This window comes from Giraffa tippelskirchi, chromosome 4 (genome assembly GCF_054371585.1).
Source record: "Giraffa tippelskirchi isolate mGirTip1 chromosome 4, T2T-mGirTip1v1.2.pri, whole genome shotgun sequence".
Taxonomy (NCBI): Eukaryota; Metazoa; Chordata; class Mammalia; order Artiodactyla; family Giraffidae; genus Giraffa; species Giraffa tippelskirchi.
In genome coordinates this window covers 183,314,776-183,537,070 of record NC_137278.1, presented here as the reverse complement: position 1 = coordinate 183,537,070, position 222,295 = coordinate 183,314,776, and the positions used below count along the sequence as shown (strand labels likewise).

The following is a 222,295-nucleotide window of genomic DNA, read 5'->3' as shown; positions in this document are numbered from 1 at the left end:
CCCTTATCATTCATTTTTTGGTTGGTGAAAAACCCAACATAAAGCATAATTACTCTTCTTTGATCCCATACTCATCAGTAGGGGATTATTTTCTCATCAATAAATTTCCAAATTTTAAAGGTTTCCTCTCCCACAGTGTTCTGTGCATGCATGTCTGTTTTTTTACATCCTCCTTACTCTCATCCTAGTCAAAGCCCTCATTACCTGTGTCGCTTTCACTTTTCACTTCACACAGTTACCTCCTATTTGATCTTCATGCCTCTCTGTTCTCAGGACTGTCCAACATATTGTTAATAAAACCATTTTCATAAAGTGAAACCACAATCACATCCTTTGTTTAAACTTTTTCTTTCCTTCTAAATTAAATCCATACTCTACACCCCAACACTAAAAGTCTTCATGTTGTTATTGTTCAGTCACCCAGTCGTGTCCGACTCTTTGTGACCCCAAGGACTGCAGCACGCCAGGCCTTCCTGTCCCTCACCATCTCCCAGAGCTTGCCCACATTCATGTCTATTGCATCAGTGATGCCATTCAGCCATCTCATTCTCTGCTGCCCTCTTCTCCTTCTGCCCTCAATCTTTCCCAGCATCAGAGACTAGCTCTTCACATCAGGTGACCAAAATACTGAAGTTTCGACTTCAGCATCAGTCCTTCCAATGAGTATTCAGGGTTGATTTTCTTTAAGACTGATTTGATCTCCTTGATGTCCAAGGGACTCTCAGGAGTCTTCTCCAGCACCACAGTTCAAAGGCATCAATTCTTTGGCGCTCTGCCTTCTTTACAGTCCAGCTCTGTATGTGATCACTGGGAAGACCACAGCCTTGACTATACAGGACTTTGTCGGCAGAGTGATGTCTCTGCTTTTCAACACACTGTCATAACTTTCCTGCCAAAAAAGCAATTGTCTTCTGACTTCATGGCTGCAGTCACCATCTGCGGTGATTTTAGAGCACAAGAAAAAGAAATCTGTTCAGCTTCTACCTTTTCCTCTTTTATTTGCATTGAAGTAATGGGGCCAGATGCCATGATCTTAGTTGGTTTTTTTTTTTTAATATTTAGCTTTAAGCCGGCTTTTCACTCTTCCTTCACCCTCATCAAGATGTTCTTAAGTTCCTTTTTGCTTTCTGCCTTTAAAGTGGTATCATTTGCATATCTGCCTTGTTGTGGTGAAGGGGCTTGCATTACTCAGTCAAGCTGTGAGCCATGCTGTGTAGGGCCACCCATGGCAGATGGGTCATAGTGTAGAGTTCTGACAAAATGTGATCCATCGGAGGAGGGAATGGCAAACCACCCCAGTATACTTGCCATGAGAACCTAATGAAGTGTATAAAAAGTTTTCATAATATGACCCTAATCTCTGAATTTAATTTCTGTCCTTTTTCTCATTTATTTCCTCCATCAAGACTTCATCTTACTCCTTCTTGCTGTTCCTTTCTTTTCCATTTTACTCGCAGCTACCATAATAAACTCTAAATATAAATATAAATATATATATATATACACACACACATATATATATATATATAAATTACATGATGTTTCCTGCCAAGATCCTTTCAATATCTTCCCATTGTTTCTAGAGTAAAAGTGGAGGCCTTTAGTATTCTGACTCTTCAAATGCTCACCACTCAGGCATATGGCCTTTGTCTTATTCCTCTGAACAAGCCCTGTCTCAGGCTTGCATCCTTCTCATTGCTTTTCCTCTGGCAACTTCTTATCTTGCAGGTATCAGCTGAAATTGGAGTTTAGGATTAACAAACACATGCTAATATTAAATAAATATATGTGTATATATATATGTATATATAATAGATAACCAACAAAGGCCTACTGTATAGCATAGGCTGGAACAACAGACTGGTTCAAAATTGGAAAAGGAATGTGTCAGGGCTGTATATTGTCACCCTGTTTATTTAACTTATATGCAGAGTTCCAGTTCCAGTTCAGTCGCTCAGTTGTGTCCTACTCTTTGTGACCCCATAAACCGCAGCACACCAGGCCTCCCTGTCCATCACCAACTCCTGGAGTCTACCCAATCCCATGTCCATTGAGTCAGTGATGCCATTATGCAGAGTACATCATGCAAAATGCCGAGATGGATAAAGCTCAAGCTGAAATCATGATTGCCAGGAGAAATATCAATAACCTCAGATATGCAGATGACACTACCCTTATGGCAGAAAGTGAAGATGTACTAAAGAGCCTCTTGATGAAAGTGAAAGAGGAGAGTGAAAAAGCTGGCTTAAAACTCAACATTCAAAAAACTATGATCATGGCATCCAGTCCCATCGCTTCCCGGCAAATAGATGGGGAAACAATGGAAATAGTGACAGACTATTTTCTTGGGCTTCAAAATCACAGCAGATGGTGATTGCAGCCATAAAATTAAAAGACACCTGCTCCTTGGAAGAAAAGCTATGACAAACCTAGACAGCGTATTAAAAAGCAGAGACCTTTGCTGGCAAAGGTCCATCTGGTCAAAGCTATGGTTTTTCCAGTAGTCATGTATGGATGTGAGAGTTGGACCATAAAGAAAGCTGAGCACCAAAGAACTGATACTTTCGAACTGTGGTGCTAGAGAAGACTTGAGAGTCTCTTGGACAGCACAGAGATCAAACCAGTCAATCCTATAGGAAGTCAGTCCTGATTACTCACTGGAAGGACTGATGCTGAAGCTGAAATTCCAATACTTTGGCCACCTGATGCAAAGAGCTAACTCATTGGAAAAGACCCTGATGCTGGGAAAGATTGAAGGCAGGAGGCGAAGGGGACGACAAAGAATGAGATAGTTGGATGGCATCACCGACTCAACGGACATGAGTTTGAGCAAGCTCCAGGAAATGGTGAAAGACAGGGAAGCCTGGCGTGCTGCAGTTCATGGGGTTGCAAAGAGTCACATATGATTGAGTATACACAACCCCCCCCATATGGAGTATGTGTTATGTAAAATAAGCAGTTATTATAATTATATAATTGTGTATCTATAATACATGGTATAAAATATTAATATATAACATTTATAATAATATGTATATACTAAACACTATATGTAACAAAAAAAGGAATATGTTATACATTATATTGTTATAATGTATGCACTAAATATATATTATATATAACTATATACATTTTATATTATGTATATATGTGTGTTATATATGTAATACAGCTATCACAATATATATTGCCTGTACAATAATATAATTGAGCCTAATCTGTTAGTCTCTAGGCACCTTGTGATGACTTGGTTTATAATTGTATCCCCAGAATTTAAGACAGTGCCTGGCACAGAATGGTTGCTAAAAAATAATCATTAAATGAATGATCACAGTTATGCTCCTACATGAGATATAAATCTAAAAATTGTCAGATTATTGCATTTTAAATGGCATTGATTTTATGGGGTCACTTAATAATCAATATGAGAAAATTTAGTACATTCACCACAGTTAGAAAAGTAGTTTAATTAGTTGATTAGTTTTAAGTGATTCATTTTTTTTACCACTCGTTTTCCGCTTTTTAACATATATTATTTGCTTAAATTCTTTAAAATTTTCTTAAAAAAACTGTGCATATAAAATAATTCACAAGTTATAATATACAGGTCAGTGGATTTTTACAAGGTGACTACACCCAAGTAATTAGCACAGAATTCAAGAAACAGAACCCTCAAAGCCTCCTCATGCTGTCTTCCAGGTATTACCCTTGGCCCTCCAAGGATAAATGATGTCCTGACTAGTAAACACCACACAGTTGTACTGCCTGTTTTTAACTCCTAATTTCTCAGTAGTGTGTTTGAACTATCTACCAACATAAGTAATTGTAAATGATTCATTCTCATTGCTCTATAGTATTCCATTGTATAACTATAATGTAATTCACATATCCACCTTATTAGAGATGAATATATGGGTTGTTTCCAGTTTGGGGCTATAGTAACAATGATACTATAAACATTCTTATACAAGCCTTTTAAGTATATACCCAAAGTAGAATTGCTGGATCATAGAATCTGTCATATTTAGTTTTAAAGACCCTGTCAAAAAGTTTTTCCAGATGATTGAGGCAATATACCTTTTCACTAGTAGTACATTTGAGTTTCTCACCCTCCCCAACACTTGCTTTTATCCTTTTTGGATTAACCATTCTGGTGGTATTAAATGGTATTGCATCATGGTTGCTAAAAAATAATCATTAAATGAATGATCACAGTTATGCTCCTACATGAGATATAAATCTAAAAATTATTTATAGATATAAATCTATAAATCTAAAATTTTAACCTGTATTTGCATTAGTGACATTGAGCACCTTTTGATATGTGTATTGGCATTTTGGACTCTTATGACATGCTTTTTAATTATTTTGATTTGGTTATCTGTATTTTTCTTATGGATTTGCAAGAGTTCCTTTTGAATTATAGATATGCATCTTTTGTAGAATATGAGAATGACAAATGTCTTCTGCCATTCTGTGCATTGCCTTCCCATTTGATCTAATGCTAAGCTGTAGTCTAGCAACAAGATGTACAAACAGCTTAAAACCCTGACATGACACTAACATAAAATATATATTTCTTTCTTACGTAACTGCCTAAAAGCTAGACAGTCCAGACTGATATATCTCTATCCCACAAAGCCATTTAGTGTCCTAGGTTATTTCCATGTTTTCTTCTTTTTTAAGTTGAAGTATAGTTGATCTGGGGCTTCCCTAGTGGCTCAGTGGTAAAGAATCTTCCTGCACTTCAGGAGCCACAGGAGACATGGCTTCGATCTCTGGGTCAGGAAGATTCCCTGGAGGAGGAAATGACAACCCACTCTAGTATTCTTGCCTGAAGAATGCCATGGACAGAGGAGCCTGGCAGGCTACAGTCCATAGGGCTGCAAAGTGTCAAATACGACTGAAGTGGCTTAGCACACACGCATAGTTGACTTATAATGTTGTATTATTTTCATGTGTACAGCATAATGATTCAGTATTTTTATAGATTATACTCCATTAAAAGTTATTACAAAATAATGTCTATAATTCCCTGTGCTGTACAGTATATCTTTGTTGCTTATCTATGGTATCCATGTTGTTGTTTTTTAGTCTCTTAGTCATGTGCAACTCTTTGAGACTCCATGGACTGTAGACTGCCAGGTTCCTCTGTCCATGGGATTTCCCAGGCAAGAATACTGGGGTAGGTTGCCATTTCCTTCTTCAGGGGATCTTCCTGACCCAGGGATCAAACCCACACCTCCTGCATTGGCAAGCAGGTTCTTTACCACTGAGCCACCAAGGAAGCCCTATGTTACACACAGTAATTTGTATTTCTTTTTTCTCTTTGGCCTCACTACACAGCTTGTGGGATCTTAGTTCCCCAATCAGGGAATCAAATCCAGGCCCACGCAGTGAAAACATTTAGTCCTATCCACTGGACTGTCAAGAAATTCATGGGTAATATGTATTTCTTAATCCCCTACCCCTAATTTGCACCCTGCTGCCTCCCCTCACCAGTAACCCCTGCTGTGTTTCCTGTCATCTGTGAGCATGTTTCTGTTTTGCATATACATTCATTTGTATTTCTTTCAAATCCACATGTAAGTAATATCATACGGTATTTGTCTTTCTCTAATTTATTTCACTAAGGATAATACTCTCTAGGTCCATCCACTCTGTTTATTTTTTCATTTTTGTTATGGCAGAGTAATATCCACCCCCTGCCCCCACCACCACACACACATACACAGACTCGCTTATACCACATTTTCTTTTTTTTTTTTTTTAAATAAATTTATTTATTTCAGTTGGGGGCTAATTACTTTACAATATTGTAGTAGTTTTTGCCATACATTGACATGAATCAGCCATGGGTTTACATGTGTTCTCCTTCCTGGACCCCCCTCCCACCTACCTCCCCATCCCATCCCTCTGGGTCATCCCATTGCCTCAGCCCTGAGCATTTGTCTCATGCATCGAACATGGAATGGTGTTCTGTTTCACATATGATAATATACATGTTTCAATGCTACTCTCCCAGAACATCCCACCCTCACCGTCTCCCTCAGAGTCCATAAGACTGTTCTATGCATCTGTGTCTCTTATTCTGTCTCGCATATAGGGTTATCATTACCATTTTTCAAATTCCATATATATGCATTAGTATACTGTATTGGTGTTTTTCTTTCTGGCTTACTTCACTCTGTATTATGGGCTCCAGTTTCATCCATCTCAATAGAACCGATTCAAATGTATTTTTTTTAATGGCTGAGTAATATTCATTTTCTTACATCATCAGTCTGGCCCCATCTGGCCTCTATCACATATGTGTCTGGTCCATGGGAGGGGAAAGAAGGTACAGAAATGGGGTTTTTAAAATCAGTGTTTTTAAAATCAAGAATGGAAAGTGGTCCATTTGACTTCCATTCATGGGCCATTGGCCCCAAATCAGGCCCTTGGCTATAGCTAACAGTATTAGAGGGAGGAAAATGTGGTAGCTCTGACCAAACAACTCTGTTGCTGTGAAAGAAAGGAAGAGAGGATTTAGAGGAGATAACGATCAGGCTGCTCACCATCTATTTTAGGCAAGCACTGTGATAAATAGTCTGGGGAAAAGACAATCTGAGGAGAGATGTATATGATATCAACAAGTTATATATGATATAGAGCCAGTTATTATGAAATAACCAATCAACAACAGTACAAATTACAGAGATGAAGAAGTAATTTAGATGGAGGATTTGAGAAGGCTTTGTAAAAGCAATAATTTTGGTAGATAAAAGAAAGCAGAGCTTCAACCTCAGAGACTTTCAGACTTGTATGGGAGATAGAATATGAGTGAAACAGTGAACTTGAGGCACTATGTTATACCTTGTAGTATTTTACACACAACACTATTTGAAGTGTTTAAGAAACAAGATTGTAAAGTGTGTTAGAATCAAACTGCAAAGACCCTGGAATATCATGCTTAAAGAATGTAGACTTTTTTCAATAGTCAATGGCGAATAATAGAAAACTTCTGAAAAATCTGCTAATATGTGGAGTTTCAGTAAAAAGTATATTTTAACTTCTGCTTTACAGGTAAATATTTTATCCTCCACTTTTTCAATATTTATTCAAAACAAGCTGAAGTAGTCCAATAGCATGTGGAAATCCAGCCTTAACATTTTTGTCTTCTCAAGTGATTAAAATAAACACTGTGAAAAATAAGAGTTTCAATTAAGTAACCCGAGAGTATTAGAGGTGGGGGAGGGGTATCATACAGTACAACCAACAGAATCTCCATGAGACCTGGAACACAGTTGAAAATGCGTACTAATGAAGATGTAAACACTCTAAAATGAAATCGGGCCCTGAGGTGGTATTTTGATCTGAAGTTGAAAGCTGATTAAGATTTTTCGTGAACTTAAATCTGTGCAGGAAATTATCAAGGGGGTGTAATTAGAGTCACTTCCTTCCTAGGTCCATGGGGAATTCCCATTACCATTGATGAGAACTGTGCATAAAGATCATGGGAAGAGAGTGGCCCTTGGGTTTCCTCTTAAACAGCCTGTAGGGTTTGTTATGGTTATTTTAATGCATTGGTCCTTGGAGACACGAATTTCAGTTCTGCCTCTACTTGTGACCTGGTGAAGATGACAAAAGCTGAGGGTGGGAATCCCAAGAGATATCTCTTCATTCTTTCTTCTTTATCTGTAATTATTTTATTATCAGTGAGGAAATTTCTTGTTCCATAAATGCCAAATCTTTGAGCAACAATAAAAAAAATGATTCCAACCAATGGAGAGGGAAAAGCTGTGCCCCATGTTTACTAAGTGGGTAACATCTGGGTTTCCCATGTGGCACTAGTGGTAAAGAACCCACTTGTCAATGCAGGAGACATATGAGAGGTGGGTTCGATCCCTGGGTTGGGAAGATTCCCTGGAGGAGGGCATGGCAACCCACTCCAGTATTCTTGTCTGGAGAATCCCATGGATAGAGGAGCCTGGCAGGCTACAGTTCACAGGGTAGCAAAGAGTCAGACACGATGAAGCAACTTAGCACACATGCATAACAACTTCTCTGGGAGTTAGATTTTGGGGACTGAGGTCATTTCTTTAAGTTACTACTGGTTCTGAGACACTTGAGTGTCAGAACACTTGGCCAGATAGTTAGAAATCTATCTAGGGGAAGAGGATTTTTTACTCAGAGAAAATCTTGAGTCAAGGGGAAAGTGATGAGGAATTGAATAAAATTGTGGGTTTGGGGTAAGTTAGAGCAGGATAAAAATGATAGTCCTAAGGTTGAGCAGTGTTCTCTTTTCTTACCAGCTCCCTGCAAAGCTATCTGTGGAAAGCTCTGTATCTTCCATTGTCTTCCCATGCCTGCCCAGTAACCAAGGGTAGGCCTCAGGTTTGGTTTTTCCAATTCTGACACCTAAGCCAGTTTTTCTTTCCTGATACTTTCCATCTCAGAGTACTTGGGTGCAGAATCAGCATCTACCCTGCTTATAAATCTCTACTCCTCCATAAAGAAAAGAAAGGCAATTAGTCATTTTTGCCAGATGGTGGTAGGACGTGGTAGAAGTTCAATATATATTAGTGAATGAACAAATGAATGATAGATACAAGAAACCAGAAATATCTTCTGTATGTAAAATGTTTGTCTTTACACGTTGTAGTGTAGTGTAGAATACTATTTGATGACAGGTAGTTGGCAGATATCCAAGAATCAGGAAAAGTAACTGAATTGGGCAGGTATAAAATCTCTGCTGCAGAATTTTTAAGAGATCAAATTCATGTTGCAAAGATTTTTTTCCTCTGTCCTTAGAAAATATAATGTCTTGAATTAGTCATTTACTAAGAATCCAGATAATCTCAAGGCAGTCCTTCATTTCAAGCTTTTGTCTTTTGTGAATGAATTAAACTATTTTAAATCCTTTATACACATTAGCTCCCTTAGTTCTTACAACAACTTATTCAGTAGGTATTATGATCATTCTGATTTTATATATGGGGAAAATGAGGTGCAAAAAATTAATTTTGTCAAGACCTCATAGATGATGTGTTGAAATTTAAACCAGGAGAGTCTGGTTGCAAAGTCTATTTTTCTTAACCACTATACTGCACTGTCTTATGAGATGGTACTAGAGCAGAGATCCTAAATAATCACAGAGGGAGATTCAGAATGCTTTCTAGAGAAATGTTCCATAGGAGCAAACTCATGATATGAAAGTTTGTATAGCTCTGTTTCACAGAACAGCAAGACCACTGCAGTGGAGTGGAAATGCTCCAGGGGAAGAGGTAGTAATAAGATGTAGTGGCTTATGGGCACTGGGAGGGGTTTTTATTTTCATTTTTAGAAAAACGGAAAGCCATATGCAGGTGTTAAGCAGAAGCATGATGTAGTATGATCTAAAAGAATATTGTGACTGCTGTAGGGTGACTAAGATGCAAGTAAAGAATCTAAATATTTAATATCAAATAATGTTTAAAGTCAATACATAAGTCAAAATTATACACACACATACACATAAAGGGGGCTTCCCTGGTAGCTCAGCTGATAAAGAATCCACCTGCAATGCAAGAGACCCCAGTTTAATTCCTGGGTCAGGAAGAGCCACTGGAAAAGGGATAGGCTACCCACTCCAGTATGCTTGGGTTTCCCTTGTGGCTCAGCTGGTAAAGAATCCACCTGCTATGTGGGAGACCTGGGTTTGATCCCTGGGTTGGGAAGATCCCCTGGAGAAGGGAAAGGCTACCCACTCCAGTTTTCTGGCCTGGAGAAGTCCATGGGGTCACAAAGAGTTGGACACGACTGAGTGACTTTCACACACATAAAGAATCTTATTTTCTAAAACTAAGTAGTCTTGAAACTGCCTAGCCAGTTAAATATATTTCAACAAAAATAGCTTCTGAAATCATTGCAATGTTCTAAAATATCTGTGGATTTTTAGAAATTGATGTGACCTTTTGTTTGATGTGGCTATCACTAGCTAAATGACATCCCCGTCTGAGCCATGACTTGCTATATGGGCCCCACCAAACTATTCCATTGACTTCCCCATGAAATCGATGGCTATGAGGTCCTTGACAGCAGTCTTTGGTTGCAGCTGGAAGGTGGCCTGGGAAACCATTCCTACCCCATTGCTTGATTTGCCCCTGGGTCATCTGGCCTCAGGAATCCTCATCTCAGCCTCACTGACTTATGTCGGGACATTACCTGCTCCACAGCCTGTGTCACCTTTACAAAGGTGGAGCTGCCACTGCATGGAACAACAGGCAAGTACTTGGCATGTTCTTGCTGGTGTGGGGGTTGCCTCCTGAGTCTGTTCAAATGCCCTGGGGTGGTATTGGGGGACCCGTATCTAACTAAGACCTGCCAGGAGGTCTGATATTAACTCTATAATCATTGGTGGGCTAAGTCTTATTAAGGTAGATTTTTCTTTAGCAAACTATATAGAAATGTTTCAATATACTAGCCACTGGTACACTGCATCCCTATATGCTAAGTGATGAGTACCCTGACTGGACTGAGGAGGCAATAGAGATATAGAAAACTTGTCATACTCTGGATGAAATTTTGCTAATGGAGAATATGTGAGATGTAAAAGAGAGGTGTAAAGTAGGACTTCCAGTCTTGGCCTGAGTGACTAGAAGAAAGGCTGTGAGAGGGGAGCAGGTTTTGATAGTAGGAAGGAAATCTTTAGTTTTAGAAATGGTAACTTTTAAATGTGTATTAGGTATCCAAGTGGAGCTTCAAGTTCAGCTCAGTTCAGTTCAGTCGCTCAGTCGTGTCCAACTCTTTGTGACCCCATGAATTGCAGCATGCCGGGCCTCTCTGTCCATCACCAACTCCCAGAGTTTACCCAAACCCATGTCCATCGAGTCAGTGATGCCATCCAACCATCTCATCCTCTGTTGTCCCCTTCTCCTCCTGCCCCCAATCCTACCCAGCATTAGGGTCTTTTCCAATGAGTCAACTCTTCTCATGACCTGTTTGATATACAAGTCTGGAATTCAAAGGAGTAGTTAAAATTTTTTAGAAATGATTAACTTGGTAACCTGAGAAACAATTTCCATTCATCTGGTTAGATGCATGAATCTTTTGTTTAAGATTTGTTGTTGTTTAGGTGCTAAGTTGTGTCTGACTCTTTCACAACTCCATGGACTGTAGCCTTCCAGGCTCTTCTGTCCATCGGATTTTTCAAGCAAGAATAAAGTGGGTCACCATTTTCTTCTCCAGGGGATCTTCCCAATCCAGGGATCAAATCCAGGTTTCCTACATTACAGGCAGATTCGTTGTCATCTGAGCCACCAGGGAAGCCCATAGAACATTCTAAAACTTGGAATGAAATGAAATCAACATGAAATTTTAAAAACATGGTTCCTTTGGAATAACAGATCTTGAAGAGAGGGACCCTCAGAGTTGAGTATCAACACTGCTTGATGTCTCTTTCATATGAGTCTAAAAATGAATGTTTTTTTCCTTGAACTTTCATTAGGGATAATTTTGTGGAAGAGAAACTGCAAAGCTACAGTGAATACAAAGAAAATATTTTAATAAAATATTCACTATAATGGAGGCTCTCAAGAAGTGAGAAGCCAAAAGTAGATGTCCCTTTGGGGAATTCAGTCCTAAGTGAGAGGAATGTTCTTAGCTGTTCTCCAAAGCTCTTTGCCTGGTTCTGCCAACAGGTGGCTATGAAGGGGACAAAGAAACCTCTGGAGGCCACTGTGAAGAACCAAGTGAGTGAACAGAATCCACTTAGAAGTGATTAGAACTAAGCAGTTTTTCTGTGGGAAATCCAAAAATAAATGAGCAAGTTTCTGTTCATGCTTTCAAGACCCTGAATGAGAAGTTAACAGGAACTTTCATTCATCAATCATATTGTGGGGTGATTTCTAGCTTCGAAACATTGAGCCTTACACTGCAATAAGCTGATTTAATAGAATAGGAATTTCAGTTTCTAGCTAGATTCCATTATGTTCATGTAGAAACATGATTAGAATTGAACTCAGTTGTTGTTTTCCAATTTCACAGATGTTCCTGCCTAACATTTTAGTGCAATTTTCCTAATACTATTTCTCCTCATAATATACAATTTGAGGAAAAAGTAAAACTCAATATTTACAAATTAATCAGCAATATAAACAAAAAAAACAAAAAAGGAACCAAGCAGTTTTTGCCTCAAGCTTTTTACCTGGTGCTGCAGTTAAAAAAAGAGAGGGGAGGGAGATAAGAAAAACATAGTTTTGGGTCCCCTTGCCCATTCTATCCCTTTTCCAGGGTGAACCATAGAAACAGACATCTGTGATGTCACCCATTAAGCATTTCAAGCAGTATCATTTCTTGACCCACTTTTGTATTCAAGGTCTATGACTATTTGTGTAATTCCTAAGTTTCAAATGGACAGAAATGAGAGCATTTCCTCTGCATAACCTAAGCCTATCACTTAGGGTGATAGGGTGATATTGCAAGGGTGAAACAAGTGTGAGACAGGAACCCTCCACCTTGTGAGTTACCATTTATTGACACAGAAAGTGCTGCTGTTGGAATATGCATATCATTTAGTGTAATAAGATAAACAAGGACAAATTATTGTGTTTCAGTTCCAGTGCAATCTGTCCATGCCCTGCAGAAACTCTTCAACAGCGGATCAAAGACTTTCTGGGGGCTGTCTTGCTGTCAGGATTCGGAAGTGTTCTGATTTCCCTCTGGAGTCATAAATTGCACCTTGGGCACCATGAGGGAAGAATTGTTCCGGCGGATGGAATTGTTCCTTCTCATGGAATTGTTTCTTCTCATGGAATTGCGCTTCCTCAGAGAATTCTGGTGGGACAATTCACTCTTCTGGAGGGTCTGGATAAGGATGGAAGGCTTCTCATCCAGCTCTCGGGCACTGCACCTTGGAGCGGCTACTTTCACGGTGTTGCCGAATTTGGAGTAATCCACAGAATACACGCCTTCCTCCTCGGTCACAATGGACACGAAGCGATGGCCCCACTGGATCTCCTCAGCGATGTAGGAGGTTCTAGCTTGTGTGGTAATGCCAGTAGTTTCGACCACTCCTTCTAGAATCACGATGACCTCCAGGTCTTGGTTGGCCAGGTCAGTGGCTGAGATATCATACAAGGGGCTGCGCTTGTCAATCACATGGCAGATGATCAGCGGGGCCACCAGGAAAATGTTATTACTCTCAAGTGGGTTGTCAACAGGAATGTCCAGTTGGTGAATAGGTACCACCTCGCCTTCCGGGGTCGTGGTTTTCTTGACCACTTGGATGCGCACAGAGGCACTGATGATCATGCTTTTCCTTAGGTCCCCCACGCGGAACATGAAACACAGTTTGCCGTTTCGGACGGCGATTACCGCATGGCGGCTGAAAATCAAGGTTTCCGCCCTTCGGTGAGCTTGGGCTGTTTTCATGAAAATGCAGCCCAACATGACCGCATTGATGATCAAACCCACAATGTTCTGTAGAATCAGGACTGTGATAGCCAGAGGGCATTCCTCAGTCATCATTCTCCCTCCAAATCCAATTGTCACTTGAACTTCAATGGAGAAGAGGAAGGCAGAGGTGAAAGACCTGTAAGGAATGAGATCAGAAAAGAGTGCCATCAGTTCAGATTTTTGAATCATGAAATAACACGTGAAGCTGAATTTTTCATGTTCTTCTTTCAAAGGCTATTTAAATTTTTTTTTCATCAAAGTGTTGTTGATTAACAATTTTGTGTAACTTTCTGGTATACAGCAAAGTGATTCAGTTATATATGTTCTTTTTCAGATTTTTTTCCATTATAGGTGGTTATATAATATTCAGTATAGTTCCCCACATTATACAGTAGGTCCTTGTTGGTTATCTGTTTTATATATAGTAGTATGTATATTTTGATCCCAAACTCCTAATTTATTCCTCTCCCCTCCTTTCCCCTTTGGTAACCATAAGCTGATCTTTTACATCTGTGAAATTAGTTCTGTTTTGTAAAGAAGTTCATTTGTATCATATTTTTAGATTCCACATATAAGCTGTATCATGATATTTGTCTTTCTCTGTCTGGCTTAGTGTGAGAATCTCTAGGTCCATCCACATTGCTGCAAATGGCATTATTTCATTCTTTTTTATGGCTGAGTAATATTCCATTGTGTGTATATATATGTGTGTGTGTGTGTGTGTGTGTGTGTGTGTGTGTGTGTGTGTGTGTACTACATCGTCTTTACCATTCACCTGTTGATGTCTAAAGGCTATTAAATACTTTTGGAAACACTAGCCAACTTGATGTATCAAATGTCCTATTCTAAACACAAGCACTTGTTCATTTTCTCTCTTATCTGCATGTATCATTGTGAAATACTTCACTTTCACAAGTGAAAAGTGAAAGTGCAAGTCACTCAGTTGTGTCCAACTCTTTGCAACCCCATGGACTCTACAGTCCATGGAATTCTCCAGGCCAGAATACTGGAATGGGTAACCTTTCCCTTCTCCAGGGGATCTTCTCAACCCAGGAATCGAACCCAGGTCTCCCTCATTGCAGGCGGATTCTTTACCAGCTGAGCCACAAGGGAAGCCCAAGAATACTGGAGTGGGTAGCCTATCCCTTCTCCAGCGGATCTTCCCGACCCAGGAATTGAACCGGGGTCTCCTGCATTGCAGGCAGATTCTTTATCAACTGAGCTATCAGGGAAGCCCATCACTTTCACAAAAGCATAGTTTATTTTGTTAAACTCCTCCAAGTCGATGTCTATTATTTATTGTCAAGCTGTGTTTAAGTGACTCGAGTTATATGGAACATCCTGAGTCATGAGTGAACTTTTTATTATTTATAACCTTTAAAATCATATTCATTAGTGAACACTATGTACCTTATATAGAGAAAGCACAGGGCTAAAGAGTGGTACAAAACATGTCATTCAAAATACTAGTATTTTTAAATAAAAAAAGAATGTTGTGCTATTTGAAACCAAACGTTTTCTTATTGATTGTTTCATTTTGTTCTCTAAGTGATTTAGAGAATACTGAAGCTTTTATAAGAAGGATTTGAGGTAGAGATTATTAAGTGACTGTGTCAGATCATAATTAATAAGGACACAAATCCTCTCATTTCTGGCCTAGTCTCTGAAAGAGACAGAAGGAAGGGGCCAAAAAGTGTCAGGGTTGTCTTGGGAAGATTTTTCAAACTGTGCTTCACTTCCTGATCACAGTGTAAACACTGATTTGGTAGTTTAGGGTGGACTTGCACAAGACTTCTGAAAAGCTTGCAGATAATTTTGATTTATCTCCCTAATTGAGAAGCACCACATTTGGTCATTTTTCCCTTTAATTTATTCACTTAACTATATAACCCTCGCTGCTGTGGCTTCTTAATAGAAACAGTCTTAGTCATGTCTGTCCTCCACTCCAATTTCAAACTTCTCATTTTATAGATGATAGGTCAACTGTCAAAGCATTAGCTGTTTCTTAATGCCACACACAATGAGTAAGCAAAATGTTTAAATATTTGGATACTGAGTATACACAATATACTTTGATGGGACACCATGAATGGTAAGCAAGCACACATAAGATGATTTTTTTTTCTACTAGGTTCATAATCAGGGATTTTTATTTTTTTATTTAATTGAAGCATAGTTGATGTCGCAGATGATTCCTTTAACTTTTAAATGAAAAAGTGCCTTTCTTATCCTTGCTGTTGCTAAAAAGATTCATGGAAAACCACAATGATTGCTTTTTGCACCAGCTACACACAAGGTATACTGTATAAACCAAAACCATGGTAAAGAATAAGAAGAGACCCCAGAGAAGGGGCACGGACACAACACTGATTTCTAATAATGTATACATACTTCAGGCTTTCCCAGTGTCTCAGTGTCAAGAATCTGTCTGCCAATGCAGGAGATGCAGGTTGATCCCTGGGTCAGGAAGTAGGAAACAGCAACCTGAAGTAGGAAACAGCAACCCACTCCAGTATTCTTGCCTGGGAAATCCCATGAACAGGGGAGCCTTACAGGCTATAGTCCATGCCGGTCACAAAAGAGTCAGATACAGCTTAGCAACTAAACAACATACATGCTTCAGGGAGCAGTGTAATGATGAATATGCCCAGATGTTTCATTTTAATGGCTTAAGAGACTATTCATATGCCACTTGTGTATGTTATTTATTTATGAAAGAACTTGCTTTCAAACATTATATGGTGCAAGACTCAGACTTTTAATGAATACTTGTGCTAAGCAACCTCAAGAGATGTAAGTGTTTAGCTTCTGGTTTGTTCTGCTACAGAGGGAGTTAGGCTGAATAAGAAGAAGAAATATGTTGGTTTACTTTCTGACTCATGTTAGAAAGTCATCTACATGAAAGGGAAGGTGAAACAGCCTAGAAGGAGAATGTTAAATATTATTTGGATACACTAGAGAATGTTCATTATAATAAGTTATTTTCAGTTTTGATGACAAGGTGGGACATTGAACTTATGAAAGGAAAGGAAATGCAAAAAAATTAGACATGTTATTAGTCATGTTTTAAATCTCCTTTGGGAAAAAATGGAAATTTTTCTGTTTCTACTTTTTTTTTGGTGAAAAAGTATTATTTACAGTTGGTTATGATTAAAATTTTTATTGCACTGAAGTATACATAGTACCACAATGTTAAAATAAAACCAGTAAGATTTTTAACATTAAAAGATGTCCAATAATATTTTTTAGGTAAGAATTAAAATTTAAAATGCTAAAGTTAAATCAACTATATTTCAATAAAAAGTTTAAAAATGTTTAGATAATCATTTAATAAAAATACATAAATAAAATGCTAAAATTGTCACACTGCTAAAATCAAGTTTGTTTCATTGTATCTGCAACACTATTTCTCATAGTGAACTGAATGTTCACATCAGCAAGAATCCATCAGAGGAATGAACATATCTCAAAACACCTCTTGTTGAACAATAAAAGCTAGCAATAAAACAGCTTTTAATAACCAGTGTACTCTGTCAAGTTCTTTTACAAAATCACTGAAAATATCTCCCTTGTAATGACATATCTTTAATCAATTGCCTAAAGACTTTTTTCCACAAGGAAAGCCAATATATTCATCTTGTGAATAAAATCTGTCACTTATTTTTCAAGGCTTATTATGTCTGTTTCTTTTATCTCATTTTATGTGTGTCTACTTCATGTTTATTAAAAGTGTACCTCGATAGGAAAATGATTCACCAATAGCAGTGCCAATAAATTTCTTAAAGAGAGATATTATAATGATATCTGACCTATACATATCTGTTAAACATAGTATTTTGTTTCCTTTATATTTGGTGTACTGATGATCACGTACATTTTTTTACCTGTATTTTCTTTGAGACAATAGTTTGTGACAAGTTTAAGACAAGAAAATAATATCTAACTCAATGGTAAAGGCAATGGATCAATTCAATTTGGCTTTCTTACTTCAAAATCTGAGCTGAAAGCTGTGGTATGTGATCTCTGTGACAAATACTGCATGCCCATTTTGATAAAATGGCATCACAAGTACTCAGGGAAGGGAAGAATGGGCAAGTTTACAGTCTGGGTTTCTGCTTCTTGCAGTGGTATGCTAATTTCACAACATTTCAGGATCAGTAAAGGTTTTATTCTTTCCAGTTTCCTGACAGAATGGTGCCTGTTCAAGTTGCTTTGTTTTATGAATTCTGTGAATTTGGGATATTATTCAGAAAATGTCCTGGAAAAATTGCTTGTATTATTACAAATATTTCTCTGCAGGGTGAATATTTTTGCAATTGATGTTATCTTTTTCCATCTTTAAACAAAAAAATTAAGAGATAAATCACCCCCAAGTAAATGTCTTAGGCCATGTGAAAATATGAGAAGAGAATCACTAAAACCAAATTCACTTATCTTTGAAACATTTATGATATAAGAAAAAAAAAATTAGGGCAATCTAAGAACTGCCTTCCTATCCTACTAAAACTTTTAGAGAAAACCACAATGTTAAATCACTTCTACATAATCTCTTCCATCAAAAGTTTGGACCAGTTTCTATAAAAAATTAGGTTTTTTCTAGTTCTGAATGTTAACATAACTATTAATTTTGGAATTAAAGCAAGCAATCATCTATTCAAGATCACCTTGATAAAGAAGAGCTTAATATTTATTTCATTTCTGGTGGATTTTTTTTTTTTTTTAATTTAGATCCCCTCTCCACCAGAGTTTTCCAATTTTTTTTCATTATTTCTGAAAACGTCACGGGAAGAGAAGTCATGGAACATTACTAGCATTTGCACATTTTTTGTTGATCAGTGATATTTCCTTGTGCATACTGGAACTATGGACAGCAGCTTTTTCAGACTGAAAACTAAATGTGTGCTTTTTTTTTTTTCAAGGAAGGTACTCAGTGAAATCCTTTTAAAATAACCAGTATAATATTTTCAAGGCTAGCGCAAGGGATTGAAACTCTACATTTTCAAAGACTCCTCATCCAAGGCTGCATCCCCCCAATTTTTTAATACATCAGATTTGTTTTTTGTTTTGTTATGTTTTTATATTTTTGCTTCTGAACGTACTAAAATAAAGTCTTTAGTTCACTGTCAACAGAACAACAGAGAGAAGACAGAAAGGGCAGTTTCATCTATTTTCCTGTACTGTCTTCCACCCCGCCCCAGCCCGACGCCTTCTTACCTGACGTTAGTCACACACACCGTGGACTCCAAGCCACTTTTCTCCATCCCGCTTTTCTCCATGTAAGCATAGATGTCCCCGTGGGCAAAGGCCACCAGCCACCACATGATGGCGAAGAGCAGCCAGCTGCAGAGGAACGACATGGTAAAGATGACCAGGGTGTGGCGCCATTTCAGGTCCACCAAGGTGGTGAAGATGTCCTGGAGAAAGCGTCCCTGCTCCCGGATGTTCTTATGTGCCAGGTTGCAAGCCCCGCTCTTGGCGATGAAGCGGGCCTTGGGGAGGCGGTCTCGGATGCGCGGTTTGCGCAGGTTCTCCGCCGCGATGCGCGCCAGCACATACTCCTCGGGGATGATGCTCTTCCTGGCCAACATGGTCCCGTCACCATAGCCAGCCTAGGCACCTGTCTGCGACCTGCCTCTCCTTCCCTCGAAACCCGTCCTGCGAGAGGGAAACCAAGATTAAGAACTTCCCCTCCTCCCGCTTCCTCGACTCTTCCATCCTTGCATGGAGGGGTGTGTCTATACCTTACAGGTGGCGTGCACAGCTAAAGGTAATGATCTTCTAGTGCTTGAGTTTTTAGATCTCGGGAAAATTACTTGGTCTGAACCAGAACTGTTTTAATAGTCCTTATCGTTTTGAACACTTAAGGGCACAGCCTTAGTTAAAACCAGGAGCCTTCCTGTAAACAGCTTTAATGATAATTCTGATATTACCCGCGCCTGTAGATGACTGCAAAAACCCAAGCGCACCGCGACCGCGAGGAAAACTGAGGCTAGCTTGGTATCACGATCTATTTAGTAAACTACTCACATGACGTAGCAATATTAAAAGTAGAGAGGGGTAATTCTTTTTCTGTTATTTTTAGAAGTAGGCAAAGAAAAAGTCGTGGACACTCCTGCACAGTACAAATAACACCTCGACAAAATAATAAGCAGTGTGCTATGTAATTTTACGAAGAGGTATTTTACATTTGAAAGAAGTATGAGTTGCATTTTTTAAAAAAAATTCCCATTTGAACTCATAATGTAATAACTTGAACTTCTTTATGACAAAGGGATCAACCATGCAAGCTGCAGGAAAAACCCGGATAACAGCCTGCCGGCTGCGTAAAGAGTTCATGAAAAGACTGTGCCCCGAAAATCCCTCCGACGTTGTCAACCTCGCCGGTGTTTTGCATTTTAAATCTTTTGCGGGTACGCGCTCAGCCTCCCCCTCCCCTCCCCGGGAGGAGTGTTGAAACTTACAGACTCCGGGCCGCTGGCTGGGCGGCCTCAAGTCCCCGCATTCGCCAGCCGGCTGCGGACAGGTCCCTTGCTGTCCCATCTCCGCGCGCGGGAACGGTAACTGCGACTGCCGGAGGGACCGATCCGGGGCCGCGTGTCCTCGGGAGAAGAGTTAAAGTAATAAAAGGTGCAACTGAATCTGCACCCGCTGGGGCGGGCTGGAGGAAGCGGGATGGTTGTAGCTCTTCCCCCTCCCTCTGCTCGGCTCTAGCCCTGGGCCGCTGCCGGGGGCGGAGGAGGGGTTGCGGGGAGAGGAGCTGTGGGTGATGCTCCACAAATCAGTTTCCCATTTCGGGCTTTGACGCGCGCCAGCCCTCTGAGGCAGCCGAAATTCCGAGATGGGGGCGGGAGGGGGTGACGGGGGGAGGCGAATCCGGGGGAGTTAGGGAACCAGCCTGGGGGAGGGGCGGCGGGGGAAGGCGGGGCCTGTAGAACCTGCTCTTTCGCCGGTAGCCGAGACACCCTGCCGCCAGCATGAATTTGAAAGGCTCCCAGCTCAGGGGAGAGAACCTCGAGTTCGAGTGCATTGACGTAAAGGGATTTTTTTTTTTTAAACCTGGGTAGGTAACTGTGCTACTTCAGATCGGGTAAAACCAGAGATAGAAATTAGCAAATATTCTTCAGAGGCGTCCAGGCTGTGTGCACACGTGATTATTTACATTAAATTTCCGTCTGGTAGGGATGATACAAGTAGAAGATGTTCTGAAACCCACTTCGTATATTTCTTCACCAGCAAAAGCTGGTTCTCAGGGAATAACACACACACACACACACACACACACACACACAAAACTGCGACCAAAAAAAAAAGTAGAAGAAAAAAACCACTCAAAGTCTCTTCCAATAAAAAAAATGTTATCCCAAACAGGGACTGCTGTCAACACTTTAGAACCCAAACCATCGTCTTCAGTAATTGGTGGCTTTCTGAAATGTTGCAGCTTCTCGCTCTTGTGTAGATGTCCTGGATGATAGAACAGAGCAACTGTGCACAAGAAAGGTTATACAGTAAGTATCTTTCTATAACTTTTTGAAAAGGAGCCAGCAAAGACAAATGTGCTTTCTCCCACAGGTCAGGCCTCCTGATTTGGCACTTGTGTTAATGGAAACTTTAATTCTTGGAAATTTCATGTATTTTCCAAGACTCAGAGCAGAAAGCAGTATGGAGCATAAACAATGTGTTCATTTAATTACCAAGAGACCTAAAATTAGTCTTTAATGAAGGCAAATGAAGAATCTTTTTTTCCTCCTCCTGGATAGACCTGCTTAACCCCTTGAAGCCGGGGGATCCTAGTCTATTAGTGGTACCTCTGTTCTCCACTGTTGTGAATTTTTACAGTAATTTGTGTAGTAGTTTTACTACAAGTGTGTGGCGATCCAATTGTACAGTTAACCCCTTCATTATTCCATTTTGCAATTGTTTGGTGTACAATTTATTCCTGTTATTTTAGCTGGGATAACATTCCTTAAATACCTATTAGGGCAAGGGATATGTACATATATATATATATATAATCACAGTTGCTGTTCTTAAGAGATAGACAGTTGTAGTAAGAGACATGGATTTGATAATAAACTCTAATACTAGCAAGGATGTAATTAGAATGTGAATGGAAATAGAACTAATCAAGATATATTAAGACTAGAAGACTAAGGAAAGAAATCTTCATAGATTATTTGGCATCTGATCTAGTCTGAGGGGCTTCCTCAGTGATTCAGCAGTAAAGAATCTGCCAGCAGTGCAGGAGACACTGGTTTGATCCCTGGGTTGGTAAGATACCCTGGAGGAGGGCATGGCAACCCACTCCAGTGTTATTGCCTAGAGAATCCCAATGGACAGGGAGCCCGGCGGACTACAGTCCATGGGGTCGAAAAGGGTAGGACATGATCACTAGTCTTTGAAAGACCAGATATATTTGGGTTTGGAGCAAAACTGAGAAAGGACATTCCACTTTTCTCAGGAAGGAAGAGTGTGAGGGGGGATTGACAAGAGTGAGCCATGTTTTAGTAAGAAACTAATCAGCACTGATGCAGCAAGGTAGGCAAAAGAGCGGGGTTGGATGCGTGGGTCCAGTGCTCCCTGAACAACCTCTGTCACCACCACTCTGAACACTTAAGGAGCTATTCCTGTCCTTGTCTCATGCCCTCTCCACTCTTCCCCACCGTCCATGAAACTGAGGGCTGCTAGAGAGCAAGGCTGCGACTCAAGCCTCTAGCACAGTCAGAGGGGCTCAAAGTCAATGAATGGGAAAGATAAGGATGAAAATCATGCCGATACCTCAAAAAAAAATCCCACAAAACCCAAGAAACCAGACAGCCTTAAATGCTCAAAAAAAGAAGTCTGGACAGTCTTTAGGAGGTAGTGGTAAGCCATGGAAGGAATCTGATTAGAGAACACCAGAAGTGCCTGCTTTAGGAGGGTTGCTCAGGAACAAGAGGCCAAAATGGCTTTGAAGGTCGCATTGCTAAGTAGAGTCCTTTCAGTCTCTAACATTTTGTGACCGGCAGAAGGGGCCACTGGAAACTGTTGTGTTAATTAGAGAAGGAGTGAGGTCTGGGGCTCATAAGCAATGTCAGCAGACAATATACAAATGTATATAAAAGGAAAGCTACCGAGTCAATATTTGAAGCTCACAGTCACAGAGGACTGTGACATTGTGATGAGAGAGAAATAGTAGGGAAACTGAATGGGAAATGGTGAACTGTTGAGGAGAATTACGAGCAGATTGGCCACAAATCCATATCGGAATGCTGTGGAAATTCTCTTTTGTGATAATAATCATATTTAGAATTCAGTTTTTTTTCTAGTGAGATGTAATTCTTCCAAATATGCAGTTTCAAGTTTTGATTTGTTTTGAAATGATAAACTCTGTACCCTACTTTTTAGTAGTCAGTGCTTCAATTTAATTCAAAATAAGGGCACTAAGAATACACATAATAAAGGTTAATTTTAAGAAACAGATAAGTAAAGTTTTGGCAATAATACACCTAAAAGCAAATAGCAGGTGGAGAATGTGTACTATAAAAGCATCACAGGCTTTCTTTTTCTTTTCTCTTTCCTTCCTGGCATTTTTTAAACCAAATCGTTATGTCTTTTTCCTTTAACTAATTTTCCTACACGGAGTGGAAGCTGCATGAGGACACGTAGTTTGTTGTTAATACCACAGACCCAGTGTCTGGAATTGTTCCTAGCTCCTGGAAATGGGTACTCAACAAATACTCGTCAAATGAAGGAACGAAGGAAGAGTGCTTGCAACCCTGTGTTTCTCTCTGTCTTGCACTTACTCTAACTCTCATCTTTCCTTCTTTGTGTATTTACAACCATTTCTCATAGTCCACATAGGTAATCTGAAGCTTGGGGGTCTCCTTGAAGTCTTTATTGTTGTCATTGTTCAGTCACTAAGTTGAGTCTGACTCTTTTGTGACCCCATGGACTGTAGCCTGCCAGGCTCCTCTGTCCATGGGATTCTCCAGGCAAAGATATTGGAGTGGGTTGCCATATCCTTCTCTAGGGGATTTACCTGACCCAGGAATCAAACCTGTGTCTTCTGCACTGACAGGCTTATTCTTTACAATTGAGCCACCTGGGAAGCCCTCCTTGAAGTTTGGGGCCATACCTGTCTGCAAAGATTTCATTACTCATCATCTCTCCCTTCTCTCTTTATTTTTTCCTTCTCTTCCCTTCAAACTCCTTCCTTCTTCAGCAACTCTCCTCACTACTCCAGGTCCCCAGTACTTACATTTGTTTACATATGAAACTTGTTTAAACTTGGCATTTGCCGGCTATGTTTCTCTTGACAACTTTTGAACCTAATGGAGATATATCTGTATCCCCAGAGGTCTTTGTGGACACAAGTAGCTACTAAATAAATATCTATTATTAATTTATTCTAGTTCTTCCCCCTATGATCCCCTTTTTCTCATATTATAGGCCAAATAATGAACATTTAAATTTACTTCTGAGAAATTTGTGAAGGAAATCAATTTTTCAAGAACATATTTACTACTTCAGGCTTATTTTATTGGTCTGCTTATTTAATCACTCTTGCTGTCATCCACTTAAAATTTTCTTAACTGTTCTATAATGTCCTAATTACTCTTTTAAGAGTGAAGACTGATTTGTGCATTACTCCCAGAGGAGATCTCTAATGAACAGAGCTAACTTTAAATTTTATGATTTTCTTGACTTTAGGAATCCAGTAAGAATCTGCTCATGTTACCTCCCAGAGAAATTTATACAGTAATCGGGAAACAATTTAAGGATAAGGCAATGGTAACCCACTCCAGTACTCTTGCCTGGAAAATCCCATGGACGGAGGAGCCTGGTAGGCTGCAGTCCATGGGGTCGCGAAGAGTCGGATACGACTGAGCAACTTCACTTTCACTTTTCACTTGCATGCATTGGAGAAGGAAATGGCAACCCACTCCAGTGTTCTTGCCTGGAGAATCCCAGGGACGGCGGACCCTGGTGGGCTGCCGTCTGTGGGGTCGCACAGAGTAGGACACGACTGAAGCGACTTAGCAGCAGTAGCAGCATTCACTTATAAGTAAACATCTGTTAGATTCCTTTTAGACTTTATGTGCATTTTATTTGCAGATAAAAAGATTTCTGCAGTTCTCATTCTCCTAAGAAACAGAGTTTGTCGGGTGACTTCAAACAAGAAAGGCTGATGCTTTCCCCATTTGTCTGCTGCTTTGATTATCAAATACAAATCAGTGAAGTCCTTGAAAGGACTCTTTTTAAAAAATTTATTTATTTTTTAATTGAAGGAAAATTGCTTTACAGAATTTTGTTTTCTGTCAAACCTCAGCATGAATCAGCCATAGATATACATATGTCCCCTCCCTCTTGAACCTCCCTCTTATCTCAGGTAAAGGGTAAAGGCCTTGCATTTGATGACTTTGCCTTTGATTTGACTTGTGAATTTAGAACTCTTTGTTTGTCTGAGCCTTATTAGACTTTAGAATTTGGAGAGTCTTCAAAATGACAATGGAAACGATTCATGTTAGCAGCCCAAATAACAGTTGGTCTATTTGCTTGGTCTGCTGCTCTATTAGTGTCCTCATATAAACCACTTTGGAACATATTGCTTTGGAATCAACTTAATAAAACTGTTACATAAACTAGTAATCAAAACAACATGTTATACACTCACTTTTTTGGAGTTATCATGAAATGGGAATGACAATATAACCCTTGGTACTTATCTGTTCCAGTGATTTCAGAGAACATTTCTTTTTGAGATATGTATCTATTATGTGCAAAAGAACCTCACTCTCCAAATTAGGTTACCCGTTTCTTCAACGATATCCATTAGAGCCATCAGTGGAAAAAAATGTCCATGCGGCTTGCATGTGCAACACCTCAAACTTCTGCCAGCTCACAGGTGTGAATCTGTGAGCCAGGAAGGAGGCATTCATAACAATGACTATCTTTTAATATACAACCAGGTGAACAAAACAAAGCCCCTGCTCCAATGCATTCTTAGAGAGGAAGGTGTTAGCAAACAAGTAGACAAGTAATACATTCTATAATTATCAGTGGTGTTGAAATTTATAAAGAGGGTAAAGCAGGAAAAGGAACAAGAGTAACTGGGGCCAGAGATGGGCAATTTTACCTAGAGTTCAGAAAAGACCTCTTTGCGTGTGTGCCTGCTCATTCACTTCAGCCATGTCCAACTCTTTGCCATCCTATGGACTGTAGCCCTCCCATCTCCTCTGTCTATGGGATTTCCCAGGCAAGAATACTGGAGTGGCTAGCCATTCCTTCCTCCAGGAGATCTTCCTGACCCAGGAGTCGAACCCATGTCTCTTATGTCACCTGCATTGGCAGGTGGGTTCTTTATCACTAGCGCCACCTAGGAAGCCCCAAAGGCCTCATTAAGAAGGCTAAATTTGAAAAAAGAAATCAGTCAGAGACTCAGGCAGCCTGAGAACAAGTATAAAGACTTTGAGTTGGGAAGAAGCTTGGTGTGTTTGAAGAATAGTAACAAGATCAATATATCAGATGGCAATGAGGAAAAACAGATGAGATGGGAAAAATGGGAAGTGCATTCACTGATCCATCCATCTCTCCATTTATCCAGTGAATAAAGATTCAGAATCTGCATATTCTAGGTGATGAAAACATTGAGCTAATTATTTGGGCAGCTTTGTGAGAATTAGGTTATTTTCCTGACCTTACCTAAGAGTCGATTTGAGCATCGCATGATGTGCAAAATCAAATACCTACCAGGTGGAAAGCTGCAACATACTCAAAACATCTGATGTAAATATCTTAGTCACTCAGTCGTGTCCGACTCTTTGCAACCCCATGGACTGTAGCCTACCAGGCTCCTCTGTCCATGGGATTCTCCAGGCAAGAATACTGGAGTGGGTTGTCAATTCCTTCTCCAGGGATCTTCCTGACCCAGGGATTGAACTCAGATCTCCCACACTGCAGGCAGATTCTTTACCATCTGAGCCACCATGCAAGCCCTAAAACATCTGACCCATAATCCTAAGCTCTTTTTAGTGAACAATATCTCAAAGTGAGGATTGTTAATCTGTGATCCAGCTACATGAGAGACACATGGTTACCTTATTTTAGGCTCCTCCAAGCTTTTATGAAGGAAAGATAGAATAAGATAATATCTTTGGCCCCCAGATTGAAATATCTTTCATAAGATGGTATAAACACTTCTCAGTTCAGTTCAGTCATTCAGTTGTGTCCGACTCTCTGCGACCCCATGAATTGCAGCACGCCAGGCCTCTCTGTCCATCACCAACTCCCGGAGTCCACCCAGACCCATGTCCATCGAGTCAGTTATGCCATCCAATCATCTCATCCTCTGTCGTCCCCTTCTCCTTCCGCCACCAATCCTACCCAGCATTAGGGTCTTTTCCAATGAGTCAACCCTTCGCATGACGTGGCCAAAGTATTGGAGTTTCAGCTTCAACATCAGACCTTCCAATGAACACCCAGGATTGATCTCTTTTAGGATGGATCGATTGGATCTCCTTGCAGTCCAAGGGACTCTCAAGAGTCTTCTCCAACACCACAGTTCAAAAGCATCAATTCTTCGGCGCTCAGCTTTCTTCACCATCCAACTCTCACATCCATACATGACCACTGGAAAAACCATAGCCTTGACTAGATGGACTTTTGTTGGCAAAGTAATGTCTCTGCTTTTAAATATGCTATCTAGGTTGGCCATAACCTTCCTTCCAAGGAGTAAGCGTCTTTTAATTTCATGGCTGCAATCACCATCAGCAGTGATTTTGGAGCCCCCAAAAATAAAGTCTGACACTGTTTCCACTGTTTCCCCATCTATTTCCCGTGAAGTGATGGGACCAGATGCCATGATCTTAGTTTTCTGAACGTTGAGCTTTAAGCCAACTTTTTCACTCTCCTCTTTCACCTTCATCAAGAGGCTCTTTAGTTCTTCTTCACTTTCTGCCATAAGGGTGGTGTCATCCGCATATCTGAGGTTATTGATTTTTCTCCCGGCAATCTTGATTCCAGCTTGTGTTTCTTCCAGCTCAGCGTTTCTCATGATGTACTCTGCATATAAGTTAAATAAGCAGGGTGACAATATATAGCCTTGATGTACTCCTTTTCCTATTTGGAACCAGTCTGTTGTTCCATGTCCAGTTCTAACTGTTGCTTCCTGACCTGCATACAGATTTCTCAGGAGGCAGGTCAGGTGATCTGGTATTCCCATCTCTTTCAGAATTTTCCACAGTTTATTGTGATCCACACAGTCAAAGGCTTTGGCATAGTCAATAAAGCAGAAATAGATGTTTTTCTGGAACTCTCTTGCTTTTTTGATGATCCAGCGGATATTGGCAATTTGATCTCTGGTTCCTCTGCCTTTTCTAAAACCAGCTTGAACATCTGGAAGTTCACGGTTCACGTATTGCTGAAGCCTGGCTTGGAGAATTTTGAGCATTACTTTACTAGCATGTGAGATGAGTGCAATTGTGCAATAGCTTGAGCATTCTTTGGCATTGCCTTTCTTTGGGATTGGAACGAAGACTGACCTCTTCCAGTCCTGTGGCCACTGCTGAGTTTTCCAAATTTGCTGGCATATCGAGTGCAGCACTTTCACAGCATCACCTTTGAGGATTTGAAATAGCTCAACTGGAATTCCATCACCTCCACTAGCTTTGTTCGTAGTGATGCTTTCTAAGGCCCACTTGACTTCACATTCCAGGATGTCTGGCTCTAGGTGAGTGATCACACCATTGTGATTATCTGGGTCGTGAAGATCTTTTTTGTACAGTTCTTCTGTGTATTCTTGCCACCTCTTCTTAATATCTTCTGCTTCTGTTAGGTCCATACCATTTCTGTCCTTTATCGAGCCTATCTTTGCATGAAATATTCCTTTGGTATCTCTAATTTTCTTGAAGAGATCTCTAGTCTTTCCCATTTTGTTGTTTTCCTCTATTTCTTTGCACTGATCGCTGAGGAAGGCTTTCTTATCTCTCCTTGCTATTCTTTGGAACTCTGCATTCAGATGGGAATATCTTTCCTTTTCTCCTTTGCTTTTCACTTCTCTTCTCTTCCCAGCTATCTGTAAGGCCTCCTCAGACAGCCATTTTGCTTTTTTGCATTTCTTTTCCATGGGGATTTTCTTGATCCCTGTCTCCTGTACAATGTCACGAACCTCTGTCCATAGTTCATCAGGCACTCTGTCTATCAGATCTAGTCCCTTAAATCTATTTGTCACTTCCACTGTATACTCATAAGGGATTTGATCTAGGTCATATCTGAATGGTCTAGTGGTTTTCCCTACTTTCTTCAATTTAAGTCTGAATTTGGCAATAAGCAGTTCATGATCCGAGCCACAGTCTGCTCCTGGTCTTGTTTTTGCTGACTGTATAGAGCTTCTCCATCTTTGGCTGCAAAGAATATAATCAATCTGATTTTGGTGTTGGCCACCTGGTGATAAACACTTCTAGTAAGGCACATTTAAGAATGCCCCTGGATAATCTATTGCCCACTTAGGTTTAAAAAATTCATAGAATTATTATGAGAACAAGATGACACAATCCATAAAAAAAACTTAGTGACTGGTCTGTTGTAAGTACTTAATAAAGGTCAGTTCGAGTATTATTTTTGAGACCCCACCAACCTTCAGAATCCCAACTACCCAGCACTTATACTGGCATGTCCTCAACTCTTGAATTTAATCAAGACACGGGACTGAAAGGGAGTCAGCCAAGATACTGGTAATAAAATAGAGACCCAAGAAATCAGCATGTCTGGTTCACTGTAATAGTGTCTCCAAGAGAAAAGTGGTTTCATCAGTCAAGTAGAGCTTCCCCATGGTAATTATTTTCTACTGGTAGGGTGAAAAATGCTAGTACTAAATGAAGCTGGTTCTAGTGTCTTCTAAGAGAAGAGGGAGAATAGAAGCTGTCACTGTTACTGCAGGCTGTGAAATTTTGCCATGATATTCTCATGCCAAAGACAGGCAAGTTCGCAGAAGCCTCAGATCTGTCTTGCTATAGGCTTTTCTGAAGCTCTTAGGGAGACAGCAATTCCCAACAACGTCTTGATCCATTGCTAAGCTTTCACGTCACTATGTTTTGAAAAATCAGTGACTCATGCAGTTCTTGGAAAGGGGAACCTGACATTTTCCAGAACTCTCTCAGGAGGGTACTCCTTACTGCCACCTTTCAAAAACGCCTGCTGCAGAAGGGCTTTTTAGAAGTTGAATGTTTTAAAGTGACATGTAGACTCATTGGTCCCAGTGATCATTTACCAGGATTTTTTCTGCTGCTAAATAACCTGAATTTTCCTTTAGGTAAAAATGACCTATGCCAGAAAAGCTTTCATGAGGTTGTTTTTCTGAACAGGTTCAAATTAGAATGAAATATTTTGTATTTGTTGCTAATTTAAAATGTCAAATACCCTCTTTTATTGTTATAATAAATGTGATAATAAAATGCTCTCCTCTCTGTAAATCTACAGAAATTTATTATGCAGTTGAGTCATCTCTTTTTCTTTAAATTGAGAAATTGTGGAAGACACATGAAATATACCCTTTGTTTAAGTTCATATAGTTTTAGAGTCAGAGAGATGTGGGATCAGTGACCAATTCTGCCATTTCCTTGTTAGTGGCTTTGAGGAACACACTTAATGACTCTGAGCATCATTTTCTCTTCTGCACAATGAAGACACTAATATCTGCCTCTCAAGAGTTTTATATTAAATGAGGTAAGTGTGTAAAAGGATTTAGCACAGGCTAATTACACTTAAAACATAATATTTTCTAAAATAATTATAACTTTCATGCTACTTCTTTAATTAGTATTTAATTTTTAATTTGGGTATTTTTTCTTAACCTGCATTTGTCGGTATTTTCAGATCAATAGTAAATAATAATGATGCTAACAAACATGCTTTTCTTTTTAGTGATTTTGAGAAAGTGCTTCCAGAATATATAGTTTGCATGGTTATCATTTTGAAGTAGTGTGCTTTTTCCACCTTTCTGTGTTTCTTTTAAAGCTGGTTTTTTTTTTTTTTTGGCTGCACTGGGTTTTCATTACTGTATGCTAGCTTTCTCGAGTTATGGTGAGGGAGGGCTACTGTTCATTGCAGTGCATGGCCTTCTCACTGCAGTGGTTTCTCTTGTCGTAGAGCACAGACTCTAGGTGCGTGGACTTCAGTAGTTGTAGTGAACAGGCTCAGTTGCTCTGTGGCATGTGGAGTCTTCCTGGACCAAGGTTCGAACTCACGTCCCCTGCATTGGCAGGAGGATTCTTATCCACTGTAGCATCAGAGAAGTCTAATTTTTCTATGTTTTTACAATCAATGAGAAATGAAGAATTACATAAGAGACCATTTTAGCATATACCAAAGTGACCTTTTTTTTTTCTTCCTTGGCCAGTTAATAGGGTGAATTAAGTTACTAGGTTAAAAAAGTCATATTATTTTTACATTCCTGTGATAAACTTCACTTGGTCATGGTAAATTATTATTTTAATATAATCCTGGGTTGTTTTTCCTAATATATACTTAGGATATTTGCATTGATAGCTTTAAGTGAGTTAGTATTATTCTTTCTGTGTTATCTCTGCCTGATTTTGGATAAATGTTATGAGTGTTTGTAGAAAGAATTGATGCATATCCCTTTTCTATGGATGGTAATAGTTTAAACAGAATAGGGATTAGGTACTTCCTGAAATCATCTGAGTCCAAATTTTTTAGGAATAGTTTTTGACTCTCTGAGTCCTCTTCATGCTCAGTTTTTCCCTCTGGGATCTTTCTTTCAGACCTTCTAAATCTATCCTCCATATCTTTTCACTGTCCTTTTTTTTCTTTTTTTAATTGAAGTATATTTGCTGTACAATATTATATGTTACAGGTGTACAGTATAGTGGGCTTTCCAGGTGGTGCTAGTGGTAAATAACCCATCTGCCAAAGCAGGAGACATAAGAGACATGGGTTCAATCCCTGGGTGGGGATGATCCCCTGGAGGAGGGCATGGCAACCCACTCCAGTATTGTTGCCTGGAGAATCCCATGGACATAGGAGCCTGGTGGGCTACAGTCCATGGGGTTGCAGAGTTGAACACAATTGGAGTGACTTAGCACGCATGCACGTAAAATATACTGGTTCACAATTTTTGAAGGTTATACCCTATTTATAGTGATTGTATTTGCTATGTTCTCTGTATTGTACAATATATCATTGTAGCTTATTTTATACATAACACTTGTATCTCTTCATCCCCTACCCCCTTCCCTCTTCCCACTGGTAACTAGTTTTCTACATTTCAGTGTTTTTATTTTCTATCAGATTTTTCTGTGCTACATTCTAGATCTGTTTCCAGTGCAAAGAAGTCTCTCATAATTTAAGCTTAATTGCTGTTTAACCCCTCCATTGAATTGCTAATTTTATTTATTTACTTATTTTTATTTGTTTTGCCATACATTGACATGAATCCACCATGGGTGTACATGTGTTCCCCTTCCAGAACCCCCCTTCCACCTCCCTCCCCATCCCATCCCTCTGGGTCATCCCGGTGCACCAGCCCCGAGCACCCTGTATCATGCATTGAACCTGGACTGGCGATTCGTTTCACATACGATAATTTATATGCTTCCATGCCATTCTAATTTTAATGGCTTTTTTCTTTTCTAGAAAGTCCCTATTTGATTATTTGAAATTAATTTGCTCTTTTTCTTACCTTTAAAAAAACCTTTGTGGGGTTTCCTGGGTGGCTTAGTGGTAAGAAATCTGTCTACCCATGCAGGAGGCCCGGGTTCAATCCCTGATCAGGGAAGATCTCACATGCCACAGAGCAACAGAGCCCCTGCACCACAACTACTGAGCCTGAGCTCAAGAGCCCAGGAGCTGCAACCACTGAGTCTATGTGCTGCAACTACTGAGGCCCACACACCTAGAGCCTGTGCTCTGCAACAAGAGAAGTCACTACAATGAGAAACCCATGCAGCAACTAGAGAGTAGACCCCACTTGCCACAACTAGGGAAAACCCTGAGTAGTAACGAAGACCTAGCAGAGCCAAAAATAAATAAATAACATTATTTAAAAAATGAGAAAAGAGATGGAAAAAAAATTAGCACAGCCTCAGGAATCTATAGAATATAACAAAAAATCTAATATTAAAAACAAAAAAACCTTTGTATACAACTATGTAACTGCCATACAGATCGCAGATCAACCATAAAACATATTTATCACTCTAGAAAATTTCCTTCTGCCCCTTTCCAGACTGTAATTGATCCCCACCAGAGCTCACTTTGTTATGACTTATTTTATTATCGGTTTGTTTTGCTTGTTGCTTAGCTTGGAATACATGAAATCATGTATAAAGATACTCTTATGGAATCACATACAAAGATACTCTTCGGTATCTGCGTTCTTTCACTCAACATAATATTTGTGAGCTTTGGCCATGTTGTTCCATATACCAGGAATAGTTATTTCTTGGTGTGGATTAGCCACCATTTATTCATCCATCTTCCCGTTGTCAGGGATTTGGGCTGTTTTTGTTTTCTTTTCACTCTTAGGAATAAAGCTGCTCTTAACATTTCTGTACAAGTCTTTTTGTGGACATAAGCACTCATTTCTCTTGGATATGTGCCCAGGAGTGGAAATGTTGAGTCCTGGCAGAGGCATATATTTTTAGCCTTAGTAGAAACAGCCAGTTTTCCATATCGGTTGTGCCATTTATACTCTCAACAACAGCGTATGACAGTTCCACCTTCACCAACACTTGGTATTGTTAGTCTTCATGGTTTTAGTCATTTTAGTGGAATAGGTAGCTGTCCTTTTATTTGTATTCCTGATGAAAAAATGATATTGAGCACATTTTCACATCCTTTTTGGAAAAACATACATAGTTTTAATATCTTATAGATCCTTTTATTTTTTCTAGTTTTTGTGCTAATATCATTATTTGTTGTGTCTCTTGATTCCTATCCTGGTGATTTTAATTTCGAATGTGAGTTAATCTGATTTTATTCAGCCTTCTGAGGAGATCTAGGTTGTACCTCAGCAGACTGATTTTGCATTTGCCCTTTCCAGAATTCCAAGGATTTCAATATTCTGGAGCCGTTTTTATATAATATTTCAGCTTGAATATATGACCTCAACGTTGTAAAGTTGGAGTCATATCAAAATTTTTAAAAGAGTAAAAGTTAATTTTCTGACTTGAAAACTCCCTTATAATAATATTGTGCTTAGTTGTTCAGTCATGTCCAACTCTTTGCGACCCCATGGACTGTAGCCTGCCAGGCTCTTCTGTCCATGGGGATTCCCCAGGCAAGAATACTAGAGTGGATTGCCATGCATTCCTCCAGAAGATCTTCCCAACCCACGGATCAAACCCAGGTCTCCCACATTGCAGGTGGATTCTTTACCGTCTGAGCCACCAGGGAACCCCTATAATACTAATAAGATGTGATATATGTAGTGAGTTCTCAATGTTAATATTTCATATCAGAACGTGCTTTTCAAATTATAAACTTTTTTCAAAATCATTTAATTTGAGCTTCACAAAAACTCAGTGATGCCAGCAGGCAGTTGTTATCATGCTTCTTGTTTTTTTTACTTTTTGCAAGTGAGGAAATGGACGCTCAGGCTTTCAATGATAAGTCCAAGGCCATACATTCAATGTGTGATCAGACCAAGACTAGAACTCAAGTCTTTTAATTCTTGGCCCGGTTCCTTTTTTCCAATACATAGACTGACATAATTCTTTGTTATTATAGATCACATATCATAGAAATCATTTAATTCCAAGAGAAGTTAACTCTTTCTCTAATTAAATCAGTAGTCTAGTATAGCACATGGCTACAAGCATGAGCATGAGCTTGGAAATCAGATTGCCTGTTGCATCTCAAGTCAACTAAACCTTTGGCACATTAGCCAATCTGGATCTCAATTGTAAAATGGAGGTAATAATGTTTATGTCATAGAATTTTTGTCAAGATTAAATGAGAGTATACTTGTAAAGCTCGTATCTTCTTAGTATGTGTTAGCTAGTATTATCCTTTCATCAGATTTTTAATGAGATGGTTTATACCATATGCACTCTACTGATATCTGCATTGATTTTGCATTGCTTCTCTTTTCTTTGCCACCGGGAATTTTATTCTCTCATGTTGCCTGATACAAGACAGTACTAGACACTACAGTGATTATATGATATTTAAATCATAAATCATTCTGTCATCTCTATGCCTTATTGGCACATGCAACTAAGCTTTATTAAAATATTATATAAGCCAAGAATTTTCCATGAAATATTAGGCTTGCTGATTTTTTCCCTACATTTTTGGCCAAAAGCCTAGATGCCTTGTGTTTCCAATATAATGTTATACTGCATTTAATATAGGCTGGAAGTTATCAAGTGGGAACAAAGAAAAGAAGCTCCTATTTTCAGGTGAAATTTTGTTACTCCTAAATCTGCTTCTGCCGCGTTCCCTCTCCTGTTTGTCAAGGACACAGCAAACTCTGTGCCTGGGCAAAGTCCTTGGCACTTGGAAGTGATAGGTCACCGGGAGAGACGGGTGCCTCTATCTAAAGTATGCTTGTGATTGTCATATGTGTTGGGGATCCTGAAATGAGCAGGATGGTGCAATTCTAGGTGAGTGTTACTGCTCATTTTGAATGGGCGGTGGGAGAAAATGTCTCACAAGCTGTGTGTTATGCAGTCATTCCACAGGGAAATAAAACTTGGGCTTAAAAAGTCAATATTTGGAAGTGATTACTTATGGCAGGAGATTTTGTCCTGTTTTCTTGTTTTAAAAGAAAATTATATCTTTCTTTGGACTTCCCTTCTCTCTGGAGCAAAGGTAGGGGATTCAAACATATAGAAGGAATGCCCAAGAGTTTAGTCAGCTACCTCACTCAAGTATTTGAAGAATGGCTCTCCCTCCCTTTTTCCGATTTTTCTTTTTTCCCCCCAAAGAATCAGTAGCCAGCCCCGTCCCATCACTCTTTTTTTCTGAAACTACTGGTTGTGATTTGAATTTGTATTCTGATTTTCACGTCACTCTCCAGACTGTGAAACTCCCCTCAGCAGAAGATATTACTTTCAATTGGCTGAGACCTTCTGGCCACAGCTTTTTAGGCCAAAGGTTGATCCTTGACCCCAAGTGAAGTCGTGTAAATTTGTCCAGTCTTATGTAAGATCAAAGGGTGAGCTGGACATAGGAGATTCCTTGCTTGATACTTGGAAATAGACAATTTGAGAAGCAGAGAAAGTGACTGTGGGTGCAGGTGCTCCAAGATTTCATCTGAGATAAGAATGGTCAGAAAGTCTACCTGCAAGATGAGGAAGGAGTGGACAGAGGGGTGTAGACGACAGCTCTGAAGGGAAGAATGAAGCCGAGAAACTTGACAGAAACAGTATTAGAGAGTGGAGAGTCTCTAGACCTGACCCCATCCTCACTCTTATTGATGCTCAATAATTCTGCATTTCCTAGATTCTAAACCATGAATCTCTCTTCAATACACCCCTATGTTACTACTCCCTTCTCTGGTGTTTGGAAGTGCCATCTCTGGAGCTCAATTTTAATTTTTTATTTAATTCGCCAATTTAGATATAAAATTTAGAGGATAATTATGCTTTATTATATAGGATATAATACACTATTTCTTAGTAAAAACTATTTTCTTAATAAAAATATATACTTCCAAAAACAGAAGTGCTCTCTCTGGAGTCAGAGATCAATGATTACATCAGCTATTTGGGAGTAATTCATTTACCTTCTAGCCTCAGTTTTCTCATCTGTAACTTAAGTACAATGAAAAAAAAAAGATAGTTTTTTCAGAAAAATCTTTTTCAGAAAAAAGATTTTTTTTTTTCAGAAAAAAACTTTGGAAAATAGTCATTTCAAAAGATTTTATACTAGTTTTAATAAACTAGAAAGCTTTGTACTACTCTGACAAATAGTCTCTCTGAATCACACTTTATCACTCAAAAGTGACACTTAGCAGATACTAAACAAATGCCATCAATCAAGATGAAATAACTGAAGTTTATTTTCATGCAACTTCTTTTAGTAGGGGGATAAACATCTTTCAAAAATGCCCAGTTCACTAGCTTTCACAAAAAATTATTTTATTTTTTTAGAAAAGGTTTTTGACCACATCATGTGGCATGTGGGATCTTAGTTCCCCAACCAGAGATTGAACCCATGACCTTCTGCAGTGGAAGCCTGGAGGCTTAACCACTGGACTCCCAGATAAGTCCCCATAACAATTAATATAATCCCTTTGTTGAACTAAAAAGAACCTGCCCACCATAACTCAGCAATGTATTGCCACTGTTATCTTAAAAACTGGTAGAAAATGTGGGTTGAACTTCTTATCACTGAAAATACATTTTATTATCACTTCTTATCAGCCTTTTGGCTAAGACCAAGTGTGGAAATACATCTCACAATTTATCAAAAACTTATTCCTAAAGGTGACTCTTTTGTCTAGAAGAAACACTTAAAGAATATTATAATTGTAAGCATCTTTCTGCCATCCATTCTAAGCACTTGTATTTGACTTATCTATGCTTTGTGTTAATATGTGTTGTAAAAATTTATAGCAACTATACACTTCTTTAAGGCAGTTAAGATAGATGTTAATGTACATATTCAGATGTGTGGGTGTGGAGGGGAGCACCCAGGCATATTGAGAGGTCAGGAGATACACTGTAACCTGTGAAAAAGAGTTAACAGTAAACTTCCCTGGTGGATTCTATTTATGCCTGCTTTCAAAGGATTGATGAGTAGTTTGGGTATCTGAAAGAAAGAGATTAGGAATTTTAAAAAAATTATGAAAGTCACTCAGTCGTGTCCAGCTCTTTGTGATCCCATGGACTGTAGTCTGGGGAATTCTTCAGGCAAGAATACTAGAGTGGGTTGTCATTCCCTTCTCCAGGGGATCTTCCCAACCCAGGGATCGAACCCAGGTCTCCCTCATTGCCGGCAGATTCTTTACCATCTGAGCCACCAGGGAAGCCCAACAATACTGTAGTGGGTAGCCTATCCCTTTTCCAGGGGATCTTCCTGACCCAGGAATCAAACTGGGTTCTCCTGCATTGCAGGCAGATTCTTTACCAGCTGAGCCATCAAGGAAGTATGCTCTTTGCTTAAGTAGCATTGGAACAAAACTCCAACTACTATTAGTCAAAGTGCAAATACTTAGATATGAAACTGTTGGCCTAAATCCACATGGCCCTGATAATACTAAAGGTCAACAGTCTTTCACTTAATGAAAACTGATAACGTGTATAAATAGCACATACTGTAGCCCTATCTAAGGGAAAAATGCAAACAAAGCAGCATTAGCCAGTGTTGTACTGTTGTTTTATGGACAAGCTACTTATTTTATGCCAAAGGCAGATGAAGTGATAGAAATCACTGTCTGAAAGCAATGCTTTTTGCCATTAATGTGTAGCATATATTTGAGATTGTCTGTGATGGTTGATGGCACTGAGATCACAAGAGGCTTTCTTCTTGGAGCCAATTAAGTTATTTCGCCAGGTATGGCTCCCTTGATCTTTGTCAATTTAGAAAGGGCATTGGTGACCATAGTGTAAATGACTAAGGGAAATGAGCTCCAGCCCATAGAAAAAGAAAAAAAATTAAATCCCATGTAGTGAATATGTAGAATTAATATATCAACTTTCATATGTCAGTGATGATGATACCAACAGAAAAAATGTGAAGGTGGCAAGGGGAATAATCATCACAGGTCATTTGCCATCCTTCCACGTTATGAAACATCAATAGTGAAACCTACTCAAAACTACTCACATTTACACACTAGAAACATTTGAAAATATGAATTCAAACTCAATAGGGTAACATGCAAATAATTCAACAGGGAATTCAGATGTGGGTAAAAAAAGCTTGCTTCTTTTCAAAAAAATTTCCCCTTTTAGATCACACATTATTGATTAAACTACAACACAAAGTTAAATAGTGTTCAGAATCCCTGTTTATATCTTCTCAGCTGAGATTCAGTTCATTTCACTGTTTTCTTTATGACAGAACTAAGGCAGTTGATTCAATGACACCAAGAGGTTTGTTCTGGCAGTCCAGGATAGGTTAGTGTCAGCAAAGCCAGGAAGCATGTGGATATCACTTCCAGCATCTTATGGCTCCACATTATGCACAATAAAAAGAAATGAGAGTGGTGACCAAGGTAGACTGGCGATTCCCAAACCTGGCTAATTATGAATCTCATCTGGAAGCATTTGCTAGAAATACAGATATAAACCCTTTCACTGGGAAGTTTGAGCTAGAGGAATCTTACTAATGCCTGAGCAAATCTTGAAAATGATGTGTAGTTACTAAAGAAAAAAATTAAAGTCAACTTACAGAATATAGCCTCTTGGCTACAGTTTCTTATTATCAAAGGCTAGGATTAGAAGATTGCATTTAACTTTGGATAAGGGGTTAATTAGGGAATTATTAAAATATTATAAATCACAGACCTCCAAAGAATGGAGTACAAAATAGTCATTTAACATGTATTGAAAGACAACCATAAAAACTAATCAATAAACCTTGGAGAAAAGTCCAAACATCCAAGTATTTAATTAGAGATGTAATAAAATTTATTGATATAGTTGTTCCACTTGATGAAAACTTCCCAAAAGCCTATATATAAAACTGAGTCTATGACTGTGACAGGTGTGAAACAAAACTGTCAAAGCATAATCAGGTCCTGTCTTGTCAACTTGTGTTAATTTACATCTATTTTACATCTAAGTAAAAGAAAAATCATCCTTTTCAATTAAGCAAACAAAAAAAGTAATTTATTATATAATACCAAAGCAGCATACGTTCATAGCAGAAGAAACACAACACAGACAGTGAAAAGTTATAGGCACTTGGCTAGTGGTAAAATTAATCAATGGACCAATCAACTATACTTATTAGGGCCTGCTGTGGTTCAGGTACTTGTATTATATGCCAAGGGCACAAAGACAAACAAGACATGGTCCCAGACCTCAAGTATCAGTTACTTAGAAGGATCTTCTCTTATCTAATCTAGAGCGAAGTTGACTTTTCAATTGATTGAAAGGCGTACTATAAAAGTAGAGGGTGCACAGTCCTTTAAGAGAAGTATTTTTTCTCTTTTAACAATATCAGTAACCTATTTTCATATAAAGCTTTAGGTATTTACTGCTTTTCACAAATATTAAGGAATTAAAATTGGTAAAAATGATTTGGTTAATTCAATCTAAAATTTGTGATGTGAAATTTGATTAAGTAAAGGCTGGTCTTCTTTTATAGATATATACCTATTTAATAAAAAATTATCTCAAGATGAATCGTTTCCATATTCAATAAATCATACATATAACACAATACATGATTAAACAATTTAATAAGAGATCATCCTTGACTTTATTCAGTCAATTTAGTTTTGTAAACAATTAAACACTCAAGTGACCACAAGTTATGAGGACACCAGTGACCACTTTAGTTGTAAAAATGGCAAATGTGGTTTTCTGTTTAGTGTAATTAGATATGATTCTGCTGACACTGCCTGGATAGCATTAGAATATTTACAGATATCATGAGGGATTATTTCAGTGGGTAAACCCTCATTTCTCTTGATGTGTGTGGGTGCTAAGAAGCTTCAGTCATGTCTGACTCTTTGTGACCTGATGGACCCTGGCCCACCAGGCTCCTCTATCCGTGGAATTCTCCAGGTAAGAATACTGGAGTGGGTTGCCATGCCTTCCTCCAGGGGATTTTCCCAACCCAGGGATCGAACCTGCATCTCTTAAGTCTCCTGCTTAGGCAGGTAGATTCTTTACCACTATTGCCACCTGGGAAGCCCTTTCTCTGTGATACTGAAATATATAACTTGGTAAAAAAACATCATGTAAATTCAACCTTACAAAGCATTTGCATGCCAGAAACACTTTGAGTAGATTGGTGGAACATTTAGAAAATATTTTCAAGATCAAATCAACAGTTATTGATTCTGTTCTGTTTAAGAGGATTTTTCTCCCAATGAAGTTTTATATATACAACGAGTTGACAGTTTGCACTAAGTAACATAGAACACTTTTTTCATCCTTGTGAAACTTATTTGAGGTAAACATCAAGACTCTAAATTTAGGTGAAGGCCCAGGCATAAGTTCTGCATGAGTAAGTATACAAATTTTCCAAGCATGAATACACAATACAATACACTGAACACAGGAACTATAGAAAGGGAGCTTACATTCTCTTTTTCCATCAGTTATAATTCTTCAAAATCTTACAATGTACATGGACCCTCACATGAAAATCAATATTGATACAAATGGGTAAAAATTGCAGTATAAATCTTTGGCTGCTAGCATGACAGTGAAAGTAACTTTTAGTATTTTTTCAATTTATTAATTTACATTTAAGAAAGCATGACACTAATATCCCATACATTTTGATGCATCTTGAATACACACATTAAAATCAGAATAAAATTTTGATACACTCTTTACATGTACATTAAAATTAGAGATGGATGAAACTGGAGCCCATTATACAGAGTGAAGTAAGCCAGAAAGAAAAACAACAATACAGTATACTAATGCATATATATGGAATCTGAAAGATGGTAACGATAACCCTATATGCGGGACAGAATGAGAGACACAGATGCATGGAACAATTTTATGGACTCTGAGGGAGAAGGTGAGGGTGGGACGTTCTGGGAGAATGGCATTGAGACATGTGTATTGTCATATGTGAAACAGAGCACCATTCCATGTTCGATGCATGTGACAAGGGCTCGGGGCCGGGGCAGTGGGATGATCCAGAGGGATGGGAGGGGGAGGGAGGTGGGTGGGGGGTTCGGGAAGGGGAACACATGTAAACCCATGGCTGATTCTTGTCAATGTATGGCAAAAACTATTACAATATTGTAAAGTAATTAGCCCCCAAGTAAAATAAATAAATTTAAAAAAAAAAAAAAAAAAAAAAAAAAAAAAAAAAAAAATTAGAGCAGGAGCAAATATATACCTGTGTGACACCACTGGACATAAATGTTTCAAAGAAATATATATTCTTCCACCTAGAAATAGACACATGTTTTACATATACGTGTATGTCTACCTATGTTTATGTATGTATGTTTGTATAGATATATCCTGTGAAAATAAGGCCACTTGCTTATGCTCTCCAGTCTTGAATAATGTGGAATTTTAGGGCTTGAGGATCATAAACACATCTAATGATTAATTAAACCATGGAAAGCTGTAGGGACCTGTCACTGAAGGGTTGAGCCTTATTACTTTTTGAACTTCAGTCTGGAAAAGCACATTATGCTTGATATCTTAAGAACTCTTCTCTTACTAGACAAGGAAAAATGGAACCTTGGGAATAATTTGTCAAATTTTCAAACTCCTATTATCATGATCATTCTAATGAAGGTTTTAGATTTACAGAGTTATTATAGATGTAATAATAACTTCTAGTCTTGGTGACCAGAAAACAATTTAGATGAAAAAAAAGAGACTTCTATAAGAAACGTCAGTATTATTAATGTTAATGAATACAGAACATATTCTCAGACAGTAAATAATAAATTTGAGTGTTTCATTTTCTAACTTATTAGAAAACCTGTCCTCCTTTTAACTTCTTCCAATGTTGGTGTTCTGGAAACACCAATAAAAAGGAAATATATTCTTACAAATAAGAGTAAAATAATGCTGAATACTAATTGTAACTTCTATGCTTGAGAGATATTTTCCAGACTTAAGCAGAGTAGTTGATTTACCACTTAAAGTAGCTTACTTGTTTTAATACAATCTGTTATTCTTAAAGGTAATGTGGCTTAATCTTTAGAAAAACATCAGTAAGGAACATAATAAGCAGTCACAGATTGGAAAACAAAGCAAGACAAAGAAAACAGGAAGAAGAAATGTCAACACAGAGAATGCAATATTCACTGGTACAGTGATATTGTTACTAATTACAAATTCCACAACATAACAAACTTCACAAAAGTGTGTAAAAGTTTAAGATGCCACTTTCTAAAGGCCAAGCTGATGATGATCCATTAAGTATGTTATGAGAACATTATTTTAAATACAAGCATGGTTTTAAGACATTCTGTCACATGTCTGCACGAACAAAAGAAGCGAATACTCCATCTTCTTGGGCCAAGAGGCTTTCTGGAGTGTCATATTCTAAAATATTTCCTCGCTTCATCACAATAACTAGGTCTGCCGTCAGAATAGTGTGAACCCGATGCTGTGAGTGAGAAAAGAATAAATGTATTCATTATAAATTTCAGAGCAGCAGCCAAAGCAATGGAAAATGCATATTTCACTGTTTATACAAGGGCATTTCTTTATCTTGGGCACAGCTTTTCTTTTTCTTTCTTATGTAAAGTATGATTTATTTACATACTTTTAAACACCAGCCAGTATGGCTGGGTCTTATATAGGCTGTATTAAATTGAGTGTACCTAATATAGTAGTTTCATCATTTTCACGGAATTGTGACTAGGATAACAAATGTTTGTCAAATAATTAAATGATAAGAAGAGTCACTGTGAACCAGTTTGGTTATAGTTTAGTCTAGACTAAAATTAGGTTTTTAGTAGAGTCAACTAATTCCCTGGGATAACACACAATTTGAAGAATCCCGGAAGGTGGTTTAATTCTGAGAAAACCATATGGGCAAGTCCATTCTGGCATGCAGTGTTAGAAAGTATTATCCAAGACTTTAGGTCAGCATGCTGTCTTTTTGTCTTTAGAGATCACTGCCACCCACTCAGTCATTTTCTCTTCCCACATGGTACCTTTTGGAGAGAAGCTCTAGTGTTAGTAACTAATCATAATAAAAATTACCACTTCCTGAGCATATATTATACATTAGCTACTCTGCACGCATACTTGTTAATCATCAGAACATTCTGCAAATGTGGGTGTTAATCTCTCTCCACTTTATGGGGGAGACCACTGGGGTTCATAATAAATAAAGCAAAACCAGATCACACAGATAGTAAGTAGCAGAATCAACATCCAAACCAGGCTTCTTCACTTCTGAGCTATTTCCACTCTGCCATAGGATGTTTTGTTGGGAGGATCTGGTCCTTCAGAGGGTTGTTCACTTGTCATTATTAGCATCATGGCTAAGAAGGCAAGCTCCAAAGTCAGAATGGATTCATGTTTTGGCTTCCCCACCTGTTAGCTGTGCAATCTTGAGCAACAAACTTAACTTTTGTATGCCTTAACTTTCACATCAGTAAAATGATGGCTGGGGAATGGTGGTGAGGATCAAATGAGATAATGCATGTAAAAATAATTCAGCACTTTGTCTTTGCAGTGAACCTTTTCGCTACTCTTTTGCTAAGTTAAGTGCTGTCCAATAGAAATATAATGTGAGCCACAAATATGCGGCACATGTAATTTCAAATCTCTTAGGAGCCATATTTTACAAGCACAAATAAACAGGTGGAATTTGTTTTAGTAATGTATGTTAGTAACAACCCAAAGTTCAACCTAGGTCAGTCCCCAAAGCAAAAGCTTATCCCTTGCCCTGGACCTGAAGACGGGGTAGTCTCAGTGTTTGTGCTTTCAGAAAAGCAAGCAGTCCTGGTTGGAGCTCACAACTAAGGGGCAAAGCAGCACATATATGGAGTGTGATAAAGATGCCAGCTTAGAACATGCACCACTAGTTTCAACATCCATAGACAAATCTATATCATTCACTAAATACTGGTAATTAATGGACTCCCTGGTGGCTCAGATGGTAAAGAAACTTCCTACAATGCAGGAGACCTGGGTTCGATTCTTGGGTGGGGAAGATCCCCCAGAGAAGGCTACCGACTCCAGTACTCTTGCCTGGAGAATTCCATGGACAGAGGAGCCTCGCGGGCTACAGGCTACAGTCCATTGGGTTGCAAAGGGTTGGACATGACTGAGTGATGAACAATGGTATATATTTAGGAATATCACACTTTAAAGGACGATTTTTATCTTTAAGAAAGGGCCAGAGCCCCTTGCATCTCCATGCATTTAGAAAAAAATAATGAGCTGTTTAATATCTGCTGTTCATTTCCTTCAAAAAATTAGTTCTTCAATAACCATATCATATATATTTTTTAAAAATTGGCTTCTAAACCCACAAATAGGATATTATAAATATTGCCTTGATATTCTAAAATGATGCTTATTTTTAAAAATGTTGAAAAACTTGGCCGATAGAAGTAAATATATCTGGTGGTTATTCCATTACTCCAAATTAATTTCTGCTTGACAAAGTGTCAACTGCCATAGCATTGATGAAATTTTCAAAACGCTCCAGAGAAATAAACCTCAACAAGAGTAAAGTATAGATTACTTTCATTAAAAAAAATGACACTCACTATTTTGGGGTATGAGGGCTTCTTTTTAGAAATCCGAGAAAGTTATCTTTTACTTATTCCACAATTTTCAGTGGCAGTTAACAAAAGTAACAGGACAACTTTTATCAAGGAATGAAAAATAGTTACTCTTAATAAATTCATTTATTTATTTATTGGCTGCACCACACAGTGTGTGGGATCACAGCTCCCTGACCAGGGATCGAACCTGTGCCCCCTACATTAGAAGTCAGTGTCTTAACCGATGGACCACCAGCAAAGCCCCAATTACTCTTAATAGCTGTTGTTGTTTAGCTGCTAAGTCGTGACTGACTCTTTTGCAACCCCATTGACTGCTGTGCCCACCAGGCTCCTCTGTCCATAGGATTTCCCAGGTAAGAATACTGGAGTGGGTTCCCATTTCCTTCTCTAGGGGTTCTTCCCAATCCAAGGATCAAACCCACACCTCTTGCATTGGCAGGTGGATTCTTTTCCACTGAGCCACCTGGAAAGCCCAACAGAGCTGATGAAGCTTTTAACAGAGCTGAGTAGTATTATACAAGGGATGTACCACAAGTTGGCTCTCCCTCTTATAAGCCTGGTAAAAGGAGTTGGTCCCCCAGTATTTGGTCCTTTCCCACAATTTTCTGTGTCTGGGGAAAGAGCTCTTGGTATCCTGGTGGCCACCTCCACACTGGGTGGTCTTGAAATGAAGAATGGGTGAAAGACATACAAGTAAACAGAAAAGTATTCAGTGAATGTAGAAAAGCAGAAATCAGGTGAGCTAACATAATTTTTTGGTGAAAATATACAAATTATGCTCAAGAAACCTTCCAGCTGTCAACTAAATGGGACCACCCGTCAGTACCATGCTTTGGTGCAGAGCAGAGAAAAATAGTCTTTGGAGTAGGCAAGGGTCTGCTTTTCCCTCTTTTAACCTGCCTTTTTAAGGGGAGCAGGAAGCTCTTTCTCCCCATCTCTCCAGTGAGAAAATTCTTGAAAATGTTATAAAATCATTTTTCAAGTTAGCCAATTTTCTCAAGTCTCCCTGTAGGCAACTCCAGGGCAGAAGGAATCAGAGTTCACTGGGAAAGTGAAAGAAAGTGCTATCTCTTTATTTAGGCCCAGTTTACAGAAGGAGAGCCCTGATGGGGAATCATTTCCAGCTACCTTGAGAAAGCTGCACTTCAAAGGGTGCGCTTTCTTTTTTTCTTTTCTAATATTTTTATTTATTTGTTTGGCTGCACTGGGTCTGTGATGCAGCAGGCAAGATCTTTGACCTACATTGCAGAACGCGAAATCTTTAGTTGTGGCATGCAAACTCTTAGTTGCAGAATATGGGATCTAGTTCCCAGACTGGAGATCGAACCTGGGTCCTCTGCATTCGGAGCATGGAGTCTTAGCCACTGGACCACCAGGGAAGTCCCAAGGGTATACTTTCTCCCATGCATCATTCACAAAACCAGAAGCACAAGCAAGCAGTTCACACATAACTCCTATGACTCAACGGTTAAAAACTTAAGTAATTACGGAGCAACGCATTCTTCGGGGCACGTAAGGAACATCATGTGTTTGGTACTTTAAGGACAGTTACAGAACATCTCCAAGGAATAGTGAAATTGGTCCTTAGGACAGAGGTAAATCTGGGTACAGGTTTTCTCTTCTGCTTACAGCTATTGTAACAATGGTGTGGTCTGCAAAAGCTGTCAAGGCCACTTTCTGCCTGACCACTCTCTCTGGTGCTTTGATACATTTGGAAATATACGCAAATGTCTTATTTGTATTGAGCACAACAGAACCACCCAGTTGAGCTGATCTGTATAATAATACCTTGTAGTTAGTTCCCTCACCCCATCCCTCCCCTTTAATCTGCATTCTTCTTGCCTTACTGTGGGGGAGGTGGCTAAGATAACTACCAGAGAATGGGACACTTGGCAGGGTAGCTCCTGATGTTTACTTGTTGGTCATCACCAAAGTGGAAAAGAGGCCATTCTTGAGAGCAAGCAAGTTTGGAACAGTATCACACTCTACTAATATACCCTCAGATAAGACTAAAACAAGGCCTGCATCCAAAATAGAAGAGACACGGTGCTGGAGAGAAAAGAACAATAGAAAGGAGAAAAGAGAATCAGCAAGAGGGAAATGTCCAAGCAATTCATTTTAAAAAAAAGTTTTGTTAAATTTTAAGTCTGTCAGTAAGAACCCACCCATCTGCAAAGACGCAGAGACAAAACCATGGCCTCTTTGCAGTAACTTGTAATGGGCATTACAAACACTTCAGCAAGTCTTCAGTTTGATTGGGGCTATCTAAAAATCAGAGAAAGTATCTGCTGGTATCAGCTGAGTAAACAGGAACACAGAAATTAAGTGTAAATAGTATCAGCAATCAAACCGATGAATTTTGCTTCTGAAACTGATCATCAGACAATTCGATTATTCAAAGAAGAATCATCCCATATGAACTACCATCTGTATCTGGTGAAATAGTACAGGCCATGACCTGCTGGAATTCTGAAATTTAGAATGCTCTTTCATTGTAAACTAGGAGAGGAAGGTAGAGCAGACAGCTTGGGAAAGAAACAGTGTAACGGCTTTCAAAGCATGGCAAATTTTTTTGTTTTTTTGCACAGATACAGAAATATTGGCAGAGAAATACATGATTCAACATAAGTATACTTTTAATTGCCCCCAAATAAAGAATACTGAATCTTCAAACAGCAACCAAAGAGGAGTAAATCAACACTGTCTCCTGTACTTACAGCTATTGTAACAACGGTGCGATCTGCAAAAGCTGTCATGACCACTTTCTGCAAAATGTTTTCCTGCCAAAAAATAAATAGAGTCTGAATTTTCTCTGGACTCCTTTCTGTTGCCAAAATATTTTGTCCCCAAGACCAATGCTTCAACATGCCCAATCTCTTCTGAGAATTCTCACTCCTGTCTTCTGCAGAAGGTCTAACAGGCAGCAGTGCCCAGCAGGGAGCTCAGGCTGGGTTCTGCATTGTCTTCAAAATGCAAAGAAAACTAAGAATGTTGATAGACTTATTGCCAGGAAAATGAATGAGGAAAATGAAACCAAATGGGTGGGGAAATGCTCACTTAAGGTTATGCCACAAATGGATGTATTCAAAACTAATAAAACCCTAAAACAGTGTTAAGTTTGGGGTCAGAAAAGGAGAAAATAAAATACATGCCAAAAATTTGGATTTTGACCCATAAAAGTACATTCCAGGCAGGAACTATTTTTATTCCCACCACAAACCATTGTTGTTGTTCAGCCGCCAAGTCGTGTCTCACTCTGCGACCCCATGAACTGCAGCATGCCAGGCTTCCTGTCCTTCACTGTCTCCCTGAGTTTGCTCAAACTCACGTCTATTGAGTCAGTGATGCCATCCAACCATCTCATATTCTGTCGTTCCCTTCTCCTCTTGCCCTCCATCTTTCCCAGCACTGGGGTCTTTTCCAATGACTTAGCTCTTCGCATCAGGTGGCCAAAGTATTGGAGCGTCAGCATCAGTCCTTCTAATGAATATTCAGGGGTGATTTCCTTTAGGATTGACTGGTTTGATGTCCTTGCTGTCCAAGGGACCCTCAAGAGTTTTCTCCAGCACCACGGTTTGAAAACATTAATTCTTCGGTGCTCAGCCTTCTTTATGGTCCAAATTGTTATTATATTTTAAAAGATATCAAGGGTAATGATTCTTCCTCTCTCAATAAAAAGGCTCAATTACCGAAGTCTTTATGTGAAGTTGTTATGTCTTCCAATCACATGGCTTATTGCCAATTAATTCATTCTTATTCTCTCCTTTTCTCTCTCTCTCTCATTTCTATTGAGGCAGTACTATCCTTAAAATAACCCACAATATTATAAGAACTTAGTAATTAATACTAATTTTAATGTAGTTACATTTGGTGAAATGGCTTCATAGAAACAACTTCATAGCTTTAAATTATCTTAACTTGGAGAAGATATATAACTTCATATAGATACTTTAACTGATTGTGCTCTATGCTCAGTTGCTCAGTCTGATTCTTTGTGGCCCAATGGGCTGTAGCCCCCCAGGCTTCTTCTGTCCATGCGATTTTCCAGGCAAGAATACTGGTGTGGGTTGCCATTTCCTCCTCCAGGGAATCTTCTCTACCCAGGGATCAAACCTGTGTGTTTTTTGTCTCTTCACTGCAGGTAGATTCTTTACCACTGAGCCACCGGGGTGAGGGTGGGGTGGGTGGGGGTGGGGACTCAGTTTAACTAATTAGTCTTACTTAATGCAAAGGACAGGGAAGCCTGGCGTGCTGCAGTTCGTGGGATCACAAAGAGTCGGACACAACTTAGTGACTGAACAAAAACAATATAAAGAAATGATGTCAAATTAACATCTCCATATATAATTGGCTCTTAATAATCTTGAAGCTGTTTCACCTTTTTGGATAGTTTTATTCTATCTAAAGTATACAGCAAGAAAAGAAATAAGATTTTTTTTTGTCCTTTCTGATGCCAAACTTTTAATATAAAGTTCATTTTTATAAGAACATTAATAGCTAGTTCATAACATTTGCAGTTCAATGTGACATTTTCCCCCCTCAGTCACAACTTTCCAAACAGATCCTTCTCGGACATATTTGATACTTTTAAAAATTTTAATTTTCATTTTATATTGGAGTACAGCTGATTTGTAACGTTGTGTTAGTTTCAAGTATACAGCTGAGTGATTCGGTTATGCATATACATATATCCATTCTTTTTCAGATTTTTCCCCTTTTTAGGTTATTACAGAATACTCAGTAGAGTTCCCTGTGCTATACAGTAGGTCCTTTTTGATTATCTGTTTTATATATAGTAGTGTGTATATGTTAATCCTGAACTCCTAATTTATCCCTCCCCTTATTTGACACTTTTAAATGATCTCTTTCAAAAGGCAAAGTTTATGCCTTATTACCATCAATACATTGAGAGGGCCATTATTAATTCTAGCCAGTATTAATTTTAGTGAATCCCTCTTCAAATTGCATTAGAAAATGATTGGTTTTGATTATCAATGGATTCTATTAAACAGTGATTTGCATACATTTTAGAACTTCCATGGCAACATACCTGAATACTTGAATATAGTACAGCAGTCTCATCAACTGAGCCCTGGAATTTTACTCCCTTGAGGATTAATTAAAAAGTGATGGCAAATTTATTTGATGCTTATTGGACAACAGGAGCTTCTTTAAAACAAGAATAAAGTCTCCTTTATTGAAATTCTCAATGTGCTATACCACTGGTTGATCAAGGAGGTAGTTGAAAAGACACTGAAAACAATAGTCCTGAGGATATTCAGAACCCAGTCAGGAAAAATAAATTGTAATTTTTACATGCATTTCTTCGACTCATCAATTGAAAGCAGCTTAGATGATGCACTCACTGTGGCCATGTCGATGGAAGCCGTTGCTTCATCCATGATGAGAATACTGCTTTTGCGGACAAAGGCCCTGGCAAGGCAGAACAGCTGTCTCTGTCCAACGCTAAAATTCTCCCCACCTTCAGTGACAACTGCATCTAAATAAAAAAAAGCAAGGACTTCACTAAAGAAATGACATTAATATTTTCCTTAGGCAACATAGTGGAAAACATATTATGTCCTATAAAAACCTATTGATATCACTTTGTACCGGTGCAAGGATTTCATTTTGGAAAAAGCAAAGAAGAACTTTACTTGGGGAAAATGAAGATGATTCTGGGCCATCTTATGTTTGACAATAGGTGGTAAATTGTCTTCTTATAGTAGGACATAAAATACTGTTAAATATTTTAAAGACTGGAAGACCTTCGAGATGATTTAATTATTTGATGTAATTATCTAAGGCCCAGAGAAATGAAGTGGCTTGCCCAAGATCACACAGCTAACTGGTAGTAGAGCTTAGTGAGAAACAGAATATTCTCAACTCCAATACCTATTCTCTTTCCATTATATTGTCCTCTTGGACTCTAAGCTCCAAGTCGGTAAGGATTTATTAATAAATCCCCAGTACTTAACAATGAGCATCTGACATAGTAGCTGAATAGAAAACCTTGTTGCATGGATAAGTGAGTTATGTCCTCATTAGAGTTTCCTTTTTTTGGTTTTCAACCACATTTTATAAACTACTGCTGTGAGTTTAGCTTCAATTCTATTTCCAAAATGATTATTAGGATTCAAACACATTGTAGTAGGGCTCTGAGGGGCCATTTCTATTGATTATTGTCTCACTGCTTCAAATTCTTATAATTTCTCATGCTTGGGGGCTATGCATCTATTCTCCAAATTGTAATGTATATAATAAATAAAAAGGAAACAGGGAATGATGAATGTTCTTCACTAGAACTGGTCTGAACCAGATCATTATCAAATCATTGATGCAATCTTTATTAAGACAATGAGCATAAACATCATTCAATTACAGAGTATAAATATAATTCCTTGTTGCTTACACTGTCCCATAATTCCCAAATACTATGCCCACAATTCAAAACAGGTACATGCAGGTATCATATTAGTGAAGAGAACTATATAGATATAATTATCTTTCCAAGTACTAATGGGGGAAGGGCAGAGTGTGAAAATCACTAGGGGAAAAAGGTCTACAAGCATTATCTCAAGCAGACTTTTCAATTTTTCAAGGGCTTGCTGGACTTTCCAGAGGAGACATCAAAAATTGTTATGGGAAAGTTCATCCAGACCTCTGGAATTATTCCCATTGTCTGACACTGGCAAGGTCAGTAAAACTATTCTTAAAGACATGCTGTCTCCACTTTGTTTGTGGATGTCTTTTCCTTCAGACTGAATTACAATCATGAGAGGTATTGTTTTTGAGTAGGCCCCACTTCCCAAATAAGCTAACAAATAAATATAATTTTATTTGGTAGGTTGATTAAAAAAAATTAGACGGCAACAATACAATCAATTTGGCAACTACACATTAAGCATTAAAATTAGAATATCAACCATTATCTTTCCGATGCTTTCTTAAATGAATTTAAATTTTAAGGAAACAAATCCAAAACTACAGATATTCACTTTCATGAATGAAAGACTATATCATGAACTCTCCTTTGTTTCATTAATCATGTTTTTCTTTAGTTATTCATGTTGTTCTTTTGTTTTTGTCATCAATTATTTGCCAGAAATTATACCACTTGGCAAATAGAGGGGGAAACAATGGAAACAGTGGCTGACTTTATTTTTGGGGCTCCAAAATCACTGCAGATGGTGACTGCAGCCATGAAATTAAAAGACGCTTACTCCTTAGAAGGAGTCATGACCAACCTAGACAGCATATTAAAAAGCAGAGACATTACTTCGCCAACAAAGGTCCATCTAGTCAAGTCTATGGTTTTTCCAGTAGTCATGTATGGATGTGGGAGTTGGGCTATAAAGAAAGCTGAGAGCTGAAGAATTGATGCTTTTGAACTGTGGTGTTGGAGAAGACTCTTTGAGAGTCCCTTGGACTGCAAGGAGATCCAACCAGTCCATCCTAAAGGAGATCAGTCCTGGGTGTTCACTGGAAGGACTGATGTTGAAGCTGAAACTCCAATACTTTGGCCACCTGATGCGAAGAGATGACTCATTTGAAAAGACTCTGATGCTGGGAAAGATTGAGGGCAGGAGGAAAAAGGGATGACAGAGAATGAGATGGTTGACTGGCATCACCAACTCAATGGACATAAGTTTGGGTAGACTCCGGGAGTTGGTGATGGACAGGGAGGCCTGGCATGCTGTGGTCCATGGGGTCACAAAGAGTAGGACACGACTGAGTGACTGAACTGAATTGATGCTACCTCTGGGACTGAATTCATATCAGGGATCTAGAAAGATTCCATATGCCATGAAGTAACTAAGCCCATGTGCCACAACTACTGAGTCTGTGCTCTAGAGCCTGGGAGCTGTGGCTACGGAAGTCTTCGCACCCTGAAGTACGTACTCCACAAGAGAAGCCACTGCAATGAGAAGCTGGAGCACCACAACTAGACAGTAGCCCCCCCCCCGCCACAACTAGAGAAAAGTCTGTGCAGAAACAAAGACTCAGCACAGCCAAAAATAAACAAAAATAAATATAAGGAGCTTTAGTGCTAAAATTATGTGATCTAGAATGAAATGTTCAGTTCAGTTCAGTCGCTCAGTCGTATCCGACTCTTTGCGACCCCATGAATCGCAGCACGCCAGGCCTCCCTGTCCATCACCAACTCCCAGAGTTTACCCAAACCCATGTCCATCGAGTCAGTGATGCCATCCAACCATGTCATCCTCTGTCATCCCCTTCTCCTCCTGCCCCCAATCCTTCCCAGCATCAGGGTCTTCTCCAATGAGTCAACTCCTCGCATGGGTGGCCAAAGTATTGGAGTTTCAGCTTCAACATCAGTCCTTCCAATGAACAACCAGGACTGATCTAAAATGTAGGTATGTAGAATTCATTTCATATATAAAAAAATAAATGCGTCATTTAGAAAATATACCTAGACCTCCTGGTAGGGATTTGACCATGTTCTTCAACTGAGCAATTTCAAGAGCTTCCCAGAGTCTGTCATCTGTGCATTTGCATTCTGGATCTAAATTAAATCTGTAGGAAAAAAAATCAGTTAGTGAATAAATTTTAAAAATGACTGTTTAATGTATTCTTGCTTATTGCTGTTCTTCCCTAAAGATGGAAATCCTATTTGTTTTGGCTGTTACTGTATGCCCAGAATCTACAACAGTGCTTAGGATAGAACAGACATTCACTTCATGCTTGGTGGGTGAATGAATGATCTGAATTTTATGAGCACTGGTTTTCTGATGACATAATTAGTAAATTTAAATTAATGATATGATTAGATAAAATTCATTAAATTAGATTCATCCACTTTCATATTACATTTTTTGGAATCTCTCTATGAAATATTCCTAAATTTATTTTATTTTAAAAAATTTTTATTGGAGTATGGTTGCTTTACAATGTTGTTAGTTTCTGCAAGGTGAATCAACTATATGTATATGTATATATCCCTTCTTTTTCAGATTAACTTCCCATTTAGGTCACCACAGAGAATTGAGTAGGGAAATTCCCAAAGATACATGCACCCCAGTGTTCACTGCAGGACTATTTACAATATCCAGGACATGGAAGCAATCTAAACGCCCATCAACAAAGAAATGGATAAAGAACATGTGGCACATATACACAATGGAATATTACTCAGCCATAAAAAGGAATGAAATTGTGTCATTTCCAGAGATCCTGATGGACCTAGAGACTTATACAGAGTAAAGCAAGTCATATTATGTTCAGTGTAACTTGAATAGTATCTAGCTAATTATTCCTACAGAACTAATGTTAAATACATAAATCTATATGGAAATATACAATGCTATTTCAGATGAGTTATGCTGTACCAACCACGATAACAGTATTCATAATAAATATATTCAGAGATAGAGATTTCTATCATATTGCTAAATAATCTGGTACACCTAGAAGTTTTAACTGAAGTAATTTTACAATGTGGCTCAGATCATGAACTCCTTATTGCAAAATTCAGGCTTAAATTGAAGAAAGTCTTCCTGATAGCTCAGTTGGTAAAGAATCCGCCTGCAATGCAGGAGACCCCAGTTCGATTCCTGGTTTGGGAAGACCCACTGGAGAAGGGATAGGCTACCCACTCCAGTATTCTTGGGCTTCCATTGTGGCTCAGCTGGCAAAGAATCCGCCTGCAGTATAGGAGACCTGGGTTCGATCCTTGGGTTGGGAAGATCCCTTGGAGAAGGGAAAGGCTACCCACTCCAGTATTCTGGCCTGGATAATTCCATGGACTGTGTAGTCCATGGGGTCACAAAGAATCAGACACAACTGAGTGACTTTCACTCACTTCTTCAGGGAAAAATACTAGACCATTTAGGTATGACCTAAATCAAATCCCTTATGATTTAATAGTGTAGGTGACAAAGAGATTCAAGAGATTAGATCTGATAGACAGAGTTCCTGAAGAACTACGGACAGAGGTTTGTAACACTGTACAGGAGGCAGTGACCAAATCATCCCCAAGAAAACAATGCAAGGCAAAATGGTTGTCTGAGGAGGCCTTACAAATAGCTAAGAAATGAAATGAAGTGAAAGGAAAAGGAGAAAGGGGAAGATATACTTAACTGAATGCTGAGTTCCAAATAACAGCAAGCAGAGATAAGGAAGCATTTTTAAGTGAATAATGCAAATAGAAGAAAACAATAGAATGGGAAAGACTAGAGATCTCTTCAAGAAAATTAGAGATACCAAGGGAACATTTCATGCAAAGATGGACACAATAAAGGACAGAAATGGCAAGGACCCAACAGAAGCGGAAGAGATTAAGAAAAGGTGGCAAGAATACACAGTAGAACTTTACAAAAAAATTCTTAATGACTCAGATAACCACTAAGGTGTGGTCACTCACCTAGAGCCAGACATCCTGGAATGCGAAATTAAGTGGGCCTTAGGAAGTATTACTATGAACAAAGCTAGTGGAGGTGATGGAATTCCAGCTGAGCTATTTCAATCCTAAAAGGTGATGCTGTGAAAGTGCTGCACTCAATATGCCAGCAAATTTGGAAAACTCAGCAATGACCGCAGGACTGGAAAAGGTTAGTTTTCATTCCAATCCCAAGGAAAGGCAATGCCAAAGAATGTTCACACTTCTGTACAATTGTGCTCATTTCACATGCCAGCAAGGTAGTGCTCAAAATCCTTCAAGCTAGGCTTTGACAGTACATAAACTGAGAACTTCCAGATGTACAAGCTGGATTTAGAAAAGGTAGAGGAACCATAGATCAAATTGTCAGCATCCGTTGGATTATAGAGAAAGCAAGGGAATTTGAGAAAAACATCTTCTGCTTCATTGACCATGCTAAAAACTTAGACTGTGTGGATCACAACAAACTGTGGAAAATTCTTAAAAAGATGGGAATACAGACCACCTTCCCTGCCTCTTGAGAAATCTGTATGGAGGTCAAGAAGCAACAGGTAGAACCAGACATGGGACAATGGACTTGTTCAAAACTGAGAAAGCAGTACAGCAAGACTGTATATTGTCATTCTACTTATTTAACTGACATGCAGAGTAAATCATGCAAAATGCTGGGCTGGATGAATCACAACCTGGAATCAAGACTATTGGGAGAAATGTCAACAATGTCAGATGTGCAGATGATACCACCCTTATGGCAGAAAGTGAAAAGGAACTAAAAAGCATCTTAATCAGGGTAAAAGAGGAGAGTGAAAAAGCTTGCTTAAGTCTCAACGTTCAAAAAACTAAGATCAGAGCATCTGATCCCATCACTTTATGTCAAATAGATGGGGGAAAAATGTAAACAGTGGCAGATTTTATTTTCTTGGGCTCCAAAAATCACTGCAGATGGTGACTGCAGCCATGAGATTAAAAGACATTTGCTTTTTAGAAGGAAAGCTATGACAAACCTAGACAGCATATTAAAAAGCAGAGACATCACTTGGCCAACAAAGTCAAAGCTATAGTTTTTTCCAGTAGTCATGTATAGATGTGAAAGTTGGACTATAAAGAAAGCTGAGTGCTGAAGAACTGATGCTTTCAAATTGTGATGCTAGAGAAGACACTTGAGAGTCCCTTGGACTGCAAGGAGCTCAAACCAGGCAATCTTAAAAGAAATCAACCCTGAATATTCATTGGAAGGACTGATGCTGAAGCTCTAATACTTTGGTCACCTGATGTGAAGAGCTGACTCAGTGGAAAAGACCCTGATGCTGGAAAGATTGCAGGCCAAAGGAGAAGAGGGCAGCAGAGGATGAAACAGCTGGATGGCATCACCGACTCAATGGACTAGAATTTGAGAAAACTCTGGGAGATAGTGGAGGACAAACGAGCCTGGAGTGTTACAGTCCATGGGGTCACAGAGTCGGACAGAATTTAGCAGCTAAATAACAACAATTTTACAATTAAATATTGAACAATCTTACATATATTTTCTCTCTGAGACAAGGACAACAGAAAAGGATGGGCTTCTTTGGGTTAATTCAGCCATTCTAAGTGCCTTAATCCAAACTATGGGACACAACATTTGACCTCATCATCCTGGTGATGACCTTTCACACCTACCTGAAAAGCAACTCATGAGCCAAAGGGTAAATACTGAGGCGCATGAGTTTCTGTTGAATACATTACCTACCGAATAGAACCGCTGAAGAGTATGGGATCCTGCAGAATGATTGAAAGCCTAGAACGTAGTGTGTGCAGTGGCAGTTTGGAAATGTCTATCCCATCAATGACAATCTTTCCTGTTAAAGAAAAACAAAAATTACAGGCCTGTAATAAAACCACAAGTAAAATAATATTTGTTTACCAATTGGAGGTGCTTTCCTAGTTCAGGATTGAAATTCAGAAGATGATGTTTTCCATGTAAGTATTAAAAACATCATGATATGTCTCTAAGAAAAATAGGCATTTTGGTGATATTTTCTTTCTTATGTATTATATTTTCTCCTAAAGGGATTTCCACTTTTTACTGTTTATGTGGTTCATACAAACCAAAGGTACTCTTTTCCCTCAGTGGTCTTCTTTATAGTATTCCTTTATACTGTTCCCAGCTTTATTTTCCTTCATAGGACATTCTGTTATACACATTTACTGATCTTTTGGGGGCTTTTCTGGTAGCTCCATTGGTAAAGAATCCGCCTGCAAAGAGGAGCCTGGCAGGCTACAGTCCATGGGGTTGCAAAGAGTCAGACACGACTTAGCGACTAAACCACCACCATAGATCTTTTTAATTGTGTGGCTCAGACAGTAAAGAATTCGCCTGTAATGCAGGAGACCTGGGTTTGATCCCTGGGTTGGGAAGATCCTCTGGAGGAGGGCATGGCAACCCATTCCAGTATTCTTGCCTGGAGAATCCCCATGGACAGAGGAGCCTGGCAGGCTACAGTTCATGGGGTCACAAAGAGTCGGACACAACTGAGCAACTAAACATAGCACTCCCCAAACTAGATTATCAGGTTATTGAAGATGGGCATTTTTGTCTGTCTTATTCACTCATTTATTTATTTACTTATATATTTCAAAAATCTTTTACTTTATAGTGGGGTATAGCTGATTGACAATATTGTGTTATATTTATTTATTTGTTTTCACTTATTTTTTGGCCACACCAAGTGACATTCAGGATCTCAGTTTCCTGACCAGGGATGGAATCTGTGCCCTCTGTAATGGAAGCTCAGATGCTTAACCAATGGACTGTCCATGTTAGTAGCTGAGTCGTGTCCAACTCTTTGCAACTCTTTGCAACTGTAGCCTGCCAGCCTCCTCTGTCCATGGAATTCTCCAGGCAAGAATACTGGAGTGGGTTGCTATTCCCTTCTCCAAGGGATCTTCCTGATCCAGGGATCGAACCCAGGTCTCCTGCATTACAGGCAGATTCTTTACCATCTGAGCCACCAGGGAAGCTCCAAGAAGAAAGGCTTCCCTGACCAGGAAACAAATCTGGACCACAAAGGTGAGGGCATCTATTTCTAACCACTAGACCACCATCAGAGAAGTCTCTTTGCTCATTTATTGATTGAGGAGTACGGTACAGTACAAGTAAGAAAGTAAATTCCATGACATAGGTATCAACTCTTAGTAAATTTCACTGTACATGAACTTGTGCAATTTTCATGACTTTTCCTTACCTTGATAGGTTTATTTTATGATCTTGTTTTGTGCAAAGATAATATTGCTCTGTGAGATAAGCATGCTAGGAGAAGGATGGCAATTAGAGTCCCTTTTCTGCTGGATTTAGATTCAAGAGCAGGTAAGGTGATTAGCTTAAACTTTCTTCTGGGTATAATATATTATCTATTAAAATCTCAATCACCTAATGGTATTAAAAAGATAATCAGTCATCATAGTCCTCATGGGGGCTGAATTCATGAGACTATGGCTAATCTAATATGTTCCATCATAGTGACAGTTTTTAATGAAAAGTTTCAATCAATTGTCTTGTATCCTGTAATTGGCTTATAATGTAAATCCCACAGAAAACCCTTAAAGGATCTCTGTGTTATTACCAGCCATGAAAAGAGCGAGCTGCTCATCTAGAGGTGGATAGCTATCTCTTTGCTAAATCTAAGTCCCAAACCCTGCAATGACCACAGTTCAACTTCGTTGTTCATAAACTGACCTCTTTATTTCACTGAGTTGTTGTATAGATTAAATAATATAACCTGTCAAGTATAATAAAAATATGAAGTACTATTATCACAATGATCACAGATAATAATATTTAAGCAATTCTTGAGCTGATGGCTCCCCTTTCATTCAAGATGGCATATATGCTGGCCTATTTATAGGTCACTTAACAAACTAAATAATGTGACATATTTTTTCTAAAACAAATATTAGGTTACTTCCATGTATGATACTATTAATAATTTTGCAGATGAATAACTATTTTTGTATATTGTCAACATGTCCTTGGCACTTTATTAGCAATGGTCACCTCCTCCCAAAACATCCAACATCATTAAACCATGTTATTAAGAAGATGATAAAAAGAGTCATGCACTAAAATTAAAATGCAGATTATTTATCTCCTTTTTTCCTTTAATGGAAAGAAATGTGCTTTTAGCTTGCAGGAAACTAGACAGTCTTTTTCTCTCTTCCTTCTTCTTGAAATGCCACTTCCATCTGCTGCTCTTCATAATGAGTGGCCTTGTTTTAATTTTACTAATTTAATAAAATTCTTTAACAATAATTTCTAGAGCTGAGTTTAGGGCTAATAATTTTATTTCTCCAGTTCCTTTTTTTTTTTTACTCCTAAACTGTTTATCTGGGATGTGTGCATGCTCAGTTGTGTCCAACTCTTTGTGACCCCACAGAGTATACCCTGCTAAGCTCCTCTGTCCATGGGATTCTCCAGGCAAAATTACTGGAATGGGTTGCCATTTCCTCCTCCAGGGGATCAGGGATCAAACCCACGTCTCCTGCATCTCATTGCATCGGCAGGAAGATTCTTTACCACTGAGCCACCCAGGAAGCCCATTTATCTGGAATACCTGCCTCAAACCATGGCTGTAGGACACAATAGTAGTTGTAGTAGTAGTAATGTGTGGTCAGTCATGACAGACTCCTTGTAACCCCATGGATTATAGCCCACCAGGCTCCTCTGCCCATGGGATTTTCCAGGCAAGAATACTGAAGTCATTCTAAATATACTTTTTATTGCAGGACTACGTAAGTAGATGTTGCTTTTTTTTAAAAAAAGGAAGAGTATCACATGGCTAATGAAAAAGTTTAGTTAGTAACTCACCATCAAATATATCCACCATTCTGAAGAAAGCCAGAGATAACGATGACTTCCCACTGCCAGTGCGACCACATATGCCCACCTAAGAAAGCAACTGTCACTCAGAGAGAAGAGGACTCAGACAAAAGAAAAATGTAAGGAAAGCATTTTTAACTTAGATAAGACACGATGATAAAACTGCAACTCTATTTAAACAGTTACATTAAAATAGTCATTCTCTTCTCAGGTCTCCCTTCTGAGTTATCATTATTAAGATAACACAGGATCTTCATCAAATCTTCAATGATTCCACTTGGACTCTTTTTTAATTCTATGTGGTTGTGTTTTTTACCTCTGTGGCTTCATTTTTCCATTTAGTATTTCATTGACCTAATAAACAAGTACTCCACTTTGTCTCAGAAGTGATGATTTTATTATATAACAAAAAGTAAAATGAGTCCATTTTTCTGCACACTTGCTCTTTTTACAATAACTAAAATAAATCATTGTGGGGCCAGAGCTAGTACAAACACAAAGGTTCTCAAGGGAACATCTGGAATGGTCATGAGCCAAAAGCTAGAAATTTTGAAAAACATGCCTATTGTTCACTTTTCTGATCTTCATGGGAGATGAATGAATGGCAATACAGTTTAGAGAACGTATACTTTATCTGGATCCACTCTCTCCCTTTTCTCTTTTATGCACATAATTTGACCTATAAAGTGTAAGGAATATAATGGGAGCCCAGTGAGATGATCCTTGGCTGGCATGTCTAAGGATCTCAAGTGATAATGGAATGGTTCCATCTGAGGTTCTGTATGAATTAAATCAAATGACAGTGATCTCCATACCTTCTGCCCAGGTTTGATGTAAGCCTTTACGTGCTTAAGAACAGGCTTTAGGTTATTTTCATATCTGACACACAGATCATGAATCTTGATCTCCCCTTCCTGAGGCCAATGTTCTGGAACTTGAGAAGGATCTGGAGGGTAGAGATGGAGTAAAGGAAGAGAGACACAGACAGACAGACACAGAAAGAGGTAGAAAAGAAAAGCACACATACTTATACACATTTATACATACACACATAATAATTGTTTTTTAAATTTAAGGTCATACTAAGCCTCCTTCTGGGTTTAAAATTTCTTTAATTAAAAGATTATATTTATTTATTTGGATTTTGGTTGCATTGCATGGCTTGCAAGATCTTAGTTCCCCAAACAGAGATTGAACCCTGGCCCTTGGCAGTGAGAGCATGGAGCCCTAACCACTGGCCCACTAGGGAATTCCCATATGGGTTTTTTTTCTTTTAATTAACATTACATTTAGAGTAAAAGTCTCTTGATTAAGAACTTTAAAAATAGTTTTTGTGTGTTTGTTTTGGAGCATTAACGGGCATCATGTCTCTCAGCTCTCTATTGCTCAATTCTATTCCTGGTGGTTCATCTGTCAATGAATCCATTTGTTCCATCAGCTGGTCCTCAAACATTTGAGTGATTCAGATGTGAGAGGTGTTATGCAGGGAGCTGAGAGGGAAGACATGCCTCAGGGTGCTCAGTGTGACCCAGGGGACCGCATGCAAGTGAGTTAGCCCCTATAGGACTGCATGCAGAATCGCATGACGGAGGCCGACCCAAGGTGCTCAGGGAGCAGAGATGGTGGCAGCCCAGGAGTTCCAGCAGAGTTTCAAGAGGAGATGGTGCCTGAGATGAATCTTAAAGGATAAGAGGCTGGGAAATTTGTTTTATATATATATATATATATAGAGAGAGAGAGAGAGAAGATAAAAGGAAAGCATAGCATGTTGGTATGGCCAGAGTGAAAGGTATGTAGGTGGATGATGAAAGATGAGACTAGATAGGTGAGGAAGGATTGACTAATGAATGGTTTCATGTCCTTGAAGAGCTGAAGAGGTATTGAAGGATTTAGGCAACAGAAGGCATAGTAAGCATGAGATTTGAAGTTAAGGAAGATTATTCTGTCCTCAGTATTGAATTTCCTGCCCGTTTTATTCTAGCAAGGCTAAGAATCTCGGTATTTTAAAATCTAAGCTCCTTGGCATCTAAATTAATAAGCTCTTGAGAAAAAGAATACAATAGTTCATAGTTGAGGTTGGTAATTAATATAATAAAGCCCAAATATCTTTATGCCATTGGATGTGTGCTCAGTCGTGACCGACTCTTTGTGACCCCATGGACTGGAGCCCATTAGGCTCCTCTGTCCATGGGATTTTCCAGGCAAGAATACTGGAGTGGGTTGCCAGTTCCTCCTCAAGGGGATCTTCCCGACCCAGGGATTGAACCCAAGCCTCCAGAGGCTTCTGCATTGGCAGGTGGATTCTTTACCACTATGCCACCTGGGAAGCAAGTATCTTTATAATTCTCTCTAAATATTACTAGGTAAATCTATTTGGACTCTGGTTGTATCTAAGATTTTTTCAGGCCTAAATAATCACATCTTTTCAGATTTAGTTGTACCTTATCAGGCAAAGTCAAGATGAGAGAGGATTCTCTGGCTATTGAAATGGAAAAGAGAAGCAAAAATGACAATGTGCCTGACACACAACTAATATTCTTAAATAACTATGTAGGTGAAACACCATAATATTCAGAACAATACCCATGGTGCCTTCATAGTTCTCAGATTCCATAGTCAGGAAACTGTTCACTTTCTTCACTGCGCCCATCTGGACCTCCACATCGGCCAAGTTCCTCACAACCCAATTTAAATAATTCGTTATCTGTGTCAGGTGACAAAAAAAATGAGCACATAGCAAATAAGGTAACAGTTTTTGTGAACACTGGATATCAGGGGATAGGATGACTTGGACTGTTCACGTGGGTACAGTTCATAAACGCTACAGGGTAGCAGAGATCAGAGAGGATGTCATGGGCTAACGCTGGCAAAGGAGGTATCTGCTCTTCTTCAATGGTCCTCTAATGTCACTGATTTGTGGACTGTCCTGACCTCCTTGCCCAGTGGATAGTTGTATGCTTCCACTTACCTCATTTATATTCACATGGGAGTTGAAGTGAAGTGAAGTGAAAGTCGCTCAGTTGTGTCCAACTCTTTGTGACCCCACGGACTATACAATCCATAGAGTTCTCTAGGCCAGAATACTGGAATGGGTAGCCTTTCCCTTCTCCAGGGGATCTTCCCAACCCAAGGATTGAACCCAGGTCTCCTGCATTGCAGGCAGATTCTTTACCAGCTGAGCCACAAGGGAAGCCCAAGAATACTGGAGTGGGTAGCCTATCCCTTCTCCAGCGGATCTCCCCGACCTAAGAATTGAACCAGAGTCTCCTGCATTGCAGGCGGATTCTTTACCAACTGAGCTATCAGGGAAGCCCACATGGGAGTTAGTGTCCCTAAATGGGTGGTAAGCAACTCAGGACAAGAATCCCAAACAACCTTGGGACAACTCTGACCACAGTGTTTGAGGAGTTTCTAAAAATTGGTTCAAAATGTCAGAAATGAATCCAGGCCATCCTAAAACGCCGGGTGTAGGCCCAAATCTATTATTTGCAGGCTATCATCTTATTATGAACTTCTAACTAGTCCTCTAACATCCATGAATAAGAGCTGATGATGACTACAGAAAGTACCTCAAGTGTGGTACAAAGAGAGAGAGAGAGGTTTTCATCCACACCTACCGTAAGTGCATACAGAAGACCTAAACCCACCAATCCGGAATTGGAAGACCCACTAATGGATGCAATAGATGCAGTGAGGACAATGCAAGCTCCCAGATAATCCTAAAAAAGAGTGAGAAAAAATGTTAAAATATTTTCCCTAGGTTCTTAAAACCAAGGATCTCAATCAACCCAGGTGATCACTAACAGAAGAGACGTTACTCATTGAGTGTCCTGTGAGGTTTCAGAACAAGGTTACAGAAGGTAGGGAAGAATAATAACTCACAATCTTAGGGCTGGAAGGGAAGTGATGCAAGGCTCTGATTACATCTGAAAGTAGATAATGCTTTCAGAGATGGTAAATACCTGGCCAGAAATTAAGCTGCAACTTTTGGCACGACCAGGATCAGATGCAAGATATTCTTTCTTTTTTTCTTATTTACTGCATTTTACCAGACAAGCAATTATTTTTAACTTAATTTTCTACCTTGAATTTCATGTGCGCTTATACCAGGGATTAACTCTCTAGTACGCTAATTCAAGGCCTTTGCAGAAATTTGTATCTAGTTAGCTTGTTGGGATTTGTATCAATATTTGAACTTTTTGTCAACAATATGGACTCAGAGTCTGGGACATTAAATCTACAGATTGCATAGAAATAGGAATAAGTGTAATTTTTCTTCCTAAATTAGAAATATGAACACGTATTAGAATATCTGAATTGATTATGACTCAGTGATAAACTCTTTCCAGAAAATTTAAAAATTAATTAAGGTCAACCTTAAACTCAAAGCAGAGATGGGGGGCACCTGTCTATTTTCTACACCCTCTTCCTCCTCCAGTTCCCAACATTCTTGGGCATTGTTATGTCTTACCCTTTGAAAAAGAAATTTCATTTTTTTTTTAGATTTGTATATCAGGAGATTTATTTCAGTGCTGTTATTATTGGAAAAAATTGAAAAAAAGGAAATTTTCCTACTATGTGAAAGTTGCTCAGTTGTGTCCAACTCTTTTCGACCCCATGTACTATACAGCCCATGGAATTCCCTAGGCCAGAATACTGGAGTGGGTAGACTTTCCCTTCTCCAGGAGGTCTTCCCAACCCAGGGATCAAACCCAGGTCTCCTGCATTGCAGGCAGATTCTTTACCAGCTGAGCTGCCAGGGAAGCCCTAGAATACCTATACCAGGGAAACATAGAATGAATAATTAAATCATCATACAGACATGTGATGGTATTGTATATTTTGCTGTGATTAAAAATAATGTTTTAAACATTTTAATAATGAGAAATGGTCATCATTTTACACTGAATAAAAAATGCCAGGCATAAAATATGCAGCAGGATTTTTAAATTATAAAACAGTATATAAATTTTATGTGTTTACTTTTTATTTATTTCTTAAAGATAATATAAATGTTAACAAAATGTTAATGGAATTTTCCATAGTCAATAGAATCATTAAAATTTGTCAGGCTGATGTGTCACACATGCCAGAAGCAGGTCAAATTTCAGGCATGAACACTTTCTAGAATTATCTCAAGTCTGATCTTACTGGTGATGATCTTCTCTAGCAAGATACACCTCTGATAACCTTAAAAAAAGTAACTAGTAATTAGGTGAGAAGACTTTAATGACAGTAAGAGAGTGTTTAACATGCTGAAATCAAGAATGATTTCTCAAATCAGCTCACATGTGTGCATCCCAGCATCTATTTCATTTTATTTACTTCTATTTTCTTTAAAGATTTTGTTTTTGATGTGGACCATTTTAAGTCTTTATTAAACTTTTTAGGATATCGCTTGGTTTTTTAACTACGAGTCATGTGGGATCTTAGTTCCCTGAACAGGGATCGAATCCACACCTCCTGCACTGGAAGGTGATGTCTTAACCACTGGACAGCCAAGGAAGTCCCTCTGCAACTTTTAAGTTAGCACCAAAGATCAACTTGCTGGGGAGCAATCTATGATCCCAGCCTTGGAATCACAGGTCTGGGTTCAAATGATGCCTTTGTCGATTACCAGCTAATACACTTAGATGAGTCAGTTTCTTCTTTGAAACTCAGTTTCTTCTTTGGAAAATAGAAATAGTACCTAATTTACAGGGATTTTGAAGAGAAAAAAAAAATCAGTTAGATTTTCCCACCTCCATGTAACAGGATGTCCTTTTCACCCCTGGATGATTTTCAAATGTTTGAAGCAAGCTTAAAAGCTTATGTGCATCATAAAACATCAAAGGTTAAAACAGGCACTAAAATTTAATTCTGTCATGATTCCCATGGTCTTTACAAAGAATCAAGAAATCATGAGATTTAATCCCTTGAGGCAGTAAATTCCATAGAGTTAGCAAATACTCCTTTGATAGCTCCTTCCGTGGTATCCAGTGTATTCATTTATTAACAGCTCGTCATTTCCCAATCAGACTCCCCTTTATTTGAAGCAACAACTATACGAATGTAGAATCTAACCAGCCTGGGCTGCTCTTTTATATTTTATAAACACCAATGTGTTCCCCTAAATACTTCTAAAATATTTATGACAATATGAATTTTTCCTTCCCACTCTCTTGTGAAAGTTAATACTTTTAACGCTACATTATAAATTTGTTATGCCCAATATTAGCTTTTATAAAGAGACTCATAAAGAGTTTATGTGATAAGTCTCAGAAAGTAAGTTAGCACTAGGAGTTACTTCCAGCAAGATGCTCCCAGCATGATACAAAGAAATATTCCAGTCAGCATCTGAGAAATTTCTGTGGGCAAATACAGTTTAAGGCAGGGGCCCCTAATCTCCAGTATTTTAGGCCTGATAATCTGAGGTGGAGCTGATGTAATAATAACAGAAACAGAGTGCACAGTAAATGTAATGTGCTTGAATCATCCCCAAACCACCCCCCATTCCCTGGTTCATGGAAAAATTGCTTTCCATGAAACTGGTCCCTGGTGTCAGAAAGGTTGGGGACCCCTGCTTTAAGGGTTTGAAACAATGTATGTTTTTATTAGTTTCTGTTCTCCACTTCCTCCCAGATGACCTCAGAAGGGCCTCATTCATTCATCCATCTTTCCATTCATTCAGTGGTCTTTTAAAGGTATATATAACTTCCCTGTTTGGAATTATCAATGCCTTCCTATTGCACTTATAATAAATTCAGACTCTGATGAATTACAAAGCCGCAGATGATGCAAAGTCTGGGTTCTAGACCTTGCCTCCTCTGACCTTATCTGAGATTCCTTTCCTACTCCTTCACCGTGCTCCAATCATGCTGGTCTTCCTGTCTTCGGTTAGATAAACTGGGACCTGGGACCCTTTACTGCAGTGCCTGAACCTGAACAAACGAATCCTCCAGCAAAAGAGTACAAAGAAACTAAAAGGGACTAAAAATAATGGCACACATGCGCTGTTGGGGTCATTACTTACAATAAGATACAAAAAGGCTGTAAATCAACTGCCATTTCTAAGGTGCCAGGAACAGAAGCATGGTACTGCGTTTGATCCCTGCACACTGTACCATCAAAGGGGTGGGCAGACCACTTAAGCTACTCTTCCTCCTCAACCTACCAATTCACCCCTACATTCAACCCATTTAAGGAATCAGCACTCCTTGAAATGTTAAGGTGAAATGTTAAACCATTGGACTGCCAGGTAAGTGCCCAAGGCATAGCTTTTTGAAGTACAGTTAGAGCAGATTTTTCAGGGGATGAATCCATTGCCAAATTCCACAATCTAGTAAATTCAAATAGATGTAAGAGTTTAAAAACCAGTATGTCTGCAGTTTGTGGCACTAGTGGTAAAGAACCTGCCTGCCAATGCAGGAGACATTAGAGACTCAGGTTCAATTCGTAGGTCAGGAAGATCCCCTGGGAGGAGGGCATGGCAACCCACTCCACTATTCTTGCCTGGAGAATCCCTTGAACAGAAAAGTCTGGTGGGCTACGGTCCACAGGGTCATGAAGAGTTGGACACGACTGAAGCAACTTAGCACACAGGCACAAGTCTGCAGTTTAGTATCTAAAAGTTATTTTATTTTTTATAAAAATATTTTTATCATTTTCTTTTTTTAAAGAAGTGCAATTTGTGTTGTCTTTTAGTTATATCAATGAGATACTTTCCAGCTCATTCCTGGATTACCACCTCTGCTCAATAATGTTTTTTTCTAAGAAATTGGAGATTTTTTGGAGGTATTTGATCAGAATTTTACCTGATCTGGATAAGAGAGGAAGCCCTTTTGTGCATGTTTATCAAGAAATCTCATAGCAAAATAACTAAATTCCAATCACTTCCCTTCCAATAGTACTGTAAGAGTAATAGGCATGTGAAATTGATAGGTAATATAAGAGTTTATGTTAGCTCCCCATTTCCACTTCCTTTACCGTTAAACTTAACTAGTTTAATGAATTATACAGTGATTCTACCTTTCCACACCTCCTTTCCTTTCCACCGCTAACATGTGAACAACAAAATGGCTTAAAAGCAGTAAGAAAGGACAAGCAGATCATCTGAATTAACTCACACACTAGCACCACATGTCCTCCCATAAGGCTTTCTATGTCAGTCAATTCATTGAAGAAAACACTCTCAGTCAAAATGATACAATGGAAAGAGAGATTCTGCTTAGGAAACAGAAGCTACTACACATGTGAATTTCCATTCTTAAAGAGGGCCCAACCACAAGACATTTGTATTAGTGATAAATTATAACTTCCATTGAGTTTGGGAACTCAACACTCCCCTCCAGAAGGGAAGCCTTTGATCCCCAGGTCAAAAGAGAGGCCTATGGTTGATTTCTAGTGATTCAATGACCTCTCTATGTGGGATTATAGCAAAAATAACAATTTTCCACAAAACAACCTCATAAGTAGTTAATAGGAATACCATTTCTCTCTTTTTTCATAGTCTTCAGAAATCCATGTCTAAAAACAAGAAGTCAATGTTTATGGTTCCACCGAGTGCCTGGGTCTTCACATGACAAGATCAACACACACCTGTCTATAATGGAGTTGTAAACACTCAAAACAGCTCTGTACTGTTTCACAAGATAGACTCTCATACAAGTTCACCCTGAAGATTATTTTCACTTTAGCCTGTTGATTCTAAAGACTTTTTTTTTTTTTGGCTTCTTGATGTGATTTTTCTTTTATCCTTTCACCACACAGCAAGACAAAGCCTTGGAAAGACACCCTTTAGATAGAGTTACACAATTTTTGCAAATGGAAACACCAATGCCAAAGAACTGGAACTGTTTAGTGCAGAGGGATGAACAGAAAATGCTGTGCTGAACAAAAGAACGTAAGCAGCATTCAAAGGTTAGGCTGCAGTGACACACTGCACATGACTGTGGTCCATTTCACTCGGCACCCAGAGGAGAAACACTCCCCTCCCCTGCCAAAGCAACCTGGGTGGTCACAGTCTGGCTACTTTCTACCAGCCAAATTATTCTTTTAGGTTCTTGTCCTTTTCTCAGTGCTGTGTGCTGTGACCTTTATTCTTTTCCTCCCAATTCAGAATAAGCATGAAATGAACATGGTGGGCAGGCTACATCTTCCATGGCTAACACTCCTCAGTCAGAAGAAGGGAATACTTTGTAATTGTCTTATGTGTGTTAGTCACTCAGTCGTGCCTGATTCCTAGAGACCCCATGGACTGTAGCCCACCAGGCTCCTCTGTCTATGGAGATTCTCAAAAATACTGGAGTGGGTTGCCATGCGCTCCTTCAGGGGATCTTCTTGACCCAGGGATCAAACCTGGATCTCTTGCATTACAGGCAGATTCTTTACCCACTGAGCCACCAGGGAAGCCTCTGTAATTGTCTTAACACTTATCTAGCATGACCAGAAAAAGAAATGAAAGCCATATATTAAAAAAAAGATAATAAAAGTTGGATGGGACTCGGGGATCTTCCCAAATTCAAAAAAGGTATTTTTATCCTTTTGTCCCTTACTTCTCTTGGAGATCGTCTGTCCACAGAATTCAGTGGCATTGCTCCAGAAAGCTAAAATTGAGAATGAAGAAAAAAGGAAAAATAGTCATGGGAAACTATGATAAGCTTTCTCCTCTTTCTCTCCACGGAGATCATTTTGTTGTTCAGTCATCAGTTGGGTCCCACTCTTTGCGATTCCATGGACTGTAGCACGGCAGGCTTCCCTGTTCCTCACTATCTCTCAGAGGTTGCTCAAACTCATGGCCATTGAGTCAGTGATGCCATCCAACCATCTCATCTTCTGTGGACCCCTTCTCCTCCTGTCCTCAATCTTTCCCAGCATCAGGGTCTTTTCCAAAGAGCCAATTCTTTGCATCAGGTGGCCAAAGTATTGGAGCTTCAGCTTCAGCATCAACCCTTCCAATGGAATATTCAGGAGTTATTTCCTTTAGGACTGACTGGCTTGATCTCCTTGCTGTCCAAGGGACTCTCAAGAATCTTCTCCAGCAGCACAGTTCAAAAGCATCACAATTCTTTAGTGTTCAGCCTTCCTTATGGTCAGGAACTCCCACATCCATACATGACTACTGGAAAGCCATAGCTTTGACTAGATGGACTTCTGTCAGCAAACTGATGTCTCTGATTTTGAATATGCTGAGTTGGTGAGCTCCTCAGATCTGCATCAGGAGACCTGCTGGCCTCTTCTGAGCTCTGCCCAAGGTTGCTCCCGCCCTGGTACTGATCAGCTGTACTTTTGCTATGGGAGCTCCCAGATTATTTGCGATAAGTGGATATTTTTGTTAATTTGCTAGTTAACACATCAAAGAATAGGGAATGGAGGCGGCTGTGTTGATACTGTAGATAATATCAATGCAGCATTAGTGGGCCAGATAGAGGTTTTCATTACTTATCTTGTTGTAAATGACTTACAAGGCAGAAAATATCCAGCTGTGGGGTTCAGAGAGCAGTTCACACCCTAGTCTCCGAGGTCTTATATCTGAACGCTCATATTTCTCACATTTCTGACACAAGATCCATTTATTTCAAACTGAAATTGTGTCTCCAGTGATGCACAGTAGTAATGAGGTCATTTACATGTGTACAATTGGGAGAAAGGTTATTTCCTAATTAGAGTTATCTGTTCTATTTATTCAGCACTCCATATTGTGGCACATATGTTCTTGGATTATAGCATTTATATTCAAATGTTCTAATGTTCTAATATTCTGAATATTCTGGCTCTAATGAAAACTCTGTACTTTCAGTGTACAGAAGAGGAGAATAAATCTGACTGGTTTCAAGTTGGATTTCTGGGATTGTCTAGAAGGATATGTGTGTATGTGAGTGTTTGTGTATGTGTGTGTGTGCGAAGTTGCCTCAGTCATGTCCAACTCTTTGCAACCCATGGATGGTATCCCACCAGGCTCCTCTGTCCATGGGATTCTCCAGGCAAGAATACTGGAGTGGGTTGCCATGCCCTCCTCCAGGGGATCTTCCCAACCCACTGATCACACCAGGGTCTCTTATGTCTCCTGCATTGGCAGGCAGGTTCTTTATACCCACATAAACTTATTGATAAAAAAATATGAGAGATGAAAGAGACAAAATCATCCACAAAAGACTCTCGACCTTGAATTCTATCAGCAGATATGCCTGGAATGTTGCAATAAAGCAACAAGTTTCTTACCAAATTTTATATTTATTCATCAGAAATAGAGGCAAAGGATTCTGTAACTTTTTTGTGTTGGTTTTTAAGGGACAGATCGGGTGATGAGGCCAAATAGCAAGTTGTGGAAAGATTATAATACACAGAAAAGAAAAAAAGACACAAAAACAGATGTGTTATAAGGTAATAGCATGAATGGCAGGTTCTGCCCTTCCCTTTTCAACTATCATGTTTTTTTTTTTTTTTAGATTTCTACAAGTGGAACTAAAATTCGTTTATATTCAAGTAGGTCCAGCTGCCTTTAATGGGGGAGTTAAGTAGCGGGGTATGAGTCAAGCTAAACTAACCCACTCTGAATCTGGCTGCTGTTTCTCTCTAATTTTTCCTGACCTTCCCTTTCCTGGCAGTCTGAATGCTCTAATATCTTGTCTTCTGGCTACGAGAGCAGAACATATGGTTTGCTTGAAGATTCTTGTTAAATGTTTGTCCATTAACCTGACAGTAGGAAGTGCTAAAGAGGAGAAGCAGGAGTCAAGTCAGACACTCACCTCAAGTCCAAAGCAAACACACTCGCCCCTAAAAAACACACTTGATCTTCAACATCAGGAGAATCAAACACAAAGGAAACTACTGACATTTCACCCCCTGTGATTTTAGAACATTCTCTGATTAAGCTATTTCATCACTACTTTTGTTATTCAGATATGATTTCTTTTCCTCGGAGAAAACAGATTTGAGCAAACAAACAGAAGCTTAAAGCTAGGATTTAGGGTCTGGGTAAGATCTAGGAACAGTATTTTGTTTCTGTTATAAATCCTAAACACTTCGCCTGTCTTTCTGTTACTTACAGGTAATTGGAAAACTCTGCCCTGCCCCTCCCAACTCCCACAGTGACCTGGAAGAAATTTCTTATCTATTTAAAATTTGTGAAATATAATTGTGTTATGTTGCTGGATAATTTATACACAATAACACAACATAACACAATATAGTGGTAGAGAATCTCTGTTATTAGTGACAAATTATGACAACTACAGCTTACAGGGGGACCTGAGATTCTCTATCAATATGTCATCCATCCATCAACAACTCAGATTTTAATTTGGGCTCCTTCCTTTCTACTTTATCAAATTCCCATTCCCATATGCCCTCTCTGATCCACTGAGTTTTGAAAGAGAGCCTTCATATTGGCAGGGATGCTTAATCAGTGGAAGTGAAGTTCTTAACAATAATGCAGATAAATCTCCTTTTCCTTTTTATAAACTGATATATAATTATTTTTTAAGAAAAGATGGCAGCCAACTCATCATTTCTACCAAGGTTGCTTATTCATACTGCAGATTATACAGCCCAGTCTGCAAACAACATCTCCTTCCCTCTGGAACTTGGGTCTGACCTGTCTCCTCTTTCATTTATTAGGAGTGGTTGACTTATTAACCACTCACCAAGGCAGGTACTGTTTCCATTCATTTATTCATTAATCCACGCATCCATCCATTCAAAAGACATTTGTTGAGTGTACCTGCCAATCAGTGAGCTACAGGACTTATATTACTATTTTTAAACCTATCACACCCATGAAGTCATACTCCTAGTTTACAAAGGGCAAACTGGGACCCAGATAAATTCTTTAACTTGCTAGACCAAGTCTGTACAATGCCGAAGCTTATACCCATTCTCCTCCTTTATACAGGACAGAAGAAGGCAACATATGAATAATTGCAATTTTTTACATGACCCTCCACTGGTTTAAAACAGAAACCTGCCATCTCTTCCGGGCTGGTCCAGTTCAGTAGAAGTGAGTACATCTGTTCACTTGTCAAATTTTGAAAAAAAAACACCAAAAACCTGAAGTTATACAAATATTTGCTATTCCATTAACTTGTGTCATCTGGCCACTAATGAACACAAAACGAATTTTTGCTTTTGGGACTATCTGTCTTGCCATTAGCTAAAAGCGTCATGACAAATTCCATCCGTACCATAAACAAACCTGAGCTAAAGTCCAGAAAATGTGGAGTGAGTGCTGAGTCTCAGTGGAAGCCTAGTTTTTACAACCGTCTCCCTCTTTGCATCAGGCCTCTTCTCTGTGTGGTTTCCATTTCGAAATCATGAAATGAACGTACCGTTCTGACCTCCAGCCATCTGTTGGCAGCCGAGAGGAATAAGTAGGCAATGTTGTTAGTGTCTGTCAGTTCCAGCATTCGTTGCTTAAATCTGGTCTCATGCCTGCAGAAAACAAAAATATTATGATGTTAGCCACACAACAGGAGAAATAATAAAAAACAGTCACACTTCCTACTACATTATTTACTCAACACGGTGACGAACTGGTGGGATGGAATGACTAGTAAACAGACTCCTACTTGCAAATAAAGGCCAGCTGCTACTGCTCTCCTGCACCCTTCCTGAGAGATGGCATGGAGCAGTAGTTCCTTCCTTTCTCAACCTCTGCTACAGAAAGGAATGTTTCTGATGACAAAGTCCTATTAAAGATCATTTCATAAATTTCTACACAAGGATGGTAACCGTGAAAACAAGGCATGGCCTGTGTCTCAAGGGCCCTACAAAACCCAGAAGGAGTTGTACAGAAATGCAACATACTGGACCTCGATTCTACTGCATGTATCTTACTTTTCCACAAGGCATGGTCGGAGACTCATGACAGACAGGAAACTATGGGTTTGTAACAGGCAAATATATACCTTAAAAATGTTCTTTTTGCTCGGTTTTTGGAAATCAAAGAAGGACAACGAGGTGGCAAGAGGTAGAGGATGAGGGTCCTTGGAAAGGGCAGATGTCCTTGTTAAGCAAGATATCTTACACCTCAAAGTTACAAATTATTTGTAAGAATGGTCATTGCATGGAAGAAACTCTTGGTGTGCAATATTTATGGGGATCTAGGACACATACCCATGTTCCCTGGTGACTCAATGGTAAAGAATCTGCCTGGAATGCAGGAGACTCCTAGTTCGATCCCTGGAACTACGCAAAGATCTCCTGGAAAAGGAAATGGCAACCCACTCCAGTATTCATGCCTGGGAAATCCCATGGGCAGAGGAGCCTGGCGGGATACGGTCCATAGGGTCATAAAGAGTCGGACACGACTTAGCGATTAAACAACATGACACATACAGTTTAGATACTGATGCTGGGTCAAATTAAGTTCATTCTTGGTGATCAACATAATCAGACCAAATCCTGTGTAACCTTTGTTATAAAGGAAACTTCTAATAAAAACCTCATCCAGGGATTTCCTTGGTGGTCCAGTGGTTAAAAATCTGCCTGGGAGAGCAGGGGATGCTGGTTTGATCCCTAGGCAGTGAACTAAGATTCTGCATGCCACAGAGTAACTAAGCCCAAATGTTGCAACTAAAACCTGACGCAGCAAAATAAATAATATTTTAAAAAAAGAAACTTCATCCATTTGAACATGGGAGCTACTTCTCACAGAAACTCATGCTCCATGTTGATAAATCTTTTCTACATCACAAAAATAGTCTCTTTATTTCTCAATTATTTTCCCTGGGTAACAGAAACAGTGGAAAGCTGGATCATATAAACAAAATAACTGATTGGAAGGTTGGAGGAAGTGCCAAATTCAACTTTCTGTGGCTTCGGCTTATCTTACAGAGACCTCCTGTCTATGTGTTATGTTTGCAGAGAATAAGCAAATTTCATCTGACAGCCTGATGGTGATTCCTAGTTGATAAAAGATTGCTCCAAGTAACCCCCCGGCACTGCCCCAAATCTTCAAATCAATTTGCAAAAGTTTACAATAAACTATCACTATGTCAAAAATGAAGAAGTCCGGGGTGGGGTGTTCACTTGGCCCATGAAGCCATCCATACAGGCCAATATAAAGCAGATAGTTGAGATTTATCCAGTCAATCTGATCACTCCAACATGCCAAACCAGAAAAATCAGATAATTGAGTCAGACAGCAACATCTGATCTACGATAATCAAAGGATTCGACAATCAGAGCCAAATAATTACCTCACTTTGAGTTATGTAGCCTTGACCCAAATGCCATGCACAGGAGGACCTGCGCTGAATAGCAATGCACTGGGGCGGGACCAAGCAGACAGAGAAACAGGACTACCCTCATCATGACCCTTATACAGATGTGTGTGCTTAGTTACTCAGTCATGCCCGACTCTTTGTGACCCCATGGCCTGTAGCCTGCCAGGCTCCTCTGTCCCTGGGGATTCTCTAGGCAAGAATACTGAAGTGGGTTGCCATGCCCTCCTCCAGGGGATCTTCTTAACCCAGGGATCGAACCCAGGTCTCCCGCATTGCAGGCCAATTCTTTCCTAGCTGAGCCACCAGGGACAGAGTGAGTAATTAACATAGGATGATTCACAGAGTTATAGGATTTACTGAGATAGTGGATTTCAACTGTGAACAGATATATCCAATTCTGTATTTGCATTATTGGGTAGATTTTCACCCACTCATTCAGGAACATTTAGCAAGCATGAACTCAAAGCAAGACATTACAACATATATGTATGAACAAGACACGACGTCTGCCCTGGAGAAGCACATTGTCTAGTGAAAGAGGTAAGCATGGTGTTGTTGTAGTATGAACAAGTAAAGATGGGTGTCAACACAGAAGCCAATCATAATGGGCCTATGTGAAAAATGCTACGTGAATATAAAGGAAGGTGAAGGTTTGCACTGGCCAGAAGATCAGAATGGCAGGGAATAGGGTGGGGAGAGGTGGATAAAGCCATCTCTGGGATGGACTGGGAAGATGGACTGAAGGAGGTTTTAGGAAATGGGCTGAATTTTTTCGGGCTTCCCTGGTGGCTCAGATGGTAAAGTGTCTGCCTGCAATGCAGGAGACCTGGGTTCGATCCCTGGGTTGGGAAGATACCCTGGAGAAGGAAATGGCAACCCACTCCAGCACCCTTGCCTGAAAAACTCCATGGATGGATGAGCCTGGTAGGCTACAGTCCATGGTATGGCAAAGAGTCGGGCACGAGTGAGCAACTTCACTGGTTCACAGAATTTTTCAGGTGGACAAGGTGGGACAAAAGCATTGGGAACAACACGAGCTAAGGAACAGAAATGAGAAAACAAGTTCAGGAGCTGGAGACAGGGTCTCCCTTCCTAGAGGGCTGTGATGATGGAGAGACGTGGGGAAGGGGAAACTTGGACCAAAGCCTGTGGACTCCAGTTGAGACGAACATCCAACACTTCATTGTGACCAAGTGTTTTGTCTGGGGCTCTTCTTCCTCTCCCTCTAGTTTGAGGATATTGTTGCAGATACACTCTTAAAGAGTTTGTAAATGGAGCTGGCAACAGTCTGAAACAGCAGTGAAAGGGGAGGGTGGAAATGCAGCAAACATTCTTTCTGTGTGTTTCTATTTGGCAAGAACCCTTCTGTTTTCCTAATGGAAACTTTGACACACTCAGTCTGTATCTTTTCACCACATCCAGCTCATCTTCTGAACATTCTTAGACCTTTATTCTGTCAGACCGAAAAAAAAGTAGGAAAGGTCACTGAAATCTCAGTCTAATTTAACCGTGATCCTCTGGTGGTAAACTACTTGAGGTTAGTTCATGCTGCCTCTGAGTACACCATGAACCTTGAACGCAGGGGAGGAAAGCAGCCTAATCAGTAAATACAAACTTTCCAGAGAGCTGACGACTCTGGGGACTCTTACTAGCCTGAAAGAGAGGAAGAAATAGATGGAAAAGAATGTGTTTGATTCTTAACTGTTGTTCAGTCGCTAAGTCGTGTCTGCCCCTTTGCGACCAACAGACTGTAGTCCACTGGGCTCCCCTGTCCACGGGATTTTCTAGGCAAGAATACTAGAGTGGGTTGCCATTTTCTTCTCCAGGGGATCTTCCTGATCCAGGGATCAAACCTGCATTTCCTGCATTGGCAGGTAGATTCCTTACCACTGAGCCACCTGGGAAGCCTCACTCAAGTCTTAGGTGACATGTAATAGTTTGTCCTTCTTAGAGCTCCCTAGAATTTTCTTGATGTAAAATTAGGAACAGTCAAGCCAAATTCTGCTCATGTGTCCAGTGAAGAATAGGAGATTAAATGACAAATCTAAACCTTGACTTTTGGTAAAGTTTCTCTTTCATTTGAGACCGTGCTCATTTTCTTCAAAATGTTTTACATGGTTCAAGTCCTCACCACTCTCAGTAAATGACCTCACTTGCTCTTCAGGGAGAAGACAGAGGCTGTTTTCTGTTCCACTTGCCAGCTTGCCTAAATCAGGTCACTGCTTGTTCCCCACCTGCCATGTTATCCCAACTATTTTCCCTGTGGTATTTATCTGGGGTAGAAATAAAAGGCCATATCTTTGGAGTCTTTCTATATTCATTGCAAGTCTAGCACTTGGCATGTGTTCAAAACTCAAATAAATTAACTCGAAAGGACTTTGGTGAAAAAATGAAATTCTTAACATGGTGTACTTATGACTACCACTGGGCATTGCTGGCTACTATTAGAACACAAATTATGTCTTAACACCTTCATTCAAAGTCAATCAATGATTCTTCCATCTCCAATAAAAGGTATTGTACAGTCTGATGGGAAAACACATCACTGTGAAAAGTCTAAATGCTCCACAATGAAATCTAGGTAGATTTATGCAGAAATTCTGTGGTACATGTTGTAGATAGTGGCTGTGTCTTTATATTCTACTTTTGACTCAATTATATATATACATTTATGTGATTTAAATATTTCTTAGGTTAGAAAAATCTCTGATTGAAACCACTACATGTTTGCATTTAGCACTGCAGAAAGATATAATACTTTAAGAAGTTGATTTTCTAGATTAAATATAACATTCAAGGATGTCACCTCCTTTTCTGATTTTACCTGAATAGGGAAAATAGAGCCAGGTAATTTTTTGAGTATTAAGCAAACTCTCTTGATGAAAATCCTAGGATATTACCTCAATGTTTACCAACATTGAAGAAAACTATTTAAAGTCTGAAGTAACTTTGGTGTAATAATATTTCTTTTATTATTATTATTACTGCATGTATTTTGGCTTCTATATTGAGTACTTCTTTGCTAATCACTGTGGTTAATGGTTTAGGTGTGTGTGCTCAGTTGCATCCAACTCTTTGTGACCCCACAGACTGTAGCCTGCCAGCTCCGCTGTCCATGGGATTGTCCAACAAGGACACCAGAGTGGGTAGCCATTGCCTCCTCCAGGGGATCTTCCCAATCCAGGGATCGAATCAGTGTCACCTGCACTGCAGGCAGATTTTTTACCACTGAGCCACTGGGGAAGTCAATGCTTTACATGAAAAGTGAAAGTGAAAGTCGCTCAGTCCTGTCTGACTCTTTGCAACCCCATGGACTATTGCCCACAGGGCTCCTCTGTCCATGGGATTCTCCAGGCAAGAATACTGGAGTGAGTTGCCATTGCCTTCTCCAGGGGATCTTCCCAGTACAGGGACTGAAGCCAGGTCTCCTGCATTGCAGATGGATTCTTTACCATCTGAGCCACAAGGGAAGCCCAAGAATACTGGAGTGGGTAGCCTATCCATTCTCCAGGGGATCTTCTGGACCTAGGAATTGAACCAGGTTCCCCTGCAATGCAGGTGGATTCTTTCCAGCTGAGCTACCAGGGAAGCCCTAATGCTTTACATGCGTTATATCAATTAGTCCAACAACCCTAAAAAGCAAAATGGTTTTCCCTATTTCACAGATGAGGTTAAGGAATTCAAAAGCCTAGTCTAAATCACACAGGTAGTATCTATCCAACCTGATGCTAAATTCTTTCTTTATTCTTGTTAAAATTTCAAATAACTAAACTCTATGATCATTTGTTGTTGTTTAGTCACTAAATCATGTCCAACTCTTCTTGCAACTCCATAGACCGTAGTCCGCCAGGCTCTTCTGTCTACGGGACTTCCCAGGCAACAATACTGAAGCAGGTTGTCATTTCTTTCCCCAGGGGATCTTCCTAACCCAGGGATTGAAGCCGAATCTCCTGCACTGGCAGGCGGATTCTTTACCAGTGAGCCACGTGGGAAGCCCTCTGTGATCGCTTATTGTCATGTTTTTCTTACTACTAGTTTAGAACACGGGCACACACACAGTGGGCATCAGAAAATGGGAGCAATGATCAGTTATTTGTAGGCAGATATTTGTTGATGATGTAACTGCCTAATCAACAAAATGAAAATATGTTTACTTACCTAAATGCCCGAATGGTGGTGAGTCCTTCAGCAGTTTCTGAGAAGTGGCAAAGCAGAGGGAGCTGAGTACTGTCATCAAGTTCCTGGAGGTCCCTAGGACAGAGACAAATACAAACATAAACTTTGCACTCATTCAGACTCAAAGAACACAGTGTGTGTTTGTGTTAGTCACTCAGCTGTTTCCAACTCTGAGACACCAAGGACTGTAGCTTGCCAGCTCTGTCCATGGAATTCTCCAGGCAAGAATACTGGAGTGGGTTGTTATTCCCTTCTCCAGGGGATCTTTCCAACCCAGGGATCAAACTCGGGTATCCTGCACTGCAGGCAGATTCTTTACTGTCTGAACTGAGGGCTTCGTTCATTCTATTACTTGTCAGAGTAACTACTGGGTTGGCCAAAAGGTTCATTTGGATTTTCCCATCACATCTTTTGGAAAAATCTGAACAAACTTTTTGACCAACCCACGTATTTTCCTCCAACATTCAACAAAAAATCCAACAGCTTATGATCTAAAGAGGAAGAGAAAAATAAATATTACATAATAAACATGGGTCCAGGCTGAATGTTATGTGCTGTACAAAAATATCAGCTTTGCATCACAGTTAAAGTAAACTTTTATGGGAACACATAGGAAGGAGCAATTAATGTAGGAGATGGGAAATGTTTCCTTTGAGCAGGTGTTACTTAGGCCAAACCTTAAGCATGAGCAGTGTGCGTCAACCAAACGGACAAGAAGTGCATTCCAGCTAAGGGAACAAACCAGAGCAAGTACAGAGGACTAAAGAACTGGCGAATTCAATCTGGCTGGTGACCAGAGTCCTCTGGGGATGCTGTCATGGGAAAAGGCTGGACAAACAATGGGGGGAGGGGCTAGACTGTAGAAGATTGTGAATGGGCTGGGAAAAATCACTGAGGACCAGAAACAAAATGACCAGAGCTTGCTTAAAGCAACGTAATTTGGAGACAGTGTAAAGGATGGAAGAGAATGAGTAAGGACAGTCTATCAGAAATTTTTTAAAATTCTGAATTAGGTGTGACGCTGGTACAATTTTAGGGGGAGATTGTGAGATAGCTTACTAGAAGTAGCCTTCTAAACTGCTACAATCAACTCATTGTAGCAGAGTGAATAACAGAGAAGAGCCACCCAGACACAGAAAACAAACTTACGGCTACCAAAGGTGACTGGGAAGAGAAAAGTTGGAAATTTTGGATTAACATATATACATTACTATATAGATTGGTAAGCAACAAGGACCTACTGTATAGTACAGGGAACTATACTCAATGTGTCATAATAACCTATAGTGGAAAAGAATCTGAAAAGGTATATGTATATACATGTACATGCATGGGCTTCCCAGGTGGTGCTAGTGGTAAAGAATCCACCTGCCAATGCAGGAGACATAAGAGACGTGGGTTCTATCCCTGGGTCAGGAAGATCCCTTGGAGGAGGGCATGGTAACCCACTCCCACTCCAGAGTTCTTGCCTGGAGAATCCCATGGACAGAGGAGCCTGGTAGGCTCCAGTCCATAGGGTCACAAAGAGTTTGACACGACTTTGCTATACACTTGAAACTAACACAATATTGTAAATTATACTTCTTAATTAAAAATAAAATAAATTTAAAAAGAGAGTAGAGTTAAATATGGCTTGTTTGTTACTTAGCAGACTTGGAAGATGACAGTGCTATTTACCAGGATGGGAGACAGAGAATAAAAATATCGGAAGAGACAGATAATGAATTTGGCCTCAGCCACAATGAGATTGAGTTCCTCCCTAAATAGAACTGGCATTCACTGGTCCTCCAACTGTCAATATATATTTTTAGGTGAATAAAGTGCTCAGTGAATGGCTGGTGGACGAATGCCTGAATCAGACCCTTTCTATAAAGATGCGCACTCTAGACAACTTTGTAAAGCACACAAGCTAGCCTTTCTAGAAGACTAACAGTTCTATCACACGTTTCAAAACATGCTTTTACTTTTCTTTTCAGCCTTTTTTCTGTCTTTCTTAGGTTTTTGGGGTGGAGGGAATCAAGAGTAGCAGCGCTGATATTCACCTGTCAGTATCAATGGAACTGATTACATTGTTACATAATCTTCAACTGTTAAATAATCTTACATCTTTTAGGACTGCCTGAGTTCTCCCATGACCAAAGGCAAAGTCTTTTTGTGAGTTTCTAAAATGAATTTCTCACTTCAGAAACTCAATGAGGGGAGGGAAGGAGAGAGGTGAAGAGGAGGATGAATATGAAGGAAAGTAAAGAGTCTGCAATTGTTAAACAGAAAACTCAGTGGCTATTTGTAAATTTGACACAAGCAACAGGTGGTCACTATATTGAGGTCTGACATGAAGGGGAAAAGAAGAGGAAGGAGGAGCCTCTTTTTATAGGACTATGTTTTATGAAACCAGAAAGGTGAGGGTACAGCTTGACCTTATTCTCTTGTAAATGGGAAAGCTTACTTACAGAGCTAGCCACACATGGGTCTTTGATGTTAGATATTCGAAATTCAACGGCATTTCCTGTCTGATGCTAGGAAAGATTGACAGCAGGAGGAGAGTGGGGTGGCAGAGTATGAGATGGTTAGATGGCATCATTGACTCAATGGAGTTTGAGCAAACTCTGGGAGACAGTGAAGACAGGGAAGACTGGCGTGCTGCAGTCCATAGAGTTGCAAAGAGTTGGACAGGACTGAGCAACTGAATAACAAGTCCCCCACTTTAATTCCCTTTGGTGTTTACAAAATAGTGTGTTAAATTACTCAAGATTTTCAATATGAGTGTTTTCTTTAGAACCTCAGCATCTATAGGTGTCTTTTTATGGATAAGATTTAATATCATGTGGTCCTATTTGCAAATGACCAAAGAATTTCAAATAAAAATGGTTTATAATCCATTATCAAAGTTCATTCTTTAAATATGACCATCCCTTCCATATTTTAATAATCTACTATAATGAAAAGACTTAGCAATTCAAATCTGTAAAGAACTAGGATTATTTGCTTGGCCTCTCGTACTCAATTTCTATTGCCCAGTGATGAAAACAGGTCCACATGAGCATGAGTCTAAAGTAAAACGTGACTGTCGAATATCAGTGGTGAGAAGGCAAGAAGAGATTTGGAAACAGCCAGCAGAAAGAAGTGACTGGACTTTTCTGCCCCTCCAGCAAGCAACAGCAACAGTAATACCAGAAGAAATGAAAGAGCAAATGTAATGGCTAACCTCTTCCTTCTGGTCTGAAGTTTCTATGAGCAAAGAGAAGAGGCTAGAGATCAAAAAGCACTCTAGGTTTAACATATGTTCCTAACATTTGAAGGATCCTCATTCATAGCCCCAAGGGAGAAACAACTTTTTTTTTTTTTTCTCAGAAATGTTGCAAATGAACAACTATTTTGGAAGACAATTTTTCAGTTTTTCATAAAACTAAACAGTTTTACTATACTATCAAGTAATCATGCTCCTATGTATCTACCCAACTAATTTTAAAACCTATGTCCTCACAAAAATCTCCATACAAATATTTACAGTAGTTTTATTCGTAATGGTAATGGCTTCCCTGGTGGCTCAGTGGTAAAGAATCCACCTGCCAATGCAGGAGATTCTGGAGACATGGGTTTGATCCCTGGGTGGGGAAGATACCCTTAAGGTGGAAATGGCAACCCACTTCAGCATTCCTGCCTGGAAAATTCCATGGGCAGAAAAGCCTGGAGGGCTACCATCCAAGGGGTCGCAAAGAGTCAGACACAACTGAGCATGTATGCACATACACATTCATAATATTTATAACCCCAAACTAGAAGCAACTAAGATGTCCTTCAATAGGTAAATGGATAAACAAAATATGGCAATTCATAAAATAGAATATTATTCAATGATAAATTATTTTTATAATATTCTATTTTATGAACGTGCTTTGAAGCCATGAAAAGACACAGATGAACCTTAAGTGCTTATTTCTAAGAGAAAGTAGCTAATCTGACAAGACCACATACTATATGATTCCAATCATGTAACATTCTAGAAAAGACAAGACTACAGAGATTAATGGTAAATCAGCCTGCCTCTAAATTGAATGAATAATGAAATGTAGCAAAAAAAAAATTTTGCAGATATAGTCCAGAGATTCCCAATCTTAATCCTGCTTTTTCCTGTTAATGGATATATATATATATATACACACACACACACATATACGTATACATATATAATTTTTTCATTCTCCCTGCACTCAAGTGCTATTAAATCTTTTCATTTTACTGAATAATCTCTATGTCTGGCTCCTTATTCCATCACTTAATCCAAATATAAGGGTTACCTTTTTTATGTTCTATCTTCCCAAGAAACTGTAAATTTCTTGAGAACTGCTTCTTGCCATGTTGATCTCTTCCTCTGTCACATGGCTTGTGCAGTTATTTACAACACACTAAATGCCTAATAAGTGTTTGTTGAAATAAAGAGATTACTGCAATGATATAAAATTTACAGTACTATTAAGGCAGAACTTCAAAGTTAAACTGGAAATTTCAAAACAACTAGTACTATATTTCACTTAATTATTCAACATCTCAGCAAATGATAAATCTTATATTAGCAGAAGAATTTAAAATTCACAGCTATGTTTTATTTGGCTGGATATTCAAGGGCATGTTAAATAACCCAATCTGGAAATATCCAACCTCTTAAAGTTACAGTACTCTTACCAGACATTTAAGATTCTCTACTTTTATAGTTATCAATCTGATTTATCCCCTTAACCTTTTTTACTTCTACTAATCTTTTACAGAGTGCATTTTACTCATTTGAAAATATTTTTATTTCCCCATTTGCAGAACATAATATTAAATTACTTATCCTCTGGGACTATATTTGGTTTCATAAATTTTCTGTCAATGCCATATTCAGAGAAAGGACCATGGTATGAAAATTTGGGCATAGCCTGTGGACTTAAAACTCAACCAGATCAATAAACTTGTTCACATAAGTCTAGTACTACATAAAGGCTCAGACAACCAATTACAGAAGCAAAGTGAAAGTGACAGTTGCTCAGTCATGCTCGACTCTTTGTGACCCCATGGACTATACAGTCCATGGAACTCTCTAGGCCAGAATACTGGAGTGGGTAGCATATCCCTTCTCCAGGGGATCTTCCCGACCCAGGGATTGAACCGGGGTCTCCTGCAATGCAGGGAGATTATTTACCAACTGAACTATCAGGGAAGTTATAGAAGCAAAATATCTTGCTAAATGAAACATAATATCAGGATAGGTTTCATCAAGTTAAATTAAGTTTCTTTTCCAAATTCCATACCTTATCTGGAGAAAAGTGAAAGTGTTAGTCACTCAGCCATGCCCGACTCTTTGCAAACCCATGGACTGTAGCCTGCCAGGCTCCTCTGTCCATGGGAGTCTCCAGGCAAGAATACTGGAGTGGGTAGCCATGCCCTTCTCCAGGGGGTCTTCCTGACCTAGGGATCGAACCCAGGTCTCCTACATTGCAGGCAGATTCTTTACCATCTGAGCCACCAAAACATTATAGCAAATCTGAATCACAGTCAATCAAATATACAGGCCTTTGAAGATGAACAGAGCAGTGTTTTACTTACTTAGAGGCCACTCGGAAGTATTTCTGGATAAAATAAAAGGCGACCCCAAGAGGCACAAGTGCAACCAGGAACACAGGGGTAGCATAAGAAATCATGCCAATCGCAGACACACAGAGCAGTGTTGACCGAGTTAGAGATTCCAAAGTTGGAGGGATATGCTGTTAAGAAGGCAGTTTGAAAGGAAATGTTTTAGCTCAAATAAAACATTGGTAATAAGGCAATAACATTAATTTTATATTAAGTTACATAATTAGTTCCAAAATTAATATATAAACATTTTCATTGTAAGCAATTCATCACTCCTTCAATTTCACTCACTTTCCATTATTTAGTATATTTTATCCATCTTTCTACCTATCTGCTTAACCAGTGGTCAATTATTTACCTATCTACCTATTTATTAATATCTTATGGGATTCTTAAACAAATAGCATAAACTATTTTATATATAACGGAGAAGGCAATGGCACCCCACTCCAGTACTCTTACCTGGAAAATCCCATGGATGGAGAAGCCTGGTAGGCTACAGTCCATGGGGTTGCTAAGAGTCGGACACGACTAAGCGACTTCACTTTCACTTTTCCCTTTCATGCACTGGAGAAGGAAATGGCAACCCACTCCAGTGTTCTTGCCTGGAGAATCCCAGGGACGGCAGAGCCTGATGGGCTGCCGTCTATGGGGTCGCACAGAGTCGGACACGACTTAAGCGACTTAGCAGCAGCATTTTATATAAATAGCATAAACATAAACTTTAAACCTCATTTGTCCATTTGCTTGCTTGCTTTGTTTTACTGAATAAGATGGATTGTAAATCTTCCCATGCCACTATATGCAAATCTATTTGTTTTTAAAGGCTGCATAGTATTAAAAAACTCTTTAGCTGTCCCTCTAATAATTTTAATTGCTTCCTCATATTCTTTGCATGCTTTTCAACTGGATTGTTTATCTTCCTTATTGATTTTTAGATGCTCCTTACATATCATGGATGTTTATCCTCTTTCTTTACACGAGTTGCCAGTTTTTCTCCCAAAGAATATAGTTTAAATATGATGCTTTTACCTCAATAGAAATTTAAGAGCCATTTCTGTCAGCCTTTTTTCTTATTGTTTCTCAGTTTTGTGTCTTATAACGACACACTTCCCATGTTTTCTAAAACTACTCTTCTACATTTTATTTTATAGTTTTATGTTATTAGATGGCCTCCTTTATTACATGTGAATTTGCTGTGTATTTCATAAACAGTTAATTATCCCAACACCCTTTACTGAAAAAACATTATTACTGATTCAAGATAAACTGGTGTTTTTGAGTTCTCAATTTTGTTCTTTTGATGAACTTGTTTTCTGTAATCATCAGAGTGTTTTAATTTCATAGTATTTCTTAGGTATCTGATAAGGAAAGTGTACACACACACACACACTCAGGATTTTTATGATTTCCAGGATAGTTGAATCACTTTTCTTCATACTAGGCTTATTTCTATTTTCATAGTTTTTGTTGTTATTATAAGTTAAATGTATTTTTCACATAATTTTTTAATTGGTGGAGAGAAAGTTACTGGCTTTTGTATCACATGTCTAATATAAATACTCTGTTGAACTTCCTAGTTGATTCTTTCATACCAACTGTTTGAACTCTCTAGGTAGCAATAGTGTCATCTTTCAGATAAGGAGTGTTCTGTCTCTTCTTTTCCAATATGTACTCCTTAGGAAGTGTTTTAGGTGCAGCATAATCTGACACCAATATTGTGAAAACATCAAAATTTTTCAACATACATTTTAGTCAGCTGCATGCATCATTCTTTACCTTAATTGATGGTAATTTAGGTGTTCTTAAGGCCACTTTGGAAAATCAGAAAAGGAAAGCACTGAATTTGCTAAGTCTTCGCTCAGTCACCCTAAAGAGTCTGTTCATAGAGAGATTCAATTTCAGACTCTGAGGTCTTTAATTTCAGGACAAACTTCGGAGGCCTAAGGACCTAAGACTAAACCGGGCATCCTTGAAATATTCCCTAAAATATCACGTCATCTAATATCACATCAACCTAACAAAAGTAAAGGACATCTAAGACAACTTGGTATTCCATTCTTTACTTCTGGGAGACACTCTGCATTAATTCTAAACTTTAAGACTGTTACTATGAATGGAGATACAACACTGATTAAAATCACTTCTTTTTACAATAAAAAAGTTTAATGTTCATTCTTTTCTATTTCTTTTTATTTCATACTGATTCTCTAAGTATACTCTTCCATGTGGATAAATTGTTTTGAATTGATCTATTTCCTTTAAGATTTCATTCTAGAAATCTATGCATATTTCATAGATTGCATAGTCTAGAAATTTATGTATATATGTAATATTGATATGAATGCAAATAGGCTTTTATTTAGGTTTTAGAAATCCTCTACTGTTAACAGGAATCATGATTTATCTTAAAACGTTGTTTAGCTTACACTGAGAAATTTATTTTTGAACTTGGAAGTAATTCAGGCACTCACCTGATCAATGATATTTGTATCAGCTGAAAAGCGATTGAGAATCAGTCCCAGTGGTGTGGTATCAAAGAATCTAGGCAATAAACAGAGTGGATGTATGATAATTCTAAGTGATCTGGAGCCTGAACACTGCTAATAGACATCCTGGTGTCATAAAAATGAGAAGATCCCTATTCATCTGCTGAAAGACTGAATAAATTCTTTAAAATTTCACACTTCACTTTAATGTAAAAATGCATATTTTTATGATCTTGTAAAATAAATAACTACTTTTTTACCTTATTGGTCCAAGAATTATCTTATTAAGGAGATTGTGGTGAAGATTTTTAGCAGCTGTGAGACCCATCCATTCCACAGTGAGAGATGTAACAAGGCAGAGGAAAATACCTGCTCCACAAAGTATGCTAAATCCAGCCACATAGTAAGTCTAAAAAGCAACCAATACAAAAAAGCACAGATGACATTATCAACTGAGTTTTTCCTGCTAGGACACCAAATGTCAAAGTCTGGCAATATTGTCATTTCTATTATCTTACATTAATTTACACAGTGGAAGGAGGGCAGTTCTTAAGAGACTCAGGGCAGTATTCCCACCATAATCCCATGGCTGAGTCCCCACTTGCTCCCTTCACTCTCTTTCAGGATTTGCCAAAGGATAGATGAAGCATTAGAGTTAGTTTTCTGGTTTGAAATATTCTTGACTTTTCATATCACAAAGTTCATTCTTTCTATCCCTAAACTCAGAATGACCAGCTAATTCATTGGTATAGCAGTTAAAATCAGATACCATCAGAGCAAGAACAAAAGTCCTATGTGTATATTACACACACACACACACTCACACACGTCATGTATATAACTCCCTTAAATCCAAACCCAAGCATTATCATTAAATATTTCTTATGATATTTCAGGTCTTGCCCTAATTAACCTATTGAATCATTACGAAAGTACTGTGACAGTCACAGAGAACAGACCTGTGGTTGCCAAGAGGAGCCAGGTAGGGTAGGGATGGATTGGGAGTTTGGGATTAGCAGTTGTAAAGTATTATACATAGAATGGATAAAGAACAAGGTCTATTCTATAGCACAGGAATCTATATTCAATATCCTATAATAAGCCACAATGGAAAAGAATATGAAAAAGAATGTATAATTCGTATACCTGAATCACTTTGCTGTACAGCAGAAATTAACACAATATTGTAAATCAACTATACTCCAATAAAATAAACTAAAAACAAACAAAAAAAAACCTCACAAAATTCCTGTGACATCTGGGCTATTTGTATCTAACTAGATAAGAGTATAATCTCAACATTTCCTAGATAATGTACAAACAAAACCCACTGTACCTGATCAGCTTTTCCAGTACTGTTTATACTATACTCTGAGGTCCACGTGGCCAGCCAGTAGTCTATCGCTACAATGACGGAATGTTTCAGAAGCTTAGAGAAAATCATCAGGAAGAGCAAGAAGAATCCACCAGAAGTGAGGTACCGCCAACAGGTCTTCCATGGCATTTTAGTCCTCAGCCTCATTACTGTGGACATGTTATCATCTTCATCTTCCTCCTCTTCTTCCTCTGCATAAGAAGCACTTGTTTAATCTTCTGACAGGCAACAGGTAGATATAGAATTTGTATTATTCCCACCTACCAACAAAACCTTCATCAAATTTATAGAAATGCAAGTCTTAGAAATGTAAATGTTTTTAGCAGAGAAAAGCATCATTTAAAAAAAAACAGGTGATGGACCTCCCTGGTGGTCCAGTGGTTAAGGATCCGCCTTTCAATGAAGGGGATGCAGGTTCAATCCCTGGTCAGGGAGCTAAAATCACACATGCCATGGGGCAACTAAGCCCATGCACCACCACCACTCAGCCCACATGCCCCAGAGCACATGCGCTATGCCTATAGAGAAGCCCGTGTGTGCTGTATCTAAACACCCCACATGCTTCAGTGAAGATCCCATGTGACACGACTAAGATGACATAGTCAAATAAATAAATAAACATTTAATAAAAATAGGTGAGTGCCCATTAACAGATGAATGGATAAAGAGGCCATGGTATATATATATACAATGAAATAATACTCAGCCATAAAAAAGACCAAAATCTTGCCATATGCGACAACAGGGATGGATCTTGATAAGGGCATTATGTTAAGTGAAACAAGTCAGACAAAGAAACACAAAATACTATCCCATTTCACTCATATGTGTAATTTAAAAAACAACCAAAAAAAAAAAAAAAGAAACAAAATAAGTTGATAATCCAAACCACATAAAACCACACATGGATATACAGAGAACAGAGTGGTGGTTACCAAAAGGAAAGAGGTGGAGGGGAAGATGAAATGGATTAAGGGGAGCTACTGTATAGTGGCAGACCGGAAACACATTTTTGGTGATGAACAAAATGTGTTATACTTCTGTGGGTTCTACAGAAGTAGAAATACAATGTTGTACACATGAAACTTACATAACATTATAAACCAATGTCGCCTCAATACAAAAGAAATGTAAAAATATGTGAAAATGAATAAATGAATGAGTAAATGAAAAAATAAACACAGTATATGTTTGGATGAGAAAACTTGTTAATTTATTACAATAAACTAACTAGAATTACAGATTAGAAGTTTACTATGTTATTGGAGGAACTGTGTGCCAATAAAACCATATGCCAGACTTGCAAACATTTATAATTTTTTGACTTTATATTTCTGAATCTGTAAAACTGCAGCAGGAGGAAATAGGTTTTGAAATTTGTGCATAGCTCAAGAGGGCATAATCCATAATCTCTGTGGCTCGTTTTCAATGTGGTCATGGAGGTGCATGAGCAAAATGGAACCTTCCTGAAGGCAAAGCCAGTGGACAGAGGACAATGGGTAGGAAGCTACTCTCAGCGTTTAAACCACTTGGAAACTTCTAGACAGCTATTTTAAGAACATATTCCATTACAAGGAGGGGGAACTATGGTATTTCTTGAGCAGCAAAATTTGACCATTTATATGGTTTAGTGAGGGGCGTCCCTGGTGGCTCAGTGGTAAAGAATCTGCATGTAATGCAGGGCACATGGGTTCAATCCCTGGGTAGGAAGATCCCCTGGAGAAGGAAATGGCAACCCACTCCAGTATTCTTGCCTGGAGAATCCCATGAACAGAGGAGTCTGGTGGGCTACAGTCCATGGGGTTGCAAAGAGTTGGGCACAACTTAGCAACTAAACAACAACAAATGGTTTAGTGACTGGTGTATTTCCCATCCTTTCTTTTCCCAAAGGCAGTTTTCACTATAGTCATCTTGTATGCACTCCACTACTAGAATGAGCAGGCTGTGAGTAGGAAAGATAGATAATTTGGTTTACAAATTATCAGACAACAGAGATCTAAGTATGGATATGATGGGAAGACTGATCTATCATCAGGGATCTTTATATTTGAGCTAGATACAAAAGAGGAACAGATCTCAGCATCAGAACTGAGAAATGCTGCGCTTAGATGCTCAGTCATGTCTGACTTTTTGGGATCCCACAGACGGTAGCCTGCCAGGCTCCTCTGTCCATGGGGATTCTCCAGGCAAGAATACTGGAGTGGGTTGCCATGCCCTTCTCCAGGAGATCTTCCCAACGCAGGGATCAAACCCAGGTCTCGTGCATTGCTGGCAGATTCTTTACCATCTGAGCCATCAGGGAAGACCAGAACTGAAAAGGGGAAATGAAAAAGATCCACAGCTGCACATCCTTTTGTGATTTCAGAGCATGAAGGACAAAGAGAAGATTGTAAACACTTCCAGAGAGAAAAGGCATGTCATCAACAAAGAGTCATGAGATCACTATTATCAGACAGGAGGTATCAATCAACACTGGAAGGCAGTAGAGCCTTCAAATGTCTGGGGGAAAACAGTTTTTACCTAGAATTCTGCACCAAATAAAGACATTTTCAGATATTCAAGGACAAAAAAAAATGAACAGGTGTCAGATAATCTACCCTTTGGTGAGGGTGGGTCTGTGAGTGAAACAGAGTCAGAAATTTGCATGATCCAAGAGGTAGACACTTGCAGATTGCTACCCGCCTCCTCAATATCCATTTTCTGTTTCCATATTAATTGAAATTTTACCTTGCCTATGGCTACCCAGCTAAAGCCAGCATTTCTTCACTTCCTCAGAGCCTAGTCTGTCCACATGATGATCTAGCCAATGGTTAGTAGTAGAAACAATATGGTCAACTACTTTTCTTTCCCTCCCTGGTGGATTCAACAGACATAGGATAGCACCAGCAACCTAGCAGGTAATATGTACTGTACTGGGATCTTTCTTATAAGTTTCCTCTTTTACTCTGAAACAAAAGTATCATTATCTTATTTTACATCTGAACAACTGAATTAACACAGCAAGCCCAGGACAGAGTCAGCCCCTCAAATGCTGCGTTTACCGCTGACATACTGGAGAGAGTAACTGCAGTTCTAAAGGCTATCTGTTTACAGTACCAAACAGTCTCTTTTTTGGCTGCCCCATGGGGCTTACAGGATCTTAGTTCCCTGACCAGAGATTGAACCTGAGGTCACAGCAGTGAAAACACTAACTACTGGACCACCAGGGAAGTCCCAAAATATTCTTTTAAAACATTTTAAAATCTAGGAAATGGGAGTGAAAAAATCATTCATTCATTCCTTTACTCAATGAGTATTTACTGAAACACTGAATAATTATCATATGAAATGTAAAGATAGCCCAATTTGGTGTCCTTCTGCTCGAAATGATAATCTTCTCTTAATTGGCCCGTGGAAATGTGGTCCTAGGCAAAATCCATGTAGGAAGACTGAAGTGCAGTACACTTACTCTATGGACTTTTATGGTTTATCTTACAAACGTCCTGGCAACAAATGTCAAAGCAATGTAACTATTTCATTTTATTCCTCAAGTTTCCAGTAAACCTTTTTTCACCCACTATATTTTATTAGATTCAGAAAATTGAAACACAACAAACAGCTTCCTAATTCTCTTACTCTTCATTGCTATATTACCATGAGAACCCCGTAAAAACTTACAGACTCAAGTATAAATCTTTCAAAGCGATATTTTCGCTGTATTCCCCATGTATTGTTTATTTCCCAAGGACTGACATTTTATTATACTAGATCTTTCCAGTTTATCTGAACAAGGGTCTAGACCCATTGTCCTGTCAGCTCTCACACACACAACACAAAAACACTCAGACACACTGTGGGGAACCCCTCAAGATGCCTCGTTTGACAACATACACCTATTTACATACATCTATATACACCTATTGATTTCACTCCTATTCTGTCCATTTTCAGTTTCATGTATTTGATTTTGCCTTCACCTCTCTGCAAAGTGGCTAGTCATTCTGCAATGACATAAACACACATCAAATGCCAAAGAAGACTTCCATATCCTATTACCCATTTGAATGTTTTTTTCTTTTTAAAGATCTACCTTCGTCTTCATCCTCCAGTTGGGCTTTGGCCTCTCTTGAATACATGGCTCTTCGGAGTGTTTTCCTCTCTAAAGTTGTTTGGTCAGCTTCCATATCCTACAGGAAAATTGGTGCTGTCATGCAAGGAGCTCACAGCCACAGGCAAGTTCCACTCATAGTCAATGACCCACATGTACCAAATACCAACCGTTAGTTACCCGTCTGGGTCTGGAGCTCTCTGCTCAAGATAGATGGACAACTGCAGACATATGGACAACTCCTATCATAGGAGAAGATGTGAAGTAACACTTGAGGCTTGTGGGAAACGTATCAGAGCTCAGAGGCATAGGGAAGTAAGAAGCCAGGAAAAGTAGTAACAATGTGATGGAGTTGACCCCAGGGGCAGGTGGACACCTCTTCTAGCTTTAAAGCCTGGTCCCACCATTGCTCCTTGTTTTGTTTTTATATCATCTTCACATACTCTTATAATTTTTCTGTGGACAAAACATGGTCCACCGGAGAAGGGAATGGCAAATCATTTCAGTATTCTTTCCTTGAGAACCCCATGAATAGTATGAAAAGGCAAAAAGATAGGACACTGAAAGATGAAGTCCCCAGGTCGGTAGGTGCCCAATATGCTACTGGAGATCAGTGGAAAAATAACTCCAGAAAGAATGAAGAGATGGAGCCAAAGCAACAACAATACCCAGTTGTGGATGTGATTGGTGATGGAAGTAAAGTCTGATACTGTAAAGAGCAATAGTGCATAGGAATCTGGAATGTTAGATCCATGAATCAAGGCAAATTTGAAGTGGTCAAACAGTTGGAAGTGGCAAGAATGAACGTCAACATTTTAGGAATCAGCCAACTAAAATGGACTAGAATGGGTGAATTTAACTCAGATGACCATTATATCTACTACTGTGGGCAAGAATCCCTTAGAAGAAATAGAGTAGCCATCACAGTCAACAAAAGAGTCCAAAATGCAGTACTTGGATGCAATCTCAAAAACGACAGAATGATCTCTTTTCATTTCCAAGGCAAACCATTCAATATCACGGTAATCCAAGTCTATGCCCCAACCAGTAATGCTGAAGAAGCTGAAGTTGAACGGTTCTATGAAGACCTACGAGACCTTCTAGAACTAACACCCAAAAAAGATGTACTTTTCATTATAGGGGACTGGAATGCAAAAGTAGAAGGTCAAGAAACACCTGGAGTAACAGGCAAATTTAGCCTTGGAGTACAGAATGAAGCAGGGCAAAGGCTAATAGAGTTTTGCCAAGAGAACACACTGGTAATAGCAAACACCCTCTTCCAACACACAAGAGAAGACTCCACCCATGGTTATCACTAGATGGTCAACACTGAAATCAGATTGATTATACTCTTTGCAGCCAAAGATGGAGAAGCTCTATACGGTCAGCAAAAGCAAGACCAGGAGCTGATTGTGGCTCAGATCATGAACTCCTTATTGCCAAATTCACACTTAAATTGAAGAAAGTAGGGAAAACCCCTAGACCATTCAGGTATGACCTAAATCAAATCCCTTACAATTATACAGTGGAAGTGAGAAACAGATTCAAGGGATTAGATCTGATAGACAGAGTGCCTGATGAACTATTGACGGAAGTTCGTGACATTGTACAGAAGACAGGGATCAAGACCATCCCCATGGAAAAGAAATGCAAAAAGGCAAAATGGTTGTCTGAGGAGGCCTTACAAATAGCTTAGAAAAGAATAGAAGCTAAAGGCAAAGGAGAAAAAGAAAGATATACCCTGAATGCAAAGTTCCAAATAATAGCAAGGAGAGATAAGAAAGCCTTCCTCAGCAATCAGTGCAAAGAAATAGAGGAAAGCAATAGAATGGGAAAGACTAGAGATCTCTTCAAGAAAATGAGAGGTACCAAGAAAACATTTCATGCAGAGATGGGCTCAATAAAGGACAGAAATGGTATGGACCTAACAGAAGCAGAAGATATTAAGAAGAGCTGGCAAGAATACACAGAAGAACTATACAAAAAAAGATCTTCATGACACAGATAATTACAGCTGTGTGATCACTCACCTAGAGGCAGACTTCTGGAATGGGAAGTAAAGTGGGCCTTAGGAAGCATCACTATGAACAAGGCTAGTGGAGGTGATGGAATTCCAGTTGAACTATTTCAAATCCTGAAAGATGACGCTGTGCAAGTGCTGCACTCAATATGCCAGCAAATTTGGAAAACTCAGCAGTGGCCACAGGACTGGAAAAGGTCAGTTTTCATTCCAGTCTCAAAGAAAGGCAATGCCAAAGAATGCTCAAACTACCGCACAATTGCACTCATCCCACACGCTAGCAAAGTAATGCTCAAAATTCTCCAAGCCAGACTTCAACAGTATGTGAACCATGAACTTCTATATGTTCAAGCTGGATTTAGAAAAGGCAGAGGAACCAGAGATCAAATTGCCAACATCTGTTGGATCATCGAAAAAGCAAGAAAGTTCCAGAAAAACATCTACTTTTGCTTTATTGACTATGCCAAAGCCTTTGACTGTGTAGATCACAAAAAACTGTGAAAAATTCTGAAAAAGATGGGAATACCAGACCACCTTACCTGCCTCCTGAGAAATCTGTATGCAGGTCAGGAAGCAACAATTAGAATTGGACATGGAACTGGTTCCAAATAGGGAAGGGAATACATCAAGGCTGTATATTGTCACCCTGCTTATTTAACTTATATGCAGAGTACATCATGAGAAATGCTGGGCTGGATGAAGCACAAGCTGGAATCAAGATTGCTGGGAGAAATATCAATAACCTCAGATATGCAGATGACACCATGTGTATGGCAGAAATTGAAAAGGAGCTAAAGAGCCTCTTGTTGAAAGTGAAAGAGGAGAGTGAAAAAGTTGGCTTAAAACTCAACATTCAGAAAATTAAGATCATGGCATCTGGTCCCATCACTTCATGGGAAATAGATGGGGAAGCAATGGAAACACTGACAGACTATTTTTTGGGGCTCCAAAATCCCTGCAGATGGTGACTGCAGCCATGAAATTAAAAGACGCTTGCTCCTTAGAAGAAAAGTTATGACCAACTAGGCAGCGTATTAAAAAGCAGAGACCTTGCTTTGCCAGCAAAGATCCATTAGTCAAAGCTATGGTTTTTCCAGTGGTCATGTATGTCTGTGAGAGTTGGACTGTAAAGAAAACTGAGAGCCAAAGAATTGATGCTTTTGAACTGTGGTGTTGGAGAAGACTCTTGAGAGCCCCTTGGACTGCAAGGAGATCCAACCAGTCAATCTTAAAGGAAATCACTTCCTAAATATTCAATGGAGGGACTGATGCTGAAGCTGAAACTCCAATTCTCTGGCCACCTGCTGGGAAGAACTGACTCATTTGAAAAGACACTGATGCTGGGAAAGATTGAAGGCGGGAGGAGAAGGGGATGACGGAGGACAAGACGGTTGGATGGCACCAGTGACTCAATGGACATGAGTTTGAGCTAGTTCCAGGAGTTGGTGATGGACAGGGAGGCCTGGCATGCTACAGTTCGTGGGGTCTTAAAGAGTCGGACACAAGTGAGCAACTGAACTGAACTGAACTGACTGAATTTGTCTAAAGATTCATCAGTGTTAACAAACATCTTTTAAAACTGCATGTAGTTCTGGATTGGTTAAAGCACTATCGGTCATACACATTATGAATTATCAAATCAAGATGAGTTTCTGACTGAGGATCTCACTCAGGGGATGCACAAAAGAGACTTCAATAGAAACAAAAGGAAGGCGGGTGTTTGAAGTAAATGGGAAAGGAGAGAAGGGAAAATGTCAAATACAAACTGCAAAATTTTAAGGATTGCTCTGGACTTATCCTGTGCTAAGAAACGGAAAAGCGTTCTGTTTTCTCCAGTTCTCTGCTTCCAAGACTCCTTCCTCTTGGCTTTGGAACTGTACTAGTAGCATCAGTTCAGTTACACTGTGGGTTAAATCAGCTTCTGCAGGAAAATCTGGGAAACTACCCGTATCTCTGTTTCTGTGGGGAAATGCAGTCTGAGTTCCAAATAACTGACCCACTGACTTCTGGAACTGATAGTAATTTAAGGGCTTCCTGTACATGCTAATATATATAAAAAATCTGTTTGTTACAGGGATAAACCAATAATTCTTTGATGATCAGTTGCTAGATAGTGGTCCTGTTTTGTTTTTGTTTGTTTGGCCTCATACAATGTGTAATTTAGGTGACTTGCTATTCTAGAAAGCTCTGTTGTTTCCACGTTCTTGCTTTAAAAAAAAAGTAAAAGCAAAAGTGTCTCTTGAATATTATTTTTCAGAGATATTTTCACATTAGCTTTTAATTGTGCCTAATGATATGAAAAGCAATATTTGTACGCTGTAAAGTATTTTTTGAGAGTAAACAAAACAAAATTAAAAAAGAACTGATCTTTTGTGGATAGTGTAATGAAATGAAATAAACCTGTACATGGGAAAACAGAACATTTGGTTCTTTTTCAAATTGCCAATCTGTGTGAGCAAAAGAGTTATCATCTTGGGGACTTTAATCTTTAGTCATTTTCCTTATGAGTAAAGTGCTCATACTAAGCTCATCTGAGATTAAATATTTTAAATTGTTTTTATATATGGATTAAGCAAATACAACTTTAGTTTCACTTATCTAATACATAAGGCTTCCCAGGTGGCTCAGTGGTAAGGAAGCTGCCTGTCAAGCAGGAAATGTGGTTTTGATCCCTGGGTGGAGAAGATCCCCTGGAGAAGGAAATGGCAACTCACTCCAGTATTCTTGCCTGGAGAATCCCATGGACAGAGGAGCCTGGCAGGCTACAGTCCATGGGGTTGCAAAAGAATCAGACACAACTTAGCGACTAAATGACAACAACAACAACAATCAAATGCATATTTACTGAATGCCTGAGAGGAGTTGAATCTAAGTGAGGGTTGAAGGCTGAGGGAAGAAACATCTAAAGATGCTACTTTATTTTGCTTAATAATATTATGAAGATAATGGGTAATGCCATCCAAGGCAGAATTTTTAACAACATTTAAATCAGCTAAAAGTGTTATCAACTTCTTCTCAAACCTGTCATTCCTATCCTCTTTAGCATACTTTCCCATTATTCCTGAACCTTTAAACTGACTGATCTGTCTAAAGCCCAAAGATGAGCTGCTTTGTGTGTCCTTTAGTTTCACCTCCTTCTCCACTTGTTTGATCTGCTCTGGTGCTAAGCCAGCTTTTCTCAACCTTGGCACTATTGACAGAAAATCTTTTGTTGTGGGGGCTGTTCTGTACACTGTAGTATGTTTAAAGGCATCCCTGTCCTCTACCCACTAGATGCCAGTAGCCCTTGCTCCCCTGTTGTGGGTAGCCATTCTCTTCTCCAAGGGATCTTCCAGACCCAGGGATCGAACCCTCATCTCCCACATTGCAGGGAGATTCTTCACTGTCTGAGCCATCACGGAAGCCCTATAACCCTGTCGTGTGTCTTTAATTATAGAGCTATGGTATCTTGAGTGATCACTTCATTTCTAAACACAGTGTAACAGACTTTCTTCCTGGCTTGCTCAGTAGTCAGTATTACTACAAAATCAAGCCAAAAGAACCCCCTTTCTCTCTTGCGGTTTTTCCAGATTTTCTTTTCAAAGTAAACCATAAATGGTCCACTCTTTAAGCTTACATCATATTCTTTTGTCCCTGGCACCTAGACCACTGAAAAAAATGTCATTTGGAGTCATCCCAGTAAGTTTATTGTCAAGCATCTCACTGCATAATTTCTAAGTGAGCTCTTGCCATTGTACACTGTAATGTTTTGATGAATACCCTCCTTTCAAAGGTTCTATGATTTGTCCTACTCTACTAAGACACTGACATACGGCTTTTCTTCCTTATTTTGAGATGTTTGTAATTGGCTTTTGATATCTTTGGCAAGCTCACAGAAGACAGAGAAATCCGATGGTTTGTCTGACTTTTTATCTTTCTTCTGCTATTGAAACAAGGATCATTTTTTTTCCTTTGAGAAATAATACATTTTAACTTCTTGACATTTTCAGAAATTTGCTGATATAAACATTTTCATTTTATAATGCTCATTCCTGAGTATTTTATAATGCTCATTCCATTGAATTCTGGACCCTTCCTAGTCCCACAACTCAAGAGAAAAATTTTTGAAAACTTACTAATTCAATTTACAATTTTACCTCTCAACCATGAGTAGTTTTTCTTTCATCACACTCAACCAGTTTTCAACTCTGTTACTTCATTCAATATTATATTTACATTATATAAATACATTACATTGCTATGAACCTGGGTTTAAATCCAATTGGTACAAAATATTATATATACTGTACAAGTTTAGGCAAGTTACTTAGCCTCTCTGAGCCTCAATTTTCCCATTTGTAAAAGTGAGATCATATTTTCTTTGCTTATTTCTTGTATTTTTTGCTTATTTTGTGAGAATTAAAAGAGATCATGTAAAAAGGTTTTGTGAACTTTAAAAACTATCTAAATATAACGTTTTATTGTTATTTCTTTCTGATTACTTTCCTTCACCTCCCCTAACTCTATCTCAGGCATACTTTGCACTATACCCACAGCTAACAGCTCTTTTTTCTTTCAAAATCATCTCAGATTTTGTTTTGCCCACAACCCTCCATTTGTAAGTGATGAATGAAAAACTCATATTGCAGGTGAGTAAAATAGGACATACATAAGGGAAAATAAGATAAAATGAGGAAAGAGCATGCTTGAGCAAGTTTTAAGTGCACATATAATTGTTTTAAACACACATATAATTATAATATGCCTCCAATTCAAATAAAAATCTTCTAAAGTCCTGATAATAAAAGATAGCAGTAGAATTTTCTTAGTTTCAAAATAGTTTATCAATTAATGGTATATAAATATACAATTATTTCATATTTCAGATGAGATTATTATATAATCAAAAATTAAATGTAATACTTCTTTAAAAGTATTTTTAGTAATTTTGCACTTTTTTTATGACTCTTTTCAACTGAACTCTGAACTCTTCTAAATCTGAGCAGTTACCTTTTCTAGTTCTTGATCCTGCCGATTCATTAGTGTTTTCCAGTGTTCATAAAGCTCTACATCTTTGGTCTGAATATCCTTCAAAGTCCCTTCTCTTAGAACACTTCCATCTTTCATGGCTATGATCTAAGGAAAGTATATATTAGAATTACAACAAAAATCCATAATTGGCCAAGTGAATTATCTTTATCTCAGGAAGCATTTATATAGCTGTAATGTAAAAATTCTTTTAATTTCTTTTAAACTCTTACCCAGTCAGCATGTGTTAGATATTGTAATTTGTGAGTCACAAGAACAAGTGTCCTCTTGTCATTTTGGAGAAATTTCAAAATTCCTTCCTGCATTAGGTGATCACTCAAGTGAATGTCCAAGGCAGAAAATGGATCATCCTACAACAAGTAAAATGGAAAGATGATGAAAATTTTTCATATTTTTTTTGTAATGAAATTCCTCCAGAAAACAGAAATGCAAATAACTAAAGGCAAATTATCCCACAAATTCAATTTATAATAAACAGACTTTGAATAGCTTTAAATGACAAAAAGTTACTAAATTAAAAATGAAGATTTTATTTTCTCTTAAAAATAATGTTAAAAGTAAATAACAATATTCAGAGTGGTTGAATTCTTATACATAGAATCTCCAAGTTCAAAAGCCAACATTACTTGACAACCTATAACAATAAACCAAAACAAAGACTACGATAGTAGTTAAAGTTGATATTAATTCACTTTAGACATAAACAAAAACAGGCACAGACTCTGGGCCAAGATGACAACATAGGAGGCTCCTGAATTTGCCTCCTGCTATGGACACATTGAATACACAGCTGCACACAGAGCAATTCCCTTTGGAAGAGATCCAGAAACTGAGTGATTTCTACATATTAGGAGACAGAAAAATATACCAAAACAGGTAGGAAAGATTGAGACACATTCTCATCATAAACCCCATGTCTGGAAAATTCACAAATACGTGGAGATAAAACAAGATGCTCCTGAACAACCAATGGAGAAACTGAAAGAGGAAATCAAATAATATCTTGAAACAAATGAAAATGAGACACAGTGCATCAAAACTAATGGGATGCAGCAAAATTAGTTCTAAGAGAACTTTATAGCAATAAATTCCTACATTAAGAAAAAAGAAAGACCTCAAATAAACAACCTGACTTTACATCTCAAGAAACTAGAAAAACAAAGAACAAATTAAGCCCATAGTTTATGGAAGGAAGGAAATAACAAAGACCAGAATAGAAATATATAAAATACAGACTAAAGAGACAATAAGAAAGATTGATGAAACTAAATAAGTAAAATATACAAACCCTTAGCAAGACTCATTAGATACAGGGTGGTTCAGACGGTAAAGAATCTGCCTGCAATGCAGGAGACCTGGGTTCAATCCCTGGGTTGGGCAGATCCCCTGGAGAAGGGAATGGCAACCCACTCCAGTATTCTTGCCCGGGAAATCCCATGGACAAATGAGCCTGGTGGGCTACAGTCCAGAGTGACTGGATCACAACAAATTGTGGAAAATTCGTAAAGAGATGGGAATACCAGATCACCTTACCTGCCTCCTGAGAAATCTGTATCCAAGTCAAGAAGCAACAGTTAGAACCGGACATGGAACAACAGACTGGTTTCAAATAGGAAAAGGAGTACGTCAAGTTTGTATATTGTCACCATGCTTATTTAACTTATATGCAGACTATATAATGTGAAATGCCAGGATGGATGAAGCACAAGCTGGAATCAAGATTGCCGGGAGAAATATCAATAACCTCAGATACGCAGATGATACCACCCTTATGGCAGAAAGTGAAGAAGAACTAAAGAGCCTCTTGATGAAAGTGAAAGAGGAGAGTGAAAAAGTTGTCTTAAAACCCAACATTCAGACAATTGAGATCGTGGCATCTGGCCCCATCACTTCATGGCAAATAGATGGGGAAACAATGGAAACAGTGACAGACTTTATTTTGGGGGCTCCAAAATCACTGCAGATGGTGACTGCAGTCATGAAATTAAAAGACGCTTGCTCCTTGGAAGAAAAGCTATGACCAACCTAGACAGCATATTAAAAAGCAGAGACATTACTTTGCCAACAAAGGTCCATCTAGTCAAAGCTGTGGTTTTTCCAGTAGTCATATATGGATGTGAGAGCCGGACATCCATAAAGAAAGCTGAGCACCCAGGAATTGATGTTTTTGAACTGCGGTGTTGGAGAAGACTCTTGAGAGTTCCTTGGACTGCAAGGAGATTCAACCAGTCAATCTTAAAGGAAATCAGTCCTGAATGTTCATTGCAAGGACTGATGCAGAAGCTGAAACTCCAATACTTCAGCCACCTGATGTAAAGAACTGACTCATTTGAAAAGACCCTGATGCTGGGAAAGATTGAAGGCAGGAGAAGGGGATGACAGAGGATGAGATAGCTGGATGACATCACTGACTCGGACATGAGTTTGAGCAAGCTTCAGGAGCTGGTGATGGACAGGGAAGCCTGGCGTGCTGCAGTGCATGGAGTCACAAAGAGTCGGACACGATTAAGAGACTGAACTGAACTGAAATGAACTGAGTGACTGGGCAGACATACACTGGAAGTACTATGTCAGATCAACTCGTCAAGAAAAAGAAATAAATGGCATCCCAATAAGAAAGAAGAAATTAAACTGTCTCTATGTACAAATACAATGTGGAAAGAATAATCTCTTCAATAAATGGTGTTGGAGAAAGTAGACAGCAGTATGCAAAAAAAAATAAAAAATAAAAACCTGGGCCACTATTTTACATCATACACAAAAATGAACTCAAGTGGATTAATGACATGGACCTAAGACCTGAACCCATAAAACTCTTAGAAGAAAACATAGTGGATAAGCTCTTTGACGTTGTTCTTGGCAATGCTTTTAAAATTTTAATACCAATAACAAAGGCAACAAAAGTAAAAATAAACAAATGGAACTACATCAAACTAAAACATTTCTGTACATTAAAGAAAATCATCAGCAAAATGAAAGGGAAACTTATGGAATGGGATGAAATGTTTGCAAATCATGTATCTTATAAGTAGTTAATGCCCCCAAAATATAAAACCTCATACAAATCAGTAACAAAATATCCAAACAATCCAATTAAAAAATGGTCAAAGGATCTGAATAGATATTTTTTCCAAAAAAGTGAAAAAATGACCAAAAGGTACATAAATAGTACTTAACATCATTAATTATCATTAATATTAATTATCTGGGAAATACAAATCAAAACCACAATGAGGTATCACTTCATACATGCTAGATTGGCTATTATAAAAAAGACAAGAAATCACTAATGTTGGTAAGAAAGTGGAGAAAAATGATTTTTTGCATTGTAGTTGGAAATATAAATTGTTGCAGCCACCATAGAAAAAAGTATGGAGTGTAAAGGCTAATTTGATAAAGTTTAATTAGAGTTTACAGCAAAATATAAAACCTTTCAACTAATTATTTGTACATGTAAGATCTTTAAAGATAACAATACTGTCTCTTTCTCCTTTGTTTCCTTTGTACCCAGCACAGAAGATGGCTCTGATGACACTCATTAAACACCGATGGATGGAAAGGAGGAAGGGAGGGAAGGAGGGAGGTAAGAAGGAAAGGAGGAAGGGAGGCGAAAAGAAAGCAAAAGACAACACAGTAACTTGAGAGTAATCATTAAAAAAAAAAAAAAAGAAACTTAGCTGATCACAAACACAGAGAAAAGGGAAAAGTACTCAAAAGATATGAAGTTCTAGCTCACACTCTCACTCACTAGCCGTTAGTTCTCAGGTAAGGTATTCCACCTTTCTACGTATAAGTTTCCTCTCTTCCCATGAGGAAACCACCTACCCTAGCAGCACAATCATAAGAATCAAATGAGATAATACTGCTATTCAAAGTGCTTTGTGAATTTTTAAACGATCGATGGGTAAAATATTTTTATCTAGGAGAAATTATTCAAACATACGAGTTTGAGTAAACTCCGGGAGTTGGTGACAGACAGGGAGGCCGGGCGTGCTGCAGTCCATGGGGTTGCAAAGAGTTGGACATGACTGAGGAACTGAACTGAACTGACTGATCAACAGTATTCTGTTGCTGCTAAAACATTATTCAATTTTAGGCTGCTATGAAGGAAGTATAATATTTAGATCATAAGCTCCATTAGTTTTAAGACTGTCTGAGTTGATCAGAGTGCATCTAGAACACACTTTTTCAAAGGGACCCTAACAAACACTATTATATCCAGAATTTAAAAAAGTTATAAAGATAACATTACTGTTGAAGAATTAAAAATATTAAGCTTTCTCAGCCTAGAGAAAAGTAAATTATGGCAAGTTATGACAATAATATTAAAATATTGAGCTATGACCATATAAAAGAAATGCATTTGCTGTTGCAGAAGCATAATGGAAGCCAATTAATGGAAAATATACAGAAGCAGATTTTAACCCCATAATAACTTTCCAATAATAAGAGCTATCTGAAGCAGGCAGAATAATGGTCCCCAAAGATGCCCATGTTCTAATTACCAGAACCTGTGACAATGATATCTGAACGGCAGATGGGACTTCGCAGATACAAGCATATCTCATTTTATTGTGCTTCACAGAAATTGCATTTTTTTTTTCACATTGAAGGTTTGTGGCAACCGTGTCCAGCAAGTTTATTGCGCCATTTCTCCAACATCTGCTCACTTCATGTCTCTGTGTCACATTTTGGTTGTTGTTGCTGTTCAGTCGCTAAGTTGTGTTCAACTCTTTGCAACCCCACAGACTGCAGCATGCCAGGCTTCCCTGTCCTTCATTATCTCCCAGAGTTTGCTCAAACTCATGTCCATTGAGTCAATGATGTCATCCAGCCATCTCATCCTGTGTTGTCCCCTTCTCCTCCTGCCTTCAATCTTTCCCAGTATCAAGGTTTTTTCCAATGAGTTGGCTCTTTGCATCAGGTGGCCAAAGTATTGGAGCTTCAGCTTCAGCATCAGTCCTTCCAATGAATATTCAGAGTTGATTTTCTTCAGGATTGACTGGTTTGATCTCCTTGCAGTCCAAGGATTCTCAACAGTCTTCTCCAACACCACAGTTCAAAAGCATCACTTCTTCAGCACTCAACCTTCTTTATATTCCAATTCTAATATCCATACATGACTACTGGAAAAACCATATCTTTAACTAGACAGACCTTTGTTGGCAAAGTAATGTCTCTGCTTTTTAATATGATATCTAGGTTTATCATAGCTTTTTTATCCCTGAAGGAGCAAGCGTCTTAATATCATGGATGCAGTTACCATTCACAGTGATTTTTGGAGCCCAAGAAAATAAAATCTGCCACTGTTTCCATTGTTTCCCCATCTATTTGCCGTGAAGTGATGGGACTGAATGCCACGATCTTAGTCTTTTTAATGTTGAGTTTTAACAGGTTACTGCTAGATCCTCCTATGTCTTTTATAGTGCTGTTTTCTGGAATATTTAGGGGCAGAAATTCTTAGAGACATTAACCTGATGTGCATTTCCAGTACTATGCCCAAATTCTACTTTCATACCCTGTAATGGATCCAAAATTTTGGAGTGGAAAACTCTAAAATCAAGCCACTTTCTGAAGGTGTTCATTAGATGGAGTGAAAAGTTTAAAGGTCTGAGAACCAGATTTATACATGATTGACACATGCACAGAAGGAGAAGGCAGGAGAAGGATTTACACAGCCTGCTGGTCTCTAGGCACTGTCTAGTTGTACGCTAAGTGATTTTCGCTACAATCTTCTGGAGGAATAAAACTAGAGCAAATTCATAATCAATATAATCATCCATTTTTATTTGTATATCCATAGGTTATCAACCCAGGATATACTAGAAAATCATTTACAGAGTTTTTGTAAGATACAGATTCTAGACTCTGCCTTTACAGATTATGATTTAGTAGATCTAGGCTGGCATCAAGATTTCTAAGAATAATTTCAGGAAACTTTACAGATAAATCTTAACCACAGCCTGAGTTGCATCCTTATTAACCCTTATGCCCACCAAGAGTATATTTTCCAGCCCCTCTTTCTACCAGCAAATATAAATGAGAAGACCTATAATCCTGTCCAGTTCATCCAAAACCATCCACACCCTTTCATCAATGATCCTCATGGTTTAAGAACTCATATAAGCAATCATTTGGGAACCTCAGTCCTTCCAGGTCCTTCACTCTCATCTTGCATGATCTGATTTGTACTTTGAGGATTTGTTTTGCCTTAATTCTCTGTGATTTCACAAGTTAAACCATCTTTCCTTGAGTTACTTATCTCCTTAAAGACTCATTTGTCCAGAGGGAAGATGAAGTAGAAAGAAAGGGAAGACCATATATTCTTACCAAGAAGACAATGTTGGTATTTTGATAGAGAGCTCGGGCCACACAGATTCTTTGCCTCTGACCTCCACTCAGGTTGATGCCCTAGAGAAGAAATACCCATTAACATCCACCATTTATAGTAGTAAATAATCTGCTGGTTAAAAAAAATTCCCTAAAAATACAAACTTCTCTTTAAAAATCTTAAATTAATGGTAGTTTATTAATTAAACTGTGATAACATTGGGAAGATAAAATGCAAGCTTTCTAGTGGTCGACACTTGAATTATATTAAGATCATCTTTGAGTGACAACATTAATCTTCTTTTCACTCTGATAGAGGGCTCCTCTGTACAAAAAATAACGAAAAACCAAAATGAGTGCTGAAGACTGGAAGTAATCTCGAAATTGTTTCTAGTTTCATGAATTGTGTCTGTAGTATGCTTAACACATGTCTCTTAAATTCAATATTACAAGTTGTGTTCAAGTGAACTAAACAGCAGTATGCTTTTATAATCAAGTGCTAATTATACAAATGTGAAAAAGTACTATTTACTGAGCACTTAGTATGTGACAAGCTTCCCTGGTGGCTCAGATGGTAAAGAATACGCCGCAATGTTGGAGACCCAGGTTCAATCCTGGATGGGGAAGATTCCCTGGAGAAGGCAATGGCTACCCACTCCAGTATTCTTGCCTGGAGAATTCCTTGCATAGATGAGCTACCGCCCATGGAGTTGCAAAGAGTCGGACATGATTGAGCAACTAACACTTTAGTAAAATGTGTCAGGCTGCTCTGTATGGCTTTCCATGCCTTATTTCTCTTATCATAGCAGTTTCAATGTATTGCTCTCCACATGGAAACTAAGGCTTAGAGAAGTTCAGGTCATGTTCTTAAACACTATACCATGCTGCAATAAAAAACAGCAATGAATAACACAGACGACAGAGTCAGACCAATCTCAACTGTCCCAGTGACTCTGACCAGGCAAGATCTCAACCTTTCTCTGCCCTGGTTTTCTCAGCTGCAATACGCAGATAACAAAACACCTATGTAACAGATTTGTTGTAAAAGCAAATAATGCATATAAAGTCTTTTGCTTAGTACTTGACCCCATAAGAGTCAAACACTTTAGCCAACATTGTTATAAAGATTATATACAGGTATAAATATTTTTCAGCTAGTTGGAACAGTATGACGCCAATGTAAAACCTGTTTATACAAAGCAAAAAGAGCACTTTAACAAGAATAAATGGATGTTGACAAGAGTGGAAAAAGTTGTCAGAAGCAATCTCAGTTTCCAAACCAATTTAAAGTAAACTCCAAGTTAAGTAAAAATACATTTGATCAAAGGCAGGGACTGGTTCCTTTCCCTTGAGAACTCCTGAATGGGTAGCAAACTGTGAAGTTCATGCTAGTTACTCCACACATCCTTAAGAAAGTGGCATCAAGAATTCCTGTGCTTCTGTTTTTAGAACTTGTCACTAGGAAAACATAATTCCGGTGCTCTCAGATTTTTTTATTTTCCATTAAAGGTTAAAGATAACTGGAAGACTTTTCTGGATTTGTGCTCATCATGTAATTACACTACACATAGCTCACCCTCTCTCCAATTTCAGTTTGGTCTCCAAATGGTAGTAAGTCGATATCTGGTTGCAGAGAACAGGCATCTGTGACCGCTTTGTACCTGTGGGAGAGGTGGTTTTGAGTTTTTAAATCATGATTAATATACTGCCCATAAACCAAGTCCCAGGTTCAATGTCTTGGAAGCTGAAATAAAACACTTATTGAAGAATTTAGTATATTCTAGTCTCTACATTAGGCTTATAGATACAAAGGCAAATAGATATTTGTTCCCACTCTTGTAAAATTATTGTATAGCACAGGGAACTATATCCAATTTCTTGTAATAACCTATAATGGAAAATAATCTGAAAAATAATAGATATATGTACAACCAAATCACTTTTCTGTACACTTGAAACTAACATGACATTGTTAAGTAATTATACTTCAATGAAAAATGGTTAAAAATTAAAAAACAGCTATTAAATGTGGCAGACAATTGACACAAAAACATATGATACAAATGTACCTTGTTAGGTACCATAGATGGGTAGTTATAAAGTGCTCCTAGAATATGCAGGAAGGAATGAGTGAGAAATTAGTGACATCTTTGCAGAGGAGGTGATTTGTGAGGTGTCTGCAGAAAGATGAACTGTCATTTGCCAGGAATGACAATGAGGGGAGAAAGGAACTGTATGACACTGGACAAGTTCATGGTATGTGTGAAGGATAAGAGGAGCCTCACTGGGGCTACAGCGTGGGTTACGGGAAGGGGGTGAAGTGGGGACAGGGCAGAGGAATCTGTGTCCACAGCCATGATGCTGAAGAGAGAAGAAAAGAGAAATCGATAAGGACTGACATAAAGTTGACCTAAGGCTGGATCTGGAAACTGATTCGACTAGAAATTGAAGGAAGCATGGAGACTGGGAATTCTGGGGAAAATATCAATAGTTTCATTTTCTCAATCACCTGGTCTTAAAATATTTGAGTGATTTTTTTTTTAATTGGGGTATAGGTGCTGTACAACGTTGTGTTAATTTCTGCCGTACGACAAAGTGAACCAGCGATGTGTATACATGTATCTTCTCCCTGTTGGCCCTACATCCCACCCCACCTCTATCCCACCCATCTAGGTCATCACAGAGCACCAAGCTGAGCTTCCTGAGCTATACAGCAGCTTCCCACTAGCTATCTGCTTTAGACAGGGGAGCGTATATACATCAGTGCTACTCTTTCCATTCATCCCCCGGCTCCCCCCCACTATGTCCACACATCTGTTCTCTAAATCTGAGTCTCTATTCCTGTCCTGCAAATAGGTTCATCTGTACCATTTTTCTAGATTCCACTTGATTCTTCCATTTTCTTCTCCCATTCTTATTCCAGAATGCTCTCTGTCAACCATCTCTTTTTTTTCTATTTCTACCGTCGCTGCCAAGTACGGGCAACAAACATAGCATGCCCGGATCATTAGCCCAACAACTTTCTAAATGTCTTTTTGCTCCTAACTCAGATTCACTTTGTATAAATCTGTCATGATATGGGCTGCTGCTAAGTCGCTTCAGTCGTGTCCGACTCTGTGCGACCCCATAGACAGCAGCCCACCAGGCTCCACCATCCCTGGGATTCTCCAGGCAAGAATACTGGAGTGGGTTGCCATTTCCTTCTCCAGTGCGTAGAAGGGAAAAGTGAAAGTGAAGTTGCTCAGTCGTGTCCGACTCTTCGTGACCCCATGGACTGTAGCCTACCAGGCTCCTCCGTCCATGGGATTTTCCAGGCAAGAGTACTGGAGTGGGGTGCCAGTGCCTTCTCCAATGATATGGGCAGATTACATTTACTTTGTGAGTCCTCTTTCTAACACTTTGCTGCGCCTCTAGAAAATTCAGATTTATATTGGTTGGCTTTTAAGGCACTTTACTGCCCATCTCAGCCTTCCTGCACAATGGAGTTTGCCACCGTCAATGTACACAGATCCCTTTCTGTCTGGTTTACTCCCAGGCCCCAAACCATCCCATGTAATTTGAATGTTTCCTCCCACCCTTTCCTCTCCCCTCCCCCTTCCTCATGCCTCTCCCCAGATCTAATTCTCCTTAACTCTCAGGGTCCTGCTTTGAGTCTTAGGACCCTCTCTACCTCTCGTGAAGGTGGCTTCAGGAAAGGGTCTCGCTTTTGTACATTCCAGTGGATGTCTGGAAGTGAAAGTGAAAGTGTCAGTCACTCAGTTGTGCCCAACTCTCTGAGACCCACGGACTGTAGCCCACCAGGCTCCTCTGTCCACAGAATTCTCCGGGCAAGCATACTCGAGTGGGTAGCCATTCCCTTCACCAGTGGATGTTTAGAAGATGATCGAAAGAAGACATACCCTGGCTGCTCTTAGTAATCAGACCCCTCAGATCCCATATTCCTTCTCTTCTTTTTCCATGGTTAACCCTCCTTCTGCAACTTACTGGGATTTTTCTTCTGTTTACCAGCAACCTCAGCACCACCCTCACCCTGCACCCCCCGGCCCCATACACACATAACTTCTGTTTCGGCTGTTTATTTTTGCTATACAAATGTTCTCAGTAAGTGCATATGATGGGCTGAATCCCAGTGAGGCTCTTACGAAAGCTGACTTAATAGACTTGGTGATGAGGACAGAAGCAAACAGAGAAGAAAGGAAGTCCTGATATAAAGATTTCAGAACCAGGGGATGGGTGGTAGGAAGGATAAATTGGGATATTGGGATTGACCTATACATACTACTATACATAAAATAGATATCAAGTATCTGCTGTATAGCACAGTGAACTCAATTCAATACTCTGTAATGGCCTATACGGGAAAGGAATCTTTAAAAAAATGGATATATGTATACTAAAACTGGTTCACTTTGCTGTATACCTGAAACTAACGTAACACTGTAAATCAACTATACTCCAATAAAATTTTTTTTAGAAAAGACTCCAGAAACTGTGAACCAAACATAGGGATTAGAAATAGTTGCTCTTTTTAGTTCTAAATTTTATATATTCAATATTACCTCTGCTTGTTGAAAGGACTTCCAAAGGTAATATTTTCTTCTACTGTAGCATTTAATAGCCAAGGCTTTTGAGCTGCATAAGCCACAGAATACCTGTTCCTACTGGAAAATGGAAAAGAAAAACAAAATACCAAAATTACCCAAGAGTGCTGTGCTGTACCTGTACTTTTGTATAACTAAGAAAAATGAAAGTTGAGAAAATATCTCAAAGACAAAAATGGAGAATTTCTAAAAGAATATTTTAATGACCATCAACCTTATTAATTAGTGGTTAAATATTCCATTGAATTAAAGGGATTAGAACTTAATTAAAACAACACAGAACGTGCAAATTTGATTTTGCTCTGCTAAAGAAATATTTTGAGGTATGAACTATTAATTAAAATTTTATTTTCTAAAATGACTACAATTTTTACAATAATTTAAATATAAATAACAGTTAACTCTAATAACCACAGATATTTTACTTCATATTAAAAGCACTTTACATTAACTATGAATTTTACAGGAATACCTTTAAAAAGGACGTGAACTGATACTGTAATTATGTGTTTGTGGTTTACTCACATGAACATATTTTAAGGTAATAGATAATGTAAATATTTCAAAGCAAAGAATAATTTTGAGGAGTCCATTTCAACAATGAAATAACTACACATTTAAAAACCATGTATTTCAATACATATTGAAACAGTTTATTTTTAAAAAATGATAGCCTCCTCCCTGTGCCCCACTTTTTGGCTTGCAAACTCTACCAGATGTCCATACATCATATTTTAATTTGCAGTAATTAGGAAAATGCATGTGAGTTGAAGATAAAGAGGATGATGAGCTTGGGGTAGGGAAGGGGTCAGCTTAAAATTCACACGTTCACAGTTAGTTATGGTCTGTAAGTACTAGTTCAGGAATTAAGGTTAAAAGAGAATAAAGTGTAGAAAAAAAGTAGTTAGAAATGCTCAGTGATCATCCTGAAACATTACGTCTTAGGAGTTTAGAGGGCATGATAATATATAGTATGCTAATAATCTCTTAGATAACCATCTGTGCATTAAAACAGTGGTTCCCAACCTCTGGCATGTCTGCTTCTCTCCTGCCCCCACCCCCATTCTTTAAGGTTTTCTTTTCTTTTTTCTTAAATAGATGAAGTACTTGGTTCTCCAGTTCTAGCTTACAGGCTGATTTCATCACTGTTTAACTCATAAATAATATACATAATAATTCCTTCATCTTTATCTTATGAAATCCCAAATCCAATTTGCTAAGAATTGTTTGAGTTTTAGTCAAAGTTGAGATCTGTGTGACTCATGGAGAAGACAACAATTGACACGATGGGCCATTCAGTTCAGCAAATTAATTCTTTTAGCAGCTTCCAGATGTTGGGAACTACTGCGATCAGAAATTTACTAGTCCATTTTAATAAACAACTTTGTACATTATCAGAATGAATAAAATGACTAGGAGTAAGAGATGGAATATCAGGAAAAGTCTGAGGAAGGTAGTTATTCTTATTAAACGCAGATTAAAATAGAAATAATACCTTCTGGTCGCCTCAAAAGAAGGTTCAGATTCATTTACACTGCAAGTATGGCAAACAATGTTCATTAATTATGAAATATAAATATAGGATGAATGCGTGTACATATCAGGTAAGAGATAAACACTGGATATATTAAATAGCTCCACTTTCAAATGATTGTTGATACTAACCCCAAAGACAAACCAGATAAATGATGGTCTTCTTTTACATCCTCATCAACTAGGAAATAATTAAGCTTCCAAAAGATAGCACTGTTCTCCTTCATACAAAATTTGGGTTCACATAATAGCCATGTTCTAGCCCCAACTTTGCTCCAACTAGCTGTATAAGTTTGGATAATCTTTATGGAATACTTTCCTAGTCTATATTAGAATTTGATATCTCCAGGCATTCCCTACCGTTAAAATTCAAATTTAATCTATTTAAATTCCTTATTGGTTACCCTAAGGCAAGAGAGGAAGAAATACTTTTTACACTCTAAACTTGAAGGGCTGAGACACAGCCTGGCCCTTAAGGAACTGGAAAGAAAGACAGACCTGCATATAGGTCACATTGTAACATTTGGGTATAATTAATTACCGATTTATATGATTAATGTAAAATGAGGCATTTGACTAATTAAATTTAGTTATACCTACACCAAGGGGAAAAACACACCCATTGATTTTATTATTCTAAATTTTAATATTTCAGGTGAACTCTATCATTTCTGAAACACCTGAATTCAAAACATGTCAGATGGAAAATCCCCTTCTGGAAAACAGCATCCAATTTCACTTTTGCACGCAGGATTTGTGTATATTTTCCTTCAACGGTAAAAGTTAAAACTTGGTATTCCACCAGCTTCCAAGTTCATGGTTGGTATCTTATGCAATGGGAAAGAGTGACTTCTGCAAGCTGAAATCAGGAACAGTATTTGGAAGAAGGGAAGCTAGATGTGGACAAAAACATGCTATGTCATGTCTGATCCAGGAAAGCTGACTCATTGTGTTATTACCCCTTCATGCCAGACAAAGTCTTAGAGTAATTGAGCCACTGCTATAAAGGCAGTTACACTAAGACATCAGAAAATAGACCATCACAACAGATGGGGTCTGACAGGATGGCTGATGGCATGGGCAAGATGGAAGAAAAAGTACGGGAAGCCAGAGATAAATGATGGTTATGTCTTATATAATTACAGGGATTATTACATATTCTGGACTCCCTCCCTGGACCATCCAACAGGTGAAGTGTTTTATTTAGTTCTGGCTCCTGGGATATCAGTAGGAATTATTATTTACCATGACAACTAGGAAAGGACAACTTCAGTCAGGCAGAACATTTGCTTTTCAACAAATACAGAGCATACCAGATGCAGGAGCAAGAACCTTGGCCTTCCGACAAGCTTGGAGAATTTTTCAGTCCCTCCCTCATCTCTCTCTCCTTTCTCTTCTGGGGCTACTGCATGTCAGACTACATTAAAGGTAGCAACTGCCGAGGAGGCATCTATATTTAGATGAATTTCGTGTACCAAGTTCTACCCATGTAGGTCTGTCCTGCATGAGGACCAGTGCCTTCTCTTCTGTCCAAAGTAAATATTTCTTCCTGCAATAGGACAGGGTACTTTACAGGACTTTGTTCCTGCCAACCATGAGGGCACATTTAAAAATAAAATTCATGCAACTAGAGATACAGGCAATGATGAAAGAATGCCAGCAAGGTGCTTGGTACTTTACCATACCATTTACTGTTTCACTTTATTTTGTCTTGAGCTTTAAAAAACAGCAAACAATTCAGTCCAAGGTAAAGTACTTCACAGCATTTACACAAAATCAACCAATCAATATGGATAATTTCTGAATTAGCTTCATTCTAATAACATTTATATAACTTTCCTTATTGGAATAGGTGCAACGGTTATTTTTCCCAGAATAAAGAGTTATTGCAAATAACTCTTTAAAAAAAGGTCAGCATCTTCTAAGCATTCTTGATTTGAAAATATATTTTATCAGATAATCATGGATATCATGGAAAAAAATTAAGTAGTTCTTGTAAATAAAGAAAAATAGAATTTTTTTATTAGCTTATCCAGTCTTCTAGGGGTTAGTTTTTATTGTGTGTGTGTCAGAGCCAACCCAAATATTTTTTGAAGAAAAGTTTAGCCCTTTCTGCTATGAAGAGATGGGATATTCTTAAGGCAAGTATTCATAAAGAGATGATTTTTAAATTATAGTGATTTTATAAATACTTAGAATTTTCTTAAATCCTTTCTCATATTTTCATTTTATTGACTCTGACTTTAAGATATAAACTTTTCTTACCTTTTTTAAAATTAGGATTTATGGGAGATATTTCTTTTCTATTTCTTAAAAAAAAAGTCTTAACCTTTATTAAGTATATGTCTGTTTTTATCTCATACTTCCCTCTTTGACTAGCTTCCATGGGACTCAGAGTAGAATTTGTGGCCTATGTTTTATAAATAGGCAGGACTCTAATACATGCATTTCTACCTATTAATTGCTCAGATTATTATTTAAACCTTATTTTCTTTCTTGATATCTTTTTTTTGAAGCTTTATTATATATGTTATATTAAATAAAATACTTTACAACCTTTAAGAAATGAGATAGCCTATAAATGGTATAAATTTGTCTAGAATATACATATATACATGTATGTATCTTGTTTAGAAAACTCAATAAATAAATATACTGTGTAAAATGCTTTCCTAATTCCCAAATCATTTATTTACCTATTAACAAAATGATAATTCTTAACGATAATACTGGGAGTGAACTTGGCCCAGGTAGAGTAATACTACAGAGAAGGCAATGGCACCCCAATCCAGTACTCTTGCCTGGAAACTCCCATGGACGGAGGAGCCTGGTAGGCTGCGGTCCATGGGGTTGCGAAGAGTCAGACAGGACTGAGCGACTTTACTTTCACTTTTCACTTTCGTGCATTGGAGAAGGAAATGGCAACCCACTCCAGTATTCTTGCCTGGAGAATCCCAGGGCCTGGGGAGCCTGGTGGGCTTCCGTCTATGGGGTCGCACAGAGTCGGACACGACTGAAGCGACTTAGCAGCAGCAGCAGAATAATACTAGAGAAGACTAGATCATAAGAACATTCTAGAGGTATGAAAATAAAATCTCAAGCTTTTTCTGTCATGGTCTCTAATTCTTTTTGTTTTAATGCTAATGAAACAAGGTAAAAACAAAACCCAAATAACTTCATTATGGCTGTACATGTCATATGATATAATTTAATTCAGTAAAACCTGCTCCTCAAAACCTGCATCCATCCAAGATGGAAGGTGATGGTGGCAGGGCACACGTCACGTAGCATCTGGCTTTAGTGATCAACAGGACCCCTTCGTGAATGAAACTGCAAGGGGCAATTATGCACCGAGCTCACCGCTGGATACACACTAAACAATTTCATGTCTACAACTGCAACAGGAATAAACTGTACCCTCCACATTTCTCAGCTTTCTTCTTTCACCAACGATACCAAAAATAGGATTTACAGTTCTGCTGTTTCCAGCTCAAATTTCACATCCAAGCATTTCCGTCTCTTAATTGGAGTTTAAAATAGAACCTATTCTCAAAATGCCTGTAAATAGTTTTGACTCATTCTGAAGATATGTCTGTGTATGTTAACAGTAGATTAAGCCACAAGGGAACTTACAATGATAAGAACTAAATGGACATGTGCAAGTCTAGGGCAAGGTCTCCCCAGCACAACTAACATTTGGAGCCAGATAATTCTCTGATGTGGAGGGCTGTCCTGTGTGTTGGAAGATGTGTGAATTAGTTGCTCAGTTGATCCTAACTCTTTGTGACCCCACGGAATGTAGCTTGCCAGGTTCCTCTGTCCATAGAATTCTCCAGACAAGAATACTGGAGTGGGTTGCCATTTCCTTCTCCAGGGGATCCTCCCAACCCAGGGATCGAAACCAGGTCTCCTGCATTGCAGGCGGATTCTTGTGGAGGGCTGTCCTGTGTGTTGGAGGATATTTAGTAGCATTTCTGGCCACCACCAACTAGATCAGTAAGCAGACCAATTCCCTTAGTATGACAACCAAAAAATGTTTCTAGACATTGTCCAGTGTTCCCTGGGAATAACCTGGATGAAAATCACTGCAGTGATTTTCTGTAGACTGTAGACTGAAAGTCTACAGTCCAATATCATAGATAAGCTGTTAGCAATTTCTCCATAATGACTGTGGGGGTTGGGGTGGTCTACCAAGTGTGTGTGTGCATGTTAAGTCGCTCAGTCATGCCCTACCCTTTGGTACCTCATGGACTGTAGCCTACCACGCTCCTCTGTCCATGGGATTCTCTAGGCAAGAATACTGGAGTGAGTTGCCATGCCCTCCTCCAGAGAACTTCCAGACCCAGGGATCGAACCCAAGTCTCTTGTCTCTTGCATTGGCAGGTGGGTCCTTTATCACTAGCACCACCTGGGAAGCCTGTCTACCAGGTAGATCAAACTACTAAATAAATATGATTTATTCATTATTACACAATTATATAATAGTATGTTCTTGAGTTACCTTATTACTACGATGTTTTTTGAAGAACCCAAAACAACCATTCAAACATTCAGAAGAAGCACAATGTCTTTGTGGATGCACAACACACTAGTCTGACATACCCACATCCCTAACTAGACACTTTAAGTGTCTAGTTTAAGTTGGATACGAAGAGAAATGGATGATTTCTCAGCCTCTTAGGAGGAGTTTCAAAAAGATTATTTGATATTTCTTCTCTGAACACTGGACCCCTAACGCTCTGTGTGCATTTAAACTTTATAAATAATGCAAATTTTCTTTGATTATAGGATAAATTTTTAAACTTTGTTTATCTGTGCTGTCCATTTAACTTTCAAAATTTACCTTTACAATCCCAATCTTGCTAAAAGCAATATATTAGTTTATACGTTATATAAACCTCTATCGTGAATTGTTTTATCTTTTTTAATTTGTAACATTTAAAGTTTCCACTAATTTGTTTTTTTAAAGCTGTGCTTATTTCTAAGGGGCCCTCAGACCTCGAACATGGGAATCTACTGTTCTCATTCCTTCCCTTGGGAGATCATCGGATGTGTGACAGACCAACAGAAACCGATTAAAAATACACATACTTGCTCCAGTGAACTTTTCCTTCCAAGGTCTGCATCTCTCCGAGTATGGCAAGGAGAAGAGAGGACTTCCCACATCCCACTTGGCCCACAATCATGGTTAACTGACCTAGAGAAAAGAAACAAAGGATAATAACAGGATGAGAAGGAATTCACTTACAAAATAAAATCAAAACACATTTAGAAAAGGCTGATGTTTCACAAGCTATAGCCCAGTTTTGGTACCCAGCAATAGTATTCTAAACAGCTCCTTTCCCCGATATATAAGGTTTCTGGAAAAGGGAAGGAAAATTAAAATCTATAGGTCTTGATATGCTATTTTTTAAAATATTTATTTATTTGGCTGTTCCAGGTCTTAGCTGTGGTATGGAGGATTTAGTTCCCTGACCAGGGATCAAACTCAGCCCTTGAAGTCTTAGCTACTGGACCACCAGGGAGGTCCCTTAATGTATTATTTTTAAATTATGAGAATAACTGACTCTAGTAAAAGCAGCAGCGAAATACTTGCCTAAGCACCTAGATTAGTATTACCTTTATTATTCAATTCATTCTGGAGAAAAAGGTAATTTTGACTAAAACAGATAATTAAGATTAAAGTGATTAGTCACTTTAATCAGTTCTTACTTTGATTTGCATGTTTAATAGAAAAATTCCAAGTTATTGACCATGAGGCCAAGTCAAAAAATATTTACATTCAACTATCCAAACATTTTAATAAAAATTATAGGGTATTTGCGGAGAAGGTAATGGCAACCCACTCCAGTACTCTTGCCTGGAAAATCCCATGGATGGAGGAGCCTGGTGGGCTGCCGTCTATGGGGTCGCTAAGAGTCGGACACGACTGAAGCGACTTAGCAGCAGTAGCAGCATAGGGTATTTGAGTCTTAAATATCTGAAAACTTCATCAGTTTTCTTTGGGGATAGAAAACTATTTTCTCAAACACAATTTCTTTAAAATCTTTCTCCAACAAAATGAGAAATCAACTACTCCATTACTTAAATGCCACAAATCAGCAAAGAAACTAAAAACAGTTCATTTGGATGCTAAATAATTTGTTCAAGGTCCGCACTATGTAGTGATAGGCAGGTCTTATAATTCCCAGTCATTCTCACAGTGATACGAGGATTCATGAGCTCCACAGTGCAAACAGATAACTATCAGTAATGTTTGTCTTTAAAAAGTCTTTCCTTTTGTTAAGCTCAGTTATCTTGGAAAACCACAGTCGTGATAATGAACAGATACAAACTTGATGCTAGTTTACAATGTGGCTTTATATTATTTCACGATGAATTATTCAAATGAAAGAACTAATGCTTTGGAGGTGATAAATGTTTACCCCCGAATTCACAAAAATAAATTTGTTCCTTAAAAAAAAAAATTACAAACTAGTAATAAATGATTCTTACCTGTTGGAATTCGAATATCAATATTGGATAAGGTTGCTAAACCACTCCCCCATGAAAAGTACCCATTTGTGACCTAGAAAATAAGAGTACAGAAATTTAATTATAACATTATGTAAATATGTGGTGTCATAGGATAAGTCCAATTAAAATAAATTTTCTTTATAAAGCACTGGAAGACTTTCAACACAGTAGAACACACAGTGGTAAAATTCTAATTTAGAGTTACAACCATTTAGCGGCATAGATGAAAAACAAAAAAGAATGGAAGGGAGAAGTTCTTTAAATCAGTGATATTATGAAGAATGCTAAAAATTACAATAACTTTCCCTGCAAGTGTGCAATTACTGGATCGTTTATATGTGAACATTCTTAAAAAGCAATCACTCAAATATTATCCAATGTAACTCTGACATGGATTATTCTCTCACTGCTGCAACTGCCAGAAACCTGGTGATGTAAAATCAAGAAGAGAAATAACACAAATTATTGCAACAAATGACTTGTTAGCTAAGGATGAAGGCTTTGTAATGAATGAATTTCCTGAACTATGTGGACTTATTGCTATTCATTGATCTTGAAAGAGTAGAAGGGAGGAAGGAAAAAAGTACAGAAATGAAGCAACAGTACTTGGTGGTTCAGTTCAGTTCAGTCCCTCAGTTGTGTCCGACTCTTTGTGACCTCATGCACTGCAGCACACAAGGCCTCCCTGTCCATCACCAACTCCCGGAACTAGCTCAGACTCATGTCCATTGAGTCACTGATGCCATCCAACCATCTCAACCTCTGTCATCCCCTTCTCCTCCTGCCTTCAATCTTTCCCAGCATCAGGGTCTTTTCCAATGAGTCAGTTCTTCCCAGCAGGTGGCCAAAGAATTGGAGCTTCAGCTTCAGCGTCAGTCCTTCCAATGAATATTCAGGACTGATTTCCTTTAGGATGGACTGGTTGGATCTCCTTGCAGTCCAAGGGGCTCTCAAGAGGCTTCTCCAACACCACAGTTCAAAAGAATCAATTCTTTGGCACTCAACTTTCTTTATAGTACAACTCTCACAGCCATACATGACTACTGGAAAAACCATAGCTTTGACTAATGGATCTTTGCTGGCAAAGTAATGTCTCTGCTTTTTAATATGCTATCTAGGTTGGTCATAGCTTTTTTCCAAGAAGCAAGCATCTTTTAATTTCATGGCTGCAGTCACTATCTACAGTGATTTTGGAGCCCCAGAAAATAACGTCTGTCACTGTTTCCATTGTTTCCCCATCTATTTGCCATGAAGTGATTGAACCGGATGCCATGATCTTAGTTTTTTGAATGTTGAGTTTTAAGCCAGCTTTTTCGCTCTCCTCTTTCACCTTCATCAAGAGACTCTTTAGTTCTTCTTCACTTTCTGCCATAAAGGTGGTATCATCTGCGTATCTGAGGTTATTGATATTTCTCCCAGCAATCTTGATTCCAGCTTGTGCTTCATCCAGCCCAGCGTTTCTTATGATGTACTCTGAATATAAGTTAAATAAGCAGGGTGACAATACACACCCTTGACGTAATCCTTTCCCTATTTGGAACCAGTCTGTTGTTCCATGTCCAGTTCTAACTGTTGCTTCCTGACCTGCATACAGGTTTCTCAAGAGACAGGTAAGGTGGTTTGGTATTCCCATCTCCTGAAGAATTTTCTAGTTTGTTGTGATCTACTCGGGGACGGCGGAGCCTGGTGGGCTGCCATCTGTGGGGTCGCACAGAGTCGGACACGACTGAAGCGACTTAGCAGCAGCAGCAGCAGCACACAGTCAAAGGCTTTGGAATACTCAATAAAGGAGAAGTAGATGTTTTTTTTCTGGAATTTGCTTGCTTTTTCTATGATCCAACAGGTGTTGGCAATTTGATCTCTGGTTCCTCTGCCTTTTCTAAATTCAGTTTGAACATCTGGAAGTTCATGGTTCACGTACTGTTGAAGCCTGACTTGGAGAATTTTGAGCATTACTTTTCTAGCCTGTGAAAGTGAAAGTGAAGTGCTCAGTCATGTCCGACTCTTCTTGACCCCATGGACTGTACCGTACCAGGCTTCTCCGTCCATGGGATTTTCCAGGCAAGAATACTGGAGTGGGTTGCCATTTCCTTCTCCAGGGGATCTTCCCAACCAGGGATTGAACCCAGGTCTCCCTCATTTCAGGCAGATGCTCTACCCTCTGACCCACCAGGGAAGCATATGAGATGAGTACAATTGTGCGGTAGTTTGAACATTCTTTGGCATTGCCCTTCTTTGGTACTGGAATGAAAACTGACCTTTTCCAGTCCTGTGACCACTGCTGAGTTTTCCAAATTTGCTGGCATATTGAGTGCAGCACTTTCACATCACCTTTTAGGATTTGAAATAGCTCAACTGGAATTCCACCACCTCCACTTGCTTTGTTCATAGTGACACTTCCTAAGGCCCACTTGACTTGGCATTCCAGGATGTCTGGCTGTAGGTGAGTGATCACACCATCATGGTTATCTGGGTCATGAAGATCTTTTTTGTATAGTTCTTCTGTGTATTCTTGCCAGCTATTCTTAATATCTTCTGCTTCTGTTAGGGCCATACCATTTCTGTCCTTTATTGTGCCCATCTTTGCATGAAATATTCCCTTGGTATCTCTAATTTTCTTGAAGAGATCTCTAGTCTTTCCTATTCTATTGTTTTCCTCTATTTCTTTGCACTGATCACTGAGAAAGGCTTTCTTATCTCTCCTTGCTATTCTTTGGAACTTTGCATTCAGATGGGGTTATCTTTCCTTTCCTCCTTTGCTTTTAGCTTCTCTTCTTTTCTCAGCTATTTGTAAGGCCTCCTCAGACAACCCTTTTGGATTTCTTTTTCCTGGAGATGGTCTTGATCACTGCCTCCTGTACAGTGTCACGAACCTCTGTCCATAGTTCTTCAGGCACTCTGTCTATCAGATCTAAATCCTTGAATCTTTTTGTCACTTCCACTGTATAATTGCAAGGGATTTGATTTAGGTCATACCTGAATGGTCTAGTGGTTTTCCCTACTTTCTTCAATTTAAGTCTGAATTTGGCAGTAAGGAGTACACCTCAACAATCAGTAAGACAGCAAAGAAAAAGATCTCAGAGTCATCCTAAGCAGTCAATTGTTTTAATAAGCATCAAGAAAACTTGACAGTTTTATTAGTTACAAAAATGGGAAACAAAAGAAGTATAACAGAACCCAAGAACTGGAAAGGTTAATAGTGACAGATGAGTGGAGAGAGAGTTTCCTGAAAAATTAGAGGAAACTACAGTAAGGCTACACTTTGCTCATAAGTTAATATTTTGTCTCCAAGCCCCAAGTAATGAAATTTCTAAGCACATTTTTGTTTAGGATTTTTTCAGAATAAATTGGTAATGTCAAATTATAACTAAAAATCCTTTAAAAGTTCTTAAAATGAACAACTTAAGAGTGCAAAAGTTACCTGAAAAGGTTAGGCCATCTTTTTCCATGTATGTTTTCTTTAGCTTGGAAAATGTATGGTATTTAATAATATCTAAATCTATATCTTAATAATAATATTAGTAATATTAAATTAGTTAATATCTACATAAATACACATGAAATTAGCCCTGGAAGGAGCATAGACTGGAAGGACTGAATTATTGATCATTTTATAAATATCTGCTGAGCACTCAATCTATGTGAAGCTCTGTATTAGGACTGATGTGGGCTACAAAGAAGGTATAATGTATCCTCCCTGCTTTCCTGGAGCTTACAGTCAACTGCATAGTTAAACCAAGACATGAGAATATGGGCTAAGTAATGAATAGAGAGGCATGCCATGGGAGCATAGTGGGGCCATAACTCAGGGGTTGATGGATTATAATCATCCTCTGCTAAGAACAGGTTCTTTGGGGATTCTCTCATGGCTCAGACAGTAAAGAATCTGCCTGCAATGCAGGAGACACAGGTTTGATCTCTGGGTCAGGAAGATCCCCTGGAGAAAGGAATGGTTACCCACTCCAGTATTCTTACCTGGAAGACTTCCATGGACAAAGGAATCTGGCAGGCTACAGTCCATGGGGTTGCAAAGAGTTGGACATGACTGAGCAATTAACATGAATGAACAGACAAAAGTGTAATAGCAGTTCATAAGAAAAATCACTGACATCAGAGATAAATCAAAAAAAAAAGGAAACATTTTGGAAAAGAAGGTCACTTAGTTAGTTTTAGAAAATATGCTGAAATTCAACAAAGGTAAAGAGCTCAATGAGAACAGGTCCATGATCAGAAAACCACAAAATATGTTGTGGGAAATAATGAATAAATCTGGCTGGAGCAGAGGTTTAAGATACAGTGTGCACGAATACTAGGTTGCTTCAGTCATGTCTGACTCTTTGTAAACCTATGGACTGTAGCTCATCAAGTGTGACTAAGTGACAAAGGATGCTTAAAGAAAATCTATGGTCTCCTAAGCTGAGAATCCCTCTTTCTCGGGGAGAGTAGAAAGTGGCCTAAACAAGGGGCAAATACAGACTAACTGGTGAGAGGGACAGCATGGAACTGAGAGGCCCTCCGTGACAGCCTTTATGTCTTCAGTGGATTGGAAGGGAAGTTATCTTCAGAAAGAGGAGGCGGAAGGAGAGAGAAGGAGATGAGAGGAGACTGGTGACAGATGAAGAGCTACTGTAGCAGATGGAGAATCACGGAGGGAAGGCATGGGAAAGGATTGCCAAGGACCACAGAGGGTCAGCCGAGAGTGGAGGTAATGAAGCTGTGGCCATGCCAACTTGTACCACTGAGTCATTTCCTCCACAGAGCACAGCAACCTGGGTACAGGAGCAGAGAAGACACAAAGTTGGATAGTTCCAGGAGAATGTGCAAATGCTGGGAGAAAAGGAGGGGCTCAAATGACTGCAGGTTTCAAGGAGCTTAAAAGCCAGTGCCTGAGAGAGCTGGAGGATAGGGCTGTGCTGCCGGTGACTGCTGGTATAACAAAAGGTAAAAGATCCCACAGCGGGTGCGTGTCCAACTGGTGGCCAAGTGTGAACACAGATGAGGTTGTGGAAAAGGATGGTTGATTAAGGGATTTGGGGGCTGGGATATTAAATGTGGGGAGCTTCCCAGGTGGCTCAGGGGTAAATCTCCTGCCTGCCAATGCAGGAGATGTAGGTTTGACCCCTGGGTCAGGAAGATCTTCTGGAGAAGGAAACGGCAACCCACTCTAATATTCTTGCCTGGAAAATTCCATGGACAGAGGAGCCTGATGGGCTACTGTCCACGTGAGCACAGAATCGGACACCACCGAGAGACTACAACAACAACAATATAAGCAAACTCTGGGAGATAGGGAGGGACAGGGGAGCCTGGCAGGCTACAGCCCACAGGGTGGCAAAGAGTTGGACATGACTGAGCACACACACACATACTATTAATAGATGGGCTGTGAATCTGGAAGTTTAAATCACATCCAGGTGTGGCACTTATTAAGGCAGAAACCTGGACTCGGAAACAAACACCCAAATCTTCAGTGAAGGTGGGGGAGTGGTTAAGTCCTCTACTCATAGACACAAGAAAGGTAGAACACGTTATACCTTCACAGGAGTGTGAGAGAGGAAAGACGTGGTTGGAAAACAGCAGGGAAGAATCAGAAGAATTCAGGGTCATCTCCTGCTTTGGCCCCCAACAGAAGTATAAGTCAGAACAGCATCCACTTGGGGAGAAGGAGGAGGGTCAAAGGGAATTTGTCCGGCTGTGATTGGCTGTTCCATCCTCTCTTGCCTTTTACAAAATCATCTCACTTCTCTACCAGCAGGGTTAAAATTCTGGTTTCCCCAACTAGCTGTTTGACCTTGGAAAATCAGCTAATATATAAATTACTGCAAAGTTTCCTAAAAGGATAGGTACAAAGATGGTCATCACAGCATGGTCTGTGATGCAGGGAAGATGGAGGCCAACCCAGCAGCCATCATTAGGAGGCAAATGAACGGCAGGAGTGCATACAGCAGGCTGCAGCTGCAGCAGGGGTGGAGCAAGAAGCAGCAAACTATTTCAGGAAACTGAAAGTATAAATGCTCATGACAATACATATTTTACAAAGAAGTAAGTATATTTAAGTGCATATATGAAGCACATTATGCTGGCACCATAGTGTTAGGAGGGATGAAGGGATACAGGCATGAGGCACAGGATAAAGGGAAAGAATGAATTAAAATGTAAAGGCAGGAACTCCCCTGGTGGTCCAGTGGTTAAGAATCCACCTTCCAAGGCAGGGGACATGGGTTTGATCCCAAGTAGGGGAAGTAAGATCCCACATGCCCCAGGGCAACTAAGCCTGTGTGCTGCAAGAGAAGCCCGCACATCATAACTAGAGAAACTCCAGGCACCACAACAAAGAGCTCACATACAGCCACAATTTTAAAAAAAGAAAAAAAATGTAAAGACAGAAACAAAGACAACACAAAAAGTCACCAAGTCACCTACTCTATGATTCCATTTATATGAAATATCCAGAATAGGTAAATCTGCGGAGACAGAAAGCAGACTGGAGGTTGGTGGGGGTACAAGAGAGGGGGACGTAGGGAATGACTGATTAATAGGTATGGGGTTTCCTCTTGAGGTGATAAAATATTTTGTAACCAGATAGAGAGGATGGTTGCACAACACTGTAAATCTAAATGCAACTGAATTGTTGACTTGAAAATGGTTAATTTAATGCTATGTGAATTTCACTTCAGTTGAAATAATTGTTTTCTTTTTGAAGTATAACTGATTTACAATGTTGTGCTAGTTTCTGGTGTATTAGCAAAATCATTCAGTTATATATATTCATATGCATATTCTTTCTGATATTCCTTTCAATATTCTTATGGTTTTATTTACAGGATATTGAATATGAAATAATTGTTTAAAAATTTAAAGGTGGGACCTCACACACACCGTTTCCATTTCCTCCCACTGAAAAGGAGCAAAAATGGTGAATAAAATATAGTTTGTAAGAAAATCTCATTAAATCAAGGAGTAAGGAAATGTCTAGTGAAAGTATTAAGAGAAGTACAAAAAGAAATGTAAGCTCTGGAGGATCTAAGCTTCTTCCCCCTCAAAAGAGCCAAGAATAGCTAACACATTTTAGAAGAAAAAAGATAAGGTGTAAGAACTTGTCCTAAAAAGTGTCAATATTTATTAGAAAGCTGTAATAATCACAGCAGTGGAATACTGAACAGACAAATAAATCAGAGAAAAATAAACAAGGAAATGTGTGTGACAAGATGGTACTAAAAGTCAGTGAGGACAGTAATTGATACATGGTATCATTGATACATGATACATTGATACAGGACAACCCAACATCACATAAATAATGAAGTCTGACCTTACTGACTTGCTACTGAGTATAGTAAAATTACTACCAGAAAGTTTACTACTGCTAAACTTACAGCTAAAATTATTTATTACTGATTTCCCTGCTAAATCTCAACCTGACTTCTTACCAACACAAAACTCAATTATAAATCAATTAAAGTAATGCAAGCAAAAGGTAGAGCTTCAAAGATTTTTAAGAACCAATACAGAACATCTTTACAACTTTTGGTAGAGAAAGTTTTCTTAACAGAGCCAAAAAGCAAAGTATTAACCATAAAGGAAAAGCTCTATAAACTAGATTTGTGATTTAGTCGCTAAGTCGTGTCCGACTCTTGCGACCCCCTGGACTGTAGCCCACCAGGCTCCTCTGTCCATGGGATTTTCCAGGCAAGAATACTGGAGTGGATTGCCATTTCCTTCTCCAGGGGATCTTCCCGACCAAGGAATTGAACCCAGGTCTCCTGCATTGCAGGCAGCCTCTTTAAATTAAGAATTTCTAATACCATAGAGTGAAAAGCCAAGTTGCAAAGTGGGAAAAGAATTTTGCAACATATACAACTGCCAAAGTAGTATTAATAGTCCTCAGAATTTTTTTTAAAAAAGAGGAACAAATAACCTGGCAATTCACAAGAGGAGCTCCAAACACAAACGGCCAATATATACATTGGAAAAGGTGCTCAACCTCATCAGAAATCAGAAAAATTCACATAAAAACCACAGCAAGATACAACAGCACTGCCGCCCAATACAAAACATGCATTTTCGCAAAATATTGGAAGCACTGGGGAAGATGGAGACCAGCTGGAATTCTCAGTCACTGTTATTGGAAGTGTGAGCTGGCACAATCACTTTGGAGAAAAGTTGGCCATTATGAAGGAAAATTGAGGATGTACAGATCCTATGACTCAGCAATTCTTCACAATGGCTTCAGAATAAAAATTAACCAAAAGCCCATCAAAAGTAGAATGGATCAATTAATTCTGGGATACTCATACAATGAAACACTACACAATGATGAGAACAAATGAATTACAGTTTCACACAGTAAAATGGATGAACTATATCCACATAATGCTGAGCAGCAGAAGAAAAATACACACATATACATGCATATATTCAAAGTTGAAAAAAGCTACAGTATGTCTTTAGGGAGGCATGTGCTATGCTTGTGCTGTGATTAGTCGCTCAGTCTTGTCTGACTCTTTGTGACCACATGGACTGTACCCCGCCAGGCTCCTCTGTTCATGGGGATTCTCCAGGCATGAATACTTGAGTGGGTTGCCATGCCCTCCTCCAGGGGATCTTCCCAATCTAGGGATGGAACCCAGGTCTCCAGCATTGCAGGCGGATTCTTTACTGTCAGAGCCACCAAGGAAGCCCAAGAATACTGGAGGCATACATAGCAAAAATGTTCAAGGAAATGATGACCATAAAAATCAAAGTGGTAATTATATTTTGAGGAATAAAGAGACTGAAGTTCAGGGTGTGTTGGAGGGTCTTTGGAGGAAGTTGGTGATGTTCTTTACTTAGTGATAGTTGCACAAATGTTTACTTTTTCATTTAACAATAGATATATGTTATATTTACTTTTGTATTTCGCAACAAAAAAGATTCAAAAAGACAAATGAGTTAATTACCAATTGGCTAGTCCCACCATGAATAAACAATGAATTCAAGGTTGCAGGGGTACTTGAAATTATCGTGGCCAATCAGGGGACTCTAGGGGTCCCTGCATTAATATGCAGGGGTTTTTTTTGGTTTTTTTGGAGGGGGGTGGAGTTGGTGCATGGAGGGTCAATTCTGTGGGGAAAAAATCATGATAGCCTCCCTTTTTCCCATTCAAAACAAAAATAAATTGAATAAGGCATATGGAAAAATATGTATATTTTAGGTTCCCACAAAATTGCATAGAAAATGCCAATTAAAAAACTGATTTTTTTAGTTACTAATATATTAGTTGTTTTCTGGGCATATTTGTGAATTGGCAGCATAGAAGATCCTTTCTAGTCTCTCATTACTTACTTTTTCATAGCTTAGTTCAAATCCTATTGGTAAATTATAATCGTCTAGGGAACTACTAGAGCTGTTTCCAAAAACGATGCCCAGGTTTTACATATATAAAGACTTCTAGGTGATTCTAACATACAGCCAACGTTAAGAATCACTACAGCTCTCTGAAATTCACAGGTGATATATTTATCCTCAAAGTAATCATACTTGAGGTAGGTATGGCATCCCCACCTCAACAGGGCAAACTGTGGCTTAGACAGGCACTTTGCCCAACAGTCACATCAAATTAATGACAAAGTGAAAGCCAGCATTAGCTTATTCCATCCAATAACACATTTACTCCAACTGTTAGGTGCCTACTGTGAGATAGGTATGGCATCAGGCATGAGGAGAGAGAGAATTCTATGTGGCTCTTGGCTTAACTGTACACCTCCCTGAGCATCTGTCACTCTACCTGTGATGGGCAATATAGAGCTATATAGCACACGGAACTGTAGTCAATATTCTGTAACAAACTATAATGGAAAAGAATGTGTATATATGTGTGTGTTTGTGTAAAACTGAATCACTTTGCTGTACAGCAAAAATCAATACAACTTCATAAATCTACCATGGGTGTGCATGCATGCTAAACTGCTTCAGTCGTGTCCGACTCTCTGTGACCCTATGGACTGTATCCCACCAGGTTTCTCTGTCCATGGGGATTCTCCAAGCAAGAATACTGGAGTGGGTTGCCGTGCCCTCTTCCAGGGGATCTTCCCAACCCAGGGATCGAACCCACATCTCTTTAAGTCTACTGCACTGGCAGGCGAGTTCTTTACCACTAGAGCCACCTGGGAAGCCTAAATTAACTATATCTCAATAAAATAAAAATTTTTTAAAAGTCTGAGTTTGAGATGAGTCAAAGGCCATATTGGGAAGCTGGGTGGACACACACAGCCCTTGTCTAAGCCTTTCCTGGTTGAAGATAATTGCTATGTAATCTACTTCCTTAAAAACTGAACCTATAATATCAGCATTCTTTATAAATTAATTTATAGAGATGAATGTAGAGTAGATGAAGTAAAAGTATGAGAGGAAATACACTGGATACTAGGTGTATCCAGTGTACCACAGATTCAGAAGAAAGATTCATCTTCCAGTTATTTAAACATACTCCTGGAGCAAAGCTGTGGTTGGGAGGCTAGGCAGCATTGAGAATCATAAACTCAGCAGAATATTTTCTGAAAATGTTATGAGGATGAGTGACCACTCTAGAGTGACTTTAAAGACACAACGTGGGACACTTGGCAGAACTTCACCATAAAATAGTAACATCAATGTTTCTATTCATGTAAAAATTCAGGAAATAAAATAACCTTTATTGCAATATCCTCCGTCTCCATGGGACGCAGACGTCGTGTTGATTGCTCGTAGTTGTCCAGGTGATATCTTCCAGGCTGCTTCCTGTTTATAGTTTTTGGCTGCTGCATTCCAAATGGAAAAGAACACAAGTTGAAGTGCTACGAAAAAAACTGAGGTTTTACTGAACATTAACTCACAAGGTTGCTGCTGCATTTAGAGTCTAAGAAAAAGAAGTAAAGTGAATGTCATATTTTAATTATTTCTATGGCATCCCCCCACTCCTCCCAAAAGCAAACAACAATAAAAAAGTGTTATGCACTCATTTTAAACCTAATTCACAAACTTTTTAAGAAAAATGAAAATATGAAGATGTGATGTTCGTAAATGATGGAAGTTAAAATGCTGAGCACCAAACTAAGCTCTGACTATTCTTACTCTGCTTTTCTGGATGAACAGACCCAGGCGATTAAAAAAAGTGTGTGTCATGGCAAAAGGCAAGCAGGCCAACTTAGGTTAAACTAGAGTCTATTTGTTAGGCCATCAGGCTTGTAAATGTTCCAACAGTACATTTTTGGTCACCCTCTGAATTACGAGGATTTTGAGTCTGATACACTCACATAAATCAGACGAGTCTACATGTCACCCGAAGATCCATGGTGGAGTGAGAAAAAGCATAAAGCTCTAGGATTTCTTTGCTCAAACATGTATATTATTTCATGTGTCCTCAGTCACTCAGTCATGTCTGACTCTTTGCGACCCCATGGACTGTTACCCGCCAGGCTCCTCTGTCCATGGGATTTTCCAGGCAAGAATACTGGAGTGGGTTGCCATTTCCTCCTCCAGGGGACCTTCCCGATCCAGGGATTGCACCCACATCACTTGCATCTCTTGCACTGGTTGTGCTGTGCTTAGTTGCTCAGTCATGACCGACTCTTTGGGACCTCATGGACTGTAGCCCATCAGGCTCCTCTGTCCGTGGGGATTCTCCAGGCAAGAATACTGGAGTGGGTTGCCATGCCCTCCTTCAGGGTATCTTTCCAACACAGGGATTGAACCCAGGTCTCACACATTCCAGATTCTTTACCATATGAGCCACCAGGGAAGCCTGAAAGACACAGATGGAGGAGCTGGGGGATGAACCCAGAGCCCTGTACATGTGAAGTATGCGCTCTAACTCTGAGCTACATCTCCTTGCACTGGCAGGCAGATTCTTCATCACTGCACCACCTGGGAAGCCCATATTATTTCATAAGGAGATCTATAAGCACTATAGAATGATCTAGTCTTTCTCAAATATTATAGCATTATTGTTCTACACCAAAGTACTAAAGCATCCATAATATGGAGGGTGTCAGCTAGACAATCTTCCTCTACTTAAATTCGAATTAGGTCACCACTAGAAGCTTTTGTTATTCTCTAATTTTGAATTTAATTTCACACAGAGAGACAAATGGTTGAAGAGAAGGTAGGAAATTCAGCTCTGTTAACCTCTAAGTCACAAAATATGTAAGCTCAAAATTTGTCCCAGAAATCTTGTAAGCAACTATTTTAACATAAGTAACTATCTGCAGTACTCACAGAGACTATCAAAGCCAAATAGTAATACACTTCAAAACTATCAAATAACCTATAAAACAAAAGATTCTATAATTGTAAAATATTTTTTTGGCTTTGGAACATTAGGTTTAGCTTTTTTGATAAATCTGTCGAGTTCTATTATAAAAATCATGCATGACCTCAAATAATCAGCAATTTAATCCCAACAAGATAATGCTGTCCAGTTTACATCCATTAGTGTATCAACCGCATTACCCTCGTAGCTCAGATGGTAAAGAATCTGACTGCAATGCAGGAGACCTGGGTTCAATCTCTGAGTCAGGAAGATCCCCTGCAGAAGGGGATGGCTACTCACTCCAGTAATCTTGCCTGGAGAATCCTATGGATAGAGGAGCCTGGAGGGCTACAGTCCACAGGATTGCAAAGAGTTGGACACGACTGAGCGATTAACACTTTCACTTTAGGGCTTTGCTGGTGGCTCAGATGGTAATCAAACTAATTAAATAACACATGCTAGGCTACATGCCAATCAATACACAGATTAAAAAGCCACTGAGAAGAACTAGCAACGGTTCTGTCACACAGAAACTGCTGAATGCATTTTAAACTTAAAAAAGAAAGAGAGAAAAAAGAGAACGTTCATGAAATTTTTAGTTCTGTTTTTCTTCTCAGAGTCCTCGCAGATAACCTCAGAGGGGATGGGGAGAGTCACTAACTATCCTTTCAGCTGAGTATTTTCCCCACACAAGACCGGTCTACATCTGTACATATATTCACTGTCTTCTAGAGTCTTAACTTCTATAGTAGTATCACCCTCAGAGGTCCAAAAGGGATGACTTCATGTTCTTCACAAACCTAAGGAGAGGGGTGGGAGGAGGAGACGTGTTGACAGAGATTTGAGTCCGAATCTTACAGATGTAATTTGAAGAGGCTCTGGCACTAGAAAGTCACTAATTCTCCATGGAGATTCGGCAGCCAAAACCACTTAGCTCTAAGCTTTTACAGAATACATAGCTTCTTAAGTACTCTCAAGAAGGAGTTTCCATTCGTGTTCTTTTCAAACACACAGCTTTTTTCCTCTCCATTTCTAAAAGTTTGTCATTTGTGGTTTGGCGCGTCGGCAGTTGATGAATGGCCCCCAAAGACATCAGAAGTCCAGCCTGGTTTCAATAACCCCAAAGATATTGGAGGCATCTAAAGGGGATTCTTTTTCCTTCCAACCTTCACTCAGTTCAACTTTTCATGCATCCCTCCTCTCATGCAAAAGACTCTTCAGAAGCCCCTCACTCTGCACACTTGACCTCCTCTGTCCCCTCTCCTGAGGTCATCTCCCTCCACTCATCCCCATGTCTCTGAAAGACAATCTAATAATTTCTTTGGGTATCACCCAAAAGGTGACAAGGTTGGTCCTCATCAAATGCCTGAGTTTCCTATTCCCTCAAAGTGTAGATGCTCTATGATGTGTTCCCATCTTGGTGTCCATGTCCACACAAGAGCACACAAGCATCTTAGACTTTGTCACTCCAGTATCTACAAACATGAGTGGTAGCTCCTTCTCAGACCAAACAACAAAAAAAAATCACACCTGCTTAACAAAATAATTCAACAGAGACTAAGAAAATAACTCCAGGAAAGCAAAAGAAATCGATAAGTCTAAGACAGCCCAGTGCTTGTCTTAAGTATTTTCAGCAGTTTTAAACACACTGTGAAGAAAAATTTAATGCAGAGTGATTTCCTGTGAAGGCTCTCCAAGCCTCAACTCTTTCCTGTCAGGAGACTGCATGTCCATTTTTGTTTGGTTACACAAATGGTAGATATATTCACATATTCTCTAATTGAATAAATATTAATTTGTAACTAATTTTAGACAAACTCCTTTCTACATCACTCTTATGAAATAGACATATTAATTTTAAAGACTTTCTTCAGAATTTTTCAGACACAGCTTTCAAGAAAGTGGCATAATCTAGTTCCATTATTTTAAGTATTATCTAATGACCAATGGCTCTTAAATTTACATCTCCAAGGGTGACTTCTCTTCTTGGATGTCAGTAAATATCTCAAAATTATCATGTGCAAAATAAACCTCTTGATTCCACCTCAACAACAACCTACTTGTTTCTCAGCTTCCCTATTTCAGTTATTGACTCTGCCTTCTACTCAGTAAGTACTCAAGCTAATAACCTAGGATTCATCCTTGAGTCTTCTTTCTCCTGCTTCATTTCCATTCAATCTATCAGCAAGCCTCCGTCAGCTCCACCCAAAAAAAGTGCACTGAATTTGATAACTTCTCCCAAGGTCCACTGCAACCAAAACAAATTCTAACCATCTCCATTTCTTGCTATGCCATTATAATGACCTCTTTACTGATCCATCTGTTCTATTCTTGTCCCCAGCGACAACTCTCCCCTCAGTAATTAGAGTGATCCTTTAAACCTATAAACAAAATTATATGCATCCCTACTTTAAACTCTCCAATGGTTTCTTATTGCTTGTCAATAGAATCCAAACTCTCTCCCTGGTTTACAGGACCTGCAATCCTTGTTATTTACCCACTTGCCAATGCAGGAGACATAAGAGATGCAGGTTCGGTCCTTGGGTTGGGAAGATTCCCTGGAGTAGGAAGGGGCAACCCCCTCCAGTATTCTTGCCTGGAGAATCCCACGGATAGAGGAGCCTGGCGGGTTACAATCCATAGGGTTGCAGGGAGTTGGAGACAACCAAAGCAACTTTTAGCACTTAATTCTTGCTCCTAGTTCATTTTATCTCTCTCTTCCTTACCAGGCATCAGCCATAGTGCCCCGCTGTTTTTTGAACACACCAAATTAATTCCCACTTCAGGGTCACAGCATCTGCTAGTTCTCCCTCAGAAATGATCTGGCCCCTTTCCTAGGCCTCTGCAGAAGAGGTTTCAGGTTTCAGCTCCAATGCCAGCTCTTCAGAGGGATCTTCTGGAGAATGATTACCTTGCTCTGAGGACACCAGTCACTCTCTAACACCTTCTTTAATTTTCTTCCCACAGGGAAATGATCTCATCTTTTTACTTTTTATCATCTGACTCCTGCCTCAAGAAAGCAAACTCTGACGAGAAAGATCCTGCTTGCCTTGCTCAGAGCTACATCAACAGGTCTTGACACAATGCATAGGGCAGTTTCTAAGTCTGGAAACACAAGCTAATATATAATACTTGTAACATGCCGTGTAAAACATGAAAAATAATATCAACAGTGTTTCCAGGCTTTACAGAGGTATGAGTAAATATTTGTGTAATGGATGAACAAACTGGTTCAGGAGTCACAAGACTCAGGTTTTAATTCTGACTATCGTTGTTTAGACACTAAGTCGTGTCCAACTCTTTTGCAACCCCATGGACTGTAGCACACCAGGCTCCTCTGTCCATGGAATTTCCTAGGCAAGAATATCAGAGTGGGTTGCCATTTCCTTTTCCAGGGGATCAGCCTGGCCCAGGGATCGAACCCACATCTCCTGCATTGCAGGCGGATTCTTTACCACTGAGCCAACAGGGAAGACCCGATTCTGCCTCTGTCACTCATCAATCTTATGACTCTAAAACAACATCCAAATAAAACTATTCATCTATGCCATTAAAAAAAATACATTTGAATCGGTTCTACTGAGATGGATGAAACTGGAGCCCATTATACAGAGTGAAGTAAGCCAGAAAGAAAAACAACAATACAGTATATTAATGCATATATATGGAATTTGAAAGATGGTAACGATAACCCTATATGCGAGACAGAATAAGAGACACAGATGCATAGAACAATTTTATGGACTCTGAGGGAGAAGGTGAGGGTGGGACGTTCTGGGAGAATAGCATTGAAACATGTATATTATCGTATGTGAAACAGAACACCATTCCATGTTCGATGCATGAGACAAGGGCTCAGGGCTGGGGCAATGGGATGACCCAGAGGGATGGGATGGGGAGGGAGGTGGGTGGGGGGTCCAGGAAGGGGAACACATGTAAACCCATGGCTGATTCATGTCAATGTATGGCAAAAACTATTACAATATTGTAAAGTAATTAGCCCCCAACTAAAATAAATAAATTTATTAAAAAATAAAATAAAATAAAACAACATCCAAATAAAACTATTCATCTAGAAAATAATATAGGTAATATAATGTAATATATTAAATGAATCAAAACACATAATGCATCAAAAAGCAAGTCTTAAACTAAAAAGTATAATACAGTTAAAGGTATTATAAGAATATGATACATGAGTTTTATGGGGTAGACAACCTCTCTGTTTCCTTTTGAATTGAACATGAGCTGTCCCTCTTGGGATAATCTTTTGATGATTTATTGATTCTAAACCTATAAGGTTTGTTGTAGAAGCAGGTAGTAATTTTTCTTCACGTGTGTGCTCAGTCAGTCATGTCTGACTCTTTGCAACCCCCCGGACTGTAGCCCACCAGGCTCTTCTGTCCATAGGATTACCCAGGCAAGAATACTGGAGTGGGTTGCCATGCCCTCCTCCAGGGAATCTTCCCAATCCTGGGATCGCACCCACATCTCAAGTCTCTGGCATTGGCAGGTGGATTCTTTACCACAGTGCCACCTGGGAAGCCCCTTTTCTTCACATATGTTACAAGTAAAGCTGACAATTTCTTCTAATTGTACCCATTTTAAATCATCCATCCTCAGGATGGTCCCTTATTCACAGCTCCCGTAACAAGCAAAACACTTACGACTCCAGTGTGCTTCTTACAGGATTCAAATGGAAGAGAACCTTCTCCAGTTCGCCAGCTGTCCTCACCAATCTCATCACTCAAGAGAAATTCATTCAGCTTTTGAACGCTACAAAAGGCAAACAAGCAGATGATAAGGGTTAAAAATAAAACCACCACCAAAGAAGTTCTACCTAAGTAAACAAACTTTTCCCCCAACCATTTCCATGGTAAGCAAGTCAGCTCTAAGAATTATTTTTCAAGACCAACTGGGAATTCAGCTAGGGAATGCCAGGGACTGATGGCCTCATGGGACTTGGGCCTTTCAGTGCTTAAAATGGAAGAATCTTAGAAAAACCAGAACCTAAATTCAACCAAATCACTCTTGCACCTTTTTTTTTGCAACTGTATTTCTTGTCAAACACAACAGACTTGCAGAGGAACTTGAAACAAGGTGGTTAAAAATAATAATACTAAGGAAGGAAGTATCATTATTCTAATTTTAAAAGTGAGGGGGAAAAAGGTACAGAGAAGTAAGTAAAAGCATGTAGCATATAATACAGAGATCAAGGGGCCACACCCACTATACAACCTTGCATAAGCACTACTTATATATTGCCCATATTCCAACAACCTGCATAGAGAGGGCCCTCTCCCCAAAATGTTGGCCAAGATCAGTGGTATCAACATCATCTGGGAGCTTCCTCAAAACAGAGAATCAGCCCTCCGCCCCACAAGACCTCCTGAAGCAAAATTTGTATTTTAATTGGATCCAAAGATGCTTCACAAGCGTGATACAGTTTAAGAAGCCCTGCTCTAGAACAGGAGTTCACAAACATCCTTTACTGTGTTCTCCAGAGGCTGGACACAAAACCCCTTGCCCCATCGACCCCACCGACTCTAAATTTCTCAAACCAGCAACACAGCATCAGAGTAAAAAGAAAGAAAGAAAGAAAACAATAACATAATTTGAAAACACCCCTCCATCAATAAAATGATATACTAAAGAAAAATCAGTGAACTTGAAAGACAAGAAATGCTCCTTTTAACACGCTAGGATGCTAATAGTAGACAAATTGGCTTGGTACAGGCAGCATCACCTATAGAGGAAAAACTGCCATTGGTAGGAAACTAGATAATATATACTTGAAACAAAAGATTTCTTTTTTATTTTTCATTTGAGCTGGTAGTCAAGTGCCCCCACGTAGGTCTCAGTAGTTTGTTTTTGTCACAGACTAATAAAATGAAGAAAAGTATCTGTATGTATAACTTAATTACTTTGCTGTACAGCAGTTATTAATAAAGGGTGATGCCCTGGTGGCTCAGATGATAAAGAATCTGCTTGCAATGCAGGAGACACAAGAGACAATACAAAATTTAAAAAGACAATATAATACAAAATTTTAAAAGACAGATAATAAAAAAGAGAAGAAAAGTAAATTTAACTCAGTTTGTTGCCCATGAACTTTAAGCCCTGTAGCCTTGGATAGCATAGAAACTGCTCACTTTCTTTGGAAATATGAAGGTAAACAAAACCCACTGGGGCAGTCTATCTATTAACTTCTAAATTTCATTTAGAGAAAACAAATAATTAAAAAAAAATTTTTTTTAAACTGAAGTAGGGGCTTCCCTGGTAGCTCAGCTGGTAAAGAATCTGCTTGCAACGCAGGAGATCCTGGTTCAATTCCTGGGCTGGGAACATCCCCTGGAGAAGGGGTAGGCTACCCACTCCAGTATTCTTGGGCTTCCCCGGTGGCTCAGACAGTAAAGAATCTGTCTGCAATGTGGGAGACCGGGATTTGATCCCTGGGTTGAGAAGATCCCCTGGAGGAGGGCATGGCAATTAATTTTAGTATTCTTGCCTGGAGAATCCCCCTGAACAGAGGACCCTGGCAGGCTATAGTCCATGGGGTCGCAAAGAGTCGGACTTGACTGAGCAACTAAGCACAGCACAGCATAGTTGATTTGGGGCTTCCCTGGTGGCTCAGTGGTAAAAAGACTCAGGTTTGATCCCTGGGTCAGGAAGATCCCCTGGAGAAGGAAACGGCAACCCACTCCCGTATTCTTGCCTGGGAAATCCCAGGACAGAGGAGCCTGGCAGGCTACAGTCCATGCGGTTGCAAAGAGTCGGACAGAACTTAGCAACTAAACAGCAACAACAATAGTTGATTTACACTATCATGTTAGTTTCAGGTGTACAGTACAGGAATTGAGATATATATATCTGAATCTATCTATCTATCTATCTATACACATATACTTCTTTTTAGATTCTTTTCCCTTATAGTTTATTACAAAATATTATGTATAGTTCCCTGTGCTATACAGTAGGACCTTATTGGTTATCTATTTTATATATATCAATAGTGGTGTGTATATGTTAATTTCATATGAAAAATAATTTTTAACTGAAGTTTAGTTGATACAATATTATATAAGTTACGGGTGTACAATAAAGTGGCTCACAGTTTTTAAAGGTTATACTCCATTTATAGTTACAAAACACTGGCTCTATTACCTGTGTTATACAATATGTCTTTTGTAGCTTATTTTATTCATAAGAGTTTGGACCTCTTAATGCCTTACGCCTTTGTAGCCCCTCTCTCCTTCCCTTTCTTCCCCCAGTGGTAATTACAATACTATAAAGAACCACTAGTTCTCTATAAATCTGTGAACCTCTTTTTTGTTATATTCATGAGTTTGTTGTATTGGGTTGTCCAAAACATTTGTTCAGGCTTTTCCAGAACATCTTGAGGAAAAACTTGAACTAATGTTCTGGCCAACCCAATATTTTTTAGATTTAACTAAAAAGAAATGTTTAAGGAAAGCTTTGACTGAATAATATTCCATTGCATGTATACGCTGTATTTAGTTTATTCATCTGTTGATGGACATTTGGGTTGTTTCACTTTTTGGCTATTGTGATTAATGCTGCTATGAAGATGAGTGTACAGACATCTATTCAAGTCCCTGTTTTCGATTCTTTTGGGTATACACCCAAAACTGGAATTGCTAGATCATATGGTAATTCTATGTTTAATTTTTTGAGCATCTGCCATACTTTTTTTCCATGGTTCTGGAATTCTTGACTCAAATATATTTGAGTTATGACAACATGGATAATAAACCTTGAAAACATTATGCTAAATAAGATAAGCCAGGCACACACAAAAAAACAAAAATTGCTTAATTCCACTTATATGAGATAGCTAAAATACACAGACTCATAGAGACAGAACATCAGTGGTGGTCACCAGGGCCTGGGAAGAGAGGTACAAGGGGAGTTATTGTTTAGTGATTATAGAGTTTCAGTTTGAGAAAATGAAAAAGTTCTGGAGAGGGACTGTGGTAATGTTTACATGACAGTGTGAATGACATGACAGTACTGAAGGCCACTGAACTATACACTTAAAGTGGTTTAAATGATAAACTGTACGTTGTATATATATTACTGATATTTTAAAAAGAATTTCAGAACCAAAAAAAAGAAAAAAAAGAGAGTTTTGGGTTTTGCGCTCTCTTTAAGTCTTTGACAGCAAAGCCTGATCACACAGACTTGAAAGACGGTGTAGAAATGCCTTATGAAATGGCGTTCCTTTCTTTACTTTTGTAGACTTTGTCATTCTGTTCTAATGTCTTGAAGAGATTGGATTTTAAGGAGCACGGCTTTATCAATCAAAGGAATACCTTTTAAACAACCTCACACTATGTCTCTGTATACAAAGAAAGTACATGGCCGGGTTCGTGTGTCTTTGTAACTCTTAAGTCCGGTAGCTCCTGGCACACATTACTCACTGAATGTTTGTTGAACCAATCAAAGAAGGTATAAACCAATGATTCAGACATTCAAGTAAGATCAGTTGACTCAATTTTCCATTTCTAGCACACATACAAATCTTACTGAAGCTTTTATGAAATTAATGAGCCCCATTCTGGCTGAGGGTCTTCACAGGTGGCTCAGTGGTAGAGTCTGCCTCCAATGCAGGAGACAGGGGTTGGATCTCTGGATTGGGAAGATCCCCTGGAAAAGGAAATGACGATCCACTCCAATATTCTTGCCTGGGAAATCCCATGGACAGAAGAACCTGGCAGGCTACAGTCCATGGGGTCATGAAAGAGTCAGACACAACTTAGAGACTAAACAACAACAATTCTTGCTGAACATAAGCAAGCAATGCTCCAGTGTGACTGGAGCATGGGTAGAACTTTCTTTCCTTTTCATAAGATCCCACTTTGGATCTCCAGTTAGTGAACCTCAGAGGACCCAATACTAGCACTTTTCTGAACCTCCCCCTCCATTTCCCCTCCCTGGTCCCCATCATTCCAGGCTCTCTGGCTAAGGGTCCCCTGAACTGCTATTTTGTTTGTTTTGTTACTGTCTATCTCTCCCACTAGACTGTGAAGTCTTTAGAACAAGAAGATTTTCATTTTCAGAATCTAGCCCAGTGCCAAAAATATAACATAGCAATTCCTCAAGAAATGTCTGGTGAATGAATAAATAGGTAATACAAAAAGCATTTCCTGCTCATATGAGGGCCTTTTAGAACTCACAGAGGCAAAACAATTATGGAAAATGCATGAATCCTGACCAAGGGTGAAGTAACTGCCACCATGCTGCCAGGGTCGTATTTTTACAATGCAAATCTGTTCAAACAGTCCTCGCCTTAAAATAACAAATGGCCACCCTGCACTTTTCAGCATCGTTGGCATCCTCTATCTGCTCACTGGGATTTTACTCTCCAGCTTTATCCCCTATTGCTTGCCACATCAGGACCTTTCTCCCACTATATGCAATTAAGTTTAGTCCCTAAAGGTACTGACTAGACTATCTCCCTTCTCTCTTGATAAGCTTCAATGAGCCTTACATATGGCCCATGGCATTCTGTGTAGTGCTCTATCACAGCATTATGCACCATGGTATAACTAGCTTCCCTGCCCAGTTTCTCCAGCTAGACTGGGGACTCCTGTGGATCTCACTCCATCTTTCATCGCTGCCATCCCCAATGCTTAGCAAGATACCTAAACTACTTAATAATTGAATGTGGACCCGCAGAAAGACACTTCTCTGAAGCATGGAATGGAATTTAGTAAAATAGTGGCACATTAATCGAACGGAGATTTGTTTAATATTTAATATATTTAGGCAAAGTGCTGGACATTTTTCATGTATCATCTCATTTAATTCTCCCAACTTCCATAAGCAGGAGGCCTTATGATGCTCATCTGATAAGTGAAGAAGCTGAGCCACAGAGGCACCAAATAACATGCCTGTAGTTGAACAGTGCTTGCAGTTGAACAGTTGCTATGCAGGTATTGCAAGCAGGTACATTTGATTCCAACCAATATCCTATCCTACCTCCATCACCTTTATTGTTCAGTGTTTTACTAATTTCTTATTTGATTAGGTAATTCATAAAAGTATTTCAAGTTTTTAAAAAGATTTTTTTGATATGGATCATTTCTAAAGTGTTTATTGAATTTGCTACAATATTTCTTCTATTGTTTATGCTCTGGTTTTTTGGCCACCTGGCATGTAGGATCTTAGCTCTCCAACCACAGATCTAATTTCCAACCCTTACATTGGAAGGTGAAGTCTTAACCACTGGACCACCAGAGAAGTCCCAGTATTTAAAGTTATGTTACCCAGGGTATTTTTCCACTTTTCAAATTAGGGTGGTTAGATCCAGTTTGAGTACCTTGGGGCTTCCCAGGTGGCACTCCTGGTAAAGAATCCACCTGCCAATGCAAGAGGCTCAAGAGATGTGGGTTCAATCCCCTGGAGGAGAAAATGCCAACCCACTCCGGTATTCTTGTCTGCAAAATCCCATGGACAGAGGATGGTGGACTACAGTCTGTGAGGTCACAGAGTCAGACATGACTGAGCATACACACATACATGAGTATCTCGGACAGGTACTATGTTTGGGGGGAATAACTGATTTTTTACTGGCAGTTACGTGTTTTTCTTGTGGGAACCATGAAATTTTTGTAAATGCAGACTAGGTCAACCTGTGAGCATGCTCTATGATAAATATCAGTAACAATTTATTTGATTGAAGGTAATCACAGTAGACTAGTCAAATATACTTTCCTCTGGGAGGTACATGAGATAAAGGACACAAAGTTATCTTCCAACAAAGCAAGGGATTCTTTTACACATTTTTTTGTTTGGCAAATGACATCTTTGGATATAGATACTTTAAATACCAGAAACCTAAACTCAAATTATTTATAAAAGATACAACATAGCAACTGACATTTTCCTACAGAAAAGCAATTTACATTAACTATTTTCTTACAAAGAAACCAAAGAGGACAAGAAAGGCAAGCATCCAGAAAAAAATCACTCTTATTCAAGTATTTTAATATTTAAGAAATAAGTGACTTTCCTACTTTTTCTTCACCTCTTTTCTTCCATTTTGCAAATGCAGACTGGAAAATATCATCGTAAAAGGTCGAAAGAACTCAAATGATGTGGAATGCTGGAGTTAAGAAGTGATAACCTGAATCTTTAATTACCTCTTTCTTCCATCTTATTATGTATGCATAAGGTCCCACTCACTGAGCACCATAAACAATTGTATCTAACAAGCTAAACATTTTTAAAAGAAAGCATAGAATTTTCTCCAGGCAACACATTTCCCATGGCACAGAATTTTCCTATAGCAGAGAAGTTCACACGTCTCTTACATGCACATGTAGCACACGTTGGGGTATATGTTGCACCCCATTCTAACCCACCAAATTTCAGAATGCGTCCGAATGTAGCAAATAACTTGGACTTCTACAGTCCTGAGAAGCAGTTTCAAAATCAGCTAACCAAAGTCTCCAATTATAAACAGGCTGCTTCAACTCGCTGTGGGCCAACTGGCATTCAAGACTGGTCACAGGATCCCAGGCGCAGAGGAAAATGCCGAGCCCAGTCCACGCTGGGAAAAATGCTCATCTGGGTTCCGAGAACCAGCACACAGTGGGAAAAAGCACTGGCCTCTTCTGTTGACTGGTCATTTCCCTAGAACCCACAAATCAACCACTGATATTCACTTTAGAGAAGCAAGCTTTTATAAGCTGATTCCATTTGGCCTATGGCTTGGGAAATCTGGAGCTGAGCCCTGAAAACAGACTGGTCTTTATCAAACTGGCAAAAGCCTGTTCCCTGGAACATACAGAAGAGACAGTGCAATGCAGAAATATAGAGGGATTATGATCCACTCTCAGTTTCACTAGGATGCACTACAGCAGGATTGTATACTGTGGCCTTGGGGAAACCCACACTCCTAGATTAATTAGTTTTTCTTTTTCATAGTAACATAGTTAAAGTCCTTTCACTGCTTGGCAACCTCTTGATTTCAGAGGAGTGATCTATTATTAGTTATCAACTGTTCTGTATCTCCACTTGTAGCACAAAGTCAAATTCAATTAAGAAGGCAGCAATGAGAGGGGCAACGATTAAATGGAGAAAATGAAAATAAGAACCAAAATAGCAGACTCTGGCCATTTATCAGTTTTATTGTTTGAAGTGGCTTCTCTTCCAGGGCACTGCCTAATTTGGAAGTGGTGCTACAGAAATCAGTCAGTGATCCGCACGAGTGTTTCAGAAGGCAGAACAATGAGCAAAGAAAATAAGGGCAGATGAGTCCAGAGGGCCTGAGCTTTAAATGCTGAACAGCTCCAGAGTCTGTTACTAATGACATATCCTACAGAATAGGATTGTAATGATCATGATATGAATTAGTGTAACCAATCACAATTTGATTTATAATAAGATAAGGTATGGCAGTATAGTGGTGAGCATAGCTGCTTCCAAGCAGATGTTTAGTTCAGTCACTCAGTTGTGTCCAACTCTTTGCAACCCCACAGACTGCAGCACACCAGGCCTCCCTGTCCATCACCAACTCCTGGAGTTTACTCAAACTCATGTCCATCGAGTCAGTGATGCCATCCAACCATCTCAACCTCTGCCATCCCCTTCTCCTCCCTTCAATCTTTCCCAGCATACAGATCTTTTCCAATGAGTCAGTTCTTCACATGAGGTGGCCAAATTATTGGAGTTTCAGCTTCAGCATCAGTCCTTCCAATGAATATTCAGAACTGATTTCCTTTGTGATGGACTGGTTGGATCTCCTTGCAGTCCTAGGGACTTCTCCAACACTACAGTTCAAAAGCATCAATTCTTCGGCACTCAGCTTTCTTTATAGTCCAACTCTCACATCCATACACGACTACTGGAAAAACCATAGCCTTGACTAGACAGACTGTTGTTGGCAAAGTAATGTCTCTGCTTTCTAATATGCTATCTAGGTTGGTCATAACTTTTATTCCAAGGAGCAAGTGTCTTTTAATTTCATGGCTGCAGTCACTATCTGCAGGGATGTTGGAGCCCAAAAAAATAAAGTCTGTCACTGTTTCCACTGTTTTCCCATCTATTTGCCATAAAGTGATGGGACCAGATGCCATGATCTTAGTTTTCTGAATGTTGAGTTTTAAGCCAACTTTTTCACTCTCCTCTTTCACTTTCATCAAGAGGCTCTTTAGTTCTTCTTCACTTTCTGCCATAAGGGTGGTGTCATCTGCATATCTGAGGTTATTGATACTTCTCCCAGCAATCTTGATTCCAGCTTGTGCTTCTTCCAGCCCAGCGTTTCTCATGATGTACTCTGCATATAAGTTAAATAAGCAGGGTGACAACACACAGCCTTGACGTAATCCTTTCCCTATTTGGAACCAGTCTGTTGTTCCATGTCCAGTTCTAACTGTTGCTTCCTGACCTGCATACAGATTTCTCAAGGGCAGGTAAGGTGGTCTGGTATTCCCATCTCTTGAAGAATTTTCCACAGTTTGTTGCGATCCACACAGTCAAAGGCTTTGGCATAGTCAATAAGCACAAATAGATGTTTTTCTGGAACTCTTTTGCTTTTTTGATGATGTAATGAATGTTGGCAATTTGATCTCTGGTTCCTCTGCCATTTCTAAAACCAGCTTGAACATCTGGAAGTTCACGGTTCACGTCCTTTGAAGCCTGGCTTGGGGAATTTTTAGCATTGTTTTGCTAGAGTGTGAGATGAGTGCAATTATGTGGTAGTTTGAGCATTCTTTGGCATTGCCTTTCTTTGGGATTGGAACAGAAACTGACCTTTTCCAGTCCTGTGGCCACCGCTGAGTTTTCTAAATTTGCTGGCATATTGAGTGCAGCACTTTCACAGCATCATCTTTTAGGATTTGAAAGAGCTCAACTGGAATTCCATAGCTTCCACTCACTTTGTTTGTAGAGATGCTTCTGAAGGTCCACTTGACTTCGCACTCCAGGATGTCTGGCTCTAGATGAGTGATCATACCATCATAATTGTGTGAGTTGTGAAGATCTTTTTGTATAGTTCTGTGTATTCTTGCCAGCTCTTCTTAATATCTCCTGCTTCTGTTAGGTCCATCCCATTTCTGTCCTTTATTGTGCCCATCTTTGCGTGAAAGGCTCCCTTGGTATCTCTAATTTTCTTGAAGAGATCTCTTTTCTTTCCAATTCTTTTGTTTTCCTCTATTTCTTTGCACTGATCACTGAGGAAGGCTTTCTTACCTCTCCTCGCTATTCTTTGGAACTCTGCATTCAAATGGGTATATCTTTCCTTTTCTCCTTTGCTTTTTGCTTCTCTTCTTTTCTAAGCTATTTGTAAGGCCTCCTTCTGATCTTTTCCTTGGGGTTTGGTCTTGATCCCTGTCTCCTGTACAATGTCATGAACCTCCGTTCATAGTTCTTCAGGCACTCTATCAGATCTAATCCTTTGAATCTATTTCTCACTTCCATTGTATAATCATAAGGGATTTAATTTAAGTCATACCTGAATGGTCTAGTGGTTTTCCTTACTTTCTTCAATCTAAGTCTGAATTTGGCAATAAGGAGTTCATGATCTGAGCCACAGCTTCTGGTCTTGTTTATGCTGACTGCATAGAGCTTCTCCATGTTTGGCTGCAAAGAATATAATCTATCTGATTTTGGTATTGTCCATCTGGTGATATCCAAGTGTAGAGTCTTCTCTTGTGTTGTTGGAAGAAGGTGTTTGCTATGACCAGTGCATTCTCTTGGCAAAACTCTATTAGCCTTTGTCATGCTTCATTCTTTATTCCAAGGCCAAATTTGCCTGTTACTCCAGGTATTTCTTGACTCCCTACTTTTGCATTCCAGTCCCCTATAATGAAAAGGACATCTTTTTTGGGTGTTAGTTCTAGAAGATCTTGTAGGTCTGCATAGAACCGTTCAACTTAAGCTTCTTCAGCATTACTGGTTGGGGCATAGACTTGGATTACTGTGATATTGAATGGCTCGCCTTGGAAACAAACAGAGATCATTCTGTCATTTTCGAGATTTGGACTCTTTTGTTGACTATGATGGCTACTCCATTTCTTCTAAGGGATTCTTGCCCACAGTAGTAGATATAATGGTCATCTGAGTTAAATTCATCCATCTACCCAAGCAGTTGACCTGGGTTCATTTACCCGACAATGCAGTGAGCTAACCTTTGGGGCTTCCTGGTGGCTCAGATGGCAAAAGAATCTGTCTGCAATACAGGAGACCTGGGTTCAATCCCTGGGTCAGGAAGATTCCCTGGAGAAGGGAATGGTTATCTACTCCAGTATTCTTACCTGGAGAATTCCATGAACAGTATGGACAGAGGAGCCTGGCAGGCTACAGTCCATGGGGTCAGAAAGAGTCGGACACGGCTGAGTAACTAACACAAGTTATACACATCATAATGATATTTTGTATTAAGTCATTAAGTCACTATATATTATTGCCTAAAACTGGAGCTTCTGTTGTTTTGAATATTAAACACCAGTTTTTCCAATAATACATAAACATTGGGAAAGTCACCTCATTTTTAAAGGTTTTATGGTAGATGCTCCACATTACTAGCAATGGCAACACTACACTTAGCATAGTTAAGGCTTCAATTTTCCAGTTTTCTTTCTGTATTACAACATCTTGTTTTTTTTTCCAAAGGCCAGATATAAATATGATAAATACTGTTTATGAAACATGCTGAGGTTTTACAAGGTTTATAAAACTTCATAGCAAAAAGCAAAATACTGTCTTAAGAATGCCTATCAAATACAGTTGACTAAAGCACATACAGTGTAGTATAATATAGTTTTCTAACATATGTATTATATAATACAAGTAAAAATGGTGGGGAAATGGTTACTATCAGATCACATCTTTTTGTAGTCGTGCACTATGGGACATTGTGAGTCGAAGGTGAGGTCCACACTGATTAGAAACACTATAAAAGTATACTTAAAGTGAACAAAACACTGCACTCAGTTATGCAAAGTCTTCCCATTTGCAGAGACTGTGAGCCTGGAATTTTATTTACTTTTTCTTTGCCAAACTAAACTAAAATAAAATAGAAAATGTGTGTTGATGTGAGCATTATCACTGTTGGTAAAAATATAAACTGGCCTAGCTTTGCTGGAAAACATTATGGCCATACTCATTAAAAAAATCTTAAAAACTTGTTACACCTTTTGACCTATATCTCCTTTAATAGAAAACCACATGGCCATACTCATTAAGGGCCTTAAGAAGATGCACACTATAAGAATGAGTGCTGGCACTTCTAGAAATCTGACTTTAGAAAATAATCAGAAAAGTTTTAAGATAAAGAGATGCTTCTCTCAAACGTTATTTATGTTAGGATGAAAACAGAAACATTCTAAATGTCCAATAAAGTGGTAACCGTTAAGTAAATTCAAATACTTCCAAACAATGGAATATCACGTAGCCAGTAAATATCATGCATATGGTCTTAATGAGGGAAAAAAATAACCAAAAAATTCAAAATTTTTATTTTAGAATAATTATTTTTACATGAAATAAGGGACTGGAAGGTCTCATAGCAAAGTTTTAACAAGTTATCTCTGATATCAAGTAATCTCTGGGCAGTAATTAATATGTTCTTTTTATACATTTTCTAACTTACTACCATGAGCATGTGGGCTTTCAAGGTGGTGCTAGTGGTAAAGAAACTGCCTACTAATGCAGGAGACGTAAGAGATGCAGGTTCAATCCCTGGGTTGGGAAGATCCCCTGGAGGAAGGCATGGCAACCCACTTCAGTATTCTTGCCCAGAGAATCCTATGGTCAAAGGAGCCTGCGGGCTACAGTCTGTGGGGTCGCAAAGAGTTGGACACAACAGAAGTGCCTAAACCACTGCCAACATGAGCAAGTAGTATTTCTATAATCAAGCAAAAAACACCAGACATTCCAGCACATACCTGATGATGGCTTTGACTGCAAACCTGACCACGGTGGAGAGCAGGAAGAGAGGAGTGACCAGGATATGGAAGAGTGACAGCGAAGCAAAGGCCTCTGCAGGTTTGAGGTTGTTCCCGCTGGCATATGCGTGGGTCACAAACGTCTGTGCAAAGATAGGGTTTTAGAGAAAGCTGGAGAAAGTTTCACAAATACTTACATTAAATTTTACAAACCTAGCACCTTCTTCTATGACAGCATGTCCACTGCAACTCTGAAAAATACTACTACTTCATCCAAATTACTCCCTAAGAAAAATAACACTTGAGTACTTAAGTACTTAAGTACTAGAGTACTTAATGGTCTACATTAGTTCTAGCAGTAAACTTGTGAAAAGGGCAAAACAGATTCTAAAGATCAGAAAACTGACTTCTGTCAAATTACTGAAAAGGGGGAATAATTATGAGAGAATCCAGAGTTCTTAACACCTAGTCAGGCTCTTTCCAACCAGTACTAAATTTTTTGAGAAAGAAAAAAGAAAATTCCATTGTTTGGGGATCCCTATTGTGGCTCTTTCTTAAAATCGCCAACACTGGTATCCAAGGCAAACTTACATTTCTAAATGTAATACTAGTCCCTAGGTTTGTCCTTTTCTTTTGAAATGTAATTATTTAACATTTTCGGGTTGTTGATCTAGTACTATCCTGTTGTAAGAATGTCCAGGAACCAGGTCATGGATATTAGAACAGTAAGTTCTCAGCCTCTGTTAATTTTGCTCCCCGGGCACATTTGGCAGTGTCTGGGGATATTTTTGATGGTACTAACAGCATTTAATAAGTGGAAGCCAGAGATGCTGCTAGACATCCTAATGCAGAGCACACAAAGAATTACTGACCCCAAAGTTCCACAATGCCATGGATGAGAAACCCCAGATTAGAACCACCACAGTGGAGACAGCAAAGAGAAAACTGGAGACAGCAAAAAGGTGGTAATACATGTTACCACCCACACATTCTTATTTCTAATTCATTTCTAAACACTGATTTGGTTCCATTTCTAAAGGTAAGAAAACATGTCTTACAGCAAGAACAGCTGCTATGGGAATTGCCGCGTTCATGAAGACTGTGGAAAGAAAGCAAAGACATTAGTGTCACTGAACTGTGAAACATCTTCAAGAACTTTAATTAATCATTATTACTTTAACTTTCCTTGAAGACATCAAGGACTGAGTGCATTAATTAACATTTTGTCTTTGAGTCCACAAACATTTCCCAGTTGGTATTTCTTGGTTCACAGTTGTGAACTCCCACACATGAGTCTTAACCAGAAGCTGTTCTAGTTTATTGAAAAATTATTTTTGACCATTGATTTCTTTTTTTGGCTGAGCCACACAGCAAGCGGGATCTTAGTTCCCCAGGATGGAACCCCCACCCCCTGCATTGGAAGTGTGGAGTCTTAAGCACTGGACCACCAGGGAAGTCCCCCAAAATTATATTTTTATAAAACGTTACAAAGAGCAAAATTTAAATAAAATAATCCTTTAATGACTTAAGTTATTAGAATTTAACAAATACACATTCTTCAGAGTATTTACAGTCTACATTTTTTTTCCACTAAACTAACTTAAAAATATGAAACCTGGGATATTACACAGATAAAGTGGGCTTCTCTGGTGGCTCAAATGGTGAAGAATCCGCCCTCAATTCAGGAGACCCGGGTTTGATCCCTGGGTCAGGAAGATTCCTTGAAGAAGGGAATGGCAATCCACTCCAGTATTCTTGTCTGGAGAATCCCATGGACAGAGGAGCCTGGTGGGCTGCAGTCCATGAGTTTGCAAAGAGACACAACTGAGAGGTTAACACTTTCATCTTCACACACAGACAAAAAGCAAGAATTTGACATTATATGAAAAATTTCCTTCCTGAAGTGATATTAATTTTCACTTAGAGATCTTTTGTTTGATAAAATAACTCCATATCCTGGGCCCTCTGCTTGTTTAAATCTCTCTCCAGTACTATAGTGCACTATCATTTGATAAGCATGAAACGCAGAACTGAAATAAGAAAAACTCAGATTTAGGCTAAAATACTTGCATTTGGAAGTAATCGGGAAAAAAATCAAAAGCCAAGTTGATGGTTTGTAGTTATTTTGTCATAAAACAGAGAGTTTTAGGGACAGAGAACCAAAAAGCAACTGCATTTTTGGTAATAGAGCTAGGCAAAGGCAGAGTAAGAACTAGAATCTAATTTTCCCAACACTCAGAAGAGTCCATCTATACAGAGTAAAGTCAGAAAAAGAAAAACAAATATAGTATATTAATGCATGTATGTGGAATCTATAAAAATTGTATAAAAGACTCTATTTGCAAACCAGAAAAAGAGACACAGACATAGAGAACAAATGTATAGCTACCAAGGGGAAAGAGGTGGGGTGGGAGGAACCGGGAAATTGGGATTGGTACACATACACTATTGATACTATGTGTAAAATAGATAATTAACAAGAACCTATGGTATAGCACAGGGAACTCTACTTAACTTACCTTGGTGTCCTAAACAGGAGGGAAATCCAAAAAGGAGGGGATATATGTATGTATATATGGCTGATTCGCTTTTTGCTGTACAGTAGAAACTAACACAACACTGTAAAGCAACTACACTCCAATAAAAATTAATTAATAAAAAAGAGAATCCATCCAAAATCACCACCAGCTCTCATGATCTGCTTCCATGAACTGTCCTTACCACCATGTACAGACTCAGCCTGTGCTTTTAAAGGTCCAGAAGAGGCTCAGCTACCAAATCTGATTTCTTGTACGGTACCAGCAATCCCAACACAGCTCTGAGATTCATAACAGCACAGATGAACAGCCGTGTTTCCATCATCTTTCTCTGGCTAGTGTTACCTTATTTTTTTCTAAGTGTATTTCTTTCTTTTCCTCCATATCATTATTTATAACTCATTCTAAATATCTTTAAATAAGTAATCTCTTGATAAGGGAGAGTGAGAACAGCTGCTATTTTATTTAAAACTACTTATCTGGCACTCTGCACCCAATGCAGGAAGCGGGACCGTTTCTACCTCAGCATAAAGATGAGAATGAGACCCACAAGGTCACACAGCTGGGCTTCTCAGACCGTGCTCACCACCACTTTGCTCTGCCACTACCCAGCAACTCACAAGTACTCACATATGATAGGAGCACCTTCACGTGCATTCTCCTATTTAATGATTACAACTACCCCCGCGCAATAAAGAAAACAGCAAGGGTGAGTAACAGGCAAGATTCTAAACTAGGAACGACACAGCTTGGATTAAAACCCACACCTTTCTGGTCAAAAGCTTCATGTTCTTTCCACTTCTCCATGTAAAACTCTATCAAAGTGAAGAGAGAAAAAGTAAAAGTGTCGTTCATTCTTCTTTTTGCCAATAAATTAAATCCATAAACAGCACATATCCATTTGGCAGTGGAGATTAGGAAATGATTCAACAGAATTTCTTTTGCCCCCAGATATCATCTCTAGTGGCAAGGGCATTGATTCATAGAGATGGATCTTCAGTTCTATCAGCATTTGTCCCGTTTAACTTTATTTTTCAATATTTTCCGATACCACGGATTGAGCATTTTTATGCACATTATCTTACTTAATTCCCCCAGGTATGCTTAATACCGCCCAACTTCCTGATGAGGAAACCGAGATGCCACCAAATGCTGACCAAGTGTGCAGAGTGGACAAGGCACTGAGGCAGGGTTTCATTTCAGATCAGCCTGCACTCCAAGACACAACAATAACCACTATGTTGTATGGCTGACTTTTTTCTTTCATTTTTTTTTCTTATGGTTTTCTGCAAATACCATTTACAAAATATTTCTAAAAGTTACAGAACAGTGCCGCATTCACTGTTTCATTTGATTCTCACAATATACCTGTGAGAAGGTATTCTCTCTCTCCTTCTTTTTAAAAAGATTTTTTGATGTGAACCATCTTTGAAGTATTTTACTGAATTTGTTAGAACACTGCTTCTGTTTTATGTTTTGGTTTTTTGGCTGCGGAGCAGGTAGGATCTTAGCTCCCTAACCAGGGGTTGAAGCTGCACCCTCTGCATTGGAAGGTGAAGTCTTCAAACACTGGACCACCAGGGAAGTCCTGAGAAAGGCATTATTTTTATTATACCAATTTCTAGAGGAGGAAACTGAGGGAGTGAGGTTACTGAACACTAGCCCACTTGCCAGGTGCTTTATACACAATGAGTACAAAGCACTTGACATACTGCCTGGAAGAGACTCAATCAACAAGTCAATCAACATCTGCAGCATTCTTTAATCTACTGTCATCTTTACCACAATCCTACATGATAGAGATTTTTATCAGCCAATGTTACAGATGAAAAAATTGAGGCTTGGAGAACAGAAGTAGTGATTTGGTCAAAGCCAACCTGCTATGAAGTGGCAGAGGTGAGATTTACAACCAGCTGTATTCAATTCACATAGTGGAAGCTCTTCACTACCACCAACAGTCTAAGGAATCAAATTATAAAACTTGGACATGGTGTAAGTGGGACTTCATATCATTGTATCAATAATTCCTGCTGCATATAATCATAAAAATGTGACTATGCTCTTTGACCGTCATGATGTCTTTGCTTTTTGTTTCTAGTATGGTCTCCTCTGTCCTCTCCTCTTTTGTCTCTGACTTTCAAAAACTAACCCAAATCTTATATAACTGGGTTGAGTTAAACAACCCATCCCTATTATTTAGCCGCTGGATGATTTGGGGGAAATTCAAGTTATTTAAGCTCTAACCTCAATCTTCTAATTTGCAAAATGAAGTTAATAATGGAATCAAAACCACCGGGCTGCTGTGAGGACTAAATAGGATGAAATATGTAAAGTCACTTATGGCAAAATTGGCTGAGTATCTCAAAATGTTTTTGTTATTATTATCATAATTACTATTACTATCATCATCACCATTTCTGGCCACATCCATCTACCCCATGAGAACTTTAGTATATTGCAGACAAAAATAGATTTTAGGAGCCAGCAGCTTACAGTTCTATCATATAAGCAAGTAGATATCAAGCATTTCATCTTTTAGCATTTTGACACCATATGAGTCGTGTGCAGAGCTGGAATATAAATCTCCTTCCTGTTTCATTTTTAATGTATCCAGCATTAGGGCTAAAATAAATGAGCTATATAATCCAAACACTTTCTTTATATCCATTTCACAAAAGAAGTGTTTATAATCTCTAAGGACTCAAGTAGTTCAGAATTCAAGAGGAAACCATCTATAAACCTCCAAACTTAAAGTTGTTGAAAGTCTGGAGAACAATAGAAAGGAGCAAAACTGACATGCAAACGAAATCAAACATTAGTGGGAGTAGTTTGGCTAAGTTCATAAGAATTCTACTAACATGAACTCATTCTTACAAGTACTCAGTGCCACTCTTTGAGGAAAACAACAATATTTTTGAAACAATCATGTTTTGAAAATTAGCGTTGTGGAGCAAAAGCTTTGTATTTAAAAAGTCTTAAGCATGTACTGGAAAAGAGGATTTTATGTAAATGCAGTTTGGCTTTTTTTCACCTGGAAATGTTGGCTTTTTTTCTCCTCAGTTTCCAAAACTGGCATTTCAAGCGCAATCTTCAAGGAAATATAATATCCTAAGCTCCCCAAGAGACAGGGAAGACAACCGCAGATAATGTTTAAGGATTTTAGGGGATAAGATCAATAGTAATATAGCCAAATCAATTTATTTATTTATATTTTCCAATTGATATTTTTTAATTTACATTTTTTAAAAATTGGAGGATAACTGCGTTACAATACTGTGTTGGTTTCTGCCATATACCATCATGAATCGTCCATACATATACATATGTTCCCTCCCTCTTGAACCACCCTCCCACCCCCCACCTTCCTCTGGAGGAGTGACAATCTCACTCTAGATTGTCACAGAGTACTGGATTTGAGCTCCCTGTGTCATACAGCAAATTTCCACTGCTACCTAATTTTACATATGGTAATGAATATGTTTCAATGCTATCCTCTCAATTTGTTCCACCCTCTCCTTCCTCCTCCTGGGTCCACAAGTCTATTCTCTGTAAGCAAATTTTTACTGAAAACCCACTATGCATCCCAACTGCAACGGAAACGAGAGTTTCAATGATCAGACTACTAATCATTATCATCCCCAGTTTACAGATGAAGAAACCCAAGGATTTCAGATGTCAAGTAACATGGCAAAGATACAAACTCGCAAGGAGTCAAATTCAGTTCTACTTGACTTTAAGCTTATCTTGCCTTCGCTCTTTAATTTAAATTTAAATAGGAACTTTCCTGGCTGTCTAGTCACTAAGACTTCGCCTTTCAATGCAGAAGATGTGGGTTTGATCCCTGGTCTGGGAGCTAAAATCGCACATGTCTCACAGCCAAAAAATCAAAAGGTAAAACAGAAGCCATACTGTAACAAATTCAAAAAGACTTTAAAAATGGTCCACATCAAAAAAAAATTAAATTTACATAAACTTGTTTAGCTAGTGGCTACAGGACCTCACAAATGGAGAAAATAAATGTACTTCCTCTAATGTCTAGAATGTCTCAATGATCGTAAGTTACACTGAATAGACCACATGTTTTTGTGGTCTTCAGAGCGATAGCAACTTACTGGAGAGTGATGTATAAAGAGCAAAGGTTTTGAGACTGGAGAGTTCTTTCATTCTTGTCTCTTCCACACTCTTGCAAAAGATGTGCTCCCAGGCGTACAGCTTTAGAAGTTTGATGCCTTTCAGTATTTCATTTGTTTTCTTCAGTCTCTCAGTGGAATAATCCTATAAAAGGAAGGAATAAAAAACAATGCAAGCTGCATCCAAGTGAATCAGAGAGGCAAGGCCATTACTGGATACGGATTGAGAAGAACTTGATTTCTGCCTGGCTTGGCCTCTAATGATGGCTGTGAGATTCCTAGGAGAAATAGTGAAACTCTCTGTGCTTCTGCCTCCAACGTGAAAATGAAGAGTTGAATGAGACGGCCTCCAATTTCTTTCCACCTAAAAACTGTTCATGCCCCTGTTGCTTTGGTTTAAATAAAAGCGGTGTCTTAAGTTTCATACAATTTCCTTGAATGATGTCTGCAGATAACACATCCAGACATGTAAGGAGTTGATAAAGAGACTTCCAAGGGTGCCTTCTCATACCTAAATCATTTAATTCTCCCCTCAGCTCTATTAGTCATGCTTAGGAGATGAAAAACAATGAATGCAAGAAAAGTTAGGTCACTATTGATTTGGGAATGTGAGTGTACACTGTTGCTTGTATTCGCAGTGAGTCTTCATAAGACACTTAGTGAAACCAAGCCTATCATCTTTAACTTCAAGAGATTCCTGCCTCCTTCTTCATAAGCTCTGTCACAGAGCCTAAATTAGATTTTGTTGTTATTGTGTTGTGTTAGCTGCTCAGTTGTGTCCAATTCTTTGCAACTCCATGGACTGTAGCCCACCAGGCTCCTCTGTCCATGGGGATTCTCCAGGCAAGACTACTGGAGCGGGTTGCCATTCCCTTTTCCAGGGGATCTTCCTGACCCAGGGATCAAACCTGGTCTCACATATTGCTAAGTTAGAATTACTGATTGCTAACAATTTGGATTAACTGTAGAGACATTGCTGATACAAAAGCATCTCTTCAGTCAACTCTTCCAGCTTCCTCCAAATTCTATTAGATTTACTAGGCAAATACGGTATCACCTGTGAACTCTTAAAAGGATCTGCAGAGTGGCAAAAGGCAGATAGGAAGAAGCAAAAGCAGCGAATGATCTGATTTTTTTGAAGTACAGTTGAGTTTTAGTATTGTGTTAGTTACTGCTGTACAACAAAGTGACTCAATTATATATACATACATACATGCATACATACACATTATTTTTTAAACGTTCTTTTACATTATGGTTTACCATAGGATATTGAATACAGTTCCCTGTGCTATACAGGAGGACCTTGTTGCTTATCCATTTTGTATATAAAACCTTAATATCTGCTGACCCCAACCTCCCACTCCATCCATCTCCCATGCCCTCCTCTTTGCGAACCACCTGTCTGTTCTCTATGTCCCTGATCCTGTTTCTGTTTCTGTTTCATTGATAGGTTCATTTGTGTCAGATTTCAGATTCCACACATAAGTGTTGTCCTATAATATCTGTCTTTCTCTTTCTGACTTACTTCATTTAGTATGATGATAATCTCGTCACATCCCTTTTGCTGCAAATGGCGTTAGCAAATGATTGATTTTATTCATCCTTTTGTCTTTTGAGGCGCTTAACTGCCTATCCATGATTGCTGGTGAGTGAATGACTAGTAAGAATGGCAAAATGAGAGTCAGATGTTAGATTGTCATGTCCCCTCTTTGTGTCTCTCTTCCACACCTTTCTGTATTCATGTTGTACAGTAATGAGTAACCTCACCAGAAGCAGCAGAAAAACAAGTGATAAAAACCTTTTGGGTGACAAGGGACTTGCTTGTCACAGTGGAAACACCAGGTTGGTAAACGGTCCACCAGTGGCAGCATCTCTATATTTCATGCCTGATTTATAGATAAACTTGCTCATATTTAATCAAACTTTATTTCTAAACATGATGTCAATAATTTTATTATTTGCAAATATTTCTTTAAAAGAAGCCAATTCTTGCTCAAATAAAATGATTTCATGGCAAACTGAAGCCAGAGTGTGTGTGTGTGTGTGTGTGTGTGTGTGTGTGTGTGTGTGCGCGCACGCGTGCGCACGCACTCAGTTGTGTCCAACTCTTTGTGACCTCATGGACTGCAGCCCGCCAGGCTCCTCTGTCCATGGAATTTTCCAGGCAAGAACACTGGAGTGGGTTGCCATTTCCTACTCCAGGGGATCTTCCTGACCCAGGGATCATCTTTTGCATCTTTTGCACCTCCCGCATTGACAGGAAGATTCTTTACCACTGTGCCACCTGGGAAGCCCAACTGAAGCCAGAAAGGGTCAATAACCAAGGTTTTTCTTGCTTGCCAAGTTGACCATGAACATACTCAGGCAGAGCAGCTGCTACTGAAACATTTCAGTGTAACTCCATAGCTCATCACGTGGTCTGACTCAACCCTGAGAACATTTAATTTCAGAAGCACTAAATCTGACCCTTTATTTATTCCTTGATCCATTTGTCCCACGTCAGTAATTGACATCCAATATACATGTAATCAAATGCACAAGTAAGTGTATTCTCCAGTACAAGCTAAGTGTAGGTAAGTGATCTACAAGATCTAAACCCTCATCATCATATCATGACTTGTAAAAACATCAGGTTTTGTGGAGGTATTTAGCGTCTAAGGTCATTAAGTCTTAGATGTCAAATCCACTTTTAAAAACTGTTGTGCAACCCAGAAAATGCACATTCAGTGCCCAAGAACAGAAAAGAAATATCGGTATTTCATTTCAATGTAATGATTTCCAAAGAACCCTGAGTGGTATTAATTTCCTATATATTTAAAAACTAAACCACATTACTAGATTTTCCTAATAAGGTTTCCAAGAGATGTTACTTACAAGAGTGCTCTTCTGAGCTTCTGCCAACTTTGTAGCAATGAAATACTGAATTGGCGCAAGGAGCACAATGACAGCAGCACCAACCAAAGCACTGGACCCAAGCAAGTTGTAGAGCAGGATCACTCCCATGATGATCTAAGGGAAAACACAAGGCAAGGGGTGAAAGAACAGGGATGTGGGGACCACTGCATAAAAGGAAATTTTTTTTAGTGAAATTGGAGTATTTCTTAATTATTAAGTTTAAAAATTTGAGCAAGCTCTGGGAGACAATGAAGGACAGGGGAGCCTGGTGTGCTGCAGTCCATGGGGTTGCAAAGAGTTGGACACAACTCGGCAACTGAACAACTATTAAGTTTATTTGGAAGTCAACTCAGCTGTGACAGTAGGATTTCACAATGGTTTATCTGGGGAAGGGTAAGTAGTAGGAATTTATTTTTAGCAACATGATGTGTACAACTGGTGTGGAACCAATTTACTACATGAAGTTGCAAAGAGGTCCCAGGACGCTCTTGACCAGAAACAGTCATCAACCTTTTAAAAGGACACAAAATTTTTCTGGAAAACATTGTCATCCACCATAAATCAGCATTCCGTATTTTCTTGGAATTATATTAGCTTTTCAAATGAAAAAGCAAACAAATTTAAAAACTGATAATTTCTTATTATTTCCTCAGCAAATAAGAATCTTACTTATATTGATCTACCTGAACAGGCATGGCCCATAGATTGGGACACAGGAACAAGAACCACATGAGCTGATTGGTTTCAATGGCGACCAAGTTATTGATCTGACCCAGGGTCATCTCACCCATGGATAAATTAGATGTAGAAAGTCGAAGGATTTTATTATATATCATGGCCTAAAAAAAAGGGGAAAAAATATTTGAAGCTCAAAATTTAAAAATCAACAGTATGCTTATTTATTTGCATTGAAAAAACTAACATTTTAAAATTTTCTGGAAAAAGGAGAAAACCCTATAATGCCATCTTAAGTCAGCTATTATTTTTAATTCAGCATTGTTACTTTTAATCCTCAACTAAATACAAACTTATTTTTCCTGATGATATAATCTCAACATATATTCAAATTTAAACATAATCTCTGGAACAAACAGTAACAGAAGTAAATAAATGCAAGATTTTAAAATATGTTAATATATTACTATAAGTATTTTTAATTCAGTGGGTTTATTAATCAGCTTTATGGGTTTTTTTTTTATTAAGTAGATCCTGAAAATATTGATGCCATAATATCAAAGTGAAAATGGAAGGAGAAAAACAAAACTGAATTCTCAACTATTCCTATCACTGAATGGTTTGTGGTCAGGATCCTTCAGAGCTTGTACGTACCAGCAAGGCTCCACGGAGGTTAATGCCAGTCTCAATGGTCACATAGTAGGAAGCCTGCAAAAATGTCCTTTGCAGAATAAGAGCCAAGAACAGAAGAACTGCTAGAACATAAGCATTTTCAAGAAATTCCTTTGATGAGAGGGTTTCTGAACCCTTATCCCAAAAGGAAAAAAAGAAGATATAAATTAAAACTATTCATATACCAGTATATAGTTTGCATTTATCAAACAATACATGGTTAATATAAAAATTCAGTGTCTTTATAATACAGCAGTAGAATGAGTCAGAGCAAGGCGATTTTGGCTTTTCCTCATAATGTCAACAGATACAAACACAAACCAGTTGAACATAAAAAATTTCAAATTGATCATTAAAATTGTTGGAAAAGCCTGATTGTAGGAAAAAAGGTACATTTAAATTTTTTTAAGTTAATACATTTTCTACAAAGATATAGTCTACTTTGGTTAACTGGAAAATATTAGTAGTAAACCAAGACAGAAGTTAGTTTAGATTGTATGTAATTTAGAAGTAGAACGTACAAAGTTAACAATACCAATGGGACAAATACACAATTTCCATAGCCTTATTAATTTAAAATAATAAAGCCTACACAGTTGACTTTTTCTGATCTTCATCTTAATTAATATAATGAAAACATAAATTATAAATGGTTAAAAACATAAATTGGCTATTTTGCCCACAAGACAATTTCAGTGACAAAGCATAACTTTAAAAACTATTTCAGTCAGATTATAACTGAGGTCATCGTAAGAATATACAAATTGATAGCTTTTTGTTTGTAACAGTAGCATATGGTCACTTATTTGTTAGAAATGAGGGAAAACTAACACTCAGATAAACCTGTCAATTGAGCCACTTTTTTTAATGGTTTCAATCAGTTAAATTCTAGATACTTCTGGTCCCTTCCTCGTCTTTCCTGGGGATACACACAAATGTGTAAATTTTCTTCCTTCTCAGAAAAAGACATGGTTAATACATGTAAGTACAAAAGATGATGGGATACTATGTGGAATTTCAATATCTGTATATAATCAGGCTAGTAGGGATAAAACATCACAAACATGTATTCAATGGTAAAATAGCTGGTTCACATTGGTAACAGTTGAGAACTAATATATGCAAGGAACTGGGTTTTGTGGGCAAAGATGGGAACTTCATAGTCATTCTGTTTGGAGAGCTCACAACTTAGAAAGATAAGCATATCCATAGATAACACACTTCATTATAAATAGCATTTTTGGCAAGTGCCAATGTGAAGCGAACAATGTATTAGGAGATGACCAAGGAGAATCAAATTCCACCAACAACGAAAATCAGAAAAAGCTTCAATGAGAAGGTAGCATTTACTGAAGGCTTTAGAAATGCATACAGTTCCAAAAGGTGAGAAAAGAGGACTGGAAATCAGATTGAAGCAATAAAAAAGGAAAACTGATTCATCTGGATTAGAGTTTCTACACGTGAAACTAGGGAAATCAACTCTTATTTTAGAAGGAAATTAGGAAGCTCATGATGCAGACTTTCTTAAGAACAGAAAATATAAGGTTGTAAATTTATAACAGCAAATATTTTATACTATATAGTCCCCAATAGTAACATAATGTCTAATAAAAATATAATGTGACTTGACCTGATCATTATGAAACAGGGTGATGGCTTTCACTATATAGGAAACCAAATCAAATCCATTGCCCACATCACTGGCCATTGAAAGTGAAGTCGCTCAGTCATGTCCAACTCTTTGCGACCCCATGGACTGTAGCCTACCAGGCTCCTCTGTCCATGGGATTTTCCAGGCAAGGGTACTAGAGTGGGTTGCCATTTCCTTCTCCAGGGGATCTTCCCAACCCAGGAATCAAACCCAGATCTCCCACATTGTAGGCAGACGCTTTACCATCTGAGCCACCAGGGAAAAAAAAGTGACTCAGCCACCCCCAAGGACTCATGCATGAAAATTCTTTACAGGATTGATAAAAAGATCTAATAAAATAACCGATGTGAAATTTCTGAGCATCATTAGCAGAACACAGTAAATGCTATTAAATGTTTATAGCCTCTTAATCTGAGAAATAATTTTGTTGGCCAAATCCATTCAATGAATACATACAGTAATGTTTTTCTCTACAAGGAAAATTACAGTTTTCTTTCTTTTAAAAAGCATTCAATTCTCTGTTAATAAGATTGTTTGCACTGCTCATAAAACTGCATTTTAAAAAAGTAACGATTAAAAGAAATTTGCCAATAATATATTTCCATTCAAAGGCACCACAGACTTACTCCTGTTGGGTTATTTGTTTCATTCTGAGTTTCATTTACACGCTGAACTATTCCAGAAATACAGAGAGGTCCGGCAAAACCCAGTAAGTCAGCAAGATAACGAAATGTGCTACTAAGTAGAATTGGTCGCCCGAAAGCTCTGTACATTGCCAGCCATATAGATGGAGTCCGATTTGGGTCATCTGCCACTTTTTTCTGAAAGAAAAAAAAAATTGATGAACCAAAATAAAATGATAGAGTGGCAATTAATCTTTGGACACCTCATGCAAAGGGCTGACTCATTGGAAAAGACCCTAATGCTGGGTAGGATTGGGGGCAGGAGGAGAAGGGGACGACAGAGGATGAGATGGTTGGATGGCATCACCAACTCGATGGACATGGGTTTGGGTGGACTCAGGGAGTTGGTGATGGACAGGGAGGCCTGGCGTGCTGCGGTTCATGGGGTCACAAAGAGTCGGACACGACTGAGCGACTGAACTGAACTGAACTGAAACAGAGACCCAGAGAGACTGTTCTATATAAGTGATTTACATCACCTCTGTACTGAGCTCCTCCTCACTCAGGAGGCTCCAACTTCTCTCCGGGTGTGTCTCTCTGCCTAGCTTCTGACTCACTGCCCTCCTCCTCACTATAGAGTATGTCCATACCCTTTTTCTCTGGGTGTGTATCTATCTCTGCCCTGGTTCTGAGTTAGATAAACAAACTGTTTTCCTGTATGCTCTCCCATGCATTGTGCTATGTCTCTAATAATAAACTTTGTACCTGTTATTACAGTTTTTCCCTGCTTGAAACATTCTTGCTTTCAAATAGGGGCAAGAGCCAGGGCCACTATGCTTCTATCTCTAGCTCCTGGTGGCCTTTTTAAAGTTATGTTAGACTTATGCTTCCTTGTTATTACTTAAAGAGACGCAAAATGAAGAATGGCATATCTGCTTATGCCAACTCGTGGCTTCACACTTCTATAATCATTTGTCGAAAAGATTTCAAGACCTGAACAATCATAGTTATGTCTTGGCAAAGAAGCTAACTCAATGCAGTAGAGTTCAACTGTGTTTCATATTCAACTCCTTGTGAGATGAATAATTCGATTATATTTTAAAGCTTGGACTATAAAGAAAGCTGAGTGCCGAATAATTGATGCTTTTGAACTGTGGTGTTGGAGAAGACTCTTGAAAGTCCCTTGGACTGCAGGGAGATCCAACCAATCCATCCTAAAGGAGATCAGTCCTGGGTGTTCACTGGAAGGACTGATGTTGAAGCTGAAACTCCAATACTTTGGCCACCTGATGCAAAGAGCTGACTCATTGGAAAAGACCCTGATGCTGGGAAGGATTGAGGGCAGGAGGAGAAGGGGACGACAGAGGATGAGATGGCTGGATGGCATCATCGACTCTATGGACATGGGTTTGGGTGGACTCAGGGAGCTGGTGATGGACAGGGAGGCCTGGCGTGTTGCAGTTCATGGGGTTGCAAATAGTCGGACATGACTGAGCAACTGAACTGAACTGATATTTAAGCAAATCTGTGTTATAAAGAGTATTCAGAAAACTAAAGCTATGCTTAGATTATATTATCAATTTTTATTTAGAAATTTTTGAAAAACTATGCAATACTTTTCCCAGAGGTGAAACCAGAGAGATGACTCAGGTTCATCTGTAGTAACCATTTCCTGGATTATTAATTTCATAACACACATTTTTGACACAAAACAGAGGTCATTTTCATCATTTACCATAAATGTTTTGTTGATCTAGATTTAGAACAGCCAAAAACTCTTTAACTGATCCACCATACAGTATTCCCTTCCAATGTTGGTATAAATATTGATATTTTAATTACAATAATATTTGTAGGTGACAGCAATATAAAATACATCTACCACTGTGAATAGCACATAAGACTACTGAGAATGATAAAAAGATAAATTGAAAATATCCAAAGAGTCTCATATTTAAATTTTTAAAGACAGTTATAAATACCCACAGAAAATACCAGAAGAAATCAATTTTGCCAGACATATAGAGTGATACATGGAATAGGCAGATGATACCCCTTTATTTAATTTAGTTCCCCAATTTTGAAATGCAGAGTCCAAATTTTCATTAATAATTCATTTAAGGATTTTCATTTCTCAAAAGTTGTTCATGGATATAACCTATTTTCCCTTTAAATAATAAAAGTATTAAGATACTTGAAACAAAACAATGAAAAATCCATGGATTATTAATATTATATGGTGACAAGGATTCGACATACATGACTATTGATTTTAATTCTTACTTTCCATTAGGTGATGGAGAAAAGACAGCATTCTCTGTCCCTCCTCATATAGTGACTGGGCAACTAACATATTTCATTGGCTCTTCCAGTATATTTCCAGCAGCCCAGTTAACATGACTCAAAACTACTGGGGCAGATAGATGGAGAAAATCTGCTCTCCCTAAATATTATTCACTATTATTTAAGAGAATCCACCAGCAATGCAGGAGAGGGTTTTGATCCTTGGGTCAGGAAGATTCCCTGGAGAAAAGAAATGGCAACCCATTCCAGTATTCTCTGCCTGGGAAATCCCATGGAGAGGGCAGCCTGGCAGCCTACAGCCCATGGGGTCACAAAGAGTCGGACACGATTGAGCAACTAAACAACAAAAGCTTAACATTATTTAAGCTTAGTGCCTTTGTATGAACAGGCCTATTCTCTACAATCATGGACATGAAAAACGGTTACTGATTTACCTTTTGTTCTTCATATGCATCTTTCAAACAAACATAGTTTGTTACTGCTCTCATTGCTATTGGTAATTTTCCAATTGCCTTCAGATCAATAGGCTTTTTATGAGCAGATATGATGAGCGTGTTCATCCACCAGTAGGTTGCTTTTGACAATAAATTCACGAACGGTTGGAGAAACCTGACACCCAGATCCTGGAGGTCTTCAGGGGGCTTTACTTTCTGCGGATTCACGAAGAACACGTATCTCTGTGGTAAGAAAAATTCCAGAGTAACAATTAACCTAATTCTTTTCCCACACATTAAAAATAAATTTTTAACCTTTTTTATGTTTTCATTTCATGAGGCCAATCTTTATATTTTCATACTTCTTTCCATCCCTTTCTGAAATATTCTTTTGAGAAAAAAATTCCCTTTTATCTAGAATCCCTAGATTCTAGTTAAATTCCAGAATTTCATATTTAATACACTTAGGCGAATGTTACGGAGAAGGCAATGGCAACCCATTCCAGTACTCTTGCCTGGACAATCCCATGGACGGAGGAGTCTGGTAGGCTGCAGTCCATGGGGTCGCGAAGAGTCGGACACGACTGAGCGACTTCACTTTCACTTTTCACTTTCATGCACTGGAGAAGGAAATGGCAACCCACTCCAGTGTTGCGGTCTGGAGAATCTCAGGGACGGAGGAGCCTGCTGGGCTGCCGTCTATGGGGTTGCACAGAGTCGGACACAACTGAAGCGACTTAGCAGCAGCAGCAGGCGAATGTTAAAAAAATCAATTATCTCTTTAAAAGAGAGTTGTCATTAAAAATCAGTCTTTCATGATATCCTTTCCTGATATTTCATGATACTTAGTCAACTAAATGAAGATTTTTACACTGTGCAGATTGCTTAAATGTTTTATCAACAGCATTGTTGAGTCACTCTCTATTAATTTGTGGTCTGGCTGATGTTTGCTGTTTCCACTATCCATTGCAACATGTATCTTGCTATTCATAGCAAATTCAGAGTGCTCTGACAGAAAATGAACATTGAAAAACAGGTCACTGGTATGTCACACGACGTAACCAGCAGTGTTATGTGGCTGGAAGTACAATAGGTTTGTAATCACAGACCAGGTATGAGATTTGATCATGTTACTTTGTTTATAAAGCTAGAGTTCTGTTTACAGAAGTTTCTTCATCGATGAAATGAGGAAAGTGGATTAAGTTATCTTCTTATCAGCTTGACATTTCTGAGAATACACTAGTTTGATTGAGCCAGGTTTGCTTTGGACCAATTACAGGTGAAGGAACTTCCTGATGAAAACAGTTTAATCTATAATATGGACTAAGCATAATGTTTGGCACATCTTAGGCACTCAATCAATATCTGCAAATGAATCCATAGATTCCAGGGTCATATTGAGATTTCTGGAAAATTAATGGTCTGAACTTAGTAATTGTTCAACTTTATATTTGTACACATAAATGATATATCATTGTGTAGGCTCTTGAATATTAATGATGCTGAGCTGACCATGATCTTTAATATTTGCTTCTGAACTCCAGTAACTAAACAAAAATTATTAGATACCTACTCTGACCCGAATGACATTGATCTCCACAGCCATCAAGAGTCCATTCAAAATGACCATTATGCCTGTGATGCAGAAACGCAGGTCTGATATTCCCCAACCAGACTGCCAATATTTGACCAGCTTTATGGTTTTTGTGATAAAGGCCATTACCCAATACAGGAATAAGGCTGGAAAATTAAACAGAAAAAGAAAAGATACAACCTGTCACTGCTATTTTTAAAAAATTTTACTGAAATCTCAATATAAATACAATACTTTTAATAACAAAGACAATTTAAGATATTCTATTTTCAGATAATTTTGTTTGAATTAATCCAGATATGAACAAAGGCTGCAATCTTAACAGATGTGGTCTCTTCATTGTTGCCAAATCTTATTGGCTAGAAGGAAGTTACAGGTCCACTCACACTCAAGGAGAGAGGATTATATAGTGTGAACACCAGGCAGAGATAATGGAAGGGGTATTTTCACACACTAAGCTATCTAGACATCTCCAAACATTTGGAAACTAAACAATACATTTCTAATTAACCACACATTAAAAAAGAAATTACCAAGGAAGTTAGAAAATATTTTAACTAAATTATAATGAAAATACTGCAGATTAAAAATTTAGGGATTGTAACTAAAACAATACTGAGAGGACAATTTATGGCTTTAGATATTTATTTTAGAAAAAAAAAAAAATGACAGATCCAAAATCAATGACCTAAGTTTCCACCTTAAAAAGGTAGGGAAAGAACAATGAACAAAATAAAAAAATGAGAGATAATAGTAAAAAGCAATAAAACAGGAAAAGAATAATTGAGAAAATAAACCAATAAGGTTGACTTCTTTAAAAGATCAAGAAAATTGATAAATCCCCAGCTAGACTTATCAAGAAAACAACACAAATGACCAATATTAGGAATAAAGGAAAAGTTATCCCTCTATGTCCTATGTACTTAAAATGTATAATCAGGGAGTATCTTGAGCAAGTTTATGACAATAAATCAAAAAGTTTAGAAGAAACAAATTTTCTCAGAAACTGTAACTACCAAAACTGATGTAAACAGAAACAGATACTCTGAAGAGTCTATAATAAAGAAATAAATTTATAATTTAAAATCCATCCTTAGTTAAAACTCCAGGCCCAGATAACTTCACTGATGAATTTTACTGAAATTTTAAGAAAGAAATAAAATTAATCTCACACAATGTCCTTCATTAAAGAGAAATAGCAAGTGTTTTCCAATTCATTTATGTATCCCAACATATAAAAACCTGGCAAAACTATTTCGAGAAAAAAACAAACCCAACCAATATCCCTCATGATAGATGTAAGTGAAAGAAGGTGAAAGTGAAGTTGCTCAGTCGTGTCTGACTCTTTGTGACCCCATGGACTATAGCCTGCTAGGCTCCTCCGTCCATGGGATTCTCCAGGCAAGAATACTGGAGTGGGTTGCTATTTCTTTCTCCAGGGAATCTTCCTGACCCAGGGATCGAACCCTGGTCTCCTGCACTGCAGCAGACTCTTTACCATCTGAGCCACCAGGGCTCCTGGTGATGTAAAAACCCTAACAAATAAACTGTAGCAACATATAGCATGGATAACAAGCCATGACCATGTGTGGCTTAGCTCAGTATGATTACTTATTCATTTGAAAAATCAATCAGTGAACATCAGCAGAAGTACCTTAACAGAAATATAACAGTTACAACTGATGTAGAAAAAAAGTCTGTCAATAAAATACAACCGCTACTCATGATTTTTTTAAAAAGAAACCTCTGAGAAAGCAAAGCTTTGCGTAGCAGCAAACTTACTCACTTGATAAAGTCTTATACAAAAAATCTATATAAATTCTCTAATTAAGTACAAAAGATAACTTTTCCCCTAAAATCAGGAGCTAGATAAGGATTTCCTCTCACCACATTTATTCTGCATTTTACTAGAGATTCTCCCTAGGGCAATACAGCAAGAAAAATAAAAAAGAAAGCATAAAGTTTGAAAAGAAACAAATATAACTGCCTCTATTTTCAGATGGTATGTTTGTTTATATAGAAAAATCCCAAAAAACTTACAGAGAAATAAGTTAAAGTAATTTTAATTATTTTTAATTGAATTTCCAAGGTAGCAAGATGCAAGGTCGATATACAAAACCAATTGCATTTATACAATGGCAGAACAATTGGAAAATAAAATTTTTAATACAATTCCATTTATAATAGCAATGGTAAAACAAAAAACCTAGTAATAATTTTTAGCAAGACATAAAAGACCTTTACATTAAAATCTAAAAAATATTGCTACAAGAAATGAAAGATCTATAAAAGTAGATAATAAATCTCAAAGTAACTCAACATTTTTAAGATGTCATTTCTTCCCCTAAATTGTTGTGTTCATTCAGTAAAATCCCTATCAAAACCCCAACAGGAATTTTTTTTTTCCAGTAAAAACTGATAACCTGATTCTAACCTGCACATGGTAATAAAAAGAACTAAACTATCCAAAGTAGTCTTGGGAGAAAAACAAAGAAAACAAGCTATATAATCATAACACATGACTTCAAGACCTCCAAAGTTATAGTAATCAAGACAGGATAGTGATGACATAAAAGTCCATGAATGGATTAAAGGAATGGAAAATATAGAGGCAAGAAATAGATTATATTTAAACAGGCACTTGCTTTAATCTTTTACATAGGTCCCAAAGCAATCCAATGAGAAATGAAAAGTCTAGTATGCAAATGGTGCTCAAACACATAGATGTACAGTTGGAAAAAAAGTAACTTGACACCAGTCTTATATACCATCCACACAAATAACTTCAAATGGGTCACAGTCCTAAAAATAAAAACTGAAACTATAGAGTCTTAAAAAAAAAAAAAAACACCCAAGAGTATATGTGGGAAATGCATTTTGAGGCAAGGCAAAGATTTCTTAAGTGACAGAGCAGTAATTTTACATGAAAAGATAATAAATTATACCACATTAAAATTAAAATCTTCTGCTCATCAAAAGACCCTATTAAGTAAATGAGCTTGCAAGCCACAGACTGGGAGGGAAATATTCTTAAAACATGTGGCTAATGACATACTAGTGTCTAGTATATACAAAATACTGCTACAACTCAATAATAAAAATGCAATCCCATAAAAAGTGGGCAGGAGATATGAACAGGCACTTCACAAAGATAACAAATGGCCAATAAACTCATCAAAAGTGCTCAAGAGCATTAGTCATCAGGGAAATGCACCAGCATGGCTAAATTAGAAAATCAAGATCTTCAAATGGATGTAAAACCACTGGAATTCCCATACGCTGTTAGTGTGTGTAAAATAAACCACTGAGAAGTGATCTGGTAGTTTCTCACAAATATAAACATTTATGTACTTACCCTCTGACCCGGCAATTCCACTCCTAGGTATTTACACAAGAGAAATAAAACATATATTCACACACAAACACACACAAAAAATAACCCTTGCACATGAATGTTTATAGCAGCTTTTTTTTTTTCATGATAGCCAAAATCTGGAGACAGTCCAGGAGACTATTAACAAGAGAATGGAAAAACTGTAGTATATTTATGGAATATTTGTCGTATATAATGGAATATGACCCAAGAATCACAAGAACAAAATACAACTGAAACTACATTATGGATGAGCCTCCAAAAATACTGCTGAGAGAAAGCAGTCTTAGAAGAGGTTACACTGTATGATTCAATCTACCTGAAGTTCTACAACAGGCAAATCTAATCTACAGTGAGTAAAAATCAGATTAGATGGTCCTCTACAGAGATGAAAAAAGGACTGATTAGTAAAGGGCACAAGAAAATTTTCAAGGATGATGGCAACACTCTAGATCATTACACAGTTATACAGGTGTGTGCATTTAGCAGATTAAGATTTCTGTACTTTGGTATGTAAATTTTATCTCAAAGATAAAGAGATGCAAATATATAATTTTAGCTAATAATGTGCATGCTGAAATAATCAGGAAGTGATGAATATCAATTCCTGCAACATACTTTAAAATGCATCAAAAAATTAGGATGAATTGATGGATGAATAGAGGAAAGCAGATATTTTATAAAATAAGTAGAAGAAAATAACAGAAGAATTTAGGTGGTAGGAAAATGAGTATTCATATAATTCTTTCAATTTTCTGTATGTTTGGTGATGTTTATAATGTAATGTTGGGACAAAACTACTAGCTCTGTGTTCTAAAAATGTGTGACTATTCTAGATCCAAATATTCCTCTCCTAAAGTAAGGGAAAAGTTAGATAAGCTTTTAATTCTATAAATCCTTTCAGAAATATGATCAGATTGTGCCCTCTGCCTTGTATCTACATAAAAATTTAGAGCAGGATTTTGACTGCATTTCTCTCAAAATATTATTAAAATGCACATTTCCTTTCTAATCACATCTTATAACTCTTATATCCTCATCAGTTTTTCAGAAACATTGTCTAGAGTATTGAATTCCCAATGTTATTTATTTTTGCTGTTGCCTTTTCTGGGCATCTACATCAAAAGATTTCTCTGCTAATATCTGCCTACCATGTTGAACCAAACAGCTTTCTATTAAGATAATTATGATTTGGACAAGTCTTTTATATTAATATTTAATTCTGACAATTTGTCTTTGATTACGTTTACCAAATCACATAACGTGATGCAACACAGAATTAAATAAACAGCACTTATCACTTATTCACTTCAAATTTTAATGCCTGCTGGGTATGTAAATAAAATAATATTTGCATGGTTTAATTATTCCTTTTCCTAATTGCAGTATCAGTAGTGGATGTCATTTTCATCAAATAGCAATCAAACCAAATCCATAAACCTTAGAAAACTAAACCTTCACACAAACACATACAATCCTGCCTGCCATTTTAGAGGTCACAGAAGTCCCTACAGCCCATGCATAATCCATGTCCTGTATCTTCATCTCAGCTTTCTGTATGCAAGCATCCACCAAGGAATGCAAGGATGGATCAGAGTATTATATTTATAACTATTTGGGATGAGTTCAATCATTTCAGCATTAAGCAGAATATAAAACTGGGAAAACTTTAGACAGTCTCTGATTTCCTCAGGACAAGAAGGCAAGAGAGGCTTAGAAAAAACAATGCTAAGCAGGATGCGGAGGTGAGGGGCTATACTCTGGGGGCAGCTGTTTCTCAGGACAGTATAGTTGTCAGCATACAATGGAGCACACTCTGTGGCAAAGTGCCCCTATATCTGTCTCCACAGAAATCCCATGAAGAGTGTGACACACCCATAGTATCCATCAAGAAAGACCTGGGTCTTTGGAAATGCCTCAAGACTCCCAAGCCAGAGGCAGAAATACACAGAAATAGCTGAGGTGACTTGCTAATTAGATGTCCTGAGGGGATGGAGTTTTCACAGCCTAGGGCAATAAACAACTGACTTCATCTCCACACTGAATGGGAGATTAAAGAGAATTAATTATTATGGTTTTCCCATGCCTTCCAGTCCACCTGGGGCTGAGAGCATTTACTCTGAGGAAAAAGAAAACCAAATAGTTCTTTGGGAAAAAACAACAACAGCACTTGATCATACTCACCTAAAAGTAACTTAGGAAAATTTGATGTTTCAATATTATGATAATATACTATGGATGTGGTGGTAGCAACAAATCCCATCACCGCAGGCATGAAGAGGTGGAGATGCCTCGACTCCCGCCGTCTACAGAGAGTGGTACAGCGTCAGTGTCTACCGCTGAAGGTTCCAGGCAGTTTCTCATTTTGCTTCCAATTTTTTCATTAAAATGCTCCCTTACCAATGTTTAAAATGCAGAATAAGGTATTTTATATACAGAATGCTAAGAGAACAAATAAGGAAGACTATCTTGAGTGCTCAATCGCTAAGTCGTGTCCAACTCTTTGTAGCCCCATGGACTGTAGCCTGCCAGGCTCCTCTGTCCATGGGATTTCCCAGGCAAAAATACTGGAGTGGTTTCCCATTTCCTTTTCCAAGGGATCTACCCGACTTAGGGACCGAATCCGTGCCTCCTGCATTGGCAGGCAGATTTTTTATTCCTATACTGAACGGCAAAACTGCTGAAATAATTTATTACCTAAAGCAAGTAAAAACAATAAACTGAATATGAACTCTACTGTATGTGAAAGTACATTCATTCTTTTGATAGTTTTCCCAAACGTTATGGTCTTCAATGGGTTTCCCTTGTGGCTCAACTGGCAAAGAATCCTCCTGCAATGTGGGAGACCTGGGTTCGATCCCTGGGTTGGGAAGATCCCCTGGAGAAGGGAAAGGCTACCCACCCACTCCAGTATTCTGACCTGGAGAATTCCATGGACTGTATTAGTCCATGGGGTCACAAAGAGTTGGACATGACTGACCGACTTTCACTCACTCACTCACTCACTCACTCACTCATTCATGGTCTTTAATGATTTCTCCACATTCATTAATTCATTCAACACATGTATATGTTTGTTGGTCCAGACACTGCATTAGATTGTGGGATACAACAATGAACAAGATAAGATATAGTGTCTGTGGTCACAAAGTCTAGAGTCCACTGAGAAGAACAAGTGGAAACAGGAAATTATAACACAGGTGAAGGGACTGGGAATTCACGTAGAAGTAGTGCCTGAGACAGAGAAAGCCCTGAAAGAAGTGACTTTTAAACTGAGACCTTAAGAATGAGGAACTGCTACTCAGAGGAAGGAGAGGAAGGCTGTTTCAAGCAGAGAGTCTAGATACGTTCAAGAGTTGTGGTTGCTGTTGTTTAGTCACTCAGTTGTGTCAGACTCTTTTGCAACCACAGCGACTGTAGCCCACCAGACTCCTCTGTCCATGGGATTCTCCAGACAAGAATACTGGAGTGGGGTTGCCATTTCCTCCTCCACCGGATCTTCCCGACCCAGAGATCGAACCCACATCTCCTACATTGGTAGGCAGATTTTTCACCACTGAGCCACCTGGGAAGCCCATACATTCAAGGGTACTTCAAGCAATTCAGTGTGACTGCAAGGACGTGACACTTCATTCTGAGGGCAACAAAGAGCTTCAGTTAGATCAGAAATATGCCAGGACAATGTGCAGAGAGCCCTCAATTCCATTTGTATTAAAAATGCCATACAGCTAAACATTTACATTTTCTCAAATGATTTAAATGTACTAGGTACACAAATGATATAGAGAAGAAAGTAAGTAGTCTGAGAATGTGGGAAAGAGAAACAATTTGGGAAGGTCATTTCAGAAGAGGTATAGCTGACAATGGGAACTGAAATATAAAAAGGAAGCCACTCATCAGAAAACTAGTGGAAGAGCACTTAATAAGCAGGGAACAGAACGGCAAAATTCCAAGTAGTTTAATGTCCTTTAAATAGAAAGTTTGAGATCGGATATATTATGAAAGGCTTCATGTGCTGTGGTAAGGAGCTGAAATCTAATCTTGCAGAAAACACAAATACTTTAACAAAGAAGTGGTACCATCAGATTAGGGTTTTAGAAACAGATCAACCTGGTAGTAGTAGTATGGATAACGGAGTTGACAGGTAATATGTGTTCGAGGTGAGAGGAGAGACACAAAGGAAGGAAAGCAGTTAGAAAACTATGGGGAGAGACCAGATGAGAGATGATGAAAGCCCAAGTTAAGCTTTGGCAGCAGTAACATGGAGGGAATAATACCTTCGGAAAAGACTGTCAACATGGATAGGACTTTTAACAGTGTTTGAGTATGAGTGTGATGGCGATGGCAATGCGGAGAATAATCCCCAGGGTGCTTGCGTAGACGATAGTGTGACCAAATTATATTTTGAGAGCAAAAGCCCATTGGAGAGAGGAAGCTAATATGTTTGAACAGGAATGTGTGGATTGTGAAGGTTTCTAATAAATCTGCAAAAGAAGCTGTCTAATAGGCAAGTGTATGCAGAGATTTGAAGTCATGAATACAGACAGGATAATGAAAATGTGATAATATTACGATCATGTAAGAGTTGGCTTACAAACCACCCACCACCTCCCAGAAATAGTTCAAATAATCAAAAAGAAAAAATAGGAAATAAATATTTCATCAGTAAAAAATTTAAAATGCTTCTAATACTCTTTAATTATTAAAGAAAAGAAAGAATCAAAAAATAATTAATATTTAGAAAATTTTTAAATAAGCATATTACCTGTAATAGCCTATATAATGCGGTTTAAAACCATACCCAGAAGAAAGTTTGTAATCTTAAACAAATTCAATAAGAAACTATTATAATAAATAAAGTAGTCAATTCAAGATGTTAGAAAAAGACTAACAATCATCAGTAAGGAAGGCAGTAATGAAGGATTAATAAAGACAGCAGAAGCTACAGGAAGGTTTATAGCATTTCCTTTTTAGTGATTTTTAACCATACTAGTACTTTAATTAAGATTCCTTTCATAGTGTTACTGCTCTCCTTACAAAGGAGTATAGGTTTTGAGTGGTGCCCCAAACCCTATTCTTTCCTTCAACCTCTACTATTTGTTGAAGAAGGGAATGGCAATCCAGTCCAGTGTTCTTGCCTGGAGAATCCCATGGACAGAGGAGTCTGGCAGGCCACAGTGCACAAGGTCGCAAAGAGTCGGACACGACTGAACGACTAATACTACACTACACTACTATTTTTAGAGAATAATTTGCAGATTTCAGTATTCTGGTATATATAATCAAACGATAGATATATAGCATCAAAGCATATACATACCATTATGGTAGAAAATCTTTAGTCAGGAAAGTTCAAGAGAAAACCAAAAACTATATATCACAGAAAACAAACAATTTCAAAAAAGAGAAAATGATGGAAAATAAAAACCTAAATGAAAACACAATAATAGTGATTTTAATGCACACTTTTACAATTTGAAGAATTAAATAGTAAAAAATAATCAACACAAGGACTTGAGTAATCCAATCAGTAAATTCAATAAAATTTAGTCTTCTAAAAAGAATATATATTAGTTCTTAATGCTTTTAATTATATTAATAAACCAAATATTTGACAATCTTGAAAATGCTAATTCCCAAAGGCATTCATTTAACGAATGACATGCTTTAGTAATAAACTAATCAAATTATACTGAAGAGCAAACTAAAAATGATTCTTAGGCCTGGGAGGGTTTCTCCACCAGAATCACAAATTATTTAGACAGAAGTAAAAAAGAGAACACTTCTTATGAAAACTGTGTAAAACAGGATGTTTCAAAAGAAAAATCAATAGCTTTAATATTTGTATTACTATTAATAAAAAGAAATCCAATATTCAATTAGGAAAGTCTTTGCATTATTTCACTTATAGTGAAACTACAGTGAACATCCGTGCTATTTTAAGTAAAAAATAGTTCATAAAGTTTTGTTTTAAAAAAAAGAAAGAAAAAAAGAAGGCATAATCAGCAGGGTCTTAATATAATAAGGGCTTCCCTGGTGGCTCAGATGGTAAAGCGTCTGCCTGCAGTGCAGGAGACCTGGGTTTGATCCCTGGGTCGGGAAGATCTCCTGGAGAAGGAAATGGCAACCCACTCCAGTACTCTTGCCTGGAGAATTCCATGGACTGAGGAGCCTGGTAGGCTATAGTCCATGGGGTCGCAAAGAGTCGGACACGACTAAGTGACTTCACTAATATAATAAGTGTGTTAAAGAGGAAAAGATACCCACGAAAGTGTCATTAATGTTTTTTGACATTCTTGTAGAAGCGGCTTCTAGACTAGGACAAGGTAAGAGAGAAACCAAACTAAATTTTCCAGTTTTTCAGAAATACTGGAAGATGTCCTTTTCTTCCCCCCTGGTCTTGCCTTGTAGCTTGCAGGGATCTTAGTTCCCTGACCAGGGATCGAACCCATGCCCCCAGCACTGGAATGTAAAGTCTTAACCACTGGACCACCAGAGAAATCCCTGAAAGATGTCTTTTTAGGAGTTCTGCATGAAAAGGGCAACGATCAGAGTCTGTAGCTAAGGAATGGAAGAGGGTACACAAGATCAAGAGGGTATTTCTGCTTGTTTTAAGCATGGGTCTCTTGTATCACTACCGCTGTGAAACAGGTTTCCTCCATAAGTACATGTCCTCATTATTAGCTCAGCCTCTGTCCTAAAGTCTCTGAACCTACACATCAATCATGAGCCTGGAAAGGAGGAGCCATCTCTCCCTACTTAATGTCAAGTTTTTAGGACTCATGGGACTTCCACTATCTTCCACTTTATACAAACATATAACAACATGGAGAGTCAGCCCATATGGTAAGGGAATTAAAAAATGAAGACTAAAATTGGCTATGCTAATACAACATAATATAAATATGCCAAAGAGTTGTAAGCAATTCTCAATAAAATAATGGCTGATAACCTTCTAAACACTTGGAGAGGAGACTTAGGGTCTTTAATTTTCCTTTTAATCAGAAACTAAGATGTGCACATATATGCAAAGAACTGTTATAAAACATTACAAAACAGATGGCTCCATGACAAAAGTCTCGAAGTTTCATTCCTTGTTAATTGCAACAGAAAAACATAAACAGATGTCAGAGGAGGTTCTTATTAGATAAGAAGAAAATGAGTTTTGAAGCTTTCATTTTGTAGATTTTAAAGATCTTTTCCTATCGATTCTTCAATGAAAGATACACCATTTAGTGTAATTTCATAATCGAAGTTTTCCTATTACTTGAGTTTATTTTCTATTATTATGTAATAAAAATATTATCATGCATTATGTCCAGCTTTATAAATAGAATTCATTACATTCTAACTGCTTAATATAAACTTCTTTTTTAAGAAAGACAAAATTCCTTTAAAAATGTGGGTTTTATAACAAATCATGATTTTGAAATAATTAAGTACTCTGCCTCAATTTGTAGTCATATCCTCATTGATTCTCAGACTCTTTTAATGCCTGCTTCATCTATCTGTGCAGTTTTACAAAATAAATCGAAATATCTGAGAACTGGTTATATATTTATACATAAATATATTAGACTTGGATGGCAAGGAGATCAAAACAGTCAATCCTAAAGAAAATCAACCTTGAACATTCATTGGAAGGACTGATGCTGAAGCTGAAGCTCCAATACTTTGGCCACCTGATGCAGAGCCAGCTCACTGGAAAGGACCCTGATGCTCTTAAAGATTGAGGGCAGGAGGAGAAAGGGGCGACAGGGGATCAGAAGGTTAGAGAACATCACCAACTAATCGGATGTGGATCTAAGCAAATTCTGAGAGATAATGAAGGACAGGGGAGCCTGGCATGCTACAGTCCATGGGGTCACAAAGAGTAGGACACGACTTAGCGACTGAACAACAACAACAAATATGCCAGTTAGAGCTATATGTTAGTACAGACAATCGTTCTTACCATTTATATTTGTTTTGAAAAATAAGATAATCATTGAGGTGTTTAAATGGAGAAAACTTTCTGCCAGCGCTATGTAGATAAAGAAACAGAAAGCATAGCAATGAGCACAAACCCCAGAGATCTGAACTTGTGTTAGCAGAGGAAGGATACAGTACTGAAAACACAGGACAATATGCATGTTTATTGTATAAAATGGGTGACTGCTGTGGCGCCTAGTAAGTTATAACCAAAAAGTTAAGGCTGACTTGGTACACTCTTAGCTACTATCCCTATCAACATGTCCACTAGGATAGCGTAATCCCATTAACTAAATGGAGTCACTTACGAATCTGAAACAATGCCTTCCGCTATTTCACAAACGTGCACAAACAGGAGGGCAAATGTAAGGATCCATCTCAGGTTGTGTCCAGGAAAATGAAGCCATGTGTTGTGATGAATTTGTACCTTCGAGCTTTGACTCCCCCACCCTGAAAAAAAGAGGAAATGGTAAAGAAATGAAGAATCAATTATAATCATGGAAATAATTTACATTGTGATATGCTTTGCGGGTGGAGGAGAGGGGGTCCTGAAATCTTATTCCTTTCTAGGGTAGCAACAGAAATCCTTCTCTATTTTCATTATGTTAAAAAAAAAAAAAAGAATAATTTCAAAGGATTTTTCCAAGCTTGCCTAAGTTAACACATCAACTTTGTTGTCTAGCTCAGCAATAACAAACTCTGGGTGACAACCTGGTTATTTCATGCTCATCACAATTTTTATTGTCAGATATCACTCATTCAAAAGAAAAATAAATTAATGATGATGTCAATAAAAGCAATTCAAAGTCTCAAAACTTTCAAAAGATGGGCTCTGTGGGAGGCCTAACCAAAAAAATAAAATGGCCACACTTGGTGACAAGATATAGGGCCCACTGGCTGTGTCAACGCTTACTCACATGCATGTCATGGAATAAAAATGATAACCTATGACTCAGCTGGCACCGTTCAACAATGCTACTGATATTTTCTGAAAGAAAGCTAAAGCTTTGTTCATTGATGAGATTTTAAGGAGGCTCAAGAACATTACAGGTTCACCCTTAGCTCTCCATTGAAGAAAAAAATTAAGTTACCAGATTATATGTTAGAAAATTTTGATGGTTTCCCCTCAAAAACAGCATAATGCCAACTCATATATGACGTGCTAAGACAAGACCCTACTTGTGTCTCTTGTCACCGTTGTTTTCTTTTTTTTTATTCCTCTCAATTTTTCAACTATAGAGAAATCCCATAAACTTCAAGAATGAACAGTGTTGGGAGGGGTATGAGTGCTAAAAGTATTGAAGGAAGAAATTTCTGTTTCTGGACAAAACAGACCCTGAACCATTCTTTGAAAAGAATACTGATTTGTCTCTTAAATTGTTCCCAAAAGAACTTTATTATTTGAAAATTACTTACATTTAACATGTTCTACTATAATTTACGCTATAAACTCTTGCAGGCTGGCTCTGTCTTTTTTTGCATCACTGTAATTTTCCTTATACCTGATACTTCTTTGAGATTTATTTGTGACTTCTCACTAACCCAAATAGCCAACATTGTGGATGAACAGTCTGCATTTTTAGCCATTTCTCTTTGACAATGTTAATTTCAATTACACTTGATTCAAATATTCTTTTGCCAGCTTCTGTGTTCCATGCCAGAGATGCGAACAACACTGCCATAACAATTGCTCTCAATAAGTTAACTGGATGTCAAAAAGGAATTATTAACCATAGAATTACAACTCTTCTTTTCTAATGGAGAAGGAAAGAGTGGCTTTATTTCTTTGCCAGGCAAAGAGGGAACACAATAGGCTAGTGCCTCAAAAATCGTGTCCCAAAGGACATACTTAAACTGTAGAAAATTCTGAAAGAGATGAGAATACCAGATCACCTTACCTGCCTCTTGAGAAACCTGTATGCAGGTCAGGAAATAACAGTTAGAACTGGACATGGAACAACAGACTGGTTCCAAATAGGAAAAGGAGTACGTCAAGGCTGTATAATGTCACCCTGCTTATTTGACTTATACGCAGAGTACATCATGAGAAACGCTGGGCTGGAAGAAGCACAAGCTGGAATCAAGATTGCCGGGAGAAATATCAATAACCTCAGATATGCGGATGACACCACCCTTATGGCAGAAAGTGAAGAAGAACTAAAGAGCCTCTTGATGAAAGTGAAAGAGGAGAGTGAAAAAGTTGGCTTAAAGCTCAACGTTAAAAAAACTAAGATCATGGCAACTGGTCCCATCACTTCATGGGAAATAGATGGGGAAACAGTGGAAACAGTGTCAGACTTTATTTTTTGGGCTCCAAAATCACTGCTGATGGTGATTACAGCCATGAAATTAAAAGATGCTTACTCCTTGGAAGGAAGATTATGACCAACCTAGATAGCATATTTAAAAGCAGAGACATTACTTGCCAACAAAGGTCTGTCTAGTCAAGGCTATGGTTTTTCCAGTGGTCATGTATGGATGTGAGAGTTGGACTGTGAAGAAAGCTGAGCACCGAAGAATTAATGCTTTTGAAATATGGTGTTGGAGAAGACTCTTCAGGGTCCCTTGGACTGCAAGGAGATCCAACCAGTCCATCCTAAAGGAGATCAGCCCTGGGTGTTCATTGGAAGGACTGATGTTGAAGCTGAAACTCCAATACTTTGGCCACCTCATGCGAAGAGTTGACTCATTGGAAAAGACCCTAATGCTGGGAAGGATTGGGGGAAGGAGGAGAAGGGGATGACAGAGGATGAGATGGTTGGATGGCATCACTAACTCAATGGGCATGGGTTTGGGTAAACTCCAAGAGTTGGTGATGGACAGGGAGGCCTGGCTTGCTGCGATTCATGGGGTCGCAAAGAGTCGGACACAACTGAGCGACTGAACTGAACTGAACTGAAATATGCTACAAATTTGTCACCACACATTCAACAACAAGTGTGTGGCCACTCTGGTCCCAATATATTTTATGTCTATGCATTTGTTTGCCATGAATAATTACATACCAAGAGTTATGTTAGCCTCTCTATAATGTATGTCATATAGCTGAAATCATTTGGTCACTGTTAGAATTCCAGGCTCATACTGTAATCTCTATATTAAGATTTGTTCAATGAAGAAAAATAAGCTTACAAATTATTTGTAAACCTTTCTTTAAAGCAGATCCTTAAAGTATGCTGGATTTCTTAATCAGTCTGATCATTTCTCCTTTATTAAAAAGGATAGGAAGAGAGGATGTGGGAAAAGTAAAAGGATCAGGAAATGGTATTTATTCCATGAGATTTCTTAAAGTGACTTTGATGATGTCAATAGATATTTGTTATATTAGTCTCTGCCATTTTTACATATGAAAAAATATTTATAATTTTAAAGTGCTCTAAGGTGTATTTTGGTTGTTTTGGAGAAGTTACACAAATTATACATAATCGCTCTAAATAACTAGATTTTGTGTGTATATACATTCAAACTGTAAAACAGGGAAAATTATATTGTTAATTTCTTACTAAATAGTTTGCTCATGTATTCCTTTTACCTGAAACATACCCTGCTTTTACATGCACTCTCCGTATCTTTCAAGTCCCCAAACATGTCTTTCTATGCATCGTCCCCTCCAGCCTTGAGAATTAGCTGCTCTAGTGGGTTAAATACGTGAACCGTGAACTTCCAGATGTTCAAGATGGTTTTAGAAAAGGCAGAGGAACCAGAGATCAAATTGCCAGCATCCAATGGATCATCAAAAAAGCAAGAGAGTACCAGAAAAACATCTATTTCTGCTTCATTGACTATGCCAAAGCCTTTGACTGTGTGGATCACAATAAACTGTGGAAAATTCTTCAAGAGATGGGAATACCAGATCACCTTACCTGCCTCTTGAGAAACCTGTATGCAGGTCAGGAAATAACAGTTAGAACTGGACATGGAACAACAGACTGGTTCCAAATAGGAAAAGGAGTACGTCAAGGCTGTATATTGTCACTCTGCTTATTTGACTTATACGCAGAGTACATCATGAGAAACGCTGGGCTGGAAGAAGCACAAGCTGGAATCAAGATTGCCGGGAGAAATATCAATAATCTCAGATATGCAGATGACACCACACTTTTGGCAGAAAGCAAAGAAGAACTAAAGAGCCTCTTGATGAAAGTGAAAGAGGAGAGTGAAAAAGTTGGCTTAAAGCTCAACATTCAGAAAACTAAGATCATGGCATCTGGTCCCATCACTTCATGGTAGATAGATGGGCAAACAGTGGAAAGAGTGGCTGACTTTATTTTTCTGGGTTTCAAAATCACTGCAGATGGTGACTGCAGCCATGAAATTAAAAGACACTTACTCCTTGGAAGGAAAGTTATGACCAACCTAGATAGTATATTAAAAAGCAGAGACATTACTTTGCCAACAAAGGTCTGTCTAGTCAAGGCTATGATTTTTCCAGTGGTCATGTATGGATGTGAGAGTTGGACTATGAAGAAAGCTGAGCGCCGAAGAATTGATGCTTCTGAACTGTGGTGTTAGAGAAGACTCTTGAGAGTCCCTTGGACTGCAAGGAGATCCAACCAGTCCATCCTAAAGGAGATCAGCCCTGGGTGTTCATTGGAAGGACTGATATTGAAGCTGAAACTCCAATACTTTGGCCACCTGATGCAAAGAGCTGACTCATTGGAAAAGACCCTGATGCTGGGAAAGATTGAGGGCAGGAGGAGAAGGGGATGACAGAGGATGAGATGGTTGGATGGCATCACCGACTCGATGGACATGGAGTCAGGGAGTTAGTGATGGACAGGAAGGCCTGGTGTGCTGCGATTATGGGGTCGCAAAGAGTCGGACACGACTGAGCGACTGAACTGAACTGAGTGGGTTAAAGCTCAGGATAATTTGTTCCTGTATCTGTAGACATGTTTACAAGGTGGTACAGGCATTCCTCTTGACTTTTTGCCCTATTTGTTTCACTGGAAAACTGTGACTATTCCGAGCACGTACTGTGTTTTACCCATTTTCCGTTCTCTTCATCTAGCACAAAGAAAGCACTCAATAAATACTTTTGATCTATCTTAGATAATTTTTTCCCTCTTTTTAGAAACTGCTGCTACTTAAAGTCCATATCTAAGAAGGTTTGTGGGGACTTAACTGGCTGTTCAGTGGCTAAAACTCTGTGCTTCCAGTGCAGGGGCCTTGGGTTCGATCCTCAGTCAGTGAACTAAGATCCCACATGCCTCACAGTTAAAAAAATAAATAGAATAAAAAAATAATAATTTTGTTATTTATCTATAGAATTTTGTTCTTCTTTAGTCGCTAAGTCATGTCCGACTCTTTGCAACCCCATGGACTGTATAGCCCACCAGGATCCTCTGTTCATGGCATTTCCCAGGCAAGAATACTAGAGTGGGTTGCCATTTCCTTCTCCAGAGGATCTTCCCCACCCAGGGAATGAACCCGAGTCTCCTACATTGACTGGCAGGAGCAAACAGGGAAGCTTACCTATAGAATATCAAGTGCCAAGAACATAAGTAATTGGAAAACAGAAAATATAATACTTGCTCATTCTTTTCCCATAAACTTACATGCTAGTTCTCACACTGGAGAAGCTACATCAACGTTATACCTAATCTCAAGCCATTAAAAAGACTCTTCTTATAACCACTGGGTGATCAACTCTAGGGCAGGAGGTTACTTACCAATGAACAATATTGGGAAAGTGATAAACAGCAGGAAGACATGAGGAACCAGGTTGAGGGCATCCACAAAGCAGGGATTTTGTAACACACCATCATAGATATTATAGGAAGAAATGTTGTTACCGCAGAATGAAAGGCTCATTTCTTCTTATATAGTTCACTCTAAAAGGGAGAGAAAGGAAGAAAAGCCTCTTACTACAAAATTCTCCGTCATTAAATTATAGCCTTGGTGATGGTGGTTTAGTCGCTAAGTCGTGTCCGACTCTTGTGATCCCATGGACTGTGGCCTGCCAGGCTCCTCTGTCCATGGGATTTTCCAGGCAAGAATACTGGAATGGGTTGCCATTTCCTTCTCCAGGGGATCTTCTGGACCCAGGAATCAAACCCGGGTCTACTGCGTTGCAGGCAGACTCCTGCATTGCAGGCAGATTCTTTACCAACTGAACCATGAGGGATATAGCCTTAAAGAGGTATTACTTCATAAAATTAACCCCCTTTACCTTTGTAGCTGAAGAAATAGGAAACCCTTATGTTCAAAATTATTTGAGAGTTACTTAGAAAGGCCTTATACATTCCATAAGGTCCATTTGTCAATAGTTTTTTTCCTGATTAAAATATTCCATTTTAATTTAGAAAATACATTATAATTCACATCTACCAATAGTGCTACCTCCAAGGAGTGTTTGTCTAAATAAATTATCAAAAACCAAAAATGGTTGTTTATCCAGAAAAAGGAGGGGGAAGATGAAACTGACTGAAAAGTCAAAATGCTGTAATATCAAATCCTTTCCCATGGTCATTCATTGAAAATGCTTTCACAAACAACTTCAGCTGAACACAATTTACTGCAACATTTCATTCACTGCAGGAAAGAGTAATACCAAGAGAACAATGTGGAGGCCACCAGCATACAGCCTTTCTCTGAACAACAGTAAAATCAAGTGTTTAAGACAATTAAATATAATTCAAGGTACAAGATAATGAAACTACACAGGTCCCAGAATCAGACAATATTTTTACATGAAATGCACTCTGCTCAAGTTTTGAAACAAAGGATGCCTTTTTATCGGAAAGCTGTATTCCATCAGAGGAGAAATGGACAAGCTGGGTGAAGAAACAGAGGCCAAGATTACACATGGTCTTCTTAGCCATTGTGGGAGATGGAGCGTCTACTCTGAATGAAATGGAGCCACTGAGAGGGTGGAGATGAGAAGAGTGACAAGCTCTGACTTACATTTCAAATGAATTCTTACTGTTGTGCTGAAACAGATGGTCTAAAAAGCAAGGGTCTATTTCATCAAAAAACTACCGTGAAATGCCACCAAGAGTTTCAGCGTTTGGAAAACTTCTTTATAATGCCTACCATTGATTTGTTGTTGCTGTTGTTGTGAAGTCACTCAGGCGATTCTGACTCTGCGACCCCATGGACTGTAGCACACCATGGACTGGGCAGTCCCCCTCATGGACTGCAACACTATTTATTTAGCGCTTACTAAATTCTGTGAACTTTGTGTACACCATTTAAGCTCTCAGAACAATGAAGCAATATCTGTGGAGCTCTTTGAATTTTACAGATGATGATATGGGTGTTCAGATGGGTTTCAGTAACTTCTCAACCAGTAGAGTAGCCGGAATCCACAACCACATGTGTCTGACTATAAACCATGTTCTTTCCACTCCATCATATAGCTCCCAACTTATATATTTTAAGAAACTTATCTATTCATATTAAAATAAGTAGTATTTTATGATTTCAACCTCCCTGGACTTTGTTCCTTTTCCATATTTATGTCACCCTGGATTCTGAATTAGGTTATTCAAGGTTGGCAACGATTTGGATAACTAAAGTAGTACCTCTTCTCTCTTCCCTTTCATTCATAATTGATTAAGCAATGGTCACGCATCATATAATTTTCTAGAAAAACACAAAGTGTGTTATACAGAAAAGATAGGCAACAGTAGGAAAACTATTGGAGAAACCAAATTTTAAACAAAATTTTTATAAAACACATGAATAGAACAACTAGTTAGAAAGTCTGTGTTGACAGTCTGTCAATGGTCATATGGAATTCTTCTCATACATTATTTCTGGTAATACTTTTTTATACTCTAGTTGAGACCTTTTTTCATCTTTTTTAAAAAAAATGTTATATTTTAAAAAAAACCTCAAGCTCAGGTTATACACTTGCCAAATCCTTACCAACTGTTAAGATTCTAAGCTTGATAAGAGAATCAAAAGGACTTGAGCTTTTTAAACTATCAATAAAATGGAAGTTCTGATTTTTATAATTATATGTTAGATATTTCTGATAAAAATAGAGGAAACAGAAACTGAAAAAAATAGCTTGTGATGGAATTTCTAAGAGTACTTCCTTTACTTAATAGAAATGATAAAAGGAAACTTTAAGCTCACTTATTTGAAAGGCACGCATAAACTGTTTCCTAGAACTAACTGGGAAATTCTTTTTGCTTTTTTTTTCTTTGCTTACTTTTTTTGTTGTTGTTGCATGTACATGCTCAGTCCTGTCTGACTCTTGTGACCCTGTGAACTGTAGCCTGCCAGGCTCCTCTGTTCATGGGATTTCCCAGGCAAGAATACTAGAATAGGTTGCCATTTCCTTCTCCAGGGGATCTTCCTAACCCAAGAATCAAATCTGTGTCTCCTGCATCTCCTGCACTGCAAGTGGATTCTTTACCTCTTGAGCCGTTAGGGTTTTCCATTTTTCTTAAACTAGTTTTATAATGTTATTGAAAGTTATAGTATTTCAGTGCTATATTCAATGCTAAAACTTGATATTTCATCATGATCATTAAGGCAGCTACTAAAATATAATCTGAATTTGCAAAACATATATATATATATATATATATATATACATATACTTATTTAGCTATAAGCACTGCCTGCCTGTTATTTAATCAATCCTGAAACCTACCAATTAAGTAACCTTTGGATAAACCTGTGTAATTGTGGAAAGAAAATATCAGAGAAGCACAATAACCTGAAAAAGTCCAAGAACATTTTTAGCCATGCACTTGATGTCTGCGACTTCAGGCATTAATTAAGTGTAAAAATATTTATTGGTGCTGACCATGCACTGGGCACCAGGAATTCAACAGTACGTGTGGCAGAAACGGTCCCTATGGTCTTAGGCTGTATAAATCAGACTAGACAAAACCCAAATGGTCTTGGTATAATGTTATGATTCAAAAGACTGGGAAATTCATAATGATATAATCTCACTGAAGTGCATATGGGTAGAGGAAAAACTTGAGAAGGATGTTTTCCTTCCACCATAATTTTAAACCTCACATTTCCCCTTGGCTCCCAACCTCCTCACTGTCTCTCACTGCATCTCTCCTTTTGCTTTTTCTTCTGCCTCTTCTTTCATCCTCTTCCCCTTGCCCCTTAGTCCCCTCCTCCAGACACCTAGCCTGCATGTGACACACTCTAACAGTCAACTCTTCTTACAACTCAACATGGATAAAGACAGGGAAAAAGTAAACTTACTGTAGACGTGTTGACATTATTTGTGTTCACCTGAGGCATTTTATTCAATCAGGATTTTTAAACTAATCCTTAAATCTTCAACTGTCATTCAGGGTTTCCCTCCGTGAACCCAGGTTAAGTTGGGGATACTTTGGGAAGGTATAAATTGCTGCTCTCCCCAGATAAATGCTGTCACGTGACACCTGACAGCCCCGCCCCTTTGAGCTTTCTAGTTCAGCCAACACCAACAGGCCCCAGCATCAAAGAGGAGAGGGAAGACAGGACATTTTTCTCCCCACAAACATAAATCCACAGAAAAAGTGTTTATGACAGCCGATTGGGTTGGAGAATTTGACCGAGTGAACTGGAAACACAAATACCAAAAGTGAAACTCTGATTACAGGAATGGTCTGTAGAACAGAACTTTCTACAGGTCTTGGTGACCAAATTTATGATTTCATGGATACTATCCTCAGTGTTCTTATGCTTTTAAATGCATCTTATAAAGTTCCACACCCTCAGGACTGAAAACATTTGGATTCAGTTGATGAATATAAAGTAAAGTGAAAACGAGCACTCTTCACAGTTCTGACAGAAGAGTAATCCCAGAGAATTTAACAAGCTGGGGACCCCTGAAGAAAACACGCTAAATGCAATATAAAAGCTTTCATTCTCACACACAAAATAACTCATCCTTTACTTATTCAGAGATTAGCCAAATTACACTGTGAGACAGAAACAAGACAATTTAAAGAACTTACTCAGGGCTTTATCATCATCTCGGGTACGCTCAGGATCGGATCACTTAGGAAAATCAATATATTTAATAATAAGTTATTTGAAGTTATTCAGTCCATGGTTTATAAAAGATGAATTAAAAGATATCGGTCTATTTATCTATGAACTACAGAACCAAGCAGGAAATCATTAGCAAAAAGGACAGACATCTGATTTAGTGTCTGATCTCAACGCGCCCATCAAAGTTCTGTTGCACACCAAAGGAAATGTTGGAACTACTAAGGAGATAAGATTCCTTACACAGACACTCCAGTGGCCTTTTTTGTTTTTAAATCCCAATCTGTAGAAATAAAGCAACAAACAGATACCTTGGGTAATCGCTTGACGCTGCTTCAAACCCTCACTGGTGCACTTGCTCTACCTTCAAAACACCAGCTTCCTACTCTGTCTTTAAGAATCAATTTCAAAGCCGGACGCAGAACTCCTACAAAGCAAAGAGGGACAGAAATTAGGCAGAAAGTTACTTCGTGAACAAGACGGAAAACATCTAAAAGGAAAAACAAAACAAAACACAATTGTATTAACTCCTTGCACTCTATCCACTTGGTCTAAGCAGGAGCCGGCCAGAGTTTTAAGTACAGCTGGAAACCTGATCCCCACGCCCTCTCTTCCCCGGGGCTGGGGCCCGGTCCCTTCAATCCTAGAAATAGCGACGGCGAAGCGCTGCGAGAGCGCACGGGAGCCTTCCGCTTGCTGTTAGATCAAAATCGACACCTGAGGGTTATCCTTGAAACTCTTGAAATGAGATTTATGAAAAAGACACGGACTCACTCACCCCGAAGCCAGCGCTTTCCTCCCCTGGCCGAAGCGCGTCTGGCGCCGAGAGGATTATTTTTAGGGCGGTGGGTGATCAGCTGCTGCCTCCTATCGAGTTTCTGGATTGCACACACTGCTCTGGGCTGGGGCGGACGCGGCCACTCCGAGGCAGGAAACGGAGCAGAAGGCCCGAGCGCAATGCCTGGGATTGGAGACCCTCCCCACCCCCGCTCGGCCCAGCAGTCCGCGCCCGAGCCACAAACTTGGGGCGCGCCTGACAAGGACTTTACGAGTGATGTGCGCCCCCCGCAACTCATTAGACACTGAAACTTACAATCTACGATTCCGTTATCCCCAGATAACGGGGTTTGGGGGAATCACTAACTTGTGATAATCACTAATCACAAGTACACCCAAAGTCCCTTGCACTTGTAATTTGCCCACCTCCTGGGCTCTGCGTGCGCCCTTTTAGCAATCGCATAAGGAAGCAGATTTGGAGGTTTCACCATTTCCCCTCCTGAGCTGATCGGGAAAATGAAGGGCTCATTTCACCCGGAGGAGCAGGCTGCCAGGCTGGATTCGTGCTGTGCGAATGTCTCGCCTTGCGAGGCGGGCTCCAGCTGAATAATGAGGGAAACTTGGTGTTCTGTGCCCGGCACCGCGCTCCCAAAACGGAACCCTTAACCCTTGCCCCCCGAAACTGGGGCTTTTTCTTCCCACTGTTTTACAGACAGTTACCCTTACTCTTGCCCCCCTCCTCCAGAGAGATCGTAAAGTCTCAAGGCGATCACGTGTTTAAAATACACTCACCCCACAAGATCTACCCCACCCCCCGCCACTTCTTGATGCAGGCGGTAAACTTTGTCCCAGGCAACCGTTGTAATTAACACTCGCTTTTATCAGGGGTCATCACGCTGTCAACTTAAAATAACCATTGTTTTCGTCAACTGTTCTGATCTGATAAAGGATGGTCAGCCCGGGGGGGGGGTAGGGCGGTGAGGGGGAGGGAGCTGGGGCTTCCAGGGCTCGGTGTGCGACCCCCGAGGGGCACAGCTCCAGGGCTGCGGGCAGCCGGAGCTGGTCCCCAGACCCGAACCCCAAACCCTGGCGACTGCTCCCACTCTGGAGCAGAGCGTCCTCTTTTCTGCCAGCCCCGGGCTTTTCCCCCGGTCGCCTCCCGCTCGGAAGGTCGTTGCGTCCCCTAGTGAGGCCTGGCCTCCGCCAGCAATTGAATCTGGAAGCCGCGGCCGCTAGGGGTCTGCGAGGACTCGAGGGGCGGCGCCCGGGAGGGTTCCAAAGACTCCGGGCCCGCGGACTTTGAAAGCTCGGCTAGCACAGCCTGAAGCTATTAGCCCGGACGCAGGCGCAGGGAGAGAGCGCGCTTGCAGGATGGGATCCGGGGAGTGTGACTGGAACCCAGGGACCCCTTGAACAAGCCGCTAGGGGGACCAGAGGCTCCCAGCCCATCTAGGGAGAGCGAATTGGAATTGAGGGGTGCAGATAGTCCCAAGAGACAGACTCTGAGTGACAAAATCAAGTTGACTATGTATATATATAGAGAGAACAAGATTAAACCAGGCAATCCTAAAGGAAATCAACCCTGAATACTCATTGAAGGGACTGATGCTGAGGCTCCAGTATTTTGGCCACTTGATGCAAACAACCAACTCATTAGAAAAGATCCTGATGCTAGGAAAGATTGAAGGCAAAAGGAGAAGAGGGAGACAGAGAATGAGTTGTTGGATAACATTACTGATTCAATGTGCATGAATATGGACAAATTTCAGAAGTTAGTGAGGGACAGGGAGGTCTGGCGTGCTGTAGTCCGTGGGATTGCAAAGTGTCGGACACGACCTAACGACTAAACAACAAATATATCTATATATGCATGCTAACACTAAGTTATTTCAGTCATCTCCGACTCTTTGCAACCCTATGGACTGCAGCCCACTGTGGTTCCTCTGTCCATGTGATTCTCCAGGCAAGAATACTGGAGTGGGTTGCCATGCCTTCCTTCAGGGGATCTTTCCCACCCAGGGATCGAACCCACATCTCTTATGTCTCCTGCATTAGCAGGTAGGTTCTTTACCACTAGTGCCACCTAGGAAGCCCTTCCCCATCTCACTGCTGCTGTCTTAATTCATGATCTTCATGTCTCTCGCTAAGACTATTTTGATACCTGCAAACTGGTGATTCTGTGGCTGAACTGTCCTCCTCCCCCTTTCTGCCACATTTTCCAGACTTATCTTTGTAAAGATCTAATCATGGCCTTCCTTCCCAATCTCTCAAAGTGTGGTCCACTAATGACCTGCACCAGAATTCGAAAGCATCAATTCTTTGGCACTCAGGCTTCTTTATGGTCCAACTCCCCCATCCATATATGACTACAAGAAAATCCATAGCTTTGACTATACAGGCCTTTGTCACCAAAGTGATGTCTGTGCTTTTTAATACTCTGTCTAGGTTTCTAAATCAAAAGCCATAAGAAAAGTGAATTCTTTGGGTCAGAAACTAATCACTCGTTTCAGTGAAAATATTATCTCCTGAAGGCTGCTGGCCTCTCACAGTTTTGGAAGCTCACAGCTCAGTAGGGAACTTATACTGCTGTGTCTGCTTCAGTAAAACTTATCACGGCTTTTTTCTCTTATGCTTCTCCAGCTTTCCATACTTACTCGCCAAGCTTTTCCTTAGAGTCATCCTCAAAATTTAAGGGAATTGAATGTACACCTTCATAGACCTGGCAGTTTAATCTGAAGAAGTCCCCCACAAAGTCAAAATTTCTTGTCGTCTTATATTGTGACTTAAAAATGTATACAAATTTTGCATTTTATCCTGTAATCCCCACCACCACCAAGAGCCATATCCATTTTCTAAATCGGTTGTTATTGTTGTTCTTGTTGTTCAGTCACTAAGTGTTGTCCAATTCTTTGCAATCCCATGGACTGCAGCACAGCAGGCTCCTCTATCCTACACTATCTCCCAGAGTTTGCTCAAACTTATGTCCATTGAGTCAATGATGCTATCCAATTGTCTAATCCTCTGTCGCCCCCTTCTCCTCCTGCCTTCAGTCTTTCCCAGCATCAGTGTCTTTTCTAGCGAGTCAGCTCTTCTCATCAGGTGGCCAAAGTACTGGAGCTTTAGCTTCAAGATTAGTCCTTCAGAATATTCAGGACTGATTTCCTTTAGAATTGACTGGTTTGATTTCCTTGCAGTCCAAGGGACTTTCAAGAGTCTTCTCAAGAGCCTTCTTTATGGTCTAACTCTCACATCCGTACATGACTACTGGAAAAACCATAGCTATGACGATGCAGAACTTTGTTTACAAACCGATGTCTCTGCTTTCTAAATCAGTATTGCCCAGCAAACAACATTCTGCCTGAATGCAAATACTTGTTGAATGACTAAGAAATATATCCAAGTTGATGTTAATGGGGTTGTGGGTAGGGGGAGTAACTGTATCTTTAAGCAAAATCCACGCCTTAAGAATATGTTCCATGATTGCTCTGTGGTATCAAGTGTTGAATGCGCACATCCTCATTTTAGAAACATGTTGGTAAAATGGCTAATACTTTACACACTATCAGTTACACAACTAATAGTTTACCAGGATAACTTCCAGAAAATATCTCTAGTAATTTTTTTTTGGCCATGCTGCATGGTGCATGTAGGATCTTAGCTCCCCCAACCGGGGATGAAACCCATGCCCCCTGTAGGGCAAGTTCAGAGTTTTAACCAGTAGACCGCGCGGGAAGTCCTCAGAAAATACTTCTAAAAACAAATAATATTGCTGAGTCATCGTACCAAAATACCACTTTTAGGCTACAGTAATTACAATTTAACTTTCATTTTCATTTCCTTATTCAGTTCACCATGGAATAATGAAATTACTATGTAAACTATCAAATCCACACTTTCCATTGCCCAGGTGGTTTGTTAGTGCTTCTCTTCTTGCTGCCAATTGCCAGTGCTTTCTCTGTTCAGTCTTTTCAAAGTAGAAAGCTGAAAAAAAATCATCTTCATAACTTAGATAAGGGTAGAAAGTATTGGGAAATAATCAAATTATACAGATAATTTGACTAGAGAAGGAGTCTGAGGGGGACAATAGAAAATCTCTCTGAGCTGGCTTGGCAGGTACCAAAATTCACTCCTTTATTCATGAGAAGTAACAACAGTGACAGGTAATTTGAACAATTGCTAAGTGCCAGGCACTATGCTGGAGAAGGCAATGGCACCCCACTCCAGTACTCTTGCCTGGAAAATCCCATGGACGGTGGAGCCTGGTAGGCTGCAGTCTATGGGGTCGCACAGAGTAGGACACGACTGAAGCGACTTAGCAGCAGCAGGCACTATGCTAAGCATCTTATTCAACTTCACAACTATTGTATCAGCTGAGTATTTCACGATTCCTTATCTATTGAAGAAACGAGTGAAAAGATAATAAATGTATTTCTTGCCACTCCCACCAGCGACTTATGGGTACTGGGAATATAGCTAGGATTTGACTAGCGCAGAGAACACTGCAGCGTAAAAATAAGTAAATAAGCAAATTTAACATGCTCACTCCACAATTCCATAAGAGTTAGACTTAATTTTGAAAGGCTATAGTGGAGACCAAGGTACTAGACAGAAAACTTGTTTCCATATCTTTAGGACTTCAGTAAAATCTAAACTTTTTTTCTGTTAGAGTGAACTATAGGCACAATAAAAATGTAAACTCTGGTGGCTCAGGCAGTAAAGAATCCACCTGCAATGTGGGAGACCTGGGTTCAACCCAAGGGTTGGGAAGATCCCTTGGAAGAGGGCATGGCAACCCACTCCAGTATTCTTGCCTAGAAAGTCTCATGGACAGAGGAGGCTGGCGGGCTACAGTTCATGAGGTCGCAAAGAGTCAGACACGACTGAGTGACTAAGCACAGTAGGCATAATCAAAATGTAAACTTTCTATAGTATATTCCTTCTCTTTCCCCAAACTTGCCCCCCCCAATTCTCTCTTAAATTGCTCCAATAACTCAGATTTAAAGCCTTGGAGGGATCTTACATCCTTATAAAGTTATTAAATCACTCAAGTTATGCTTAGCAATGACTTTCCTGACTTTTTCCATTTCTTTCTGCCTCCTTTGTATCTTAGAGTCTCATTAGTTACTATATCAACCACTCAAGGCTTAAGACTTAATTATGGTCTCTCTCACCCTAAAGCATTTTACACATGCACAGTATATTAATTTTCCTACAGGGCATCTTCAATTATAGAATAACCACACTCCCAAATCTCTCATGACTCACTCTGTCATTTAAGGTCCTTGCAAAGCTTGCCTCATCCTCCCCGATCCCTTGTTTTCCAACCAAACTCTACTACACATAGCTCCAGTACACCCCCTGCTCTGACCACCTCAATACCCTTGCTTTTGCTTAGCCTACTGCCAAATGATCTCTTTGATCCTTTTCCCTCTTTGAATTCTAACCTGTTTTCCAAATGCCTTCATATTTTGCATCACTCCACTGTGGATCAAATACAGTGACTGCCGCATAGTAGATGTGAAATTGATTGCTACAGCCCTTTCTCTCTATAACTGCCATCATGGCACCACTTCGATTGGCTTTTGCAGTGTCCCCCCACCCCGACCCCCTCCACACACACACAGCAGGGGCTCTGCTCTCAGTCAGAGCACTCCTCCCCAGATCAGGCTGGCCTCAAGGCAGCAGTCTTTGTGTCCCCTACCACTTCCCTTCTCCCTTTAACTGCAAAGTGTAAATGATCCAGAAGACAAATGAGGAAAGGCCAGTAGACTCTAATCTAACATTTGTTTTTTACAGGCACACCTGGTTTTATTGTGCTTTGCCTTATTGCAGTTCGCAGATGTTATGTTTTTTACGAACCGACGGTTTGTGGCAACCCTGTGCTGTAGGATGATGGCTAGCATCATTTTTTCCCCCATTTTTATCCATATTTTATTTTTCCCTATTCCCATCACATCTATAGTTACCAAAAGCAGTCAACTGTACAAGATCAATTTAATGGAAAACAAACTTTTGTCTACAAAAGAATGTGCTGATTCACAGAAGAAAACATTGCTCTTACATGGGTCTCAATCCTCAAATTCTAGTAAGTCAGCTTTTATATGTTTTAATTTAGATGGTTAGCATTTTTTAACAATAAAGTATTTTTTAAATTTTATTGAAGTATAGTCGATTTACAATGTTGTGTTAGTTCAGGTGTATAGCATGTGTGTGTGTGTGTATATATATATATATATATATATATATACTTTCTCAGATTCTTTTCCCTTATGTGCATTTATGCTCAGTCACTCATTTGTGTCCGATTCTTTGTGACCCCATGAGTCCAGTTCCCTGTGCTATACAGCCAGTGCTTGTTGGTTATCTGTCCTGTTGATAGTTTGTACATGTCAATTGCAACCTCCTAATTTATCCTTTCTCCTTTTCCCCTTTGGTAACCAGAAGCTTATTTTCTATGTCTGTGACTCCATTTATGGTTTGTAAATAAGTTCATTTATATCTTTTTTTTTTCTTTTTGCTCCCACTACCTCAAAGCAAGCTTCAGGGACATCTTGATACTCTTCTGTCCTAAAGTCTTTTTAAAATGAAAGCAGAGATTCAAGAGGGAAGAATTACAGAGGTTAAGAGCAGTGTTCTCAGAGAGTTATCAGGGAGGACTCTTGCAAGTAAGAGCCCAACAGGATTTGAACCCAGTGTGTTGTTTATAAGACAACGAGCTTTGTTCTGAATCATGCTATAGTTACATGAGTGGAGCAGTAGAAACCAGAGAACCATCTTCCCAGAGATGGTTTGTAGGAATAAAGGCTATTCATAATGTTTGTACAAAAGTAAAAGCATGAGTAAGATCTATATCTCCATAACTGTGTCTTGCAAATCTGGAAATACAGACTCAGACACATGCATGTAATACTGAATATTCACATCCCCCTATTGAGGATGCAAATACAGATGAACTTCCTTAGGAAATACTATAAAAGGACATAAAGCTAGAGTCAAACAAAAAAAAAAAATCCAGTGTTGTTCCTGGAATAGCAGATTACAGAGGCTAATCTGGGAAACAGATCCTGAGGGCATTTAATAAAGTCAGATAAGCACTATGATTACGTTGGCCCAGTCACGTAATGACGATTTTTTATTCTTTTGCAAACGTGAACCATTTAGAGAGTGCATTTCCCTTTTTTATGATTCGTTTAGGGGGAGAAAAAAGATAGCCGCCTTAAGCAAAAGAACAGTCCAGTTCATTAGAGCCTGATGAAAATGAGGTTCTGAAAATCCACAGTTGATGTGCTTGGTTCCACCAGCACTCATAGCATTCACTCCTTGACATGAAGAGAAATTCAGACTTGGACTGATTTATTCTGTCAATAAATATTTACTGATGGTCTACTATGGGTCTCACATGTGGCAGGAGAAAATATCATTAAATAAGATAGACATGCCTTCTGCCCTTCTAGAAGTTTAAGTCTAGCAAGGAAGAAAGCCATTAAGAAGAAACATTGTTAAACATAAAATTGTCATAACTGCTACAAACAGAACCTACAAAGTATGATGACAGCTTGTTATTGCCAGACCAGACCTAGCCAGGGGAATTTTCCCATGGAAACATTTCAGCTGTAGCATGGAGAATAAGGAGTAAGTCAGGAGCAGTGTAAGAGAGGAAGAGAGGTCAGGGAGAATAATCACGTTGTAAGTCAGGAGAATAAGTGCCTCTGCTATATTTGAAATGGATAACCAACAAGAACCTACTGTATAGCAGTGGGAACTCTGCTCAATATTCTGTAAAAACTTAAACAGGGAAAGAATTTAAAAAAGAATAGATGTGTATGTATAGTTGAATCACTTTGTTGTATACCTGACGCTAACACAACGTTGTCAATCAAATATACTCCAATGTAAAATAATTAAAAATCAAAAACAAACCTGGAGAATATGTGCAAAGGCCCTGTGGTGGAAGGGACTGCATGCCTTTGAGGCACTAACAGAAGGTCAGTGGCTAAAATGTGGTAAGGGCAAAGAAGGGTCAGAGATGACAGATGGGCAAGGCCTGGGAAGGTCGTAAGAAAGATCTTGAATTTTATTCTAATATCAGTAGGAAATCAACCAGCAGATGAACATTTAAGTGATTTCTTCTCTTTTTTTTTTTCTATTTTATATAAATCCATATAGAGATCTTATGTACTCATCGACTTTCTTGTCTTGAATTATTTTTTCTATATATTACTAAGAATAAGCTTACTGATTTAAGTGGTAGAAATATCTTCATTTCTTATACTATATTTTAATATTTAATATTTAATATATCACATATACATAATATATTTAATATATTATAGTCGTTGTTGTTTAGTCATGTCCAGCTCTTTGTGACTCCATGAATTGTAGTCCACCAGGCTCCTCTGTCCGTGGGCTTTTCCAGGCAAAAATACTGGAGTGAATTGCCATTTTCTTCTCCAGGGTATCTTCCCAACCCAGAGATTGGACCTGTGTCTCCTGCATTGGCAGGTGGATTCTTTACCACTGAGCCATCACGGAAGTCATATATATATATTTCTCTGGGGGAGGACTGTCCCAAGTATTCCTGGAGTCTCTAGAATCTGTGGTCTTAAGATCTTAAGCAAGACTTTCATTTTAATGTTCTAGTACACATTTTCAGTTTTCTTAGTGTTGAATAAAGAAGACTGGAAAGTCTAGAAGGAACAGTTCAGCCTTTTGGGGTATTTTTACACAAGATTAAAATAAGATAAAGTGAAAGTCCTTGGCAAAGTGTAAAACGCCATAAAATCATAAGATGTTAGTATTATTTAGTGTTTATTTATTACAAATACTCATTACATTGAAAAGATCCCTTCTCAAAACATAATATAGGCATACGTAAACATGCTTAAACCAGGTTCAGTTTGTTTGAGACTTTTCTGTATTTAGTATCTAGTCAAGATTTCATGGTTTTAAACTTGGCAAGGAAAGTGAAAAGCAAAAAAGAAAAACTAACTTCACTTGAAACATTTTCCATATTTCTCCTCTCTCTATCTCTCTCCCAATTTTTCGCTTCTATGGAAAAACATCAGGGAAAATATTTCAAGTAATTATTTTAAAAGACAAAGAAGAAGCTAAATGGAGTGAGATCTTTCTTTTGAAATGCAATACATAGCCCAATGGGCAAAATTCACATCTGAAATCCGGCCTATTAATTATAAAGACCAAGAGCTAATTCCTCTCCACATTGGAAAACAAAACAGTAACTTAGTCAAAGGATAGGAGGACAGTGAGAGCTACCCTTCCTGTTGGACTCTCTATAAAGCCGATACTGAGATGAGTTGTGTGTGCGAATGATTTATTAACAAGTATAATACCTTAAAAGGAAACAGAAGGAAGTAGGATTTTGCAGGGCGGGGGTGCTGTCGGGTCATGTCACAGACACGGCAAAACTCACAAAACATGGCCAGTCCACTGGGGCTCTCTGGAGCAATGATTGTCCAAAGCTAAGCCCTTGTACCACTTGTAGCATCACTTTGCTCCATCACTGGCTGGAGAGGCACTCTGAGAAGTTGACCTCTGTTCAAACACTGAGGCACATCCAAGGGAGCCGATTGCTGGAGACCATCAGCTCCTACATTCCTCGTGGCTGGGCAGCAGACCATTTGGAAGGGAGACTTGAGCAGCACACTTCAGCATCTACACAGATACACAGGAGAGCGGCAGAGCTTGGAAGACTGGCGAAGAGAAAGCAGAGATCATTCTTAAGATCATCGCCTGTATTTCCTGAATCACAGCAGTCTGTATCCAAGAACAAGATTACAAAAACAACCTCTTTTTAAAGAAAAAGCTGTCTGTAATCCTACTTGGCATTGATGATGCTCAGACACTCATGTCCGATTCTTTGTGACCCCATGGACCGTAGCCCATTAGGCTCCTCTATCCATGGGATTCTCCAGGCAAGAATACCAGAGTGGGTGGCCATTTCCTCCTCCAGGGGGTCTTCGCCACCCAGGGATCAAACCCTCATCTCTTATGTCTCCTGCATTGGCAGGTGGATTCTTTACCACTAGCACCACCTGGGAAGCCCATCTGTAATCCTACTTAAACCTCAAGAAATCTATCCTCCAGAAGATCTTTCCAAATAAATTTAAGAATATCCAGTGGGTGTCTTACATGAGCCCTAATGACATTCTGTTGACTGCCATGCGGGAACCTACTGTTTTTCTTAATTCCCAGTACAGATCCAAAAGAATGTGTCTAATTACGCCTAAGTTGAGAAGGGCAGCTATGCTATTTTTACCCATGGACAGCATGACTATCCAGATACTGCCCCACAGGAAGTACCCCTGATGATGCCAAGTTGCCCAAGTCCGAGAATTCTGATCTTGAGTCAGGGATTCTGATGTCTTATATGCAGGAGTGTGTGCGTGCTAAGTTCCTTCAGTTATGTCCGACTTTTTTTCGACTCCATGGACTGTAGCCCACCAGGTTCCTCTGTCCATGGGATTCTCCCAGCAAGAATACTGGAGTCCATTCCCATGCCCTCCTCCAGGGGATTTTCCTGACCCAGGGATCAAACCCGTGTCTCCTGTGGCTCCTGCATTGCAGGTAGGTAGGTCTTTTACTGCTGAGTCACCAGAAGCCATATGCAGGAGCAGAAGGCACTAAAACCAGCCCTTCACCATCATCCATATCACGACTGCAGCCGTTGTCAACACCACTAACATTCTATCACAGTGTCACCAGTGTCACTGGTGGACCCAGAGGACCCAGGTTCTCATGGAATCTGTAGAAGTACAGCCTTTTGAGATCTTGCTTCCTTTTTCATTGCAGCTTCCTTGCTCTGAGGCTGAGGAAGACTGGGCTGATTGATCATCTAAGTGCCAAATGCAAACACACTCCCTTCTGATAGTGACATTAGATTTTAACCAGACTGTGTTCATTTTCACTCTTATCTTAGGAGTTTTTTTTTTTTTTTTTTTCTTTTCTAAGTAGGAAAAACAACTCCCAGTTGTGCGGTGCACTCCTAATCTTCCAGCCTTATGCAGCTATTCTTACACATTAGGATGCAAGCCGAGATTCTCAGGGCGTTTGCTTAAGAGTTTTCTCCAGTTATTAGAGAATGAAAAATTGCTAGAGCATAATCTCTGTAAGGGGGTTTCCCTGGTGGTTCAGACACTAAAGAATCTGCCTGCAATCCAGCAGACACAGATTCGATCCCCGGGTTAGGAAGATCCCCTGGAGGAGGGTATGGCAACCCACTCCAGTAGTCTTGCCTGGAGAATCCCTTGGAGAGAGGAGCCTGGCGGGCTACAGTCCATGGGGTCGCAAAAGAGTTGGACGCGACAGAACCTGCATGCAATCTCTGTAAGAAAGTAAAGACAATTATCATGTATGGCGTAAACAGAATTATTCTCAACTAATCCTTTTTCAGTCTTTATAAAACGTCAAAAAAACTCTTCCAGCCAGAATGGTAGGTCCACACAGCCAGGACAGTGACAAGTCTGTTTGCCAAGCTGGGCAGAATCATGAGTAACCCTACTCATAAATAGTCTTAAGCTTCTATTTGACTTTGCTATGTGTTACACTAATACAAGCTGGAATGTTTTCAGCCCAACTACTTGCATTTGAGGAAATCAAAATAATGCTTAATACTTTGAAATCATAGCTGAAAAGGTCAGGTGCACTTGAATTATTTGTTAAAATATTTTCTTTCTGGAAACCTAAATGCTTCTCACATAGCTTTCCTTGGGCTGTTACCTTATAAGACAATATTAGGAGGGGCAAAACTAGAAGAGATAATATTATGTCAGTACTTTTAAGAAAGTGCTAAAGAAAAAAAATCAGAATTCAAGACTTCAGTCTCATTTCCTGTCATATAGTCAACAAATGGGGATTTTTCAGTTTCTTTGAGATAAAATGAAAACTAAGAAAAGTTGCGTTTCAGTTGTTTCTCCAGCCAGCTTGGAAACATTATTTTCTAGGAAAAAAGAGTAAAAAAGAGAGACTTTTTAAACCAGTTGTTTTCATGCTACAGAAATACATCTGTAGGCCATAGAGCACACAAATGCATTCACCTCCCCTTCTGGTTATAGTGGTGACGTGTCCTTCCTGTTTATCCTTCTCAGGAATATCAACTTTTCCACATTTCAGTTCCTGGAACTCTTTGATCTCTATTTCCTCTCTCCAGCTTTTCTCCGTCACTGAACTTAACAGTTAGGACCCATTTAGGGTTCGTTCCAGACTCCTAGCATCCAAACTGAGAATAGCAGGGCAAGAATCTTACTGCCAGTTTGAATTTGAAGTTCTTTCCAAATAAAACTTGTCTGAAAGAAAAGAGACAGAAGATCCAAAACTGAAGGATTAAATAAGCTGAAAAACCAAAAGAGACATGAAAAGAGCCCCTTCATGGACACAGCCCCAAGTCTCTATCGAGACCAGAGTGCAAATATGTTTGGCCATTGACACTCAATTCCCTTTACTCCACAGAGTGAAAAAGAGGAGCTCATTACTATGGTGCTAATGGCATTTAACGTTCTTTGGTTATAGTGACTCCTGGCCAAATCAATATTAAAAAACCCTTGGAGCTCCAGTGACATCCACTATCATTTAAATGCAGGGCAAATTAGCCAAAGGATCATACATAGTTCAGGACTTGGCACTTAATTCAAAGAACAGTTAATGCCACAAGTATGTGCTCATTAAAAAGCTGAGCATAACTGAAACTTTTGGTTAAGCCAAGAACATTCAAGTAAAAGGACTAAACTCAGCAAAGGGAAAGGATCTGTAATCAAAACAGTAACAGATTGAGTTTGATCAGAGTGCGGGTTGGGGATGGTGTGGGGAATAAAAAGGAGAAGAAAAGATGAAAAGTAAATGAGTTAGATCCAAATCCAGGAGAACTTTCAATGGCAGATTAGAAAGTACATTGTTTCATCATGAATGATTAGAGATTCTTTCTTTTTTTTTTTTTTTAGTTTATCATGTTCTTTATTTAGGGATCAGTGTTTCATAAAAAAAATCATAATACTGACTTATATTCTAGGTATTGTGATGTTTCTGTACTCTTTAGATAAAGTAGATTCTTAAACAATTGAAAGACATGATTAAAGTAGTGTTTTATGTAGATTAAACTGATAGTATCTGCATGTTAGACGATGGACAAGAGACCCGTTAGAGGCAGAGGCATCTACCAGCTGTGAGACTGGCTTGGTTTTCACGGACCAGAAATAAGAATAAGATGTCGGGCTGAGAGGGAAGGACTCAGAAGGGTAGACTTGACATGCTTGGGAGCTAAGTGAGAAAAAAGTAAAAGCTGTCTCAGGTTTTAGACCGAAATTTCTGAGATAGAGCTATTAACAGAAAAATGAGTATCTTAAAGAATCCAATTACTCGAGTTAATGAGAAAGTGAAGCTATTTAGTAATAGATGCAGAGAGGGAAGTACCAAGACACGTTTATCTTCAACTCATTTTTAACCTAGTGACTGAAAAATAATAGCACTGAGTTCTTTTTCTGTGCAAGGATCTATGCCTTTACTGCTAGTACACACCTGGTGTTACCCTTTCACGTGTGTGCATGCCTGCTCAGTCGTTCAGTTGTGTCCAACCCTTTGTGACCCCATGGACTACAACCTGCCAGGCTCCTGTGTCTATGGGATTTCTCAGGCAAGAATACTGGAGAGGGTTGCCATTTCCTGCTCTGGGGATCTTCCCCACCCAGGGATTAAATCTGTTTCTCCTGCATTGATAGGCGGATTTTTTACCAATGAGCCACCTGAGAAGCCTTGTCCTTTCACAGATCTATATTTAAATGTTTTTGTGGTCTCGAATGTGGACTACTAACAAAACAGTGTTTATTTCCTTAAAGTGGATGCTTTCTGAGCCACTTGGTCATTTTTGGAAAAATATTTATCAAAGACTGTTTATTTGGCCCAGGTTATAGCGATAAAAAAAAAATACAGTATAGACCCTCAGGGAGGGTATAATATATTCTTTTATTTAGCTAGTTAAATTGAAATGTAATTGATTTACAGTGTTGTATTAGTTCCAAGTGTACAGCAAAGTGATTCAGCTTTATATATGTGTGTATTATTTCCCTTATAGGTTATTACAAAATACTGAGTCTAGTTCCCTACATTTTATTCTTATAATGATAACAGGCAAAAGTTATAGTGAGACTTCTCAGTTCTATAAGATAGTAGACAAATCTTACATGAAAAAGCTTCCACATCACAGTCTTCTAGAAAATCTAGACTTAAAAGATTGATGCATAGCTAAGCTCTCCCAAAAGAAAAGGAAGTATCTGAATGTCAGAATCAAAGAGTTGTAAGTGCACAGACTTCCCTGGTGGCCCAGTGGCTAAGATTCCATGCTGCCAATGCCAGGCTCTTGGGGGTTCAATCCCTGGTTAGGGGACTGATCCTACTGCAACAACTAATAGTTTGCATGTCGCAATTAAAGATTTCGTGTGCCACAGCTAAGATCTGGTGCAGTCAAGTAGAGAAATAAAAATAAATATGTAAACCAGTAATTCAGGTGTCCAGAAGTAATTAAAAAAAAAAAAAAGAGGTATAGGATTGACAGTTTATATTGAGTTTATACCTAAGAGTGATATGGGAGGAATGTTGTAAGGAGTGTGGTTAGACCAGCTAATACCTGGATTGAATTGTAATCCTTGCAGAGAGTAGAAGCTTAGGGTCTGGAACTGAAATTTTACTTAAAAGCCCTTCCTGCAGATGTGCCCTTAATGTAAAGAAGGAAGAAAAAAAATGGCTCAGCTACCCAGGGTACTGACTTTGCAAACTCAGCTTGGCTTGTATTCAGGGCAAAAACAAGTCTTAAATGATAATTCAGCTCCCTGAGCCTTCACTTTTCAGAATAGAAACCTACATGATATCCCCAAGCTGAGAAGCGAGCATAAATATTGGTCCTCAGCCAGTCATGCTCTCAAGTGCCTGGCAGAACCTAATGCAAAATTACCCCATGGAGACACTGCAGTGGACTATGTCAATGTCTGTGCTTCACCCAGATCCCTCAGACCCAGTTTTGACTGTTCCTTGGGGTGGGGGATTCCCTCTTTGGTGCGCTTTCCCATCCAGCCCCTTCTGGATCTCCTTTTTCAGAGACCTGCCCTCCAATACACATCCCCACCCCATGTTTTTCACAGTATCTCACCTCAGTTGGTACAACTCTGTGGCATAAACTTTAAACTCCAGAGTCCCTTGCAGGATCATCCTGAGATCACACCCTTGTTCCCATTCCTCCTCTTCTCTGTCCTGTTTTTCCCCGCATGCCCTTGCCAGTTTCCCTGGAACACTTCCTTAATAAGCATGGCCACTGAATTCTCATCTCAAGTGTCTGGTTTGAGAGAACGTGACTCCCATGGAATTCTGTCAAAAAAACAAACAAGCACCTCTAAAGACAAGCACTCTGGAAAAAGAATGATAAAATATGCAAGGCAAAAACGCTGAGGCAGTCTGCAAAAACATAACAGAAGTATTAGTGCTACTCAGGACTTTGTGTAATAGAAAAACAAGTTGACAGAATATATAAATTATCCAGGATACAGATGGAGAGAACTAAAAATGGAAAGGATGACAGAGTTTAAGAAAGACAGGGGAATGATGAGAATGTTTGCCACAGGGATAGTAGCAGCTCCTCAGATGAGAAGAGAGGGCTGTGGAGGGGCAAGATCTATTGGAAGAAATATTGTCAGAGTGGCTTACAGAAGTCATGGAAGATCGGAAACAACCCAATTCCTCCGTAGGATGAATACAAAGTCAATGGGCCTCAAAGAGACATTACACAACACAAAAGCAGAGAGAACATCTTAAAAGTAACCAGATGGGAAAGACAGATTATCCAAAGGTAAACAATAATTAGACCACCAAAGCATATAATCCCCAGCTGTGAGAGAGGCCAGAAGACAGCAGTAGAACGCCTTCAAAGTGGAAAATAAACGAAACTAAGTTGAATCATCACTAAAGAAGGAGGAAATCAAGACATTTCAGACAGCGACTGTGAGATTTTCTAAGCCTACTCCAGACCAGGATCTACAAAGCCTTGTCTCCCTGTCTGACTCCACTTCCTACTGCTCTTCCTCTGGCTCCCTGGGCTTCTTTGTCTCTCTCAAACATGCTAAGCTCCTTCTTCCTGGAGGACCTTTGCAATCCCTCTTTCCTCTGTCTGGAACACTTTGCCCTTGCATTCCCAAAGTATCCATTACATACATGTTTGCCTCAAACAAATGTTCACTGAAACTTAATTATACTCCTGGAACTGTTCTAGACACTGAGGATATAGCAGTGGGCAGAGGAGGCAAGAATCTTTGCTACCACTGAGTGTTTGTCCTAGCAGCTGGCATCTTTGATCATTCCGGAAGTCTCTTCTGATTGCCAGTCTAAAGTTCAGTGTTATTCATTTTTTTGTCTTCCTATTTATTGTCTCGTCCCATGCGTGTGCCACTTTTTGAGATGAGGGACCTTGTCTGTCTTGTTCATCACTCTACTTCAAGGGCAGAATGCTGCCTGAACCAATTATGTGTTGAGGAAATAGTTGTTGAAAGAAGGAATGTAAAGAGTGAAAATGAATGTTGAATGAAAACAGACGTGTGGATACAGCAGTTGGATGGGATGAATTGGGAGAGTGGGACTGACATATGTGCTCTGCCATGCGTAAAACAGATAGCTGGTAAGAACCTACTGTGTAGCACAGGGAGCTCAGCCTGGTGCTCTTTGGTGACCTAGATGGATGGGATGGGGTGGGGTGGGAGGGAAGTCCAAGAGGGAGGCGATGTATGTATATATGTAGCGGATTCACTTGGCTGAAGAGTACAAACTAACACAACATGGTAAAGAGACTATACCCCATAGTAAAAAATAAATGATGAAGAAATGAATTCATGGATGGTTATAATTATATTTGAAGGAAACAAAAGAAGTTGTTTACAGCAAAGATGTGTGTGTGTGTGTGTGTGTCTGTGTGTCTGTGTGTGTCTCTGTCTGTGTTTGTGTCTGTAATCAGGAAAAAAAACATATAAAGACAAGAGGATGGATTTTATGATAGAAGAATAAGTGTTAGACAGGCAGGCAGGGATCAGAGCTAGTCTGTGTGCCACACAAAAGAATTAACATTTCATCTTAAGTCTTGTGTGTGATTGGCCATTTGTTTCAACACAAGATGGTAATTTTAAATCCATGTTTTGAGATTTGATTATAGAAAGTAAAGAATGTTTCTCCTTTGTTTAAACAAAACAAGCTCTTTGGTTACAATTTATTTTTATGAACTTGACTTTAATTAACATAATATTTTATAACTGCATAACTATATAATTGCTAAAAGAACATTTAATTGGCAACAAGTTTAAAGCATGCTTTATTTAAACATAAACATCAAAAGAGGTGTACATCAAGCACTGATAACTCAATTATGTACAAACTTAGAATTTATTTTCTCCTGACCAGGGTCAACTTCATCAGCCCACTCGTGTCTGGGTGGTGAGCTTGTCAACATCATCATTACATCTAACATGTACTGAGTGTTTCAAGACACTGTTCTAACTCATTAAATTTTCTCAGAAAACCTTGGTGCAGGGACAATTAATTGTTTTAGGTCTCATAGTTTGTCAGTGGAGTAGCCAGGCTTCGAACATGGCTGTTTGGTTTGAAGCCCAGGAACCACTGCTCCATGCTGACTCAGTCCTTCCTGATGAGTTCAACTCTGCCCACTGAGCTTCGTCCTCTGAGGTTATGAAACGTGTCCTGTAGGGCTATACATCATCTTCTCATGACTTCCTTCTCTACCTCCCTGATTTTCTCTCCCCATCTCCTATCCTGTTTCTCTCCTTGGACTTTGGCTGCTGATGTCATACTCTGGTTTGGCCCCAGGAATTGGAGCTCCTGAGCAAACACAGAGTCACAGTGAGGTCCTTTCAGAGGAAGGAGAGACGGTCAGTCAGATTCGGTCAGATGTCAGTTGTCTCCACTGATGTGGGGGCCTCCATGGAAGTGGCATATGGGATTTTCTTAGCCAATGTGCATCTCTCCAAGGCCCTTACCAGTGGTGCACAAGCTCTTCTGCTGAACCACAGTCTAAGTGGCTCCTGCCCCTCTGCTCAGGTTTGGGCTCCTGCAGGTGGAACCCTGAGCGCTGGCTTCCATGCTGTCTGGAAACAGGGATAAGGTGGCTCTCACGCCTCCCTTTCATGGCACTTTATGACACTCGACACTCTCCTGCCCTGCCAGCGTCCTACTCCAGTGAACCCCCTCATCAGTGTGTTTCCTGTCTTCAGAAATCTCCAGATGAAAAGTCAACAACATCCCCCAGTTTTTAGAAGCCTCTAAATACAGCTTTAACTGCTAGGTGTTTCACCTTTTGGCTGTCAGGCACAGTGGCCTGTTGGTAAAGCGCTGGTCTGGTAAACCAAAGACCGTGGGTTTGAATCCCATCCGTGCTTGTTCTTGAAGTTGGGTTTGGTAATGGGGGCCTTGGCATCTCCATGTACTACCTGTTTCCTCTGCAGTGAGGCATTTGGGCTTCCCTGGTGGCTTAGACGGTAAAGAATCCACCTGCAATGCAGGAGACCCAGGTTTGATCCCTGGGTCAGGAAGATCCCCTGGAGAAGGAAATGGCAACCCACTCCAGTATTATGGCCTGGAGAATTCCAAGGACAGAGCAACCTGGTGGGCTACAGTCCATGAGGACGCAAAGAGCTAGACATGACTAACTAACACTTTCACTTTTTTCAAATTTCAGAATTTGCAAGTCTAGTGCCTCTTCCAATTTGGGGATTGGGGATTAGCTAAATGCTTCAGGAATTATAGTCTCCAGGAGGGTGATCACTTTTCTCTCCCCTCACCCAAGGTTCTGTGGGAACCCACCACTTTGCAAACCCAATGGTAGAATGATATGGGATTATGGAGTAGGGGACATTCTTTGTGCTCAAAATGTGAGCTCATAATATCGTTTGATCTCCATTATGAGTTTAGGAAGTCCCACATACCAGTCAGTAATGCCCCAGGATTACTGGAAAGGATCTGCATTAGTACATCATATCCTCATGTCCGTGTTAGCACATTCATAATACAAAAGCACCAAAAGAAAGTGACATCAACACCACTGGAATGGTCATAAGGAATTACAGAGACTTTACAGGGTATTAGTAACTTCTGATTATAAACACTTCCTATTACACGCTCAGATCAAATAAGTTAGCATTAAACCACCACATTTAAAAGTCAAGAACAATATGAACTGGGCTTTTTCTTTTTGTAATAAATTGTACAATTTACTTTTGAAGGATTAATTTTTCTACCAAATGTCAAACACCAACAATTAGCTTTTCTTAGACAATATACAGTTTTAGTGTTTTTACAGACTTTCAAAATAAAGTTAACCATGTTTTATATCAATTCTGATCATATATATTATATAAATATAGTGTGATGGTCACATAATTAAGTATAAACATAATGCTTGGTTTGTATGGAGCATTATACAAAGCATTTCAAATTAGCATTTTTCTGATTTGAAAAATGTGGTTGGCACTGCCTGCCTCATTAGGGTCATGTGTGTGCATACATGCTCTGTTGCATCCAACTCTTTATGACCCATGGACAGTAGCCCCCAAGGCTTCTCTGTCCATGGGATTCTCCAGGCAAGAATGCTGGAGTGGATTGCCATTTCCTCCCCAAATCTTCCTCACCCAGGGATCAAACCAGTGTCTCCCGCTTCGCAGTCAGATTCTTTACCACTGAGCCACCTGGGAAGCCCCCATTAGGATCATAGAGAAACCTAAAGGATAACTTACATAAAACACACACTTAAGATATGTTAGTTATTTTTTTGTCTTCCATATTGCAATATTTTCCCCATAATTCTTTGTCCTTGATTCAAACTCTTTCAGTTTTTCAAAAAAATGTTTTTAATCAAGAGCAACATAGTATGTTCTCTGTGTAACATAAATAGAATTATCATTCATTTTAAAAGTCCTTAGTGTTCAGGGGCCTACTTATTATGACCAAATCATATTTATATTAATGAGCCAAATTACTACGATGGAGCATCCCAGGTGGCATTAGTGGTAAAGAACCCGCCTGCCAATGCAGGAGACATAAGACGCACAGGTTCGATTCCTAGGTCAGGAAGAGCCCCTGGAGAAGGAAATGGCAGCCCAGTCCAGAATTCTTGCCTGGAGAAACCCGTGGACAGAGGAGCCTGGTGGGCTACAGTCTTTGGGGTCACAAAGAGTCAGACATGACTAAGGCGACTTAGCATGCACTCACGCACTAGGATGGTGTGGTCAGTCACACAGAGCCAGACATTCTGGAGTGTGAAGTCAAGTGGGCCTTACTGCTGCTAGTAAAGCTAGTGGATGTGATGGGAATTCCAGTAGAACTATTCAAAACCCTCAAGGAGGATGCCATCAAGGTGTTGCATTCAATATGTCAGCAAATCTAGAAGACCCAGCAGTGGCCACAGGACTGGAAAAGGTCAATCCTCATCCCAATTCCCAAGAAGGGTAATACTAAAGAATGTGCTAACCGTCAGACAATTACACTCATCTCTCATGCTAGTAACTTGAAATCTTGTATGCTAGGCTTAAGCATTATGTGAACCAAGAACATCTAGATGTCCAAGCTCTGTTTACAAAAGGAAGAGGAACCAGAGATCAAATTGCCAACATTCTCTGAATCATAGAGAAAGCAAGGGAATTCCAGAAAAACATCTACCTCTGTTTTATCAACTACACTAAAGCCTTTGACTGTGTGGATCATAACAAACTGTTGAAAGTTCTTAAAGAGATGGGAATACCAGACCATCCTACCCATCTCCTGAGAAACCTCTTTGCAGGTCAAAAAGCAACAGTTAGAACCCTGTATGGAACAACTGATTTGTTCAAGATTGAGAAAGGAGTACGACAGGGCTGTCTGCTGTCACCCTGTTTGTTTAACCTATATGCTGAGCACATCATGAGAAATGTCGGGCTGGATGAGTTACAAGTGGGAATCAAGATAGGTTGGACCATAAAGAAGGCAGATGACAAAGAATTGATGCCTTCAAAATGTAGTGCTGGAGAAGACTCCTGAAAGTCCCTTGGACAACAAGGAGATCAAATCAGTCAGTCTTAAGGAAAATCAACCCTGCATGCTTGTTGGAAGGATTGATGCTGAAGCTGAAGCTCCAGTATTTTGATTATCTGATGAGAACAGCCAACTCATTAAAAAAAGTCCCTAATGCTGGCAAGATTGAGGGCAGAAGAAGAAGAGGGCATCAGAGGATGAGATGGCTGGATGGCATCACTGATGCAATGGATATGAACTTGGGCAAACTTCCGGAGATGGTGAAGGACAGGGAGGTCTGGTATGCTGCAGTCCATGGGGTTGCAAAGAGTCAGACATGATCGGGCAATTGAACAACAACAACAACAACAACATATTTGCATTGCTCTCAGCCAAACACTTTTCTACCTAATTATCTTGCCTTATCCCTGTGAACTAGCAAAACTGGGCAGCAAAATCTTTAAGAGTGGTGTCCTCCAAAGATATCACAAAAAAGGAAAACTACAGGCCAATATCACTGATGAACATAGATGCAAAAATCCTTAATAAAATTCTAGCAAACAGAATCCAACATCATATTAAAAAGATCATACATCATGACCAAGTGGGCTTTATCCCAGGAATGCAAGGTTTTTTTAACATCCGCAAATCAATCAATGTAATACACCACATTAACAAATTGAAAGAAAAAAACCATATGGTTATCTCAATAGATGCAGAAAAAGCCTTTGACAAAATTCAGCATCCATTTATGATTAAAACCCTCCAGAAAGCAGGAATAGAAGGAACATATCTCAACATAATAAAAGCTATATATGACAAACCCACAGCAAACATTATCCTCAATGGTGAAAAATTGAAAGCATTTCCCCTAAAGTCAGGAACAAGGCAAGGATGCCCACTTTCACCACTACTATTCAACATAGTTTTGGAAGTTTTGGCCACAGCAATCAGAGCGGAAAAAGAAATAAAAGGAATACAGATAGGAAAAGAAGAAGTAAAACTCTCACTGTTTGCAGATGACATGATCCTCTACATAGAAAACCCTAAAGACTCTACTAGAAAATTACTAGAGTTGATCAATGAATATAGTAAAGTTGCAGGATATAAAATTAACACACAGAAATCCCTTGCATTCCTATACTCCAATATTGAGAAAACAGAAAGAGAAATTAAGGAAACAATACCATTCACCACTGCATCAAAAAGAATAAAATACTTAGGAATATATCTACCTAAAGAAACAAAAGACTTATATATAGAAAACTATAAAACACTGATGAAATAAATCAAAGAGGACACAAACAGATGGAGAAATATACCGTGTTCATGGATTGGAAGAATTAATATAGTGAAAATGAGTATTCTACCCAAAGCAATCTACAGATTCAATGCAATACCTATCAAGCTACCAATGGTATTTTTCACAGAACTAGAACAAATCATCTCACAATTTGTATGGAAATATAAGAAACCTCGAATAGCCAAAGCAATCTTGAGGAAGAAGAATGGAACTGGAGGAATCAACCTGCCTGACTTCAGGCTCTACTACAAAGCCACAGTCATCAAGACAGTATGGTATTGGCACAAAGATAGAAATATAGATCAATGGAACAAAATAGAAAGCCCAGAGATAAACCCACGCACATATGGACACCTTATCTTCGACAAAGGAGGCAAGAATATACAATGGAGAAAAGACAATCTCTTTAACAAGTGGTGCTGGGAAAACTGGTCAACCACTTGTAAAAGAATGAAACTAGAACACTTCCTAACACCGTACACAAAAATAAACTCAAAATGGATTAAAGATCTAAACGTAAGACCAGAAACAATAAAACTCCTAGAGGAAAACATAGGCAAAACACTCTCCGACATAAATCACAGCAGGATCCTCCATGACCCACCTCCCAGAATATTGGAAATAAAAGCAAAAATAAACAAATGGGACCTAATTAAAATTAAAAGCTTTTGCACAACAAAGGAAACTATAAACAAGGTGAAAAGACAGCCTTCAGAATGGGAGAAAATAATAGCAAATGAAGCAACAGACAAACAATTAATCTCAAAAATATACAAGCAACTTCTACAGCTGTATTCCCGAAAAATAAACGACCCGATCAAAAAATGGGCCAAAGAACTAAACAGACATTTCTCCAAAGAAGACATACAGATGGCTAACAAACACATGAAAAGATGCTCAACATCACTCATTATTAGAGAAATGCAAATCAAAACCACAATGAGGTATCATTTCACACCAGTCAGAATGGCTGCTATCCAAAAGTCTACAAGCAATAAATGCTGGAGAGGGTGTGGAGAAAAGGGAACCCTCTTACACTGTTGGTGGGAATGCAAACTAGTACAGCCACTATGGAGAACAGTGTGGAGATTCCTTAAAAAACTGGGAATAGAACTGCCATATGACCCAGCAATCCCACTGCTGGGCATATACACCGAGGAAACCAGAATTGAAAGAGACGCGTGTACCCCAATGTTCATCGCAGCACTGTTTACAATAGCCAGGACATGGAAGCAACCTAGATGTCCATCAACAGACGAATGGATAAGGAAGCTGTGGTACATATACACAATGGAATATTACTCAGCCATTAAAAAAAATACATTTGAATCGGTTCTACTGAGATGGATGAAACTGGAGCCCATTATACAGAGTGAAGTAAGCCAGAAAGAAAAACAACAATACAGTATACTAATGCATATATATGGAATTTGAAAGATGGTAACGATAACCCTATATGCGAGACAGAATAAGAGACACAGATGCATGGAACAATTTTATGGACTCTGAGGGAGAAGGTGAGGGTGGGACGTTCTGGGAGAATGGCATTGAGACATGTGTATTGTCATATGTGAAACAGAGCACCATTCCATGTTCGATGCATGTGACAAGGGCTCAGGGCCGGGGCAATGGGATGATCCAGAAGGATGGGATGGGGAGGGAGGTAGGTGGGGGATCCGGGAAGGGGAACACATGTAAACCCATGGCTGATTCATGTCAATGTATGGCAAAAACTATTACAATATTGTAAAGTAATTAGCCCCCAACTAAAATAAATAAATTTATAAAAAAAAAAAAAAAAAGAGTGGTGTCCTCGTTTCCTGGATACTATTTGATGTATGGACTTGAAAAGTCTCAGTCTTTGGGAAAAAATTTCCTGAAAAAGATTTTAAATATCCAAAGCCGGATCCCCAACTTTCACTACCTAACTTCACTTAGAAAGTGCCTTCCTGTCTGGTTACAGAATTTGCTCACCACACAGACTGTTAGACTTTCTACCACTTCTTAGCCATTTGTTTCTGAAACTTGGTAATTTTCTATAGTCCTGTAGTGATTGGGAAGCTCAAAGATTCAGTTTTTCTTCTGCAGTGTTGCTCCCTCTAGTGCTGAGTTAAAGGACTGAGTATTGCTGAGAACGTAAGCATTTTGCTTATTTAAAGAATAGAAGTGAGAGTTGGACCATAAAGAAGGCTGAGTGTTGAAGAATGGATGCTTTCGAACTGTGGCATTGGAGAAGACTCTTGAGAGTCCCTTGGACTGCAAGGAGATCAAACCAGTTAATCCTAAAGGAAATCACTCCTGAATATTCATTAGAAGGCCTGATGTTGAAGCTGACGCTCCAATCTTTGACCACCTGATGTGAAAAACCAACTCATTGGAAAAGACCCTGATGCTAGGAACGATTGAAGGCAAAAGGAGAAGGAAGTGACAGCGGATGAGCTGGTTAGATAGCATTGCTGACTCGTAGACATGAATTTGAGCAAACTCAAGGAGATAGTGAAGGACAGGGATGTCTGGCGTGCTGCAGTTCATGGGGTTGATAAGAATCAGACCCAACTTAGCAGTTGAACAACAGTAATGAATTAAAAAAGTAATTAGAGAAAGAATGATAGTATTTACACACTGAAAGTATTTCTGCAAGGCAGGGGTATGATCCTATTCATCACTGTATCTCCAGCAACGAATCAACATAAGACTCCTAACAAGTAGCCTTTGAACCAAACTGCAGAGAGAACATATTCATGGAATAAAAAAATATGAAGGTCGCCTCTATTTTAAATTTTTATTTGTTTCATCTTAAATTTGAGATATGTCTTTTATGGTGGCACATTTTTAGAAACATCTTATCATAACGTGGCATTATCTAACTAGCTATGAAAAAAGGAATAATTAATTTTTAAAAAATTGTTTTACATTTTCAAAGGATGAGAAACATGATTCAGATACATTTAGAAAGAAGCAATGTAGCAGTTTTCAACCTAGAAGTGACTCTGACCATTCGATATTGTGCCCACAGATTTTTTTTTTTTTTTTGCTAAGAGATATCTGGGATTCTATTTCCCCAATCAGGGATAGAACCCCTGTCCCTTGCACTGGAAGTGAAGTCTTAACCACTGTACTGCCAAGGGAGTCCCCAGACTTTTGAGGAATCTGTTTGCTTGTCATAGGCTAACAGCTACGGAATAGCCAGAAGTTACATGATCCTTTAGAGCTGGAGGTAGCTTCTATCAAAGCCCTGTAGGAGTTATCCTGCACTCTGTACTCAAGAGTCCACCATTTGTTTCCAGTCTTTACTTTTCACTCTCCTCCCTAGCTTTCCTACATCTATGCAGCTCCATCCCCCAGTCAACCATACTTCACTCTTTGACTTTTGGGTTGTTAACTGGGATCCATGCATCTCTCACTTTAGATTGGGAGCAAGTCCTTTCCATTGAAGTAACAGTGACAGTAAGTTCAGTTCAGTTGCTCAGAGGTGTCTAGCTCTTTGAGACCCCATGGACTGCAGCACGCCAGGCCTCCCTGTCCAATACCAACTCCTGGAGCCTGCTCAAACTCATGTCCATTGAGTCAGTGATGCCATCCAACCATCTCATCCTCTGTCATCCCCTTCTCCTCCTGCCTTCAATCTTTCCCAGCATCAATCAGGGTCTTTTCCAATGAGTCAGTTCTTTGAATCACATGGCCAAAGTATTGAAGTTTCAGCTTCAGCATCAGTCCTTCCAATGAATATTCAGGACTGATTTCCTTTAGAGTGGACTGGTTGGATCTCATTGCAGTCCAAAGGACTCTCAAGAGTCTTCTCCAACACCACAGTTCAAAAGCATCCATTCTTCGGTGCTCAGCTTTCTTTATAGTCCAACTCTCACATCAAGACATGACTACTGGAAAAACCACAGCCTTGACTAGATGGACCTTTGTTGGCAAAGTAATATCTCTGCTTTTTAATATGCTGTCTAGGTTGGTCATAGCTTTCCTTCCAAGGAGCAAGTGTCTTTTAATTTTATGGCTGCAGTCACCATCTACAGTGATTTTGAAGCCGAAGAAAATAAAATCTGTCACTGTTTCCACTGTTTCCCCATCTATTTGCCATGAAGTTATGGGATTGGATACCATGATCTTAGTCTTCTGAATGTTGAGTTTTAAGACAGCTTTTCACTCTCCTCTCTCATCAGTAGGCTCTTTAGTTCCTCTCAGTTTCTGCCATAAGGTTGCTGTCATCTGCGTTTCTGAGGTTATTGATATTTCCCCAGGCAATCTTGATTCCAGCTTGTGCTTCATCTATCCTGGCATTTCACATAATGAACTCTGCATATAAGTTAAATAAACAGAGTGACAATATAGAGCCTTGATGGACTCCTTTCCCTATTTGGAACCAGTCTGTCGTTCAATGTCCAGTTCTAACTGTTGCTTCTTGACCTGTGTACAGATTTCTCAGGAGGCAGGTAAGGTGGTCTGGTATTCACATCTCTTGAAGAATTTTCCACAGTTTATTGTGATCCACATAGTCAAAGACTTTGGTATACTCAATAAAGCAGAAGTAGATGTTTTTCTGAAGCTCTCTTTCGTTTTTTGATAATCCAATGGATATTGGCAATTTGATCTCTGGTTCCGCTGCCTTTTCTAAAACCAACTTGAACATCTGGAAGTTCACAGTTCACGTACTGTTGAAGCCTGGCTTGGAGAATTTTGAGCATTACTTTACTAGCGTGTGAGATGAGTGCAATTTTGCAGTAGTTTGAACATTCTTTGGCATTGCCCTTATTTGGGAGTGAAATGAAAACTGACCTTTTCTAGTCCTGTGGCCTGTTTCTAGTCCTGTTGAATTTTCCATATTTGCTGGCACTTGAGTGCAGCTCTTTCACAGCATCATCTTTTAGCATTTGAAATACCTCAACTGGAATTCCATCACCTCCACTAGCTTTTTTCATAATGATGCTTCCTAAGGCCCACTTGACTTTGCTTTCCAAGATGTCTGGCTCTAGGTGAGTGATCACACCATTGTGGTTATCTGGGTCGAGATCTTTTTTGTATAGTTCTTCTGTGTATTCTTGTCACCTCTTCTTAATATCTTCTGCTTCTGTTAGGTCCATACCACTTCTGTCCTTTAATGTACCCATCTTTGCATGAAATGTTCCCTTGGTATCTCTAATTTTCTTGAAGGGATCTCTAGTTTTTCCCATTCTATTGTTTTCCACTACTTCTTTGCATTGATCACTGAGAAAGGCTTTCTTATCTCTCCTTGCTATTCTTTGGAACTCTGCATTCAGATGGGTATATCTTTCATTTTCTCTTTTACCTTTAGTGTCTTTTCTTTTCTCAGCTATTTGTAAGGCCTCCTCAGACAACCATTTTGCCTTTTTACATTTCTTCTTCTTGGGGATGGTCTTGATCATAAGGGACATATCCAATTTTGGCATGAGAGGTCATACGTCACTTGACATATAACAGGATACTTATATTCTTTAAAAAGCATCTATTGTTTTCATAATTCAATCTACAGAAAATAAATCTTGACAAGTTTGCCTTGGCAGATACCTGGTGACTTTCAGCTATGCCTTAGAGGGGCCGTGTCAGCACCCCTGCAGTAGGGTAGCAGTGTAAGTTTTACATGTATCTAAAAAACCGTGGGTTTTCAACAGTTGACAAATATGGGTCTAGATTAGGGCTTAAAGTCCATTACCTTATTAAAGTCTCAGAGCAATAGTTCAAAATTACACAATCCATATACAAAAACAGCAATCTCAAAACAACTCCACGTTTTTGCTTTTATCCCCACAAACATTGTAAGGTAATCATTGTATACCTGGCCCCTCTATTTTTTCCATCTTTGCTTAATTCTATAATGTTTTATAGTATTTGTCTTGTGCCTATCATTTCTTCCTTATTTCTGAGGGTAACCCAGCTGGGAAAGGTAAACCTTTCCTCAGAGATAGAGGAGGAGGCAATATGGCAGAAAGAGTTAGTACCACTTAAGTGGGTAGAAGTAAAAGAGAGGTTAAGAACATACATGTATTTAAATCATTTTAATTCATGTCATAAATGTTTTTATTAGGTTTGGAGAACAGAAATTGTATAAAAATATTTTAGCCTCTTACAACCCTGAGGGAACAAAATATCTCTGGTAATTTCTACTCTGCCCATTCTCTGAATGTTTACATAAGGTTTAAAGTCACTCTCAATGCCTTTTTAAATTATGGAAGTAATAGCTAATTCTTAGCTTTCCCTTCAATATTTACAAGCCCTCATTTGAGAGCAAGCCTTGGCATTGGCAGCAACTGGCCTGCATGGCCTACTGGTTTAAAGTCAGGTAATATTATATCAGGTTAGTCACAAGGGTATACAAAAAAGCAAGGTGGCACTATACTGAGGGTTTCTACCTTTCAGATTAGTAGTCAACCTAAAAGAATTGGATAAGCCTATTTCTCTTGTTTTTGTTGTTGGACAAGATTATTTCTTGTGTTACTCAACAAAAATTAAAAAATTTTGCTGAGGCGCAGACATTTAGGAATGTCATATTTCCCTGAGCCTGAGTATTATATAGATTATTGACACTTCATCAAACATGCTTTCTGGCCTGCAGATTTAATTTTGATTAATGAATATTAGTTAATTCCAGAGAATTTTTGTTTACTAACATTTCATTTTATATTTGTAAATACAAATCTTGTCTCCACGTTGAAAGTATAAGGAGCTCTTAAGATGGAAGAGACTGCTCTGGAAGAGGTAATTTTCCTATTTGTAAGACTATAACAGTAAAAATTCCAATCTCAAAGAAAGGCTATGCCAAACAATGTTCAAATTACCACACAGTTGCACTCATCTCACACGCTAGTAAAGTAATGCTCAAAATTCTCCAAGCCAGGCTTCAACAGTACGTGAACCATGAACTTCTAGATGATCAAGCTGGATTTAGAAAAGGCAGAGGAACCAGAGATCAAATTGCCAATATCCATTGGATCATTGAAAAAGCAAGAGAGTTCCAGAAAAACATCTACTTCTGCTTTATTGACTATGCCAAAGCCTTTGACTGTATGGATCACAACAAACTGTGGAAAATTCTTCAAGAGATGTGAATACCAGACCATCTTACCTGCCTCCTTGGAAATCTGTATGCAGGTCAAGAAGCAACAGTTAGAACTGGATGTGGAAAAACAGATTGGTTCCAAATAGGGAAAGGAGTATGTCAAGGCTGTATATTGTCACCCTGCTTATTTAACTTATATGCAGAATACATTATGTGAAATGCAAGGATGGATGAAGCACAAGCTGGAATCAAGATTGCTGGGAGAAATATCAATAACCTCAGATATGCAGATGACACCAACCTTATGGCAGAAATTGAAGAGGAACTAAAGAGCCTCTTGATGAAAGTGAAAGAGCAAAGCGAAAAACCTGGCTTAAAACTCAACATTCAGAAAACTAAGATCATGGCGTCTGGTCCCATCACTTCATGGCAAATAGATGGGGAAACAACGGAAACAATGACAGACTTTATTTTGGGGGGTACAAAACCACTGCAGATGGTAACTGCAGCCATGAAATTAAAAGACACTTGCTTCTTGGAAGGAAAGCTATGACCAACCTAGACAGCATATTAAAAAGCAGAGACCTTATTTGCCAACAAAAGCCTATCTAGTCAAAGCTATGGTTTTTCCAGTAGACATGTCTGGATGTGAGAGTTGGACTATAAAGAAACCTGAGCACTGAAGAATTGATTCTTTTGAACTGTGGTGTTGGAGAAGATTCTTGAGAGTCCCTTGGCCAGCAGGGAGATCCAACCAGTCCATCCTAAAGGAAATTAGTCCTGAATATTCATTAGAACGACTGATGCTGAAGCTGAAACTCCAATACTTTGGGCACCTGATGCAAAGAAATGACTCATTGGAAAAGACCCTGATGCTGGGAAAGACTGAAGGCGGAAGGAGAAGGGGACGACACAGGATGAGATGGTTGGATGGCATCGCTGACTCAATGGACATGAGTTTGAGTAAGCTCCAGGAGCTGGTGATGGACAGGGAAGCCTGGTGTGCTGCAGTGCATGGGGTTGCAAAGAGTCAGACATGACTGAGCAACTGAACTCAACTGAACTGAACAGTAAAATATAAAGTATGTGTGTCTTAGAGGATGTCTTCTCCAATGCACAGGAGAAAGAATCTTTTCCATCACTGTCTTTAAGATCCTGCTTCACAATATAGATTCTGCTTAGCATTCTACTGCTGGCTTCCCGTGATTCTTAAAATTGCTTGACATATAACCAAGAAAGGGGTTTCCCAGGTGGCTCAGTGGGTAAAAAACCTGCCTGCAATGCAGGAGCCGCGGGAAACTCAGGTTCGATCCCAGGGTTGGGAAGATCCCCTGGAGGAGGGCATGGCAACCCACTCCAGTATTCTTGCCTGGAGAATCCCATAGACAGAGGAGCTTGGTGGGCTACCATCCATAGGGTCACAAAGAGTCGGACATGACTGAGCAACTGAACATGCATGCAAATAACCAAGAGAAGGTAACTGTGTCAGTTAGGATTTGGTTCAGTTGCGTATAACAGAGACCCTGCTAAGGAAATTGAAAAGCCTGAGTTTATGCTCTGGTGTTGGAGGAAGTTCAGCAAGTGCAGCCCGAGCATGATGCAGGGGCTCTGTGGAGGCACAGGCTTCATGCTTCAGTCACGCATGGAGCTCACAAATACGTCATTTCTGCATTTTAGGCAAGAGGAGGGAAGAAACAGTAGAAAGGCCAAAAGGAGCGTGCTTTTCAGAAAATTTCCTAGAAGTTACACACTTTCGCTTCCACGCCACTGGTGGTTCTGAATAAGATCAAGGCAGAGAGAGAGGATGGATATTGGGCTACGTAACTATGAGTCTTTGCAGATGGTGATAACGACAAAGGATTAAAAAAAAGAGAGTGAGACCTTGAAATCCTTAGGTGAGTCTTGGCAGAATGAAGTAGGATGAATACAGCAAGGAGAACCTTTCTTTGGTGCAGAAAGATGAACAATGAATTCCTTGCCATTACTCCCAATAAAATACAGACAAGATGTCACCTGTGAATTTATAACAGTGTGGGTTTATGACTAGGATCTGGTTCCTTCTTCCAAGAAGCAAAGTGCTTAGCTAAAATAATGTGCTTGGAGTATTAAAATTTTGACACTGCACATTTTTTTTCTTTCTTCTCTTTTCCCATTGTTTTCTTGGCTTTCTCATCCATGTATTTTTCCATATGCATAGCTCTAACTCTAAAGTTATTTTTGAATTAAAAAAAATTCGAATTTGAAAATGGCACCTTTGTTTTAAATGTATGAATAGCAAAACCTTGGCTCATGACACACTCTTATTGTTCACTCATCTGGGGTCTGCTTCTATTTATTGTTAGCTAGTAATTTTTTCTTAGGATTTTTTTTGTAATAAAGTTGGCTTTATTTTTCTATTTTTAATTTTTTTTTTTATTACTTTTGGCTGCTCTGGGCCTTTATTGCAGTGTATGGGTTTTCTCTAGTTGCGGCGAGCAGAGGCTGCTCTCTAGTTACAGTGCACGTGTTTCTCATTACAGTGGCTTCTCTTGTGGTGGAGCACGGGCTCTAGGGCACTCAGGGCTTCAGTAGTTGCAGCATGTGAGCTCAGTAGTTGTGGTGCATGGGCTTAGTTGTCCTGGGGCATGTGGAATCTTCCTCGACCAGGGATTGAAACTGTGTCCGCTGCATTGACAGGTGGATTCTTAACCACTGGACGGCCAGGGAAGCCCAGTAATTTTTAATAATGAAATAAGCACTTGCAAACACCACCCTGAACAAAAGCTAGAACCTTGACAGCAATCCCTTCCATCCTCAGGTCTCTCCCACCCAAGGCCACCCTTGCACTTCTAATTACATTCAGATATTTTTCAACTTCACTGAAATTTGGTTCATTCACATCTTATTTTACATGCCCAAGAACAGATCTTCCATAATTCTAAACATTATGCACTTTCAAATGGTTCTTATGGCAGAGATGGCTACTTGCCAAAACTAATATCCATTTTCCTTTTTTCCTTTAATAAAATTATCTTGGTCTGATTTGAAATGGTAAAGTGCTCAGTTAAAAGATTGTTACTGTTCAGTAGCTCAGTGTTGTCCGACTCTTTGCAACCCCATGCACTGTAGCACTCCAAGCTTCCCTGTCCTTCACTATCTCCTGGAGCTTGCTCAAATTCGTGTCCATTGAGTCAGTGATGCCATCCAACCATCTCATCCTCTGTTGTTCCCATTCTCCTCCTGTCTTCGACCCTTCCCAGCATCAGGGTCTTCTCTAATGAATCAGCTCTTAGCAACAGGTGGCCAAAGTATTGGAGCTTCAGCTTCAGCATCAATCCCTCCAATGAATATTCAGGATTGATTTCCTTTAGGATTGACTGGTTTGATCTCCTTGCAATCCAAGGGACTCTTAAGAGTCTTCTCCAACACCACAGTTCAAAAGCATCAATTCTTCAGCACTCATCCTTCTTTATGGTCCAACTTTCACATCCATACATGACTACTGGAAAAAGCATAGCTTTGGTTGGCAAAGTAATGTCTCTGCTTTTTAATATGCTGTCTAGGTTTGTCATAGATTTTCTTTCAAGGAGCAAGTGTCTTTTAATTTTATGGCTGCAGTCACCATCTGCAGTGATTCTGAAGCCCAAGAAAATAAAATCTGTCACTGTTTCCATTGTTTCCCCTTCTATTTGCCATGAAGTGATGGGACCAGATGCCATTATCTTCATTTTTTAAATGTTGAGTTTAAAGCCATCTTTTTGCACTCTCCTCTTTAACCTTCATCAAGAGGCTCTTTAGTTCTTCGCTTTCTGCCATAAGGATGGTGTCTTCTGCATATCTGAGGTTATTGATATTTCCCCAGGCAATCTTGATTCCAGCTTATACTTCATCCAGCCCAGCATTTCACATGATGTACTCTGTATAGAAATGAAATAAGTAGGGTGACAATATACAGCCTTGACATATTCCTTTCCCAATTTGGAATCAGTCTGTTGTTTCATGTCCAATTCTAACAGCCAAAGGTCTGTCTAGTCAAAGCTATGGTTTTTCCAGTAGTCATGTATGGATGTGAATGTTGGACCATAAAGAAGGATGAGCACTGAAGAATTGATGCTTTTGAACTGTGGTGTTGGAGAAGACTTTTGAGAGTCCCTTGGACTGCAAGGAGATCCAACCAGTTCATCCTAAAGGAAATCAGTCCTGAATATTTATTGGAAGGACTGATGCTGAAGCTGAAACTCCAATACTTTGGCCACCTGATGCTAAGAACTGACTCATTTGAAAAGACTCTGATGCTGGGAAAGATTGAATGCGGGAGGAGAAGGGGATGACAGAGGATGAGATGGTTGGATGGCATCAGTGACTCAATGGACATGAGTTTGAGTAAACTCCAAGTGTTGGTGATGGACAGGGAGGCCTGGCGTGCTGCAGTCCATGGGTTCACAAAGAGTCGGACATGACTGAGTGACTGAACTGATCTGAATCAAGATAACCCACTCCAGTGTTTTTGCCTGGAAAATCCCATGGATAGAGGAGCATGGCGGGCTACAGTCCATGGGGTTCAGAGTCAGACATAATGGAATGACTGAGCATGCAGGTCACATCTTGTATTCTTTGAATCTGCTTCAAGTTATACTGGCTCAGATAATTCAGAATTCACTTATCCAAGTTATACTGGCTCAGAGAAGTCAGAATTCACTTATCCTTTTTTTTTTTTTAATAGAGCCTTGCTGTTGCAAATTTTAGCTTTGTTGTCAAGATTATTTGTTTCTGCTGTAAATTTACAAATCCTATTAAGCATTTAATTGGCTTATTTGTTGTATCAGCCCAATCTTCAGGAAAGTACGTAAAAAAAGTTCTTTCTACCACTTGAATGGAGTTTAGCAATGGATACACAAACAGGGATGAGATGCAAATAACTTTTACATTTTAAATATATTATGCCAATATATATGTAAAGTATGGAACACTACTGTATAATAACTAGAGTTTGGGAAAACTTTAAACACAGTTATATTCATTTCAATTAGTGATTCTTTAAAACTCTCCATCCTTTGAAACATCAACTTTTAGGAGAACCATAAATTCCCTAGTCAACTATTATTGCCAAATAAACTTTTAATAATTTATTTATTTTTAAATTTATTTCTCTCCTACATGGAAGAGGACTGAAGATCTGCA

At 39.0% G+C, this 222,295-nt stretch overlaps 2 protein-coding genes across 5 annotated transcripts; both read right to left on the bottom strand.

Annotated features, from left to right (window-relative positions):
- Positions 1-12,477: 12,477 nt before the first annotated feature.
- Positions 12,478-20,216, bottom strand: KCNJ8 (potassium inwardly rectifying channel subfamily J member 8). Of its 2 annotated transcripts, none has more exons than XM_081483340.1 (3): positions 19,878-20,216; positions 18,631-19,071; positions 12,478-13,552 (listed from the first exon to the last, which is right to left on the bottom strand). In XM_081483340.1, exons 2-3 carry the CDS (start codon positions 19,002-19,004, stop codon positions 12,652-12,654), a joined length of 1,275 nt encoding a protein of 424 aa, XP_081339466.1. In that variant the 5' UTR covers positions 19,005-19,071; positions 19,878-20,216; the 3' UTR covers positions 12,478-12,651. The 2 variants fall into 2 exon arrangements, with proteins under 2 accessions (XP_081339466.1, XP_081339467.1); XM_081483341.1 differs by having other exon boundaries at positions 18,631-18,756.
- An 18,949-nt stretch (positions 20,217-39,165) lies between these two features.
- Positions 39,166-188,977, bottom strand: ABCC9 (ATP binding cassette subfamily C member 9). 3 transcript variants are annotated; one of them, XM_081483338.1, is made up of 42 exons: positions 187,774-188,977; positions 187,307-187,422; positions 186,962-187,004; positions 182,711-182,872; positions 177,347-177,488; positions 171,252-171,373; positions 165,674-165,840; positions 164,101-164,343; positions 161,366-161,560; positions 159,071-159,223; positions 158,425-158,580; positions 157,721-157,855; positions 154,826-154,988; positions 149,235-149,275; positions 148,177-148,319; positions 135,931-136,039; positions 129,666-129,773; positions 118,975-119,047; positions 117,571-117,676; positions 110,905-111,006; positions 107,922-108,006; positions 106,346-106,426; positions 100,228-100,365; positions 99,977-100,102; positions 92,950-93,046; positions 88,842-89,071; positions 87,766-87,914; positions 87,491-87,560; positions 84,990-85,147; positions 79,386-79,478; positions 73,329-73,431; positions 63,642-63,743; positions 62,608-62,728; positions 60,840-60,970; positions 60,013-60,091; positions 56,899-57,007; positions 53,205-53,308; positions 50,137-50,270; positions 47,488-47,550; positions 46,645-46,819; positions 41,388-42,630; positions 39,166-40,906 (listed from the first exon to the last, which is right to left on the bottom strand). In XM_081483338.1, the coding sequence occupies exons 4-40, from the start codon at positions 182,850-182,852 to the stop codon at positions 46,682-46,684; spliced, it is 4,611 nt and encodes a 1,536-aa protein (XP_081339464.1). In that variant the 5' UTR covers positions 182,853-182,872; positions 186,962-187,004; positions 187,307-187,422; positions 187,774-188,977; the 3' UTR covers positions 39,166-40,906; positions 41,388-42,630; positions 46,645-46,681. The 3 variants fall into 3 exon arrangements, with proteins under 3 accessions (XP_081339464.1, XP_081339462.1, XP_081339463.1); XM_081483336.1 differs by lacking the exons at positions 46,645-46,819; positions 186,962-187,004 and adding an exon at positions 112,442-112,480; XM_081483337.1 differs by lacking the exons at positions 46,645-46,819; positions 186,962-187,004 and adding an exon at positions 112,442-112,480 and having other exon boundaries at positions 110,905-111,003.
- Positions 188,978-222,295: the final 33,318 nt, after the last annotated feature.

What these genes read in the sequence shown, in the direction of transcription:
- KCNJ8 (XM_081483340.1), bottom strand. Translation starts at nt 19,004, where the DNA reads ATGTTGGCCAGGAAGAGCATCATCCCCGAGGAGTATGTGCTGGCGCGC. An exon ending in GTGTGTGTGACTAACGTCAG is followed by an intron (nt 13,553 to 18,630) that starts GTAAGAAGGCGT and finishes CATTCCTTACAG; the next exon opens with GTCTTTCACCTCTGCCTTCC.
- ABCC9 (XM_081483336.1), bottom strand. Translation starts at nt 182,852, where the DNA reads ATGAGCCTTTCATTCTGCGGTAACAACATTTCTTCCTATAATATCTAT. An exon ending in ATCTAACACATGCTGACTGG is followed by an intron (nt 100,103 to 100,227) that starts GTAAGAGTTTAA and finishes TACTTTCCTTAG; the next exon opens with ATCATAGCCATGAAAGATGG. An exon ending in AATGGTGGATATATTTGATG is followed by an intron (nt 57,008 to 60,012) that starts GTGAGTTACTAA and finishes TTTCTTTAACAG; the next exon opens with GAAAGATTGTCATTGATGGG.